General features: G+C 44.2%; 1 long non-coding RNA gene across 2 annotated transcripts; it reads right to left on the bottom strand.

Annotated features, from left to right (window-relative positions):
* Window positions 1-64,621: 64,621 nt before the first annotated feature.
* Window positions 64,622-275,225, bottom strand: LOC118884446. Of its 2 annotated transcripts, XR_005017287.1 has the most exons (9): window positions 275,129-275,225; window positions 263,995-264,116; window positions 263,326-263,435; window positions 250,017-250,110; window positions 249,631-249,785; window positions 245,377-245,484; window positions 228,928-229,081; window positions 108,110-108,194; window positions 64,622-64,676 (listed from the first exon to the last, which is right to left on the bottom strand). It is a non-coding gene; the product is annotated as an uncharacterized LOC118884446 (long non-coding RNA). The 2 variants fall into 2 exon arrangements; XR_005017288.1 differs by lacking the exon at window positions 108,110-108,194.
* Between the last annotated feature and the right edge of the window lie 13,133 nt (window positions 275,226-288,358).

Raw genomic sequence — 288,358 nt, 5'->3', positions numbered from 1 at the left:
TCCTATGGTTTCTTGAGAATTTTTATCATGAATGGGTGTTGAAGTTTGCAATGCTTTTTCTGCATCTGTTGGTTTCAACTGGCTGCAGGTGGGGCTACGGAGGAACTACACCACTTCTGAGCAGCACAGAACAGGACCGGGGGCTTGTGCTCTGGACTCCCCCTTCATCCTGGCCTTCAGTTTCACACTAGTGCTTCCATTTCACAAACCAAGGGGTCACCAGTTGGCAAAGGAGCAGAACTAAGACCCTTGAATTCAGAGCAGAGCAAAGAAAAAGATGGGGGTGGGGTGGATCTGAGAGCAGACACAGGCCTAAAATCAGCATCCCTGTAATCTGTGGACATAAACTGTCCCAAGTCTGGGCAACATTCCTCACGGGGGCACAGACCCTGGGAGTGTGTGTGGGCATTGAAGAAGCCATTAAGATCATGTGTCCTGTTTCAGGTGGCAGATACACGTTCAGACTCATAAGCTATTGTGACACCAAAGGGCACACGAGAAGCTGCCCAGAGGCTGACTCAGTCACATATGCTGTGACTACACTCTAATTCAGCCTGGTTTCCCACATTGAAGGACTGAAGACTACAGTGTAGGAATCATTAAGCATTTAAAAATATTATCATTTATTTTAATATTAAAATAGTCATATTTGTAAAAGGTACATGACTTTTAAACACTGTGAAAGTGAAAAGAAATTTTCTTCCTCTCAGGATGTAACCCTCACCCACCAGACCTCACTCCCCATGTCAAGGCTCAGACAAGAAATGGTAAACATAGGTTTGGCCTCAGTGAATTTACCAAGTTAGTGTGGGAGGTAGGGGGGAATCACAAAAACATTTTTAAAACACATATATGAAAAAAAATCTGAAACAAGTACTTAACTATTTAGGGAACTTGCCTTTATTAGGTGCTTGCTAAAGACCCCAACAAATATTTCTTGATTACCCACTATTTGCCAGGCCTGGTAATAAATGTTATAAGTCAGTCGCGTTAAGGATGACAGTCTGCTTCTTTGTGGGCCTGTCTCCTACGTTAGAGTCTATCTAAGGATAGGCGTTCTGCCTTATTTATCTTTTCAATTTCCAGCATTTAGTTCAGTGTCCGACCAGGGCAGAGTACTCAGTAAATATTGCGGACCCAATGAATGGCTGTCTACTGGAAACTTGCTTATCTCGATGTACTTTGTCGCTTTACTTTGTGTCCGTGTGGCTCTCCTGGCCACCATCACACCCCCTCTCCCCACCCAGTATCTATAAATAATTGTGTTCTTCACCCCATCCTAAACCAGTCCTTTACCATGAGGTCCCCTGATTAAGCTCCGTAGCAAATGAAAAAAAAAATCAATCAACCAACCACTGCCACCAGCACAAACACACATGCATACAAGCAAAATTAGATTTTTTTTAAAGTTTTATTTATTTATTTTTATTTATGGCTGTGTTGGGTCTTCGTTTCTGTGCGAGGGCTTTCTCTAGTTGTGGCAAGCGGGAGCCACTCTTCATCGCGGTGCACGGGCCTCTCACTATCGCGGCCTCTCTTGTTGCGGAGCACAGGCTCCAGACGCGCAGGCTCAGTAGTTGTGGCTCACGGGCCCAGTTGCTCCGCGGCATGCGGGATCCTCCCAGACCAGGGCTCGAACCCATGTCCCCTGCATTGGCAGGCAGATTCTCAACCACTGCGCCACCAGGGAAGCCCCCAAAATTAGATTTTTTAAAATCCCAGCAGAACAGTCTGAAAAACTGAAATGTGAAATCCCCCAGTTGCCTCACTGCTGCTGATGTCACTACCAAGCTTCCCTGAACTCACCCTGCCCTCGGGCTGTGCAGGCCCGGCACCTGGCCCGTGGGTCCCGGTGGATCGGACTTAAGGCAGGAGCCCCTTGCCACACAGGTCTCCGTCCAGAGGGGGTCTGTCTCACACCCTACACAGAGCACAGAGCCAGGGAGTGCAGGCTCGCTTTATTTCTTAGGAGTTCCCCTTTAGGGAGTGAATATTCACGGAGCCCACTTTCCTGACAGATTGTTCTGAAAAGAAAACAGATCATCCTTCTCCAGAAACAGGGCAAGTGGGGTTAGGAGGCGGAGGTCAGAGAAGGAAGGCTGGAGCCCTCTGGAGGGCCAGTCCCAGCCAGGTCTGGCTTTGTTCTTGAAACAATCAGACGCTTAGGCATCTTTTAAGCCTCTAAAGAGCAAGATGAAGTAGCAATACTTGAGGGCTCCGCGGGAATCGCGTCTGGATCTCTCCCTCTTTCTTTGCTGCGCTAGAGCAGAAGGTCACTAGACGCTGCGTGAGCTCTGCCCTGGGTGGTCCCTACCTTTGCCTCCCAGACGACGATTCGTGTTTCTTTCTGTTTCCATAGAAGGGGCAAGGAAGGAAAATTCAAAAGAACTGGCAATCTGTCCTTTGGATACAGCGACCTTTCTAAATAAGCATTCAGCCTTTGGCACTGCAGCCTACAAGCATTTTTCCCTTTGTTGTGGATCTTTTTAAAAAGCCACACACAGAAGTAAAACGAGAGGCAAATTTGAAAATACATTCATTTTGGTTATTTCAAGTGAGGTCCAGTAGTTAGGCAACCCAACCAAGACATGCTCATATTAATTTATGATAGAAATAAAAATGGGTTTTTAAACATTAAGCAAAGAAATGATGCTTTCAGTTACTTAATAAAAAATGTGTCCATAATAAAACTCTTAATAGGATCGAAGGGAAAATGATTAATACCCATAAGTATGTGTGTGTGTTTGTACAGATCTGTGCCTTCGAGGATGGACATGTGCACAGGTATTTGTGTTTTAGTGTCTTTTTTTTTTTTAGTCGAAGTGACCAATTAATTACTTGGTGGTGTTTATACTGTGCAGGGAAGGTCAGCCGGGCACAGCTTGCTGTTGGACAGTCTTCTTGCAATTTAAGAGAGAAAAGCAAACCTTCTGTTTGAACTTCAGAATGTTCCACGCAGGCTCGGCCGTTGTAAACTTACTAGGATAAATCACTCCTACATTGCTGCATTGTTATTGTGGTATTGGGCAAAAATACTTGGCAGGCATTTCAAAGTAAATGCTTCCATCAAATGACGACAGCTAAGAGGAAAATGCCAAGACGAAAGCAAGTGCATACTTTGCTATGAAAGAAAGTGTTTTTCTAATGGAAGATTTAATAAAATGAATTGTAGTCATACCTTCATCTAAGTAGAATGGTGGTAACTTTCTTTAGGAATAAGAGGAAAGGTCAATTCTGATATGAAGTATTTTTCACTAAGACATTAACTTCAAAAATAACACATGTAAACATGGACAAAATCTGCAGAATAGAATGAGAAGAGGTTGTCAGTTCAGTTCAGTCATGATAAATACCCAATTCTACTTTGGAATTCCTCCCTGGAAATATAAATTGATTTTCCTCACAGCAAGAATGTGGTATGAGTTTGAACGTAGAAAAACCAGATTTATTATTATTGTTATTATTATTGAAGCATGTTGCCCTACCAGAGCTTAGGTGGGTCCAGATTTCCATTATAAGTTGCTGTTTTCATAAGGACTTTATAACTTGGACGTGACAATTGGCTTTAGCCTTTAACTTGGTAAATAGCATCTCAGCCTGGGGCAGGCTTTCCCCTCCTCTTAATAACACCAAAGGCAAAAATCAGGCAAGACAGCTGCATTTTTTCCCTTCAGCTTTGAAGTAAAAGTTAGGAAGATATATATGAATGTCAAATAAAGATCAACTGGACTTATTTTTTTAAGTTTTTAATTTAAAATATCTACTAATTGAACAGTTCCTTTTTTTAATTTCAGGGAAAATAAAAAATTAAGTTCCCCAAATGAGTAGTTTTTATGTGACATAACTTATCTTCATCACAATTTGTATTTTTATTCTGATCTATATGATTATTATTCCACATCAAACACCTTGCCTGTTTGTACCACATCTTTTAGGAATGCAAAATTAAGTAGATTCAAAGATATAAAAAACACCTCAAATTTCAACTCATTTCCTAATTTGAGCACTCCAATGGGATCATTCGGTGCTGCATTATCTTCTCAAAATGGAGACTGTGTTTCAGTTTTGAGGTTAAATTAGGTTTTCCTCTTCCAGATTTGTTTATCTCAAATAAGTTCATGTTTCTTAACCTTGAGGAAACCGAAGTGTTTTGAATGTTTTCCGTTTGAATGTGATTTTTACCCTAGCTGAACATCCTCTAAGGCAAGCTGACGTCTGGAGGGGGAGGGATGGAGGTGGAGAGGCTTGTGTGTATCTGGAGAACAGCAGAGCTATGCTCGTGCCCGTCTCACCTTCTGGATCTTCTCCTGGACCCCCTGCTCCAGCTGACTCATCTAGATGCCCACCCAGGGACCGTCTCCCTCTGACACCTCACTCTGAATACGATTCTATGGACCCCAGCTTTTGGTCCTCAGCCGTAATTCATTTTCTTGCTCCCAATAAGGAAACTATTATCCCAGACAAGAGGATAGCCAGCCTTCCTGTCTAGGCCAGGCGTGGAGCAGAAATCCTGACTTGATGCCCTGGCTACCCTTTTTCATCAGTAGGTTTGATGTCTTGTTTTGGTTTTTAATCTTGCATGGGCCATGAACCCACTTGATAATCTAAAGAGAGCTAGTAACGAATTTCCAGAAAAAAAATGCATATTTGGAGAAAATCATCCCTCTAGATTTAGGGGATTCGTGGATGTTCTAAAATTCACTCATAAACTGTTAAATCCATATGCCCCCCCCCCTAAGAAACTGTTCTATATACTACCCAACAGTCATAGCACCATAATCAAATGATCATTCACATCTTCTCTTCCTCAACTTTAGAAGTTCATTATCACTCTGCTGCAGCCCTATTTCACCAAGAAAATAGAAACAACCAGAAGAGGTCTTCCATGGACTCCCACCTTCGAGCATCTGCATTTACCTGCGCTGGCTGCTTTCCTGTCTCTGCGGCTGAGTTCTCCGGACTCTGAGCTACCCTGAGCTCCTCCACTTATGCAAGGCTCAGACCGTCTCTCATCTATTCCCCGATCACCGCTCCGGCAAGTTGCTAATCTCTCCACTGTCTCCTCCATTTCCCCCTCTATTGAATCAGCATGTTAACAAGCTGTTCTTTCCCCCCCTTAAAAAAACAGGAATAAAGACACAGACCTACTAGAGAATGGACTTGAGGACACGGGGAGGGGGAAGGGTAAGCTGGGACGAAGTGAGAGAGTGGCATGGACATATATACACTACCAAACGTAAAATGATAGATAGCTAGTGGGAAGCAGCCGCATAGCACAGGGAGATCAGCTCGGTGCTTTGTGACCCCCTAGAGGGGTGGGATAGGGAGGGTGGGAGGGAGACGCAAGAGGGAGGAGATATGGGGATACATGTATACGTATAGCTGATTCAGTTCGTTATACAGCAGCAACTAACACCATTGTAAAGTAATTATACTCCAATAAAGATGTTAAAAAAAAAAAGTAATGAAAAGAGGCAAATAAAACCCTCAGCTCCATCCCCTCATTCTAACACACCCTCCACCCCTGTGGCTTCAGGAAACGCCTTGACGGTGATGCCTCTGCTCCTTTCCAATTTCCTGTTTCTTCCCGTTTTCTCTTGCTTTTTCAATTAATTTCTATTGGAGTACAGTTGCTTTACGCTGTTGTGTTAGTTTCTGCTGTACAGCAAAGTGAATCAGCTGTACACATACATAGATGCCCTCTTTTTTGGATTTCCTTCCCATCTAGGTCACCACAGAGCATTAAGTAAAGTTCCCTGTGCTATACACTATGTTCTCATTAGTTGTCTATTTTATACATAGTGTCAATAGTGTATATATGTCAACCCCAATCTTCCAATTCATCCCCGCCCCAACCTTCTCCCTTGGTATCCATACATATGTTCTCTGCGTCTGTGTCTCTTCTTCTGCTTTGCAAATAAGATAATCTTTAGCATTTTTCTAGATTCCACATATATGCATTAATATATGATATTGAACAAACCATTCTCCCCCCAAGACCCAATCATTCTGCCAAAGTCCCTCTTGTTGAGGCCGCCTGTGACTTCCGTGTTACTGCATCCACCAGCCACTGCTCAGGCGTCAACTTGCTGGATGAAGTAGGAGTTCCCACGTGTGAGCCCTCTCCAACCAGAACCTCCTCTTTTCACGCCCAGCTCTAAGAAGAGCACGCTGTCTTGGTTTCCCTTGTACTCCTCAGTCTCCTTGAGTATTTCTTCTTTATCTCCCTGACAGCTAATAATAGAGTAGCTCAGCGTCTAAGCCATGGACCTCTTTCCGTTTATGATCTCCATTTGCATTCTTGATGACTTCATAAATTTTATGGCTTGAAGTTCCTTCTGTGTGTCGATGACTCGAAAATTTGAAACCACAGTCTAAATCTTCCCTATATACTCCTTTTTCCCCCTAGTATTGATCACTCTCTGACATGCTAGAAATTCTATTTTTCTACCCAAGTGTCTTTCTCCTTCCCTAGAATGTAAACACTGGAAGGGCAGGAACTGTGCATCTTCCTAGCTGCTGTGTCCCCGCCCTTAGAACAATAGCTGACCGGAAAAGAGACAGTAAGTATCTATTGAATAAGTTGATAATGACAACAATTATTTCTGATTTTTTTTTTTTTTTTTTTTTTTTTTTTTTTTCTGATTTTTAAATTAAAAAAAAAATCATTGAGTTCCTCCTCTGTGGCTGGCACTGGTGAATTGGCTCACTAATTTCACACTATCCACACTTAACACCTGGAGACAATTCTCATGCTTTGACATTTACAGATGAGTCAACTACAGATAGTTGAACTCAGGGCCCTGAAAAGTACTGTCCTGGGGCCAGATCCAGACCACTTCCTGTTTTTTTCTGACCCAGGACTGAAAGTCAACATTTTCAGGGACTTCTGTGGTGGCGCAATAGTTAAGAATCCGCCTGCCAATGCAGGGGACATGGGTTCGAGCCCTGGTCCAGGAAGATCCCACATGCCGTGGAGCAACTAAGCCTGCACGCCACAACTACTGAAGCCCATGCACCTAGAGCCAGCCCGTGCTCCCCAACAGGAGAAGCCACCTCAATGAGAAGCCCGTGCACCGCAACGAAGAGTGGCTCCCGCTCTCCGCAACTAGAGAAGGCCTGTGCACAACAATGAAGACCCAAAGCAGCCAAAAATAAATAAATAAATAAATTAATTAATTTTTTAAAAAAAGTTAACATTTTCAAATGGATGAAAAAAATCAAAAGAACAATAACATTTTATGACCCATTACCTAAAATTCAAATTTCAGTGTCTCTAAATAAAGTTTTATTGGCACACGGCACACTGACCTGTTCATGCACTTTCCCACAACAGGAGCAGAGCTGAGCAGGTCTGCAGAGACTGTGCATCCTCAAAGCCCCAGTTATTTCTGTGTGGGCCCTTGTCAGGAAAATGTGGCGACTCCTGAGTTAGAGGACTCATCTAAAGTCAGGCATCCAGTAAAGGAGAGGTGGATTCTCGCGTGGATACTTGGCTCTAAGTCTGTGTTTTCTCATGCTCCATGATTCTGTGTCTTTTCTGAAGTTGCAGACATTTAAAACAGTTTCTTGAAATAAAGCTTATGCCTGTCTTTCAAAATCATGTATAGGCCACAGAGCATGTTCAGGAAGAGATGGTCGTGATGTGAAACAGAGGATGGGGAATAGCTTGTTGCACAGATGCTCATCACCAGCTTTATGGTCCCACAAAGTGCCCTGGGAGCAGAGAGGGTGTGTGCGTGTTCTGGGCAGTAGTCTAGTCTACTCAGGGCTGGGGTCTCCACACTCCAGGAGGCCCTTCCAACCCCAGGAGGGAGGGATGCTTCAGTGGGCATGTGCCCAGGGATGAGGGAGCAAAGAGGGAAATTGACCCTGATGGAAAAGAAGGAAAGGTCACTTCCCGAGGGCAAGACCAACCCACCCATTTCCTGGTAGGCCAGTTCTTCTTCACTTTAATGTTGAACAAAGACAGAGAAAGCTGGCTCTGTTTAATACCCTCCCTGCTGAAGTCGTGAAAGCATGGACTGTTAGACCTGGGCTAGAATCCCTGCTCCACACACAATCAGATGCAGGACCTTGGGAAATACTTAACATCTCTTTATTATATTCATAACATCCATTTGACAGTCCTTAGGCTTACTTGACTTCTCTATAAAATGGCTATAAATATCATCCCTAATCCATAAGTTTGCTGTGATTAAATGGCTCTAAATTTCCTGACATGTTACCTAGAACATGCTGATTCAAAATGATCACTTTTGCTTATTATTTTTTTATCACTAGTGGGAAGAAACTTTTGAGAATTTTTCTTGACTGTTTTTGTGACACTACTGTGAAATTGATAAAGGGAAAAATATAGTTCAACAAATGGTGATGGAAAAATTGGTTCTTCACATGGAAAAAAATGAAAATGGATTTCCTACTTCTTACCATTCACAGAAATCAACTCCAGATGGATTAAGAACTTAAATGTCAAAAGTAAAACTTTAAAACTTCTAGAATAAAATGTAAAAGAACAGCTTTATTACCTCAGGGTAGAGAAATACTTTTCAAACATGACATAAAAAAATGCCAGACATAACGAAAAAGAATTATACATTTGATTATATTTTTTAAAAATTTTCAAATCTGTTTATCAAAAAACATCTTAAATAAGGCAAAAGGCAAGCTACAAACTGGAGAGAAATAGTTGTGACACTTAAAACCAACAAAGAACTAGTAACAAGAATGTGCAAAAAAAAAAACACAAAAACACTTTTTTCAAAGGAATAGGAAAAAAAAGTACACGAGAGAAAACTGAACAAAGCACAAGAAAAACAAGTGTGAAAAAAAGTGTTTCACAGTTGAAGAAACACTTATGGGGAGCAAACGTGAAAACACATATGAAGTCACTAAAGAAATGCAGATCAAAATAAAATGTCCTCTTAAACACCCCTCTAGTTTAGGAAGATTAAGGAATCTGACAATACGAAATGTTGGAAAGGATGTGGATCAATGGGAGTTTTTATTCATCTCTAGTGGGAGTGTAAAGTACATAATCACACGGAAAACATTTTGACCTTATTTTGTGAAACTGAACATCTGCATACCCCATGAGCCTGTAATCCCATGCCCAAGAGTGGACCCAGGTATGTGTCTATCAAGGGTCATACCATGAATGATCACAACAGCCCTTTTCTTAATTAGCAAAAACTGTAAATAACCCAAATACCTATTCAAAAAAATGATAAATAAATTAAAATATACACACCCAATGGAACATTACAGAGCATTAACGAGAGAATGAGACCTCACACAGCAAAGAAGATTAATCTTTGTAAAGTCACCGTCTGAGTCAGCTTCAGCTGCTACAACAAAAATACCACAGTCTTGGGGGCTGAAACAACACACATTTATTCCTCAAAGTTCTGAAGGCTGAGAAGTTCAAGAACAAGGTGCCAGGCAATTCAGTGTCTCCTGCAAGCTGTCCTCCTGGCTTGCAGACAGCTGCCTTCTGGATGTGTGCTCACCTGGCCTTTCCTTGGGTGTGTTCGTGGACGGGGGGAAGCTCTGGAGTCTTCCCCTCATGGGAGCCCCGCTCTCATGACTTCATCTCAACTTAATTACCTCCCAAAGGCCCCGCCTCCTAATACCATCACTTCAGGGGTGTGGGCTTCAAAATACGAATTGTGAGGGGACACAAACATTCAGCCCATAACAGTCACATTGAGTGAAAAAGCAAATACCAGGAGGAACATGCAGGGAGTACCCAGAAGCACATAAATGTAAAGGCTGTATTGTATAGGCCATAAAAAGGGATGGGAAGAGCACATAAGTTAATGGGGAAGTGCAAGGTCTTTGATTAGGTAGAGGTTCACCGGGGTTTAATGTATTATTAAATGAGTGCATGAATGAAAATAAACAGGTAAGTGGAAGGGAGCTACGCATGGGCTCAGGATTCTAGTGTGATAGGATGCCATGAACTCCCGATTATGGTTAATTCAATACTTGAGATCCAAAGAAACAGAGGGAGAGAATGGACAGAAATTGGTGAACTTCAGACCGTTAATTCCAGACAAAAGCACAACTTCCCCAGAGAGTTTCAGCTGGAGCTTCAGACCGTTAATTCCAGACAAAAGCACAACTTCCCCAGAGAGTTTCAGCTGGAGCTGGTTGAGCATTTAGCAGACATGCAAGGACTTTTTGCAGGCACTGCTGTCACCACAGGGGCCACTCAGGAGACTTACCTGCTTTCATGACTCTTTCCTTCCAGAGGAGGAAGAGCCCGAGGGAACAAGGAAGTAATAAGATCACTATAAGAATGAATTTGTGAATCAAACTAGGGCCAAGTCCACCTTCACTTAGACAAAGATGGGGAAGGTGATGGCCATAGGTCAGGGTGTCTCCCTGCCCTCCTTCCCAATTTCTTTTTTATGAGCCTTCAGAAGATCTCAGAATCACAAGCTTTCTGTCATCTTCCTGTCCTAGCTCTTCACCAGGAGTCTCTAAGGAGATATTCGCCCATAAGTGTGGACCTCCGAACTCAATTTTCAAGTCATTTCAAGTCAGAACAACTTTTTTTGCACATGAGGTGCAGACTCCTAGGAACAGGAATTCATAACAAAAACACAAGAACCCTAGGATTTTCTGGTTCATTACCTTTGGGTGGATCCATGAAAAATTTAAAGTGGAGACAAAAGTAAGCGATGAGCCAGTAGACGGAGCCCACTGAGCAGCGATGATAAATGACCTCCGAGTGCGAGTAACACGACCGTCCACGGCTTGGTGCAGACTCTGCAACTCCCCTCACCCCTCCCTCCCCCACCCCCAAGAAGGCTGTTCCGGATTAAGGAAGGGCAGGTTTTCTCCCCCACCCCTTCCCTACCACCCACAACTGTACACAGTTGACTAAATGGGTCTTTTACTCACGGGATCGGCAATTATAAGTGACTGTCTGGCCAAGAGACTGCCAACAAAACCTTGTCCAGGGGAAAAAGATTTTTTCCTGGATAAGCAAATTCAATACCCAGGTGAACAGTTAATTTCCCACACAAAGTGTGTGGACGCACTAAAAGCAGGCTTCCTTTTGTTACGTAGGGTGGCCACATGATTTATCATCTCGACTGGAACATCTTTGAGCCTGAGACGGGGCACTTAATAAAGCGAGTGGCATCTCCCCCAGCTGTGAGGCTACTTACGCCGTCGTAACCGAACCAGCCAGTCTGTTTCGTCCCTGGCGTCCACTCTGGGGTCTGCCCACCGCAGAAGGCAAAGAGACAATACTGAAAATGTGACTTCATTTTTGACAAAAATGTGTTCGTTTATTTAGGTTCAGTACTTGACCATCGTTCTGATAAAACTTTATCTTGAAGACAACTTTTTTGGAAATGGTATTTCTGTGTAACCAAAAATGTGTAAATATGCACATATTTTTAAGACCGAAAAAAATACCCATGCGTGTCAACAGTGTTTAGCTCTTGGATATGGGTGATGGGTCATTTAAAAGTTCTTTTTATGCATTTCTTTCAATTTATCTAAAAAAGTATTATATTTTTATGTTGTATTTAAAATGTCTCCTCCTATTCTCACATTCTGTCTACAAATCTTTTCATAAATCAAATTGCTTGTAATTAGTAGCTAGCGAAGACCTATCAAGGATATCCACATTCTTACAGCTTCTTCAAGACGATGAGGCTTTGGGATTCATCTCTGATAGGACCCTTTCCTCGCAATTTGTGAAAACTGTGAATTTTTCTCTTTTGTGAAAACCCTGGTTCAGAACCATGTGAGATCAGAGCTAGAGAACTAGATCCTTCTGCAGGCATGTACCACATGACATCTGTGCTGGTGTTCATTTCCTCTGGCAAAAGTGAACAGCAAAATATTCACATGCAAACAACTGGGCCCTTTGAGTTGCATTTCCCCTGATGGTACAGTACCTGGATGTCCCATCCAGTGTCAATGAGAAACCCCCAACAGAGTGGGTTTCTTAGCAGGGCTCTTAAACAGCAGAGTATTAACAAAGAACCCCTTCCTACAAAGAAAGTATCCAAAGTAATCTGGGGCCCTGGACAAAGTCAGAGGTCTGTCAGATAAGATGGAACATTCTAAAGCTTCAAGAAGATATTTTATCTGGCCTTGAAATGGATGCTTTTCATTGAAATGATTTGAAAATACTACTTTCCTTTGAGTGAAAGCTAAAATGGGACAATGGAATATGTGGTTTTCCTGTGTGTATTTTTAAAGCGCGCGTCTGGAGAGATGCATCATTACAAGCGTGTCGCTGACGACCGTGCTGGGCAGACGCGGTGGAAGGGTCCGGCCGCCCGGCCACAGCTCCCGGGCTGTACCGCGTCTCCCCAGGGTGGCCACCCTATTTTTGTGCCACAGAACAACGGGAAAAGACTGTGACTGTAAACTCTCCCCCCAGATTAAATTGACTGAAAAACCCAAAGCTACATGGCTGTGGAAATCAGCCCTCCTAGGGTTAACACAACTTGGAGTTTTGAACGAATGTCAAAGTGTAAGATGCTGAACAGTCAATCAAGTTTGCTCTGAATATTCTCAAAAGACTCTTTGTTTGCTTGTGCTGCCTATATTCAGAAATAGGGCCTCCTCTTGGTTTCTAAAGTATTCAAAGTGCTACCGCAGAATTTGCTTGAAAATTCAAATATAAGTTATAAAAATAAATCTCTTTCCACCATCACGATCAAGCTTAAGCACAATAACGAAATCACGATTAGAACAAAAAAGCAGCTGGAGAACGTATTCTTAGGTCACGGAGGTGAGATAGAAGGCAGGCGTTCCCAGCATGACTATCTCTTCGTAGGTAACAATTCCCCTCTCCAAATCCTCCCACGGGAATACGGATCTGAACAGTGAAATACTCGTGACGTAATCCCCATCTTTATTTCTGTCTCCCTTCTTGTGCTTTTCAGTGGATACGCCTTTGCTTTAACTGATCTGAGCAAAAATTCCAACGTGCAAAAAATACAAACTCAGAACTGGTTGTTTCTTTTGTTTTTAAAATGTCAATTTCAGGCCATGTAATATGTAAGGATGAAAAATGTAACATAACTTTCTGTATTGATCTTCTTTTTCCCTTCATGATAATTACTGGTCACCAGGATGTTAGTTCTTTTACGCCCTTTAGACTGGTGTTTCTCAAACTTTATTGTTCGAGAAGAATGACTTGGAGATCGTGTCAAGTGATCAATGTCAATCAAATCTGGATCAAGTCCAGATTCTGATTCAATGGAACTAGCGTGAGACCTGGGATTCTGCGTTGCTCACCAGCTCTGGGTGAGGCTGAAGATCCAGGCTGTGCAGACCCTGACGGGGCTGGTAATGCTTTAGACCGTCTTCTGGAAATAGCCAAGGTGGAGGAGTTTATTCTACATCTCTCGCAATCACATTGGGGCGTTCGACGCTCACCTCTTGCTTTTCAGAGGATAAAGATGAGATAAGGGGTGCCCTGGTTCTCTTTCTTCACTGATGGCGGTTGTGGGTATTGAGCACAGGTGAGGACAAGTATGAGGGTCCCTGCCTCTGCGCTACTCGCCACAGCAGGACCGAGACACCACTGATGGGTGGCCATGACCTCACAGGGATGGCAGGAGCTTGAACTGCCAGAGTTCCGTCTGTGGCTCTACTGATGCTCCCTTAGAGACGGAGCCCATGGGCACGTCAGAGTCGGAGGTGGTCTGTCTGAGGAACTACAGCAGACGCCTTTCATTTCCTCCCTAATTGAACCAGGCCTTCCTGGTGCGAGATTTAACACTTTTGGAGGGGATAGTGTCATATTCCTTTCTTTTTGTTCTTGCCTTAAATCCCAAGGGTCTTAGATTCAAAGTCTGCTTTGCAAATGGGAAATTCCTAGATGTGCTTCTCCCCCTCCCCCTGGAGCCTAGTTCAATGCTTTCTTGCTTTTGCACCAGGTCTGTTCCCTCCCTGCTGTCCTTGCTTGCGACACAAGACAGAAGTGGGCTCAGGCCTTTGCACCTCTTCGTCACAAGGGGAAGTTTGTAAAAACCAACCGTGAGAGCAGGCAAGTAAGCAATACTTAATGTTATCTTTCGGGCAATGATTAAGAAGACCTAAAATATGTTTCATTTTGTTTTCTATTAAATCAAGTTTGATTTATTATAAGCAGATATCTTCCTAATGCGAGCAGGGCCCCCAGACGGCATGTAGCGTGGCTGTGTTGACCCCTGATTAGGCTTGCATCACACTAGTAGAAGACCTGGAACCATTAGAACTTTAGAATATTTATATATATTTCCAAAGAAACGACTAAAAAACAAAACAGTAAACCAACAGCAATGTGGTGTTATCTTCTGCTTTCAAAATAGTTAAAGACAAAACAAAATGAAGCAAACACACAAACAAGAGGTAATGTTTTTTTGCCATTTCAATCTGAAATTTTGGGCTTAGTTTTCAAAGCTCTTTTCGTCTCTTGCTCCTTTCAACATTTCTACCGCGAGTTATCTTTATGCTGATACACAAACCTTCTCTTGTTTTATCCAGACAAATATGTGATTGAAAATAAAAAATTAAGTGATTGATCACCATTCAGATATCATCACATGATCATATTCCTTAATTGTCTCCTGACTGTGTGTTCTGCTTCTTTGCCTAAAATAGATCATCTTCAAGGGCAGGTAGGTTATATCTTCTTCAGGGCAGGGTTTCTTTTTCCCCCTTATTCTGGCAAATACAAATAGTACACACCAGTACTAAGCCCTCTCAGAAATATTTTCAGTTTCTCTTCTCCTCAAAAACTTTTATTATACTACATTTCAACAAATGTATTATGTTGCTTTTTTGGTGACATACAATTCCTGATCATTGTGGAATACTTGAAAGCATGTGGAAAAAAATAAAACAAACAAACAAATCACCCATAAACTACAATTTACAGTTTGTATTATATGCTTCTAATCCTTATTTGAAGGTTATACACACACATACAGACTATTTATTGGTAGCTATCTATCTATCTATCTATCTATCTATCTATCTATCTATCTATTCATCTATCATCTGAAACCGAGATGTTTTATTTAGATTTCCCTCTAAAAGTTTGGGTTTATGTTGTACCTGATATTTTGTTACTTGTTTTTTAAATTTAGTATCTTGTGTACAATATATGATGTCATTCTTCTAATTTTACTGTTACTGTGATTCTTATTACAACATGATTTTTAAAATGCATAGTATTCCATCATAGGGAACTATCATGATCTAGTAAAACAATCCTCATTATTGAGCATTTAGGTCATCTGTGTGATGCACTGTTACCTTAATGGGCTTCAGTGAATCACGTGTCCTTGTGCCCGCTCCAAGGCTGATCCTGGGTTTGGATAAGTGACTTGTGTATTATTTTCCTCCTGCTGCTGTAACAGAGTACCACAAATTTAGTGACTTTAAAGAACCAAATATATTATTTTACAGTTCTCCAGGTCAGAAGTCCAAAATTGGTCTTGCAGGGCTAAAATCAAAATTTGGCAGAGCTGTGGTCCTCCTGGAGGGTCTAAGGAGAATCCATTCTCTACATCTTCCAGCCCCTGGAGGCCTCTCATGTTTCTTGGCCTGTGGCTGCATCACTGCAACCTCTGCTTTGGTCATCATGTCTGCTCTGACTCTGACACCCCTTCTCCTCCCTCTTATGAGGGCACTTGTGATTACATTAGGACCACCCAGAGAGTCCTGGAATAATCTTGTCATTTCAACAACCTTAACTTAATCACATAGGTAAAGTCCCTTCTGCATGGAAGGTAACAAATTCACAGGTTTCGGGGGATTAGGATGTAGACGTCTTTGGGGGCCATTATTCTGGGGACCATGAATTGCTTTGGTCAATGGGACATCAAAAAATGCAAGGCAAACTAAGACCAGATAAGCACTTGAGCACTGGGGCTTATCCTCTTGGAATTGTGGTGTCACCACGTATAAAATCTGTGTTGTCCTGACGGAGGCACCACTGGTATACAAACCAGAGTGCTCATGGCCTTAGCAAACAGCTGGACCTCTGAGCGAGTCTGTCCTGGATCCGACAGCCCTAAGCACGTTGTCATGTAGCCACGTAAATAACCTCCCGGGGAGACCAGCTGGGGGACTGCCCAGCCCAGTTAAGTCCAACTCATGCTGAAGAATTTTGAATAAATAAATCATTTTAGTTTTGAGATACCGTTTCTGGGGTTATGTGTTCTGCAGCCATATATAACCTGTTGTTTTAACCACAGTTGTGATGAACAGCAGTGCATGTACGTCTTCAGGGAACACATGAATTCAATGAGAACACTCTTACAGAGTGGAGAGACCAGAAGGACAAGTCTTCAGTGACAAAATTTCTAGTGCTTGGTAAGTAGAATTGTTTCCTTCTGTTGAGAAGGCCCTTTGAGTAACTTCCAAGCCCAACTAAATTGGTAGCAATTGCCCTAGTGGGAAACTTGACCAGGGCGCCATGGAACAAGTTCCTTCACATCTCAAGCCCTCATCTTCTCAGTAAATGGGATTTTATCAGTAAAATGGGGACAGAAAACAAATAGAAATGCTGTTGGTCCTTTCCTTTGGGACTCTTGTCTTCATTTCATAAAAGTGTCTATATTCAGCGAGCTTTACACACTACAGAGTGCCGAAATTGTGGAAGCTCTTCCTTGGGTTGTCACTGGGCATCATGATGCACCAGCCCGAGGGTGGATTGTGTCCCGGCGTGTTGAGTACTGTGCGAGCCTGGCCAGTGGCTGCATCTCTCTGAACCTTGATTTTTCTTTTCTTGGCTTTCTTCTCCACAAAGCCTTTGGGTTATCTACTTGTCAGAGTTGTACTGAGCACTGATTGAGAGGGTGGACATTGAGCCCCTGGCAAAGTGGCCCTGGAACGGCTTTCCCCATCTCCCCCATTGCTCTCTCAGCTCCCCCCACCCAGCCACCACAGACCCCTAACACCAACTGTGTCCATCGGGGTCAATGTTTTTATGGAAAGAGGTGGGAACAGTGGCATACTCATTACTTAGTATTTGACAAGAACGTGTTAAATAGTTTCTATTTCTTGTATTATTCAACCTTGGAAGAAGAGAGATTGGTTAAGAGCCAAAAGACTTAAGGGACAGGGAATGGACCCCAAAGCATCTAGAGGTGGAAGAGAAGCCTAAAGATGATGAGAAAGAACGCAAAGGTTAGTCCGCCAGGAAGTCCTGGTCATTAGTAAAAAGCAAGTGACTCAGTATTCCAAACACCGATAATATCAAAAATATCTACGACGATAGGTGAGATAAATAACAATAGCAAAATTCTTGTCGCCCAGGACAGGGATGGTCAGGAACCCATTCACAGACTCAAGTTGGTTGAATTATTTGAGATTGACATTTACGTGCAATGAATGCATTCAATCGCTAAAATAGAACAGAGGGCATATTCAGCCCCACCTCCTTCAGGAAGTTTTCCTGAATGATCCAGGTTTTAGTCATCTTTCTTGCATTGTGGACTCCACATATGATGCAGTCTCTGTTCCAAGCAATTTAGTAATAACTCCTATTTTAGTACCTGACTATACTTACTATTGTAAATTATTCACAATTGTTTCGCATGTGTGACCCTTATCTCACTTAGAGTAGAAAATCCCTGAGAAAAAAGTCCATGTCTTGTATTTTCTTATAATGCTGATTAACCCCCTCCAAACCTTTCCACCCACAGTTCAGGGAAATAACAAAATATTCCAGAAGTTAACGAATTGTTATCCCAGTAATGGCAGGGCCGTGTCTCACTGTCATTCTGAAGGCCTGCTCTGTTGTTTTTCAGTGGTCAGATTGGGTGGGTCAGGTGTTCTGAACAGCCTATAACCCTGCCAAAGAGTTTGCTGGGATAAAAAAGTTGAAGAACTAGCAATTACCATTTTAACTTAGACATACATATTCTTCAAAGTCCTCTTTAAGTTCTTATCTAAGCAATATGAATTTACCCACTGGGAACCTAGTTTAAAAATTCATGGGAGAATCAGAATATAAACACACAATCTAGTAGAATACGGTTTCTGCAGGCCATGTCACAATAATAGTCTATTTGTGGGCAACATTTTAGTGGCTTGCAAGGCATTCCTCGAATGCAGTATAAAATGAACTCAAATGAGGAAGAAACATTTCTTGCAGAATATATTCTGAATATAGACCTTCTCCTTCTCTGATAGTTTGAAAACCAGGAAAGTGCTTACATCAGGTTTTTAAAAAATATAGCGTTAGCCTTGGGCCATTGGCATGAGAATCAGCTGGGGCCCAACTTAAAAATCTGATTCCTGACTCTAGGCCAGATGTATTGATTCAGAATCTGCACAAGTGTGGCAAAGACTCTGTATTCAAACGAGCTTCCCAGGGGATTTTGTGGATCCTCATGTCTGAGAACCATCGTTTTATTTTTAATCATAGCTTGATTTCCTAAGAACCTACGTGCATTCCATCCCCTCTTCCTCCACCTTGCTCCACAATTACCATCAATCCATTTACTAAAGCTTGGTTTCTTTCTTAACTTTTAAAAATTTGTAACACATGATGTGCTGCTAAAAGTGTATGCCTCGGGGTAGTAGCTCTGAATCTTGGATTGCATCAGAATGCTCACTGAAACTTAACAAGTAATGGCCAGTCCCCATCCTAGACCCATGAGACACCCTCAAGAGGACTATGGCTGGGGTACATATTTCTTCAAAAGCTGAAGAGGTGACTCAGCAGCCGGAGTAGAGAAACTGGGAGACCGTCACTGTCTTCCAGTACCTAGTGTCCTGGGGGCAGTGGCTCTCTGGCCCTGCTGCTTAGCAAAGTCACCTGGTCCTGGGTGTCCAGGTGTGCCAGCTACAGGGCACGTGGACAGCACGCACGTCTGCCCTCTATGTGCCCCTCCCGACATGGAGCCGTGAGTCTCTCAGTTTCTCTGAAGTCTTTCTCCTGCAATCCTCAGCTGATGACCAGTCTTCCGAGCCTCCAGTGGCCGGTCCAGGAGAAGTGCTTCCGCTCAACCTTCCAGAGGCAGTTATAAGAGTTTCCAGCTCATTCAGGAGACACTGATTTCTGGGAATTTCCACAGAACACCCTAGATTTACCACACAGCATCATATGCCCTATCCTGCCCCTCTGCTGAGCGGTAGGACAGCTCAGAGGCCCATATGCTTCCCTTGGCCTGAAGGAATCTCTTCTGTTCCAGGCTGACCCTCCTGGCTGGAGCAGAGCAAACCCCATCCCTCCTGGACATTGTCCCAATGCAGACATCAAAGGCACTTGACATTGATCCTCTCAGTCTCCAGCAGATATTCCCTTCCTATGCCGGGAGGACAACTTTAAATCCAGCTGCAGGCACACAGACAAATCCCATAGCAGTCTTTGGTACATATGCAAATTCAGTGTCAGCCATAAACCTGGGTTTCACTAGTAAGGTTCTAGTGGAAACATTTCCACATCCAGACAGCCCAGGCCCTGTGAAGGTGGCCCGAGTCTACGTATGAATCATAACCACTTCGATAAATTTAACACCACTGCTCTCTATTTTGACTCTGGGGCTGGCGAATAATTTAGCTAAAGAGTTTAGAAAGAACAAAAGGCAGGGCCCCTCGTCAGGGACCTCCTGTATTTTGAATTTTTGCTGGCTTAGGTCAGTCCGTGAACTGCACTGCTGTTTTAAAATGTAATCATAACTACAAAGGTAGGCTCTGGAATTCTTGCATTGTTTGGCATTTCGTGATTAAAGCTGACATTCGTTGGGCAGAAGTGGAGTTTTAGAATTGATAGACCTCGACTAATCCCAGCAATAAAAATGGTCACAAATGAATGCTGTGACAGGTTTTGAACCAAGAAAAATCATCACTGAGCTCACTAGAAAAGATTAAGAGACAGTCAAGTTAAAAAATTATTGGCTCCATTTACACTCGCTTTGGGTAGCGAATGCTGTTTTATCCATTTGTACTTTTCTGTCGCCTCTTTCATGTGTCTCGTTATAATAATTTCCAAAGCCATAAACAAAGAAAATAAGACATCATCTCAGATAAAAATGGCACACGGTTTAATACAAAACATTAACTATGGCACAACCTGGCCTCAGAGAACAAAGGAGTGTAAAATTCATCTTACTTGACAGTGTTAGAATGCTTTACATTAAATCTAGATTTTAATCCTGATTGTATTGTTACACATTCCACTGTTCCCATGCCATCAGCCTCGAGGACTTTATTATTTATGTAATTCCAACAGTTGATACGGACTCAATGCATCTGATCTCAATGAATGGCATGGGATAAAAAAAAATTATCAGTAGATTTCAGGGGAGAGAAAAAGACCATTTTAATTCTCTTGCAAGGCTATTGATGAGTAACAGATGTCGCTTTTCTGATTGAATTATTTTTGATTCATTTTTCAAAAAAAATATAGATCTGTCAAAGTATTTTAAATCATCTAGAGATAGAGGTTATTTAAACAAGATTCTTTTATTTCTCTTTCTAGGGAGAGTGTCCACCTTCAAGTGCTGCAGGTTACATGGGGATATAATTCAGAGTGACATGTGCTTGAATATATAGTAGTGCCAGTTTCACTGGGGTGGGAGTAGGGGGGTTCCTAGTCTAAAGAGGAACCGGTTGGGTCCATTCTGGTGTCAAGGGCCTTTGAGCAGCAAGATGAGCTATGGAGAGAAACTTGTCTTAGACGGGCATAACATCTCCTTCCTAGGCTTAGTCAAGAATTCAGGAGTTCAAGACTTATGGTTGCCAAGGGGTGGAGGAGGGACGGACTGGGAGTTTGGGGTTAGTGGATGCAAACTATTATACAGAGAATGGATAAACCACAGGGTCCTACTGTAGAGCACAAGGAACTGTATCTCCTGAAGAAAACCATAATGGAAAAGAATAGAGAAAACAATGTATATATATGTATAACTGAGTCACTTTGCTGTACAGCAGAAAATAACACAACATTGTAAATCAACTATACTTCAATTTAAAAAAAAAAGAATTCAGGAGTTCAACCAACAGGGAGCAAATATTCTTCCTTCCACAGCAAAAAAAAAAAAAAAAAACTCCTTTACTTAGTTTATCCCCAGCATAATTTACACTCTACTCTATTTGAGTGGGATACATAAACTCAAGAGAGGAAGGAGAAGAGTCCAACTTTGAAATAAGAGGCGAGATTCCCAAGACTGAGATCCACCCATCTCCAAGTGGATATGGATCTTAGGTCCAAAAGAATGAACACGAAGCCGTCCTCTTATGCTCAGAATTCAGGTCATCCATTCTTCATGTGCTGAAACCTTCCAGCACAGTGCGGAGGTGAGTGGAGGAAGAAAATCTGGAAAAAGAGCATCAAGTTCCAAATGAGAAATTCAAAAAAAATAAAACAAAGCAAGGAGAAGGAAGAATGTCATTTTCTGTGTCTCTGTGAGAAAGATTGGAAAGTGGTATCCCATTAGACAGATGGGGTTCTCAAAGAATTAAAAAAAAAAAAAACAGTAAGTAGTAAAAATATAAACATGAGGACACACCAGAAAAAAACCTGGATCCTTGGCTTCTCTTAAGAAATAAAAGATAACATGTCAACTCTGGGCTGGTTTTCCCACCGAGCACCATGGGTGAGGCCCTGTAGATCCCAACCTGAGAAGCAGACTCTCGACTGTGCCACCGGTCCCTCCCCCAGGCCTCCTTGTTGTAAATCACACCCCAAGGCCCTTCCAGACACCGGATTTGCAGCCACTGCTCTGTCCTTCCAAGAAGGCAGATTAAACCCACCTGTCGGGAGGCATGGGTCTCTCCTCCTCTTTGAGGCAGAAGCCCCACTGAGTTTACCCAAAACTAAGCTGCTTTGGCTTCAAACTTGGAGTTTCTGATTCAGAATCCAGATATGTTATTTTGCTTTTTTTTGTTTTTTCTAAAATCTGGTTTTCCTTAATAGCTGTCTTGCTGTTGACAATATGATAGACTCACCCGCAATATTTCAATATTTTAGCTATGCCATTCAGAAAAAGATCAACATAATCCATGCAAACATAAAAAAAATTTATGAGAAAAGTGACTCTCACATGATATTCTGGTAGGAATTCCTATTACGTATCAGTGTAGGCAATAGTAGAAAAGTTGATTTGGGAGAAAGAAAATGAATGGATGAGCAGGTGGAGACTTCCTGGCTCCTGGTCTGCACTTTCCATTAATAAGAAGATAAGTTGGCTCCAAAGTAGCACACACAAACCTTTTCACTGAAATTGATAAAATGCACCAGATGAAGACCCAGCATTGGAACTGGGAAGGGGAGGCAACTGTACCCCTCGCCCAGGGATGCCCTAGATGAGCCCACATCTTGCCAGGCTTCTGTGGTGTCTCTCAGGTCGACTGTTGTGTCCACTAGTTCTCTCGAGGATGATCTAAACCTTTCTTATTTAAAAGCAACAATTTAGCCCAAATGCACTAACGACTCATTTCTTAAAGGCTACATTAGGTGGGAAAACAGAAAAGAAAATACCATATGTAAAATGCATCAGTCACACAAGTTGCCGGAGCTGGCTCGTGAGTTAGGTAAGCAAATAGGAATTTGCAAATTGACTCATACAAGCCCCAAAGCCATCACGGTGATCAGAACATGCCACGGAGGGCAATTGCCTTGGACGTCAAGAAGAAAAGTATGGACACATGCAGCACACGAGGTCTAACAGAGATAAGGAATGGTTGATTACATTTCTCATCTCTGGGTCAGATCAGACCTTCCAGAGAGCCCAGGGTTCATCCTGTGCAGAAAAGTGTAGGGTGAATTGCCAACTGGGACAGGTTTTGTGGATCTGTGGAGGCTTGGCATCGATTCCCGTTGACCATCTTCAGATGCCTGGTGCATTCCAGGCATTTGTGTTTCTCCCCAGTCACACTGATCCAACTCTGGCTGAAGATAATTGGGCACTGGCCTTCAATACAGGGCACCTAGTGCAGACTGACAGGCTGGAAATGATCCTTATGGCCACCCTTTTGTAGTTAACAGTGCCGACAAAGGTAATTTTTCTCCCCTTCTAAAGCACAATCATATAATATAAACTCAAGGTATTAATTTCTTTATTTGGATTCTGTCCTGAAACAAGAATACTGTCGGTCTGAATGTCTGGGATTTTAAGAATGTTAAAATGATCAGCACTGTAGGTGGACCAGCAACACGCAGAGGATGGTTCCTCAGAGAGATGAGACAAAGCCAAGCAACGCCAGTGGCCTTGGAATCTAACGCAGGGGAAGAAAACGCTTCCCAAGCGTGAGCCACAAGGCAAATGGCATAATGTGGGGACTGCAGGCAATTATTATTAAACACTGAGAGTGTTCACAAGGAAAAAGACAGTGGCTTGATGGGAGAGGGCGTGGGTTATGCATGTCAGCAAGGACTAAGGGAAATTCAATCAGAGCTCCGTCAACACCACCTCAAGTTTGCAGAAACCAGACTAAGATGAAAGCTCTAGGTCCATCTCAGAGACATCTGAGATAACAGGGAAATTTTGAAACACATTTGCCTCAAAAAGAGGGTTCCTTAAAAAATATCCCTTGAGTGGCATGATTCAGAGCTCTGACAGCTGGTTGTGCGATCAGCGGACGGAGAGGAGTTGTGGATTCCGTTGCCATGTTTTGGAAGAAAGAAATTACAGACGAGAAGGGGAGGTGGTATATTTAAACCCTCCCATTAGAGTTATTGCTGAGAAAGACTTAGGAAACACTCCTACCTTCCCAGAGTGACAGAGCCCCCCAAAGAGTGGAAGGGACAGAAAATTCCTACTGTCCACTCCTGGGTGGAGCATAGCCCCTACGGTTATGCCAAGTTCAAGACCGACTAACAGTAACAAGGTGATTCCAGAATATAAAATGGCGTAGAACACAGTGGGCTAAGTGGAGAGCACCTGACTTGGAGGAGCTGGTGGGACTGGCCACACCTTCGCTGTGTGTCTGTGGCTTCGCACAGGCTCCTTCTTGACCCGCCGGGTGTCAGTTTCCTCTGAACTGACGAGTCATACCCACTGCCAAAGACTGTGGAGACGATCAGATGATCTCATGTGTGAAAATAAATAAACTCAAAAGTGCTAAGGATGAATTGGGAGATTGGGACTTACATATATACACTAATATGTAGAAAATAGATAACTAATAAGAACCTGCTGTATTAAAAAAAATAAAATTCAAAAAAAACAAAACAGAAACAAAAATAAAAGTGCTAAGCCAATGGAAAGTATTCTTGGCTTGATTTGTAATCCTTAAATCATGAGTCAGAGCAAGAAATCCTCACTTTCATTGATCTCGCATCAGCTCAAGTGAGGAGCCAGGGGAGGACACACTTTGGTCTAAGCACACGGGGCAGAACGAGCGAGTCCCCTCGTTGATACAAATCCTCCTTTTCCTTTTGTCGCTGATCACCCAGTTGGTTCCTCTGGGCCGTCCTCTTTAGTAAAAAGGGGCAGAACCACAAAAGGAAGAGCATGGGGTAGCCAGAACTGAGTTAACACATAATATGTAAAATAAGAAGAAAATTCCAGACAGAAGTTAGTAGGACCTAGTATGGAAAAGCTGACCGTGATGGGGTGGTCTCTAAGACAGTGCATATAGGTTTTATTTACTCTAAGCTCCATTATCTATAATTTCCGGAGTGCTCCATGAGAAGTCCTAGAGTAAAAGATAATTTGTTAGCTATCACTAACCATTATACATTGTATCAGCTTATTTCTCAAAATTCAAGATTATATTCCAGTTTACTTTTCAAAGAACGATTATACGGATTAATTTGATTGTTCTACCTAATTGTCAAGGGTATTCATTCATTTTGTTAATTAAAGACCATCCACCTCCACTTAATCATGCATTTTCATCAATTAAAGACAGTGTATTAAAATCTCCACAAGTATTTACAGAAGTGTTGGACTTCATAACAAGGTTCAGTTAGTATTTTTATCTATTTGTTTTTCAGTCTTTGCCACTAAACCAGGAGCACTTTGAAGAAGAAAAAATAACTATATTTTTATATTCCAAAACCTAAGATGGTAACTAGGATAAAGTAGACGCAATGAATATTTGATAAATGAATCGCACTGAATGAAAAACGCCATCTATACGCAAACTTATCATCTTACTACGCTCATCCATCTGGAAGGAAAGATGCTAGTTCCCTAAATGTGAAACTCTGTAGAGTTTTGTGTCTTTGAAAGTCCTGTTAATATTGGCTTTGGGTTTTTAAAAACTTTGAATAATCTTTTATTTGTAATTTGGATTTCTCGCCTGGGAAGTTCTGTGGGGGGAATGATGGATTTTTTCAAGTGCATTCCCCACACTTTAGAATCACTGTGAGAGCAAGTACGATTATTAACGGCAGTTTGTAGCATCACTTGGGTGTTTTCAAGTGGGAGAAAGATTGACAAGAGCTGTAATAGAAATCAGGCTTGAACAGAAATGTTGCAGGAGTGTGTAGTTATTTTTAATGTCTTAATACAATAACTGCACACAAATTTCTATCCTTATGTACCTAATGGGCAGATAGTGGCTCTTTCTTGGAAAAAAAGAAAGAAATGTATAGATATTTTTTGTTAATCTGTTTTTCTTTAACTTTTTGTTTTGAAATAATTGTAAATTGATAAGAAGTTGAAAAAATAGTGTGGTATCACAAAATTGGCACTGCTACAATCCAGCGGTCTTCTTCAGATGTTATTTAATACATACAACTCACTTGTGTTGTGTGCATGTGTGCATGCACATGTGCACACGTATGTAGTTCTATGCAGTTTTATCATGTGTAGATTTGTGTAAACACTACTACAATCAACATGAAGAACTGTTCCATCACCACGAAAATCCCTAATGCTAGCCCCCCTCTGCAACCCATCCCAAACCCCTAGGACCACTAATCCATTCTCCATGTCCGTCATCTTGTCTTTTCAAGAATGTTATAGAAATAGGATCATACAGTGTGTAACCTTTTGAAAGTGGCATTTTTCATTCAGCATAATTGCTTTGAGCTCCATCCACGTTTTTTGCATGTATCAATAGTTTGTTCATTTTTATTGCTGAGCAGGGTTCCACACTGTGGATGGACCAGAGGTGTTTAAACAGTCACCTGATGAAGCAACTTGTTGTTGTATTTGCTAGGTTTTGACTATTAGGAATAAAGTTGCTATTCCCAGCTTTTTGGAATGGCTTTTTTTGTGTGAACACAAATGTCCAGGAATGCAATTCTTGGATCTTACAGTAAGTACATGTTTAGTGTTATAGAAAGTGCTAAACTGTTTCCAGTGTACCTGTACCACTTTATTTCCCCACCAGCAATGTATGAAAGGTCAAGTTTTCCACACCCTTGCCGGCGTTTGGTGCTTTTGCTATTTTTAATTTTAGCCATTTTGATGGGTAACTCATAGTAATAGTGATATATAATTGTGGTTTTGATTTTCATGTGCCTATCTGCCATCTACATATTGTCTTCAGTGAAATGTCTTTTCATATCATTTGCCCGTTTTCTCCTTGGATTGTTTCTTTCCTTTTTTTTTTTTTATAAATTTATTTATTTTATTTATTTATTTTTGTCTGCTTTGGGTCTTCATTGCTGCACGCGGGCTCTCTCTAGTTGCAGTGAGCAGGGGCCACTCTTCGTTGCAGTGTGCGGGCCTCTCGTTGCAGTGGCTTCTCTTGTTGCAGAGCACGGGCTCTAGGTGCGCGGGCTTCAGTAGTTGTGGCACGTGGGCTCAGTAGTTGTGGCTCGCAGGCTCTAGAGCGCAGGCTCAGTAGTTGTGGCGCATGGGCCTAGTTGCTCCGCGGCACGTGGGATCCTCCCAGACCAGGGCTCGAACCCGCGTCCCCTGTGCCGGCAGGCAGATTCTCAACCACTGCGCCACCAGGGAAGCCCCTGTTTCTTTCTTAATGTTGAGTTTCCAGAGCTCTTTCTATATTCTATATGCAAATTCTTGGTTGGCTATGTGGCTTACAAATATTTTCTCCTATTCTGTAGTTTACCTTCTCATCCTCTTAACAAGGTCTTCCACAGAGCAAACGTTTTGAATCTTGCTCACGTCCAGGTTATCATTTTTTTTCTTTTATGGTCATGCTTTGGTGTCATTAGATATTTCTTACTTGGAAACAATCAGAGTTTTTCTCACTGGCCAAGGAAGATAGTATAGACTTTGGTTTTCGCTTTCCTCTTCTTCCAATGAAAAGGAATCAAATAGGCACTACAGTTGTGTGCATCGGTATGGCGTTTGCTATTTGGTTAAATGGAAAGTGGTTTGGTTTGGTTTTAGAGAGGGGAGCATGTGTGACTTGTGGAGCAAAATGTTCTGAGCCTCTGCACTCACTCTGGGAAGATGCAGATGTTAGATTACAAGGTTTAAAGTGCTTTAATTTTATTCAAAGCAAAAATATAACAACTAGAGTTCTTCTAAGTAGTCATTAATAATTCTTAAGATGCTGAAATTATCTCATTGTGCTTGTATGGGCATTTTTCTTTAATTCTTCCTCATATTTATCACAAATTTAAATATATACATAAAATTTCTTAATATTTGCTTTACTGTTTTCTTTAAGCGTGTAGATTTAATATTGCTTAAAATATGATCCAGAGGAAAATAATTGTGCCTTCTTGGTTCATGCTGTATGGCTGTTTAGGCTGTGTAGGTTAAGGCATCCTCACCCACCTGACCACACTGACTCCTGATCACAGGTAGACAAACCCCTGTGAGCAGACAGCTTCTCAAACTCACCTGAAGCACAAAGTAAACATCACTCTAACTCAGGACTTTTCTAACTATTTTTCTCTACTTAAACATTAATCTCCATCAGCTATAACATGTTCACCAAAAAAAAAAAAAGAAAGAAATCAACTTTTACCTTTAGCATCCATCTGTTTCTAACATTGAAGACAGCTTCATTTAGCAGAAAGTTTAGCTCTGGCATAATTAAAGTTCTACTATTACTAGAACTCGCCGGTTAGTCTAAAATCATTTGGGGACCTTGACTGAAATCTGTATCACAGAAAGTTATATAAAATAACATTAAAAGGACATCCTATGATGAAATTGTAATCTGATTCCTTTATAAGTTCTCTATAAAATGCTGAGTTTATTTTTCAATTCTGAATTTCCTATTCACATACAGAAATAAAGAAGCATAATTTTGTCCACCTATGTGATTTCCAATAGGACAGTTGATCTATGTTCTCATAAATTCATATCACTTGACAGCAGATTCCTAAGCACTATATTGTAGTACATAAATATGATTTTAAAATGAAACGCTTTCAGTTGTGGTTCTTTGTTTTTGTTTATTTTCTGTTACCTGAGCTGATAACACTTTATGATGAACGCAATTCTCTTCTAACAAAGGAAGATTATTGAACACGCCGTCAGAGTTGTTCTGATCGCATTTTGAACAGGGAGGATAAACTTTCTTGAAGAGCTCACTCACTTATGTGGTGTCTACTATACTTGTTTCTAAAAATACAGTCACACTTCCTTGCAGCTTTCTTGTTGAGACAAATGTGTTTAGTTGACTCATTTACTGGCCATATTTTATCGACACCATTTTCAAACCTGAAAGTTGACAAGTCACAGAAGAAACAAAGGCCACAGTTGAGGCAAATGAGACACGTGAACGTTTCAGAGAGATTTCACACTGAATATAGAAGCAGTCCTGATTCCTAGGTCAGAAAGACACTGAAATGCCTGTTGCTCTCAGGGAGCTTTTCTGAGGCTGCAAACTGCGATTGTTCTATCACTAGGAGGGGGTGTGGATGGGTTTGGCGGGGGGGCTAAACCAATTTTCCTTTCTACCTCTTCCTTTTGGATGAATTTATCAATCAATTTTTTAAAAAGACAGAAGTCCACAAAAACCCAGGCTTCAGAGATAAAGTAGGAAATAGTCTCTCCACATTGTTTTATTCACTAAACGTATTGATTGAGTACCTATCATGTGTAGCTGGGGTGTCCTGCTCTTGCTGTCCCAAGCGTTACACACAAGTACACCTTTGAAGTCCAGCTTCCTAACGTAGCACCCTGTGGTTTCATTTAATTTTTTCTCTCCGTAGTATTTAGAGTAAGAATAGTCATGGCTATCATAACAGCTTTTGAGCACTTATGACACGCCAGGCACAGTGCTAAGGCTAATAAACCTGTATCAAATCCTCCAACAAAATGAGGGACGTTCAAGCGTTACCCAGAGTTTGTAAAGCAGAAACAAACTGCCACTCGCCTGTGGTCACCTGCTCTTGGGAACATTTGGGACCTGATCTCACGTGTGTCTATGTCCCTTTAAAGCCAGGTCTCTTAACCACTGTGTCATTCAGATATATCATTAGTTGTTTAAGAGGTTTCATTCATGATGAAATGAAATCCTTTTAAAACTTATTCAGATGCTGGTGGTTCAATAGTCAGCTTTGCTGGTCTGTACAGGCACCTGTTCTCACACCTGTCTGCTCCCTGCAGGAGCCGCTCTGAATGGAAGTGCATGTTTCCTACTCCCTACCTCTCCCTCCTCATGAAGACCAGACATTCGGAGACCAGATGGATGGGCAGCCCTGAGATTAAGTGCTTATATTGGCTCAGAAATTTGTATTCACTCAGTATTTAATGTTAACTTACAGGCCCCCTTAGAGACTTTATCAAAACTAAGATAAATGAAAAATTTTGATTGAATACAAAGTGTTCTTAGCTTTTTGTTGATTGCACGCTGTAAACATATTGTTTCGATCATTTTTCTCAGTAGAAAGCGTGGATAGTGACAATTCATCATGGGAGGTATAGACTGTGCTGCTCACAGAACAGGCGTCCTGCAGAGAAGCAAGACGCTAGACCACTCCAGACCCCACTGTGACGACATCATTACACACGAAATCCAAGTACAGGAGAGATTAAAACAAACAAATCAAATGACTTCTCATCTTACTATCAAACTGAAAAAAAAAAAGATTTAAACTGGCCTCAAAATAAAAATAAAACGTAGAAGTATTGTTAATACAAAAGGATGACTTCTTAATGGGACTCGGTTGTATCTGAAGACAAGCCCATGAGTAACGCAAGAATCCAGAGTCACAGTGGACAGGGTCTCTCTAGAGGCAACGACCAGTGAACCTTCTGCGTTTCTGGAGGGGTTCCGTACCCAACGCGATCACTAGCCCACGCGGGTGTTGAGCACTTGAACTGTGGCTGGTGTGACAGAGAAACTGAATGTCTTATTTCACTTAATTTTAATTTGAATGGTCACACACAATGGCCCCTGCCTACCCCCCTGGACCGTGCGGCTCTGGAGCGTAAACACGTGGCTAATGAAAGTGGCGGGAATCTCACTGGTCCCTCCTGCACCCTCAGCTGTGTGCATACCCCCCGCCCCAGGGGCTTCTCATGCCGCCTCCTCTCTGCTCTCAACACCAGCGGGGGCTGAGGACCCACCTCCCAGCTTCCAGCCCAGAGGGACCAGCTGAACACACTGAGGCAGAGGCCTGTCCAGTAAGGACAGTCACCACCGGAACGTAATCAAGGCTGTGCCCTGAGCCTCGGGACTTCCAGAAGCCCCCTCCCCCAGGACACTGAAACAAGGCTGTGTGTCTAAAGGGTCCCCTCACATCTGGGAAGACTCTGATAGATACAGATCTCTAAAGTAGAGAGAAGAGACGGCCGGGATCTCAGAGGAACAAATGGCACGAGTCCCCTCCGGGAACATCAGGGAGGGCCCAGGGGCGCGGGAGACGTGGGTGTGGCGTTGCTCTCTGCTCCATCCTCCTGGGCCCGTTCCCGGCGCACCTGTGCCGCAGAGGCTGGGGCTGCGAGCAGCGCGGGCTGGCGAGCAGCGCTAGGCAGCCTGTGTCTCTTGGTTTTCTTGAGTCCCAGGATGAGCCCAAATCAAGCCCCACGGGGAGCACACGAGGCTCTGCTCGGCCTTCGGCATCGCTGTCCGTCCTCACAGCCGCAGCTTCCCAACCCGCCCATTTTCCACACGCGCGACCTTGGGGTAACAGCTGGGCTCCGGCCTCAGGGCCAGTACCCTCCATCAGCCCCGCTCTGGGTGCCCTCCAGTGGTGACAGCAGGAGTATCAGAGTAAGCTTGGTTCTTCTCCTTCCAAATTAGGACACCTTAGCCAAGACCCGTGGGCTCCGGAGTGCAGGGGCGTGGAAGCGTCTTGCACGTCCTGACTGCCCGGGAGGTGCCCGGGACGTTGGACGGTCTTCGGCACCCACCTGTTACGTCCTCTGCCTTTTCCGATTCTACCTCTGCTCACTTCCCGTGCGCTTCCGCCCTCTCTTTCTTTATTAAAGGACAAGAAATGTGTCCTCCCAATCGCGCGGAGTAGAAGGCGTGTGACCCGCTGTCGCAGCTGCAAACTAGACAAAGGTGGAGGGAGAGACACCGGGTGAAGGGCCGGGGAGCCTGGGGCGGAGCTCGGGGCCTGGTGGTGCAGGTGGAAGAGAAAGGAGAGAATTCTCTGTGTGTTTAGCTGGGAGCCCCCCAAGGGGACCTCCCTGGGCACCCCTCGGCTCACTGCCCTCCTGGCGCCACAGGTGCCCTGACGCCATCACATCACAGCGCGTCCCCAGGTGTGTCTCCACGTGGACCGCAGGCCTCGGGGGACCCCACGTGTCCGCCGCCTCCTCTGCTCCTTGTGGGGCCCGCGCCCCGGCCCGGATGTCGCGGAGAAGAGCCTGAGGGTGTGGCCGCACGGCCATAAATGGCATCGTCTTCTTCTAACCCCTTTCGTTCCTCTTCATTAACCTCAGTTTCTCAGGACACACCAGACAAGCGTTAGCAGGAAAGGCTGGCCGATGGTCGGGCGACTAAAGGTCGTCCCTAAATCAGCGGGTTGTTCTGAGAATTGTCCTGAGCCATCAGGAGAGTCAGCTCCGTCCAAACAAGAAAGGGGAAAAGGAAGAACAAAGTGACTTCTTGGAATAAAATCAGGGTGATATCAAATTGTTCTGGATTCTGTCTTCAGTGTTCTACTCACCTCATAGGTCTTTTCGAGGAATTTCTTTGAAATCACCTAGATAAGCAAACATAAAGCTAACTTAATTTTACTTCTTTGAGGTAAGCTGAGTCCTCTGAATAAGCAGTGAATTAAAATCATCGCCAGAGACGCAGAATTGAGGTGAGCCAAGTGGCCTTTAGATTTTGAAACGAGGACAGCAGCCGTCTGCCTGGCGTCGGAGGGTCTCCCTTTGCTGCAGGGACCCGGAGCTCTGACCTCTGAAGGACCCTGGTCCCCACGGGGCCCTGAGCTGGTGTCGGCCAGCCACCACAAACACAAAAATCTTTAAAACACAGTGAACAGAAGAAGAAGGAGGGAAATCATTAAACACAGAAAACATCTGTGTCTCTGCTCCACGCGGGCTTATTTTTCCAATACCTCACATACTTCAAATACTTCGGTACAACTCCTGCGTGGGCGGAGAAGAAAAGAAAAATAACAAAACTCGATATTTTATTAAGCAGATTATCTATATTGACATGAAAAATTGGATACTCTTTTTTTTTTTTTTGAAAAAAAATAAATATAACTTTTGTTTGTTTTTGGAAGCTTTTTGTGTTCGCTTCTTTGGCCAGACGGGTATCTTTGCCCCGTTCCTCTCCTGGGTTGACGGTGGGCCCACATCCAAGCTCAGGTAGCTCAGCGGGGCGGCTGCTAGGCGTCTGTGTCGAGGGCTGAGACTGCAAAAGAGTTCGAAGGAGCAAAACTGCTGGTAGACCTTTTTGAAAATTATTTCACAGCACGTATAAACTACAGGGCTGACAAGAGGTTTTAAATATGTGCCAGGTATCTTTTTTTTTTCCTCTTTAAAAATAATTTCTGCCTCTGTAAATGCCTCATTTGTGAGTCTATTTTTTATTAATTTAAAAAATCTGCAGGCCTAATTTTTTTCCATTATTGCAGGGTTTGGAGATAAGAAATCGAGTGGGCCCATAGAGATCAAACTTATCAGATAGACGATCACATCCTCCTATAAACTCTTGTCACCAACACTTTAGTCAGAATGAGTTTGTAGAGGCATTGAATAGATTTTTAAATTACGAGTTTATTTCAGGGGACCTGGGGTCTTGTGAAATTTAAGCAAAACTTTTTCACACCCTTACCCTTAATTAAAGTTAACTTGTCCAGGAAATACTCTTTGAAAACATGTGGCTCTAAGGAGATGCTTGTGCTGTGCAAACAACTGTGACCCTCATTTGAAAGCCATCCTTGACCTTCTTCTATAATTACCAGACAAATAAAATAATATAAACATTGCCAACGCACTAGAAACTGTGTTTATCTGGAAGCAAATGGAACTAAGAGAGCATACGTTTCAAGTTTAGTTCTATGGTTTTAGAAGCCCTCATCTTTGAAGTCATCCTGTATCGCTTCACTGAGGAACCTTAGTGGCTGCAGTGACTGGATTAGCGCTCTGTCTACACAGGAACCTTCCCAAAGAGCAGTGGTCGAAAAATAGCCCTGGGTCCCCGCAGATGGGTTTCTTGCTCCTTCCCCAGTGGAATGGACAATGTGATCCCACTTGGTCTTATAGAATCTTTTACCTGGGAAGATGGTGTAGGTGATTAGGGATGCCCAGGGTGTGCTGTCAGAACTGTCTCTCTTGGGTTTAGAGATACTACGTGGCCATCACTATGGCTTACCTGCCACTGCTGGCTTTTCTGTTCTTCTCTCTCACGAGCTTTTTGAAATCTTAGATCCAAATGAGCCATTTCATCTCTGGCTACTAGGGCGTCTTTAATACCCTGCGTCTTCACATTCCAGACTCTTACCCTATGGTTCTAAATGATGGCTTCCGTGTGTCTTAATGACGTTTTTCTTTCCAGAAACACTTTTCATGATTCAACTTATTCAAACAAACAAAAAAGCAAACAGACAAAATCTTCCCACTCTTCAGCTGGGGAGAACGATTCTTCTCAGCAGCTCGGGCCTCCAAAGTCTGTAGCTACTTCAGTTGAACCCGGCTTCTGTTAATAGAACATACGCCATTGACATCATTCAGCAGAGCCGTGTTCTCTGCATGCATATGTTGCTTTTCAGTTCTTGTTCAATTCTTAGGAACTCTGCAGGTATCATATTTGAATGTTTACTGTCCCTTCAATTACAAAACATTTCACTGCCTTCCTTCAACTGCTGTATGATACCAGCCCAGGGGTAACAAACTATTGATACATTCTGACCTGAAACAATAAGGAACAAAGGAAAGAGGGGTAGGTGCCTCTGCTTCGCAGAATGTTCGCCTTGTATCTGATTAGCTTCCCCCAAACAGGGTGATGACCTGAGTTTGTGTTCCACTGGCGGACATCACCTTCCTCAGCAGCCTTAGCTGTCTTGCATGCAAAGGTCATTTTCACAGGTAAAAGAAACGATCTGACATCAGCAGGCATGGAAGGAGTAGCAAGTGGCAGAGATTTTGCAAGTCCCCGAGTCATTGGTTATGACAGAATACTGGACATTTTGCTAAGTTTAGAATCCCCTTAAGCGTATTGAGGTTCAAGTACCATTAACTCTTGGCAAAATTCTCCTTCCTAATTCAAAGAACAAAGGATTACTAACGTTCGTAAAAAGGCTTCTCAAATTTCAAATAGCTTTTAAAAAACATTTAATGAGTTAAGAGTAATTGAATCAGAAACATATGGATTAAATTTTCCTTGAAATTCACCAGGGTTTAATATTAAGGGAGAACTCATTCAGCAGAACCCCCAAAGACTAGCCGATCCCAATTTTCTAAAGATCAACTAGTAGTACTCTGTAACCCTTCATCTTCACCCATTTTTCTTTGTCTAAAGAGTTTTGTGGTTTGGATGGTATTGGGTTGATTATAATTGTACCAGTAGACAACACATCTGTCAATGGAAGAATTCAATACATCTGCTGCTTACGTCTTCATGGACTTCATCGACTTACTTGCCTATAAGTAATTTAACATTGTGATAACCTCATCCATCTAGAACGTGGTTTTTAAACTGTTTGACCAACATGAACGTTTTGTAAACCCAATTGCGTGCAGATTCACAATCTGAAACAGGAGCTCTAGTTCCCATCTGTGGCGGCTCTTCAGCACCCCTGTGGAATCCTGGAACATAATTTACAAACCTTTGATCTAGCATCTAGCCAAGAATGGGGAAAGACACAAAATAAAAGGAAGGGGGAATTCCTAAGAAGCCCAAATGGACACTACAGAGTCCATGAGACGATTAGAAAATTCCTGCATCAGAACCTTTATATCCTCACTCTACAAAAATTTCTAGCAAGTTTTGATCCTTTCTATATCCACCGAAGATTGACAGCAACAAATTGGGAGACCTAAAACTGTAAAAAGATAGATGGGAAGGAAAGGGGGAAAACACAAAATCTAGACAATTTTCAAAAGGCTTAGCGAATCTCTCCCTTTATGTTTGGGAGAAATAGCCTACGACCTTCACGAATTTTCAGAGTATCATTGCATCCGAGGCAGGGTAACAGCTGGTGTGGGTCACTGACCTCAAGTTGTAAAGAAGACTTTATCTTCAGAAATGCTCTAGAGCAAGAGAAAAGTGATGTCCACGCTGCCTCATTGTCTTTTATCCAACGTGTATAGAATGCACCAAAAACTGATTGTGGGCTCCTAGGAAACGGTAAACACACAATCATACAATCTGTGCACTTGAGGTAGGTTCTCCCACCCCTCGACTTCTGCACGAATTCCTTCTAGAACTTAGTTAAGATAAAATAGCTGGGAGGGTAAATCAGTAGGAGATGTCCTTGGGTCTCTGCTGTTTGAAGAGGCTGTACGCGCCAGTGCTGCTGGGGAGAGCATCGTTCCAACAGCTGAATCGCCCACAGACGGCACAGAGGGCTGAGACATCTATGTTTTCAGACACAGTGAATTCTTTTTGGAAATGTGGCAGCAATGTGTTAGGCGTAGCCCAAGCTGGAGACAGATGTAAGAGTCAGAGTAACGTAGGAAATGTGGATCCAGAAAGAAATAATAAATTCCCTTAGGGAAAAAAAATGGGTTGTATTATCTTGGTGCAGAATCAAGTCTAGGTGGAGCCTTCAAAGACCTGTGGAAATGACTAACAGTAACATTTCAGACGTCTACAGATCAAACCCCGGAATATAATAATATAGCCTCTGTCTTCCTTCATAACTCCATAAGGAAGGATTCCTGTTCGCAAAAAAGCACACTCGAATGATATTTAGTGTTTCTTTATTTAGATGTGTGAAAATGCGATTCCCAGAGCCTAGGTGACTATAACCTCCCTCTTTTGAAATATTAGAGTATTGTTGATGAAGGTTACCAAGAAAAGCTCTCCCTATCAGAAGTTCCAAGGTGCTGAACATTCTGAAAATTATTCACCCAGGGTCCAACCTTTTCCAACCACCTAAAATTAAACCCAAAACAGAAACTAGAAACCCAGCTAGGGAAAAGGGGGGAAAAAAAGACAAATACAAGGGCGCTAATGTAAGGGTAAAGCAAAAGTACATTACTTGTCCTAAACTCACTGTGTAGCAAAATAGGGTTGTTTCTATGGATTTGAACATTTTGCAAAATTAATGTCACTATCTCATTCCCTGCAAACCCTAACACCTATTGGAGAACCCTGCCAGTTTCCATCGGAGCCCAGCAAAGACCTCCCTCTCCTTGAAGCATACACCAGGAGCTGGTCTTCTGACATGAACGTATGCATGGGACATGCTGCCCAAACTCTCAGTTCTGGAACCTCCCAGAGGAGTCCTCATTTCTCCCGGATGCTGCTGGTAAGTCCATGTCTACGGGACAAACAGTATTCTTCTGGAGCTTGAGGCACAATGGCCCTCTGCCCTTCAGAGAGCTGGGGGTGAAAAACATGTTCTTTTGCTACCCTGTACCTTCAGTTTGGCAATAACGGGAGAAAAACAGCGGTTCTGAGGTTGAAAAGAAAAAAGTTGATGTGTGACTCACACAATACAAAATAAAGAATGCTGTAGGGAATGGTTTTGAAGATGGATGTACCGGTAAAGGGAGCAACAGGTTTTGTGGGTTAAAAGAGAAATCTATGTCTTCTTCTGTGTCTTTCAATGTCAGCAAGATCTGGAGAAACACACCAGATGCTCATAGTAGGAGGTTTTCCCATGAGCTGCTGGCGGTTAAATCTCCCATGGTTTTTCAAACGTCCAACATGCTACTTCTTTGGGAAGTACTGCCATAGTGCAGGAGAATTTTCAAATAAAAAGTACACATCCTTTTAAGAAATTGTGTTCACATTTCAGAAGCCCTGTTGCCAAGTCCTTCTTACACGACTCTAGGAATTTGTTTGGATGTTGGTAATATCGACAATTGATTTTGTAAAAGTTAATAGCATATTAAAACAACGTTTGTGGTAAAAAAAAAAAAAAAGAAATTATGTTCAGCTAAATCTTTATATAACAGAGAATTCATGTTCTAATATTCTGAAAGCTCCAATAACTTTTTATGAGGAAACTGGAGATCAGTGAGCTCAGGGAAAGCGGGGGTTAAAAGTCAGAGTCAGAGCTGGGTTAGGGAGGAGCGCTTCTCCCTGGTGTCGCGCAGAGAGGGAACAGACCAAAGGCGGCATCATTTTCTGTTATGAATGCTCTAGCCTCTGGGTAGAGATAGGTCCATTATACATTGGTGTCCCATCTGCAGGCTGCTTTGCAGGCTCTACCCATGTTGGAAAATCATTTAGCACCACTCAGAGCAAGAGCCAGAGCCCTGCGCGCGCGTGTGTGTGTGTGTGTGTGTGTGTGTGTGTGTGTGTGTGCGCATTTTTACTAAAGGAATGTGTGCTCATATTTAAAAATAAAATAATATTGAGTGCTTAAAATTGAAAGCAAGAGCGCCCTGCCTCTGCACACCCCACCCAGCTCTGCTCCTAAAGAGGCGACTCCTCTTAACTTTGTTGGCAGTTTCTCCTGGCAGTGCCCTTTGCTCACCTAAAAAGATGGATAATTTTTACCCCTCATTCTTGACTAATTCTCACTATAATGGCAGATGAAGATCTGATTTACCTATGCTCCCCACACAGCCCTTGGCAGTTTCTCCTGGCAGTGCCCTTTGCTCACCTAAAAAGATGGATAATTTTTACCCCTCATTCTTGACTAATTCTCACTATAATGGCAGATGAAGATCTGATTTACCTATGCTCCCCACACAGCCCTAGTTCTACTGTAATTCCTCCATCAGCTACCTCGTCACTTTAGACGACACACGGCTGCCTTTTTTCTAGCTCTTCCCAAGTCTCCCTGGGCCGCAGCTTCAGCAACCCCTGGATCTGGTAGCCAGTGGATGGCAAACGGTGCTGTGCACAGAAGCCATAAGCAATCCAAGTGTAGCCTGGGCGGCCCATCTGGGCTCTACTCTCTGAATCCCTGCGACACAAGACTACTGGATTTTCATATGGCCACCAACCTTTAGCCAGTTTGCAAAAAGAATGAGTGATTTTGTAAACGGAGACGTCACAGGCCGCGTCGTGCTGCCAAGGGCGGGACAGGGTCACGTCCCTCTGGGCAGCCAGGCACCTGGCCAGAGCCCAGGGCCTTCCAGCCGTGAGGAAGGGCAGAGGTGATCCCAGAGACAGGGATAAGTCTTTGTCCCTTCCCTTCCTCCAGAGTCACCGTGGGTGATCTTTAGACAGCTTTTCACATCAGAACAGTCTTAAAGGGCAAAAAAGGAAGGTCTCCACCAACCCTCCGTGTACCTGGACTCGTTTCAACTCATCACACAAGCGGCCTTGCTCTTCCCGAGAAGGCTTGATTGGATGACAATCCTCTGTACTCTCACCCTCATGAGGTTTCCTGGTTCTTTAACGTGAGTCACGCGGAGCTCACTGATTCTGCCTTAGTCACCATGTTCATGTTCAGTCACTCTGAACACTTCAGTCTGCCTAGAGTCTCTTTAATATGTGGGTTGTGAAGTGCCTTCTGGACAAAACTCCACCGTTAATGAATTGTGTGGCTTTGGGCATGTCACTTAAGCTCTCTGAGGCTTGGTTGCTTTGTATATAGTATGACTGTTTTTTAATGTCCAAGGGCAATGCATAAGATTGAAGAACTATAGAATCTTGAACGTGGAAAAAAAAATCTCAGAAGTCTTAAAATTCCATCTCTTTCTGAATGCATAAATCATTCCCCAGTATCCCTGGAATATGTCCGTTAGTGCCCGAATCCTTGTAGGCACAGGGAATTAAAAAACAATACTTCAAGGGTGGTCTGACCTGAGCTGAGAACAGTGGTATTTTTAACGCCCTTGATCTTGACACTGTTCTCGTATTTTAAAAAAACCTATGTTTGCATTATATTCATATGTATTTTTTGGCTGCTACATGATACTTTTGGCTCATTTGGTACTTGTGGTCACAGAACATCATGAGAGTTACACACACACACACACACACACACACAGATTCTTTCCACTTCATTCTGAACTTAATCTTTTTCCCCCAAACACATATGCTTGATCTTTGTTTTATAAATTGTTTGTTGCCTTTGTTATTGTTTTCCTCTCATCAAGTAATTCAGGTTCAGGTATCTAAAAGGTACAAATATGAAGTGAAAATCAACTGTAATTCCAACCCAGAGTGCGCCACTGTTACATTCTGGTGAATATCACTTCAAATGTTTTCCCTGTGTGTGTGTGTGTATCTATCTGCCAATGAGCGTGCACACACACACACACACACACACCCCAAACTATGGTGAATCTGATGGCAGGTAGGAGAAAAGCCCATTGAAATACATTGATTTAAACGATGAAGGGAGTCCCTTGTCTTGGTGGTGTGGCTTCAAGGGCTACTGACGCGGGGACTCGGTTATGTCACCAAGGACATGCCTGTGTTCTGTTTCTCCTCTATTTTCCATGGTATCGGCTTCACCAAGGGAACGTCCCTTTCTCTTATGATGTCAGGAGCGTCCCAAGCACTAATGGGAACAGATGTGCACAACCATATCCAAGGAGAGGGATTGAGGGCCTTTTCTGGAATTTCTCTCAGGGGAGCAAAGAACTGTCATTACGACAATTTTCCAGAAAACTTATTCTCCCATCTTACTCTGCTGAGAGGAATAACTTGTCCACCTCTGAATCAATCACTGTAGCCAGCTGATATGATTACACCGATCACTTTAGGCCCTAATCAACTACTCCACCGCTAGGGCCAGAGATGGAGTTAGCTTCTCCCGAACTCACAGGCCTGAGGAAAGAAGGTATAAATACGTGTATGAAATTTACCAAGGGAAGTAAAATAGGTTGTGGTGAAGCAACAGCAATGTCATATATATGGGTATATATATATATACACACACACACATAACCATATATATCCCTTATATAGGTTGTATACATATAAAACACTATATATAGGTTATATAGATAGATAGATATAGATATAGATATTTAGCCCTTTAGGGTATATGGGTAGGTAGGTAGGTGAGTGGATGGATGGACGGTTGCACAGATAGAAAGATGGAGAGACTAGATAGATGATAGATACATACAGAAGATCAAATTAAACATGCTGTTTTATAACCTGTTGTTCGGTAACCTCATTCCATGAACATTTTGCACGTCAATCCTCAGATTCTTGTACCATTTTAAATGGATAAATAATATCCTGGTATAATCTGTGATCATGACTAAAGGTTTTAATCGGCCTCTATTACTGAACAATTAGGCTATGTTGGGTTCTTTCCAGCAGACGTATAATGCTGAAATAACGTGTTTGCACATGCATTATGGCACAATCAGCTTCTGGTTTCCTTTGATACATTTCTGTAAATATTCTCTAAAATATTCTGTAAATATTTATTCAGAAAAAAAATAAATTTCTGAGTAAAAGGATAAGAAAATATAAAGTTTCAAGACATTTGGCCAGATCGTTTTCCAAGAAGGCTGTTCATTTATCCTATTGCCAATATTATATGAAACTGCCCATTTTGACACATATTTAACACAAAATGTTTTTAATACATTTTATACGATTTTTACCCTCCAAGTCTAATAGCAGAGTGGGAAACACTAGCTGCTCTGAGTTCAGTGTGTGGTTTTTTGTTACTGGTATGGTCAGACATTTGAACACAGATGGTCATCTAGTCTATTTTTTCTTTTGCCTAATTTTCTATTGAAGTGCTCATCTTTTATATAAATTTGTAAATGCTTTGTAAATGTTTAACTTCTGCTGTATTTGTTGCATGTTAATTATTCCTTATTTGTCTGTCAACTTTATTTATGGTGTTTTTGCCATATGAAGTTAAAACATTACAATGTAATAGAGTTTGTTGCTGTTTTCACATTCAGGGGGATTTTTTAGCCTAAAATAAGTAGGAATTTAAGTATTTTTTTTAACCTCTCCAAAGTGTTCCTAACATATTTATCTAGTGATTTAAAATGCCATCTACACATTTGAAAACACTGATGAAGTAGTTTTTCCCAAAAACTCTTGCTGGGTACCTGGAAAAAAATAGATAAAAAACTCAAAATTTAAATCAGAATAAATTTTGGAAAAATCAAGCATTTAAACATAAAAAATAAATAAATAAACAAATGAAAGAAATATGGAAGATGCTTTTATAATCTTAAATCAGGAAAAAATTTCAAATATGATATAAAACCCTGAAGCCAAAAAAGAAGAGTTTGATAAATTCAAAAATAAATTTAATAATTTTAAAATATGCATATTTTAAAAAGCACTATGTCAAAGATCAGTGATAAGTTGAGGAAAATATTTGTAACTCATAAAAAAAAGGACTAAGTCCCTCAATATATAAAGATTCATGCAAATCCATGAGGAAAGTGTACACGTAAAAGAACTACAAGTGTTTTTAAAAATCACAAAATACACATCACCTCACCCATATTAACAGAAATGCATGTTAAAACTATAATAAGACACCTTTTTTTTCCTATCGGATTGAAAATGTTCAGAAAATTTGCTACAATACAGTTTTGGCAGAATGTGGGGAAGTGAAATTCTCATAAGTCATTGTTAGAAATATGAATCGCTGGAGAGAATAATGTGGCACATGTAGTAAGATTATGTAGATCTACAGAGATGTAGATAGGTGTGTCTTTTGACCCAGCGATGCCGAGGGCTTGCCCTACAGCTGTGTCACACGCGGGAGAAGGCATGTGTGTAACAGGACATCCAGTGCAGGATGTAGTAGCATTCATAGATGGGACACTACACAGCATTAGAAACGATGAGATAATACCAAACTACTGATGTGGACCAGTCTCTAAGATACTATTGCTAAGTAGCTACTAAGTATTGCTAAGCCTCTAAGACACTTTACTAAGGTAAGTAAAACCAATAAACGGGAGGGGGCGGTGCAGAGGCATCACCTGTACTTTGCTATCATTGGTGCAAACTCCAGCAGTAATCAGCAGGGGTTCTTACATATATGCGGAAACATAAGCCACGGCCAGGTAATACTGGTTGCCTCTGGGCAAAGAAATTGAACAGCTGGAGGACCAGGAGGGAGGGTGACTTACTTTTCATTACATGCCTTTTGTATGGCATTCACTTATTACCTATTCAAAAACATGATTATGTTTAAAAGATAAAATTATAACATTTCTTATGTTAAATTCCTTTAAGTAATACTTCAGTCCATTTCTGCACTCTCTGTTCTCTTACATTAATATAGGTTTGTAATGCTATATCATTTCCATTTTACCACAGACTACTAACCCATTGTAAAGCTTGTTTCCCATATATTTATCTTTTTGCCAGGATTTTTCCGATATTCAAAAATGTTTAGTTTTACAGGTACATTTTACAAACCTTTGTCACTGTTCAAAATTATCTTGCTGAGGATTTCATTGGAAGTAGGTGAAATGGATGTTAATTTGTAGAGAACCAATACGTTAAAAATACTGTTTTCCCATCCAAAAATGTGGCACCTCTCTCTAGTTACAAAAATTTTTTTTATACATGTCATGCTTTTCTCCACCTGGGCCCTACAAGTCATGAAGTTTATTCCTGAGCATCTTGATTTTTGCACGAGTCTTTTTACATCACATTTTTGCATGTTTACTGTTAGTTTATGATAGCACAATTGATTTGCACACTAAAAGCACTTCTTTTAAAATTGTGGACTCTGCTGAATTCTAATGTATCTATAGCATTTTGTTTCAATTCCTTGGATTTTTAGTAGGTAATCATATTATCAGCATCGTCAGCAAAAACGGATGTTTATCTCCTCTTTGATGACATTTATACATATTAATGTGTTTATTCTCAATTTACTTTGCTTGGTAATTTAAATGATAGTAATAATAATGGACATTATTATTTATTCCTGCCATCAATGGGGATGTATCCACCCTCATTTCCTTGAGCAATATATATCTACTCATACGGCAATGGCTGGCATAGTTTTATCACAAACATCTATTAACAAGTCTACCATGCAAGCTCTATGCAAGGTGTAGATACAGAACACAGACCAAATAAATATGGGCCTTGCCTCCACAGCGTACAAAGATCAGGAGAGGCAGAGAGATAATAAACAGGTAAACTAATAAGTAAATATGTAATTACAGATTTAGAAATGTGCTGTGAAGGCGACGCTTAGGGAAAAAATGGCGGAGGCTCATGCGTAGACCCTATTTAGGTGACATGTCAGGGGAAGAAGCATGTAAAGAAAAAGGGCAAGGCATCGTAGGCAGAAAGCACAGCATATGCAAACTCTCTAAAGCAGGAAGAGTTAGTCAAGGCCATGAGAAGGTCAGTGTAGCTAGAATAGAGGATACAGTGAGTGAGTGAGTGGGTGGGCCAGCTGAGGTGAGAATAAGCCAAACGCAAGGTATGAAGTGTCCGGTGACAGGGGCTGTGACTGAGGCGTGCACACACTCTCTGGTGTATGAAGGCAACGGTTCCTTCCTCTGCAGGGATGGTCGAGAACCGGCTTTCACTAGAAACGGCCCAGGATTCCAGCTGGAGCAGAGCAATCAACCAGCAAAATGGAGGTTATTGGGAATGAGGGTGGAGACAAGAAGAGAGGAAGGAGTAACAGCCTTCCTGGCGGAGGGAGCCGCGTCTACAGAGGTGGGGGTAGGAGGTGGGGTTAGTGCTGAGACATAAACCCACATATACCAGATCATAAACACCTCCTGGTCGTCGTGCTCCGAGGCTAGCGCGTTACACCGAGCGCGATGCAGAGGACCTGAGGAATCGGGGCAGCGGGATGGCCTGGCCAGCTTTGGGTTTGTGGGGACCCCTCTGGTGGTTGTGATCGTGAGGAAGGTTGGTGTGAGGAGAGGGGGGCCTGGATATAGGGACACAATGAGGAATTGATCGAAGCCATTCATGCCTGGAAGATCAACGACAAAGGGAATGGAGAAGAAGGGGCATGTTTAACAACATACTTCGGAAGGGAAATCAATGAAAGAATAAATGTTTATGGCACCTGTTTGATTAGACATTTTAAAAGCAGTGACAGGCTCAGTGATGGCATGAGATTTATTTCAGGTAAGTTGTCCTATTTCTTGATAAATAGTCTGCATATTATTTTCTTTGCAACTGTCTTATCTCCTTACTACTTTAGCACGCCCAATTTACACACTACAATTACACACACACACACACACACACACACACACACTTACCACTTTACCGGCAGATATTCAGAGAACAGGAATGGTAAGAGGACGTGATCAACGGTTCCCAATCTGGTGAATCATCAAAAAATAGAGACTGCCCCAGCCTCAGGCCACTCATGGCAGCTCTCCACCCTCAGCACAGCCGGGGGTGATGCTCAAAATATTTAACAACTGGCACTGGCATCCTACGTGCCAAGGCTGGGGCACTGAGGCAGGGCCCTGCACACGCAGCTCCCCCACTGTGTCAGGCACCTTTAGTTGTGAGTCACGTGGGGGCCAGGTGTCGCAAGGCCCAGGGGAGGCGGGGGACCATCTCGCCACGCAGAGCTTTGGGATCGTGATGAGTTACCTAGCCGCATGGAAGGACCAGTAATCGCCCGAGCTCAGCCTCCGAGGGGCAGGACGCTCTCACCGTGACAGTGATGTCCCGTGGGAGGTGGACACCCCTGGCCAGGAGCGAGCGTAGCTTTGTTTCCAGGAGTGTGTGTAGCGAGTATGAGAATGTGCTCTGGGCGATTCTAATCTCTCCCCACTAAACCCCACCTGCCCCCAGCTCTGAGAGCTCAGGAAGCATCGCTGGCTTCCCAGACAACTGTCCCTGAGGACAACGCTCACCTTCTCGGGCCCCCAGATCTGTACAGCATCCTGAAAAGTGCCTGCGTCCACTCGGAAGAAGGGGACCACGTGTATCAGGCACCGTACTGCTCAGTAACAGAGGATACAGGAAATCACGTCTGATGGGTTAATTTGCCAGGACCCAGATCACACTTTCCGTCAAAGGGAAACTCAGGCGGGAGCTGGGAGAGGGGAGAGGGGTGCAGGCAGAGGCCGCTGGACACTGGGAAGCAGGTCGCAGGGTAAACCTGCGAGGGGTGCTGGCCCTCCCCCAGCGAGGATGCTGGGGCCTGTCCTGGGGAGGACGGAGTGTGATTCATCCCCTGCAGCTGCTCCCTGACCTGGGCTGACCTCCGGCTGGTCCCGTGGGCACAGACCCTGACTCAGAGAGATTCCATTTTAGGGCTCAGCCTCAGCGGCCGCAGCTCATATTGGTGTTGGTGATGGTGCTTTCACAGCAACAACCTAACATTTTCTAAATGTTCACTGTTTGTCTAAGTGTGGACAAAAGATGACACGTCTCTCCTACTTTTGCTATATTTTTATGACCATGAACACGTCATCGCTGGGTACTCATAAAGAGCAAGGGATGCTTTTAAAAGAAATCTCACTCAAAAAAAAAAAAAAAAAACAACATCCTTCCTTTGGTAAGAGTTTATGTATTTAATTCTAGGTGGAAAGTAGTTTCAGTGGCTCAGCGTCCTAGCTCTGGACGACTTCCTCAGTTTCCCCTCTGTACCCCTTCCGAATGTCTGTCCCTCTCCAGGATTCAAGGCCCATCAGACAGACAGCGGCACCTCTGACCACAGCCATCCCTCTCACCTCTCGGGACAGGATAAAGTCAGATCGGCCCTGGGAGAGAGCGGAGGAGGGGGTCTCTCACCGCCCTCACTCTCACCACCTACACTCTTGTGATGGAGGAGAGCAGAGAGCCAGCTGGAAGGGACGTAGACGTGTATCTCTTTTTAAAATAATATTTTGAGAGTAGTTGTAGATTTACCACAAAAAGTTGCAAAGATACAAAACAAGCCCCACATACCCCAACCCAGTTTCCCTTACTGTTGGCATCTTACATGACAATGCTGTATTTGTCAAAAGCAAGGGAACAATACTGATAATGTTATTATTAAACAAAGCCATGCCTTATTCAGACTTTCTTAATTTTTGCCTAATGTCCTTTTTCTCTTCCAGAGCTCTACCCAGGAAACCACACGACATTTAGTCATCACGTTCCCGTAGGCTTCTCTGGGATGGGGCAGTTTCTCAGAGTTGCTTTGTTTTTGATGACCTTGACAGTTTTGAGGAGTACTGGTCAGGTATTTCGCAAAATTCCCCTCAATTTGTGTTTCTCTGATGGTTTTCTCATGATGGGACAGTGTGGGTTTGGGAGGAAGATGCCAGAGGTGGAGCACCCCTGTCTTCCCATCAGATCAAGGACACTTGGTGTCACCACGACTCCTCACGGTTGATGCCAATGTGAACCCCTGGCTGAGGTTATGCTTGTCGGTTTTCTCCACCGTACACTTACCTTCCCGAGCCTTTTCTCACTGCACTTCTTTTACTGATGCCACGACACACAGCCCACACTTACGGGGTAAGGGGTATGTCCTACCGCACGGAAGGTGGAGTATTGGCATAAATTACATGAAATCATTCTGCACAGATTTACCTATTCTCTTCCATTTATTTGTTTATTCAATCAATCATTAATCTATATCAGTAAGGACACATGGATATTTATTCTAATATTTGAATTATGATCTAATACTGGGTTTTTAGCTGCTCACATCACCCCAGACTTGGTTATTGGAGCTCTTTCAGTTGGTTCTTGGTCCCTTGGACATAACCCCATCACTCTCAGGTGGGTTGTTTGTTTTTGTTTTTTGTAAGCACTTTGTACTGGCACTGCAAGATGCCCCAGGCTCATCTTCGATATCTCCCACTTCAGCCCTAGAGTCAGCTATTTCTGCAAAGGGCTCAGGTTCCTTTTATTGGAGATGGTATTAGAAGCCAGGATCAGGGCACTTGGGGTGTGCTCATTGCCTCTGGGGTGTCATTGCTTCTAGGCTTCTCGGCTGACAGAGCAAGGAAATATATATTAGGTACATACAGTTTCAGGGCTGCTTTTTATCACCTTCTCCATTGTATGTCCTTAGTAGCTATCAAATTTCCTACACCCTAAAGGGAATGGATGGAGTGAAAAGTACATGGGCCAATGAACCGGTAACTGAAATATTTCTACTAATCAGAACCCACACCTGGCTTTGCAAGGTGATGTACAGAGGCTTCATGCACTTAAACATTTAAAATTAGACTTTGCTCAGCTGACATGTCCTCCAGAAGGATTTATCTTATGAACTTTTGTCTCAACTTCAACTGGGTTGACTGGTGACTTCCTTAGCTCCTGGTGCAGATGGGTAGGTTTGTTCCAATCATCTCTTTTTATGTTTGCTTCATCATACATGGAAGCCATACCTCAGGCCTGTGTCCTGTTTTGTGTAAAGCTGGACCTCGTGCCTGGCACACTATAAATAATCAGTAACATAAGAAAAATAAATAAAAGTGAGGGAGTAAATAAACCACTGAATTGTTACATCTAAGTGATGATACATCATCAATTGGGTACTCTGGAAAATGGTACTTAGAAGTGTATCTATAACTTATAAATACCCTCAGAAACTGATTCACCACAGTTCTAGGAGGCTGGGGGAGGGGCCCAAATAGGGTTTCCCAGCCCAGGGTTCACTCAGGGGCACAGGAAAAACAGGGACAGGCCTCTTATAGACACTGAACTGGGTGGGATCAGTGTCCTGCTTCTGGGATATCCGAAGAAGGGGGCAAGGTGAGCTTTTTTTAAAAAATTAATTAATTAATTAATTTCTGGCTGTGTTGGGTCTTCGTTTCTGTGCGAGGGCTTTCTCCAGTTGCGGCGAGCGGGGGCCACTCTTCACCGCGGTGCGCGGGCCTCTCACTATCGCGGCCTCTCTTGTTGCGGAGCACAGACTCCAGACGCGCAGGCTCAGTAATTGTGGCTCACGGGCCTAGTTGCTCCGCGGCATGTGGGATCTTCCCAGACCAGGGCTCGAACCCGTGTCCCCTGCATTGGCAGGCGGATTCTCAACCACTGTGCCACCAGGGAAGCCCCCAAGGTGAGCTTTTTATCCCCCCCACTCTGCGTCTTCCTCAAAACTGCTCCTATGCAGGTGACTGATGGCATGAACGGTCACATCACTTTCATCTTTTGCTATCAAAAGCCCTTGGTTCCAATTGCAAATATCAATACCCACCTGACATTTTTTCTAAGAACCAAAGTGGTTTTGCAAGATGATTTCACTTTAAAGTGAGATGAATCAGTTGTTTTCCCAAGTGTTCAAATTATCTGCGTGAAGCAATGGATCGACTCAGGCAGAGCCTCTATCCCACCCAAGCGACAGTGTACGGCCCCTTCTTCTCCAGGGTCTGGAGACCGGGCTTTACACGAGGCTCCAAGCAGAAGCAGCTTGGCTGCCAGAGCTGCCTGTCTCCTCCGGACTCCATCACCATCCCCGCCGGGCCACGCGGCCTCTCCCCTTCCATCAGCAGACCCTGCAGATTGCCCCAGCAGGGAGGGCAGGCCCTTCCACATGTGCTCTGAGACCCTTGCACGGGTCTTTCCTTCTTCCCTGGGCCCACTAGCTACCATTCCTTGAGTCCCTATTTCTAGCCATCAAAACATGGGGCTTTGGAGAACAGCCAACTGTGCACTCTCTCATGACACTAACCCAAACACATGTCTATTCGAGGGAGCAGTTGTGCCAGCTTTGTGCCCCAAGGCTCCTTGGACAACTGTGGGTTCTAAAAAAGGCCCCTCACCCTCCTTTCCCCCTGAAGGGTTAGGCTGCAGGGCTTGCTTTGCTCACACCATTCTCCTCAAGGCCGGGCTGCAGCTGCAAACAGTTCGTGTGTGCAGTGGCCTCTCTGAAAATAGTTGTCTTTGTTGTGACTGAGGTATTTAGATCTTTTTTCTTTTTTTTTCCCCCAGTAGTGCCCTTATTTGATTGACTGATGGGTCTGCAAGTTATTTTGGATCTGGGTTATTTCTATTCCTGATGTAAGATGCTAGAAGCTGCATAATTGCTAACCCACTCTTTTCATTTGATAATCTATACTAAGAAAGTAAGCTGTTCTGTTGTAAAGTCTGTATTTTTTTTTTTTCTCTCAGACATATTGATGGTCAGAACCCAGCCCTGGGTGTTTTCCCTGGTGGTAAATTGTCACCGCTTGCAGGTGTGATATATCACTATCTTTGTGTCTAGTGCCCTCAGGGTAATCTTTTTTAGGATTCTTTTTCTGGAGGACAAAAAAACACGCCACCTCCTTTAGTAAATCATTCTGTGAGTGGCCCGCGAGAGAGGAAGGGAAGCCGCGTGGCAATAGAGATACTATCTGCAGGAGCTTAGATTAACCACGATGTGGAAGGTGGTGAGTTGATTTTCTCAATGACTAGAGCTTGGTAAATTGGCTTCTTCACACTGCACAGAAATTTAATTCGATGACATCTTAAGCTTAAACTATAAGAAGGTAGAATGACACGAGCGTCTAGAGAGAAGGAAATTCCTGGATTATTTCGACTTCACACGTGCAGTTTTCACTTAAGGTGGAAATTATAAATATTGTCCTTGTTTTTTAATGTGAAATGTTTAAGTTTAAATAGTTGTATAATCTTTCTTGACATTTTAAAATTATAAAAATGAATAAAAATTAACTGGACAAGAAAATAATTTAAAGATTATTAAAATAAGTGATTACAATAGAAAAGAATTGTGCTGAAATGTCCATAGTTACAAAAATTGCCATCCCGGTAATAACTATAAATGAGTGCTTAATTAAAAGCAATGTTGTCCTAATGAACAAATGCAAAACCATTTTAATACTTGGATTTTACTATTGGAGTATCATGTAAAGACAAAGTAGGGGATTTTACAAAAAATATACTGCATACATTCTATATGTCAAAGGTTATACTATGAAGGGATTCTATGGCGAGAGAAGGAATTGCCAGGCTAGAAGTAACATGTGGTTAGAATTTTATTAAAAAATATTTGTGTACTTAGCACATCTCAATAAATTTTCCCTCAACCCATATATCACTCTTATCAAGTTGTCTACATACTACGTATATGAAACATATTTGGTGAAATTATGTCAAATTTAGAGTACAAATATAATCAGTTATGTTGGGCTTTGGTCTGGTATAGTTTATGTGCATATACTTTATTCAGATTTGCCTACAGGTCGCAAAATATTAAGTCAACATGTAATGAAAAACTCACTTTAGCCTGGCAACTGGCTATCCAATAATTTATGCCAGGCTGTATGGATTAGGAATAGGGAAAATAGGCATAATATGTGGGAGAGTTTAACATACTTCTTTCAATAGGTGATAAAAGAAGTGGACAAAAAAAGATTGGATGACATATAAATTCCGTCTCATGTACTATGTAGAACACAACAACTAACAAGGATGGAATAAGACTTCTTTTCAACAGCACATGTAAATTTGCAAATATTAAAAAACTTTAAAAGACTGACATAATTCAGAGTATGTACCCTCTCCACATTGTAACTGAGGTAGAAGTCATTAATAAAATGATAAATATAATATCTCCACTGTTTGGAAAGTGAGAAACTCCTAAATGGCTCCTCTACCAAGAATTCAAAATGGAAATGAGATCACATCTTTAACTGATGACATACATATCGAAACATGTGAGATACAGATAAAGAGGGAAATATACAGTCTTAAAGGAATATAGTAGAAAAAGTAGAAAGATGGAAAATAATAGCTTAAGCTCCCATTGGAAGAACTTAGAAAGAGAATGTTAGATCACTTCCAAAGAAAGTAAACGGAAAGAAGTCATATATGTAAGAGAAGAAATCAATCAAGTAAAGAAAAACACTTAATGGAGAAAATCCACAGAGCCAAATAATGGTTTTATAAATGAATGATAAAATGGATAAACTGTAGCAAACCTTAACAATTAAAAAAGAGGGAAAGAGCAAAGAACAATTACCGGGAATAAGAATGAAGACATCACTACAGATTCTATAAATATTAAAAAAATAATAAGAACATTTTAGAGGAAATGAACAAATTTCTTCAAAGGAACAGTCAAAAGGACTCTGGAAGAAATTAGAAATCTGAATACTTCTAGAGTGATTGAATCAGTTATTAACCCCCCCATGCCCACACACACGAAGTCTGACTAGTGATTCCTCCAAATATTAAGAGAGTAACAATGCCAATCTGACACATACTCTTGCAGAAAATAGAAAAGGAGAGAATATTTATAAATTTATTTCATGAGGCTAGTTTAGCCTTGAGATGAAATCCAAAAGGATCATAAGAAAAGAGAATTATAAACTAACCTCTCGCACGAAAATAGAAGTGAAATTCTTAAGTTAAATATCAGCAGAACAAATTCAGCAATAATAAAAACAATTAACCCATTGTAACCATCATGGAGTTTACACCAGGAGAGCAAAACTGTTTATTCACTGGCTTGTAATCAATGTGATATTACCACATTATCAGAAAACAAGGAGAGAAATCACAAGGTAATCTCAGCATTTGCAGAATAGCATAGCACATTTGATCAAATTAGATAAACACACTTCTTAAAAGCCTTTAGCCACCTAGGATTAGAACGAAATTTCCATGATTTAATAAAGAGTATCTTTAAAAAAAAAAAAAAACCTACATCAAGTGGTAATTTGAAATGGTGAAGAATTTCAAATGGTGAAGAAAATTTTTTCTTGAAAATGAGAACAAGATAAGGATTTTACTGTCACCTCTTCTATTCATCATGTTATAGGAGAGACAGTATAATAAGGAAAATTGTGTAAAGATTTAAAAGGAAGGAAAAAAACATTATTCAGAGTTAAGGTGGTTGTATAGATAGAAAATCCCCCCAATTTTAAGATAAAATACTAAAATTAATAAGTGAATTTGGCAAAATTACTGGAGAATAGGTCAATATGCAAAAATCCATGCTATATATCAGAAACAAAAACTGAAATTTTAAAATATTGTTTACTATAGTATAAAAATAAGTACTTAGGAATAAATCTAACAAAAGATGTGCAGGAACTCTTCACTGAAATGAGAAAACATTATTCAGAGCACTTTTAAAAGACCTAAATATATCTGGAAGGATATATGATGTTTATGTATTAGAAGGCTCAGTATTGTAAAGGTGTTAATTCTCCCTAAATCGTTATATAGATTTAATGCAATTCCAATCTATGTCTCAGCAGATTTTGTGAAAATTGCAAACTAATGATAAAAGGCCAACTACAGTCAAGGTAGTTTTGAGAAAACCAAAGCTGAAGGACTTATGTGGTTAAAATGAAGGAAATAAAATGAAAGAAAGAAGGAAGGAAGGAGGGAAGGAAGGAAGAGAGGAAGGGAGGAAACCAAGTGTGGGCAAGGATTTAAGTAACAGGGGATCATCACACTTCATACTCTGCTGGCAGGGGTGTAAATTGTTATAATCTCCTTGGAAAACTGATGACATCTACTAAGTCTGAACATGTACACACCTTATGACACAGGGATTCCAGCTCTGCAATATGTTCTAGACTATGAATAACGGAAAGACATACAGATATTCAATGAAATGTATTTAAAAATTCATAGTGGCACTATGCAGAATAACCCAGATCTGGGATCCTAATACTCATTCACGCCCAGTAGGTCTGGCAAACAAATTGTGGTACATTCTTGGAATGAAATATTTTATAGCAATAAGCATGAGCAAACTCTTGCTATATGCAAAAACATGTTTGGAAGTCAAAACACAGTGTCAAAACAAAAGAGTCTATACTATATAATTCCATTTCTACAAAGTTATACAGCAGGTAAATCACAACAGTGGTTACTTTCAGGGGGGTAGCAAGAAGGATGGAGAATTAGAAGGACTTTTGGCATGTTGAATAATGTCTGATCTATTTCTTGATCTGGGCGTTGGTACATAAAACCAATCCTTTTCTAAAGCTTAATCAAGCTCTACACCTCCCCAATAAAAATTTTACTTAAAAAATTTAAATGGGAAGAGGATAGAGAAATCTGTCCTGACGAAATAGACTATTTTGAATTGAAATATGGTGGAAAACATAGGCATTGAATGTGAATGCAGTGAGAAGCATCCTTCCCCTTGACCAAGTCTGTCTCCATCCAGCTGTAATAAATGTTTCAGTAGCAGAGTTTGACCATAATAAGTACTTTTGCAGGCTCAGCGCCAAACCCAGATAAGCCTCAGCAGGACTTTGTCCAATTTCTTAATTTAAAAATGCAGTTTTCATCATAAAGGCTAATTTTAGCCATCCTGTTAAATCTTTGTGGCACCAGCCTGTTCTATTCACCTTTCCCAATGTTTACTAATCCTTGAAAATAATTGAAAGCAATTTTACAGAAGCATGAAATGAGTTTTCATGGATTTTCATCTATATGAAGTGAGCTTCAGAATTATATTTGATCCTGAGTAGATTAGCTACCTAGATTTTTTCATCTTCTCCGATTCCCTTATTTTAACTTTGCTAAATCTCATATGTTGTTCCCCAAAAGACTTTCAAGGAGTAATTGTTAAGCTAGTAACATAAGTGAGATTATACAATTTTCTATCAAATGTCAACCGAAAAATATATCTTTATACTTATCCTAAAAAATTCCATCCAGTTGATTGACTATCTATCTACAGCATGCCTTTAATTTTTATAACATTTATTTTTATTATATAAGAAATATATAAATATACTCTGAGTTGATTCCCTTAATATAGAGACATATACACATGTATATACATACATACACACACATGTGTAGGAGTCCCCCCTCCCCCCTCCCTAGTTCCCCTCCCCTCCCCCCGGGTCTTGCTATGAGGTGACTGACTATATTATTTCTGAAATGACTTATCTTTGAAAACTTCCAGTATCTTGAAATCCCACACTGTCATTTGACCATACCATTTTCTATTTCTTACATGAAATCTTCTCTTAAAAAATGATTTTCTAGGGGCTTCCCTGGTGGCGCAGTGGTTGAGAATCTGCCTGCCAATGCAGGGGACACGGGTTCGAGCCCTGGTCTGGGAAGATCCCACATGCCGCGGAGCAACTAAGCCCGTGCGCCACAACTACTGAGCCTGCGCGTCTGGAGCCCGTGCTCCACAACAAGAGAGGCCGCGATAGTGAGAGGCCCGCGCGCCACGACGAAGAGTGGCCCCCGCTTGCCACAACTAGAGAAAGCCCTCGCACAGAAACGAACACCCAACACAGCCATAAAAATAAATAAATAAATTAAAAAAAAAAAAAAACCTCCCTGAGGCCCTATTCTTAAAAAAAAAAAAAGATTTTCTAACTTCAACTTGCTTTGTAGTGGTGTGATAAGAAGTAACATTTATTGCATCTCCATCGGGACAATTTATTAACACTCTACAAAAGCCGTCTCCTTTTACCCTCCTGACACCCTGCGTGTCAGGTATACGCCACCCCCAGTACAGAGATTCTTCCAGGGAGAGGAAAGTGAATACCTAGGGTCACATTAATTAAGTGGCTGATGTGAGTTTTGATTTTACGAAATCTGACTCCAAACTCCCAACTAACCCATTGCTCCATTGGTCGGATTCGGTGATTCCAAAGTTGACTGCAATGTCGGGAGAGTAAGGGAGGAATTTAGGTGGTCGTATGCTACTGAGAGCTCCTGGGTACCATCAGCTTTATCAAAGTCACCAGAGTGTCAACATCCCTCCTTACCAAGCAGTCGACTGCAATTTGGAAAAAGTTATCTAAAGAAGTCATGAGTTGTACTTTATTATAATTAAGTAACAAAATAAGCTGTGAGAAGCTGAGCGTGTCCGGCTACAGAGAGCCTCTGTATGGATATGGGAGACATCCCTGCACATCACAGACATTTCCACCCACCTCACCTCACTCCCATCACCCCGTCTGGCAAAGGTGTTTCCCACCTCCCTTGAAGCTGGGGCAACCACGTGACTGACACTGGCTCAGGAAATGTGAGCAGAGCAGTACTCTTGAGCGGCTGAGCCCTCCTGGGCGCTCTGGTGAACCCCAAAGCCTCGGGCTGTGGTGCCAGGAGGGCAAAGCCTCCTCACTAGGAAGAAGTGGAGCACAGTGCCTTCCAGCAGGGCCAAGATGCTCTCTTTCTCTCTGTCTCTCCCTGTGTGTGTTTTTGTTAGGAATTAGTCTTCAAGCCTGTGATATTAATTTTCCTTCTCTTTAATTGATTGCTAATGAATACAAACCCTGTAAAGAATGACATGATGAAGCAGAGGGTAACCTTCAGGAGAGTTACACAACCCTCTCTGATTCGTTGCCTGGTTCTAGAAATACCTAGAAAGCTGCAAAATCCTGGGTTAGTAATATTTCCTTCATATACAGCATAAATCAGAAGAGTTAAATTATTAGTTTTTTTTTTAAACTTTCTTGCCATATTGTTAAATTATGTAGCTGAAAGGGATATTAGTCTTTCTTAGTAGGAAGTCTAACCCCTAGATCAGTCTAGATTGTCTTCCAGTCTTTAAAAACATATACAACCAACATAAAAATCAACTCAACAGTTCACTTCTTTTCTCTCTCTACTGCTATTCACATGAATCCTTCTCCATAGAGGCCTTTCGGGTTTCCACTTCCTGCATTTGCTCACAAGGTATTTTTGCCTACATCACCTGTCCTTGTGTCATTTCCTTTCTGCCTGAACAAATTCTCCTGTTCCTAATGTCCAGTGAAAGTTCTAGTTCTTCTTAAACAATCCTGTCTCTGTTGGTTTAGCTCATGTGCCCAATTCTGCCCCACTATTCTCAAAAAGAGCCGGGACTACTTTGTTTACTAAACAGCTTTTAGGATTGCGTTCCTTACTCCATTATCTTTTGATGTCTTAAGGTGATGGCTTGTGTTGTAATATATATTAAAGAATGTAGTGCAAGACTGTGAATGTAATAAGCGTTAATAAATGCTTTGGATTCACTGCTGGAGAGTCACCAATTCTACACAGTGTATCTTATAATCAAAAGTGGCTTCCAAGTGGTTTTGGTTTACCACCTTCTCCTATACCCCATACACTGCTGTGAGATGGAGCATTACATGACTGATTCAAGCCAGCACCTGACCCTTTGTCATACATGGAAGACACCACCCATGTCTCTCCTATGTCTTACCTTTTAGAATAAAAACCCTGAGGTCCAGGCTGTGCCTTCTCCTCTTTTTCCTCCCAGTATATCAGAAGTCCTGGTGTGCTTCCTTCCAAACACAAATCCCTCCCTGCCCTCTGAATGGGCCCCCAGTCCTACTTTTTGATAATGAGCTTTCTTTTCTTTAGTGTTTTGTAACCTACATCTGCATTATGAAACACGTTCTGTGTGATTTCAATCTTCTGAAATTTGTTGAAATTTGAATCATGCCGAATATATAGTCAGTTTTAAAAAAAAAAATGGTCCCTGTGCATTTAAAAGAATTTTTTTCCTGCGATCGTTGGACACAGCATCATTTCTCTGTCTTCTCGGCCAAGTTTGTTAAGCATGATTTTTTGTCTGCAGGTTCTATCAATCACTCAGAAAGATGACTTCAAAATCTACATTCTGATGATGATCGTGGACTTGTCTTTGTTTCTTCCTTCAATTCCCTCTCACTCTTGTGCCCCACTCTCTCCCACTCGCAGAGAAAACCTCAGAACATACAGAGCACGTATGTACCACCCAGAGCAGAGGCAGAGTATCAAAGAGTATCAATATTCTACAACGAAGCCCCTGCAGTGGATAAATGAAGACTATACATGGTGTCCTGTCGAGTCAGCTCAGGTTTGGGCAGCCAATTTGCAAGTCTTTCAGTTTTTCAGGTTTCAGAGCTCTGTGGACTTCATCATTGTGGACAGGAGATCTTACATCTGTATTTGGAGGGTGTGTTGTAATGGGCAGTATGAACGATGTTTTCTTCCAGCGAGTGGAACCATTTATCATTGTAAAGCCACGTTCTTCGTCTTGGGGAATGCCCTCCACTTTAAGTTCTATTTGTCTGATATTAATATAGTTCACATCAATGTCTACTGTCATGGTCGCAGCTAATTAACATATCATAGATGACATTCTATTATATTTATAAAACTCTGGTTGGTATGTATGTGGTATATATCTTTCTCCATCTTTTTCTATGCCCTTAAAATTTAGGCATTTTTTAAGATATGTCTCCTGTAAGTATAGAGTTGAATTTTTAAAAATATACTCTGAAAAAAATGTGTCCTGGAGTCCCTTTACATTTAATGTAATTGCCATACTACATTTAGTGACGTAATTATGTTTAAATATACTATCATATTTTGTGGTTTATGTTTTTCTCTCCTTTTTGGACCACTTTTATTGACTGATTTTTGTACTTCTGTGTTTTTCTCTCTACTAACGCAGAAGTTATTTTCTTTTCTACTTGTTGCTAGCATAGAAATTAAAATATGCAGACTTGACAAAATCTAAAATTTAATTATTTTAATCTTCAATCAGATGACAATACAAGGACCTTAAAGCAATGTCTGTGCTTGCTTGTATGCTGTTTTGGCCACCGCTGTTTCTGTCTTTTCTAAAACACCTCAGGACATGATTATTGTTGAAGTTTTACAGTCAGTGGTCATTTAGATTCACCTGCACTCTTACCAATTTTATTCTTGTTACAACTTTAATCGTTTTGTTCTTTTCCAAAAATTTAATTTGGATCATTTTCAAACCTGTTAGGTCACTTAATACAGCTTTTTGTTTTCCTAAAGGTACTTTCACTCTTAAGGCCTCGCATTTGTTTACTTATAGAAAGCATAATGGATCTACAACCTGTCTAATAGTTTGAATGTTTGAAGTCTTTGTCCTTCTATTTTGGTTGTCCTTTTAAAAAAAATGTATCTTTGTGTTGCCTTGTATTCTTGTGTGATTGGTCATTGCTGACTCTGTTCTGTACATTGTCCCTCATACCCTCAGAAGGAACCAACATCGTGACACCTTGGTCTCAGACTTCTGGTCTCCAGAACTGTAAAAAAAAATACACTTATGCTGTTTAAGCCTCCCTGTCTGTGGTGCTTTGTTACGGCAGCCCTAGGAAACTAATACACAGAAAATTTTGGTTTTCTTTCTGTACCCCCATGATGGAAAAAAGAGCAATAAACAGAAGAAGCAAGTAAAAAGAAAGTAATAAAGGTGGGGCAGAAAGCAATGAAATATACGGAAAAATATATTACTGAATGCCAATGTGTTTACTATACCAGGTAAAACAGTGTGGCAAGATTGATGAAGAGTAAAAGAGAGGAAGACACCCAGAGCGCCCTGCAGGAATTGCTGACAATGAAGTGCTGTGGATGTAGAACACCTTGACTAAGGTCCCCCAAGCAGCTCCCCATACAACTGGCTGCAGAGTCTCCCTCACTGACTACTATGCTGATTCTCGAAATAAGAATGTTTTCACGTACACACAATGATACAGGAAAATCATTCACAAGACTATATGAACACACACCCCAAAATGTAAGCATTCATGCAGAAGCGTAAATGTAGGTGCACCCCCAGAAAGCTATTTTCTTGCATAGCAAGTTTATGCGTAATGTCCCCGAGCTTCTTAAAACGGGTATGAGTTTGCTTTAGAATAAGGAAAATTCATGAAATATGTTTTTTAAATAACCACATAAAATGCATAGAAAGAGTTTCTGCAAAATCAGAGCAGAAGTGGATTAGAAATGTGCTTACTGCCACAGGCTAGTGTGAGGTCAAGTGATAGATACACGACTTCTTTCAACGGAAATAGTCACAGGTTGACAAAGCACTATCATTAAAGCAGATGCAAGACTTAGAAAGTCCACCGTGTTGAACACATGGGCTGAAGGGCACTAAACACTTTGACTTATTGGAAATTATTTAAACTCAGGGCCTCAGTATTGAGGAGAAGCTGACACATTTGCCATTTGAGAACATTTACCGTTTCCAAAGGACATTTTTCTATTTCTGTGGAAAGAAAAGATGTTATGTGTTTCAACCAACTCCATGGAAATAGTCAATGGTAGAGAAAGAACTATAGTTTTTCGTACAGAACTACAGTTTTTCCAAATATCTGACAAATGCCTGCAGTCTTCAGCATCATTCAAATACAAACTGCTTGGTTTCCCTCGACTGTGAATAAATATCCATCCAGGGAGAAACATTTATGGTGGGTAACTCTTCAAGGTGAGTGAGTCTATTAAGATTGAAGGACACAAGAATATCTGAAACTTAGTGAGGAAGGAACAGTTTGGTCCACTGACATTAAATACCTTGCATATGTGAGTATTCTGTTTCTCCAAACACTAGGAAATGCTTTCTGAATAAGATTTTGTCACCACTCATTTTCCTGAAGAAACTAAACTTATGAGATCACGTGAGACCACACAAAATAAAAAGGGTAACGAATCACCTCATGAGTTAAATCTGTGAAGAAAGCCAACATGAAAAATAAATTGCCTTTTATTTTTACATTCACAGGTGTTGAAGACCCTGAATAATTCAGATGATAACCTGAAGTTTTTATGAATTTATTACCTTTTTATTATGTATCAATCATCATGAGATGCCCTCCTTACACACACTCAATCCTCCTTACCCTGTCCAACACTGACGTATTATATATTTATTTGAGTTTTTTTTTAACTGTCTTTCCCCACTTGAATACGAGTTCTTTGAGAACAAAGGCTATAATAGAATATGTATAATCATTGGAAAAAGTTTCGCAATTAAAGATGTACTTTGGGGCATAATATGCTTGGAGATTATACCTAAATCCAACTGAATCGAGAAAGTTTAGAACTGATGAGAACTATTTTGGAATCCCCACATTTGACAAGTAGCATCTAAAAGGCCAAGATTTCAATTTTAAAGAGGATCCTTAAATTTGATTGAAAGTATTTTATATTTCAATATTTTAAATTTATTGCTGCCATAATACAGTTTTTAAAAACTCCAGATGAGGGCTTCCCTGGTGGCGCAGTGGTTAAGAGTCTGCCTGCCAATGCAGCAGGGGACACGGGTTCGAGCCCTGGTCTGGGAAGATCCCACATGCCGCGGAGCAACTAGGCCCGTGAGCCACAGCTACTGAGCCTGCGCGTCTGGAGCCTGTGCTCCGCAACAAGAGAGGCCGCGATAGTGAGAGGCCCGCGCATCGCTTTGAAGAGTGGTCCCCGCTTGCCGCAACTAGAGAAAGCCCTCGCACAGAAACGAAGACCCAACACAGCCAAAAATAAAAAAAAAAAAAAATTAAATTAAATTAAATTAAATTAATAAAAAAAAAAAAACCTCCAGATAATACTATTAAACATGTTGCTTACTTAATCCAACTGAAAATATGTTTGGAAATGGGAATATAGGTACAAATTTTCAAGTTTCTCCAGTAAGACCTTTCTGAGAGGCCTCCCGTGGAGAGCCTCTAATGAATTTTTGAAAGTTTTTCACAATACTCCTTGGAAAACATTACAGCCACACCTCTGGCCTTGCATCGCAAAAGGCTCTTTTCTTCCCCTGGAAGCAGCCTTGGGCAGCTCCCTTTTATTTGCATGACTCTTTTGAGAGACTTTCTTTCTTTAATTGACTAATGAAGTTAAAGGCCACAGTATCGCCCTGGAAGTACTTTCCTTCTAAAAACAGCGTTTTGGCCTTTAAGATTTCCAAAGCATGGCCTCCTCTACCAACAGTGCCATTGGGCCTGGCCCCTGACCTGCTCCAGACACGTGCGTGATGTTTCTTTGGGTCTGAAATGGGGAGGGTGATGGAAAGTCCAAACCCGCCAGTCTGCCCCCTCTCCCCGCTCACTCATGTCCAGCGAGCGCCGTAGGGTCTGGTTGTTAAGTTGTGAACCCAGCAACGCACATGTGGCTACGAGTGGGCACAGCTGGAAAGTTCTGGTCGCTCATCCAACCAGTGGATCCTCCCTGCCGTAGAAGAAAGTGGCCCAACAGCTTTTTATACGAAGTCGTAGGTGGACCTGACCTCAGTCAGGCTCAGAGGGAAAGGCAGCCTTCTAAGATTTCCAGAACTCAGAGCTTCACATCCCGCTAGAAATAACACACGAACAGCTGTACAAAGGTCCTCTCCCAGCTGAAAACCCTTAAAGCCGGTAAGCTAGGTAAATGTGCTGTGTGTGTATTTATGAGGTTTACCGAGCTGTCAGGAGTGTGGGACAGGACAGCAATCTCAGCACCGCGCCACACAGCTGGAGGGCGACGGCAGTGTCCTCGCGGTGAGAGCTCCACGGCCCCCTGTTCTGATCAAGGGTCGCCCACGGTGTGGGGCCCCCAGCCCCTCACAGCTGATGCAGGGCAGTTCTTCACCTTTCTTCCCTGACAGATAGCCACTGCCTGTCAAATGGAGTAGGACGCCTTGGCTTTGTATCCAAGGCTTCTGTATCAACCCTGCCAGCCCTAACTTCTCAAATATCCATTGTCCTTTTCCTTCTATTTCAGTCTTAGCTCCAGTTTTTTGGTCCAGCTTAGATTCAGTCATTGTGCTCTAGAAAACCACCAAGAGATTTTACGCAAGAAAATGATGTGTTTATATAGTGTTCTAGGTAGGTGTCTGCTTACAGCTTGGAGGACGCAGCAGTTCGAAAGCCACTGCACCTGTCAAGTTTGAAGGCTTGTACTTGACAGCAGAAGGAGGAACGGAGAGGAAAGAGATGAACCCAGAGCAAAGCACCAGCAGAAAGGATTTCTAGAAATAACAATATTTGAGAGAGAGGAATGAATTAAAAGTGAGGGAGACAGACAGCTTCCAGAATGCCACATTCTATTGGGCTATCTTTGAAGGATGCTTCTATGACAGGTCTTTCAAATAAAGCACGATGTGGAAAGTCCTATGTTTTTCAGTTTTAAGCGCATGTGTGTCATTTCTCTTTAAATACCACTCGAATTAACATGACTTCATTTTCCGGCTAATCTCCTATCCCCAATATTTATCACCTTTTAACCACAGGCCTATCAGATAATTTGATATACTTCCGCAAAGTATTTTTAGTATCTGAGTCAAGTAATCCGATGGTGGGTTCATTGTTAACTCTTATTCTAACCACTGTGTGTTCTCTGATCGTGGAGCACAGAGAAAAATACATTTTCTCTTAAGTGGTTTAAAGCCATATTGTGAACATACAAGAAGACTAAACAAGGTACAGCTATGCTATGTTATAGGACAGATACAGTCGGTGCTCAAAAAAAAAATTTACTGAACAATTACGATAGTCTTCAAAGTTTTAAAGTTGAAAATACCAAAAGTATCGTCACAGAAAAACACGTGCAATTGTTAACACTGCCACCTCAGAAAGGGCAATGGATAAAGTGATTTCTAGCTTCTTTAGACCATTGCTTTATTTATAAAGAATGGTATTGCGTGGGTGGTTTGTTGTTAAATGCCTTGAAACCCTTATTTAGGAAAAAAAATTGCTATATGAGAGTTTCCTTATTGGGCAATACAAGGCTTAGGAAAATGCTCGCCTGCAACTTGCTCCACTATTGAGTGGGTACGGTTCTGATTACCTCTCAGGAATCAGAAAATAAAGAACACTCGAGGCCAGGAGTTCTACAGTGAAAATTCTAAATATCTGATGAAATGTGTCTTGCAAATTAAATCCCAGACCCTTTTCAGAGCACTTAATACACTCTCAGGGGTGAAATGTGTTTGTTTTTAGCAAAGTAGATTAGCTTACATCTCGTGATGGGAAAGTCTCTGTAACACAGCCTGCCCTCAGCTCTCGTTTCGATGCAGTTCGTGTGGGTTGTATCTTTTGGCCATCACTGAGGATCTCAATTTTCTTCCCTGTCTGAGTGTTAAATCGTTTTCTGTCTGCTGTGGAGCTGCCTCTGTTGGTTCCCAGGCCCCCTCCTCTTTTTGTAAGCTACTCGCTTATTTCCAAGGTCAGGTTGAATCCATCTTTAGTCTTCTTTCTTTATCCCACACTTCAAATCTAGCATTGCTTCATGTGCCTGACTGCCAAGTGTGTCCAGTTTTAACTTAGAAGATAAATTATTGGACTATAACAATTGGAGTGAAATTTTGTACAGAAGTGCAGGTCCAGTGGGCAAGCCTAGGTCTCTCAGAGCTCACAAAAGGTGGAGTAGGCATTAGGTCAAGAGACAGATTTTGAATGATAACTATTCCCAGTAGTTGGATGGTCTGGAGGACGAGTCAGCATGAACCATTGTCCAAACCATCTTTTATGTCCCTTCTACGCCTTCAAAAATTGGAGAAAGCTACCCTTCCCAAGCCAGAGGGTGCTTCCATCAGCACTTCCAGATGGAGCTCCCCTGCCAACCCCGGGCCCCCATGCCTACTTTCATTCTTTTTTATGGCAAATGGTCCAACAGATGTTTCCTACAGGGTTGTGGTGCCTGGAAGATTGATTTCCTGGCCTACTGGGCCTCTAACATAGTCTCTTCAAAATTATGTCATGTGGATTAGAACCCTTACGCTTTTCTCAAAGAAACTTTACACTTGTGTGGAAGAGGATCCATGTCTATATGGAGTTACTTTGGCAATGGCTTTTATGTCTGCTTCCAAATCAAGGAGGGCAATTTCAAATCCTAGAAGACAGGCTTCAACACGATTCAGTCCCCAAAGTGCAAGATCTACATCACAAAGCAATATCATGCAGCTCGTCACTGATATTTATTACAAGGAATTCCAGCAAGCAAACTATCATTGTCTCCTGATGGAAAGTATGATGGTTTATCAAGACGATTCTGAATTCAAAGCCTGATCTTCCACCAGCGTGTGTAGCGTGCACATGTGGATAATAATGGCTAACACTGATACAGCAATTTACTCCTTAGCAGGTGCCCTTAAAAACACTTTACGTACGTTAAATAATTTAATTTAGTCCTAACAACCACCCGTATCATAGGGTGGTTGTTAGGAATAAATATGTAATTGTATACGGGGTACATAAATACATAACTGTACGTGGGGTACAATTATGATACCTATGCTAAAAGTGGGGAACTAATGCACAGAGAGGTGAAGTAACTTGCCCCAAGTCCAACAGCTAATAAGTGCTGAAGTCAGGATTTGAAAGTATCAACCTAAGGTTAACTACTTCACTACATTCCCTCTATAAGCTTTCTTCAGCCCAATTTAAACATTTATAAATCATCAATGTAAATTAAGACGAAAAGATGTTACCGGATTGCTCCAAACAAAACAATCATCATTTCTACTCCAAGCACTCATAGTTGTAAACAGTGGAGTTACATTAGTATCTATGATTGACCGATTTGTCTATCACTACAAAGACACCAAGGGTGTAAGACAAGAGCCAGCAAGGCTATTCTGGGGACTTTTGCTACTGATGCGAGAGTTGTCAAGGGCCCGAAATAATATCGTAGGAAACTCCATGATATATTCAGGAGATACACCCAGCATCTGATGCTCTGTCTCTGATTCACCACTTACCAGCAGTGGGCGCTTGGGGTGGCCACCTAACTTCTTTGTGCCTCGGTGTCTTCACCTGCAAAATGATGACAAGCGTAATATCAAGTTCTTAGAACTGCTGTGAAGATGAAGTGAAAACTCATGTGCAGAGCACTTAGTGCCAGCAGACAGCAATCACTCCATAACTGAATAGTAACACTACTATTATTATGCGGTAGATATGGCCATAAAAGGTAAAAACACGCAGAATAGCTCCCAATTTCCAACTTGAGTGACTCTGAAAAGTGACACCATTCATTGAAAATAGGAACAGAGACAGAAGTGTCAGCGTAAAAAGGCACGACTAACCATACAAGGGAAAAGAGGCCTCATTGATGGACAAGACCCTAGAAGCAGCAGAAGCGAATGGGGCCTTGAATACAGGAGGAGGGCCTGGTGCTGAGCTGAGAAGGGGTAAATGAGATAAGAGCAGGTGTAGCTTTCACCACCTCTGGGGGGTGCAGGGGGAGACGAGCACAGCTCATGTCAGAAAGCCTCCGTTTCCCCAGTGAGTGTTCTTAGGGGGACACAAGGAAATAGCCAGAATGCAAGAGAGGTCCATAAGAAAGCCCTCAGCTGTCCGCTGAACTGAGTCGAGAAGGAAGGAAACGAATGAGCTCAGGTACATACCACAGATGGATAGAGAAGGATAATTGAGGAATAAAGAACCTGGAGGCCTCAGAAGGCTGATGAGCAAGTCCAGTGAACAGCAGAATGTTAGGCAGAAGGACAGAATGCAGTCCCGGAAGAGTTTAGATTTTCTGACACGGAATCAAAGAATGAAGGGGGTTGAAAGCAGGCCAAGGTGAAGGTCAATAACCCTGATGGTTTCCAAGAAGCTGGGCTCTGAGGTGTTGGCTGCTTTGGCCGTGTGAATATTGAAACTGGCCAATCTGATGGCTCAATGTGGGCAACGAAGGATGATCGTGACCTAGGTATCCGCATCTTCAGTAATTGTAGCAGGATGACCAAAACGTAGGTGACTGCATTACAACAGAAAGGAGGGTTAAAGACGGGAAAAGCAGGGTCATGTTAACTTGGAAAGAAAGCAGTTTTTCATGAAGACGCAAGAACAATTCTGTGGAAATAACATTGAGGAGTTCAAGGAATACCAATCCCTCTCCTAGGCTTTGAGTAGCCTGGGAACTTTCGTTTCAGAGACAGCATAAAAGGAACAGATGCAGGGTAGAGCCAGGGTTTCTTTAAGAGATGGAGGGAAAGTTCTGTGAAAGGACGGTGGCATAGGATAGGAATTCATGATGGCAGTGGGCTTTCAGAGGGCACAGGTGGAAGATGAAAACAGGAAGAGTGGGGACAGAGACAGCAGGAATCAAAGGGCAGCGTGAGAATGAAAAGCAGTAGAACACTGGGGGCAGAGGGAGCCCCCTAGAGAAAGATCAGAGCGTGCGTGACAAGGTCACCCCAGCCTCATCGTGGAGAACACGGTCCGAGCCACAGGAGACGGTGACTCCAGAGATCAAGAATGCATCTGAGTATGTAGGTCCCTTACAGCTGAATAGATGAAGAGAAGAAATCGGCCAGGTTAAGGTTAATCTCACCTATGTGTCAGGTACAGTAGCTCTTCATCAAATACAGAGGGAGGGCTGAGGTCCATTGATCAATGTGCTCAAATACCCCATGACTATGATTAAGGATCAGTTAAGCTAATTTTTCAGTTCATTGCTAACATCTGGTGTCCACATTCTAGGGCAGCATCAAGAAGTCTTGGAATACTGCAGCAGGACTAACGGTCAATAAACTTAGATCACTGGCCTTGGAGTCTGAATCTGAACAAGTCAACTAGAGATAATAGGCATTGATAATAAAATCTTGGTGGAAAAGGAACAAAAAAAAAATGCATTATTTTGCCTTTTCAAATAGTTTGCATGGATACTGTTTATTTCCCCCCCTAATTTGCCATTTGACAGGGTCTAATGCATAAATAATAAATTAAGCTGTTATTAATTACTGTTTTAATTGGAAAGAATTAAAGCTTTGGCTTTGCAACTTTTTAGACTGAGAAACATTTAAATGCTCATGATTTTTGACGCAGTCTTCAATGTTAAATTTCCAGTCTTGTCTCTTTATTATTATATCAGCAAAAATTAGCCAAACCTGCACTTTCTTCCAGGAATGTTTTTTTCACAGCTCAAAAACACTTGCTCTATGTGTGGCAAAAGCTATCTGAATTAGGTAAAAATTAACTTCACTCTAGTCCTATTTAAATGTACTTATAATCATGTCCTGTACAATCAAAGAGTAGAGCCACTCTCCTTTATGGGGATCTTTTCAACAGGGTGATGTTTATCTTATCACGAGATCTGAGAATGAGGGAAGCACTGTGCCTAGAACTGGGGCTTCAATGGAACAAGTTTTTACATGATTAAAATGCATTACGTTGGGGAAAATGAACAAGCCAAAAAGAGGTCAGAGAATTTATAGTTGGCTGCCATGGTCAGAAAAGGGATCTGGTAACATTTTCTCTTTGCTTTTACCACTAAACCCCTGACAGCAGTATTTGGTGCTTTGGATTTGTAGACATGATCTCAATTTTAAACTATTCTAGAACCCATTCTGCTGATCATAAGCCTAAAGGGGTAAGCATTCTTCAAGCTTACCTAGTAATAGGAGAATTTATCTTCAGATTATTGTGGGATAGGGAAATGGAGATTTCTTCCACTCTATGACCCTGTGTGGTATACATTATGGGCCACAAGGGAGGAATCAAAGTGAATTGTATTTTTTTCCGGATGCCTTAAGACTATTATCTTTATTCTTTGAAAGGAGAAAGTACAGACAGAAATTACCAGCTACATGCAACACACACGATAACTAAATAAACTTCTCTTTTTGATTTTATAATTTAAATAGCATAAAGTTAACTGGAAAGCATGATGTGTTTCCCAAACAGCACCCTATTACCTTTATTCTTCTGCCTGACAGGAAATGAGATCGATGTCTATAATAAAAATTTTCCGCTGGAATTTTGGGGGCAGGGCTGGGGAGGTGGAAGATTTTTTTTTTGTTTAACTTGAAAGTAGGAACAATTGGAAATCTTCATGTCACGGATTGATCTAAACAATCCCGTTACACGTGAGGGATGGAGATGACTACAGAAGTTGTTCATTAAGATTCCAAGTCAATTTTTTTTAATTTAATTTATTTTTTATACAGTAGGTTCTTTTTTGAAATTTTATTTTACTTTATTTTATTTATTTTTTATACAGCAGGTTCTTATTATTTATCTATTTTATACATATTAGTGTATATATGTCAATCCCAATCTCCCAATTCATCCCACCACCACCACCCCCAAGTCACATTTTGAAATACAGATGTCGTGAGGAAAGTATATCCGTTCACCAAAAGAGGATTAGAATACACAAACGAAAGAGAGCTTGTTAGCTATATCAGCTGCCTTCTCCACAAAACTTGAGTCAAATTCTCTCTGTACTGAACCCCCCACCCCCTGATTTTCTCTCAGCTCTCCCAGCCCTGCCTTCCTGAATTCCTCTCTCCCAGGCCTTCTCTCCTTGCTCATCACCAGCCATTTATCTTGAAGACTGCATTCTCTCTTCTGCAGCGCCCCATTTTCCCACACGGGTCTTCACAAAAGTGAATTTACACTAGTCTCACCAGCCTCATGTTTCTCAAGAGTATGAGAACCGCAGCAATAGGAAAAAGAAATGTTAAAAAATTCTGTGCATTAGATATGAATACTTGAGATTTAAATACACTTAAAACACGTGTAGGGCTGCAGTCAGTCCAGTTGTCATACTTTCTCACCACTTGAGTGCTTCCGTACCCACAGGCTCAGGACCACCCAGGCTCTGCTGTCTTATTCCACGTCCCTAGGACCCGTGAGCTCAGACTGCAGGTACCAGAACGCTCATCATCCCCAAGGCAAATGAGCCAAGTCGTCTGGACACTATTCTGCATCCAGACCACAACCTCAAACAGACCATCAGGACCAAATCCATTAGGGCTCTAATTTCTCTTCATCAGTCGATTCCCATCATGTCTTTACTTCCTGGCACCTCGCCCAGACCTCTAGTCCTCACCCACTTCCCACGCATTTCTAACGCACCTTTGGGAACTGCCTTTCAAGACCCAACAATCGACACACTCTTCCTAGAGCTTTCTTTATTCTCCTTGGCTTCACTGAAATCAGTCTTCCTCTGAGGAAATCATTTTCCCTAACCCCTCCCAGCAGTTTATTCTCTCACACCTTAGTATTTGAGGAAGAGATCAGGGGAGCATTGTCTTTGCTTTCTAGGATGTTTCCATCACTCTGTTTGGGGTTCCGTACCACTTGACTCTAACATCCCCTTTCCCCTTCTCATGAATGTCATTCACCAACCTCTGGGCCATTTCTTTCCTTCACTGAAGACTTTGGAAAATGTTCATAGCCTTCACTCTACATCCAGCTGTCACCCTGAGTGGATTGGGTGTGCCCCCTTCATAGCTCATCATGCATTTCTATCATGGATCACAAACTCTTCTGTCTTTGCTACATGACTTAGCTCCTTCCACTAACAGCTTTCCTTGAATGTGGTACAGATTCATCTGGAACTGGGTGAAGTAGTGCAACAGTTTGGTTGAAAGTGTAGATTTATAGTAAGAGAAACTTTGTTTTGAATCATGACACTACCATGAGTAGTTGTTTTAATTTAGACAAACCACTTAATCTTTCTAAACCTCATTTTCCCCAACTCTAAATTGCAGAAAATATTACCTGCCTGAAATGATGAATGATTAAATGAGACTATAGTTAAAACTTCTTGACAGGTCATTTTCTCGTTCATTTCTTCAATAAACAAAAATTTGACAGCACTAGACAGGGAGTAAACAACACGCAGCAAATACAAGGCAAGCCTTCCTCTTAAAAAGCTGATAGTCTAGTGAATAATGTATGCATCCTTAATCAAATCATTTCATTAATAAATGTACAAGTAAAAAGTATCATAAGAACTCTAAAGAAAAGGAAAGGTGTGATAAATAGGCAGACGGCAAAGGGATCTGACCTAGCTTGGTTATCCACAAGGGCTTTCCTGAAGAGGAGATATTTGAGCCAAGATCTGAAGACATAATAGGAATTAACTAGATAACGAGCTTTTCTGTTTTGTTTTGTGGCAGGAGAAAGAGAGGACGTTTCAGGTAGAGGAACTAGTAAGGTGCAAAGACCTAATGTTGGAAAGGATTATCAGTAATTACATTAAATATAATGGATTAAACTCTCCAATTAAAAAGCAGAGATGGTCAGAATAAATTTTTTTAAATGATCAAACTATATGCTGTCTACAAGTAACTCACTTTAGATCCAAAGACACAAGTAAACTGAGAACAGTGGAACAGTATTGGCTTCATGGGTGGGGCTGAATTTTCTTCTCCTTGACGTGAGTTTATGATGTCCTCAAGGTGTCCAAGAAGAAATCTTGAGTACACAGTGGGGATGTGGGACTGGAGCTCATGATGGGTCAGGAGTGGATATTAAAACCTGGGAAACAAGTCTGGGTTTACGAGGCCCCAAAATGTGTATATAAAGAAGTAAAGAAAGACCAGGACTGAGTCGTAAGGAATTCTAAAGTTTAATGACCAGAAGAAGAGGACGAGAAAGTAAAGGAAAATGATGAGTGAGTGGAGATGTGGAAGGTCAGCAGGTGATACCATCACAGAAGGGACAAACACTTCAGAAGATTTGGAGACTGATCAAGGATCACATTGCTGAGAGGTCAAATAAGAGGAAGATTGGAAAACAACCCACTAAATTAGGTAAGATGAAGACCATTAATGTTTAGGACTGTGTGGACGGGGTGATAAGGAAAAGAAGCCAGCCCCCAGCAGGTTGTGGAATGATTAGGGTGGGGTGGGGGGAGAAATAAAGGATGCCAAAGACGGCTTTCTTAATAAGATTGGTTGTAATAAAGACAATGCTTGGTATGCAGTTCATGCTCAAATTAGAAAATATATGAAAGAAACCAGTGGATTTCTTTTCCTTTTCTGATGAAATAAAAGCCCAATTCTCGATTCCCTGCAGAAACATAGATCAGCATGCTCTAGAAATTAAAGCGAAGAAGAAACAATCTTCTGGAGCGCTGCTGCTCTACACACAGATCAAGCATGGTGGATCTGAGTTCTGAAACCCAAGAGCCCCAGCCCAGGCATGAGGCTGTGGAAACACCAAAGTCTGTGGGACTGGAGAGCACGTGCTCCATCAAAAAGCCCTCAAACTCAAAGTGCTCCAAAATCCTTCGCCAGTTTTCAATCCCTGGAACAGAGCTTCCCGTTGTCTGGAGACCTAGGGTCAGGACATGTGCACATCACCCCCTCTGCACTCCTCTCCTCACCTCCACCCTTCCCCCTGGTCCCCCTCCTTCCTCCCCCACCAGAAGGGTGATTGTACCCTTTTCTCCTGAACAACTGCCCTTCCCCCCTCCCTCCTTAACTCGTAACCCCTCAGTGCAATGATGTAAACTCAACAGTAAACCTAGGGGTGGTCTAATGAGGGGAAAACCCATGAAATTGGGAGTGACCCACCACCCGTGATTTTCCCAGGAGGCTTTTCATTAAAACACCTCCAAAATGCAACTTCTCTGACTCTCTTGGGAAAAATTCCTTGAGGAAATAGTTCTGATGATGGTACACAAGCAATCTGTTCTCTGGCTTTGATAAGGTCATCCTTGCATGTTTTTACAAAACCAGATGTCTTTATAGTTCTCATTTACAAACACACTTATACATAAATCGCCCCCTACAACCAGAGAAACCATCATACTTGGTTGAACTAAGCAGAAAGGGCTCAGAACAACTTGTGAATGCTGCTCTGTTGAATATTTCATCACAAAAGAAAGTGTCTGGGCCTTCACCTATATAGTAAGAGCTAAATCAAGAACTGAAGCACAGTTAATTGTCCTAGAGACACGACAATTCTCCCCCAGCCTGCCGAGACATCCCTCATGAACCTGGGGTTATACAATGAGGTCAACTGAGTCCAAAGACATCCTCTTTACGTGGCAAGTTGTTCATGGAAAAGTGAGCAAGTATGGAATGATGTGGGATGCTCAGATCTCTGGTGCCACTGAACTAAATACCGTCAGTCATTGGCAACGGCTTTTGAAAACAATCTGCGTTTTACATCTCTCTGTGTAACAAAGATCACATCACAGCCAACATATTATCAAAGCCCCAAAACAAATAAGTGTGTGGCAGCCTTGCCAGGGCCTTCTCAGGGTCATCCCTGCTGGCAGCAGAGTGGGGTGGTGAGACCCACGTCAGGCGGCCAACGCACACGTGTCCTGCTTTGTTCTCGCCTGAACCTACATCTGCACGACTTCTGGGCTAATGCTATTTATCTCTGTTGTTATTGTTAAACACAATTTGGCGGAAATGTAGAAATTCTGCAATCATTTAGTCAGTCTCTGAAATTCTTGTGAAATCCTTCCAGGATGGCAAGAAAAAAATAACATTTCTGTGCAAAGACTGAAACACCTAAATGACACATAACTGACCTTGACAGTTTCTATTGTGGAGAAAATTGTGGGAGATAATCAGGAGACCTGAGGCCTTGCCTAGACACAGGTACACGAGCCAACAAAGGATGTGAGACGCTGGAGGTCAGGAGACATTTAGGGCCAATCATCTACCTTAGCAAATGCCGTTTGAGCGATCGTTACCCTGCACTGGGTTCTGCGGGGACACACAAAGATGTGCACGGCCAGGGCCTTCGCTGAGTGGGTTACATCAGGGATGGAGGACTCAGATATAGACGCATGGGAACGGGGACGGAAAAGCAGAGACGTACCCAGGGCACCCAGGGTATAGTCCAATCTCTGACACTAACTTGTGAGCTTAGCTAAGTCTCCTTTCTTTGGGCCTCTATTCTTCACCTTTAGGGTCTTTACAACCATATTTGGCAGGAATCTCTAAATTACGCTAAACACCATGTTAAGTTTTCCCAGGGAGAGATCTGGCTCAGCAAGGCCCAGGCTTCCACATTATCCAGTCTCCTTACTCTGCCAGGGATGTTCAGTCCAGACTTGGTGTTTCCAGGGTCTAATGGTGAGCTAGGTCATGGCAGCCTTATTCAAGCACATCCCGTTTAGCGGATAAAACTGCTTTTCAAATACATCCAGTGGTTGTAACTTCTCCAAATATTGAGGTAAATGACATGTCTGTGACAAAATCTTAATAAATACCTCAGAGTGAATTCTTCCTCCAAAATGTATTGTTATTATTCCATTTGGATCTGTGGAACTACGGCGCTACTGTGAAAACCACAGCGGCAACTCTACAGGTAATGTCCCACCAGAGCTTGATGGCGGTGAGGGTACGAGTCCAAAGCCTTCATTCCGTTCCCAGGTCTGGGTCACTTAGTACAGAAAAGCATGACGTGAGCAGGAAAGAGGACCCAGGCTGATATTTTAAATGTGACTCACATGGTGTAGCTGGAAAGACACATAGTAAGTACACATTTCTAACACCACTGGCTGAAAATAAGGGACCACAATCAAATTTATTCCAGAGTCAGAGAGAAATTCCTAATAACCAAAAAATGGTTGGGGCAAAGAGCCTGTTTTCAGAAACCAGGAGAATCTGGTTGCCAGGACGGAAGCAGTCAGCCCCCCGGTTCAGAAATAGAAGAGGGACACAAGGGCTGCCCCCTGCCATGGCTGGGGGTGGGAGTGAGGCCCCAGAGAACCCCCCGTCAGCGCTTTCCTTCTATACCCATCCACGATTCAGCCTGCAGAAAGCAGCTGAAGGCACCGCCTTTGGGGAGGCGTCGTGTCTACAGTAAAACACTCCAGGCAAACACGGAGGCGGGAAGGGCCTGCACAGCAGAGCTCTAGCTTGGCCTTTACAGAAGGCGTTTGCCAACCTCTGCTTTCAGTATAGTTGGCAGAGATGTGAGTGGACATCTTTACAGAATGGGACTTGGGGGAGGGCTGGGAGGGCGAGAAGCAGGGCGGGCAAGATAAGAGGGTTAGGACCCCAGTGACAGCAAAGACAAATGTCTTCTGCTCTGTGACTTTGCCATGAATCAATGAACCCAATGTGCAAATACAGATCACCTAATCTTCTGTCCATAAGGCTTCTAATGCTTTGATCTCTGACTCACCTTCATGTAAAACATAAAATGAACACTCAGTATCTTGTAATAACCTATGATTGAAAAGAAGTTGAAAAAGAATATATATATATATATATATACACACACACACACACACACACACATGCATATGTATAACTGAATCACTTTGCTATACACTCGAAACTAACACAACGCTGTAAATCAACTATACTTCAATTTTTAAAAAGACATAAAATGAATACACTACTGTTCTAGTCTCCAAACACTGACGTCATTATTTTCTCCTCAAGCTGGTGGCCTAGGCCAGCGTCTCCATGCCAATCCCATATGGGATGGATACTCAGAAAGCTCATTTTCGTGCTTCTCTTTCAATTTCAGGTTATGCTTAACTCAGAGAAAGTGTGTATGACTAACCCCTGCAAATCATCCAGGGGAAAAACTATTTGTATGTTTGTTTTCCTCTTCAGTTGAAAGAAAGGTCACCGACAATTCTTTTCCAACATGAGCGTGCTTGTTTCAAATAATCAGGCCATGTTCAAAAAATGATTTTGAGACAAATAAAATATTTAAGCCATAAGGTTGGAATGTAAAACAATATCAGCAAGATAAAAGAAAATGCCTGTTTATATAGAAAACAGACTTGATATTTTCAGTGAGGAAAAGACAACAGCATTCAAGAGGATTTTAATATGCCTCCAAAGGCATGGACCCAAAAAAGTGTGTGTTTTCATGCTTTCATGCCCTCGTCAACATCCCAGAACCAGGCTCCCAGAGGTCACAGGATCTGATTAAGTGGAAGCAGAGAAAGGAAAAAGGTCACCTACAGAGTTCATGCAAAGTTACTGATGCTGAACAGAGAGGGCTTGTTATAAGGGCTGCCCAGTCTGGGTTCTTTCTAGGTGCTTAATTTGGAGCCTCAAAATCTACCGGCCTCATGAAAATCACCGCATGCTTGAGAACTCTGCAGCAGGAATCACAGATGCAAACTAGCACAGGAGTCCAGAAAGTGGCACCGGCAGTGGAGAAATGAGGATACTGCTTTGGGCGTCGGTACCACAACTCGACGTTCAGAAATCACCGTGGCGAGTCAGCTGAGCTCACATCAGCCTAAGCGTTTCTAGCCATCATGTAGAGCAGTAACGTTAAAACGTTATCTTTTTCAAATAAAATCTTATCAAGAACAACATGCACTGATTGACTGATTGATTCTAACAAATATTTACTGAGCATCTCCTCCCCCAGGGAAGTAGGACGGCACATCACAAGAGTTCCTGCCCTTTGGGAATTTATACCCAAACAGAAAAGTGAGCTATTGTGAACTCAAGTGAGCTAGGAAATCTCCACGACAGACCTGAAGTGTATAAATATATTTGTACAAAACTTGGGCTCCGTGTCACACTCTAAATGCTGGACCACTGCTTAAAAAAGAAAAAAAAAAGAAAAGAAAACCCTCACATCTAACACGGGAGAACATGTTCTCAATATTTACTGAATAAATAAATACACATGCATTTCTTCCAAAAATATAGACTTTAAGATTCACAGCTGACCTAGCAACAGGAAGGAGCTGAGCAGAACCAGTGAGTTAGCTATGGTGCAGGGCACTTTGGAAGTTTCTCCACACGGATGGTATTTCCTTTACAATTCACTCTGGCTTAAGCTTAAAAGCCTACTGTGTTTTTAAAATGTTCACGACAGTCAGTGGAGGTGTTGGAGTGAATTCAAACCCTAACATTCCATTGCTTTGCGAGCGTCTGACATTCCACGACTTTCGTGAGCTATACTCCTGGTTTCCGCCATCCAAGTAGGCAAGACAGATTTTTATTTGCCTTCATCTGGACAATGCGTGTGCTTTCAAATTGCCATGCCTCTCCCGCTGCTCGTGAACCGTGGAGTGACTGCAAACTCAAGCAGGACCTCGATTCACAGAAGAGCTGCTGTGCTGCTGGCTGGAAAGGAGCGAAAGCTCCCAAGAAAAATCAGAGGGCAAACTGGGTGGTTTTGAAACTCAACAGGCCTTCTTACTACAAACTCCTTGGGAAAGGGAAGGGGCTAGGCCAGTGGAGAACCAGCCAAAGGGCAGAAACTAGGCAGGAGGAGAAGGTGGGACTCAAATCTATTAAATTTCACTAGATCAGTATACAGAAAGCGAACCTAGCCACCACTGGCATTGCTCAAATTCCATTTTGAGACTTAGTCATTAATAGTTAGCATTTTTTGTGATTATTTTATAGACATGATGTCATCGTGTCAGTGTTTTACTAATCACGGATGACACACTTGCCAGAGACCCAAGTTATAATGTAGTGATGTTATAAGTGGAAAACGTTGCAGTTGTGGGGAGAGGGAAGGAGTTCAGGTTAAGTTCAAGGCGTTTGGCTTGGATTTTCTGGGTGAACCAAATCTAGACTTCTCAGGGGGTTCTACGTCTTAGAACCACATTTACAAACTCAACATTTTATTGTTTTAAAAATACCCATAAAATGTAAAGCTTCTGAAATGGGGATCTTGGGGAAAATGAATAAAATCCCAGACATTCCAGCAAAAACAGCCTTCTTCTTTTTGACAACTCCAGGTTCAGACATTCCTTAGGTTTATAACCACAGAGCAGACCAAGCTGACAGAGGAACCCGCAGGCCCCTGTCCTTCTGCGCAGTGTCCCAGCCACAGCTGCTCCAACAGATGTGCCCCACCCCTGGGGTGATGGATGTGTCCTCTGCCAGGGAGACCCGGGCGGACGCAGATATTCCTCCATGCGGGCGCGACATGCGCTGTGATCCGCGGCTGCCAGGGGGGGCATGATGAATGGGGACAGACTCGTGAACGTCCTTGGCCGGGCCAGAAGAGGGGACCTGGGGTCTGTAAACCTCAGGGCCGCGGTATGGATTTTTGCTTAATTGTTGCTGTTCTTTCCTTCATCCAAAACCTCAGTTCTGCTGTCAGTGTATCATCTCTTCACCTTATTTCATCTCTGCCTCTGCGGACCTGGTCAGGAGCTTGATCGAAGGCAGATATCTCCTCCTCTCTGCTGGGAAAGCAGCTCAGAAGCACTCTTCTGCACCTTTCCAAACGGGACTTCTCTAAATTAAATGTGGAACGGCAGGGAACCTAGCCGAAAGTTATGGGCTCTGAAGAAAAGCAGACACCTTGCACGGCTGCAGGAAAAAGACCCACAAACTCATCTAGCAAGACTCTTCGTTTCCTCCACTTTTCCCCAGTCGTGGCATTGGGGATCGCAAGAGTAATTATACTGGAAGCGCTCTGAATTCTTCAGCAGAAAAGGGCAGCATAGATGTGAGAGTATCACAGTATCCATCACAGTACTGATGGGTGAGGGGCGGAGAGGGAGGCTGCTCTGATTGAATGTCTTCTTTGCTAGGGACACGCCTGTGTAGTAATTACTCACAGAAATTCTCTGAGGTAAGAAAACTCCGAGTACAGAGACTTGTGCCTCAAGCAATCCCTCCTTTCAGATGTAATAGTGATAGCAGGTGCGTGGCACGATGTTGGGTGTGATGAGCTCTGGGAAACAGAATTATTCAAAACCCCTGAGCCTGGTGATCATACTACCAGCGGAATCCACTGTGAAGAGTTATAAAAATACACAGTGAAAAGCCTCCGAGAACTAACTAAGCAGAGTGGATAGGAACAAGTCTACTTATTCCTCCAAATTCACATAGCTGGGAAGAAAAACACGTTTGATAAATCGCAGACATTTCTAAAACAAAGAAGCCAAGATATGATTCCGAAAAGTAATGAGGCAATTGGAAAATACTAGTTAAAGGGACGATGTATGTTCTTTTTGATTAAAAAAACAACAACAACATAAATCCCACTCTTCTAAAGAATCTCTGAAATGGAAAAGGAATTTGAATGAGCGATGAATGTGCTACTTCAGAATGTATTATTTTCCCGCTGAAAAGCACAGAAGTGGGATGGGCACGGGACTTGTTAAAAAGTCACAGAGGAGCATAAATGCGATGATTGTGCAAAAGTACTGAATCTTCATCTTGCCGTTCCTTCTCCATGACCCAAGGTGGGTTTTGTAGAATTGGAGTTTATCTCTCCTTGTCTCCGGTAGCTTCTTACCAATGAGTTTACTTTCTGAGCAGAGCTTTTCTTCATTTTCTCTCTCCGGCACGTGTTTCTGGAGAGTCCCAGGGTGAGGCGAGCAGGGCCATGACCTGCAGCCCAGATTTAAGTCGTGCCAATAAACTCGGGAATCAGATACATCATCTTTTAATGTGATATTTTTAAAACTCAAAATTGCCATAAAAATTCATCATGGACAAAAGATCCAAATGTTGAACAAAGACGCCTGCTTTCTCCACCCGTGTCCGGCCAGAAGCGGGCTCACTCCCTCATCTCACTCAGGCCCTGCTTGTGAAGAACGTTCTTGCAGGTCGGTTGGTCGGGACAAACCAGTCCTATTCACCTCGAGACACGGTTCCTGCTTCTTGTCCTACACGAACACCTATGCACTGAGGAGCTGGAAGGAGGGAGGGAAGAGATGGAAGAATATTTACAATATCTGTTCTAAGGAACAGTTCACTTTACTGGCGTTATTTCCCAGTCTCCCTTCCATACCCATCATAAGATGTTAAATGACAACAATCCAATAAAGACGTCGGTCCCCGTCAGGCGAGAGCCCAGCTGGTGCCGGAGGGTGTGTTAATGACAGTGACCGCTGAGCAAGGAGGGCTCTTCTCCTGCCTAGTGTCCTTCTCTGTGGGTCACTCACTGGACAGTCTTGGTGCTGACGGGCCCTCGGCGTGATGCACACTCCCTCTGAGAGAAATGAACTTGCACTTGGGACATTTCAAAATCAGGACGTGGAGAAGATGTTAGTGTGCAGAGATCAGCATATTCATAAATGGCTTTGGAAAACTTCCTGTCTGATGATGTTGGGAACACTGATAGGCTTTACTTTCAACCGTTTTAATTTCTCGGGTGTCCACAGCTCAGCACCATGAAGTTACAGGCAGGACAACTGTCAGTGAAAGGAGGGCGCCCAGGATGACAGTCCCACGGGGTGGAGGTAAAGCAGGAGCCAAGCCGTGGCAGCATCTGGAAACACCCCTCGGCTCCCAGGTCCACGGTACATCTCCAGCTTTGTGCACGGCCTGTGTCATGAGCTCTCAAAAGTTCGTTCAGACAAAGGATCGGTTTTCAAACACCGTGTACCTTTGAGCCATGTGTAGCAAATGCCAGCTCGGAAAGCAGGGACCTGCAGGAGATGCGTCCTGCTCTCAGAGGCGGATGAAGGGACTGAGGGGAACAGTCTTACACCCGAGCTGCTCTTCCAAGAAGCATGCTAGTTCCGGACAATCATCGGAAGGTGTCTTTGCCTGTGGGTCCAATGGCCTCACGGTGAAAGGTAATGACACCCATGGCTGCATTTTCTTCTCTGGTGCACAGCTCTGGATGAGTCTAGGAAAAGGCATATTTTGGAAGGTGTTGGCAGAAAACGTCAGTGATGGTGGGAAAGCTCACCGTCCCACCCAGGCTGCCCCTCCTCCCTAGTGATCCACACTCCATCGATGAGCACCTCACATACAAAGTCTTAGAATTCTCATTATACTAATCATCAGTGGACACATTATTTCAACTCTGAGTATTTCTCCTCTTTTTTAAAAACAAAGACTCTTGTAACATTTTGCCTAAGCACAACTGACCTAACAATGTGAGATTGCACTGCTCATGTCTTTCTTTGCCACTAGTTACTCCCAGATATGTGAGTGAGTCACAGCTCCTGAAAGAGGCTGGACTTATAACTTGTTCCAGCCCAAATGTAGAAAAACAAGCCGGCTATAGAAACCACCACATGGGCATGGTATGTTCAAGAAAGTGAGTAACCAAGAACAAAGGAGGAAAGGGTCAAAACACATTTTGAAAATGTTTTATCTCACTATGTAAACAAAGATATTCCAGTTGGGGAAGAAACTTATTTTTGCACTTGTAAAATTAGAAGTTGTACTTTAAAGATGTTGTTGAATGCTGATGGGTGTGTGATGAAATAAGAATCTTATTTACAGGTCGCTGAGATGATATTTTTCACAAACTTTTGAAAACAGTTTAAAAATAGATATCAATAGGGGCGTCCCTGGTGGCGCAGCAGTTGAGAGTCTGCCTGCCAATGCAGGGGACACGGGTTCGAGCCCTGGTCTGGGAAGATCCCACATGCCGCGGAGCGACTAGGCCTGTGAGCCACAACTACTGAGCCTGCGCGTCTGGAGCTTGTGCTCTGCAACAAGAGAGGCCGCGACAGTGAGAGGCCCGCGCACCGCGATGAAGAGTGGCCCCCGCTCGCCGCAACTAGAGAAAGCCCTTGCACGGAAACGAAGGCCCAACACAGCCAAAAATAAATAAATTAATTAATTAAAAAAAAAAAGAAATTTATTTAAAAAAATAGATATCAATAAACTTAAATTTTCCTTACCTGTTTAAAATTGGGGGGAATATAAGAGTATAATCTGAAATCAAAATCTGAATTTACAACATATATAATATTCAGATCACAAATAACCTAAAATATAAAAGAGCTTTATGTAAATAAGGGGGAAGTGGAAATCTATGTTCAATATTGACCAAGTAGTTAAGTAAATTATATCACCTCCTACATGGAATAATATTTTCATTAATTTTAAAAACTGTGAAAATTTATGTACAAATTTATTTGCCATCAGTACAGAAAACTCAATCAGCAATATAATCATAATGATTGTTAAATATGCAAAAGAAACCTGTTAAGAAATAACATCAAAATATTTACAGTTGTTCTCCTTGGGTGGTGAAAATATAGCGAGTGTTTCTGCTTCTCACGGTTGTAATAATTGGGGAAAATTAAGTTTTTTAAAAATGGCAAGAAAACACAGAAATTTGCAGTCCTCACAACTACTAGAATAGAAGCGAAATACTTTTGTATTAGCTTAGTGCAAATATTTAAATAAAAGTATTACCCCTGGGCTTCCCTGGCGGCGCAGTGGTTGAGAATCTGCCTGCCAATGCAGGGGACACGGGTTCGAGCCCTCGTCTGGGAAGATCCCACATGCCGCGGAGCAACTAGGCCCATAAGCCACAATTACTGAGCCTGCACGTCTGGAGCCTGTGCTCCGCAACAAGAGAGGCCGCGATAGTGAGAGGCCCGCGCACCGCGATGAAGAGTGGCCCCCGCTCTCCACAACTGGAGAAAGCCCTCGCACAGAAACGAAGACCCAACACAGCCATAAATAAATAAATAAATAAATAAAGTACTTTAGAAAAAAAAAATATTACCCCTATTTTATATCTTTTCTTGAAATGTTGATTAATAAAGTATATGGTGAGACTGACAACCAATTTCACACTAGTCTTTAGATTCCTGCTAAGATTTCAAAAACACAACTTTAGCACCACCGACTCCCTCTAAGGAAACAAAGCAAACACCTGACGGAGCATCAGGTGCTCTTTAGGGCTCCCCCAGGACAAGCTCCAGCTGCCTCTGGGGAGCCCCAGGCCTTTGAACGCCTGAGATAAACTCTGTTTGGAATTGGGATCATGCCATATCCGCTGGAATGGAATCCTATAGCGTCTCATCCACTCAGCACATGTGTGTTTGTCATCGATGGGGGTGATAAGGTGGGAACCAGGTGGGCGACCCGTCACACACGTCGTGGCCCCTCCTCTCGAGGAGACGTGCGTCCGCTCCCTGAGGTCTCTGGCCTCTGCTCTCTTGGTTCTCTCTCTCTCTGTCTCCTTATCACAGACTCCTTTAAGGCTTCTCCCAGGCAGCTCACTAAATCCTCTTTTTCTAGCTCAAGAAGGCTTCAAAGTGTGGCCACAGCAGTCTTCCAAACTTACTTTGTAGTTAAGTCCTTGTTATGTGGTATTTTTTAAGACAGCATGTTATAAGTTTATGTCTATGTATAAAATTAGTTTAAAGATCTGGAATGGATTTGCTAACATCCGAATTTACATATCAGTGCTTATTTTTAGTTGCTGCTAAATCGAGCCTCACCGTCTTAATCTAATTCTGGTCCCACATGCCCTTTTCTGCATAAAGACATACCAGGTGCTGGGTTCCACGTTCTGGGAGCCAAGACCAGGCCGTGTCGTCCTCCCGGAATTTAGCTCTGTCTCAGCAAGTTAGAGACAGTCATCTATTCATTCATCAAACACTTGTTGGAGACCTCAGAGGGGGCGCTCTGGGAACCGGGGACACAGAGGGAATGGACAGTGTGCTCTTGCGGGGCTTGTATTCTCACGAATGGAGACTGGTACACAGAAGACGAGGCAGCAAGTGGGGCAGATGCTTCTCAGGGCTGTGCCAAGGTGTAAGGTCGGGAGATGGGAGAGCGGCTGGCCAGCTCCCCTGCAGTGGACAAACGTCTGGGCGGTGGTGACACTGACCGTGGGATGAGACGAGGAGCCCCACCCATGCAGCTTGCTGTGAAGACAGAGCGGGGAGTTGGCACAAAGTCCTCACGATGAGAAGGAGCTTGGAGCATCAGAGAAACGGAAACGAAGCCCTGATGCCCAGAACTTAGCGGGGAAAGAGGAAAGCGGTGTGAGGTACGTCAGGGGGAGGCAAGAGGTCGCTCATGTGCAGCTTTGCGGTGACGCGGTCAGGGCACCCGAAACGTCTCTTCCAACATTACCTGGTTATCGGAGCTTGAGAAATTGGGCTACCCTTTATGAGATTCGCTTTTCCCATCTTGAAAGTAATATCTATCTCACAGAATTTTACAGGTTCAACGATACAAGATATATGAAAGGCTCACACAGTCCTTTACATTTACTAGAAGTTGAGTCAAGTTAAATGTGAAATTTTTTCTCATGACAATAAAAGAATCCCTAGCAGCTATAAGGTAAGCTGAATAGGATGATGAAAGTATAAGAAAAGAATAGTAAAATATGCCTTCAACAAAGATGAACAACATAACCTTGAAAACTGTAAGAAGTGATAAAAATAGGGCAAGAGGTAGACTGTCGGACTTGGAACACTAGGAAATGGGGTGAGAGAATTTCTTTCCTCCTTTTAAAATGAGAGCAAAAGGCAATAAACCGAAAGAGCACTTGCGTGCACAATGCAGAAAAGAAAACATTCATTTTTTTTTCACTGCCCGTCTGCAGAATGACCCGTGACAAAAAGTTCAAGTCCTTTGTGACTATAAACCATATTTGTATGTTAATATATTCATCTCTGAAAACTCTATTGTGTGAACAAATGAGTTCTTACATGAGCTGTGAATACAAACATGAATTATATAAATCAGGCAGCGTCCACATTTCCACTCCCTCTTTTGCACAGGGGAGGAAACAGTCCTCAAGCGAGTCGCAGGGAATAGTTGGGCTTCAGCCTGTGTTTGTCTCACTTGCCAGGACTTCATGTGTCAGTGAAGAAAGGCACTTCCCCAGGAAAGCCAGATGGCCCCTGAGCGCCCCGCGCCAGGCCAGCCCAGGAGCTCTCAGAGCTGTGGGCCCTAAGATTCTCTTTCCAGGAGCCTTTTTACAGGAACATAAAGGGTTTCTCCTGCATTGTCAGGAGAAGGGCTGTAGTATCTTAGAGCCTGGAGGCCCATGGCCACGTGGCCACTGAGGAGGGGACCTGGCGGGGATGGGGGCGGGCAGCCTCTGCAGCCAGTCTGCAGGGTGGAGGCCCTCACCGTGCACATAGCACTTTGGGGGCCGTTTAGCTCCCCCAAAACTGTGCTGTCCCCCTAAGAGTGGTCCCCATGTGTATCTCAGTGTTGAGAGCATGAACCCCCTGCCCACAATCTACCTGGTTTTTCTGCTCATTACCCCTGTGTCCTTGAGCAAATTATGATGTTACATTATGGAGGTAATACTAGTGCCCGCCTGCGGAAATGCAGATTCCCGGCTCAGAACAGTCACTGCAGCCCACCTCCCTGTGTGAGTCAGGGTGCTGACACAAGCCTTGAGTTTGGGTTTGGCTCCGTGACTTTTTTTCCCAACGAGACGTTATACCCGGGATGAGTGACTAAAGGCTGGAAACTTCCTCTGCAGCTGGGCTCCCCGTCCTGCACGTCTGCCATCACCCAGGGAATAATGTGGCAGGGCTGACCTATTCGACCAGGATGAGGAGGAGAGACAGGGAAGCAGAGGCAGGAGACCCCGGCTGAGCTCAAGCCAGAGCAGCATGTTCTCAGACACACCAGCAAGCCAGCCAGGGACAGCCTGCCTGAAACACAGGGAGTGACGAAGAGCTTGCTGTCTCGTGCTCACGAGGTTCAGGGGTGCTTGTTACACAGCATGATTTCGGCCGTAGTTAACTGTCCTATAACGATAACTAACTTATGCCGTGATATCTAAAGCACAGAGAGCAATGCCTGGCATACCTCACGCACTTCGTAAGAATTTGCTACTATAGTGCCTCCAAGGATGCTAGTTCTGCTAAGACAACCTGAGACTCATCTTTTGCTGGTGTTCAGGTCCACTGCTGCTTCCCTGGTGTCTGTACAGCCCATCACCTCCGGACTTCCCAACACTGCTTCCTTCCTCATCTCGTATCACACACTCATGTCCCTAGTCACCGCACATCCCTTAAGCAACACGGCGCACCACGCATTTCTAGCTCCTTCATTCCTGTCCCTCTATTCTTATTTCTCTACCCACTCGCACAAGAGCAGGGAGGCCAACGACTTCCCGGGACTCAGGCTGCAGGCAAGGTCTAATCCAGCGGAGTCCAACGCGCCCTGTCACCATTGGTGATTATCTCTCGTCTCTCGGCCTTGGCTTTCTCATTTGCAAAATGAGGAGTTCGGTTAGGTCTTCACTGAGAACTCTTCCTCCATTTACACGAAATAAGACAGAGGCGCAGAACCAGGTTTTTCGGAACCTGTAAACGGTGAGGCTTTGTTTCTGTGCTTACTTAAAACGTAACAGGGCCAACACATCAACATGTTTTTAAAACTTCTTAACAAGATTTTACTGAAAACATGGTTGTTATTGGCAAAATGAGAAATTTTTTTTTCAATTTGATTCTTCTGATTCCAGAATATTTTCTTTGAAATGTCTCATAATACACCATCTGGGTTATTTTGTGACACACAAATGTAAATTATGCCTAATATTATGGCAGTAGAAATTCCCCATTAACTTTGATGGTTGTCGACTTAATATTTAATGCATTCACAATCATTGGCATCACATGTCATGCTGATGGCCTTTTCAAGCCACCTTGAAATTAGAAATATCATTATTTAGATTTTTCTTCTATGCTACTATAATTATAAATCACATTTTAAAAAATGCATAGTTTGATAACTTATAAATAACTGTATTTTACACAATTGAGGTGAATTTGTTGAAAATAAGAGAAACACAAGAAAACTGTCAAAATATCTCATATTTTACACATATTCAGACAGGGAGAGAGAGAAGCTATTACATCCAATTCATCCAGTCGAGGTTACCATGATCAAAGTTTGGAGGATAACATTTCAGGCTTTTTCTGTTTAATATGCACATATACAGACAGGTATACACAATTTATTTTATAAACACAGCATCATTTTGCTATGTAACTTGCTTTTTGCACTAAAAATATCATGAAACATTTGCATGGTCCTTTTTAATGGCTACATAATAATATGTTGTATGGATATACTGTAACAGCTTAGAAATCATTCTATTCTTATTTAGATTGTTTCCATTTGTCCTTACAAACGGTATGGAATGGACACCCTGTGTATCATTATACACGTGAGTAAGCATTCTGCAGGTCACTGTCAAGAACTGAAATTGCTGAATAATAGCATTTGTTCATTGTTTGTTTTGTTAAATACGTCCTGATAACCTTCCAATAAAAGCTGGGCCAAAATTCAGCCCCACCAGCACTGTCATATTCGCTGTTTCTCCACACCCTTGACAAGCTGGGCTGTTACATCTTGTTTATTTTTTGTTTGTTTGGGAAATGTGGGATATAAAAATGATACTGTTTTAATTTGCTTCTGTCTAATTATAGTTACTGTTTTTATGCCTTACTTTGTATTCTTTTCTTTTATGAATTAGTTACTTGTTCATATCTTGTCACCTTTTTTCTACTGAGTCGTTTATCTTTCTCGTTGATTTTTAGTAGCTTTGTGTGTATTCGGGATATGAATCATATGTCTAGTCTGGTTCCAAATATTTTCTTCTAGAATGCCTCCTAAGTTTTAATGTTATTTTGGATGTTTTCCCCAACCGTAAGTTTATATGTATGATGTTGATAGATCTGTCTTTTCCTTGAAGTCTTCTGAATTTTAACTCTTTCTCCGGAAGGCTTTCTCTAGCCCCCAATCACAAATGTTTTCCTTTTATTTTCTTCCGTCATATTTGGAAAATCAAATGAATTCAATGGCCACTTGTACTACTCCCAACTCAAAGACCCAGGAGACCTAGAAACGTCATTTCTGGATTCTGTTTTAACAACAGTCCCTCGGCATACAACCTCCTATTCCCAAACCGACGAAGTACTGGGAGGTTTAGAGGTACTTCTCCGTCGGATCCTCCATTTGGTGGAGTCCACACATGTCTTTTGGAATCTACTTAGGGCCGCAGGCCTCCTCTCTGGGGGGCACTTGACCAGCCTCCATGTTGCTGAGGACGGACCAAACGACTTGGCTAGAGGACCCGGCCCTGTGGGTTGATAGATCCTGGCACGCAGTACCAAGGTCAAGGATGGAATCTCTCTCCACATTAGACCTCAGAGATTGTTATCACCCTGTCATCAGTACCAGCCTCCCACACACACACTCTGCCTGACAATGCAAAGCAGAGGTGATGTCGGGGCCAAATTACACAGCAAAGGTGGAATAACTGACCTCATGTAGATGGGGCCCAAGTGTCTTAATTCAGAGAGCAATGGTCGTTCCATTCTAAAAATATATCTGCATTTGCATCTCCTTTCAGCAATAGGAGAATCACTACTGTTTTTTGTTTTTTATTTTCTTAACAAGTGGGAGTTGACATGTGCAATATTGTATGTTTTCTGGTGAATTTTCTCTCGGATGACTCATAGGTACCTTCAAATAATATGAATAACATGCTGTATTTTTTTTTTTTTCTCTTTTGTGTGTCTTTCCCCCCTTAGCAATTACTCAGCACCATACACTATTGTTAGCAAGCTGGTCAAGTTTCAGAGTCTCAGTTCAGGTCTGAGACAGATTTCAAGCCCCCTCCGATTGGCTGCAGCTGCCCAAAGGGGGCCTTGTTGCTATTCTGGGGCAGTCTTTGGTGTTTCCTCTTCAACCCTCATTATCTGGAAAATTTCTAAATAAGTTCTATAAATGGAAGTTTCAGCTGCTTTTACCAAGAGTGACTCGGATTATAAGGTTTTAAGGTCATAAATTTTTATTTGGAACTAACTCATACTATAGGAGTTGGATTCGACCATCATATATCGCCGATTTAAAAAGACAAGAAGAAATTTTCAACATTCTGCCTTCTGGACGTTATTACATATTGGCATATACATATAGGAATAAGTTTAGGAAGATGTGAAAAGCACAGAGCTAGGGAAATAGGACAAACAATTATAGCAGGAGTATAGGACAACCAATTGTAGAAAGAGTAGAGGCTGGAGCTGGTCGATGACAAACTCTGGGTGAAACCATCTGAGGTCAGCAACAGGTAACGGCTGAAAAACGGAATTTGGGACTGGCATCACTTTTTGGTGCTTTCCAATTTAGGAACTGAATTTCAGGGCTACTGGTCCAATCCATGTTTGGAGACAAGGAAAGTATTGTGGAATGCCAGCTAAATAATCAGGGAAGGGACTTGGCAGGTAAGGGATGGGAGGGGACTGACTTAAGGAAGACAAGCTAGGACAAGGTTTACTTAGCACCAGAGTTTATAAAATTTTTCACAGCAATATTATCTTTGATCTTATCGCTATGAGGCAGGGGTTATTACTCTCTACATACGAGGAAATCGAACCTCAACGAGATTAAACCAACTTTCCCCCAAAGCATACAGCTAGTAAACGGTAGAGTTGAGACTCAAAACCCTGGTGTCTGAATTGTCTCTCTGTTTGTGCTCACTCTTTCATCCTACCTATTAGAAAATATCTTAAGGCCAGATTATGTCATGGTCATCTATAGTCTAGTACCTGTTGCAGCGTGAGGGGCAGGCAACAAAAATCATCCTTCCCTCCGTCCACACACACATTTGAGAACGAAGTGAGTCAAACAAATGGAGACTAAAATATAACCTTCCCTTCTGATAAAATGTAGGTTAATGAGCATGACTTTCATCTGTTGGCCAAGTGAGCTGGTTGATATTATTCCTCTGGATTGAATTTGCCCAGAGTCACAGCCATGGAGAATCAGAGTCGTTCTCAAAAGGTGAAAAGAGCAAAGAGAGAAAACAGGAAAAAAATCCAGTCAGGCAAGCTGGTTAAGTCACTTCACATGAGCAGGAGAGACAGAGGTCAGTAATTATTCAAATTCGAGTCCCTCCCAGCGGAAACACACAGCGTATGAGGTCCTCTTCCCACTAGAGTGTCTGGTTCTTAATCAGCACTTGGTCACAGTTTGTTGGATAAACAACAAATAGATGGGTGACGCCCACTTACTACTTATGACCAGTTGACAACACACTATGCTGACCTCAAATTTCTTGATTTTATCCTGATATTCCTGAGGCTTCTAACCTTTTAATTGCCTATTCTTTAATTTTGAAAGTTCATTATTTTGCAGCTTTGTTCACATAATCAGGAATAAGAAAATAATGAGAGAGCATGGATAACACATTACATCGGCCTTTAGAATGAAAAATTGAAATGGCCAATGATTTGAGGCCAGGCTGTTATGAAAAAATAACCACCACTTCTGTTGTCTTGTTCACAAAGTGTGTTTTACTCTTGACATCCCATTCAACTCACACGGTCATTTGGGGAATTTGTTATTATAAAATAGTCTTTACAAATAAATGAGGGAATCTGGCCCTTGAGTGGTTAGGAGACCTGGACAACCATTAGTTAATGGAGAATTCTGGAACACTGAACTATGCTGTATGGTACATAACCTGGTATGATCCAATCAGGAGACATTTACCAAGGTTTCCATAAAAGCAACTGCTCAGCCTGTACACTGCTGCTCTGGCAAGATGAACATGACTCAGTGCCTTCCCCGTACCCTGTGCCTTTAGGACCTGCTGGCTGGCTTTACACGCCCGTCTCAACTAGTAGGAAAGGATGGGAGGGTTCTGCCTGGACAGAATCTTGATAAAGATAAAGGCAAGCGGGGCAGAAGAGGAAGTACAAACCCAGAGGTCTAGGGAAGGAGGTGACAGTGTAGAAGTGTTACCCCTACTGCTGGGGAGTAGAGCTCAGCGTGTGGAGGGATGGATGAGAGGAAGGGACCACCCTGATGAGAATGTTTCCCCCCTCCCCTCCACCTTGGGAGAGTGAAATTGGGAGCTAAAGAATAGGAGGACCAAGGGAAAGCGAATGAGCTTTCAAGGACTGTTTAACCCTAAGGAATTTGAAGACAGCACGAGGGAAGACTGGAATTTCCATCCAGCCTATCACGCGGCTCCAGGACCGACTGATGCTGTCCCCGCTCTACCAGCCCTGCACGGTCCCTCCCTCCAACTGTCAGGCCCATTTATTGAGTTCCCAGGTCAAAGGTCACACTCCCCACTATTTCATCTTCCTCTTATTTTGTAACGTCCTTCCCACACACATCCTTGTCTCTTTCCTTTAGTTAGCATGGGCTCTGCTCTCTGAAGCATGACTTTTATCTTCCCGTGGTTGGCCACGTGTGTTCAAGAACACCCTTAGTTTTGTCCTCCAGGCTCAAGCCTGGAACCAGGAGCATCTCTTCCTCTGAGAACCCTGCAGGAAGTTCTCCAACTCTGACCGGAAACCACATCATGCCTCCTGCCTCACGACCATATCAAAATATTTCTTCTCATATACTTCATATTAACGACAGTCCTTCCAAACATTGCATTTCTCTCCTTTTTCTAGAAAATGTCTTTAGATAGCTGATTATAGGGCAAAAAGTGGGAATAATTCCATCACAATTACCTTGCCTCCTACTTATGTGTGCAAATAATGTTGTGGTGACAGCTTTCATAAGCTCATGGATAAAATTTTTCTACTTTTTGTTTCATACAAGAAATGTCAACATGTTTATTCAAAATGGTGGATTTTAATAAAATATTGCTTCACATCAGATTATTCTGGTAAGTTTTTAGGTAATCACCTTAAAAATAAAATATTAGGAAACTTGAACAAAGGATCATAACCTATCCCAATACATGTGGAAATATAGTTTATTATAATTAACCAGACTGATTTGAAGCCATGTGAAGAAGAGTAATTATTTTTAACTTGTAACTGCAGTAATGATTTACCAATTAACTTACCATAATATTTTATTTATTGTGCTACTTAGAGACAGTTTCAAAGCCCTGACTCTGAGTAAAAAGAAAACTCCATGGTTCCATCCTCTATTCTGGGAAAGGAGGAACTCAGGTGTGTTTGATTGAAAAGCACTAGAAGCTGGAAATGTCCATTTCACATTAAGCCAGTTGACCATATCTGTCACTTCCGACAGTTGTTCACAGCTCTGCCTTCCAAGAACAAAGCTGAACAGCCTATTATATGTTCAACACGACGGAACTTCAGATACTTAAAAGGCAGCAACGATCCCACTGTGAGACTTCTCTTATCCTGGCTGAACAGCCCCCATTTTATGAAGTGTTCCCCCACATGGTGTTTTTAATTTCCAGATCCTTCACACTACTTCATAAACAGCCCTTTGAAATAGTGCTTCCCGGAAACGAACACTGTGTCTGACCGGGGCTGAAAACAGGGCTGTGAGGCCTTCCTTGAGTTCCAGCCCTCGGTGGCACGGTCAGAGACTCACTAGACTTAAAAGAGGGATCAGCGCCAGGCTGATCGTTTTTAAGTTCACGGGCAACGAAAAACCCAAGATGCTGCATTGCACACCCCTCAACACGCACACGCAGTACACATACAGGAACAACCAGACAACCTGACTCGCCCATCCCACGCAGAAATACACAGGTGGAATCCAAATTCAAGACTTTGTCTCTGCTTATTATTTCAACCCAGCATCCTACTTTTTGGTATGCTTCATTCTATTTCCTATGCTAATAGCGAGTTCTCTCGGCTTGTATAAGTTAAATAATAATAAATAACTATTCACCGAGGTCACAGCTTCACATGGGCATAACCAGCAATAGGACCACACCACTAAGGGCCCCCCCCCGATTGAGATGTCCTTTGGGTGTCATTTAAACAGTGCAGCTCTACAAGGAGAAAATGTCAAGTACTTGTCCCTAAAACTTAAAACATACAAAAGCTCTAGCAATGTCTCTAACACTGCAGATCAGTAAAAAGGTACATTTAAAAAAATCATAGCCATTAATAAGTGAAAATAAAACTTTATTAAAGCGGGCTTCCCTGGTGGCGCAGTGGTTGAGAATCTGCCTGCCAATGCAGGGGACACAGGTTCGAGCCCTGGTCTGGGAAGATCCCACGTGCCGCGGAGCAGCTGGGCCCGTGAGCCACAATTACTGAGCCTGCGCGTCTGGAGCCTGTGCTCCGCAACAAGAGAGGCGCGATAGTGAGAGGCCCGCGTACCGCGATGAAGAGTAGTCCCCGCTTGCCACAACTAGAGAAAGCCCTCGCACAGAAACGAAGACCCAACACAGCCATAAATAAATAAGTAAACAAATACTTAAAAAAAAAAGTCTAAAAAAAAAACAAAAACAAAAAACTTTATTAAAGCAATAATTATTCTATCATACATTAGATGAGTTAAACTGCAATATATCCTCAAAACTTGCTGGTAAGTCACTTGAACTACAGCTCAAGTCCTCCATCCTATAGGCTTAATTTCCTATATTTCATTTCTAATAAATGGAACATGATTTTACTAAATTCAACATTTTCTGGCTGTAAGTAACATTTCCTTTCTGTCTGGTTTCTTTCAAGATTTTCTCTTTGGATTTCTGTAATTTGAATATGCATGTCTAGGTTTTTTGTTATTGCTATTTTGTATTTGTCCTGTTTGGAGATTCTCTGAGTTTTCTGGTCTAACATCAGTGTTGGAAAGTTCTCAGCCATATTTCTTCAAATATTTCTTCTGCCTTTTTCTCTCTTCTTCCAAATATACTTATGTTATATTAGATATTGCCCCCCCCCCAGTTCTTGTATGCTCTATTTTTTTAATTTTCATTTTTCTTTTTATGTTGGAGTTTTGGAAGTGTCTGTGGATCTCTCTTCAAATCTATTGAATCTTTCTGTGGTTAAACCTAATCAACTGATGAATCTATAGAAGGCACTTTTCATTTCTATTACTGTGTTTTTGATTTCTAGCATTTCCTTTCGATTCTTTCTTGTATTTTTCACCTGTCTGCTGGTGTTACCCATCTGGTCTTGCATGTTGTTTATTTTCCCATTAAATTATTAATAGTTATTTGAATTCCCTTTGTGATAATTCCAACATCTGTGTCATATCTGGGTCTGGTTCTGATGGTCGCTATGTCTCTTCAGACTGTGTTTTTTCTTGCCTTTGGCATGTCTTGTAATTTTTTTTTTAAAGCGGACATGTTACAAAAGGTAACTGGTATGAGCATGGCATAAATTGACCTTTAGTGTGAGGATTTAGATTAATCTGACAAGGAGTCGGGCCATGTTTAATGTTTGTTGTAGTTACAGACACCAAGGCTCCAGACTCCTCTACTGGCAGAAGTGAGCTAGAAAGAGAGAGAATGAATACCCGATAATTGTTTTAGAAGTACTGAATTTAATTTCTCGGCAAGATGATGTGCACTTGCACAAAGTATTCATTAACATTTACTATTTACTGTGGGAGAAGTGGGACCATCAGTGACCACCCTGACAGCAGAAAATGCAAACTTCCTGGCCAAGCAACAGCATCTGCTTCAAGATCAGTAGCTACTTTTGCAAAGACTTTGACCAAAGATGACAATCCACCACATGGTTCCATGTTTACCTATTACTTTATACAACAAGATTTGTCACTAAGACCACATAACCGGCCTCTTTAATTAATCTCCTAATGTAATTTTCAGTGAATGTGCAAAAAGTGAACTGGTGGTTATTTCATGTGTTCCTCCATGAGCAGAATAACTTTATAAATAGTTGCATGATGCAAGTCTTAAATCATTGTCATCTGGTAATTCAAACAGAAAATCAGTTAACAGTTTCAATAATAATGCTGTTTTTCTGAGTCATAGAGTTAAAGTAAAACTTTTGGGTATCATCACGTCAACAATGAAAATTCTGACATTTTCAGCAAATGTTATTGTAAGTTCAATTAAAAAGTTCAACTTTAAAGATAAATTGAGTTTGGGGAGGAGGAGATGGTGATGGTGGAGATACCAATGCTGGTGGAGTGCTGTATCACAGTTAAGCCAACGTTCTCGTTAAACTGAGAAAACGATGAACGTTAAGGATACTCAGCATTGATTGTGACCCATCAAAGACTACCTCGCAGACCATCAGGAACCGCCACTGAGCTACAAAGAAAAGCTCTTTGAAAACCATGTACCTAGAGAGTATGATTTAAATACCTATTTATTCCTTTCTTGTTTATCCCAAAGTTCTCACTCGGGGCTCTTGCTCTCGGTCCCATCCTCCGCCGGGTCTGTTCGCTTCTCACCTGGACTTCACTGCCCCCCACTGACTTACCTTCCATTCCCATAAGCTTTAATGGCACACTCCATTCTCATCGGAAAGTCTATCCTGAACAGACGGCCCAGCATTTCCAACATGCCTGTACTCTAGAAACAGCACCAGTAATGATAGCGAGCATTTACGTAGTGCCAATAGTTTACACCTGCCTCCTGCCTTGTCACAGAACACAAATTCTCACCAGGGACTTTACCTGCCTTCCCTTTTGCATTATTTCCCAGAAACAAATGTTGGTATTATTGAATGTATATATTTATTCCTTTGACTCCTCTTTGCCAAACGCAATTCTAATCTATCCCCTTAACCTGTGTGATCACACCTTACAATAAACTCCACGCCCACCTCTTGGGGACTTAGAACGTCTGCCAGCATCTGTGGTGACTACAGCCCCCGGGTAACAGGAATCCTTTGGGACGCCCAGAGGGCTTCATCTCTGCAGACATTCAGATGAAGCCCCGGATGGCCACGGCAAAGAGCGCTTTGAATGACACCCTCTCTTGCTTTCTTCCATCAACAGAACATGACGCTAGCTTCAAAATGACAGAAATAGTCTTCCAGAGGGCCTCCCTGCTCTGCTTAGATGTCGGCTTAAGAAGAAACTTGAAAGAAATTATATGTTGCATTGTGCTTGAAACTTTCATTCTTTTGTCAACTGTAGGAGGGAAAAACCTCCTCCCCCTCCTCACCAGCGTTTCAACTCGGCATCTTTTGTTGAGAGAGTAAAAAAGGTAGATATAGGAATTCTAACCCATAATTTGGTGCTAACATAATGGAAAGAGACATGTAGCCACATAATAACTACATGCTTCGGCAGATTACTTAGTAATATATTTTTTTGAATTACCAAGTTACTTTAAACGTAATTACCATGTTACCTGACATTCTCAGATCTCCTTGCAGTTCTCCAGAATATAAAATAATGTCATCTTTCTGTCGTTACGATTCATTTGTAATTGGGCAGGAATCTGGCAGAGAGCTCCAGTGTGGAATATGCCAACTGTTCTATCTACAGGGCTATCAGGAAATAGCATGCGCTCACACTGTAATTAACGGGCAAATTCCTGTGTGGTAACTAAAGTTTTGAGAATGAAAAACACGTTCATTATTAGAAAATCCCATGAAAAATTCACAGTATCACAGACTTTACCCCTGCAGGGTAGAGTTTCACTGGAAATACCATTTCCCCACACACTGTGCTGTGCTTTGTTAAAACTCTACAACATTCAAAAGAGCTTGACAGGAACATTACACAAGGAAGAAGGCTTCCAAATTAAGAACTGGTTTGTCAAAATCACCTTGTTTTTCTACAATGTGATTATAAGGCGCAATTCAGCGCAGAAGATTTAAATTTGGAAGTTCTCAAATTACTAGAATCAGCCAAGGCTTTGTTGCAATCCAACTTCACCTATCTTGTGGTCCCATAATACACCTCCTAACATAGCATTATTTTAAGACTCAAAGGACATTTTTCTTCTGTGAAAGCTTATATGAATTTGACAGCTTAAATTTTATTTTATTTTTATTTGTATTAAAGGGTATCTGTTGTTTCTCCTTCAGGAAACTGCATTATCACAGTGAAGAATTTCTAGACATTTGACTCACACAGATTATTTCTTGTTGGCTGGCTCGGTTGAGAGGAGGGTAGAATTATGAGACCAGAGCCTTGGGTGCAAACCACATCTGCATATGCGTGTAGCCATATGGCCACAGATGACACCTGGCTGTAGACAGCAATCTCATATTTATGGGCAGGGTCATTAGAAACTGAGAATAGGGGACAAATCAATACAAACCTCAACTGTACTAAAGGAAACATTCCACCCTGCTTATTTATGTCAGGACATGGATATCGTCTATCTACACAAACAGCAGCATGAGGATATTGAATAAAGTAAAGATGATGCATGTTTCCAGGGTGAAGTCAATATTTCACCACTCTGACCTCACATCATCAGGAAAGCTGCCAGATTTTACTCTTCACAGCCGTGCATCTAAAGAAAGAAATTAGAATTACAATACATAGTGGGTGCTGAGGTGTGCCTATAAATGGAAAACTTCTCTTAGGAAATCACGGTCAGAGTTTTGACCAGTATCAGTAATTATTACCCCTCAGACTATAGCAACTGGTAATAATTCTGCTTTAAATCTTTGGTAGAATTCAGTAGTAAAGCCATGTGGGCCTGGGCTTTTCTCTGTGGGTAGTTTCTGATTGCTACTTTAATCTCTTCGTATGTTATAGGTCTACTTAGATTGTTTCTTCTTGAGTCAGATTCAATAGTTTGTGTCTCTCTAGGAATTAGGTTATCTAATTTGTTGGCCTACAGTTGTTCATTGTGTTCCTTTTCATCCTTTTTATTTCTGAGGATTAGTAGTAATGTCTCTTCTTTCATTTCAAATTCTAGTAACTTGAGACTTTTTTTTTGTAGCTAAATGTTTGTTAGTATTCTCAATCTCTTCAAAGAATTAGCTTTTGGCTTCATTTATTATCTCTATGTTTTACTATTCTCTTTTTAAATAATATCTGCTCTAATGTTTATTATTTTATTCCTTCTGCTTACCTGAGCTTAGTGTGCTTTTATTTTTCCAGTGTCTTATGATGGATTATTAGGATAGTGAATTGAGATCCTTCCTTTTCTTAATATAGGTATTTACAGCTAGACATTTCCCTCTAAGTGCTATTTTAGCTACTTCCTAGAACTCTTATGTATATTGTACCTTCCTTTTCATTTATCTCAAAGTGTTTTCTGATTTCCATTTTGATTTCTTCTTTGACTCATTGGAAGTGTATTGTTTAATTCCCACATATTTACAAGTTTCCCCAATTTTCTCTTGCTATTGATTTCTAATTTCATTCCATTGTGATCAGAGAACATAATTTGTATTAATTTTGTTCTTTTAAATTTATTGAGGTTTGTTTTATGGCTCAGAGTATTCTCTATTCCAGAGAAACTTCCACGTGCACTTGAGAAGAATGTGTATTCTGCTGTTGTTGGGTGGAGGGTTCTAAGTTGTTTAGATCTAATTGGCTTATGGTGTTTTTCAAGTCTTCCAATTTCTTACTGAATTTCTATCTAATTGTCCAATCCATTACTGAAAGTGGGTTATTGAAGTTTCCAACTGTTAATGTTTAATTATCTACTTCTCACTTCATTTCTGTGATTTTTACTACATATATTGTGGTGTTTTGCTATTAGGTGCATATGTTTATAAGTTTTATGCCTTCCTGATGTATTAACTGTTTTATCATTGCTAAATGTCCCTCTTTATCTATTGTAACTTTTTTTGTTTTAAGGTCTATTTTATATCATAAAAGTAAAGGCTCTTCAGATTTCTTGTGGTTGTTGTTTGCATGATGTGTCTTTTTCTACCATTTTGCTTTCAATCTGTTTGAATCTTTGAATTTGAACTGTGTCTCCTGAAGACAGCATACAGCTGTACATGGTTTGTTTTTTCTGTAGTCAATCAGACAATCTCTGTCTTTTGATATGATTATTTAATCCATTCACATTTAGCATTATTATTAACATAGTGGATTTCTGCCTGTCATTTTACTTTTTCTTTTCTATATGTCCCGTTTCTTTTTATTCTTCTTTTCCTCCTTCTTTTGTACTGAGTATTTTTCTAATGGATCATTTTAATTTCTTTAATGACTTTTAAACTATTTTAAAGTTATTTTTAATAGTAATTTTAGGGTTTATCATATACATCTTAATTTATCTGAATCAGCTTCTGACTTACACTAACTTAATTCTGGTGTTATATAGAAATGTTGCTCCTATATAGCTTTATTCCCTTTTTCCTTTTTTGTGATAATACTGCTGTACATATTGTATCTATTAATGTTATGAAACCAACATTACATTGTTATAATTATTAATTTATAGTCATTTCTTTAGCCCAAAACAACTGTATTCCTCCTTTGTAATGTTATTGGAAAATGTAACACATATATTATGTTTCTGTATGTTATAGGCTCAATAACACATTATATACATATTATACTATACAATTGCTTTTTAAAATAAAGTTAAGAGAAGAAAGAAGAAAAAATGCGCACTTCCATCGTTTTTTAATAATTACATAATTAAGTTACTGGTGTTCTTCATTTTTTTCATGTGGATTCAAATTAACAACCCTGGTCATTTGCTTTAACCCTGAAGAACTTCCTTTAGTATTACTTGTAAGTTAGGTACATCAGCAATAAATTTTCTCAGCATTTGTTTATCTGAGACATGCTTTGTCTTCCCTTCATTTTAGAAAGATAGTTTTGCTGGATATAGGAGTCACAGTTGACAGTTGTTTTCCTTTGAGCACTTTGAATATGTTACCCAATGGTATTCTGGCTTCCATTGTTTCTGCTGAGAAATTGGCTGTTAATCTTATTGGGATTCCCTTGTAAGTAGTGATATATTTTTCTCTTGTAGTTTTCAAGATTTCCTCCTCATCTTTGACTTTCAGCATTTTTTCTTTTGTATGTCTGTTTGCAGTTCTCTATGTGTTTATCTTACTTGGAATTCTGTAAGCTTCCTGGATGTGTAGGTTATTGTTTTTAATAAATTTTGGAAAGTTTAAACCATTGTTCTTTTCAACATTTTTTTCTGCATCTTCTCTATGAAGCTCTCTGCTCGTCTCTCCTGGCATATATCCACTACCTCATGAACCTGGAAAAGGGTGACCAGGGTCCCAGCAATCTCAGCACACTGCACCCAAAGTAGAGCCTTTTATACATTATAAAGCCATGCTCTGAAGAGCATATAAATACATGACCTTTTATCAATATGTAGTAACACATTTTGCTTCCAGTAATGCCTTTTCCATTAAAGAATATTTTGTCTGAAGAATCACTATACAAGTTCTTTTGGTGATATTTGCATGGCGTATGTTTTCCAACGATTTACTTCCAACCTTTCTAGCATGATGTTTTCGATAACATTGTAGTATGTTTATAGTATAGTTCAACATTTAAAAAATACTCATGGGGCTTCCCAGGTGGCGCAGTGGTTGAGAATCTGCCTGCCAATGCAGGGGACATGGGTTCGAGCCCTGGTCTGGGAAGATCCCACATGCCGCGGAGCGGCTAGGCCCGTGAGCCACAACTGCTGAGCCTGCGCGTCTGGAGCCTGTGCTCCGCAGCCAGAGAGGCCGCGATAGTGAGAGGCCCGTGCACCGTGATGAAGAGTGGCCCCCACTTGCCGCAACTAGAGAAAGCCCTCGCACAGCAACGAAGACCCAACACAGCAAAAAAAAAAAAAAAAAAAAAAAAAAATGTCTAGACAGAATATTGTAGAAAAAAAGGTTAATTATAAAAAAAAAATAAAATAAAATAAAAAATAAAAAATAAAAAATACTCATTGTGATAATCTTTGTCTTTTATAATGAGTATACAATCCATCTATATCTGTTGTAATTATGTATAATTTGAGTTTAAATTTGCCATACTACTACATACTCTTTATGTGCATCACCAGTTGTTGAGTCATTTTTCTCTCCCTTATCCCAATTTCAAATTGAAAAATAAACACTCCATTTTATTTTATTTATCCATTCCATTTATTATCCATTCCATTTTATTTATCCATTATTTTCTCACTATTAATTTCATTGTTTTATCCTTTGCTCTGTTCTTTTAATGATCACCTTAGATGTTAGAGCATGTGTTCATGACTTATTAAAATCAAATGTTAATAATTATTTTACCAGATAATGTAAGGACTTCCGAATATTTAAAATATCTTCACAAGTAAATTTAAATGCTATTTTTGTGTATATTTGAGTTAAATATTTAAATAGTAAATGTTTGTACTTACACACATATTTATCATTTTCACTGATCTTCATTCTTTTCTGCATTTGACATTTTCGTTTTTTATTGAGGTATAATAGACATACAACATTATATTAGTTTCAGGTGTACAAACTAATGAGTCAATATTTGTATATATTGTGAAATGATCACCATAATAAGTCTAGTCACTTGTTGCTTCTTAAATCATCCTGTGTCCTGTTCTGGAAGAAGTTCTAGTACCTTAAAATATGCCTTTATACACACAAGCAGGCACGTTCTAAAGCAATGATACTAAAGTTCATGTTGAAGGCTCATTGGGATGCTTCAAAATAAGTAAAAGATTATTTCCTCCATTTAAATAAGATCTTTAAGAGTGTTCTTTAGCACATCCTCAGACTCATATTTGTTCCTTAAACATTAATGGATGGTGTGTCTATTATCCCTATATGCCCGACCTGGGAACTGTCATCCTACAGAGAGGAGTGGCGAGCGCATATGTGGTGCAGTCACGATTCACTACATGAAGAGTGTCTCTGAGGTGCTGAGTCAAGCGAGGGTCCTTGAGCTACTTGAAACTTCAGGTGGATTGCAAACATTTTGTTGGTAGTGAAAACTCTCTTCCACTTCCTCATTAATAATTTCGAAAATCCCGACTCCCTCTTGCGAGAGAACCGGAATCACAACTAATTGCTGAACAATCATCAACTGGAAGACACTGGAACTCACCAAAAAAGATACCTCACATCCAAAGACAAAGGAGAAGCCACAGTGAAACGGTAGGAGGGGCACAATCACAATAAAATAAAATCCCATAACTGCTGGGTGGGTGACTCACAAACTGGACAACACTTATAACCACAGAAGTACATCCACTGGAGTGAAGGTTCTGAGCCCCACGTCAGGCTTCCCAACCTGGGGATCCGGCAACAGGAGGAGGAATTCCTAGAGAATCAGACTTTGAAGGCTAGCGGGATTTGACTGCAGGACTCCGACAGGACTGGGGGAAACAGAGACTCCACTCTTGGAGGGCACAAACAAAGTAGTGTGTGCATCGAGGCCCAGGGGAAGGAGCAGTGACCCCATGGGAGACTGAACTAGACCTATCTGCTAGTGTTGGAGGGTCTCCTGCAGAGGCAGGGGGGTGGCTGTGTCCCACCGTGAGGACAAGGACACTGGCAGCAGAAGTTCTGGGAAGTACTCCTTGGTGTGAGCCCTCCCAGAGTCTGCCATTAGCCCCACCAAAGAGCCGGGTAAGCTCCAGTGTTGGGTCGCCTCAGGCCAAACAACAGGGAGGGAAACCAGCCCCACCCATCAGCAGACAAGCAGATTAAAGTTTTACTGAGCTCTGCCCACCAGATCAATACCCAGCTCTACCCACCACCAGTCCCTCCCATCAGGAAATTTGCACAAGCCTCTTAGATAGCCTCATCCACCAGAGGGCAGACAGCAGAAGCAAGAAGAACTACAATCCTGCAGCCTGTGGAACAAAAACCACATTCACAGAAAGATAGACAACATGAAAAGGCAGAGGGCTATGTACCAGATCAAGGAACAAGATAAAACCCCAGAAAAACAACTAAATGAAGTGGAGATAGGCAACCTTCCAGAAAAAGAATTCAGAATAATGATAGTGAAGATGATCCAGGACCTTGGACAAAGAATGGAGGCAAAGATCGAGAAGATGCAAGAAATGTTTAACAAAGAAGAATTAAAGAACAAACAAACAGAGGTGAACAGTACAATAACTGAAATGAAAAACACACTAGAAGGAATCAACAGCAGAATAACTGAGGCAGAAGAACAGATAAGTGACCTGGAAGATAGAATGGTGGAATTCACTGCCACAGAACAGAATAAAGAAAAAAGAATGAAAAGAAATGAAGACAGCCTAAGAGATCTCTGGGACAACATTAAACGCAACAACATTCGCGGTACAGGGGTCCCAGAAGGAGAAGAGAGAGAGAAAGAACCCGAGGAAATATTTGAAGAGATTATAGTCGAAAACTTCCCTAACATGGGAAAGGAAATAGCCACCCAAGTCCAGGAAGCGCAGAGAGTCCCATACAGGATAAACCCAAGGAGAAACACGCCAAGACACATAGTAATCAAATTGACAAAAATTAAAGACAAAGAAAAATTATTGAAAGGAACAAGGGAAAAATGACAAATAACATACAAGGGAACTCCCATAAGGTTAACAGCTGACTTCTCAACAGAAACTCTACAAGCCAGAAGGGAGTGGCATAATATACTTAAAGTGATGAAAGGGAAGAAACTACAACCAAGATTACTCGACCCAGCAAGAATCTCATTCAGATTCGATGGAGAAATCAAAAGCTTTACAGGCAAGCAAAAGCTAAGAGAATTCAGCACCACCAAACCAGCTCTACAACAAATGCTAAAGGAACTTCTCTAAGTGGGAAACACAAGAGAAGAAAAGGACCTACAAAAACAAACCCATAACAATTAAGAAAATGGTAATAGGAACATACATATTGATAATTACCTTAAACGTGAATGGATTAAATGCTCCAACCAAAAGACACAGGCTCACTGACGGATACAGACACAGACCCATACATATGCTGTCTACAAGAGACCCACTTTAGACCTAGGGACACATACAGACTGAAAGTGAGGGGATGGAAAAAGATATTCCATGCAATGGAAATCAAAAGAAATCTGAAGTAGCACTACTCATATCAGATAAAGAGACTTTAAAATAAAGAATGCTACAAGAGACAAGGAAGGACAATACATAATGATCAAGGATCAATCCAAGAAGAAGATATAACCAATTATAAATATATATCACCCAACATAGGAGCACCTCAGTACATAAGGCAACTGCTAACAGCTATAAAAGAGGAAATCATTAGTAACACAATAATAGTGGGGGACTTTAACACCTCACTTACACCAATGGACAGATCATCCAAACAGAAAATTAATAAGGAAATACATGCTTTAAATGACACAATAGACCAGATAGATTTAATTGATATTTATAGGACATTCCATCCAAAACAGCAGATTACACTTCTTCTCAAGTGCACACAGAACATTCTCCAGGATAGATCACATCTTGGATCACTAATCAAGCCTCAGTAAATTTAAGAAAATTGAAATCATATCAAGCATCTTTTCTGACCAGAATGCTATGAGATTAGAAATCAATTACAGGGAAAAAAATGTAAAAAACACAAACATATGGAAGCTAAACAATACATTACTAAATAACCAAGAGATCACTGAAGAAATCAAAAAGGAAATCAAAAAATACCTAGAGACAAATGACAACAAAAACACGGCGATCCAAAACCTATGGGATGCAGCAAAAGCAGTTCTAAGAGGGAAGTTTATAGCAATACAAGCCTACCTCAAGAAACAAGAAAAATCTCAAATAAATAATCTAACCTTACACCTAAAGGAACTAGAGAAAGAAGAATAAACAAAACCCAAAGTTAGCAGAAGGAAAGAAATCATAAAGATCAGAGTAGAAATAAATGAAATAGAAAAAAAGAAAACAATAGCAAAGATCAATAAAACTAAAAGCTGGTTCTTTGAGAAGATAAACAAAATTGATAAACCATTACCCAGACTCATCAAGAAAAAGAGGGAGAGGACTCAAATCAATAAAATTAGAAATGAAAAAGGAGAAGTTACAACAGACACTGCAGAAATACAAAGCATCCTAAGAGACTACTACAAGCAACTCTATGCCAATAAAATGGACAACCTGAAAGAAATGGACAAATTCTTAGAAAGGTATAACCTTCCAAGACTGAATGAGGAAGAAACAGAAAATATGAACAGACCAGTCACAGGTAATGAAATTGAAACTGTGATTAAAAAACTTCCAACAAACAAAAGTCCAGGACCAGATGGCTTCACAGGTGAATTCTATCAAACATTTAGAGAAGAGCTAACACCCATCCTTCTCAAACTCTTCCCAAAAACTGCAGAGGAAGGAACACTCCCAAATTCATTCTATGAGGCCACCATCACCCTGATACCAAAACCAGACAAAGGTACTACAAACAAAGAAAACTACAGACCAATATCACTGATGAATATAGATGCAAAAATCCTCAACAGGGGCTTCCCTGGTGGCGCAGGGGTTGAGAATCTGCCTGCCAAGGCAGGGAACACGGGTTCGAGCCCTGGTCTGGGAAGATCCCACATGCCGCGGAGCAACTGGGCCCGTGAGCCACAATTACTGAGCCTGCGCGTCTGGAGCCTGTGCTCCGCAACAAGAGAGGCCGCGATAGTGAGAGGCCCGCGCACCGCGATGAAGAGTGGCCCCCGCTTGCCCACAACTGGAGAAAGCCCTCGCACAGAAACGAAGACCCAACACAGCCATAAATAAATAAAAATTAAAAAAAAAAAATCCTCAACAGAATACTAACAAACTGGATCCAACAGCACATTAAAAGGATCATACACCATGATCAAGTGGGAGTTATCCCAGGAATGCAAGGATTCTTCAATATATGCAAATCAATCAATGTGATACACTGTATTAACAAATTGAAGAAAACCATATGATCATCTGAATAGATGCAAAAAAAGCATCTGACAAAATTCAACACCCATTTATGATAAAAACTCTCCAGAAAGTGGGCATAGAGGGAGCCTACCTCAACATAACAAAGGCCATATATGACAAAGCCACAGCAAACATCATTCTCAATGGTAAAAAACCAAAAGCACTTCCGCTAAGATCAGGAACAAGACAAGGATGTACACTCTCTCCACTATTATTCAACATAGTTTTGGAAGTCCTAGCCATGGCAATCAGAGAAGAAAAAGAAATAAAAGGAATACAAATTGGAAAAGAAGAAGTAAAACTGTCACTGTTTGCAGATGACATGATACTATACATAGAGAATCCTAAAAATGCCAGCAGAAAACTACTAGAGCTAATCAATGAATTTGGTAAAGTTGCAGGATACAAAATTAATGCACAGAAATCTCCTGCATTCCTATACACTAATGATGAAAAATTTGAGAGAGAAATTAAGGAAACACTTCCATTTACCATTGCAACAAAAAGAATAAAATACCTAGGAATAAACCTACCTAGGGAGACAAAAGACCTGTATGCAGAAAACTATAAGACACTGATGAAAGAAATTAAAGATGATACAAACAGATGGAGAGTTATATCATGTTCTTGGGTTGGAAGATTCAATATTGTGAAAATGACTATACTATCCAAAGCAATCTATAGATTCAATGCAATCCCTATCAAATTACCAATGGCATTTTTTACAGAACTAGAACAAAAAATCTTAAAATTTGTATGGAGACACAAAAGACCCCAAATAGCCAAAGCAGTCTTGAGGGAAAAAAAAAAAGAGCTGGGGAAATCAGACTCTCTGACTTCAGACTATACTACAAAGCTACAGTAATCAAGACAATATGGTACTGGCACAAAAACAGAAATATAGAACAATGGAACAGGATAGAAAGCCCAGAGATGAACCCATGCACCTATGGTCAACTAATCTATGACAAAGGAGGCAAGGATATGCAATGGAGAAAAGACAGTCTCTTCAATAAGTGCTACTGGGAAAACTGGACAGCTAAATGTAAAAGAATGAAATTAGAACTCTCCCTAACACCATACACACAAATAAACTCAAAATGTATTAGAGACCTAAATGTAAGTCTGGACACTATAAAGCTCTTAGAGGAAAACATAGGAAGAACACTCTTTGACTTAAATCACAGCAAGATCTTTTTTGACCCACCTCCTAGAGTAATGGAAATAAAAACAAAAATAAACAAATGGGACCTAATGAAATTTCAAAGCTTTTGCAAAGCAAAGGAAACTACAAACAAGATGAAAAGACAACCCTCAGAATGGGAGAAAATATTTGCAAATGAATCAATGGACAAAGGATTAATCTCCAAAATATATAAACAACTCATGCAGCTCAATATTAAAAAAACAAACAAGCCAATCAAAAAATGGGCAGAAGACTTAAATAGACATTTCTCCGAAGAAGACATACAGATGGCCAAGAAGCACATGAAAAGCGCTCAACATCACTAATTATTAGAGAAATGCAAATCGAAACCACAATGAGGTATCACCTCACACCAGTTAGAACTGGCATCATCAGAAAATCTACAAACAATAAATGCTGGAGAGGGTGTGGAGAAAAGGGAACCTCTTGCCACTGTTGGTGGGAATGTAAATTGATACAGCCCTATGGAGAACAGTATGGAGGTTCCTTAAAAAACTAAAAACTAGAACTACCACTAGGACCAGCAATCCCACTACTGGGCATATACCCTGAGAAAACTTAATTCAAAAAGACACATGCACCCCAATGTTCATGCAGCACTATTTCAGTAGGCAGGTCATGGAAGCAACCTAAATGCCCCATCGACAGATGAATGGATAAAAGAAGATATGTGGTACATTATATACAATGGAATATTATTCAGCCATAAAAGGAATGAAATTGGGTCATTTGTTAGAGACGTGGGTGGATCTAGAGACCTGTCATACAGAGTGAAGTAAGTCAGGTAGAGAAAAACAAATATCGTATATTAATGCATATATGTGGAACCTAGGAAAATGGTACAGATGAACCGGTTTGCAGGGCAGAAATAGAGACAGAGATGTAGAGAACAAATGTATGGACACCAAGGGGGGAAAGAAGGGGCAAGGGGTGGTGGTGGTGGGATGAATTGGGAGACTGGGATTGACATGTATACACTGATGTGTATAAAATTGATGACTAATAAGAATCTGCTGTATAAAAAAATAAATAAAATAAAATTCAAAAATTCAAAAAAAAAAAAAGATAGGCTCAAGGATGTATTGTACAACATGGGGAATAGAGCCAATATTTTGCAGTAACTGTAAATGGGAAAGTAACCTTTAAAAATGGTATAAAAATAAAAAAATTTTTTAAGAATAAATAAAACATTGAAAAAAATAATAATTTTGAAAATCCCTGTGGCAACTAATCCTCTCGTTCACTTGGAAAATCTTAATTTTAGGGAATGCTTTTTCAATAGGGGGTAATTACAGCCAAAGAATTCATAACCATGGGAAAACAAGTGGAGAAGGGCAGGACATTCAATGAATGTTTACAGAAAGTTTTTGCTGATTTCATTTAGAAAAGGAAAACCATTATAAAACGTAAGGTAAAGTCTTACTCAGACTGAAAATTTTTAAGCATTAACAGACACACTTCTTAGTAATAACAGTCCCTACCTGAAAGGGAAGTCTACAGTGTACACAGGATATATCCCACATTAGAAATAGGTTTCCAAATCACACACATGTTCTTCTCAATGTCATTCTCTCACTCCTAGATATGATCCTTAGATTCTACCAACTTTTTCATCAACTGACTAAAATCAAGCAAGTATTTTCTTTCAACTATAAATTCTCTATAAGGCATAAAAGAACAAATTATAAAAATCAAGCTTAGAGAATACTTAATTTGTTATCAAGCTACCAAACATCTAGCCCCGTTCTTTTTAAGCTCTCACCAAACCTATTTAGTCTCCTTTTTAAAGTGTGTATTAAATTCACACAATAGATAACATTTCAAAAGACTATGTCATGATATTATTTAACTTCAGTTTTTAATTTTGCTTCAAATTCTTGATTTCTTTTAAATTGGAAACTTCTTAATTATTTCTGCTATCTTGGTTCCAATATCAAAATCTACACTAATTAATCACCAGTTTTTTACAAGGCCCCAAAGCATAAATTTAAAAAAATACACACAATAGTTCCTAATCTAAATAAGGAATACATAATTATCGTGAAATAGGAGGTATCTTGTTAAATTTCCAGAGGGGGAAACTGCATGCATATTACATACACAAACATATTTTAAAGGGAGTAGTTTAGTGATTTAAACAAGAGACAGAAAGAAAAGAAGCCACAGCTCTTAACTTCCAACTGGACCAGAACAACTTTTGCTTAAAGACTGCTGCAGAGGTCCCCAAGCAGGCAGTAACCTGATACCTCTTCACCAAATGCTAACGGTGACCAGACTGGCAGGTTTAACACCCCTGCCATTCAGCGAGCAGCACCCAGCATCTAAAAGACCACAGCAGCTGCATTCATTCTCACCTCAGAGCTATTCATTTCAACCAGAAATTTCCCCTCAGTCAAGGCAGCCCTGATGGATTCAGGGAGCGTGTGTCACAGAAACACTTCCCCCAGGAGCCCTGGTTTTGCTATTAAGAAACCCAAGCCTGTGATTAAACCACTTTGTCCTATACTTCCTGAGATGAACCATACCCCCCAAGTAGATACAGTCCCAGCCTTGTGAGCTAATCACTTGTATCCAATACAAGAAGGTTTCCCTAGACATTTGCCACCTCTAAATATTTTTGGAATTAAGTAGTTAAAATGAAAAGTACATCAAATCTCACTTGAGGTGAGACATGACACAATTCGGGCCGCTTGTTATCTTCTGGGTTCTGCCACTACTGTTACAAGTATGGCAGATGCTGGGATGTTGGAGAATTTATTAGAATGTTTTCTCTAATTAATTCAGGCGATCACCATGACTCTGTCTGGATAGTCTAGGATTGAGGCAGACACAGAATCAGAGGCAAAGGAAGCAATCCCTTTCTGTCATTTGGCAATTGGGTAGAATCCTGTGCCAGCGCACAGACTACTTCTTTGAAAACAATTGACTGTATAATCCAACTGGCGCTCCTAGGTTTGCATCCTATGCTGCTCAGCTTTAGCACTGTGTAGACATAGCTACGATTAACTTAAGTGCAGAGCCAAAATCTGTCTCATTTTCTAAGCTAAGCCTTTTCAAAGTTGATGAGTAAAAGAATTATCTATAAGACTGGAAGCCTCGTATTAAATAAAAATACACATACGTGTACATATCTCCCCATTTCATTCGTTCCATTTGAGGTACATACCTCTAGCTTCTTCCTAAAGCAGACGCAGTCTCGTAAATATTTCAGGGTATCCAGAAGAAAGTACTGGTCTTGTACTGACTAAGCCCTGTAACAAACAAACCCAGTATCACAAGGGCTTAACATGGTAATCATCTATTTTTGGTTTTTTTTTTAAAGATTGTTTTGATGTGGACCATTTTTAAAGTCTTTATTGAATTTGTTACAGTACTGCTTCTGTTTTATGTTTTGTTTTGTTTTTTTTTTGTCTTGGGCCGCAAAGACATGTGGGATCTTAGCTCCCCGACTGGGGATCGAACCCACACCTCCTGCATTGGAAGGCTAAGTCTTAACCACAGGACCACCGGGGAAGTCCCAGGTAATAGTTTATTTTTCACTCACAGACGTCCAGTGCAGATGTCCCACTGTGGGTGGTGTCCTTGCACAGCTTTGGCCGTGAAATGACTCAGGCATTCAGGCTGCTTCCATCTAAGTGTCTGCCATCCGCTGACCTGGGAGCCCAGAAGGCCCTGGAGACCTCCACTAGGTCTTTAGTCCCTGGCCATCCCCTTAGCAAACAGAGTGCTGGGAAGACCCCTGAAAGGCCAGCACTGGGAGTGGCACCCGTGGATGGCCCACATTTGTTGGCCAGAACTCAGTCGCATGGTCCCATGAACTACAAGGAGACCAGAACCGTACTTGGTTGCGTGCCCAGGAAGAAAAGATGATCTTTGAGCATATCACATGGATGTTAGCACCAGTAACTTAATATCGCTCAATTACAAATGAAAATATTTTCACTGCTACTTCTCTAAATAGGTGCTCTTTTCATCGGCTTCCTATTTGTTCATCTACCTGGTTTTCTTTCTCAGACTTAATTAAGCTTAAGAGAAGAAAATGGTGACTTGATTGGTATTACATCCATGAGCTCTGAAAGCAAAGGGATCACCTTTACATCTTGGAATGTAAAGGTGATTCATAGAATATCATCAATTAACCCCAAAAAATGTTTGTTTGATTCCAAAAATCATTTGTGTGAAGACCAGCTCCATGGCCAGATATCCACGTTCCTTATATTGGAACTCTCTCCTATGGGGTTAAACCTGTAATTCCTTTCTGGCTGCTTTGCGTTGATTCCAATTTCTCATATTTTAAAATATGTTCACTTACATTTATCCAATAAAAAGTAATATAAAATATAACTCAATAATTTCAAAATCCCTGGAAAATTAAATATTTCCATAATAAACTGACAACTATGATTAGATATTATTTTAGTTGCTCTACTCATCTAAATCTGCACTTATGAAAATCCTATTTCTGATGACTGCCTTGGAGATGAAAATGTCTGTATGTGTAAATGCTTCACCAAAGAAATTCTCTAGAGAGATTTCCTTTTTTATTACCTCGTTTCTCTTCTTTTCTCTCTTTTTTTTTTTTTTCTTTTTGAGAACTCCTGAATGGTGGAACTTATGCAAGTATAAATGAAAATGTGACATTGTAAAACATTCATTTTTATCAAATCATTTATATTGGAGAACTACCAAATTCATGTTAATAAACCAGCAACTACAGCAAAACACTATTTTGTTTGTTGTATTATAAAAGTGATCAGAAATAGATCATTTTCAAATATTTTATTAAGAGAATTATGAAATGATAGATAATGTCAAAAATAACTATTTACATCCAATGTACAACAACCGTGTGAATGCTCAGGTACACGAAGGTCCTTCGTTGTTATGATGTGTCTAAGATCGTCCTGGTACCTGGTGAAACATGCACCCTTCTGGGCATGACGTTGATCATGGCTGAGGCTGTACATCTATGGGAACAGGGAGTATGTGGGAAACCTCTGTACTTTCCCCTCGATTTTGCTGTAAACCTAAAACTGCTCCAAAAACTAAAAACTTTTAAAAATTTTAAAATAACTATATATAAATGGGATGGGTGCCAAGAATATTTACCATAAATTTACAAAATAATACAATTATATTTCATTTAAGAAATTTGATACCTTTCTCTTTGTGAATGAAAAGATACTATTTGGAAACTGAATAAATCACAACTGCTTGGAAGTTACTTTCAGTGGCACCTGAAAGATATTAGATTTCTCTACACATTTTAAATAGAGTATTCATGTTAACTTAATAAGAAGTAAAAGTCAAGTTGCTTTTGATAAATTTTACAGTGCCATAAGAAATTAAAGTGCATTTGTAAGTTGGTTATTAAGATTGGAAACGAAATCTTGGCAACGGCCCAGAAAGAGCAAAGCAGACAGTAGTCACTCGTTAAAAAGAAAAAGCAAAGCAAAGAAAAGGAAAGGAGAGAAAACCCCTAACAAGAGGTGGATTGAATCAATTGAGGAGTTTTAAGACCTGGTTTTTTGGGTGTATCTTACACATTTAATGGGCTTCTACACTAGACTGAAAGTAATGCCAGCTTTGAAAGACTCCCACATACGATGACTCACAAGTCCCATTTGCTGAGTACTTTCTTTTGGGTGATCATCCTCTATTAAGAAACTTCATAAATTGTGTGTGATTCCAGGTTCCACATGTAAGCCATTTCTCACATTGTGGACACACCACTGTCATGTCCTCAAAGGCTAATAAAGTGACTCATTTAAGATGCCTCTACGAGATGCTCGTCAGATCACTAATTTTTATCCAAAGCAATGAATTTTTTAAAATGCTTAATAAAATCCTTCCATGTGCAAAGTACTATTGGGGGTATTTAGTGTTTAGGGTATTATTAAGACAGTCCCTCTCCTCGAGAAGGACTTCATTTCTGTTTAAATGAAGAGTCCTAAATGCACGGGGGAAGAAAATGCCAGCTCTCAAATAGAAACTAAATTCACAGAACAAAATAAGACTGATTGCAAAATGAACTCTCTATGCAGTAAGAAATGTGAGTTCACGGAAAGACACAGCGAGGTGGCTGGGGGCAGGACACCTCCACGAGAGACGTGATAGAACCACATCTTAGAAAATGATCAAGCTGGAGTGATGCGAAGGACTGTGGAAAATGAAAACCTTCAATATCCTGTTCCTGTAATGAGACAAGCCGGCAGAACCAGGTGTGGTGTTCGGCATAATTATCTTTTCACTTTGAGACCCAAAAAGTTGCTTTTTTATTCTTCAGTGATCACGCCTACCATTACCAAGAGGTGTTAGAATCTTTCACTTACAAAGGGCTTCAGCAGCATCTATTTTGGGAGTCATCTAAAATAACGACAGCTACATACGGTCACACCCCCAAACCTGCTTCCAAGTCACATACGTGAGGGAAAATACAAAAGTATTGTTTGCTGGTTGTAAAGCTCTCTGGTTCCCAGCAAATCCTGGGCCCCCGCAAAAGACAAAGATCACAAACAGACCAGTCACATAAACGGATGACTGAGAGCATCCTGTATGCCTCTGCACTTAATACAACAGCTATCTTAGCTCCTGTGTTGTCAGCCACTGACTATTAAATAGTTACAGAAAAAATGTTCTCATTTACAGTACAGGTGTTTGTGGAAAAAAGCATCTGGGTTTAAAACCAAAAAGTGTTAAAAGCTTTGTCAAGTGAGGGAGTATGCAGGGGGTTAAACTTGGCAGTGCAGGCCATGATGATGAAATGTCTCAGGAAGCCCTGTGCAGGGTGTGGAAAAAGTAAACAATCTCTCTGATCTTCCGAACGTCACTATTTGGACTTAAAAGGCACTGCTCCTCACGGTGGAAAATGCACATAGGGTACACAGACCAATGCAGACTGCCACCCAGACGGAGCTCACACCACCCGCTCCCAAAAAGCTTTCCCAGACACGGCAGCAAGCAAGTCTTTTCTGATCTGCAACATGTTTTTTTGTCCTTCCCAGGACTACTAATCAGGGGGGAAATTGGGGTAAAGGGTACATTTCACTGAACACCCCTATTTTATCTGGCACCTCTTATTTGCATGTGGCAAGTACTGTTCACAGTATTAGTATGATTTCCACCCAGAGTTCTTGAAAACCTCTCTCTCCAGCCCTCCACGCTTCACCAATTCAAAATAAACAAAACAAAAGAAACAAAGCAAAATATAAACATCGTACACCAAGCAGCTTCCTTAAGGACATGACAAGTCCGACAGGCCTACAGAACAGCAGATCTTTGGAAACCAGTCCAGGGACTTGCTCAGATTAATACAAATACAGGCATTAGAAACCTTTACTGCTCTCTTTGAGTGACTGCTGCATTAGCAATATCTACATTATCAGCCAAAGAGAGTCAGAATCACGTATTTTTAGACGTATCTTCAACCTTCCACCACTAATCATAGTTTCTACTCTGCATTCTGATGTACTTCTCTTTTCTCCTCGTTCCTTGTTCTTTTTTTTAACTCTTCAGATCGTTATGTCTTATAAAGAGATCTATGCTTCACCTGATCATAGAACAATTTCTGCTGTCAAAGCTTGGAATTAATACAACTTTGACAGGAAAAGCTGTATCTGGAATAAAGCAGGGTTTGTTGAGAGATCTCTACATTCAGCAGAGAGCTCGTATTTTCACTTTGGGCACTGATGTTGGCTTTAGTCTCGGGGGGAATGCAGGGTGTGTTTTCACATCATAGATGTTTTTGAGGGTTTTGTGCATTAATGTGGGAATGAGCATGGAATCTGATACGGTGGGGTCCACGAGTTCCATCCCTCCCCCTACCACCAGAAGGGGTGCAAACAGCAGCCAGAAAGCAGGGGAGGAAAGAAGAAAAAAAGAGATAGAACCACCAAACACTGCTCTGAAGGCAGGTTCCTCCCAGGGCTCCAGGGAGGAGAAATCTTACATTAAATGGAGTTGTAAACTTTAATTATTAGATATAAGGAAATGTATAGCTTCAGATCTTAAATATGATATATAGATCTTATACATTTATATGTGTAATAATAATCTATACATATAAATGTACAAATAGATCTTAAATATGATATATAATTACATACAAATAACTGAGTGAAACTCTTTGTGACATTATTATTATTACCTGTGAAAGAATAGAAAAGGCATGCACTAGCAATTGAAGAAAAAGTTCTCTCACTAAGTATATAGTCAAAGGATAGTTGGAGACATATATTGTTCCTGCTCATTCAATTTACTATTGAATAGTAGAGGAACAGAGAGGTAGAGAGGAGAGAGAGAGAGATTATTTAGGCTATGCAGTCGTCCCCCCGTGTCCGCAGGGGATACTCCCAGGACCCCCAGTGGATGCCTTAAAACTCACACAGTCCTGCATATATTTCCCGCTACACACAGAGCTGCGGTCAAGTTTTGACTTGTAACTTAGGCACAGGGAACACATGAACAACAATGACGAATAATAAATAGAACAACTATGCCAACCTACCGTCCAAACTTCCGTGAAGCTGCCTCTGTCTCAAAAATCTTACTGTACACAAAGTTAATGCCTGTCCATCGTAACTAAGCACTGACCACGCGCTGCGGCTGTCGCTTTTGCAGTTTGAGATGTGACAGCAAACCGAGCAGGCGTTTCTTTTTCCTGCCTCACGACATCACAGGAGACTCGTTCTTACCGTGGATCTCAGCAACCTCGGCACACACCTTTTTTTCTTTCCTGATTAAGTCCAGAACTTCCGCCGTTTCCCTCAAAGGAGGCACTGTGCGTCCTCTCTCTGGCGTGTCGGAACTGCCAGCTTCACTCCTCTTGCTTTGCGGTCGTTATTAAGTAGAATAAGGGTCACTTGAGCACGAGCCCTGCGACACCCCAGTCGGTCTGATAACCCAGACGGCCACCACGTGACTCACGGGCGGGCGGGACGCGCTGGACCGAGAGTGATTCACGTCCCTCCCGGCGGGACGACATAGCATCGCGAGATTCCATCAGCCGCTCGGAACGGCGCGCCGTTTAGAACGTATAAACTGTTTATTTCTGGAATTTTCCATGTAAGAGTTTCGGACCTTGGTGGACCACAGGTATCTGAAACCTCGGAAAGCAAAATGGAGGCCGGGGTGGGGGGGGGCGGGGGAACTAGTGTAACTAGTAAAAATAATTTAGGATAACATTTCATTTAATTCACTGAAAGACGAGCATGGAATTATTCCACCGTCATTGCACAGATATTTATTAAGTATTTACTATGGGCTGTGTTATTGGGCTGGATACAAGTGAGACACAAGAGTCCCACTTGTTAATATACAGAGCTCACAGTGGCTCTATAAGAAGAAATTTTATGACAATTTATTATTTGAAAAATATGGCAAATGTTACAGATTGAATCTTAATAGAAAATGTTCCTCTTAGACCCATAAAACAGGAACCTCCCTTCCCTCTGACATATATGTAGTCCAGCTTGAAAGGTTGCATTGCCAAAATGAATCAAAAAATAAGACTTGGTGTTTACCATTATTTTGTGTTTATTTACAATTCGTTATTTTTTTACTAAAGGACTTGGGCTACTGATAAGATCCAGTGTTCTCCCAGTCCCGATGGAAATGGTTAAATCTAGAAGATCCCAGGTATGTTCAGGAAATGCTCTAGCACCAGAGCCCCCTATGACTTTAGTAACATGTTCAGCCATCAGTCAAATGTTGGACAAAGTATCCAAATTTATCAAAAGTTTACCTTAAGGCTACAGCTCTAACACTCTTCTCAGCCCCACTGAAGAAAAAGTTTAAAAAACTTTCATATCACTTTTTATCATTTCCCACTTTCCAAATATTGATAAATGATCGTATATTTCTATTAAACACTTATTTAGAATATTTAAAGCAGTGATTCTCAACCTAGGCTGCATCAGAAGTCACAGGTGCTCCCACCCGCCAGAGACGCTGCTGACTGTGTGGGATAAGGCCTGGCCAGTGGGCGTGCTTTTTATGCAGCCAAAGTTGAGAACCATTTAGTAAGCACGGAATTTATCATTTCACCTCCTCCTCAGGAAAATTGAACACCTCAGATTAAAACCAAACTCTCTTTTTTTTTTTCCCTAGAATTTCATAAGTTCTCTATTTAATTTGTGCACTAAGGGTTACGCAGCATACATTTTATTTCAGCCAAAATTGGTCCTGTGATCATGCTTAATCAGGTTTTAAGCATTACTTATATGCACTTTGTCTTCATTCATTTTAGCTATCTGATTTGTAGGGTTCCCAGAATCGGATCAAAAGACCTGATACTTTAGGCAAATCCTATTTTCCTCTAACCTACTCCAGAAATTTTTAAAATTCTTAATTGAATTCTTTGTTAAAACCTATTCTATCTGGATATAAATTATCGCTTTAATTTAATTTTTCTAATGACTTCCAACTTTGGGTTCAGCTATTTCTACCCAAATATTTCCTGCAGGCAGGAGAGACCTAGTATGCATCATTGGGCCATTCCTAGGGTTTAAACCTAAAAAATTGACTTCACTTGTATAATTTTTGAATATTACTATACCGAAAAGTTCTTACAGAGTAGTATTTTTCCATAGAGCTTTAAAAAATCAAAAAGAGAATAAAATCTCCCTCCCCACATCTTGCGGCTCGGAGATACTTCTTAGTTAATCGGCTTGCATCATCTCCACACTGGTTCTGTGGTTCCGAGTTTCTGGAACATTCCTAACCCACTGTAGGCACACTTCATCAGGAGGCACCATCGTCACACACTCTTCCTGCCTGTACTTGAAACAAGCCGCGACCCCAGGGAATGCTTTCTTCTCCTGCAGGCTCTTAACAATTAAGGATGCCCAATTGTTCCAGCTTTAGCTGATGGCTCCACGTTACCCCTTCCTGACTGTACTTCTAGCCCAGATATTTTGAAAACAAAAATTATGAATTTGACCACTAGGTACAAAGTGATGCAAAAAAACAGCTGATAACTCCCTAGAGAGAAATATGTATCTTCCTTTGTCTAAAAGGAGTTTCCCTTTTTAGTCAGTTAAGGAAATAATTTTCCAATTTTTGACCAAACACTCAAAATGAAATGTATTTTATATCTCAACTGTAGGGATGGCTCAATTCCTCAAACACATAAACATATGTGTCCTAAGTGAAAAAAAAGTTTCATGATACAATAGTAAACTTTGGGTATTAATTGGTTTTGCGGTATTAATGCTACATAACAAACAACCCCAAACCTTAATGGCTTACAGCAACAAGCATTTCTTCCTCAAACCGGGTTGTGTGTGTCAGCTGTGACTCTGCTGGGAATAGTCAGGACCTGCTGGGTCAGGCTCCAGGATGAGAGCTGGAATTGGGCTTACTTCACTGGTCTCCCCATCTTGCACCAGAATCTCCTGTGAAATTGTACAGGTGCCCAAGAGCATGTGTGGTGACATGTGATCCCCTTAAAGCCTCTGCTGAGAACTGCGTGTTGCCACTTCTGTCCATGTTCTTTTGGTCACAGTAAATTGTATAGACAAGCCCAAAGCCAAAGGCCAAATTATTGCAAGAGTGGGAAGGAAAAGAAAATTCTGAAAGAATAATAATCTCTACCACAATTTACTGCCTGGGCTTCATATTGTTTTCTATTGTAATATTCTCTTTCATTAGAAAAAAAATTTATATTCACATTCCTCGAGCTGATTTATACTCACAACCTATAAATGGGTCGTGGCCCCCACTTTACAAATCAATGGACTCCAGCATCTCTGAAATATGGTATCCCTTCAAAGCCAAATAATGAATATATGTGGTCACAAAATACCTGTCTGGCAAGTTCTAGACCTGGATCCACCAAAAAATTACTTATGAAGCCGTGAATGAATTATTTTACATTTAAAGACTTCAGATTGCTTTTTTTTTTAACGTCTTTATTGGAGTATAATTGCTTTACAATGGTGTGTTAGTTTCTGCTTTATAACAAAGTGATTTAAAACAAATGACATCTATATTGTTCAGATGAATGTGCTTTCAATTTTTCAAGTGTTGAAATAGTGTTTATTATTCATATTATGACTTAGCAAATATACAATGCTTGTGTCTAAGGAAGTGCGGCAATATTTATTGCAAGAATTAAGCCTTCTTTAAATGATGGAATAAATTAGGACTCACAAGATCACTGTGTTGGGGTTTACAGAATGAGACTCAATAAAGAGAAACTTTATTGGTTTTCAATTAGTTACATCATCTGAAGCTCATGTTTAATGTACAACTTCTTGACAACCCATCTCTTTGTTAAATACCAATCAAGACTACAAATTTCCTCCCTTCCAATTTCCTAAATTTAATATATAACATTTATTACTGTTATGATTAGTAGGCACACTTAGAATTGTAATACATTTCCAGTTTTGCTAAATTTTTGAAGTGACAGGATAAAGTTTTTAACAGCTATATTTAAGTAGAAAAAAATGCACCCTTTGTAAGTGTAAAGTTTAATGATTTTTTTTTCAAATATTGTGAGACATTTATTTTTTTCTTTTATTTGCGTCAGGCAACTTAGAATTTCACTAGACGTTTTTTGGCGGGGTGGGATTACTTTTATTTTTTAATTTTTATTTTGTTTTTTTTTTTTTACTTTTATGAAATTTTAAAATATTTTTTATTGAAGTATAATTGATTTACAGTGTTTCAAGTGTACAGCAAAGTGATTCAGTTATTAGTGATTTTTATGAAATGCATACAGTTGTACCATCCTCACCCTAATTCAAAATTTAGAATTTGTCCATCACTACAGGAAGTTCCTTCATGCTGGTTTTCAGTCAATTCCTATTTCTGCCCCAAGTCCCAAACAACCTTGGATCTGCCCTCTGTCTCTATAGATTTGCCTTTTCTAAAATCTCTTATGAATGGAACCATACAATATGTTGTCTTTTTGTGGCTTTTTTCACTTAGCATAATATTTTGGATAATTATCTGTATTGTTGCATGTACCGATAGTTTGTCTTTATTGCTGAGTAGTATTCCATTATACAGAAACACCACAGTTTGCTTCCATGCACAAGTTGATGGACATGTGGATTTTTCTCAGTCTTTGTCTCTTATGAAAAATGCTGGTATGAACTTTTGCATACTAGTCTTTGTGTGGACAGAAATGAAATTTCTGGATTATATGGAAAATAATAAAAACTGCCAAACTGTTTTCCAAGGTTCCTATATCATTATTTTTTCCCATCAGCAGTGTAGGAGGGTTCCAAGTTCTCCACATCAGGGTCAACACTTGTTATTGTCATATATTGGATTGTAGATACACTAGTGGATATTTAATGGTATGGAATTTTGGGTTTAATCTGCATTTCACTAATGCCAATGATGGTGACCATCTTTTCATTTTCTTATTAGCTGTTCATCCATAATTCTTATTAGTTTTTCATATCTTCTTTGGTGAGATGTCTATTCAAATTTATTGCTGATTTTTTAATTGGGTTGTTTGTCTTCTTATTAATGAATTGCAAGAACTTTTTATATGTCTGGATACAAGTTCTTTACAAGAAATATTTGCAACTATTTTCTTGTCAGTGGCTTGTCTTTATGTTTTGTTAATGGTGTCTTTGAAGAAAAAAGCTTTAAATATTCATGAAATTCAATGTATTATTTGTAATGTGTTGTGTGTTTAGTGTCAGGTCTAAATATATATATCTAACCCAAGATTACAAAGATTTTCTCTAATGTTTACTTCTAGAAGTTTTATAGCTTTGGCACTTAAATATAGAATAATGATATATTTTAATAAATTTTTTGTTTATGCTTTGAGGGGCCTAAGTTAATATTTCTGCATATGGAATATCCAATTTTTCTGTAGCATTTATTGAAGAGTATTTTTCTTCCATTGAATTAAATCTGACACCTTTTAAAAGTCAATTGACATAAAATTAAGTTTATTTCTGAACTCTCTAATCTATTACATTTATATGTATATATGTATATATCATATATGTAAGTATATATCTAAATTTGTAAACATATATGTATACATATGTAAATATATATATTTACAACCAGTGCCACTTTGTCTTGATTATTATAGCAATATAGTATGTTTAGAAATTAGGTAGTGTTAGTCTTCCAACTTTGTTCTTCTTTTTCAAAATTATTTGGTCTCTTCTAGGTCCTTTGCATTTCCTTATAAATTTTAGGGTCAGCTTGTGAATTTATACGTAATTCTGCATGAGATTTTGTGTCAAATCTACACATAAATTTGGGGAGAAGTGTCATCTAAATATTGAGTTTTCCAATACCTGAGCTTGTTATGTCTTTCCAGTTATACAGATTTTTAATTTGTCTCAGTAATATTTTGTAATTTTCAGTGTACAGCTCTTGCACTATTTAAGTTAAAATGTATTCCTAAGTATTTAATGTATTCATAAGTTATTGTGAATGAAATTGTATTTCCAATTTTGTTTTCTGATGTTTTGATGCTAACTTGCAGAAATAACATAGATTTTTGTAAGCTGCAACCTTGCTAAACTTGATTACTTATAGTCATTTTTCTGTAGAATCCTCAGGATTTTCTGCACAGAGAATCCTGTATTCTGTAAATAAAGACAGTTGTACTTCCTTTCTTTCAAATCTGTATTCCATTAATTTATTTTTCTTATCTCATTGCAATGGATAGTCCCTCCAGCACAATGTTGCATAAAAATGGTGAGAATGAAAACCCTTGCCTTTTCCTCAATCTTAGGCATTTAGTCTTTCAGCATTAAATATAATGTTAGCTGTAGATTTTTCATGGATGCATTTAGTTGGTTTCAGGAGATTATTTTCTGTTCCAAGTTTATTGAGAGTTGTTATCATGAATGAGTGTTTAATTTTGTCAATTTTTAATGTGCCAATTGAAATGATCATGCTTTTCTTCCCCCCTTTATTGTACTTATATGGTGCTTTACATTGGTTGATTTTTCAGATGCTAAATCAACCTTATGTTCCAGGGATTAATGCCACTTGGTTATGATATGCAATCAATTTTTAATGTTGATGGACACTGCTAAAAATTTAAGGATGTTTGCAATTAGCTCATGAGGGATATAAGTCTGTGGTTTTCTTTTCTTGTGATATGTTTGATGGGCTTTGTATCAGTGTTATACTAATCATATCAAGGTTGTAGATTAAGTTAAAAGTGTTCCTTCCTTCTCTATTTTCTCAAAGAGTTTATGTAGGGTTTTATTATTTTTCTTAAAATTTTGATAGAGTTCACCACTGAAACCATGAGAGCCCTGACTTTTCTTAGTGGGAAGATTTTAATTATCAATTCATTTTTTTCTTTATTAGGTATAGGTTGAATGAGATTTTCTATTTTTGCATCACTTTGGGTAACTAATGTATTCCTATGTATTTTTCCATTTCATCTATGTTGTCTAATGTATTTGGCATATGTCACTCATAATGTTTCCTTATAATCCTTTCTCACAGAAATAGGTCTTCAGGGGTGGCTTCTAATTCCCTCAGCTATTCTACGTTTAGGAAAGATCACTAGAGATCATGGTTTATACTGGAATGTCATCACTTTTCTCAAGATTGATGGCCTTTGTTCTGGCCAACATTTAAAAATGTCGTTTTGGCAAATAAATGAGTTTTTTCTTTGAATGGGGAACAATTGGCTTAAAGGCAGCATAGTTAGAACTTGGAGTGAACCAGTAGAACTGAAAAAAATATGGAGGAAAAACAGATAGTCCCACATTTACTTTTTCAGAGGGTACATCCGCTAACATTGTTGTGACACAGACATTCACTATATTTGTATATTCAGGTATTATGATCAAGTGTAAGTTGTTTCCATAAATTCAAAGGCATGGAAGAAAATAAAATTGTCCAAGGAGAGGGCAAAAGTAACAATGTCCCAGGAAAGAATGTCAGGGACAGCTTAACTTAACAGGTGATCAGAAGAAGCATAGTTAGAGAAGGACGCCAAAAAGGAGCTAGAGGGCTAGAAAACGAATTGAGTTGAGGGCTCAGTTTCAGAAACCATGTCACAATTTTTAGGAGGGACTCTTCAATATGGTAAAAAGTTCCATATGCATCTGGCAGAATCAGAACTGATAGAAGCCCAATGAAGACCTTGGATAAAGCAGTGAAAGGAACCAGGGGTTGTGGTTAAGAAATAAAGCAATGTGAACAGTGGCACACTGAATATATGATTTCAAGAAACATTGAAACAAGTTGGAAAAAGAAATGGAAGTATGGCTTAAAGGAGAAACACTAACAAGGGGAAGGCTCCACTTAAAAACTTATTTGTTGTTTCAAAATGGGAAATTTGTTCACCGAGGAAGAAGCCAATGACGAGAGGGAAGGAACATGTCCAAGAAATAAGAGATAGTCAAGAGAAAAAAGGCCCTGGAAGACTTTGGAAGGAGAATCGTGCTCTGAGCGTCTCCTGTTGGCTCACCACACGGCATCCCCTTCTCTGTCCCAGATGGAGAAACAAAGGTTCAAAGAGATGAAGCAATTGGTCCAACAGAAGGCAACTAGTCAATAAGTCTGGAGTTCAAACAGAAGTCTGGATGACTCCATGCCCAAGCTCTTCCATGACCAAGTCACAGAGGAGGGATTTCCAGTAAAAAGGAAGAGGGCCATGGCTTGATTTTGAGAAGTGGAAGGTAAATAGTTAAGTGTGAACAGAGACAGGTATAAAATGTAATGTAAAGTGAAAGGATGAGGATGGAGAGAGACCGTTCACCTCTAATGACCTCTGTTTTCTTGCTCATGTTGAAGGCAAAATAATACGGAAAGTGTGCTGGGATGCGTGGAAGTGTGATGAGATTGGGAACTTTAGCAAATTATGTGAGCTTGGAACAGCCTTGGGGACCATTCAATTTACTGGCTGTTCTGGAGGAAAGCCTATAACAACATAGCTTACTATTTCATTGGTTTTAATTGTACCACAAGTGAAAAAATGTCACCGAAATAAGGACAGCTTCTAGGAATTATGTTCAACCATGAATTTTAAAAGGTTTTCACGCCTGTTAATGAAAAAAAATTATATGATATATATGGCAGACCTCTCTCACAAGCCTTATACTGAGGGATCTTAATAACCTACAATATAGAATTTTCAAGTACAGGGAAGAAACATTTACTTCTGAAAGTTTTATTAACGTTATGCGGGACATAGTTTAATTCATAGATATTGCACTTGACTCTAACATTCACTTTTCCAGAAAAAAATATTGCTGGAAGTCTATTTCAAGTATTATTCATTTAATATGTGTTAAAACAGTCAAGGTAGCAAATCTGTCTCCAGCTGGTTTCCAGTTTTGGTTCGAAGAAGCCTCCGTGAATATTTTGAATCCTAGGGGACCATTTACTAAACACCAGATCAGATGGAGGGAAAGTAAGCTGACTTGATCTTTAATGAAGGTATCAAAACATAGCATCTTTGCTCTGCGTGGAGGAGTGGGTGTGAGCAGATGTTACTGATCCAGAATCCGGGTGTAGCGCCCACTCCCTTCGTTCCCACAGTGGGGGGGGAAGCAGGCCCATCTCGGGTTTCTACGGGGGACCCTCGCTTGGGGGACAAGGAAGCAATGGCTCTGCTCTGCACAGCCCGGTTCAAGTGCATCTGGAACCTTTTTGGCAGTTCTGATCTCCACTGGGTAAAAAGGATATGGGAAAAGCTATGAAATATTCCAGCAGAATTTTTAATATGACGTAGAAATGAGAATGTTAGAGCCATAAGATGATAATATGGAAATTAGTACCATGTCAGTAGGGAAACAAATTCTAAAAATGTTCTCAGGCCCCGGTGCCCTCAAATGGAAAGCAAATGGTGCAGGAAAAAGTGAAGCCCCCCAAAACAGCTGGCCTTGGACCTGCACCCCTTTTAGCCCGAAGCAGTAGCAGATGGTGGGATCTGCCTGTCGTTGCTGGTATTGTTTTTACTGTTTTCATGCGTTAATAATTAAATGCTGACAGCATACTTGGAGCTGCTCTGAATTTAGAAAACAGAGCTGCTTGGATCCCTTGGGCTTATCACCTAAATAAGACAAAGACCTTTAAAAACATCAAGGGAGAGGAGATACATATTATAAATCAAAGGTTATTGCTCTCAGGAAACAGTGGGGAAGACGGAGGAAGGGTACTTTGGTGGATTCAGAGGCATATTGGACACGAAGGTGGACCCATCACAGCCGAGCACAATGGGGGCGGCCTAGGATGAGGAGGTGGTGGTCAGCTCCCCCCCCGCCCCCCGGGCCGGGGAGACCCCTCTGAGTGTGAAGTCCACATACGATCAGAAGAATGATTTTATTCACGTGACTAAATTGCCATTGGATTAAAACAGAATCTTTGCAATGATATATGGTCATCAGGATAAGGCAGAGATTATGCGAAAGTGGCTATATAGGTGGAACCAAACCGAAGATTGGATGTTACACCAGGAGATGGGTGGCCCGTGATAGGGTCATTCCTTAATCTGACCATCAGACGATGTCTCACAGGCCGTGAATCATCCCTGTTTCATAATTCTACATGGACCAGTAGAACAAGTAAGGGGTTAGTTCACTTGAACCTGACCCTGGACGGCTCAGAATCGGACTTCATCTCAGAGTGAGCAGCTAGTCTCGGTTAAGCCACTTATCTTTTCAGGACTTTACTTTTTTCATCTGCAAATAAGGTGCTGTTACTTCAAAAGAGTAAACCTTTACTGAGCACATGTGTTAGACAACTGTGCTAACCGAGTGTTATCTTTCCTTTCCAAATACCCTATGAAGGAGGAATATTTTGCCCCCATGTTCAGGTAAGATAGATTGGGGCCAAGAAAATGGCAAGTTTTGTAGGCCAGTAGAGTCTAGACTTTTTTCAAGAGGCAATAAAGAGTCATTGAAAGCTGTTGATCAGAGAATTTTTTTTTTTTTAGGTAAGAGAACGTAGCATTAGTGTGCTGGATGTATTCAAAAAGAAACACGACAGCAGGAAGATCAGGTAGGAGATTATTATAATAGTCCAGGCACCAGATAATGATAAGAGAGATACATACCACTTGATACCTGTGAGGATGTAATAATAATAATAATAGTGATAATAATAATAATAGTGAAGATGTGGAGAAGTTGGAACTCTTGTACATTTCTTGTGAGAATGCAAAATGTTGCAGCTGCTATAAAAACAGTTTGGCTGTTCTTCAAAGAGCTAAACGTACAAAGTCACATGACCCAGCAAGTCCACTCCTATTACGCCCAAAGGAAGTGAATGCAGGGCCTTGAACAGATACCTGTACACCAATGCTCATTGCAGCACTATTCACAACAGCCAAAAGATGAAACGACCCAAATGTCCATCAATAAATAAATGGGTGAACAAAATGTGGAATACACATACACTGGAAGAGTCCAGCCATAAAAAAGAGTAAAATTCTGAAACATGCTACAGCATGGATAAACCTTGAAAACATTATGCTGAACAAAATAAGTCAGACAACCAAAGACAAATGTTATATTATTTCATTTATATGAGGTACCTGGAATAGGAAAGTTCTTAAAAACAGAAGGTAGATTACAGATTACCAGGGGCTGAGAAGAGAGGGGAGTGGGGGAGTTATACTTAATGGTTACAGAGTTTCTGTTCGAGATGGTGAAAAAGTGTGGAACTAAATAGTTGTACAACTAAAGGGTTGCACAACATCACGAATGTAATTAATGCCACTTAATTGAAACTGAAAAATGGTTAAAGTGGGAAATTTTATGTAATAGATATTTTACCACAATTTTGAAAGCTAATGGTGTAATATACCAAAAAAACCATTGAATGGTACACTTTAAATGGGTGAATTGTATGGCATGTGAATTATATCTCAATAAAGCTGCTGACAACAGAGACGGGGAGATGCAGGGGCAGCGGGAATATAAAAAAGGTACAAAATGCTTTTCCGCACTAAGAATTGATGACTAAGAGAATTTAGAGAATAAGAGGAATTTACAGATGTTTCCACTGCATGATTCCAGGAATAGAACAGTTAAGAGGAGACACTGGTACGTCTGGGGAAATGAGGGGGACTGTTTTGGACCCACTGCATTCAGCAGGAGGCAGAGATGGGGGGCGGGGGATGACGGTTAAAGCGAGAGCAAGGAGGAGATGGGGACGGGCTGAGGTCACACGCAGAGAGGTCCCAGGTGCAGCGACGGGAGGAGACTGTGGACAGAAGGGCATAGGTAGGAAGCTCCAGCGAACCGTATTGACTGGAAAATGGGAGGAGAAAGAGGACTCAGAGAAACAAGCGACGCTCAGAGACACACAGAGAGAGACCGCGGAATCCATCAGAAGAAAATGGTTAACTGTCCCAGATACGGTGATGAGTGAGGAGTCCGAGAACCCGAAGGTCCGTTCAGCGTAACAAAGGGGAGATGTTTGGTGACGTTCGTAGGACTGATTTCAGTTGTGTTGTAGAGCAGAAGCCAAGTTAAACAAACAAACAAACAAAAAACACAGTGAACTAATTTAAGTAAATAAGGGTCAGTTTCTTTAAAAAGTTTGGATGTGTGTGATTAAGTGGGATGTGACTGTACTGGGGGGAAAAGTTGTGCAAAAAGTAACTTTCTTTTTTATGTCCTTCTTTTGTTTGATTTTAAGAGGGAAGTTTTGTCCGTTTGATTTAGAATTTGGAAAACCTTGACCCACTTAGAGTGATAATGATTTGAAAGGAAGAAATGATGAATTGATTTTGTGGCAGGGCAGGAGGGTTACTGAAAGGACCATTTTCTGAAAGAAATAGGAAAAACTGGGATCAATTCGCAAAGGGGAGTCAGGCCTGGCAGAGAGAATCGGTACTTCCGGTGCAGGCGGGGCCAGAGGATGCAGAAGTGCTGGTCCCGGGAGATGGGGGCGTGGGCTGGGCGTGCAGTAGCGTGTGTGTGGCCGTGGACATGCCCATGGGGGTCACAAACGTCCCTGAGCAGGCCCACTGCAGCCAGATGCATGTCGGGTCAGGATCCCCATCGCAAGGTGCTGTGTTCTCACAGCCCGATCCCAGGGCCCAGTCTGTGGTCAAAGAAGGAGACCATCAGCCCGCCTAGAATAGAGCCAAGGACAAATGTGACAAAGCTTCAGCCTTTTTAACGATCCACGTGTCCAGGCTTACAGTCCTCACCACCGTCCGGCAGGAAGGCTGCGCGTGGCCAAGCCAGAGTCCTCGGTTCCTGGGATCGTAATCGTTCTGTTGCTGCTGCTTCTGCGGGTGGGGCCCTGTCGCCCTCCCGCAGGACTAACCATGCCCCATGTTGGTGTCAGGAAACCCTTCTGACGCAGAGAGACCAGTACTCAAGCCATTCCCTCCTCTCCTCTATTTTTATATACATATTTTGTTCTGTTTTGTTCTGAAAAATCCCCTTGTCTCCCCAGTAGTACCGAACGTGTTTTGAGAAGCAGAACTCTTGTCTTTTCCTTAGTACGGGCCAAGCACCAGGAGAAAGGCTTGTGCAAACTTGGATTTGTAAGATGACACGGACGTTCTGAGCTCCGCAGTGCCCGCCAGGGAGCCAGTCCCACCGTGGGTCTCAGTAAGCACCCTCGTGCTGGGCGTGAACTGCCTGAGTCCACACTGCACCGTTCCCACTGTCTTCAGGAGAGTTAGAGTCTCTTTTGATATTTTTAAGAAGGGGTTTGATCTATGATGCTTTGAGAACCTCTCAACCCTATGGCTCCCCAGTTGCCCTACCGCAGCCCACTGAAGACCCGTTGCTAATGGACACAGGAGAAGAAGGAGAATCCAGACAGGGAGGGAAAGAAAAAAAAATGGGAAAGGAAGGGAGGATGGGGAAGGAAGGAAGAGGGAAGGAGGCAGAGAGAACGAAAGAAGGAAAGGAGGGAGGGAGGGAGGGAGGAAGGAAAGAAAGAAAGTGAGAAAGGGACAGAGAAAGAAAACAGAGAGGGGAAGAGAGAGAAAGAAAGAGGGAAAGAAAATGAAAAAGAAGCAAAAGCATTGGCCCACTCGGGTGAAATACCAGCAATCTGCTGGGTGACCTCAAGCCCCCTCAAGAAACATCAACTCCTTGTGGAACCGAGACCAAAGCGCAAGGGTGGGTCCTTTACACCCACCAACCTGTAGGCCACATGCAAGCCTCACACACAGATGGAAAAACGATCTGCCGTCCACAGAGCAGTGAGGTGCACTCGCCAGTGCAGGCTCGTTCCAAAGCTGATGTTTTTCTCTGGTCTTCCTGCCAAGAAAGCGAGGAAGCTCAGACAAGCCTCTCTGGCCGAGCCAGCTGAGCTCAGCTAGCGGGCAGCGGCCAAGGACACACGGGGCTCGCCCTGCTGCTCGGCTGGGAGGGGTGGACAGGTTGAGAGCGGAGTCCCCGGCTTCCAACTGCACCGGCCGAGGGGTCGACCGTGTGCGCCAGCCTGCAGTCTCCCTGCCTGGTCCCCAGCTGCTCTCCCGCCTCAGGATCCGGGGCCACACTGGCCGAGCCCAGCCCTGACCTCATGCTCAGGGTTTGGCCTGACCCTGGCTCCACATCGGACCTCCCAAGGGCCCCATGTTTATCTCCACCCACCCAGGACAGGACTCCCAAGTGTAGGATTCGTCTGGCAGCCTGAGTTGGGTGTCTGTTTAAGTCCCGCAAATGGTAAAGGAAGAACACAGAGAAATCTGGACATTTTCCTGAAAAACCTTTAAATGGAAAAGAAGAACATTCTTTTCCTCACCATCTTCCAGGAAACCATCCACCTTTGCTGCTGTTGGAAAGGCATCGTTCCCTGTGTATTTATAAAGGCTCCAAGCACCTGTGCGTGACCCATGATGGGGCAGAGCCTGGCAAGTCTGCATCTTGGCTGCTCGGCTTCCTGGAATCTCTCTAGAAGTAAATGCAAGAGGCACTCGAGTCTGGAAATGCAGCGAGTGTCTTATATTTCCCTCTGTATCAGTTTCTCAGGGCTGCCATAACAAATCACCACAAACTTGGTGGCTTAAAACAACAGAAATGTGTTTTCTCACAGTTCTGGAGGCCAAGTACTAAATCAAGATGTCGGCAGGGCCGGCTCCCTCTGGAGGCGCCAGGGAGGACCCTTCCTTCTCCAGCTCCTGGTGGCTCCAGGCGTTCTTGGCGTGTAGACACGGCACCCCAGTCTCTGCCCCATCGTCACACGGCCTCCTCCCCTGTATCTCTGTTTCTTTTCCTTCTCTGTCTTTTAGGACATTTGTCATTGGTTTTAGGGCCCACCCTAATCCAGGACGATCTCATCTTGAGATCTTGACCTTAGTTACATCTGCAAAGAACTTATTCCAAATAAAGCCACATTCTGATGTTCTGGGCAGACATATTTTTTGTAGGAAGAGCTCCAATCAAACTCCTATCCATGTGACCATGGATAAGTGATGAGATCACAAAGACATAGAGGATTTTTAATTTAAAATTTTAATTATTTGAAATAAATGTTTCAAACATCAAAAAAACGTTATAACAGGCACTTATATACTCACAATCCAGATTAAAGGAATATTAGCTTTTTCCCTGTTTATTTATTATATTTTGTTTTTTTTGCACGACATGTTATAGATACAACTGTCCATCTCATCCTCTGTATATCCCCCCAAGTGTAATCATTATTCCTGAAGTATGTTTGCATGCATTGCAATTAACTTTTATTAATTATTATTTTAGTTTTTTATATATATATATATATATATGATGATACAAGTAAATCTAGTTTACTTATTTTAATTGCTGTCTCAGAGACTTAGAATTGGAATTGAGTTTTCTGAACCTTAGAATCTTAGGTACTAATCTTGCCCTAGTCAACGCACAGCATTGTGAAAACTGAACAAGATGATTGTGTGAATGGTACACACACACTACATAGTCTACAGGGATTATAAGGTAGGATATTTCTTATCTTCTAAAATATCCACCCCCTCGATTGCTGGGCTGCAATTTAGTATGCCTATTGTTGTTGTTTCAAAATCATTTAGATTGTGTTTCAATAAGTCATCATCATACCTTCTTTGCTAACAGATGATATTGATACATAAATGGGCCTTTATTAAAAACTTTTACATAGATGTGACAGGTCATATGTTAGCTTAGATGCTTCAGAAACTTAGGTAACCTGTGCTACCATCATATCCAACTGGCAAAAAAAAAAAAATAAAAGCTCCTAATTTCTGAGTTGTTTTTGCTGGACGAGAGATGGTGGCCCAGAATGATGGCCTTTGTCATGCTACAGCCAACTCTAAATGCCATGTCAGCAATGCTGCTTCAGCCAATCTCACAATACAACAGAACTGAGGAAAAGCAGCTAAGCCCTTAAAAATAGCTTCATTGTTCAGGACTTCGAGTTTGCAGAGCCCAGGTATTCCAGTTTCCACCTGACACTAAGTTCCTTTAAGCCAGAAATACTTGGTGTATTTCATCATGATCTTTAAGACTCTTAATGCTGCCCTGGACCGCTGGTTGACAAAGAATAAAAATGCAACGCTGCTGCACCCCTATTTATTATAAAGAAACTTGTCTTTTTTAGGTCACGAAATATAATGTTTAAACCCTAATAAGATTGAACAGGGGTGAGATAATAAGAACCAAGAAGAGAACGGAATCAGGAGGACGGGAAAAGAGTGGAGGAGAGAGAATTGCACTAGAAATGTGAGGTTAAAAGAAAATCACTGCAGTTGAGCCCCCAAATTACTTTTAAACTTTCTGGCAGCAAAAGTAAAGAAGGAAGTTCAAGGCACAGCATAGTTTGAGTTATGTAACTAATGATAGTCTACTAGTTCTTGAAAAGATAAACTTTTCTTGGAACAATAAGTGCTCCATAAACATCACTAGGCTAAATAAGAAGCAATCTATCGCGTAGGTTAGGGTAAGGTCTGGTTTCAACAACAAATTCTTCATGTTCATTTCTTACCCTGACCTTGAATCAAGGCATCTATTCTTGAACTATAAAAGTTTCTATGGACATCCAAGGGAATAAACTGCAGGTCTTGACTTTCTGATACTCTGATGTGATACAGAGATAGAGATTTGGGCTCTAAAAGAAGGAATAGTTAACACTGCTCATACTTTCCCCTTTGAAGGTCCACTTTCTTAGCTGGATTTTTGGCAAATCATAAAAAGCTGAAAAGCGACTGGAGTGTGAGTGTTTTTGTGTTATTCATCAAAAGAACAGCCAAAGCTTGAGATGCCAACAGTGTAGATGACAAACTGATGTAAATCAAGGAAATTTGCTTGTATTCTAACCACGTTTTACAGATTGGTGCAGGAAAAGCTGGACAGGCAGAATCCGTACTTCCCCAAAACAACAATTTCAGATCTGCACAATTGCATCAAGAGGCCACCTCCCAGAAACCCCCAAATGTGTGCAGAGGTGTGTCAGGAGCACAAGGTCAGGCGGCCGTCAGGGAGCTACAGGCTGTTCTTTCTACTGACATCAACTTTGGCTTTTGGAAAGAGCTGCTCGGAGACAATTCCACTGGGATGATTAAGCTACGCATTCCATGGTCCCCACATAATGAGATGAGTGAGTTTGTTGCATGTGTTGTTTAGTGTTACCCACTCAGTAATCCCGACGAGTCTCTCCCAATATCACAATTTTGGTTTGAGCAGTAATTTGTTTTTAACTGTCCCTGATGACAGGAACTGGTAAATATGTTCAATTATTCTTCACCATTGGGCCTGAAATGTGATGCTACAGTCAAGCCATCAGCAACAGGGGAGTATTATGTTTTTGTTTTTATTAATTTTGAACTGTCTTTATTCATTTGTTCAGCAAAGATTTATGACATGTCTAGGATGTGGCAAAGACTGTGCTCAGCCCTGAGGATAAGAGATGGAAAAGATAGAGTGCCTGCTTTCAGGAAGGTTTCAGATGATTGAAATACAGTGTCAAAACTGCTAAGAGGGAATTCCCTGATGGTCCAGTGGTTAAAACTCCACGCTTCCACTGCAGGGGGGCATGGGTTCCATTCCTGGTCGGGGAACTAAGATCCCACAAGCTGCGAGGCATGGCCAAAAAAAATACATTTATTTATTTAAGGGAAAAAAAAGAACTGCTAAGAACTAGGTGATGCACCAGCCTGAGGAAACCTTAATTAATCTGAGTAGGGCTGGTTGGTTAGGATATGCTTCCCTAGTCTTGAAAAAGAGAGAGCAGACTCTAAGCAAAAGCAAGGTGACAGATAAGAGAGGACATGGCTAGTTAGGAGAACTGCAAGCCGTCTCCATTCGAATTCACAGCAGAGAGGCGACCTTATCTGTGTTTGGGGGCTAGAGGACACACTATTTCCATGACCTCCAAAAATCCAGGGACAGTATCTAGTTTTAGCTTGTCCCAGGTGAATGACAGAAAAAACTCTCTGAAACCCAGACCTCAAATAATTTTCACAAAGTTTCAGGAATCATATACTGACAAGTAAAAAGAAAATCACAAAACAAATTAGGAAAAAAAATCCAGTGTGAGTGAGACTCAGCAAAAGCAACCTAAAATTGAATACAACCTAAAATCTGATCATTTTAATTATCAGAAGGAAGGAAGGAAGGAAGGGAGGGACTTCAAAATCAAGAAACACGATACCATAATGAAGTGACATAGAGCCATAGACAGAAAGGAACATCACAAAAGCATCAGAAATAAAAACAAATGACCTACAGATGGATGACCATTAGACTAACAGCAGGCGTCCCAAAAGCAACAATGTAAATCAGAGGATGAGATGCTAACCTTAATATCCTGAGAGAAAATAATGACCAACATCAAATTATACGATATATGTTGGTACAAAACAAGCCATTAGTAACTCTTAAAGAAGATAATCTATACATTAAAAAATAATTCTACTGAAAGTCTAAAATCCTAGACTTTAAATGACAAAGACTAAGCTATCGAAGACAACAGAATATGGAAGCAAAAGGATGTTTATTTAATTTTCTTACACAGAAAGAACTCAGAACTCCCTGTTTCATTGACTGACAATACAGAAGTTAAGAATACATTTGAAAAACTTAAAGTTAACCACTAGTACATATAAAAGCCCATCATGACCTGAAACTAATATAAAGTTATGTGTTCATTATACCTCAATTAAAAAAAGAAGAAGGAAAAAAAAGGCCTACCATGGGCTCTGTATGTCACTAGAGAATATATAAGGAAACAAAATACATTGTATATATACGAAGATAAAAATTAAAGGTAAGAGCCAGGAATGTAATAAAACAGCAACTGTCTAATTGCATGCAAAAATATTCACAATCCCTTTTAAATAAAAAGTGAGATACAAAACAGCATGAATGCAAATTTATAATATATATGTTTATGAAGTTCATAGTTATGTATATAGAAAAGTCTGGAATGAAATATTCTTAACATTTAACCAACAGTTATCTCTGGGTAATGGCTAATTCTAACTTTCTCCTATAATTCATTTCTGTTTTCTAAATTTTCTTTAATGTTTATATGTAACATATATAAACACAAAAAATACACATAAAATCCCTAATTCAAATATGAAATCCTAAGTAGACTATTAATATGGATGATAATATTGCAACGTCATTTGTCCGTCACTCTTCAGCTGTAAGAGCAAATAAGGGAACTGATAAAAACCTGAAATCACTATCTCAGCCAGACCTGTACAAAGCAGGAAACAATTACTAATGGGGGCCAGGAATCCATAATGCCAAGATAAAATATTAAAAAGTTATTAAAAGCATTTCTGCCAAGTTGAGAGCCATAAACACAGTTCCAATAACTGGCGCCTGATTCATAGAAAACATCGTTTTTCCCTCCATAGATGAGCACAGGGGATTGCTTTCAAACCACCACAGTTTCGCAGAATGTGGCCTCTCATGTGTACAGTTTTAGGAATTTGGTGTTGTACCATGGCTGGCTTGGTGATTAACCCTCTCCCCTCCGTTGTAAGAGTTCTTTATATTTTCTAGATACTAGACCCCTTTTAGACATACGATTTGCAAATATTTACTCCCATTCTGTACGTTGTCTTTTTACTTTCCTGATAATGTCTTTTGATGTACAAAAGTTCGGAATGCAAGGGTGTTTCAACATTTCAGTATTACATTGAAAATCAGTCAGTGTAATAAATGACATTAATAGAATGAAGGGGGAAAAGTCACATGATCATCTAATTCGATAGAAATGCAAAAGAGCATTTCCCCAAATCAAACACCCTTTCATAATATACATTCAGAAACAGGAATAGAATATCATGTATCCTCAACATAATGAAAAGTACTTATGACAAACCCACAGCTAATATCATACTCGATGGTGAAAGAATAGCAGCTTTCCCCCAATATCAGGAATAAGACACAGATCCCTGATTTCACTGTGCTAGAAGTTACAGCCAGATAGATGAAGCAAGAAAAATAATGCAAGTTATCCAAATTGAAAAGGAAGACGTAAAACTATCTTTTTTCATGATGTTATGACCCTATATATAGAAAATCCCAAAGCATCTGCACAAAAACTGGAGCTAACAAATGATCCAGCAAATTGCAGAGTACAAGATCTACATGCCAATATCAGTGTTTCTGTATACCAGTAATTACCATCCAGAAAGAAAATAATTCTATTTACAATAGCATTCAAAGAATGAAATATCTAGGAATAAAATCAACTAAGTAGGTGGAAGACTTGTGTAGTGGAAACTGAAAAACTGTTTTAATTTCTGAAAGAAATTTTAAAAGACCTAAATAAATGAAAAACATCCCATATTCATGAATTAGAATGCTTAATATTGTTAACATGGCAATACTGCCCAAAGTGATCTGCAGATTCAGTGCAACCCCTATCAAAACTCAAGTGGTCTTTTCTTTTACAGAAATGGTTAATCAGTTCATCAGATTCATATGGAACTATAAGGGGTTCCAAATACCCAACACAATTTTGAAAAAGAGAACAAAGTTGGAGGACTCATCCTTCCCAATTTCAAAACTTGCTGCAAGGACACAGTGATCGAAACAATGTAGTGCTGGCATAGGAATAGATATTTAGACGAATGGAGTAGAACTGAAAGTCCAGAAATCAACCATACATCATGGCCTGTGGATTTTTGACAAGGGCGCCAAGATCACTCAGTGTGGAAGGAATAGTGGTGCTGAGACAACTGAATATCCACACGCAAAAGAGTGAACTTGACCCCTTATCTCACATATGTACAAAAGTTAACTCAGAGTCAATCAACAACCTAAATAGAAGCACTGAAACCATAAAAGTCTTAGAAGAAAACAGAGGCAAACGTTCATGACCTGAATTGGCAGTGGATTCTTAGACATGACACCAAAAGTATGAGGGATAAAAAAGAGATAATTTGGGCTTTATTAAAATAGCACTTATTTTTATATTACTGAAATGACTGTGATAAAAATGTCATTGATAGCCTTAAAATTATAGCCAGAGACATCAGTACAATAAACAACTACTTTCACTTAGAAACAACTAACTGGAGCAGATCCTATCTGTGCCCTTGGACGACCTTGGGCTGTCAGTGTGTCTGGTGGATTTCCAGCTGCTTCTATCCGCATCTTTGTGTCCGAGGGCATTTAGTTCCTGAGCCATGGAAGGTCACTCTGGTCCCAGCAAGGCAGGCTGGAAGTGGCAGGGAATGAACACTCCAGGAAACAGCCCTTAATCTACTTTCCGAAGTTGCTGGTTAATCGCACTGGCTCCATTGCCTCTTGGGTGGGAAAATTCGGAAGCACGTGTTTTACAATGTGTCCCAGAATTTCTCGGTGGGATTAAGCTCCCGTGGGCCCTGTGGTAGTAGGTTGGATAAGGTACATTTTATCGGCTGCCTTCCCTTCCCTGTATCACTTCACCCCTCCTTTTATCCTGACCCCGGACCTCCCCCCGCCGCCAAACTACACGCGTTCAGATCCTTGTCTCGGGGTCTAATTCTGGAGGAATTTCACCTAAACGGAAGCTCAGCAGACACCACATTTTATTGAGCCCTATCTAGCCCAAGCTTTCCTTCTAAGCATTAGCGGCCAGGAAAGAATGGGCCGCTCCCCCTGCCCTTGAGCCCACGGCAGGTTTCAGTGTTGTACTTGCCGTTCTTGTTAAAACACTGAGGTTTTAGAGGCGATGGCAGGTAAAAGACGCCTGTAGGAGGGCGGCGTGCGGAGTTGCAGCTGCCAGACTCTCGGGTGTGAGCGAAGCATGAAGACCTAGAAGTCGGAGGATGAGGAAAGCGTGAGTCACAGCTGCTTCCCTGTTCCAGGCGCGCGGCAGGACCCGCCAGCCCAAGGCAGACAGACGCGGAAACGTACCAGTTAGAAACAAAGCCGTGGGGAATCGAAGAGGGAGCGCTGAGCTGTGTGCCTCTGACCAAAGCAGTACGGGCTTCGTGCCTTTATGTCCTGTCCCATCACAGCGCGTCACATGCCCCCCAAACAAAGTAGCAGAAACGTCTCTACTGACGAGCAGAGTCATAGGTGAGTACGGCCCTGCAGCGGTTGACACAATTCGGTCCCTACACGGGCCGTGACCTCCCAGGCCGGCACTCGGACTGCACCTTCCAGGTGCACCACAGGTGCCCGGGACAGCAGCCGAGCTGGGACCACACCGCTCAGGAACCATTCTCAAAGCCTCCCGCAGCCTCCCTCCTTCCAGCCACCCGAAGATGCAGGAGACGGGGCCGAGGGGCATCACAGGACGCCACGGAAACTTCCAAGAGCTCCGCTCCTGCCCGCTGTGAGGAGCCAGGGTCCTTCCCGGGCCCGAGCCCTCCCCCTTGGACAGCACCCCTCCCCCTAGGAAGGCCTCGGGCATGAAGAGACTTGTTCTCATTTGCGCAAGGACCTGGGCAACAGAGAAAACTCAGTAAAGCGTAGATAGCTGCAGTCTACCCAAATGTAAGGAACCGTCCGAGGCCGGGAGGCAGTCCCGCGCCCTCTCCGTCACTCTCATTTCATTCACTCGCCGTTGCACAAGAAACACGCTCTCTCTTTGCTGCTCCCTTCCCCGAACAAAAGCTGCCGTTTTCTTTCCCTTAGAAAACACTGATCACTTACACAGACCTAATCACCAGAGAGAGATAATAAAACGTTTAAACATTTCTTTGGTTTCAGGCTCTGAAAAAAGAAGTCAGAAAGTGTATATAATATTCTTTGTATGAATTCTCAGAGTCTAAGAAAGTCCTGAGCCAAAATACGACTTGGCGACCCCAAACCGCTTGGCTAGTCAGGGGGGAGAATGGCTGGGAAGAAGGCAGTTTTCATGGGGTTCACTGGCTTCAGTAGAAGAGCTGTCTTCCTGTCGGCAAGGACATCGTAAAGGAAGCAAAATGCGGACAGCCCGCTGTTTCTCCGGCCCTTCACTGTTTTCCTCCGATTCGTTTATTATGTAAGAACCCTCCAGATGGGGCAAGACACGGAGTCTAGACATCATTTATTGGCCACCGACTAGTGGAAACAAGTCTGCAGCCTCTAGTCTTTTCTCCTCTTGGACTTTTCTCCCCAGCTGAGCACTTGTTTTACATTGCACGTTCGGAAAATTTAAATGGCTCTGACACTGAGAATTACTCAAAAACTAAAAAGATATTCCCAACTGTGTCAGGGACGGCTGCTCCCTTTTCCTGAGAGCGGAATCCGGGCCGATGCTCCATCGGGAAGGCCTGCCGTTCCTCTCCTTCCTGCGATTTGTTTTCCTGGTCCCCACAGGAGGTTGCTTGCTAGCAGGCAGTACACGGACCGTTCACGGATCACGGCACACCCTATAGTGGGTGCTTCCCCCATGGCCAAGGCTGCTGGTCTCCAGCTTGTTTGACTTCATCCATCTCACAAAACTTTACCAAATGGTCGCCAAGTGCCAAGTGACATGGTAAACCCGTGGTATAATATTGTGTATTAATAATTTGTGAATATTATACAGGCCGTATTCCTGAGATAAACCCACCGTCCATGGTATATTATTCTTCTAATGTGATCCTGGGTCCTATTTGTTAACATTTTATTTAGGTTTTACATTGACATCCATACAAAACCTGAGTCTCTCATCATTGTTAATTAGTGTTGGCTTTGAGGTCGAGGTGAAAGGCACTTTCCAGACAGGTGGGCTTGTTGTAGAAGGGCCCCTGCCAGGTGTCTCCAGGTGGTCAGTGACGTTTCCAGCAGGACTCCCCTTGGACCAGGGCCGACCTCCTGCCCAGCTGCGTGTCAGGCAACACCAGGCCTGACGGCCGCGTCACTGGATGGACGCCCCCGTGGGTTCCCTCCTCTCAGGGGTCGCCGGTCAGTCTGTCTTCTTCACTCCTCCTCTCACTTTGTCCTCTGGTTGTCTACTGCTTTATTTCCAGGATGTTTAGCTGTATTTATCAGGGAAGAGCAGGAAGAGATGGGGCTACACGGTCCAGTCCAGACTGGAAGTCCCCAGGGACTCGCTTGTCCAAAACCCATGGGTTTTTTCAGTCCTGCTGTTTAGTTAAGTGAATGAATATTAGACGAAATGGCAACAGTCATAATAGTGATGTCATTAGTATCAACCTCACTGACAATGGCTTTAAGTAGGAAAACATACTTTCTCCATCTGTCCATTCCATACATTTATTTATTTATTTATTTTTAACATCTTTATTGGAGTAGAATTGCTTCACAATGGTGTGTTAGTTTCTGCTGTATAACAAAGTGAATCAGCTATACATATACATACATTCCCATATCCCCTCCCTCTTGCGTCTCCCTCCCACCCACCCTATCCCACCCCTCTAGGGGGTCACAAAGCTCTGAGCTGATCTCCCTGTGCTATGCGGCTGCTTCCCGCTAGCTGTCTATTTTACACATGGTAGTGTGTATATGTCCCATACATTTATTTTAAAAGTGGGCCTTGAGTCTGTAAAGCAGCATCAACAACAATAACAACAACAAAAAAACCCAGAGAACAGCCCAGATTCCTCTTGTTTCTAAATGTCAGTGAATCTGGCTTCTTGGTTCTTGCTCAGACCTCTGTACCATTACAGAAAACAAATTTGGCTATTATCTAAACTGAAATCCTCCATTGCCGATTTCTTCTCCATGCATGGCATATATCCTTTCTGTTTACATCATATCCCATAATAATTTTATTAACTGGACATCACGTGGTAAGGGCCACTTTACGTCTTTGAGGGCCTACAAAAGTCCATTTAGTTCATAGGTTAACCCAGACCAGGTCCTTTGTAACAAGTTCTACAGTGCAGGCAATAGTATCAATACAACACTTTTGTACTGGATAATACTTAAACTAGTTGGGCCACCGGTGGAAATCCGTGCATTTTTGGTACAGTTTTTGAGACATGTAGAGGGGCCACAAATGTGTACACTAAAGTAGGCTGTGCACGAGAGCTTCTTCACTTCTTGGGGCTGATCTACTTTCTCAGTCTGGTGAATTTAGTCTGATCCAATAATTTACTATTTCTTTGGGTGAATCCTCAGTGGTCCTTATCCCTCCTAGACAGCATCTGGGCACTTGGAGTGGACCTACTGTAGTCTTGCTGTGGCCTGAGTGGCCGGAGAGCAGGGTCGTCCGGATCTATAACATCCTCAAGTGTCTGCTGCGGGTGGGTGATCTTGTCTACCCGCCAGCCCACAGCCGCTATGGTGTGTCTGATTCCAGGACCATCCGGGCATTGTGATGGCTCTCCTTGCCGAAATCCATGGTCCCAGCCACCTGCCCCGAATCCTGAAGGCTTAGCAAACTGCACCCTTGGTCTTAAGCCCAGCCTCACTCACTCCTTCACCATTTCCCACTGGGATTGTTTCTTGATCTCTGGCACACCGCACACAGGCAGCGGGAACCACAGGCCTGCCTGTTTCACCCCTGTGCTTCTGCCGCTGGTGCCTCAGGCAGGATGCAAACGTGAGCACAACTCCTCTTGGAGACAAGCAGCCCCCCAGCTATAGCCACTGCTCCTGGAAAGTTCCTAGATCTTTACTCTGTCTGCAGACTTCCCCCTGCCCCACTGGGGTTCTAGTTCAAGGAAGGAAACGGGACCCACGCTGACCATTTCACTCAAATCCATTCTCTCTTCTTTTTCCCATCAGCTGCTCGACCAGAAGGAGAGGACACTTCTTTCTCCTGTATCAGGAAGGTCATCTTCAATCTTCTACTCCCTTCTGTCTTCCAGGGGAATTCGTTCTTTGGGATCCTAACGGCACTCTCACTGTTGTGCAGAGAGATAGCACGCTCCCTTATCAGTGAAAGCACAGATCAGAGCAGACTTCCAAAGTGTCATACCTGCGGTGCCGAGATGCACCTACGGACTGGGGCCCTCCATCCTCTCCACACCCATGGAAACCCCTCCTCCCCACACCCATGCGCTAGAGCCCACGATCACCCAGATCCTTTAGCTTATATAACATCAACTGGGACGTGTGAAGTGTGTCTATGCATTTCAACTTGGAGAGTAGTGAGAATTAATAGAGATAAAATTAGCAACAGCAGGTTTAATAAGAATACATATCACGTGGTCATTTTCCTGCCCAAGAATAGCATAGGCATGTTCAAACATTTATCACTCTGCAGTCCTTGGTTTTCATAAAGTATTTTACTGTCTTCCCTAATTAATTCTACCTTTCAACAAGAAATTTAGGATTGGCTGCTATTGTTACCCCACTCTTACATGTCAGAGACCTGAAGCGGAGGTTAATTAAATGACTTACCCAGATGCCCGTAGGCTATGTTGGCAAGGCTGTTGTCTTAACAGGGCTGCTGGCACAGACACCCCAAGAGATGGAAATTTAAGAAACCCTATTCCAGCAGGGGGCACCAGCTACATTACAAATTTGGGTCCACTGTAGCTTCCTGCTGGTGGAAACCTTGCAAGATGGTAAACCCAAGAAGAAAATTGACCCCAAGTGTGCACATGGCAGCCTCCCCTACATCTCTGACACAGACACAGTTCTTGGGTTTTAAACAGACTTTACAAACCAACAGACACGTCCCTAGTGTGTTTTAAAGCATTCAGCATACACACACTACTATATATAAAATAGATAATCAACGGGACCTACTGTATAGCACAGGGAACTCTACTCAATACTCTGTAATGACCTATATGGGAAAAGAATCTGAAAAAGAATAGATCCATGTATATGTACAATCTAATCACTTTGCTGTACACCTGAGACTAACACAACATTGTAAATTAACTATACTCCAATCTAAAATAAAAAATTGAACTTAAAACGAATCAAAACAGAAAAGAGTTCAAGATGGGGGATCTTACTTCCAAAGCTCAATCCATTATGATGCCTAGAATCTCACTTACCCTCCTTTGGGTATTAAGACTTTGGGGGCCTCAGTTTTTAAAAGGCTGTAATAAAGATCTCTAGGAAAGGCAACTCCATTCCTAGATATGCTACAGTCACTGCTTAAGGAATTCTTAGGTGAGAAAGAAACAGAAGGAGGAAGAGGGTGTGGTTAAGGCTGGGATGGAGGGTGTGCAGGACAGTGACATGGGGACAGCATGAACTAACGCCCTGCCTCACACTCTCGCTCAGGGTTGGGTCTCTGGGGGTTTGAGTTCTAAACTCTTGCTTTTTTATATCCCATAGATAATATGGCTTGATGAAAAGCTCTTAGACCCGAGTTCGAATGTTGGGTCCATTGGGAGGCTATAGGAAGTGCTCTATCATATTTGATTTTCCCTCCTTCTATGGAAAGGAAGGCTCATTCTAATAGCCTGGGAAATCCTCCCTTAGTATATCACAAGTAGGCACACAGATACAAAAGGTTACACTTTGTCAAAAGCAAACACCAGATTAGCACTTACCCAATTTTAAAGTGAGTACAGATCACTTGAGAATGTTGTTGAATTGCAGATTCTGGTTTTGTACCTCTGAGGATGGGCCTGAGATTCTGCATTTCTGAACAGTCCCCAGGGTGGCCAATGTTGATGGTCCCTGTGGAGCATGTATTGAGTAGCAAGATGCTACAGAACCTTCCCCCAAAACAAGATCCATTATCCTCGGCTCACAGAGACATGTGTCAAAAGCATTCCAGAAGTCACCCAGATCTCCCCTCCCTTTTCCCATCAAAAGGCGTTTTCAAAAAGAAGTCTCATAGAGGCAAAATGCTTAAATGATCTAATTCAATCCAAGTGAAATTATGTCCAATGCAAGAGTTACTCCCAGTTCTCCTACGAAATGAGGGAAACACAAAAGTCTCTAGAGACATAAAGTGATTCTGCCTCTTAAACTCTTTTACATTCTTTCCAGTAAGATCAAGATGCAGAAAGTTGAGACCCCTACTCCTTTAGGATGATTGTTTTTAATCTAGAAAAGCAATAAAGCAGATGTTCTGCATTTATTTTCTTTTAAAGGTATACTGATAGAAATACGCCCTAAATATTGTATTATACCAAGTTGATTCAATAGCCTATTGGAAAGTTTATGCTGGACTAACTCCTCATATAAAAAGAATTGATATATTGGGCTAGGGCAGGGGAGTGGGGAAAGATAAAAATAAATACTCTAGCTGGGGAAAAATGAAGAAGACATACTTATGGAAAAACACATGCCACATGTTAGACAATGTGTTAAGCTTGGTCCTCCTAATATTCCTGTGAGGTAGATAATATCAGCTCCACTTTACAGAGAAGGAAACCAAGGCTCGAGGAAGTTAAGCAATTGTACAGGTTTGCACAACTCCCGTGAGCCGTGGAGCTGGCTCGAGCCGAGATCTTCAGATTTTAATTCCTGTGATTACTCACTTTACCAAAAGTACTTCCTTGGAAACCAACAGTCACAAACCTTCGAGGCGCTTCTACACGTCGCGACCAGACAATTCGTAGGATGTTTGTCATCATTTAGATTATATTTCAAGAATTCTCCTAGTGTTTTCTATGTATCTCCACACATTTCAAACAGAATCTGTCCTTTTTGGTATAGTTTTTGTATCGTTACATTGAGTGTAAGAATCTGTAGACACATACCTCTACAACGGTTGAATCTGCTACATACACTGATGTGTTTGTGTTGAGCTGGACCCTATGCTGGGTGCTCGTGGCATGAAGAACAAGAGGAGTGTTAAACCGGATCATCATTCTATACGGAGCCAAAATGGATTCCCGATAGCTTCCAATGTCAGAAGGAAGGGCTAACTTCCTCTCGATCCACCCAGAGACATGTGTCCTCTTTCGTCATCCAGGTGAGGGTTTATGCCCTGCAGGAGCACTGATTGCTTACCTAGAAGTTGCTGCATTCCTAGCTCCAAGTCTCCCTGGGACAACAGTCCTCAAAACTTCAGGATCCATGAGTATCACCCTGTTAAGTCTAGATTTCCAGGCCACCCCCAGAGTTCCTCATTGAGTGGGTCTGGGGAGCGGCCCAAGGATCTGCCTCGCTAACAAACTCCCAAGTGATGCTGATATTGCTGGTCTGGGGACCACCCTGAGAACCCCAGGCTTCAGCCGTGTGCCCTGTGGGAGAGACCTGGGGTGGCAGTCCCGTGGGCCAAGGTTTCAAGTATGTTTATGTACTTTTTCTAGGAAGAGAGTCCACATCTTTAATAAGATTTTCAAAGAGGCCTTCACCCTCAACAGTTAAAAACTAATGCAGTTAGAACAATGTCAAAACCTTGATCCTCAAGTAAGTAACCCAGGAAGAAACCATCTTAATCCACTACACATGCTATTGTATGTGAAGATTTTTAACACATTTCAATGGAAAACAAGGGAAAAAACAAGAGAAAATTCCCTTTGGCATCATTCTCTGTGTCTATTATTGCTAGAGAAAGAAAGCCGAAAATACATCTCACACACACACACACACACACACACACACACACACACACACACACACACAGAATCTATCTTTACGTAAGAACCACACGTATATTTGATAGGAACTGGTTGTTTAATTTTCTATGTGGAAAATAAGGTATATTCTTCCTCTCCAGTTTGATCTTTAACCATCAACCAGTTTCCAACTGTCCTTGCAGTCTGTAAAAATAACCTGGAGAATTTTCATAAAAGGCGTAATTTAGAGCAGAATGATGAAGTCTCCTGTCATGTTGAAGACTCCATTTCTATATTCTGGAGGCGCATTTCAGAATTTGGAATCATTTGTCTATTTGACAAGCTGATGGTCAGATCTCCACAAGGGCTGCAGTGTGTGCATGTGTGCGTGTGCGTGTGTGCGTGTGTGTGTGTGTTTGTGCGCACGTGCACTGCAGTAATGGCCAAGGCCATTACACGTGAATGGGCTGTAAGTCAGTTGGACCCCTTTGTTATGAGGCCTGGAGGAACCACACCGTAGCACCGTCCAACCCTGCGATTTACTCTTTGAAAACTCTCCAGGTGGATCAACCACATGGCAATTCAGTGAGTGACGCAGGAATTGCCTCTGTGAGAAAAATAAGGAAAACAACAAACAACATCACATGTGTGGACTGGCAATGACCATGCTCTGCAAAGAAAGTGTGTCCCATTCTTATAAGGATCATTTCCACCTCAACTAGACCCTACCCGTCAGTATCTTTTGAACATGTGATGATTTCTTCACATGTGAATCAACAAACAATACATTTCCTCACCAAGAGCTCCTTGATAAGACCATTTATTATACACATTGGTCTCCTCCTACTTTCCAAAATAGCTCCAATGCCCGTAGGTCACAGAGTCTGTGTAGAAGTGAAACATCTTCTACCAGCCCCTGTGCCCTCTCTGGGCCAACACCTTCCCTGTCCTTTTGTCCCTCCTTGTGATCTCCTTGCTGGGACTGGTTTTAACCATCGACCCAGAACCCTGGATTTGGACTATGTGTTTGAGCCTTGACTCTGTGTTTGTCTCTGGCCTTGTCTTCAGTTCTTTGCGAAACGCCGTGTCTGGGTCTCCACCGGGGACCCTGCGGGGCTCCTGGAAGCTGGGCCCCGGTCTCCTCACAGGCCCCCTGCTGGAGAAGTGCATGGGGATGAGAGAGGGACCCTCGCACAGCACCTACTGGTTAACTGCATGGTGAGGGTATCATAGGGAGGAAGGAAGAAAGAGATGCAGTAAAGAGGGACCTTGGGCGCAAGGATGCCATGAAGAAGGGGCGTCTGCGCTCTGGCCCACCTGGGCGTGTTACCAGCAAATGTTTATAGAAAGTCAAGAACTAGGTGGGGCCCCAAGGCACCAGATCTGATGTCCGCGTGTTTCCTTTAACCTAGTTCCACTTGTGCTATTGAATGATGGTTTCTGTGCAAATATTTACTTTAATAAACTTTAAAAAGTATGTTAATAAAAGGTACTTTCACGTTCTAATATGCCTCTCATTTAATTCTATCTCAAGGCAGTCATGACATTTTAAACAATTTTGCTCAGACACATCTTAATGGTAATAAGAACTTTCCTTAATTGGAAAAGCTTTTTCTTCTACATCCATGCACAGTCACTTTGAGACCAAAAAGAAAAAGAAAATTTGAGGATTCTCCCCATTTTCCTACTTGTTCCCTAAAGTAAAGGGTCCCAGCTTTTCTCCCAGGCCAGCCCCTCACATGTGAGTCGCAGGGCATCTCTGAACGGCGAGGCCACCACCGGCCCCCGCTGTGAATTAGACAGAAGTTCCTTGGTGAAAATAAAAAAGGGATAATTTTGATCCATCATCTAGACATAGGAAGCAGCACAAGCAAAATGTGTGTGTGCCTGGAACGCATAACTCCATTCTCAGCAATCCAAATCTGTCGATCCTGTCGAGTATATGGAAAAAGATAGGATCACTGGAAATGCTACAAAGAGTTTTGGAAATAAAATTTTAACTCAGCCTTTGACACTTACCACACACGTACTTTTTAAAAGCTGCATTACATGATGTTACAATTAAAAAGCAAACATCAAAACATGTTGTCACATGCAAATATAAAACAATGGGCCATGTCTTATAGCATCTGCTTTAAGTTAACTGCAGATGTGAAATGTTGATAGAAATTATTATCATTGCTGGGTGTTTTGTACTTTACATTATATCACAATGTACTTAATTGGTTCGGACATATTTTAATAAATTTGATCTTAATCAAATCAGGCAGAAATGTTCTGAAAAATTTACTTAGTTGTTACTATAATACCTGAATACTTTTAAGTAAAATGCATTCAATGGTGTCTTTTTATATTTGGGAATTTGGGATTTAGTTTTCAGAGGATCTATGAAAATGCCATAGACATTACAATACGAGGTCCTTTTAAAAAAATTTATTGAGATATAGTTGATTTACAATATTATGTTAGTTTCAGGTATACAGCAAATTGATTCAGTTATGCATATGTATATTCTTTTTTAGATTCTTTTCCATTATAGGTTACTACAAGATATTGAGTATAGTTTCCTGTGCTGTACAGTAGGTCCTTGTGGCTTATCTATTTTATATATAGTAGTTTGCATCTGTTAATCCCAAACTCCTAATTAATCCCCTCCCCGCCTTTCCCCTTTGGTTACCATAAGTTTGTTTTCTATGCCTGTGAGTCTATTTCTGTTTTGTATAAATAAGTTCATGATAAGTTGTATCATATTTTTAGATACAAGGTTCTTATTCCGTTAGAAGGAAATCTCACTGCTTTAATGTAAAATCTCAAAGAGAATTTGGGGAAAGGCAAAAAAGAGAGACAGAAAAGTCCTTTTATTTAACATATTTTCCTTTGAATCATATGCACAGTTCCACTGGCTGTGCATGGTAGAGACCGCCCCCAGCTGACTGTGAAATCCCAGCAGGATGCCCAGTGCCAAGGGCACATCGCTGAGAGAACCACGACATTCCATGTGAAAGCTCCAAGCACCCTCAAGTCACTCTAAGGTCAAAGGTAGTTTCCTACGTGGCTCAGTAGCCAATTAGTGTTCAGAAATAAATAAAAATAATGGAAATTAGAAATGCAATGTTCATCTGTGTTGATGAACATTGCACAGTGCCTGACACATAACAAGCACTCAATAAAACCAAATAAAATAAATAAAATGCTAAGGGAACACAATGAGTTGTATACCGAGAGGAACAATACATTTAAACGAAGCATGTAAATCCCTTGATTATCTGAACTGCACCATCCAATACTGTAGCCCCGTGGTGACTATTTAAATTGTAACTCATTAAAATGCAATGAAATTAAAAACTCAGCTCCTCAGTTGCACTAGTCACATTTCGAGGGAGGAATAGCCGCACATGACTGGTGGTCACCGTCTCAGGCAGCTCAGATGTGGAATATCTTCATCATCAAGAAAGCTCTATTTGACAGCCCTGTTCTGAACAATTGAGGGAATAAAAACATAGGACTGAAAATGCTGGATGGAGTGAAGAGACGCAAAAGGTCCAGAGCAAAAGGCACCATATAGAAAAGCTAGTTCATGTTGGGTGCCAAAATGAGGCGGAAAAAATACAGTTTTATGGGGACGTACAGGGTGTCTGGGGATCCTTTGTGAGGAGCAAAACTTAGGAGAAACCCACTAAATCATTTAAATCCACCTGCTTTTATTTTGTGTTGTAAAGTACAAAGAGGGAGAAAGCATCTTTTTAAATTGTAGGTTAGTAGAACACCGCCTGCTGTCATTTTTTAGTGTTAAATATAGACTTACAGTCAACACATCTCAGAATGAAGGGAGTGCTCTTTTGTGATACTTGGTGACAGGCAAGAGTACATAGAAATAAAAATTTATGGTACAGGCATTATTTTCAGTTTGGGTTTTCACAGTTTTCTTTCAGTGAGGAGATAGCTAGTCTCATCACTTACGGCTTTTTCGTATGACTTACAAGGACCAGTCACCTTTGTGGTTCTACGCACCATTAAATTTTATCTTCGGCATATTCCCCACATGCAACCTAAATCTCTATTAAGCCCCGGCAATATAATGCTGTAAATTTCTCTGGAGTAGGGATAACCATTCCATCTCTGTAGAAAACATCATTTTTTCCACATATGAAAATGATTAAATGAAAAATTTAATGACCGAATCTAGAAAAGCTCCTTTAGGCCACAGAAAATGAGTTTAATCTGTGAATGTGATTTATGTGTGTTGGGGAACCAAACTTCATCATGCAGCCATAGCTCACAATAAAATGTGCCATGGTACTTGCCCTCCTTGACGACACCTGTCTTTGTCCTCTGGTGGGTATTTAGTACCTCGGTGAGTCCCCGAGCCACGAGACCGTCAGTCTCCACCCTGCTGGCCAATGGAACGCCAGCTATCAAAACTGTTGACCTGTGACTGAAGAGTGGCTCACAAGGAATGTTTTTCTACCCTTAGAATGAGAGCGTTCTGTTTCATCCTGGAGGTAATTTCAAACAGAGAGAGGGAGGTGGGAGTATTAAGGTAATGACCGAAACAAGACAGTCACTTAAATTAAGTCACATACACACGCAATTAGCCAGGACCCTGGGAGCTGCAGCCACTTGCTACGTTGTAGGGTATGTAAAATGATAACTTAAATTTGCGTTGGAAGAGCCAAATGCTGTGCATGTTTTCAAGGAATTGGGGGCACTTTTGTTACACAAGGAAATGTTAATACAAGGTAAGGTCAAGGGGCATTGCTTTGATTCTTTATAGCTATCTGTCAATAATTGAGGTTTAATTTAACAATGTATTCTAATTACTGTATGATTAATGAACATTTACATAATTTCTTGACCATTGAGATACACATTTATAATTCTCATGTAGTACCTATACCAAGAATGAATAAATACGTTTAAGAAAAATACTTCTGTCACATCATATACGCCAAGAGAAGCTAACACATGATATTTCCACACACCAGTATTAAGAAGTATCTGAATATTACCATTAAAAATTCCCCTCGTTAATAATCACAAATTTCAAAAGTTGCAATTCAGAAATGTTAACATAATGATGTTTGTTTTCTTATTCCCTGTATTAGTGATGTTACTGTGTAATAAAGTAGTCGCCAAAACACCACGCCTGTCTCGTCCGTCAGTTTCCTTGGTCAGGAGCTGGGCGGGGCTGAGCTGGGTTTTCTGCTCAGGACTTCTCACCAGGTTGGGATCAAGGTGTCGGTCAAGGCCACGGTCATCCCAGGGCTCAAATGAAGCCGAATCTCAGCTTCCTAGCTGTGTCCATGGTTGTAGGCGGCATTCGGCCCGACAGGCTGGCGGCTCCATCCCACGTACCCTCTGCTCTAGGGGGAGAGGGCCAGCGGGCCGAAGGCACAGAGTCTGTGACCCAACCTCAGAAGTGACGCCCATCAACTTCCCCCCCTCTGCATTAGGAGCAGGTCACCGGGTCCAGCCGAGCCCAAGGAGAGGGGATCACCCAGGCTGTGAAGCCCAGGAGGCTGGTAGTGGGGGCCGCCTGTCTCCCGCACACCCACCCCTACACACCCGCCAACACTGGTCACCATCGTCTCTCCATCACGCCCCCAACACATGGCTCAGACCCGCTCCCCTCTCCCGGCCGCGCTCTCATCTCCAATTTCAGATTCTACTTTGGACTATTGTGATGACCTTCTACCTACAATTCCCACCATCTTTTTTTTTTTTTTCTGCACGATGGCAGTATAGTCAGCAGCTGAGAGAAAAGCTCTAGATCCTGACCGAGTTCTAATCCTGTCTTAATCACAGAAGTGTGATTTGGGTAAGGTCATTAAACCTCCCTGTGTCTCAGTCTCCCTCTAAATGCTGCCATTTGATGGACCATGCGTTGCCCGTCAGCACGTTCCCTTTGCCTCCTGCCATGCCTGGCGTGGAAAGACATCACCAACCAAGTGACAGTGAGGTGGCCCGAGCTGGCCCTGTCTCCTCTTTATGCATACGCTCCCTCGTAAACGCTTCTGGCCTAGGAACTGGGGAGAAACTTAGATTCACGAATTTATGAGACCCGTGATGGAAAGGAAGTTCTATGTATGGGAGATTGCTCTTTGAACCTTCCTTGACTTGAGCTTCTGTTACTTGACAAACACGTACGGCAGCTGCTGAGCACAGCACTGTGCTGTGTGCCGTGAATCCAAGGTCTTTGCTCAGAGTCTAGCGAGAGAGACAAACGCAAGCGGATTAAAAACTGCTAATGGCACAGCGTGATGCAGCAATAATAGGAGCACATCATGCACAGAAACAAAAGTAACAGAGGACAATGCCGTGTCTAGGAGGCCCCTCCAGTGCAACTGACGAGTGAGTTTTGTTAAATAACTACAAGATTGCGGAAAATAACAGTAACAAAAACAACAATAATACACTTAGAGAGCATAATAACAACACAAGTTTTCAGAGTATAACAATGACAGCAACAACAATATCCATAATAATAGAAGAACAGACTTTCATCCAAAGGAAAAAAGTACATGCCGAGGTGCAACACTATGAAACCCCATCTGAACAGGGAAACTTAGCAGCTGCATATTCCTGGGCTGTGGGCCTGAATCTACAAACCTAGGCAGGCCCTCATGGGGTACTGGGTTTCTCCTGTGTCCTGTACGCTGACGGGCGCAAACAGACTTTATTATGCTGGGCACTGGCACCGTCACGCCGTGCTTTAGGAGGCTCGCTAAGGGCCTGATACAGAGAATGGGGTTGTGGACAACGTGAGAACCGAAAACAAGGGAACCCAAAAGGACAGTTATGCTGCAGGTGACGACGAGCTAGACTTGGGTCACAAAATGTGGATGAAGAATATTGGCAGCTCAACAGAACGGGATGTGGATATTTAAAAGACTGAGTGACTTCAACAGCCCAGGGAATAAGTGAATTGTGGAGCAACCAACCCACACGAGGCATAGAGGAGCAGGCAGGTTTGCAGGAGGAAAAAACCGTGAAGTCGGTTGTGCTTTGTGTGAGGTCTTGGGTGGACACCGAGGTGGGGACTATTCCGTAGTGGCCGTGAGAGGTGAGCACGCAGACATGGAAGCCGCTAGCACCCAGGAGGCACGTTCTGGAGCATCCGTGGAGGGAGAAAACGTGAGTGCGAAGCACAGGGCAGACAGCAAGCACCCCCAACGTGCAAGGACCGGGCCAGGGAGAAGACCCAGGAAGGAACAGAAGGCATGGTGACAAATACTGAATCATCACCATGATGTGATGATGAAATGACAAAGCCAGAAGCCCAGAAAGCAGACAGCAACAAGGAAGAAAAAGTCTCCGTTCACTGTCTCAGAAATGCTATAAAGAGTTGAAGTCAGGCAAGGAATTCACTATGTCCTTTTGACCTCATCACTGGGAAGTCATTACAGACTATCGAGAAGGGTTTCCACTTGCTCAGTGTGGTGGCAGCTAGATTAGAACAAATTTAGAAGTGCCGGGAAGAAGGCAAAGAGAGGACAGTTCAGCCGAATGGTCTGTCACTCCATGACCTGGGCCTCCATCCTCCCAGCCTTCAGTGTCGGGTTTCCTACTGTATCCCGCCTGGTCTCTGAAACAATGCCACATATTTTAAGACTTTCATTCCGGCAGCATCCACTTTACAGTACTAATGTCTGTATTAAAGTAACACTAATTAATATAACAGACAAACCCCATATCTCAATGGCTTAATCCCATAACATTTTATTTCTCACTATGTAAAATTTAGCTGGCAGTAGGGGTAGATAGGATGGCACTTAACTCTGGGGAGTCAATAGTGTCCCTAACTGACAGAGTGTCTGTCAGTCTTCAGCACATGGCTTCCGGAGTGATGTTGGCCATTGATTTCCAGTCAACAGATAAGGGAAGTCATGGCTTGGAGAAGAAATCCCTGGTTCTTAACTGCTTTGGCCCAGAAGTAACACACACCACTATTAATGAGATCTCGTGGCATGGTCCCACCTTAAGGAAAGTGGGCTAGGAAACTTAATCTTAGCAGGGTAGCCACGTCCCAGACCAACTTTACAGAATGAAATAAGACCGTGAGTGTCTGGTCATCCACTGGCTACTCAGGTCACACGGAACACTGTGCAACTATCACAAATTGTGCCTCAAAGACAATCCAAGAGTATGAGGAACATCTCACAATATCAACCTTAAAAAAAGAGAGAGAGAACAGTGGCTACGTTGTAAGTCACATTTTGTATTTTTCTATATCTACATCTAAAGTGCATCATTATCAATATGTAGTTATACACAAATGGTTGGCTATACATTAAGCATTAGTAACGTTTAGTATATAAGTAAGAGTATTTGTGATTTTTATTCTCTATTCATGTCTATATTTTCCTAACCTAAAATTTATGTGCTTTTTTTCATCTGAAAAAGAATAAGTGTTATTTTTATTATAGAATAAAAATAGCTTAGCATGTTGCCTGGCAATGAATAGATGCTCAGTGAACCGCAGTTGAATGAATGGATGACATTGGATGAGAAAGAAAGAAGGGACCATGATTAGAGAATGGGGCAGGGCCCAGGAGCTTCTCCGAGGATGGGCCAATCGACCGTGTGTATCGATTGAGGAAAAGAAATTAGTGCAGAAGGAACACACTGCAGATACATGGTGATGGGACGAAAGAATGTAGGATCAATGGCCCTGGGGAGAGGCTGGTTTGGGGCAGGAACCAGAGACAAAAGGGAAGTTTCGCTGAGCAGGCAGAGCTGTAATAAGAAGGCAGGGTGTTGAACGGTTTCACATCTCTTGTGTATAACTTTGTCTCAGTAAAACAGGTAAGGTTACCTGCAGAGGGTGAAGGGATGGGAGCCGGGTAGGAGGCTCTAGTGGCGTTTGGGGGGTAGAATTATAGTAATGAGTGGTCCTTGGGTTTAAATTAGAAAGAAGAGGAAGATTCAATACAATCACTAAGTATTGTGTAATAACATTTTCTATACTTTGCCTCGAGTTTTATGCTACTTTTTTGTAATTATAATGATCTAATGTTATTTTCTCTAATTTTGACCTGGATGCAGGCAATAGGTCAACATCTTGGCTCTATAATAAATAAAAGTTGTTCAGGTTTCAGGAGTAGTTATTCTCCCCCTGGAAACCATTCTCTTGGCATCACTTAGACCCGCTCCCAAGGACACGTTGACCCTCACACTGTTTATTCTTTGTCTCTGATGGAATAAAGAGGCCAGTAGGGGATTGGCACACGGAGGGAAAAAAAAAATAGTAAAGAGTTTGCAGCACAGACATTTAGAAGAAGAAAGTATTTGCTTTGGTAGAAAAATAAAACTCTTTCTTAATAATTTCAAATAAATTCCATACCTTTTTCTGTGCCCTTGAACGAGCCTCGGTCTTAGGTATGCAGACGTGATTACTCTGGTTTGAATGTTTCTGCCTCACCCCAGACTCACGTGCTGAAATCCTAACCCCCGAGGATGGTGATGTTAGGATGTGGGGCCTTTGGAAGATTCAATGCTCCAGGGGGATCCCTCAAACCTCCTGCCAGGTGAGGACACAGCAAGACGGCACTGGGGGTAAACCAGGAAGAGGGATTTCCCAGAAGGTGACTAAGCTGGTGCCTTGATGTTGGACTTCCCAACTTCCAGAACTCTGAGCAATACATTTCTCTTGTTTATAAGTAACCTACTCAGTGGTATTTTGCTATAACGCCTCGAATGAACCAAGTCAGTGACTTATCTGCTTCTCCCCCGCTATTAGTCAGGAAGCCCTGTGTCAGATGTACTCAGATTCATTGGTTTCCATACGAAGAGCTCCACCCATTTTCTCTGGGGGGAAAGGACTACTCCTAGTACTTTCTACTTTGAATGCACCTAGCACCCCCAGTAAGCCCTCCATCTGTGTTAGATCCCAGTAAAGGGAGTGTAGCGGGCTTTGTGCATGGCCAAGAATCACCAGAATCCAACAATCCTCTTCCCAACCCTCTAATGTCTACAGCTTTCTTTCAGGTGCCACTTAAGGTTAAGAAAGGCTTCGAACAATTACTGGAGAAAGTTCTTCTGTTAAAGGCCTTAGAGAGGCAGCTAATTCACTCTTCAACAGTGTTCGCTGGCCCTCAGAGCAGGACCTGGGCATGGGATGGCTGAGTCCCCCCGGGCATCTGTCGACTTATCAGTTCATGCTTGCAGAGTTATAAAGACCCTAAGAAGGAAGAAATCCGAGTGTGCCAAGGCGACTTGGAAGAGAATTATGATGGAAGTGTTTATGAAGATTCCTGATAAATAAAATACCATGCAGGGCATGGCTTATTGGTGAATTTGAGCTGTTTCAGGCCAATTTTCTAGATAATCCCACATGTGCTCACCAGCTGACCCAGGTCTTGATCTCATCTGCTGGACATTACTGAGATAGTCAGAACATTCTCCTGGGATGGGAGTGGAGGTACAAATTGGTTTTCACAAAGTAATGTCAGTATGTGTGAAATTTACCATAACCAAGGGGTTGTCAGATATATATCATTAGATAACCAGTGGTGAATTTTATTTTTACAGTAAGCATGGGAAAAAAAGATTAGTATGTGCATAACTGCCACAGAAAAAAACAGTGAAAATATCTGTAAATACATTAATGATGCTTAAATTTAAAGACAACAGAGCTATAAACTCTACAATTGCAGAACTTTAGAGACTACAGAAATCAGAGTCCAAATTTTATTGGTAGCGTAACACCAACTGTGTCTAATTGGTGACAGTTGAAATTAAGATGGAAGATTATTAAACCCTATCAATGTCTCTTTCAACCAATCTTGATGCAGTTTTTCCTGTCAATATGTAACCTGTATTCAATAGCAATGTCTTCTTTTTTTATTTTTTTAAAAGTCATGTCCTGTAGGTTATATGAAAAATAAAACCATAAAATGAGAATTAGATCAATTCTGCAGAGAGTTTAGGTCCTATTCACATCCACCAAGATTTTTCTCCTGTAATAGTCAGATAAAGGAAAGTTAGGGCCTTGAATTACACAGATAAAACTTCAATGCTTTACTTCATTTTGTTTGCATGAACATAGACATTATATTTTTTAAGAAGATAGACATAACTTCCTGCTATTCATCTAAAGACAATTCAGACTTAATACATGGAAGCGACACTTTTTAAACAATCATTTAACAAGCTAAGTGCTCCTTGAAAAAAGTTATGGACTTCTTGTAACTGCCGTGGGCTGTGGTCTCATCCTGGCTGGAACTGTCCTCATCAGTTTCATTGCGTACCCACCTGCCTGTTTACAAGCAAACACAGAATTAGGCGATACCTGGTAACCCCTTCACGTGTCGTGGCTCTAGGCATTCTGTCCATCGGAGGTGGCTGGCTTTGAAACCCAACAGGACCCAGCTTGCAGAGATAAGGAAACGAATACAGGCTGCAGCCATGAACGTTGATCCACCTTTCTGGGTCAACAGCTGTTGGCCTGCTGCTCTCTCGGACTAAAGTCTGGGGACACGACGAAGCATTTGGGAACATGTCATGTATCAATCGGGCCACCGTCACTACCCCCAATGCCACAGCTTGATGTTTCAAGGAATAAACTCCTGCCTTCTTATTTGTTCGTGTGAGGATCCAGAAAATGGTTCGATTGCACTGATAAAGCCCCGAGCTACGATAGCAGTAAGGCTAGCGTTATATGATATAGAATCCGTTTGAGTTGTTTGTGAAACCCCTTTTCTCAGACCACTTCAATTGGCCAGAGCAAAGGGGAGGAATCAATATATTTTATAATGATCAAGGAAAGCACCACGGTGAGTAACATCTCGTAAGAGAAGCCTCTGACACAGGCACCCTGCACCATCACCAGCAAAGTAATATATCATTGCCTTCACTTGACAGCCGTGGACCATCTCAGTGGGACACCCCTGGGCTGGGCAAGCTGACAGCTTCTGCTGGCTTCTTAAATGTGAAACACGTATGAAGTTCATGCTTACTGAAGACACTGGCAAATTACTCCTGACACTGTGCTGTTTTGCCTGATAAATCCAGAGAAGGCGTCAGTAAGTTGGGTAGAGTTATTTGTGAAAAACACTCTCTACTTTCAAATAGAAAATAAAACTTAAGTTACACTTCTCTTTGCAACTAGACATCTTTAAAACGTATGCACTTCCACAGGAATATACGACTCTGGGCATTAATAACTACAGAATACACATCCCACTGCAAAACTGAATCTTGTTTGATTCTAGAATCACTAGAATGTGGTGTTTTGGGAGAAATTCCTTTAAAAGCATTCTGGCTCAACTTCCTATACTCTGGGGGCTCTCTGTTATGACAGACAAGGTATCTTGTCTATTTTTCAACATCTTATAGCCCCTATCCCATTCACTCCATGATCTGCTTTCTTCACAGCCCATAGGCATAGCTGTAAGCAGGTCTAACCACGAAAGAAATTTTACTTTTTAAGCAGCTGCTGAGATGCAAGCTGCCTCGGTTGTTACCACAATCTTCCATTCAGAGCTGACTTGTTTATTCTTGGGCATTTAAACTGTGGCCCAGAAAGCCACGAAGGGAGGCCAGTTATAAATGTTAGATTTGATTGGAGATGACATTCCAAAATAAACATGCCAAAGCGCAGTGGAGCATTATTCCATGCATCTCCCCTGCCTCGTACACGGTCGCACAAACCCGCAGACACACAAACACACCAGCACAAACAGAGCATTTCCTCAGCAGCTACACCACACTCAGGCTTGCAAACACACAGAGACATGTGCACAATTTCTACCCAGTTCCGTAGAGGAAGGAAAGAGAAGTGAGCATCATTCGTCAAAACAAATACCAGTTCACTCAGCAGCAAAACGTGTAAGGAAGGCACTAAACCCCATCTTCCAACATCATCAGAGAATATTTTTAAAGGCACAGAAGGAAACATTCACCCCGAAGGATCAGCTAGGAAGTCCCTTTTGCACATCACTCAATTCTCTGATGAGAAAATAAATGAATGAGAATAATAATGAGAAAGGAAGGAATTGTTTTGAAAAGAGCACACACACAAAAAGACATGTAAACCAGGCTGAGCCTCCTGCCCAGAAACCAGACAAACAAAGACAAAAACCAGAGGGAAAAAAATAGAGAAAATTAAAGAAAAGAGGATATTTAAAAGGCATATTTAGCAAACTATGAAAAAAAAAAAAAAAAAACAAACCAGCATGGGCAAGTGTGTTTAGAAAACGGGATGGCCAGGAGCGAGAAAGAACGGAAGTGGGGAGCAAAGAGACACTGAAATTCATCTTTCCCCAGAGTGTTCTGCCCTGAGGAAATCGCCTACTGTGTCAGATCTCTCTCAGTAAGGAGCAAGCTGAGGGAGAAACTTTTAAACTTTAACCTCCCGGCCTGTTCTCATCTCCACTTTGTCTGGGTTGCTGGAAGGACACAGCTTAGTCTGACGTGGTTAGAAGACAGTTTCTCTTTTGCTTTTTTTAAAATTTATGTTATGGAAGTACAGTTGATTTACAACATTGTGTTAATTTCTGCTGTACAGCAAAGTGACTCAGTTTTATATATATATATATATATATATATATATATATATATATATATATATATATATTCTTCTTCATGTTCTCTTCCATTATGGTTTATCCCAGGATATTGAATACAGTTCCCTGGGCTCTGCAGTAGGACCTTGTTGTTCATCCATCCTATATACACTAGTTTGCATCTGCTAACCCCAAACTCCCACTCCATCTCTCTCCCCCCTCCCCCCTCCCCCTTGACAAACATAAGTCTGTTCTCTGAAGACAGTTTCTCCCTTGAATCTTTTAGTTTGTGTGAGAATCGTGTGTATGTGTGTGTGTGTGTGTGTGTGTTGGTATGATACTGGAAGAAAAAACAACAGGAGAGGAATATTTGATGCTAATTTGCTGACATTTCCTAGCAGTTCCTAACCTCACTCCAGGCTGTCATTAGATTATTTCTGTTCATGTTTCTTTCAGTTGCCTCTTTTCAGATGGTAAACTCTCTACTACCTTCAAGGCTACTACTACTACACATCATTCACAAAGTATCGGCTAAGTGTTTGCATGAACCCTGCATAATGGTTCTGGGACAGGCTACGCCCTCCTATCTTGTGATCATCATGATGTCTGGTGTTTAATGTTAAAGAGGATGGATGGAGATGTGACCTCAGGTGAACCCAGTGAGGGCTGTGTCACAGGCAGGTGACAAACCCAGCACCTTAGAAGAGTATCTAGAAAGTTAAGACTTTGGAGGCAAAATACAAGTTTAAATCAAACAGAAGCAAACATTGCCTTCATGTGTAAAGTAATAACTTCCAAGTGAGTATGTTCTGCTTTTATTTCTTCTCATTTTTTTTTTATCCTGGAAATTCTCTCAAGCATAAAGTCTTTATTTTCATCACATTTCTCCAAAATGTCTTTATTTTTTGATTTGACCAAAAAAGCACATATCAGCCTGTATCTTCTAGAATTTTCCCCTGGGTAGTTAGATGGATAAGATAACAAATTACCAACAGATCAATTTAGTCTGTTTGGCTGTGGGCATGGAATGATGAATGTGAAACTGCTCTAATCAAGGAAAATTTCTAATAGTGTTACACAGGAAGAATCAGCAAGTTCATGCTTCTGAAATTATTTTCTGCCTGAACTCAATTTTTGACGTACTCTTCCCACATCTAAGTGTGAGCTGAGCCCCAGAGCACTTCCGATTCGGAAGCAAGAGGGGACCAGCATCTCTGTCAAATCTGAAGGGTCTGGAACTCCTCCCTACCTGCAAGCTAACAAGTTAGCCTGCCACGCTTTCACTGATGCTCCAGAAGACCCAGGACACCTGGGGCAGAGACAAAAAATGTTATTACTCACAGCGAAAGCAGTAGCCGGGGTGTCAACCTAGTTGCCTCAGTTCCCCAAGCCCCACACCCCACAAGAGCATGGGGAGACTGAGGACACCTCCTTCTACCCTGGGGGGCATTGCAGGTGAGACACCCTGAGTTTGGGGGGATCACTGCTTTCATAGTTAGTGGACGTAAGCCTGCTCCTTTTTCGAGGGGGGATGGTATCTGCTCCCTCAAGGTTGCTCTCAGTGCAAACAAAACCCTGAGAAATGGCCCAGGTAAAGGGCAGTCAGGGACTTGCACGCTCAGGAGACACAGCAAGACATGTGTGAGCCTGAGAAGCCCATGTTAGAAGGGGGGTCTTGCACCAGAGAACATCAGGCAGAGCAGCCATTCCTAGGATAACTAATCACTGGTGGCAGACACTTCAAAGAAATCAAAGCCACTTGAGAAGTAAGTGACGGGTCAAGACTGTGCTTCAAGTTTGGACTTGAAGTCATGGCCAACTGAAAGAATTAGTAAGAGTTCTCTGCCATTTTCGCTAAACTCTCTGAAACAGAAAAGTGACCACATTAGTTCAGACCCCAGCTGTGCCACTTACTAACTGAGGGAACTTGGCAAGTCACTGAGTCACCCCCTTCATTAATTCTCATCTGTATTAAGAGAATAATAAGGGTAACTAATTATTGTGTCATTGTATTAAATCATTTAATTTATGTAGAAGGAACTATATAGATGTCAGTTACTACCACTCTACTATTACTATCGTCATAATGATTATTTATTACTAGCATAAAATAGGGATAATATGTAACACACGCTTAATAGAGCCAGGGCAATGAAAGAAGATAAATTCGTATTGGAATTCGAATAGAGGCAGTTTTCTTAAGGATTTCACCAGCTCCTTGTGAGGCTGAATTAGCAGTTAATATCAGAATCTACTGCAGTAAAGAGACTGAAAAAAATGAACAGAGCCTCAGGGACCTATGGGATTGTAACAGAAGATCTAACATTCCTGTCACTGGAATCTTGGAAGGAAAGGCGGAAGAGGATGAAGCTGAAAAAGTATTCGATGAAATAATGCCTGCAACGTCCCAAATTTGGCAAAAGACTATAAACCTAAAGATTCAGGAATTGAAGAAAACTCTGAACAGCACAAATCCAAAGAAATCCACCTCAAGACACAGTATAGTTAAATTTCTGAAGACTGAAGACAAATTTTAAAATCTTGAAAAAAGCAAGAGAGAAATAATATATTACCTATAGGGAAAAATAATTTGAATGACAGCAGATTTCTCATCAGAAATCATGGAGGCCAGAATAAAGTAACACAACATTTTTCAGGGGCTGAAGGAGGAATCGTCCACTGATTGCCTTCCCTAAAGCTTACCAGAAATTCCTAGCGCTTATTTACAATAGCCAGGACATGGAAGCAACCTAAGTGTCCATCGACAGATGAATGGATAAAGAAGATGTGGCACATATATACAATGGAATATTACTCAGCCATAAAAAGAAACAAAATTGAGTTATTTGTAGTGAGGTGGATGGCCCTAGAGTCTGTCCTACAGAGTGAAGTAAGTCAGAAAGAGAAAAACAAATACCGTATGCTAACACATATATATGGAATCTAAAAAAAAAAAAAGGTTCTGAACAACCTGGGGCAGGACAGGAATAAAGACACAGACGTAGAGAACGGATGTGAGGACACGGGGAGGGGGAAGGGACGAATCTGGGATGAAGTGAGAGAGTGGCATGGACACATATACACTACCAAATGCAAAATAGATAGCTAGTGGGAAGCAGCCGCATAGCACAGGGAGATCAGCTTGGTGCTTTGTGACCCCCTAGAGGGGTGGGATAGGGAGGGTGGGAGGGAGACGCAAGAGGGAGGAGATATGGGGATATATGTATATGTATAGCTGATTCACTGTGTTATAAAGCAGAAACTAACACACCACTGTAAAGCAATTATACTCCAATAAAGATGTTAAAAAAAAAAAAAGAAATTCCTAGTGCTTTAACGCCTTGGTTTGGTACTTTCTAATGGTTTGCACATGAGGAAGAAAGAACTTCAGGAAAAATGAGGCGTATGTGGCAGTAAAGCAATTTTGTAAGTTTTGCAGCACAGAGCACACCCCCGCCACTGCCAGCCTTGCCGTTCTACCCCGGCTGCCAAGTCCTCTCCTATTAACGTGCTCCTTCTCACAACAACAGCAAAGAGAACAGCAGAGAGTCTTTTTTTGCTTTGTTTTTGCTGTGTCAGCATTACTTAAATATTAGTTTCACTATTCAGCTGTAAAACGCATTCCCCAAATTGTTCCAAAACTAACAAAACTAAAGATAGCATCACGTAGGCAGTGGTCAGGAAAGGGAACTCTGTATGTCTGAGTGGGTCAATGTTTACACATCTCCATCATAACGCAGAGTTTTCTAAATCTAATCTGATATCAGCTCATGGGATGATTTAGACACGCCAACTTTTAATACCACAGAAAATCATGTCATTTAATTAAAGCTAAACTTATTAGACACACGAGAAGTGCACACAAAGTTGTAATCTAAAATGAGGAAGTAAAATCAACTTTTATTTCTAGATGTCATGGTGGTTGAAGTTGGAAGTTTTTAAGATTTATATGATATATAACTATATCATCAATATATATAAAGACTTGTTAAAATATGTCCAATATTAGTGTAAAAAGAACTCAGGCTTTGGAGTCTGCAGATCTGGGTGAACCTCAGCTCTGCCACTAACTTGCCTGTGGAATTTGGAAAGTTATATAAACTCTCTAAACCAGGGTTTTTCCCATAGGTTAAAAAAATAATAACACACTGTGCTAGGTGAATTAATTCAACATTCTCATAAGTACTCTCTGAATGAGTCATCCCCATTCTCCCCAAGAAATAAAACCGAGACTTGGAGTTGTCTGATCCCACATCCTTTTCATGAACCACCTGCTCTACTGTTTCCCTGACACCTGGTTTTATCTCTAGGATCAAATGCGATACATTCATAAAATCCTTTACAAGTACTTGGCACGCTGGAGCTACCCACTATTCATTTTATCCTTATTGCCATTACTATCAACATTATTAGTATATATAATATCTCAAATGTGTTCTGAAATGAGCCAATGCCTACCTTTATTATCAAATGATGACAGTTTCTGTGGCCCTTATCCAATAGAGTTTAAGATGTCATGACACACATGTAAATCACAACGTACCTTGACATAATTTGTGCTTTATCTTGTCAGTTACACATCCTAACTTTAATTTTCGCCTACACTTTTCTTCTACATCTTTTGAGTCTGTCTCACACTCCAGTTAATTACAAAGATGTCTTTCTCTCCATCAGACACTAAGATCCTTAAAGGCAAGAATGATTGTTTATTCATCCTTATTTCCTCAAAGCTACACATGGCACTGCCCCAGTGTTAACACAGAATGAATGTGGGAAGAATGAATGAATGATTGTCTCCTAACAATTTCCTCTTTTTCATTTCCAGAGGATAAGAAGTCTAAAACACTAGTGCTTGGGAAAATCAAGAATTTCCACTACAGTTGATTTGCTCTAAAGGTGAAGATATTTTGTGATTATAGGTTCTAGTATGACATAATGAAAGGAATGAAATTCTCAGACCATAAAGCCTTTGGTTACATTTCTTGGCGTATACTATAGAGAGCGTTGTAAAGATCAAGGACTGAGATTAAGAATATTGCACTTTGACATAAGCCACCAAGAATAAAGTGTGTCCTCCATTTCTAGTGCCTAAGGTATAAGAAATTACCCAAATAATGTAAACGGTTGTGTGAACAGAAACCGATGTATTCTAGCCGCAAATCTCAAATAGCTTCAGCTCCAACTCAGGCTGTTAATGAGTCTGAAACAATGTACATGATGTAACAAAATTAGTCGTGCATGAATGATTTCAGAATTCTAATTATCCTACGGATCCACTGTGCTTTATAAGCTGAACTGACCACACAGCCAAGTCCCTCAGTCTGTAGCCACTGCCCTCTTCTTTCTCCCTCAGTTCTAGGCTGTTAGGATGGATTCCCAGCCCAACAGCGGTTCTCAAACACTGTCCCCTCTTCTACCACGAAGGTCTGTGTTTGAGTGACTTCTCTGAAATGCAACCTCGTCCTAAAACATTCTAGTGGTTCCTCCTCCTTTTCAGGATGGTATCCATATGCCTTACCTAAAACTCCTACATGATCTGGCTTTTTCCCTGTTCATCTTTTCCTCACCCTTAACCCTCACTTCCCTGCATCGCCCATGCTCCAGCCACACTGAGCTACCTAGCCGCTGCATTCTTGCATTTTCACAAGCTGTCTCTCTGCCCGCATTGCCCTCCCCACACTTGACTGCCTGGCAAACACCCACTCACCTTGTAAGGCTCACGTCAAACCTTTAGCTCTTCTAAGAGACCTTTCTGGACCCCACCTGCCTCCAGGTAAAGGTGAGCACTCTCTTCCCCGAACCTCCGCTCTGTCTCACGTCTACTTGTCCTCTAGTTTCTCTAGAGCACCTCTTTTTGTATTTCTTAGTACATACGCTGGGCTGTAACCACTAATGTCAAGAAGCAGCTTGCTCATTCATATCTGTGGGGTCTGCGTGAGAGGTGCACGGTACCTGTTTGTGGAATGAAGAGATTATTCAACATTAAGTCAAACATATAAATCTAATTCTATGGGATCCTTTTTCAATATATCTTAGAGTGGGAAGCAGCCGCACAGCACAGGGAGATCAGCTCGGTGCTTTGTGTCCACCTAGAGGGGTGGGATAGGGAGGGTGGGAGGGAGACGCAAGAGGGAGGGGATATGGGGATGTATGTATACGTATAGCTGATTCACTTTGTTATACAGCAGAAACTAACACACCATTGTAAAGCAATTATACTCCAAAAAAGATGTTAACAAAAAAGTCTGATATAATTTAAAAGTTCATACTAAATGAATGCCACATTCAGTCAAATCCAGTTTCGTTCAAATAAGTTTTGAGTATCTGTGACTCTGTGCCACGTTCCAGAGATTTGGAGGGAGGAGAGGTAGGAAGAGTCACAGGTCCTTTGTGATTACATAGATGATACAACAATCATGGACTCTATTTTTTGCTGCCTGGGGAAAGTCACCAGATGCCACCAGAGTTTGTCCAGTCCAGCAGAAAACCACCTGACCAGCATTTCAGAGAGTTCTGGAGAGCTCCCTGCTGGTGTGAAAACCTAAGGAGAACCAAAGCCATGCCCTTTGCTGTTAAACCTATATGAATAGCAATCTACAACCTCTTAAAACATTGGTTCTCAGAATGTGGTCCTGACGTGGGATCTGAAAGGTCAAAACTATTTTTATAATAATACTAGGACACTATGGCTTTTTTTTTTTTTTTTTTTTACTGTATTGGCATTTGCATCAGTTGTACAAAACCTTGGTGAATAAAACTTCTGGCACATTGGCACAGATCAGGGCAGTGGGCTTGAGAGACCGTACTGTCTCTGGTCCATGAAAAGGTGACACAAAAAAATTCCATGACTCCCCAGCAAAGGACATTGGGAACTTCCTCTCTGACTGAAGATTAGGTTGGAAAAGGGGAGAACCACAAACTCCAAACATGAGCCGTGTGTGTGTTGGGCAACAATATTTATGCTATGCCTCTACGTGACAGAAGCTACAATATGAGAAAATAATGACAGTTAAGAAACTCTAGGACCCAGATAAAAATAAGTGCAAAACTGCTCTGCAGAGACACTGTCAACGTGCATTATACATACAGAACTCTTAGAAAAACAACCCCCACTTGGATGGGCTTCCCAAAAAAGTTAATGTCAGAAAAAGAAATAAAACACTAGGAAAGACAAAAGAACAAAAGAACAAATAGAAGAACAAACACCCCCAGAACTTGAGATAATAGGATAATCCTAAAAAAGATGATAGATTAACAATATTTAAAAGATTAAAGGGCACATTTTAGTTACAAAATTTGACCCCAGAAGAAAGTATTAAGATTCAAGAAGCAAAAACTAAGAAAATAATAACAATAAAATTATATTCATACATCAAAATGTTACTACATTAATAATAATGATAGCAACAACAAAAATTGTAGCTATTAAGTAGGGTTTAAAGACGTTCAATAAAATGCATGCATCTGTCACACCTGAGTAGGGAACTAGTCAACACAAAACACAAAAGAGTAGGTAGTTGGAGATCAAATATTACCCTCATAACTAAAAAAAATCTGATATTTGAGAAAGTAAGATGATGTCAATAATGGGCCTCTTTATCCTGATTCCCAGAACTGTGCTTATCACTGTGGCGAGTGCTGTTTCCCAGGTAACAGACACAGAATGGAGGACCAGCAGGATCCTAGCTGTGGGGACCAGATCCCAAGGAGAAGGAATCAAGGGAGAATCTTCTCTACAAGCTCAGTTCCTCCCCCAAATTCATCAACAGGTAAGGTCTGCCTCCTCACCTGAGGGGACTGGCGAAGGTCACAAAAATGTAGGTTCCTTCCACAGAAGAACATAGCAGGAATGTAAATTATAGACTTCAGCCTATAAATGGCTAAAGTGAAAGCATTTTTAACAGGAACAATAATACTAGACCACAATATTAAGACTTGGAGACTCTGAGTCACATGTATATTAAAATGTTGAAGGTAACTACTAAAAAGAGAGGGAGTCCTGTAACTTATTAACCAATACAGAGGAAATGACGAATAATGCAAATCCAATTAATCCAATAAAGAGAAAGCTTGGTATATCAAGAGACAGGCAGAGACAGAGAAAGAAGAAATAAGTTCTGATCTGTTAATAATCATAATGGTATTGCAGCTGAGTATAATCATGGGGAAATATCAGATAGCTCCAATTTAGAGATATCTGATAAAACAACTGGCCAATGTGCTTTAAAATATGTCATTATAAAAGGTAACGGGGCTTCCCTGGTGGCACAGCGGTTGAGAGTCTGCCTGCCAATGCAGGGGACACGGGTTCGAGCCCTGGTCTGGGAAGATCCCACATGCCGCGGAGCAGCTGGGCCCGTGAGCCACAACTACTGAGCCTGCGCATCTGGAGCCTGTGCTCCGCAACAAGAGGCCGTGACAGTGAGAGGCCCGCGCACCGAGATGAAGAGTGGCCCCCGCTTGCCGCAACTAGAGAAAGCCCTCGCACAGAAACGAAGACCCAACACAGCCAAAAATAAATATAAATAAATAAAAAATTAAAAAAAAAAAAAGATAACGAACAGCTGAGGAATATTCCAGATAAAGGGGGTAGACATGGCAATTAAATTCAGTGCATGATCTTGGGCTAAGTTGTGTACTGGAAAAAGTTATTATAAAAGACATTATTGGAATAAATGATGAAATTAATATATGGGCTTCCGATTAGATAAATATGTTGTCAATCTTAAATTTCTAAATTTGATAATATCCTTACTCTTGTTCTTAAGAAGAAACATTGACATATTAAAGGGTCAACAGACATGATGTGTATAAACTACTCTCCAGTGCTTTAGGAAAATATTGTGTGTGTGTGTGTGTGTGTGTGTGTGCATGCCTGTGTGTGTCTGTGTGTGAGGGAATGATACATTAACAGGACAAAATATTGAAAACTGGTGAATCTGGGTTAAGTGCAACTTTTCTTTAAAGTTTTAAATTATTACCAAATAAAAAAAATTTTAATGTTAAAAGAGAGTTTACAACAGAATTTGTGATGATTTTAAATACAAAAAGTAACACTATACTACTGTTTATGGGTACATTCATAGGTGGTATAAGTATAAAATCATGGATGAGAAAGATCCACCAACTGCAGAATAATGATGATTTCTGGAGAGGGAAGAAGAAAGCAAGGGAGAGAAGGAACAATGCGGGCAGTGAGGAGAGGTACAAAGAGGGCTTCAGCTCTCTTCTCCCTAGTTACAAAAAAAAAAAATCTGAACAAAATGGAAAAAAGTTATACGTAAATTGGGTAAAGATTTTGTTATATTATTCTCAGCATTTTATGTATGCCAAAATTCTTCATTATGAAAGAGAGATTTTCATATATATACGTATATGATGTTTCCATATTTTAAAAAGACACCAATAAACTAACAGACTAAAAATTCCCTGCTGATACAGACAGCTCTCCAAGACACATCGTTAACTAAAAACAGTGCAGATAAGGGTATACACTGCAATTCCATCTGAACCAATAGTTTTAGAAGACCCACATGAAGGACTAGATGTGCCCCCATCACAGCGTGCAATGTCGTCTGCGCCGTATTCGCTTCCTTCCAAATGCTACTTGGTGCAACCAAAACACACTGAGTGGCCTTGACATGCAGGGGCTTGTCTAAGTGCCATGGGGAACACAAAGGTGGCATGAATGACCTCTGCGCTCTGGGGCTCACACTCCAGTAAGAGGCTCGGATCAACTTCCCAAACAGTGCCCGGCGGTGATCTTAGGAGACCTTGGTGATGAGAGGGCTGAAGCTCAGTCGTGCGGGAGGGAAGGTTCAAGAAGTAAGTTGCCTGAGCTGTTTGTATATTTTGGAGATTAATTCCTTGTCGGTAACAACCTATATGGGAAAATAATCTGAAAAAGAATGGCCATATATATGTATATTGATATACAGATAGATATAGATATAACTGATTCACTTGCTGTACACCTGAAACTAACATAACATTATGGATCAACTATACTCAAATAAAAATTTTTTAAATTAAAAAAAAAAAAAGAATCAAGTCGTGGTAGAAGGAGAACTGATGTGGCTACAGGGCTGTCTCTGGGGGCGGGGGACAGCAGCCAGGTGTCCATGGGAAATGATGGCATGGTGGGACCAACATCAAGGACATAAGTGAGCTAGAGGAAGTGAAATAGAACTGCAGATTTATGAGCACACAGCTCTCTCCGAGGGGTGACTGAGAGGAGTTTGGGCAGAGTTATTACATTTGTGCCGGAAGGTGAAGGCGTGGTGGAGGACACAGGGACAAGGACCAGGGGAGGCACTGCCCCAGGTCTGCGAGGGTCGAGGGAGATGTGGGAGATCCTGGAATCTCAGGGGGCAGCAGCCCCAGGGATGGAGCTGTGAGGACAGCCAAGAGGGCACCCGCCACCAAAACCACAGCCTGGCAAGAGAGACCAGCCCAAGCGAACACCCACACTCTCTCCTCCTTCTCCCTGGCCACCTGCCAGAGCTTCCCTTTGACCAAATCCAACCAGAAGCCCAAGGGCCAAGGAGCATGGGCCACACAGTCTGAGAGGTCAGGCTCCTGGGCGTGACAGACAAGGGCTGAGCCAAGATCTGGAGGAGAAAATGGAAAATGACCAAGACACAGGGGACCCCGAGAGTGAGGCTCAAAGCAGAGGTTGATTGGTCATCCCTGGCTGTTAATCCGAGCCAACTGTGGGTGCTGTCATGGCCCAAGCACAGTCAGACCACACAGCCCCTTTGTTGGAAAAGACATGGCCTACATCTATGGCCCCTACTCCAAACGCATGGCAGGTGCCAAAAAAGCAGTGCCACCATTGATGGCTGTGCAGACTGTGCAGTGAACACCTCCACGGAGGCACTGTTTCCATTGGGGTCTATGCGCGGTGCTCCCTGGATTGGAGCAGTGCACAACCTGTGCAACCGTACATGGCAGCCTTGCTAACTCCTTGGCTAAACCACGAGCACTTAGAAGGTACGAGAAAGAGACATAGAATGTTTTCTCTAGAGATTTTTGATTTGTAATCCTTGCATATAATCTTAATGAAAAATGAGTAATCTTAAAGATTGACATGTTGCCTTTTCCATTATTAATAATCCTAGAAGGTAGCATAACAGAATATTCTTATAACTTTAACATCATGAATCCTCATTAAACTAGAATCCTGCTGTAACATATCACATTAGAGATTATCATTCCATAAGCAGAGAGTTTCAGGAATTCCTCTCTGAAATCTCTCTAATTCACTTTCTTCACCTTGAAAGCCAAAGAGAAGTTGACCAAGGCTCAGACGATCCCCCAAACCGTGACTTCATGGTGTGCAAGGAGCATGTCCCTGCCTTTCTATCCCACGTGTCGAATATTATCTAAAAAATAATAGATCCTTACTGTTAAAAATCAAAATTCAATAGAGCAAATGCTAGAGATCTTATTGGCTCTATTCAGGCAGTATCCAGTCTAGCAGACAGGAGCTCCAAGATGCTGTACAAAATGAAAGATTTCGTAGGTGGGAGGGGGAGGGACAAGGAAGTTATACGAAGCAGAAAAGCAGGTTGGTTATTGCTGGGTTACTTCCCTTTAGGAGATGGCAGGGGTCTATCAGGCACATCCCCTCACTAATGATGGTTTACGATCCCATTTCTGAGAGCATAATTAAGTCAAGTCTCATTTTGGTGATGTGAGGCTTAGCCTAGGTGACTCCATTTTGGGCCTGTTGTCTTGTTTTTAACATAGCTAACATGGTTGATCTGAACCAGAAAGGGTTTTAAAAATAGACATGGCTGTTCCCTTGAACATTTATATACGTATAAATATCACATACATGTGTATACACACACATGCCCCTCGGTAGTCACCGTGTTCTTTCTTCCGTAAGAGGGTACAATGGCTTCACCAGTCCTAGGAGTTGAAGGATGGACTAAGGAAGGACCTGGGGTCTTCTGCTCACCTCCTGTATGGGAGTGACAAGCCGGCCTCAACACCCCGAGTCCCTACAGAATGAACCGTATACGCCCCAGGACACGGCCTCTAGATCCCATTCCCCCGACACGGTTCTCACCCCGAGTCCCTACAGAACGAGCCGTATACGCCCCAGGACACGGCCTCTAGATCACATTCACCCGACACGGTTCTCATCCCGAGTCCCTGCAGAACGAGCCGTATACGCCCCAGGACACGGCCTCTAGATCCCATTCCCCCGACACGGTTCTCACCCCGAGTTCCTACAGAATGAGCCGTATACGCCCCAGGACACGGCCTCTAGATCCCATTCCCCCGACACGGTTCTCATCCCGAGTCCCTACAGAACGAGCCGTATACGCCCCAGGACACGGCCTCTAGATCACATTCACCCGACACGGTTCTCACCAGGGGACCCTCCCCCTCACTCTGGCCCAAGGGCTCCACTGAGGGACACCTCAGAGTTCCTCTCCGTAACTGACAACCCTTCAGCTGACAGCACCTGTGAGGCCAGTGGTCACTGTATGAAATTTTAGATACAACAGGGATCCCTGGGCACTGAAGTCTTTAAGTGGACACGGGACCCCTGGGACCCTCTAACTCCCTTCAGTAAATGGATTCTCTGACAGCTTCTCATGGGCACCTCCGAACTGCTGGGCCCCAGGCCAGCCGGACACCACGCTCAGAGGGCTGACCGTCCAGTGGGACAGCCAAGCTGGCTCCCACACGGCCTGCACTGTGTCACGGTGGGCAGAGGACGAAGAGCCCACGCCTGCTTGGGCATCGGGGGGGGGAAGATAGAGGAAGACAGGCCCCCCCGAGCGGCTCCTCCCAGCCCGGCCCCCTCTGTCCCCAGCCGGAGGCCCTTGGAGCGGAGGGCAGGGGGCCCAACCACTGGGAACTTTTCAAAGTTGGAAACTCCTGCAGAAGTTTTAAATCCTCTCTTTAAGACTGTTCCCAGCTCCACACAGAGAGCCGGCCTCGGGGGACACAGGGCCGCCTCTGAAGGTCTGAGAGGACGATGGAGCTGCTTAACTAAGCAGATGGCAACTCTGCCCCGCCCTGGCTCCTGGCCTGGGCTCAGCCGGGGCCACAGCCAGCCTTTCTCCCCAGAAGGGGAGCGAGGCAGGGACTTCCAATCCCCCGCTCTGGTCTCCGGCTCAGTTAGCAGGTCGATTAGGAAGCCCCTGGACTTGAGGGTCCCCGGCTCACCTCCGGCAGCAGTGCCCCGAGCTGCAGGCCTCGGCCAGGCTGGCAGCGCCTGTGTTCACAGGGGGACACGTCAAGGGCTGAGATTTATTAAATGAGGGCATTGTGTGTTCAGCAGGAGATCGGTATGTTTGATCTCAGCCATTATTGATTTACCTTTCCGCGTGATAACTCTCATTAAGTGAGATAAGCAAATGTTGGTGTGTCCGTTCCCTTTTAACTGTCAGCAGGTAAAGCCCAGGGCAGCTGTCCCCAGCGGCTGAGACAGAGCCATTTTCCTACCTCACCATTAACTGAGGAGACTCAGGACTCCCCAGGCAGGAAAGCACTTTGGGTTTCATTGACTTTTTCTGGTGGACATGCCTGAGAGTTCACAGGACTAAAGGCAGTGGAGAGCAAGCCCCTCGGTGACGGGTCTCCAGGTGGTTAATGCTGGGCTCTAACATCTAATTAAAACTGACACCAACCCACAGCGAGGTTTCTTTAAAGCCCTGGACCTGCAGACTCTCCATCATTTGTAAAATCAGAAACTTCACGGCGACCTCAGGCTTGAAGTAATTTAACTGTGACTGAATGGTCCTGCTGACTCAGTCCGCTGAATTTCCGTCCAGTAAATTTTCTTAATCCAGCTGAGATGTTCGAATGGGTCATGGCCAGGGTCCATCTGGGACACAGGTAAGGAGTTGCTTAGCTGCATGAGGTGGTCTTCTCTTGATGCGGCCCTAGGATGTGCCACCAGGGTATCACCGGGCACCTGACCTTAGGGCTGTGTGGTCTGCAGTGTGGGCACAGTGTCTGCAAGAAGAAGAATTCCAAGGGGCTTTCCTTTTGCTTTTGTAGAACCTTCTGCAGGTGGGTGGAGACCTTCATGTTCACAAATACCACTCCTTTTGGAGATGAGAAAACCCTTAAGCACGTAGCTTCGACATTACCCAAATTAGTCTCTTTTAAAACACCTCTACCGCTCTCTGCGTGGGGTCCCCTGCCCTGGACACCACAGCTGGGAACTTCCCTTGGTCGTCACACTGCGCACGGCGTGTGTTTGTCAACTTCTCCCAGCACCCCCAGACGCCTGGGCCTTCCGCAGACCAGGCACCTGTGTTCCCCTCCTTTGTATCTCCTGCAGCTAATGTAGGACCTGACCTTCAGGCTCTGCTGAAGTGAGCAGGGGCCGAAGACACAGCAGGCCTTCTGATGACAGTGGGCGCAAGGGGATGTCCCTGGGCCAGAATCAGCGCAAATTCCACCTCCACTGGGACCTCAGACCATAAACTAATCTGATCACAACGAGCAACTCAGGGGCCCGCCTTCCCCGAAGAGACCAGAATCAGGAGACGGGACACCGTCGTGAGGGGAAAGCACGACGGTCAGGGGAGCAGGGCAGGCAGCTCTCAACTCCCTCCATTCCCGTAACCTCTGCGACCTGGGAACACACATGGGCCTGTTCTTAGGCCTTTGTGACTTGGGACTTTGTGAGCCGAAGAATGATTCAGGGGAGAGGCCTGGGTCTCAGGAGGTGGGTTCTACCTTCAGTTCTGCCACAAATCCCTGGCGGCGAAATGACAGGAAAATCCCTTCATTTCTTAGGACCTCGATTTCCCTAAGTTTACGGGGAAGAGCTTGGACCATGTCATTTAACACATGCCTTCCAGGCGCCGCCGTGAGCCAGGCCCCGTTGTAGGTTCCGGGGACCCGCCGTGTCCCCAGTGAGCTCAGCTTCTGGGGAAAACACAGGATGACAAGTGGATACCTAGGATCTTGAGAGGTCATGAGTGCTGTGAGGACAGACACAGAAGGGCATGGGCACCGTGACAAAGAAAGCAAAGGTGAAGCCATGAAGTGTTTCGATGAGATAACATCTCGTGACGAAACCACAAAATATTAGAACCGGAAAGTGCCATGCTGGTAATCTGGTTCCACACTTAAGGCTCCCACCTTGACAAGGAGGTAAGTAGGTAGGTGGGTGGGTGAGTAGATAGAGTTCAGTTATACCCTGTACACAGGCGTGTACCAGCGTTCCCCTTTCCCCGTGACACACACGTGTTCTCCCGTCGCTCGGAACCCCCCGTCGCTGTGTGCTGCCCGGTGTCCGGGCAGCGGGGTTGGCCATTCATTCTTCTGCCCAATTTCCCAATCAGAGGAGAGTGACTCCCTGCCAGTAGCTTAAAATCAGCCCACGTGGAGCGTCTACACCGCGGACACGGGCAAATGCCACAAATCAGGGCTTTTTCATTTCTTTTCACTCTTTTGGAAAGCCAGTTCTTGACCCTTGACTGGCACTCCACCGACCAACACTCTGCAGACGGCACCTGGCATCGCTTGATCTTATTACGAGAGTTCACGTCCTCTCTGAGAACCATCATAATTGTAGGAACTAGCCCGGCAACCAGGAAAACAGAAACAAAAAGACAAACCCCCAAACCCCTCTCACCCCAAACGCTGTGCCGACGAAGGCCTCTCCTACTAGTCTAGGGCGAAGGGGGGTTCGTCCTCTCCAGCCAAAGCCTCCTCTGGTCTCTGGGGCCTGTCTTGTAGTTTGACTGGGAAGATCCCTTGCGTAGTTTTATTTCATCGCCTCCAGCTGCAGGAATCCCTTCTGCCGCCAACCTACTGAAACCAGCCTTTAGGTTCACCTCCCTGTTTATTTAAACTCCAAACCCACGTGAAATAGCGTGAAATGACTGTTGTTCCTCCTCTTGTTTTATCTGCTGTTTCAGAGGCTGGGATGCTGGTGTGGGGAGACGGCCCGAGACTGCGGGGACCACGTGGGGACTCAGGAGACCCAGCCCAGCGAGTTCCCAGGACTCATTCTCGGGGGGCCGGGGGTTCAGAGCTACCACTCTTGGGAGACCGCTGACAGAGAGGTTCCAGCGAAGCAGAAAAGCCGGAAACTGAAGGCCCCGGCCACGTCGGCACCTGGATGCCGCGTGACCTTGAATGCGTCGCCTGCCCCTCTTTTAACCCCGGGTTTCTCCTCCGGGGCTGAGGGGCACGGAAGTGCATACCTGTCAGTCATCCCCGACTCTGAAATTCTGTGATTCTCCGGAGGGAAATGCAACTTTCCCGTGGTGAGACTCTGCGTATTCAGTCAGGGATACTGACCAGCCCCACCGGAGTCTTTTCAGGACCATCAAGCACTGAAGCTGCACGGTAACGCTCCAGTGACATGAAAGCCCTTATTCTAGATCCGTCGGCACCAAGAAGGGCGCCCGTCCGTGAGCCGTGTTTCTCGGTAAGAGGATCAGACACAGCAGGCCTGAGTCGCTAAGTGGAGAAGCCTCATCCCAGGACCCCCTCCTCCAACTCTGCTGTCATCGTGTTCAATGCAGATGGGGTTTCAGGCTTCTCACCTCGAGGCAGATGGAAAACAGAATATTAGAGGGTCTCCACGCTGCCACAGTTGGGCGTCCGAAGAGATACCAAAAAAGGGCGCAGCTCAGTTTGGCCACGTGAACAAAGAAAGAAAAAGGTAAAAGCAGGATAATTAGCTCATAAAGACAAAACCCTGGGGCCGTTTAGTTTAGGGGCCAACCATCCTCCAACCTGACTGGTGTCATCATGAAATAGATGATGTGAATAATGAGTAGTTAAGAAATAGCGTGAAATGATCCACATGACATTTATTTAGATGTGGAAACTCATTTTTTAAATGTTTATTTCTCAATATGATACAAGCTTTGGTAGGTACTTAAATGGGTAAGCTTTCCATGACTGTAGAGGAAAATCCTCCTATATGGAAAAAATTCTCTCAAACGGGCTATTTTCCACTCCAGGACTTTTGTGCTCACCCTTCCCTCCGCCTGTCACGAGTCCACCGGCTTCTCCCCTAGGACCCTTTTCACTCACACGCATGTGGCCCTGCTTGTGGGCTGGCACTGCTCTGAACGAGAGCTTTGCGTATTAACCCATTTAATTCTTAAAGCAACTCTGTGAATGTGTGAGTATCCTTATCCCCGTTTTATGGATGAGGAAACTGAGGCACAAAGACACTAAGGAACTTGCCCAAGCTCACATCGCAGGTCAGTGGCAGAGCTCAGGGTGATGCAGACAGGATTACTGCGCATGCACGTATACACACACACCACACACACACACACACACACACACACACACACACACACACAGAGGGGTCCTCATTCCCGGCACCACGCTCTCCTGTAGTTGTTTCTCGTTCAGTTATTTCTCATCACCTGTCTCTCCTCCTACAGAGCAGGTAAGCACTGTGAGGGCAAGGACCAGCCTGGGCTCGTTCACTAGCACATCCTGTGGGTTTTATCTGACAAATTCCCAAGGAGGGCATGGGGGTCCATGGATTTATTTTGCAACCGAGAGGAGAAAGTGAGACACAGCAAGCTTTGCTGAGGTTCCCGAATCGCAGACGCAGTGTTTGTGCCCCTAGGAGAAAACCACCGAGGGCATGTTCTTCTTAGCTATGTCTCTGTAATTCCCTATGGTTCTCAATTCACCTGAGTTCTCAGGTTGTAGCTTGAGAAAAAGGGGAGTGAAAAGGATGTTCTTCCTTCTCTAACATCCACTGAATAGAAAGGACAATGCCTTTTTCAAGCGTGGCCAACATTTAGATTGGAAACGTGTGCGTGACGTTTTGGGCACCAATTCTCAGCCGGGAGCCGGGCATGTGGGGAGATCACAGCCTGGGAGTGGGCATTCATGCGTTGGCATCCCGGCCTTCACGCTGCCTGGCTCTGGAATTCACTTTCCTCACCTGCATGCTGCAGCTGAGGATGCTGACCTCACGGGGCCTCTGGGATGATTCGATGAATAGACACTATTTGTGACACAGTTGGGGCCCTTGGTAACTGCGGTTCTAACCTTCCAGCTGCAGTAAAATTTCGTAGCTAACGATAAATCTTTAAAAAAAAACAAAAAACACTTGTTGTTATGGATAAATTTTAGCTCCATAAGTAAGTTTTAGAGCGGCAGATGTTGTAAGAGTCGCTTTTCAGTGTCAGAGTCAGTGGATGTCACTGCTGGAGGCGGCGGGGCAACCCTGGAGGCCTGGCTAACGGCTCTGCTGGAGACCCCTTCGGGGGTGCAGGCCGCAGGCCGCACGCTGCTGGGGAACCCTGGTCACATCAGCAGCTCTGGAGAGAGTCCGTCAGCTCCAGGACACTCACCGGGGCTCAGAGAACCTGAGCGCATCGGGGGAGCCCCGTTCCCACCGAGTGGTAGACGTGTACCTCGGATGCCAGCCGCCTCGTAGGAATCCTTCCTGGGCTCCGGCACTCGCCCTTGACAAAAACTAGCGAGAAAGCAACTACTCCCTCCCAATCCCCCATCCCACTCTTAACACCATTTATTACAGTTTGTATCTCTTACTTTTCCCCAGAGCCCTCATTCTGGGCTCCCATCCCTATGGCACCTGTATGTTTCAAAAACTATGCTCCCTTTTCTCCGTTAAGCTGACATTTTTTAGCTTGATGTTATAAAGAAAGCCTTTCATTAGACTGATTCTTATATAAAGGCCTATGAACATTTAAGAGGAGTGCCTGCTTGTTAAAAGGGAATCTTGTTATCTGTAAAATGGAATCATTAATGACAGAAATTCTGGCAGGAAAAGTGAAATTAAGGTTTTCTAGACAGTCTGGGATGGATGATTTTGCAGGGGAGACTTCCTTCTTAGGGCTCACCACGTGGGGGACCCCCTACTGCCCCGCTTGCCTTGGTCCCAGCTCTGCAGGCTCCTCTGTTCTCCCCACTTGGAGATCCACACATACGTGCACACACATGTGCAGGCATGTGCACATACTCATGTGCTTACACACACACACACACACACACACACACACACGCAGGCGATCAGCGCTGTAGACAGACAGGAGGTGCCACTGCCGAGCGCATTTACTTGCTAGATGTCCTGTGATGGGTGACGGCGGGCAATGCCACTTTACTACTCCTTAAGCAAAACATTCCCTCCTCTGACCCCACCTGATCTGTAAAGAGCACACGAGTCCTGTCCCTGGCTATGCTGGAATTCTTGCCTGCCCTCCTGGCACATGTCTTTGTATTCTCTCAAGATCAAAATAAGCAGATCTGTCCTGAAATCACTCCGGCGTTTGCCCCACTTTGGGCACACCCTCCCTCCCCTGCACCTGTCTCTCGGCCGAGCCTGCACTTTGTGAGGGGAGGGGTCTCCGTTGGCATCTGCAGAGCTGGGCGGGATGGCGTCAGTGCTGAGGGCAGCCTTTGCACAAACTGGCCTGGTGTCGGCCGCTCTGCAGTGACATCGTCTCTGCACAGCCACTGAGGAAGTGGCTATCCGACGGCCACTGGGTGGAGGCCCTCAGACAGCCTCCCTGGGGAAGAGTGGGCTTAGGGAGTGATCGCCCAGCTCAGGGAGGGAAAATAAAAGCATCTGTTGTTGTTGGTTTTCTGTCTTTTTTTATGTTCAGGGAAGAAGAAAAAGCCTCAGTAACAGGATCCTTCCTGAGCCGCACCCGCTGAGTGTAATCAGGTAAAACCCATCACACGAAGAATTCCACAGGCTTCTTTTGAGGCCCGGCCACAATGCTACCCATTGTTGACACTTTAATTAACTTCTGTTTTACTGATTTATTTGTTAAAAAAAAAAAAAGAAAAAAGATGAATTCGCCTTATGCTGGGAGTTGAATTATTGCAATTTGAAACTCCTCATACCTTTCTTGAGAACTTCAAAGGGCAGCCAAGGTTGTTTATGTAGGAAATCAAATTAGCAAAACTATCACCGCGGCTTAATGGCTCGGGGTGGCCAGTTTGACGAGAAGCAGTAATTGAAAAGCACCCCCCAGGCCCCCCCGCCCAAGCCCACTCTTTAAAGCAGTTCTTAACCGTGAGTAGGGCTGCTGGCTCCAACTCAGGGGTTAGAAGGACGCAGCTGCCCTGGGTTTGCAAAATCCCACCTATTTCACAGGAGATGCTTCCAATGAGAGAGAAGGAAGGAGAAAATTGAGGTCGAACTGGGGAGGGAGATGGAAAAAAAATGGGAGTGAAGACAGTGAACTGGAGGAGAGGGGGCATATCTGAAGGTGTCATGAAAATGAGTCACCTCCACCAACAAAAACACAGGCAGCCCATTCAGAAATAAAATACCGCAGCCCGAGGCACGTGCGCTGGAAATCTAAAGAAGGCGGGCTGGCCACATTTTAGGCAACACAGGAGAGGAATAATTACAGTCCAGTGTCAGCACATCCTCTTTCCACAAGGACCAGACACACAGAACAGAAAAGCAATAGCAATTTTGGATGTTCTACTGTCCCGAGGAAGCATAAGCGTCGAAGACATAGAAACATCGTCATGGAAATCACAGGCCTCATCCCAAACTTAGTGTGAATGAGCATTTCATAAAAGCATGTGTTCGTATGAGCCATAAGGATGCCTGGTGAGGATCCTAAAGTCATGTAATAAAAATAACCAAGTGTTCAAAAGCCTTTAGCTGCTGCTGACCAGAAGGTAACTGCATTCCATTTGCTGGGCTTCACCCCATGGCTATACAGTAAGGGCCAGCCCTCAACTCCAAAACACCCACACAGCTCTCCCAAACACTCAGGTGGCTGGCTGTGACAGGGAGTAAACCAGGACAGAAAATAAACTTTCTCAGCACCAAAGCATAAATTACCACACTCTAATCCTTAGTTGTTAAATCGAACAGATCCTCCGGAACTAACCTTTTCCTGTAACGCTAAAATACGTAATTCAGTGTCTTAAGCTTCTATAAAGAGTGACCAAAACTGAGCCTTGATAGAAGCAGTCAGACAGAATTATTCCCGAATCTGATACAGACCTTACAAAGATTAAGCTGTAACAGGTTAGTCTCTGTATGATTTAGAATAACTTAACATATGCCCAGAAATCAGGCTGGATTTGAAGAATTCTAGGTGATGGGCTATAGAGAAATTGCATAAGCTTGTTTCTCTTTTGGGCTTTAATACAGCGAATGTTAGAACTGAGGGTAGATCTCTGGGCTCTAGTCCTGATTCACCATGCCCCACACTTAGCTATGTGATCTTGAATGAGTTTATACTAACCTCAGTATCCTCATCTATAAAATGGGCATAAAAATAAACCTAGCTTCCTCTCAGGGCTGTCCTAAAGGTCAGAGGAAAGGGACATTGTAAACTGAAAGCACTGTATACATGCCAAGGGTTTGTGTTTATAGGGAATTTGGGTTTGTAAAGATGTTTTTGAATTGTTCTGCCATTGAAAGCTGCATTTTTGAAGCTTAATTATATAGAATATAAAGAGAAACATAATTTCTGAATCAGGAAATCTTTTCTCAGACCCAGATTTGGGGGGAGGGCCTATCTTACAGTTATATTAAAGACTAAATTTTTCAATTGATATTTTAATAAAAATTATTGTAGGCACCAAACATGTGGTATGGGAAGTGACAGCTTGATCAAGGATGTTCGTTTGTTCACTGTTGCTCTTTTCATATGTTTGAACCCAAATACAGTCATGCTGTCTCAGATAATTTCAGAAAGAGGAAATTTAGAAACTAGGATAGTGTGTTATAACTGACCATTTTGTTCTAAATAAACTAGTTTCAACTCATTTTATAAATGACAAGTATATGCTTTAAATGAAGCATTAGCCCAAATAACACACACTTAGTAAAATGGACAACCACTTTCAAAATTTAGCATGCAGGTTATGAGCAATCCCAGAGAAAAATGTAATTTCATGCTTTAACAAATAATAATATTAAAATTGGGCTCACCTTTTAAAATAGTACAAAAGTGTTTTTCACCCAACAGTGCCTCATTCAAAAGTAGAAAGTGATGTCATGTCCATTGACTGCGTGGGAAACAGAGGTCTAACAAGCTTGAGGGATTTGCCCTGAGTCTCACAGTTAGTGGAGCTTTTGAGTCCAGAGTTGTTTTTTGACCTGGGCTGCCTTTTCAGCTATCAATTTTCAACTTGAAGGAAATGAGAAATTTGATACCTTTGGACATGAATATGTGTTCTGGATTTTCCCACGTAGGTCAGTAAGGGAGCATTTTGAGAAGCATCTCAAATCAAAATGAAACTATCATACACCAAACACCTGGGGAAATTGGGGTCCAGTTCCCATTGCAGGTACTTAGAGTAAACACACACCTCTCCAGCACAGGCTAATGAGAGAGTCACCCCTATCTCTTTTATTTTATTAAGAGCAGAAATATAAACAATAGATTGATTGATTATTGATTGATCATGATCCAGCAGACTTTTAAAAAAATTTTTAATTTAATTTTCATTTTACATTGGAGTATACTTGATTTGCAATGTTGTATTAGTTTCAGGTTGACAGTAAAGTGGTTCAGTAATACATATATTAATACATATATCTATTCTTTTTCAGATTCTTTTCCCATATAGGTTATTACAGAATACTGAGTAGAGTTCCCTGTGCTATACAGTAGGTCCTTGTTGATTATCTATTTTATATATAGTAGTGTGTATATGTTAACCCCAAACTCCTAATTTATCCCTCTCCCCCCCCACCTTTCCCCTTTGGTGAATTTCCCCTTTGGAACACTACTCAGCCATAAAAAAGAATGAAATAATGCCATTTGCAGCAACATGGATGGACCTAGAGGTGATCATACTGAGTGAAGTAAGCCAGACAGAGAAGGACAAATATCATATGATATTACGTATATGTGGAATCTAAAAATATGACACAAATGAACTTATTTACAAAACAGAAACCGACTCACAGGCTTCAAAAACAAACTTACGGTGACCTCTGTCCCTTTTAATTCCCAGAGGATTTGGGTCCACAGGGAGCAATCTCCAGGCAAGAGAAAGACAACAGAAAAGGGTTTGTAGACGGGGTCCAAACGGTGTACCAATAACTGTCCACGGATGGCCATGGGCACAGCCCGGCCTGAGAGTAGAAACCAAGCAAAGGTACACAAAGCACGTTTCCCAAAGCACAGCACTGGACCGAGGCCAGCGTAGGTAGGACTTGGGAAGCTGGACATTCAGCAGAGCCAAGAGACCTGCCAGCCGGCTCTGGGACAGAGTGAGTCACTCTCAGGCTGAATGACATCTGAACCCCACGGCCCAGGGAGGGAGGTCAGAAGTAATGACTCTGAGCTCTCGTTGTAACCGAGGCCATTACACGGGGTGCCCGCCCACCAGCGTGTGCACCCAGGAGAGGATTAGACCCCATTCAGGAAGTAATTCTTCAGATCGAAAAGTGGATGAGAAAAGGAGACATCTATTCCTTCTGCCTCTCAGAATAGCAAAGACTCAGAAAGCAAAATGCAGTAGGGTCATGGCTACTTACACCCAACACAGAGCTGCAGCGGCAGCTAAGACCCCATGGCAAGTAGTAAGTCACAGGCATCGGGTATTTACATCACGTGTTACAGGGAAGACCCACTTCCAAAGATACCATGTAGATAAAGATCTGGAATCCAAGTGAACCTGGAGAAATTAAATATCACCCACCAAGAGTGATAAGGGCTTTGAACAAGAAAGTAACACCCAGTAGGAAAAGAAACATTTGAGCAGAAATTTGACAACCCACGAAGCACAGCCTTGACCAAATTAAAAGGAAGTCTAATTCCTTAACCAAATCTGGGTCAGGGTTTTCACAGTTTGTTTGGTAAGCTGAACAAACCAATATTAATATCAACCCCCCCCCCAATTATACCCAAGTTAACAGTATAGTTATGCTATTTTATTTTCTTGACTAATCTTTCAGTTAGCTAACACGGCTTTGTCATACAGTCCCTAGTAAAGGAACCAGTCCAGTTATAATTACACATAGATATGGAGACTGTTTCAATCATGATCTGGCAAAACCGTATCAACAACACCTGAGGCTAGAGGCTTATTACATATTACAAAACCCAACTCTTTTCTATTCTTTGAACCTCTTTATACAGATGCATGGATGGATGGATGAATGGTTGGGTGGATGGACGATGGGTCAATGGATGGATGGATGGATGGATGGATGGATGGATGGGCGGATAACTGTACAGATGGATGAAGGGATGGATGGATGGATGGATGGATGAATGGATGGATGGGTGGATAACTGTATAGATGGATGGATGGATGGATGGGTGGATGGGTGGAGAAGGGCAGGTAGATGAGTACTAGAAAGAGATTAGAGAAAACAGGGGAGAGGCAAAGGAGACAAGTACCATTTTTGCCTGCACTTCAAGCCTTGATTTATTCTTTGTTTTTTATTTAGAAATGGTATTTTGATTCTGTTTCCTCCCCATTGCTCTCAAACGATAAGCTCCCACGTGGTAGGGTCAAGTCTTTATGAATTTTCTCATAAAGGAAGTAGTACAAAACCACATGCAGCTAACAGATTTTTTTAAATGTGGGGATTGATTGGATGGTAAACCTAAAACTAATTAAGCCACCGAGAGACAATCTGGCACTAGTTTTTTTTTTTTTTTTTTTAAATTTTATTTATTTATTTTATTTATGGCTGTGTTGGGTCTTCGTTTCTGTGCGAGGGCTTCCTCTAGTTGCGGCAAGCGGGGGCCACTCTTCATCGCGGTGCGCGGGCCTCTCACTGTCGCGGCCTCTCTTGCTGCGGAGCACAGGCTCCAGACACACAGGCTCAGTAGTTGTGGCTCATGGGCCTAGTTGCTCCGTGGCATGTGGGATCTTCCCAGACCAGGGCTCGAACCCGTGTCCCCTGCATTAGCAGGCAGATTCTCAACCACTGCGCCACCAGGGAAGCCCTTGGCACTAGTTTTTATCCCAAAGGGCAAGGATGTAAATTCTAAGGTAAAATTTCAATGTAAAATTACTACTACTTGAAGGCGATTTTACAGAAACAAAAATATCAGATGGTAAGAACTACAGAAATAAATAATCCTAAAAAATTCAACCAGAACACCGTGATAAAGCTTATCTCCGTATTCCCTCGCACAGCCCCTCTTGAAATGAAACCGCATAAAATAAGAAATTCAGCAGTGGAAAGTGGAGGTCACGTTCGTTCAATCCGAACGGCTCTGACACGTGGTCTTGGCTTCGGTGGTGAGCAAAGTGGGCCTTTGAAGACGTTCACACCAGGCCAGCGAGGCTCTGCTGGACAGGGCTTTTCCGACCTTTTGTTTTTATCTCACTTGTTCCAATTTTGTCAAAATCATGGCGATTTTCAAGTGATGGTTCGTTGTCCTGACACCTGAGAGCAAAGTGGGTCTGTGTGTGAGCCTGCGCTTTGCAGAGGCCGCGCTGCAGGTGGATTCAGCTTCTGCTGCTCACCGGAGGCTCCTCCCGGGGGTGGAGGGGGGCGGGTTTGAATGCCGGTGTGCTCTGGAGTCACTAGGACCCTCTGTCTCTTCCCTGCCTCACTGACGTCAGGCCAGTTCTACCTGTCATCACATCCCAAGCACTCCCTAAGGTGAGAGCCCAAGACATTATTTTCTGACTTCTGTGTGCCTCGGGGCCCAGGTAACGTCTTGAAAGTCACTTGAGACCGTTGCTGAAATGATTCCAGTGCTGGGGCAGGAGCCCCAAGGAGGCCGATGGGTGATGAGAGGCCCTGGGGACGCGGCCGCACCTGGACGGGCTGGTTGGAAGGAGGCTAGGGGTTCTGGCCAGGCAGGAACCGGCTCTGTCCGGAGGGTCAGCAAGAACATTAACACTCCCGCATCCATGGACATGACATCCAGGAGTCTCCTGGCCTGGAGACACGTCCCTCCGACATAGGTCACGGCTCACCTGTCCCCCAGGGCCTGCAAGGAGCTCCCTCCCGAAAACACTGAAGCAGTGAGCAGAATCCATTGCGCTTTCGTTTGTTTCGTTGTTAATTTGCTTGTTTTCTTTTTTTTCCATCAAAAGCCCCTATCAGGAATAGTATAACCAAAATAATTGAATCAATCCAAAGTTTAATGAAACAAAGATACCACTCGCATTTTTCTTTTTAATGAACTGGAGAATCGTGCGTTACATTGGCAAGTACTTAACAGCCTTGTAAGTTGCTGGGCTGTTTAAAAGCGGACGCTGTTCTTCCACAGGCCTTGCCTGCCCGGTGCCTGTGTGTCCCACCTGCACAGGTGTGTACCGTGACGTAACCACGGAGCTCAGGGCACAGTCACGGGGCCTCCGGACAGTCGCCCTGTGTCGGACATCAAGGCGCCAGCAGATCTGGGGCCTGCGGAGCGCCCTCAGCCGCCTTCCTGCCGTGGCCTCATGTGGCGGATGTGCCTGCATCCCACCCCAGCCCCGCCAAGCCCCTGCAAGGTCAGCTGGTACAAGACAGTGTGACAAAGGGCCATTCAAAGCCATCCTCCATGCCATCACCCCTCGGTTCTCCAGACTCCTTAAACACAGGCACCTGTCCGAGCCCCCAGTCAGCTCGCCAGCTTCTCTCCTGTTCATTATTTCTTAATTCAGGGAATTAACTTATTTTACGTGGCAAGAAAAATCCCTGACACTCTCTCTCATTATCAGAATGAATTCTTTTTAGTTCTTAATCCCAGGCCCAAATGCCCGGTTGCAAAGTGCAGAGATAAAGATGGCGGGTGGTACCCGAGATAAGGGCCAGGCTTCTCAGCCTTTTCCCTTGGACGTCATTTCAGACACTCTTCCCCCTTCGGTGCTTCAATGGCATTTCTTTTCAGGTTAACAAGGGTGGTTCTCCAGCCACGCAGTGCTGGCAGAAGGTACCTCCACAGTCCCATGGGGGTGGGGGGGGGACCCACAGGCTGCCTTGGGGAGCCCAGGTTTCCTCTGTGTGTGTCACAGCTCCTAACGGACCACAGAGACCATGACAGACTTCACCATGGGATTTCCCCCAATCCTATGAGTCGTATATTTGTAATTCTTTTCCAAACTACGCTGTGGAAATTATATAGTTTTCAGATAATCCATGTTTGGGTTGGTTGCACCTACTTGAATATCCTGAAATCATTCCTATAAGAATATCTAAAATGGAAAGTTCTTATTTGGCCTATGAGACCTAGTAATTCATTTTGATTCTATTAAGACTTTCCAAACGACAGATATTTTTTTTCTTCCCTCTATAAGTGATTTTTGTGATGGTTTTCATGCAAACAATTTGTATAACAAGAGCCAACCTTTAAACACTGGGCCTGTGCAGTTGTCTGCCGGCAGAGATGAAGAATGCTTGACAAAGGCCTTGAAGATGTTTCCAGTCTCTTTCTGTGATGTGAGCAGGCGGTGTCGGGGTGAAGACCACACATGACGTTTTCCAGAAGGTGCTGCTTATAGACGTGGACGGGCGTATATGTCTTCATATGACTTGTGGGTTTCAGAGCTGTGTCCACATGTGCGAATCAGTTTATTTTAAAACACGACACTAGATAGACATTTCTCCAAAGAAGACATACAGATGGCCAAGGGGCACATGAAAAGATGCTCAGCCTAATTATTAGAAAAATGCAAATCAAAACTACAATGAGGTATCACCTCACATGGGTCAGAACGGCCATCATCAACAAGTCTACAAACAGTAAATGCTGGAGAGGGTGTGGAGAAAAGGGAACCCTCCTACACTGTGGGTGGGAACGTAAACTAGTGCAGCCACTATGGAGAACAGTCTGGAGGTTCCTCAAAAAACTGAAAATCTAAACAAGGACCTACTGTATAGTACAGGGAACTCTACTCAATATTCTGTAACAAAGTAAATGGGAAAAGAATTTGAAAAAGAATAGATACGTGTATATGTATAACTGAATCACTTTGCTGTACACCTGAAACTAACACAATATTGTTAATCAACTCTACGCCAATAAATAAAATAATGTGACACTATATCAAGTAAGGCGGCTGGAGGCAGGATGAGTCCCAAGATTAACGGAAAGGAACCCGCTATTTAAGAAAGTCAAATAAAGGTGTCTAACTTGTCTAAGCGTTCCTTTGGAAGCTGACTGGAGGGTGAAGCAGGAGAGAAGGGGCCGTCGGGCCTCGGCCTCCGAGCCTTGCGAGGGGTGGACACCCCTGAAGGGGAGGGACGAGCTCCTGGGGAGGCCAGCAAGGAGGGAAGAAGGAAATGAAAACTTTGAAAAGCAAAGGCTCAGCTCCTGAAGAACGTTCCTGCCTTCTCGAAGAGAGTCATCCCAACGGGCGTACTCACCGTAGAAGGAAAAGCAGAGCAAACCTGCGTCGTGTCGCTCAGGGAAGGACGGATGCTGCACAGAGGCGCGGCCCTGAGCCCCTGCTCCTCCCTCACACGGAGCTCCCGGGCGCAGGGAACCACCTCGGGCTGCCCTGTCCACCCCGTGGCCATGAGATGCCCCCCGCCCCGCCGCATAAGTGTTGTGCACTGTCTACGGGCCACTACCCCTTCGAGAATTTTCTTAGGATGTGCCCCGCCAGGACGGCCCTAAGAGAGAAGGGCAGTCCACCTGACGGCATAACCTAACAGCCCACCTGACGGCATAACCCCTGTGCTTGCTGCGTGCCGGAGTGGGCCTTCCTCTGTCGGAGCAGGACTGCCCCTTCCCTGCGGACGGGGGCTGCAGCCCCATTCACGAATAAAGTCACACCGTATCCTGGAGAGACAGACGCTATGCTTAAAAATAAATAAACAAAGGCAGGGGCTCTATGGCAAACCCCATCTCTTGTCCTTCTTGGCTGCTGGTGGGACCCTGGCCAAGTGCCTTAGCCCCTCTGAGCCTCGGCGCCCCCATCTGCCAAAGGAAGAGGGCATCCGCCCTGCAAGCTGGTCCTGAAACCTGGAAAGAGATGTTTACAAGGTGCCCAGGGGGGTGGCTGTGAGGACTAAAGAGAAAACTCCAGCAGAGCTGCCAGCAGCTGCTCCCTAAATGTCAGTCCTGTTCCCCTCGCCTCCTGACCCACGTATCCTGCAGTCTGTCCTCGGGGCGGCTGCTCTGAAATACTTGACCACTGCGTTTTAGGATCTAAGTTTAGTCTTTATTCTTGTTGCCATGAAATCTTGCTCTGTTAGAATCATCTTCCCCACGTACCACGCTTCTCCCAGATCCCTGCTCTTTCACCCAGCATAAAACTCCTCCTTCAACTCCGTGCCACCCCCATTTGATAAATATGCTGTTCCTAACTTTATCGATTTAAAAAATTATCCTAAAACCTTGAAAAAGACATTGCCATTGCCACATCAAACAGTATACCACGTACGCTGCCTCTGCAACGAATACACAGCTGGCTGTTTTAAATATTTGGTTATGTTTTCTCGTTGAAGTGTCTAGCTCCCCAGTTAGATTAGAAGTTTCTGGAAGCCGCAGATAAGTCTGTGCACATTCCCTGGTTTCACAGAGTAGATGCTGAGCCGATTTTTATCAAGCCAAGTGTACATTTTGCCGACTGATTTGCCATTGAGGTACCGTTGATTTGCCAACGACACCGGGCCTCAGTTTTCTGCAGTATCTTTCCTTCTCCCGCCTGCTTTTCTGTGAGAACGCCGTTTATAACCGGCCCTGGGCACCCAGCCCCGCAAACCACAGAAAAAGGAACCGGTTCCAGCCAGAATCATCACAGCCTGTCTTGCCAGGGTCCTCAACTCACAGCCACGTCGGCTAACAGGCAATCCATCGGCTTACCTGCTCTTTCCGGAAACAATCCAACACAGGACATCTTTGCCAAAGCAAACTGCCACTTTCACAAAATGCTAACCAAATCAGAATATTACAACATTCACTACCCAGGATGGTTTCAAAATCTCATTCTTCGTGGTCAAAAGCCATCAGAAGATTGATCATTCATTCATAAGCAAATGATAATTACTCAGTAATTCCCACCTCTGCCAAGGCTGGAGGTGGCAAAACTATTTTGGGGTTAGTTTGCCCAGCTAACGAATCACTCAGTTCCTCGCACGGAAACAAATTGGCTCCAGCGTCTTGTGACGAGGCTTTGGGAATAAATCGATGGCGCAAGATACGCTTTGTCCCTGAAATGCTGGCCGGAATGAAGGAAGTGTCCATCGGTGCCAACCTGCCCACAGACACAGTGTTCTTTCCTCTGCCCAGCGTTTAAGGAGCCTTTGTGTTCCCCGTCCTGATAAGGCCCGATTTCAACACGAAGTAGATGTTTTCAATGAGTCGTTACCGAACGAAAATAGAGCTTTAAAAATGGACACCTCGACCCAATTTCAACGCTACCAACCCAGACAACGTGGCTCTCATTTTCGACATAAAGCTTCTCCTCTTGGATGCTGGTGATGACAAGAGTGTGTTTTTCACACGCCGAGCGCCAACAGTAGCTGCTGATAGCAGACGTGTCGGAGCGGGACCTGCCGCCTACCTGACATCCATCTTCCTGCAGGAAGTGGCCGCGTGGTCCCTCGGCCCACCTTCTCTGACTAGTTCTCCTTCTAACTGATAGACTCACGGGTGACCACAGCGGCCTAGTGGGACACGCCAAACACTAAACAGATGACCGACTGGCGGGGAGAAATCTGCCAACACAGGCACCTTAATGCAAGCCACACGGGCTGCCAGCGAAGGCGTGGAGGGCCGGCCGCGGGGCGGAGAGCAGGGCCTGTTTCGCGTTATCCAAGACCCCGGTGCGCAGAAAGTAACATTCCTAAAAGTGAAAGCCGTGGTTCTGATTTACTGCCACCTGTTAGCGTGACTCTGCCCTGCTCAGTCGGGCAGCAGGGCCGTCCAGAGGGGAGGGCTGCCCTGCATGGGGCAGGGGTGGGGAGATGCCCAAGGAAGGCCGACCAGCAGGTACCCACGCTGCCCATCGCGGGATGGTGATGGGGATGGTGTGCTCTGGACCCACTGCCGTGTCATCTGGCCCCGTTTATGGGCGAAACCCATCTCCCGGGGGCGGCGGGAGGGGCCTGGGTCGTTCATTAGCACCTGGCCAGAGGGCAGCTCAGACCTGTGAAGGACAGCTGTCTAACTGGATTTGCTTGTGTGTCCTGTCTCAGCGTTTACAATGGGCCTGGGCTCCTGGCCTTTCTAATTAGATTGGTAGCCTCATAGCTGGACGGTGGAGCAGTAAAGACTGCCCTCCCCTGTGTAAGCGCAAACTAGGGCTCAGAAGAGATCCAGGACTCTTGCAGCCCATCTCCCCCATCACTGTACCTGGCGGTAATGAGACGGAGTTTATTTCTTCTTTACCCTCCCACAGGAGTCCAGGCCAGGCTGAAGTTCAAGCGAGATGTCAAAAAACACACGTGCAGTACGGTAGCGGCTTCTGGTTCCCTCCGGCCCCTTGTTTCCCCTAAATGGTGCCTTGAGGGCAGCCGCGGCCCAGAGGCCAAGAACCGGATGGGACTGGAAACGGATTTCCCTGTCGCCCCTCAAGGTGGTCTCCAGACCAGGGCTGAGAAAAAGCAGCAGATCAGGGTGGGGGGAGAGTCGCTGACTGGGGTTCTGCGTCCAGCCTCCTGAGCCCCCTGGGAACCAGCGGGACGTGGAGGGCACCTGGGCGCCGAAGGGGAGGGAATGGCTGCTGTGGAGGCCGGAGCCCCATCCCCACCCTCGAGCCCCACGGTTCTGCGGCCGTAATACCATGTCTGTCCACATCCGAAGTGGCACCTTCATGTGAAGAAGATCTGTGGCCTCCCAAGACTCTGCTCTGCTGCTGGTACCCTGGCTGGTGGGCATCTCACCACAGCACTGGTCACCTGGGGACCATTTACCAGGGGCCGAGCATCATTCAGCTTTGATAAAGGACTCGCACTCAAGTTTTTATTCCTTTACTGTAAAATAAAACCACATAATTTTCCCTGTGTCGTCCACGCTCCTTAGAGAGTGAAGTGCCCCACATTGCCACCTTCCCAGCCGTCACCCCAGACCACGTGACGCTGGGGCCTCAGATGCTCACCGTGTGTCCCCCTCCACAAGCAGGACGCCATCTCCTCTCTCCTGAGGCGGCCACAGCAACGTTGCGTCCCCAGGGTCCCACGGTCCCAGAGACGCAAAGTCTCCGAAGCAAGAAAGAGCATTTTTCTTCTTAAATGTTCAGGAAAGCAAGGGGTGGCCGCACACACCAAAGCACAGATTATAGCCACAGATCAGTCTTGCCATTTTTATTCTACTTTGACATCCTCCCAGAGAGAAGCCTACCTGATTTGCAGGAACATCAATAATAAAAGCAAGCAGCATGTTATTCTTTTAAAAGCACCTCCATTTTAAAAAAAAAAAAAAAAAAAGGAATGAGTGATGGCCCACCTTCCCGCAGCATTTGAACTGTCGCTCCGTCCCCCTCCCCTTGCCGGTTGGATGCTCCCACACTCTGACTGGGATCTTAATGAGATTTCTGCCAAGACCCAGCAGTGACTCCGGAACTCAGCTCCATTTATGGCCTTTGTTCGGGCCCTGAGTTCCGATGTTCTGTCTGTGCGTGTGGTTCCCTCGCCGACATGCTCCCTGCTCCCCACAGGCTGCAGACCCGCCGTCCACGGGCACGTCTGCCAGGGCTGTGCATCCCTGTGTTAATCCTAAATGCTCTCCGGGGGGCTGTGAGATGCCCTGAGCCTTTTCACTGTATCTGGCCACTTCACACTCCTGCTTTACCTACTGCAGCCCGAGGACACTGAAGGCTGGGCCCTGCTTCTGCTCACATACTCTGTACCTCTGTCCGCCCGTGTCTTCAACAATGTCACCTTCAGACGCTGTACGATGACACCCTCATGACTCCCCCTTGTAGTGATTCCCAGAAAGGCTCATTCTGTGGGTCCAAGGAGTCGCCTTGTAACTCCCCCAAAATGCACCTCGTTGAAGGGTGGCTTGGACTTGGTTTCTGGCTCACTCCCTCTAGAGAAGGGCTTCTGAGGCGGAAGCATGAAAGAAAGGATTAGTCAGAATGCAGACAGACTCGGCTCCCCCATGGCAGCGAGAGCCACCCGTGTCTCCCTGTGTTTCCACAGGTCTTGTTTAGATGGGGGTTGCTGGGGTGCAGTGGCTTGGACCCCCACACCCGGTTCTACGCTGTGCCCGCCTAGAACAAATGATCACCAGGAAGTACATTCTTCCAAAGCGACGAGACGAAGACACACGTGTGGAAACTGTTTCAAGGAGTGAGAACGATCTCTTCCTTATAGCTTACAAATTTTTGAAAATTGAACCATAAAAGCAGTACAGACCCTGGCCCCTACTCTAAACCTTTGAATAAAAGAACCATGTGCCTGAAACTAAGACATGTGTGCAGAAGTACGGTTGTGCAGGCAAAGCAAACCCAAATACTGGCTTTGTTTTGAAACGAGAGCCCCTTCTTGGTTCTGATGTCCTGTGGTGTTTCTCATTCCAGCCTTCGCGCTGCACACATGGGTGAATTAAGTCGGCGTTCATGGAAACGGTTTTAAAAGGTCTTGAAACTGAGAAGTGGATTATGTCAAGGACTAAAATTACTTGAGAACTTTTTGATCATAGAGATTTTGGAGTATGATCAATTTGACACATGTGTCCATAATGATATGAATATGTGTGCATTCTGTATTTCTGTGATAACACAAAAGATGTGGGCAGAAAGAAGTTGCTCCAAATGCTTCATATAATGTTTTATTTAGTTTAGAACAGGTGTTGCAAATAGGGTCTCATATATTACTAGAAATGCTCTATCACATTCGCATTCTTGGCAATCCTTTAGTTTCCTCCTAAAAGCTATCGACAGCTGATTTTGCTCCTTGAATTTCTAAGAGAATAACTTTCCATCTATATGTGAATGTATTATTCTTGATTTTCAAGTATAAGTATCAGATAATGTGGCTCTGTGTGACAAATGGGAGTTGCAGCACAGGACTTACCAAAGAAGAAAAAATGCACATAAATCTTTCCTTAGCCTTACCCCCTTTCTTTGTCTATTTCTGGAATGAGTTCCAGAAAAATCCTCCTGAAATTAAAACGTCCTGGGATGAAGTTGATTTCTGATGATTCAAAGGCATATTTCTCTATATCTCATTTCATTTCATTTCCAAAGTAAGTTTGAAAAAAGAATCAGGGGACACGATATTGGTGGAGAACTGACACGACCCAACCTCGAGACTCACTATAAAGCTACAGTAATCAGGACGGTATGGTGTTGGTGAAGGAATAGACAAATAGATCAATGGAACAGAATTGGGAGCCCAGAAATAGACCCACACAAATATAGTCGACTGATCTTTGACAAAGGAGCAAAGGCAATTCAACAGAGCAAAGATTGTCTTTTCAACAAATGTGCTCAAACAATGGGACAACCTCGTGCAAAAAAGTGAATCTAGACACAGGCCTTACACCTTCACAAAAATTAACTCAAAATGGATCAGAGACCTAAATTTAAAATGCAAAACTATAACCTTCCTAGAAGATAACATAGGAGAAAACCTAGATGATCTATAAAAGATACAATTGATAAGCTGGTCTTCATTAAAATTAAGAACTTCTGCTCTATGAAATACAGTGTCAAGAAAATGAGAAGACAAGCCACAGACTGGGAGAAAATATTTGCCAAAGACACATCTGGTAAAGGACTGTTATCCAAAATATACGAAGAACTCTTAAAACGTAACAAGAAAACAAACAACCTAACTAAAAAATGGGCCAAACAACTTAACAGACATCTCATCAAAGAAGATATACAGATGTCAAATGAGCACATGAAAAGATGCCACACATCATACGTCATCAGTGAGATGCAAATCAAAACAAGGAGATACCACTACACTCCTATGAGAATGACCAAAACCTGGAACACTGGTGACACAAATGCTGGTGAGGATGTGAAGCAAGAGGAACCCTCATTCATTGCTCGTGAAAATGGGAAAACAGTTTGGCAGTTTCTAACCAAAACGTATTCATCGTAGGATCCAGCAATCAAGCTCCTTGGTCTTTACCTAAAGGAGTTGAAAACTTCTGTCCACACAAAAACCTGCATGGGGATTCATAGGACCTTTATTCATAATTGCCAAAACTTGGAAGCAACCAAGACATCCTTCAGTGGGTGATGGATAAATAAGCCGTGGTCCATCCAGATGATGGAATATTATTCAGAGCTAGTAAGAAATGAGCTATCAAGTCATGAAAATACATGGAGGAAACTCAAATGCATATGACTAAGTGAAAGAAGCCAGTGTGAAAAGGCTACCTACTTTATGATTCCAGCTATATGACATTACAGAAAAGGCCAAACTATGGAGACAGTAGAAAGCTCAGGGTTGCCAGCAGTTAGTGGGGAGGGAGGGGTGAACAGAGCACAGGGGATTCTTAGGGCAGTGGGACTCTGCTGTATGATACTATGTTGCTGGATACATGTCATTACACATCTGTCTAAACCCACAGGAGACACAGCACTAGGAGAGAACCCTAATGTCAGTGGTGCACTCTGGGTGGTGATGACGTGCCAGGGCAGGTTCATCAGTTGTAACAAATGTACCATCTGATGGCGGAGACTCTGTATGTGGTGGAGCGTAGGGCGGATCTCTGGGCCTCTCTTCAGCTTCGCTGGGAACCTAAAACTGCTCTAAAAACTAAAATATGTTTGTTTAATTAGGGGCTAAAAATCCCAAGATTCAGTCTTTTAGAAAATACAAGCACCTATAACATCTAGACGTTAGCTAGACCAATGGAAAATTTTAAGAATATGTGAATTGCTTGATTCAGTCATTTACAGTTAGAAAAGTGCTAATTATGGGAAGAGAAAAGCACCTCATTTTCCCCTTAAGGCAAAAGCTCTTATCTAAGAATAAGACTTTGGAGACTCAGAGAAGACCCACCTGCGTGCAAGTGAACGCGGAGGCCACGGAAGTCCAGGGGCCCGAAGAGAATCCTGTCTGGACTGGCAGGCGGCCCCGCCCATCCCACTCCCCGCCAGTGGCCCAGGCTTCCCCCTCAGCGGTGTGGATGCCATGGGATACTTTCTCCCCATCCAAAGCCATCTCCTCCCAGCAGCCAAACCAACAGGGAGGACAGCCCCTTTGTTTTCTCACACAGAAGAAAAGGGCGCTGGCAGAAACACATCCCCAGCAGAGAGCTCCCTGGGACCTCACAGCCGTGGCTCCAGCCTGGAAAGTATCCTTGGGAGTCAGATGTGGGCAACACAGACAAATACAGAACATGGACGCCGGGAGCAGCCTTGAGCGCCACCAGAAGCTTATTAGAAGCCAAGTGAAAGCAAGTCCACCGTGAATAAGGATGCCGCCCTTTCCCCAAAAATGGCTTCTTTCGGTTGCGTCCTGCTGTCTTTACCCTGATCTCCTGCAGGCTTCACGCTCGTTCCCATATTACAAACAGGACACATTTTCCATGCATTACCGGGGTCAGCAAATGACAGCCCACAAGCTCAGAATAGTTTTTACACTTTTAAAGGGTTGGAAAGAAGTCAAAAGAAGGCTAATATCTTGTGACATGGAAGAGTACAAGAAATTCAAATTTCAGGTTTATTGGAACACGGCATGCCCTCTTGTTTAGGTATTGTCCGTGTCTGCTTTTGTGCTACGAGGGCAGAGTGGAGCAGTTGTGACAGAGACCCACGAAGCCCACAGAGCCTGAGATATTTATTACCTGGCCCTTGACAGAAAAAGTTTGACAACCCCAGATGTGTGCGACTGTCAGTCTAACGGCACAGATTCCAACACGGCCTCCATCATGGACAGAAGCTGACGGGGCAGAGTTCAGGGCAGGCCCTCAGCATCACTAGTGACTGAGGGGCTCAGGTGGTAGACAGAATACATGGGCCCCTTGTCACCCGAGGATGCACTTCTGCCAGGAAAGTGCAGATAAATACCTCCAGTGTATGCAAATCAATGAGATAAATTATGAAAGAAAGTTTAAACTTCAGACGTTGGTGTCTTAGAGAAAACTATGCAACCAGGGCAAAAAGTTTCCAGTGCCTGGGTCAGCTACAGAACATTGGGCTAAATTGCTCAGATCCAGGATGTGAATCTTCACGTGAATAGATTTTTGCCGCAGTTAAGAAAACTGGCAGATTTTCTTCTGAATTTCCCACGGGGAGGCCTCAGTATTTCCACTTGTGCCATTAGCTCAGTCCTCTAAGGCAAACATAAGTTAATATTCAGTCATTCTTGAGAGTGTTAGTTTTCTCATTCATTCATTCACCCAGCAAATATTTACTAAGCACAGGTGGTAAATAGATGAAACAGTAAGGGCCCTACCAGCGAGCAGCGGTGGAGTCCAGTGAAAGAAACAGACACATGAACTGAATAAATTCAAATGTAAACATTCCTAAGTAGAAAAGGGCACGTTTAAAACACCAGAATCAACATCTTGTTTTTTAACGAGACAGTCATGTCAGGCTGAGAACGGAGGGCTCCTGGGGGGAGGGGGGAGGGGAGCTGGAGGGGCCGGTTGTCCCCCCCATCCCACCCCCAAGTCCCCTTCCATGGAACACAGGAAGTAAATGTTTTTTCACCTTAGCTGCTGTTAGCGTTCAGAACACACAGTCTAAACCAGGCCTCGGGAGAAAAGTCATGCTGGATCTCTATTCATGGTATGTGGTTAAACATGTTTTCATGTTGTCAAAGATTAAATAATTAGGAGAACATGGTCAACATCAAAAGGCAGCCCCTTGTCACAAGCAATTAGGAGGCTGCCACAGCCCTGCCAAGCAGGCGTTCCTGCTGGTACGATACCTGGCTAGCCAGCCAAGTGGGCTTGATGTGACGCCTGGTCTGGGCACTTTGGACTTTTCGTTTCAATCTCATTAAGACGGTTGTAATCCAATAAATGCAAAAATAACAGAGGCAAAATAGATACTAAGTCGAGGGCAAAATAAGAGGCAAATTAAGAAAAAGAGTGAGTCACTAGCTTATGAATTAGAACTCGCCTCATGAAGAAGCCTAAATGGAAATGTCTTACGTATCTGAAAACAGATCTCAAACTGATATATATGTCAAATCGTTTTTTTTTTCCAACTTGTCTGTACATCCTTATTAAGAAAGAGATATGTGGATTCAAATGGGTTTCCAAAGGGTCACCTAGCTTATCACAGCATAATTACGTAGATGCCTTTTTAGGGATCCTACCTGGTAGGATTCCAATTTTATGGATTGGATTGTCAAAGAATGAACTAGAAAAATCTCACCTGAGAATTCCTCCTAATTGGAATGCTTATGAAAGTTAAGCGATACGGGAAGCCTCAAATCAAACTTGTAAAAATGGCCTGATTCTCAAACCGTTAAGATGTAAGTCAAGAAAAGCCCCTCGGATCCTCCCTTGTAGGCTGTCCCTCTGGGGTCTGACCTGGCCTCTCACAGTTCTAAGCCCCAAGTCTTGGAAAGACTGCTTCTTGTGGGAACCTGGGGGCCGGGCCGGGGCTGAGCCTAGGGCAGTGAGAGGGCCCAGGCACGGGGCGGTCCTGGACGCCCTCAGCTCGGGAAGTCAACATTTCATGGCCATTTCACTGTCGTTTCTCGCACAAATCTTCCGTTAAAACCAATGCCCGATTGGTCAGTTTAGAACCTTTCTGTGTAAGGAAACACCTGCGGGCCCAGGCCTGATATCTACGCGGCACACCTGCAGGCGCAGCGTCTCCCGTCTCTCCTCTGCTGTTTGCAGGACCCGGTCTTTGCCTGTCTGAAGTCCTGTCATCTTTCCAGCATCTTCCTGGAAGGCACAGGCCTCTCTCTCACCTGCTTCAACGTCAGGCTGGGGTTACCTGCACCCTCCAACACCACTGTACCCCAGGCACTAACTCCGCTGCTCCCAAGACCAGCACAGGGGCCGCGCCAGACCCCCAGACCCTCATGGGCCCTGCCCCCAGGTGGTCCCCGGCTCTCGGCATCTCTGTGCGCTGCGACAGCTGCTCTCCGCTGCAGACAGCTGAAGAGGGTCTCTGCCGCCCGCACCTGCCTCTGGGCGCCCCCCCTGCAGCCCTGGCGCCCGTGGCGTCCGGCCTGGTAGCCCGCCACCTGCCCTGCAGGACAGGCCCCCGGCCACCGGTCCCCGCTCTCTGCGCGCTCGTCCTGCCGTGGGCCGCGCTGTGGTCCAGCTCCTAGCTGAACCCAACTCAGCCTCCCCGGAGTGTGCGTCTATGCAGACGGGGGTCTGGATCCGAAAGGGGTCTCGTGACGCTCCCCCAGACGTGGACTCACCTCCCTCGGCCTGACTGCTGGGGGCCCTCCCCGCTGCCGCTCCCTCCCAGGGCCGAGGCCTCGGGTTAGCTGCGCCAGCTTCACCTGACTCACCTGCACGTCTGCGTCTCCACCCAGACAGTGCAAGTTCATTTCTCAGTCCTGAGCCCTCACCGGGTGGGCTGAGATACCCGAGCAGGGGCTTGAGAGGACCACAGACTTGCGATGAGTTAACAGCGCGATGTCACCACCGAAGATGCTAATGGCTCTTGGGTGGAAAGCTGGGCGCGTGGGGTCCAGGTGGAGGAAGGAGCGGGTGCCCCGCCTGCACCCACTTTGGGCCCCGCCTGGGTTCAGGGAAGGCGCTTTTACAGGAACATCAACAGAAACGTCTGACTGACTGCAGCTGATCCAGGAGGAAGTCATTCAGATGGTGAGGGGCTAAAAGCAATGTCACCCGATGAATACTTGAGGGACTTAGGGTGTTAGGTGAGGAAAACAAAGAGGAAAGGTCCGCGGAGGAGATGCTGGCTGGGGGGGGCACCAGGTTGAGCACCTGGAAATCACAGGAAGCTGAACCCCATTGACTGTCAGCGTTTCCTACCCCTCCCCATACCCTGCTTCTTCCTTTCCTTTCTGACAAGAGAGCTGCCCCAGCAGGGAGTCTGTGGCCTGGGAAGGCAGGGGTGTCCCCTGAGCGGGGGGCCCGCAGGCAGAGGTGAGCAGCCCTTGAAAACGGTCGCCAGGAATCTGTGCGCTCGAATCAGGCGGGGTCCTGGCTGGAGAGCCTCTAGCCCAAGGTCCTAGAACCAGAGCTGCCCCAGCAGAATGGACGCCCCCAGCCACGATCTTCACGTGCCATCTTTCAAATGGTCTAAATATGCTTTGCTCGCAGAAAAATCATGGAAACGAAAAGAGGAAAACGGATCGCTACCAAGTGCGTCAGGAATAAGCACCGAGGGTGCCTTTCCTCAGGTCCCACTCACCAGGAAGCTTATTCACAGTGTGTTCTGAGCCTCAGAAGTTTTCTTCTGAACTGGCGTGTGTTGAAATGCATGCGCTTTCCTCCAATACAGGTATTCCCGGAGGAGAGAGCGGGCACCCACCGCAGGAAGGCAGCAGGAGGAGGGCCTCAGCGGAAACCACATCAGAGCTTCTTCCGACGTGAGGCTCTGCGTGGACGGCTGTGCCGGCCACACAGGGAAGGAGCCCCAGGCCCCAGCACCTGGCGTGCCCACCATCTTTAGCAGCTGACAGTAAGTAGACGGGGAGCTGTCTTCCCACGGATCCAGAATCCGAAACTTGGGTTGGGTCTGGGAGGCGGTGTCTACACCGACTGGAGAGAAGGGGGATGACTTCTGAGGAGGCCCCGCCGAGGACACGGGAAGGGTGGGTTCCGCCGGGTCAGGCAGTGCTGTGAGGTGCGTTCCTAGGGGTGTCTGGAGAAGCCCCTGTCCTGTGAGGCTGTCCTGTTGACAGCCCTGCCAGCATCTCCTCCCGTCTCGGGTCAGCGCAGTGATGTGGAGAGAGAAGAGAGCAAAGCTCTAACCCGGGGGACGGCGAGCGAGGGAGGGGGCCACCCTCTCCCTCCTACCCTCCCTCCCCCTCCAGGCCTTTCCGCGGACGGGATGCAGAAGGTCAGCATCATCACGAGGCCACATTCAGGTACCCAGGGCCTGTCCACATCTAGGGGCTCCTCTGAGGGAGAACAGGGCACAGAACTCGCTCCGAGGTCTCCGTAAATGCTTAGACTCACAGCTTCCTTGTGGCACAAAGAAAGGTAAGTGAGAGACAGAAGTCCAGGGAGAGTCAGAGAGGCCCAGGTCTGGACGTTCTCTTTCAGGTTTGGATGGCCCGCCCGACCCCCTGGAATCTTCTGGGGGCCGCTCAGGCGCCTGCTTTCAACTGGGCTTCTGACATTTGTCCGAACAATGGAAACAATTCCTTTCCATGATTAACATCTTCCACCCTCTAAAATTAGTCCCAGGAAATTAGAACACCAGTAATTGTAGGAGGCTACACAATCCCCGTAATTTACAGTGGAGTCATTGATGGAAATCACCAAGGCCAAGTCCGCAGGAGGTATTTCCTCGCTGGTTCTGGTCCTGTAGCCTGAGACCACTGAAGGGTCATCAAATCTCAATGGCCCTCAGTCTCCCAGTTATTAAACCCACCCCAGTTAGGAGATAACAACAGGATTGTCGGCAATGAGGAGATGTGACATGAGGCCTTTCCTCATCAGAGGGAGGTGGGTAAATTGTGTGTGTGTGTGTGTGTGTGTGTGTGTGTGTGTGTGTGTGTGTTTCTTGATTTAAGAATTCAAGACTCTGCCATTTGTTTTCTTTGTCACTACCTTCTTAAAATCACAAATAGAAAAATCACGCTCCTATTTTCTCCTTTTCACACTGTCCACACTTAAATCCTAAAAACCTAAGAGCTTTATATGGCAATACACGTGCATACGATGGATTCTGTTAAAAGAATCTGACACTTCAGCCTTGCAAATAAGCATCATGAAAAAAACGCCTCTCCATTTTGCTTATATGTGTTTTTCTTGACTGTGCTGCACTTTTCTTGGAAAGTGCTACATCTTTCTTTTGTGTATCTTCTCTGGCTAAAAAGGAAAAAAAAAAAGAGGGCTCATGAGAAATTGCTGTGAGTAGAAAAGGGGGCAGATGACTGAACACTGAAAGTAGGTCGCCCCTTGTTGGACCAAGAAAGCCTGTGGGCCATTCGGCTCAGTCCTGGCAGCGGAGTTGAGGCTGGAAGAGAGGGATGAGACAGATGTCCTCGGGGGTTCGACCACAGCCCCCCGTCATTCAGGCTGTCGAGACCCGCTCTGGAGTCCTTCCCTGGTCCCGAGATGCTCCACCCTCACCTGGTCTTGCTCACCCTCAGGCGACCTTATCTTCATCTATGAAAGCCTTGGTTCTGGAGCGGCGGCCGCAGGACTGGAGACCCTGGATTCCCCACCCGGGTCCAGGGCTCTCCAGGCGCGTCCCATGTGGACCGTAAGTTTCAGCCACTCAAAAACCCTCTCATTTCCTACGTTCATTCACGCCTTCTTCTACCCAACGTATACTGGTTGAGCCTTTCCTAGAAGAAGCATTTTTCGGGGGATAGAGACACCATCGTGAACAGAGATGGACAGAGCCTTCCTCTCATTGGGCCAACGGTCTAGTGAAGAGAGAGAGAGTCAGACGGTCATCAACTTCACAAGTAAATATAAAGTCACAAACTGTTCTTGGGACAGAAGAGAGGCTCACGTAATCAGGGGGTCTCACCTGGTTTGAGAGGGAGCTGAGGTACTGAGCTGAGGGACATGAGGAAGGACAGGTGAGGAGGCCAAGGGAGCTGCCCCGACCCGCTGGGACCGCCTGCCCCTTGTGGCCCCAAGAACACCCTGCTTCTCCTTGAAGGCCATTCAAAGGGCCCCTTAGGGGCCGTCCTGGATTCTCCCAAACTGGGTTAGTCACTCCCTCCACCTGATTCCGTCCAGCCGCTGACCAAGCACATCCCGAGCACCTACTATGCGTCAAGCGCTGCGTGAATGGGACAACATCCTCTCCTGGTTTAAAATGCAGGTTTATCATCATCCGGGGATGGTGAGCCCAACAGATCCAGAGACGACAGCCACTGAAAAACTAGCTGCTCCTCCCCAAGAGAAGGGGACACGGCACACAGGGCCACATGGGGAAGCACCAGGGCTGTGGGCAGGTGCAGAGCGTGTGGGGGAAACGTGGCCAAGGGCCTGCATTGTAGGGGGTGGACAGGGAGACAGGGTGAGCAGGCCCGGGGCAGGCCGCTCTGAGTGATCTCACTGGGTTTTGCGGCCCAGGGGCTGTCCTGACCCAGATTGGGTGATCAGGGCAGGGGAGTAGTGGCCCAGAGTGTAAGCCGTGGGGTCCTGGGGCTGTGGGGTTTGGTGAGTTAGTGTATGAAAGGGCCGTCCTCTACCATCTCTAGGAACTGACCAGCCCTGGGAGGGGCCATCCCTGCAGGGTCAGCAAGGCCCAGATGTCCAAGCATCAGAATGAAAAAGACATGCTTGATACACACTCTCCAGGCTTAGCTGTTTAGTGAACAAGAAACAAAAACTGCAGCACAGAGCTGAGCACCGAGCCAGGCACGCAGCCCGGATTCGGATTTCCTTGGTGGAGGAAAGGTCAGGTCGGGACTGAGCCCTAAGGAATGAACAGGAGTCACTCAGGGAAGCAGGGGCGTGTGGGCTGAGGACACAGCCAGGACCGAGACGGGGTGGTGAAGGGGGACAGTCAGGTAAAGGAAAGTCACTAAACTTGCTGGGCACCCAGGAGTGCGAGACAAACGCTAAAGGGCAGTGAGCTCAAACTGCGAAGGCCGGGTTTGCCCCAAAGCTGGCTTGATCCTGAAGGCAACAGGAACCTCAGGAGGCTTAAAGGAGGTGTGTGCTGTGCCCGGACTTGCATTTCAGGGCGTTTGGAAAGGAGCTGAGAATCGCATACAGGCCTGAGAAACTTGAAGTTGCCGTGCAGTCCAGGGCGAGGGGGTGGTCCCGGGGTGGAGGGAGGGAGTGCAGATTGCAGCAACGTGGGTGGGGGATAGTCAGGGGATATGGGGGTGGTGGACGTGGGAGGGGTGCAGAGGGGCGGAGGAAGGATGCCCCAGGTCCCCGCGAGGCTGCGGGCGGAGGGCTCGGGGACCGTCGGGGACAGCCAGGCAGCCTGGTCAGGCAGGGAGCACAGATTGTTAAGCCGCGTCCTGGAATATGAGCCTCGCCTCTCAGGGATTATATTATGTCAGACAATTTACAAAACACTTTGAGTACCCAGGTCACCGGGATAATGTTCATACCTCAGAACATCATTATAAGGACCACGTGAGATAACTGCCATGAGACTTCCTCGCAAAATTGCAAAACGACGCTCGTGTCTTTCCTGAATTTATTGCTACCATCGTTGCTCGTGTGCAGCCGAGGACTCCGTCTGTCCAGAGCAAGGGCGTCCACAGCCCCCAGCTTAGCGCCCCTCGGAGCAGAGTGACACGTGTGTGCTGTGCAAAGGGGGAGCCAGTCCTTGTAACCTCTGCATCTGCTCTCCCCATCTTCCTTAGCAACAGAGCTCTGGCTGGATTCTGAACACCATGGTACCCAAGGAATCATACTCTCCAGGCTCCCAGGAAGCTAGATGCAAACTCTGGCCAGTGAAAAAGAAGTAGAAGTAGGTTGGAAACATCCAGAGATGCTCCTTAAAGGGAAAAGATCTGACATTCGTCATTATTTCATTCTCACTTCTGATCAGAACTCAGATGAGATGGCTGGGGTTCTTGCAGCAACCTTAGACTATGAGATTTTTATCAAGGCAGAGACTTCGAAAAAGCCTGAGTTCCCCACCTCACAGTCCTGGACTCCCCTCTTCTGGGCTGATTTACATGAGGAAATGAAAATTTTCCTATCCTGTTTTACCCACTGTTTTTCAGGTCTTTGTAACTTACAGCCAACCCTAACCTGAAGTGATACAGATATCCTCAGATATCCTAATAAGCTGTCTTTGGATTTGTCTCTAATAGAAAGAGCTATGAAAGAGTAAAGTGGGTATGTGTTCATAAAGAATGTCAAAATAATATCAATTAGCATAAAGTTGGAAGAAATGGGGGAATGACCAAATCGAACCTTTAAAAAATTCACTCCACTTACTTTGTCAGAATCTTCCTAGATGAAGTAGATATTCTGAAAATTTCCTCAGAAGAAAACAATGAGGAAATTGTCTCACTGTTACTGTAAAAAATATCAATGTTCACTTTTCTTTTTTCTTAACCTACCTTTACTGTAAGACTGGTTATTGTAAAGATTTTTAATCCAGCTCCTTTAAAAAATATTTTAGAGCAAATCTGCTCAAGACAATTCTTAGGGAAACAGGAAAAACAATGCCATTTCCCTGGATCTACTTGAAAAAAAAAAAAAATTGGATGAATTTAACTTGCCTTCTTTTCCCACAAAATTCTTTTTGGACTAAGACAAAGTATGGGAAATTTCTATGAAGTGTTTGATCTTACAGTAGGTGAGAAAGAAAGAAAGTTGTAAATAAAGTGCAAAGTGCACATCAGACTTTAGGGATGAAAGCTGTAAAAAACATTTTTTTTAAGCAAGCACTCACCAGGAACCTTTAAAGAAAACTTTGAAGGTAGCAAGTAAAGTGTAGTCATTTTCTAAAAAAACAAAAACAAAATCATCTTTATCTACCTGCTATAGACTGAATTGTGTCCCCCATAATTCATACGTGGGAGTGCTAACCCCCACTGGGACCGTATTTGGAAATCTGGACTTTAAAGAGGTAATTGGGGTTAAGTGAGGTCATAAAGGTGGGGCCCTAATCCAATAGGACTGCTGGTGCCCTTACAAGAAGAGGAAGAGACACAGGGAGGGGCTTGCACAGAACAAAAGGCCACACAGGACACAGCAAGAAGGCGGCCGTCTGCAAGCCAAGGAAAGAGGCCTCAGGAGAAACCAGCCCTGCCCACACCTGGATCTTGGACCTCCGGCCTCAGAACTGTGAGACCTAAATTTCCCGTGTATGAGCCTCCCAGTCTGTGGCATTTTGTTACGGCAGCTCTTGCTGACTAATACAGCACCTTATAGACCCTTTCATGTCACAGCTACAGTTGCAAAGGGGCCCTTTTTAAATCAATGTGGACAAGCTTCTGCAGCTGAGAAATGAACCATTTGCCACCTTGGGCAGATTTTCTACGTGATGCTTGTCTAGTCCGTAGCCCGAGACCTCTGCACAAGGGTCTCTCTGTCCATCCCCTCCTCCACAGACTCCTGCATCCACGCTTGTGGGCAGCCAGTCACCCAACTCCCACTTCACAGAGGGCACTGGAGCCATCACCTGGGCCCCCAGGTACCAGGCTGACCATTCCATCTCTGTCAGCCTTTCCCCCTGTCACTCGAGAGAAGCTGCTTCTCTTCCAGGCTCAGATACTCGTGCACCTGCGCTTGGAGTCCGTCTACACCCGCATCCTCCCCTGAACCTCCTTCCACTGATCTGTCCTCATGGCTTGAACGTCGCCCTCAAAGGTCTCCTCCTTCTTCCTCTGCTGTCTCTCTCTCCCCTGCAAAGACAAGCTTCTGGAGAGATCTCTATCCATCTTCACTTTCCAGCTGCCTCTCACTTCTCAATCTCATCCAGTTTGGCCCCTGCCCTGGTCGCTACAAGGAAACAATTCTCGCTGGGGCCACCAGGAAGCTCCGTGGGACCGAACCCCTTGACGAGGCAGCCACGCCTCTGACCTGCGATGCTCCTTCCTCGGCGACACACCTGTGACGTCTGCACCCCCATCTCCGGGGCTGCTCCAAGCCCGTCACCTCCTGTCTGCCCGTGTTACCTCTGGAGCTCCTAAGGCATCAGGTCCTGGGCCGTCTCCACTTCGTCCTCTCTCTATGCCCACAGGTGGACCCATAGCGGACTCAGTGTCAGCTGTGTCCCTACAGCTCAGACCTCTCCCCTGTCCTGTCACCAGGTGATTGCACAGGAACTTCAAATTCCAAGTGAGCCACCCTGAACCCGTGACCCTGCTTCCCCCGCCCCGGCAGCAACCTGCCCCTCTCCCACATCAGGGGCCACCAGTGGCCCCACTCGCTCCAGTGCCTTAGTCACCGGACAGGGACCCAGGAGCCAGCCTCGGCACCTCCCCTTGTCCCCATATCCAAACCATCACGAGTCCAAATGTTGTCCTCCTAAAATTTATTAATTCCACTAACTTTCTCTCAATGCCACCATCCCCAGGCTTTTGCAGCTGCCAGTGTCTTTGTCCTGGGCCCTCCTGATGTCACCAACACAGGCAGTGAGCCCGGCCTCTTCCTGCTCTGCAGCCAGAAGGGGATTTTGGAAATGCAGCTGTAAGCACGCCACAGCCCCGCCAGCCGTTCCCCGAGCTCCCCCAGGATGCCTCGCGGTGTCCCCGCGGCACTCAGAGCCACGTCCAAAGCCCTGGGCTCACCCCAGGAGATGCCGCACAAACAGGACCTGCTCTGTCCTTCCCATCCCCCCGGTCTTGGCAATTTGGGTGCGAGACACACGCAACTTTATTTCCCTCTCAGCTTTATTTACATTGTATCGGTTTTAGGGATTAGCAGCATTCAGTTTCTTTCTCATGTGTTGCAAATCGTTTGCTAGATTTTTGGCTTTGAAAACTGAAATCGCGCTTTTAGCAGCACCCTCACAGGAGCCCACAAATAAACCGCCTGAATTATTCCTGATGCCACGGCCTCCCGAGTGAGGTGCTGTACCTGGTGAGCCCACCTGGCTGGACCATGACTCCGGTAAAGGGTGAAGGCAGCAGATCCAGCCCCAAAGCCGACAACGTGTAAAACTGAGTTTTAGAAATAACCGCCTATTCGAGACAGGAAAAAGCAGACACCCCTTTTGATGAGAGCACTGACATTTCAGGAAAGTGGCACAACAGGGTTTCCTTCTGAACTTCTGTGAGTTTTATTCAAAGCAGGCAACGGCAGTACGTGAGGGTTGATTGCCTCCGATACTAATTTTAGCTTCGATGCATTCAGTGCAGCTGAATAGGCACCTCTCTCATTATTGAAACGTTTCGGTTCACACAGTGATGCATTTATGTCTCTCTCATGTAGAACGTGGGCTGAGCAGAACCAGCCGTCGTCCTGCTGTATCACGTGGTCCCCCCACTATTCCCCTCTCCACCACCAGGCTGAACTTTGGCCCCACTGAGCGGGCAGCTGAAGGGCCCCAGAAGGACAGAACCAGTGAAGGAGAGAGGATGGGTGGGCAAGCGGCTACCTGTATCCCTGCCTCGGAGCAGGACCAGGTACGGGCGGGGGGCGATGGTGGTGAGTTTCAATACCCTGTTCTCTCAGCCTTTTTCACTGAAATGTTCATGGATGAGACCAGCTTCTCGCATCCCTCCCCCTGCCTATCCTCAACCAAGTGGTGCAGCGGGCATGCGAAAGCTCCGACCACAGGGGATCCTGCCTGTGCTGATGTCCTGGCACCAAGTAAGCACTGTCCTTCAGAGACGGCATCTTCGTGCCGGACAGCAAACACGGCAGCTGCTTCACGTCGCTGCATCTTTCCTGCTCAGCCAACAGACCCATCCTCCAGGGGGCTGAATTTACTGCCCTGAGTCCAAAACGCATACCTGTCTGCTCTCACATCTCCCGGCAGGGAATAAGGGAACGTGTGCAGGGCTGCAAGTTCATTGACCCTGCTCGTTAAGTAACACGGGGCCTGAGGGAGGGCGCTGGGTGGCATGGCCTCCTTCACGTCACGATGAGGCTTTGCTGTCCTGTGGCCAAGCAGCAGCTTTGAAGTCAACCAGCCTTGGGTTTGAATGTGAGCTCTGTCCCTTCACAGCGTTGTGACCTTCCCTCGGCTACGGTGAACCTTCCTGCCCTCTCTGTGATAAGGAGAAACATTCCCGCTTTGCCAATGATTGTTTGGAGACTCAAAGAGGCAAAGGATGAAAAGCAGCTTAAATGTTGCCTACCAAACCAGAAGTTACATGATACGGTTAAGGAAATTCAAGATAAAATTCTAAACTTCGATAACTTAGGATGTTTTTTATTTTAGTAGAGAGAAATTTTCCTTAAATTTCCTATACATTGTCAACAAGACTCATTTATTCATTGCCTCAGCAAGTACTTATTGGGCACCAGCTGTATGCCAAACAGTGTTCTCCGTACTTGGTGTATGTGAAGTGGAGTGAGCATTTAATGACCTGGCACTCTGGCGGGGGTGGAGGAGCCTGAATTTGTAGTGTTTGCCAACTACCATGGTGTAAATATCCCACCATGGCCAACTTCAATCTACCAACGACAGGAAGAGTTAGGAAGTGATGCCCACAGGGGGCTATGACTCCAGCACAGAAAAAGGTGAATTGATAAAAGAAACTCCCCCATCCCATCCCACCCTCACGAGCCTTCTTCCCAGCTTTGCCCCTCTGCCCCTTGAAGACAAATGGGAGCCAACATCCCTCCCCACCAAATCTCTCTAAAGGAACCTTCCAGGGACAAAGCAATTTTTTTAAACGAGACTTTAAATGATTTCTATTATCACTGCATTGCTTGGTTTTGTTTTTCTTCATGAAGTATCAGATAACACTGGGTCCTGCCCCAACTGTCCTTACACAAGGAGGGCCAACGCTCATTTAAAAACAAAAACCCGGCAAAAAAAAAAAAGAAAGCCACAGTCCTCCCACACTGTGGATGACCTGCTCTCTCCTCTCTGGTCTTTCTTAAGCAAAGGGACCCCAGGCTGGAGGAGGGAGACCGTGCCTGGTTTCCTGCTCTGCGCACAGCTGGCCGGTGGATGAGCCATCCTGGTCCTGGGTGGGCGGACAGGAGCCTCCCGGTCCTTTTTCTTTCCCGGGAGCCTTTGCAGCTAACCTGCAAGTGTGTGACCCAACGCACCACCTCCCCCAGAAGAATCTCCCGGGTTCCAGCGTAGGTAAGGATGACACAGAAGGAGGCCGGGGATGGTAAAGTCTTACAGCTCCCAGGGCACAGCCCTCCGACTGTGCTAAATATTTCCTGGACTTTCTTTTTTAATATGAAGCAGTGGAAACTGGGGGAGAAAATGAATAGGAAGACTTTTTGCCAGTCTGGGAATCTGCAGCTCTCCACGTTGGCCACGGTCCGCTTTACGAAACTAGGCCTGGTCCCCGGAGGATGCAGGGTCAGGAGTAGGGGTGGCCCAGCACCTCGGGTGCAGGAGGCCTCGTGAGGGGCCTTTCTAACTGGAGACACCTGAGCAAACATATTCTACCAGTACGTGGCCCGAGGTCGCCGGCTGCCTGGATCTGTGACGGACAGATGTCCCACTGGGATGAGGAGGTGCCACTTGACCTGCCGTGAAGCTGTTCAGCCACAGCCGCTGCTGACGGCATCAGAGACGGTGGACACGCAAATCAAGGTGAGAAAACAGCGCTGTGCCAGGTGCAGATGTAACTTGCAAACTAAGGGCCAGCAAGAAGCACAACGCGTCCACTTCTGCCTCCAAAGGCCCGACTTTCCCTGGAGGCACCTCCTGAGGACTCGAGCCCAACAGTAACAGAGGCCGCTCTGCTGGGCCCGCTGACCCCCTGACGACCTCCATCCTCAGGCAGAGCCTGGGGCCACCGCCCCAGAGCCTGGGCCCCCTTCCTTGCTCTGTAACCTCGGGCCAGGGGCTTCATCTCTCTCCGCTTCCTCAGCTGTGAGGTAGCGTCACCCGAAGTGCCGACCTCGGAGACGAGTGAAGTTGCCGGATAGACCTCAGTGGACTCCTGAGACCACAGGCTTGTTTGACTCTGTAGGACGTGCATCTTCGTTTTTCCTCAACTAGGATATTTTACAACTCTGTAGAGACACAAGTTAACTTGTAGAAAAGTGGTAACTATGCAAATAATTCTGCCCACAGAAATGTGTACGGTGTCCCTCGGAAGGCAACTGATCATGGCCCTGCGATCGCGGACGCATTTGGCTAGTTTACGCCCATTTGTAAACTCAAGTCAGCGTTCCTTCTCTGCAATCCATGTGTGGTCCCTGGAGTTCTCTTTTGAACCAAGTGTCTTGCTACCTTACTGTTTTCTTCATTAATTACTGCATTCAATAAAAGTTTTGACACGTGTTGATCGTGTTTGCATGAGAGCCAGGATCTGATTCTCGTTGAAAGTTTACCCTTTAACAGCATCCCATCCTCACCACCTTTCACCTTAGTGTTCCTTCAGCAAACACCGCTGTGTGGTCAGTGTCCGCAGCACTTCAGCCGTGTGGAGGGCGGGATATAGCGTGTAATAGGGCACCGTCCGTCTCCCAGGGCCGTAGGCACGGTTGTTCTCCTAAACGCTTGGTACTGACCACATTGTTCAGATCCAGGCACGGGCTCTGGGCCTCCTCCTCGCAATCAGTAACGGCTCTTCTGCTTTTCATTTCCAAAAGGTACAAAGCATTCCCAGATACACAGGATGTTTCATCATCATTTCACTTTTCCTACCCTAGCCTATTTTTTTCTAAGTAGAGTGCCTGTTTTTACAGGCTGCACTGAAGATGCTTCTCTACTAGAGAAAGGTTTTCTAAAAGGACCAGCTCCAGAGAACACATTAAGAGCGTTAAATTGCTTTTCAATCAAAGATTCATCCCAAGGGGTCACGCGTCCCTTACGATTTCAAATATGTAAGGTAAAAGAAAACACGCGTTCCAGGAGGCCCCGTGCCGCTGGACTGTTACATCGCCCACTCCACTCAGGTTCCACAGGTGAGATGAAATTAGCCCAAAGTTGCCTCTGCCACCCAAGTTCATGAGAATGGGGGAACCAGGGGTGCCGGGAGGGACACTGGCCTGAGGGTGAGGCTTTCCGCCCTTTGCACTCTAGTTCTCCTCTAAGTGTGTCGACCTGGTCAGCCATCATCTGGAAGAAATCAGCTGACCCATCAGCTGCCAGACTTGAAGACCGTGTAACGGAGGGGTGACCAGAGGGGCCCTAGATGCCGGCTCTGCGGCCTGAGAAAGTTCGGGTGGGACCCTAAACACATCCTGACCCTTGGGGGACTATAAATGCTCATCCTGGTGGGGTTATTTTAAATCAAAGGCTGGCATGCCACAGCTGCACAAGTAAGGTAGGCCTAAGAAAATAAATACTCGTCAGAGGGCGATTTAAGGCAGTTAACTGCAGTGGGTGGGGACTGGGGGGCAGTAGCTTTTAACAAGTTTTATTTGAAAGACGAACTCGGCGTGGCTGTCACGACAGCTGTGTTTGTGGCAGAGGTTGTGTTGTTAACAGATGGGCACCTGGCAGCCTTTCCAAAGTCACGCAGACACTCCACAGAAGGAGCAAGCAAGGTGAGCCGTCCCTGTGTTAGCCTTCCGCAAGCCCGTCTCCCCCGTGGTAATAACCAGAACATTTTAGGGCTGGGCTGGTCCAAACACCAGCAGGAATATTCAGCCGTGCCTCCCTTTACATCTCTGTGTGCCCTCTGAGAATTCAGGAGAAAAAAAAAAAAAAAGACCTTCTGCAGAAAGTCACTGCCTGAAAAAAAAAAAAAAAAAAGAAGAAGAAGAAGAAGAAGAAGAAAAGGTCATGTTTTGCCAAGAGCCCCATCTGCAAATACCCATTCCAGTCATCAAGCCACTGACCACGTTAGGATCCCGGTGGAAGGAAAACAAGGGGAGAACACCGCTGGTGGCAATTTGGGGTCCAGGAAGGCCAGCCACAGAAGACAACTTACATCCCACCCTTGGTTTGGGAGATCAGTTTTGGAGAACTGCTTTGTACTTCAAAACAAAACAAAAACCCCCGCGGAAAGGAGCTCCATGTTTCATATGCAGGCACCAAGCTGGCTTTTTAGGAAGCAAAACTTCTTGAACTTGAACTTGTACTTTAAAAGAGAGCATTATGACACTTGGAGACAAACAGCCAAAGAGTCAGACGGCGGCGGGGGAACAGAGGGGAACAGCCAGGAGGGGGGTCTGGGGGCTCCCAGACGGACGCCGCCCTCAGACCCTCTCCCTGCAGCCCAGGCACGTGCTCCATCTCTTTACACCACTAACTGACCCCTGGCCTCCTTGCAGAACCGCCCCGGGGGCAGACCTTCCCTTACCCTCTACTATTGCAGAAGGAAACCTGCCACGGAACACTGGGTATACGTTCTCAATGAATCTCTGCAGGTTGATAATAATCGTTCTTTCTTTTTTTTCCTTTTTAAATAGTTTTGTGTAATTTGTAGAATGACAATACAAGACATTGGAACAAATGACTTTTCAAATAGTTCCCAAGTACTCTTGCCTACATGGTCAAAGACTAAATCGCTGCTCCCAAAGAATCTGGTAAGTTTAACTGTTTCTCAAGATGAAACTTGTAAAGATTTTCTCCTTCAGCACAGTGAGGTGACGTCCTGGGCCAGCCAACCTGCAAGTACTGAGATTTCCTGGGAAAACTATCAATGAGTGTTGTTTTTAAATCAATCGTAAAAGAAAAATTAGTCTAGCACAAAGGAGGGGTAATCAATTAGTCTAATTCCACATATGGTTTAAAGTATTCTTAAATATTTGCCAACAAAAATGAAGACTGGGCTTCCCTGGTGGCGCAGTGGTTGACACTCTGCCTGCTAATGCAGGGGACACGGGTTCGAGCCCTGGTCTGGGAAGATCCCACATGCCGCAGAGCAACTGGGCCCGTGAGCCAGAATCACTGAGCCTGCGCGTCTGGAGACTGTGCTCCGCAACAAGAGAGGCCGCGATAGTGAGAGGCCCGTGCACCGCGATGAAGAGTGGCCCCCGCTCACCGCAGCTGGAGAAAGCCCTCGCACAGAAACGAAGACCCAACACAGCCAAAAATAAATAAATTAAAAAAAAAAAAACAAAAAACAAATGAAGACTGAGTGACGGTGAGTGAACTTTGTAGCCATGTGGTCCGTGCTGGTAATTCACCGGCCGCGTGGCTACCTCTTGACGATGCTCAGGGTTAAGAGAACACAGGACACGGGAGGTGGGGGGGGGAGGGGGCCAGGGGGGAGGTGAAGGGCTTGGAGGCCTCCAGTGCTGACAGGAGAACGGCTGCACCCTAACTCGATGTACGTTTTGTGAAAAGTCTGCTCCACGCACGGCACCTCCGGGAGCCCGGGCTGGGGGACCGGACGGCTCCCGCGTGGCCGCCTGTCCCCAGGACTGAGTCACCTTCTCTAGGTACGTGTCCTCCCTTTGGTCTCTGCTGTTGATAAAGCTCCGTACTTTCCGGAACCATGTGCTTCAGGGCTCTGCACTGCGCCCTACACCCTGCCCGCGCTTTGTGGCGTCTTTTTACCAAACGACCCTCAGCCTGTCTCAGCTCGGGCGTGCCCCCTCTTCCCTGCGGGGCCCCGGACTTACGCACGGCCCCACTAAACACTGATTTTTACCCGGGGCCCCATGTTCCCCCGGGGATCCATCGGTAGATGTCACTTCAGTATGACAGGCAGCCTTTGTCATCCTCTGAGACTTATTCTCTGTATTTAAAACATTGTCCTGTGAAGGGTCCTGAGGCTTCACAGGACTGGAGGAGAAGTCCAGGCATCAAACGGGGGCGGAGAGGCGGGGCAGCAAAGTGAGCGGACGGGACGCCTTGCCCTCAGCGGCCCCGGAGGGAGGGGGTGAGGAAGGGGCACGGTGTCTGCAAGGAAGCAGGAAGCCTGGCTGGCCTTCACTTGCACTTTGACTTGGTTCTGTCCCTCCCGGAGCTGAGATCCCTGGCAGGTGGAGCCCCTCCTGGAGGCCCAGCCCTCCCGCTCTCCTTTCCCGGGGTTCCCCTCTCTGGTGTGGCGAGAAGAAGGGGCCTGGGGAGTGCTGCCCTTTTCCCACTGCACCCTCCACCCCAGCCCAGAGGGACGCAAACAGGTCTTCTATGCCACTTGCATCTCCCCTTTGGGCCAATCCGCTCCCCTGCAGCTCTTCTCGGGGCACGTCTCCTCCAGCCTGTCTCTACGGTGACTGGAAAGACAGGCCACAAGGTCCCCAGGTGCTGTGGACAGAGCAGCCGGGCACTGCTCTCCTTCAGCGTTGACTGTCCAAGACAGTTCTCCGCGGAATTCTGCCCGGCCAGCTGGACCTTGCCGTGATGTTTCACAGCAGAGCTGTTATTCATGTGAAAAGTTAAATTTCTTTGCCTTCTTCAGGGACCTGGTTGGATGGGGTGTCAGATCAGAGAGGATCAGTGTCCAATGTCTCAGGGTAAATATGGCACCATGGTTTTTCACCTTTATGTGCATCTGGTTCACATAATGATTTATGTGATATGATTATGTGCATATGATTTCCTTCTATATTGTTGAGAATTGATCATTAAATTGATCTAGTAACTAATACCAAATAAGAAGATGAACTAAAAATAACATATACCACATAAAGTCAATATGACTGTAAATCAAAACAAGAGTTTTCACAGATGAGATGATGCTGATATGGGAAAAAAGAAGTGATACCTCAGGCATCAGAACAGGACTATGCAGACCTATGGCTGAGCTTGGGCGCTGCCTTTTAACTGGAAATCAAAGAACAAGTGGAGGTGATACACAAGGTGAGGACCCGTCCATTATAAACCAGTCTCTGATTGAGAACTGAATTTATAGCTAGCATGGGGTTTAAAGAAAAATATCCAGACAGTAGAAAAGACTCAGGTGAGTTGTATAAAACCTACACCTACCCCAAAGTCTATGGGAAGACTAAACACGCAGGACAAGATAAGGAAAAATTGACAGCTGAAGACCCACGAGTAGGAGGAAGAGAAGGTATCTAACGGTGTCAAAACATGAGCCAGACCAGAGAGCACAGAGCAGATCCTACAAGCCTGTGTGTTTAGGCTCGTTCTGCACAAAGCAAGCGAGCACTTTTAATTTTTTAACCAACCAAAAATTACTCTTCCTTCTTATCTTTTGCTTACACAGTGCTAAAGTATTTGTTAAAGGCTGAGGATTTTCTAAGGGCTCACCTACCGCCAATTATAAGAACTTCTGTGGAAAATGCCCCTTCATAGGTGGGCAGGGAGGGGAAAACCATCACTGAACCAACACTTTAATACACTTGTTATTAAAAGAAACAGGTTTCTAGGCTGATAAACGATGCTCACATCTTTGTGCCTTAAGGATGCCTTTTGAGAATGTGAGTCTGTGCTGGGAGAGGTGAGGAGAGGGGCCCCATGGGGGAGAACGTGGACCCGCAGAGCTGCATTTGTTCTGCATTCCCGTCACCCACTCGTCCCCAGATGCCAAGCAGGACACACCACACAAGAGCTATTCTAGCTCAGTAAGTAACTTCACCTCTCTAAGCCTCAACATAGTGCAAATCTGTAAAAGCAAAAACAAAAACAAAAGACTGCCTATGACAAAGCTTATAATCCTAGGTGAGCTTTGGGTTGCCTGGTCCACTTTCCTTCGCCTTGGAAATGTCCTCATCTCAACTTGCTTGGGTTCGAAGCTAAAAAGACATCATTCCACTTGTTGCCTGAGGTGCCCCTGGGCGGTCTTCAGGTCTGGGGGCTCTCGGTCCCTTTAAGCCTGGGTACGGGGTCTCGTTCCCTCCTTTGAGCTCCACCCCGCTGCCCACACACGCCTCCCGGTCCTCTCTCATGTCCCCCTGGCCCCTGGCTCTCTGGGCGCTGATGGCCCAACAAGAATCTTCTGGACCTCACGCCCTGGGGGCTGACTTTAGTGCCCCCTCCTTTACTCCTGCTGAGATCACACTGGTTGGGATCTTTGCCAAGGCTTCTCGTCCTCACGTTTTGTGAAGGCGGGTTCTGCTTCTCAGTGGCTCAGCTTAATTTCTGAGCTATTTTCGGTGTGGTCGTGTAGTTTTGAAGTCATTGCAGTCATCTTAGAAGACGTGGCACATAATCTCATTCATCCAACCAACACCGTGACTGCCCACGATGGACCAGGCTCTACACCAGGACAGGGATACCATGCCTGCCTCCAAAAGGCCCGCTGCTGAATTGGAAAGACACGTTTGAAAAATGAAAGAAAGAAAACCTACAAAGGCAGCAGAGCCTGTGCTCTCAGCCCACGGCTGCGGATTTGAGTCTCCTGGGAGCTTTCCAGAGAACCAGGGAGCGTGCCCTACCTCAGTCTGGGAGGCCAGAGTCCCTGGTCCCGAGAGCCTCCCACACCTCTGACCGGCAGCCACATGGAGAACCTCAGCAAAGGCACAAAATCAGGGCAAAAGTGGGGAACCAGGGCCACAAAACCTCTAAACGCCTGCTGGATGCCACTCGAAATAGAGATGCAAATTTAGGGAAAGTGTCTGAATTATGTAAATTCACTTATTTAATAATTCAAGCATTGTCTTTTGTCTGTATTTACTTGAATGATCATCAAAGTGATCAATTCAATTCAGTAGTTGATTTTGAACTAGTTTATAAAAACTTACCAAGTACCAGAGATCAGGAACCTCCTCAATCTGGTGCTTATCTAACATCTAATTCACTAGAAAGCCTCCTATACAGAGCCATGATCTGATATCTACAATGCCAGCTTCCCATTCTACATAAACGTAACTGCACAAATCAGTAACTCCAGCATAACTTATTGAGAACTACCACTACTTAAATGTCATCCGTTACATTTATGCAGAATTCTTCATAGGCCCAGTGTGTGTTGCAAATTTAAAAGATTTTTTTCTCTATTTGTATGTGGGTTTGACATCTTTTCCCCAAACAAGGATTCCTTTTATGCCAATTTTATAGTCATTTAATACACTATTTCTATCATATTTAATGAAAACAATTACACTTACCAGCACAAAACAATAGAGTGAAATGTGTAGTGAACTGATGTCTAAAACCAGTTTGAAATAAAGAAACATGAATGTCCTGTATCTAAAACTTGTTAGATTAGCAGAAATTTTTCAAATCTAATTTAACGCAGGTGCATAACCATGTTATAAAAATCTCCCAGAGAAAGGTGATTATGAGTACATCCGTGAACTTAAGGACTCCCCGTAAATTCATTTTCATGGAAGGTCATCTTTTTCTCCTGCACGTGGAAACCTGCCCATGTATATTAAAGCGAGGAAATGTACTCGGGACCCACAGAGTGATGCTTATCTCTTGGTTTGGGTAAGGAGTGTATTTTCTCTGCACCCTGGGTGATGGGTCTTGGTGAGGTGGATCTGGGCCCCTTTTACCTGTTTTCCATTGTGTGAAAAGCCAAAGTTACTGAAGGCTGAACACACAGAAGCTTTACATCAGTGCAATGCAAACTCTTTATTATCTGCATTGTAGACTGACTTGTGCCTAGAAGTGTTCTTATTCCTTTAATTCTTGCTCCACCAGGCTCTCACATCCCCACTCTGTAGACTGCGCCAGAGCCTGACTTGCCTCCCAAAATGACCAATCAAGGTATTTTTCTTAAAAAGAGACCACCTCTTTCTGATTCATGCATATATAAATATGAATACATAAATGCTTTTAGTATTATACATATAACTTTAGTGGGGTATATGCAAAATTTTAGATTCATATAATTGTTAACTATGTATATAACATTAAAACTTTTTAATGAGCCATTATCAGCCTAATTCTCCCCACCATTTATGGATAGAAAATGCATATATGCTCAGGAACGTATCCAGAATGTAATCCAGACCTGGGAATTATTGCTTTTTCCATCTTCAAAGATGTGAATTTTCATGGGAGTTCTCAGCAAAGAAAAATTAGAAATACAGACTCAGCCAAACTTTCCATATGGTGACTCCTGTCATGTACACGATTTAACTTAAACCAACAAAGATTTTACTCTGATGATGAAGTGCCCACAGAACCTTGATTCATGGGTTCACTAATGGTGTCCTGTGGGCCTCAGTGTTGATTAGGTATTCAGCGAAAATAGGCTGGAGAGAAAGTCTGCAGGTATGGAAGATTTTAGCAAGCCAGAAAACACTTTTTAAAAAGAAAACTGACATTGAAACACCTTCATAGAACTTTCTTTTGATCTCAAGGGAGGAACAAAATATTTATCTTTTATAAAAATACATGAACAGCCAACCAACTTGCTAGAGGATAGGTGAGTTCCCAGTAAAATCTAGCCCTTTTGGTACCACTTAGAGATCAAAGGTGATCCAAAATGGGCTCTGTTTTATGTGTATTTTTATTTAAAGTAAGTGTTTAAACTATACCTATCAGACTAACAGGCAGTAACCCAATATCTCCTGCTCTTGGGAGAACAGAGATTTTGATGCTTACGGCAGCTTTTACCCATATTTTAAGAGACTACGGTGTGTCCAATAATTGTGCGCTGTGTGTAATGCATTCCTTGACGCACGCTACACAACATGAGGGTTAACAACGCAGCCTGTCAAGCAATATAACATAATTTCACGTGATTTTATCCAGAAAGAAATACAAATGTATCAAATTGCTTTTTAGAAAAATGAAAACATAAAGTAAAATAAACAACGACGATATGGTCTCAATATTCTCAAAGGCCTGAAAAGAACCCTCTTGGGAAACAAATCTGAAGCTCGGAGGTTTCTGGACATCTCAACTCCACCCAGAGAACTAACCAGGCTGTTTGGGAAAACAGAGCAGCAGAAAGGAGGCACCCCTCCACCCAGCCCAGCGCCGGCTGGGAACTGTTGAAATTTCCCCACCTCGGCAGGCCTGTTTCTGTAAAGGTCAGCGATCAGACAGCTGGCTGTGAACACACAGGGGGAAGTGCTGAGCCCTGAGAACCAGCTAGAACTCGCAGACACACACTCACACCCAGGTCCCTGGGCCCACTCTGCTGGCAGCGTCTCCCCCCAGCCCTACTCTGTCTGCTTCTTGAACCCTGGGTTTGGCTTTTCCAAACAGAAAGCAAACTGCCACACGTGTTCTTGGATGTTCTGACACTGTTTTTGAGTGAATACCTGCTAAGAAATGAGTAAGCATTTTCTTTTTCTGCACAAGATTTTCATTAGTTCTCTGTGCCCTACACACGCACAAACGCACGCACATTCAGTCTCACACACGTGCACACACACGCACACACATTGTCTCTCACACACGCGTGCACACACACATGCACACAAGCGCACGCACAATGCACATACACACGTACGCACATGCACGCACATACACGCATGCACATACACGCATGTGCACACACACATACACACGCGCGCGCACATACACTCACACACACATACAGGCACACACACGCACGCACACAGGAGACGTGCTTTCCTCTGCGGCACGGAAGCAGCTACAATCCACACGCACCTCTCCTGTCTCCGTGTTCAGGCCCTCACGGGCCACCCCTTCTGGCTACTTTTTGTCTCTTCCACTCCCTCTAACAGCTGGTAGGCTCCAAGATCTCTGCCATTTCAGTGGCTCAAGCTGTCTACCAGGTAGTGTTCAGATTGGAGGGATGGCCTCACCAGGAATTTATTTCCCCTTTGGGGTCTAAATTTTGTGAGTTGGACCCAGGACTGATGTATTTTCTAAGTCAGGCCAATGGCACTGGAGCATTGACCCAGGGCTTTCTGTAGCTCCAGAGAAGTTGTTAAGAAAAAAAAAAAAGTTGCCTGTTGAATTGGTCTTGATCTGAAACAAGACATGGATTCTACTCTGACACCTGTGGGGAACACGCTGACACAAAAGTGAACCTTAAACACACTGAGGTAGTAAACCCACCGTGATTGTTTTCACAGCCATCCTGACTCTGTGTCCCCGTGTTTCCGTTCGGGCAGTGGCCTTGGGTTCACAGTCTAATGCAAGTGCGTGGCCAAATTCACCACTGAGCTCCCTCACTCTTCTTGACCTCAAATCGGTTACACCTGTTAAGTCACTCTCAACCAAAGGGGCTCCACAGGGTGTATTTCCTGGATCGGGGAGAAGGACCAGCTTACAAGGCGACCTCTCCCGGGGGATCCACAGTCCCACAAGAAGCTCAGAATTCCCCAACAAGCCCACACGGCTTCAAACCGCCGCCTGTGGGTTGACTTTTATTTCTCAGTAAACGTGGAAAAACTGAAGTACACACAGCACATTAGGATATTTGAAGTTGGGAAGCTGACTTGTTTATAGATGTTTGAAGTTTTATGGACTTTCCTGGTATCATCGAAGGCACCGAATTGAGTTTCACCAGAAACATCAGTTATCAGTACCAGGAAAGTTCACAATTTGTAGCCTGATACTTTAACTGCTTTGTAAATATTACAGTCTTTTTTTTATCCATCGAAAGTTGGTAACTGATAACACTTTCAATGAGCTCTGAAGTTTCTTTATAAAAGAACACAATCTCAGACCTGCATATTGAGTTCCACCCCACTGAAGTAAAGAGATAACACTATTTTGAGTGAAAATAGCTTCTTTTCCCCCCCACGAAGTAGCTGCAATGTTATAAACTTTGGAATGCTTCCTCCTAAGCCCTGGCTCTGTCCCAGGCCCATTTTACAGGTGGGGCAGGTAAGACAGCCAGAGTGCTGATTCCAAGGTACTAAGGTATGTGAGCGATCCCGTCTGTGCATGGGGCACGAAAGGCACCCCTCCAACAAACTGAGTAGAAAAAAGTGTCCCCTGGATATTCTAGTGTAAGCTATTCCTCCCCAACGAGACTGCCTCTTGCCGTGGCCCAAAGCTGACGAGTGCGCCCAGTAAACCTTGGGCTGACCCCAAAGTCAGGCGCTTTGGCAAGGGCGTCACCTGAACAGCCAAAGGCAGTGACGACAGTCACAGGGAAACAGCTCTGGCCAGGAGACATGGGCGTTACAACACGGCTCAGAATGTGGATCAATCAGGCCTACGTCTAAGCTGGTCTGCAGCTCACTCCTGCATCACCCAGAGGACACTGCCTTACCTCTAGACCTCCACCCGCACACACAGGACATCGACATGCTACACCTCACAGTTAATGAGTCCCTAAATGCGAAGGCCGCGGCACCATGGCTGCACACCTGTGTCACTCCTCTGTGGTCTCCCAAGCTGTCCTGGTTCAGGTGGCACGCAGCAGAGATTCTGCCTTTAACTGTAGCCCTAACAAATGTATGACCTTAAAAATCATCCCGTTACACTTCAATTTCTTTACCTTTACCTCCCGGGAATATCGAAATAATCATTAGTGAAAATATTAGCAAAAAAAAAAAAAAAAATCCTATGTCACTGTGTTATGTTTGAAAATAATTCTGTATCTCTGAAGTTTTAATGTGACAATACCAGTAAAAAGCGTTAGAAAATGGGTTGACTCACCCTTTTCAACCAGGGTGAAAAGGTAATAGGAATTTTTCAGGAAGGAATAGCCAGGCTGAGTGAGCCCAGGGTGGTGGTTTCTTAAGGCAAAAACAACCCTGCTCAGGTGACTCACTGCTACACCGCAGAAAAGCTCCCACCAAAACAGCTGAGAAGTGCTGGGGATGGTCCGGGTGTGTTTTGTGCCGATTTTGTAAGGGTTTTTATAGGATTCCTTCACGGCTGCTGGAAATGGTCCCCAGTAACAACAGCAAGATCTGAAAGGGCCACACATGCTGTAAAGGATGTTCTAGACGCATGGCCGGGAGGCTCGGCTGGCTTAGCATTTGACACCAGGCATCTTCATTTGGGAGTAGGAGTGGTCAGAGGTCTCCAAAATTGCTGACTCACAATCAAGGAGAATGAAAGAGGCTTAAATTGTCCCTTCTTTCTTATTATGATTTCATAGGAACTTAAAAAAAAAGATTCCTTTTGTTTGCTATTCCTACCCTGATCGTTCCACGGACTTGAGGTGGGGCTGCTTATCCGAGGCTTCTCCCATCAGAGAGCAATTAACAAAGCACCTTCTCCTGTCTCTCCCCCCCCCGCCGGAGATCGGAGAGGACAGGTTGGAATCGGGATAAGAGAGGCTGGCCTCTGAGCCAAGACAGGGTCCCCGAGGCAACCGGAGAGCCTCGCGCGGTGTCAGCGCGTTTACAGAATGACACCCACGTTCAGTCCGCATCTCTGGTGGCCCAGACACGCGATAAAGTCCCAGGACCACCTTCTGGGCCCTTCCCAGCTCTGAGGAGTCCAGAAGTTGGAAATCTGTAGCTGCCTCACTGATAAAATCCACCAGCTTATTAATTTAAATTGTCACTAGAAATAAATGATGCTCCTTTCTAGAGGTCACTGTCAGCATTAGGTTATATCATTGAGATACTCCAGCATCACAGTGACAGGCTTTGGAAGATGCTCTGTCTGGAACTTACTTAATTTTTTTGCTTTCAACAAACTTTTTTGAATACTCACATGTGTTAAGCAGAGCACTAACATGGAAGCAACCTAAGTGTCCATCGACAGATGAACAGATAAAGAAGATGTGGCACATATATACAATGGAATATTGCTCAGCCATAAAAAGAAACGAAACTGAGTTATTTGTAGTGAGGTGGATGGACCTAGAGTCTGTCATACAGAGTGAAGTAAGTCAGAAAGAGAAGAACAAATACCATATGCTAACACATATATATGGAATCTAAAAAAATAAAATAAAAAAGGTTCTGAACAACCTAGGGGCAAGACAGGAATAAAGATGCAGACGTAGAGAATGGACTTGAGGACACGGGAAGGGGAAGGGTAAGCTGGGATGAAGTGAGAGCGTGGCATAGACATATATACACTACCAAATGTAAAATAGCTAGCTAGTGGGAAACAGCCGCATAGCACAGGGAGATCAGCTCGTGCTTTGTGACCACCTAGAGGGGTGGGATAGGGAGGGTGGGAGGGAGACGCAAGAGGGAGGAGATATGGGGATATATGTATATGTATAGCTGATTCACTTTGTTATACAGCAGAAACTAACCATTGTAAAGCAATTATGCTCCAGTAAAGATGTTTAAAAAAAAAACATTAGAGATGGAGAGAAAAGATGAGGCTAACCATAATTAAATAGTGACACTTTGGGGGCTATGACAGAGAAAGAATCTTTTAAAAACCTTTCTCAGAGGCCCACAGTATTGGTTATAGAACTTAAAATACACAAAACAACATGTCATGAAGCAAAGGGGTGTGTGAATCCCGAAGTAGGAAGCAGTTGACTCCCTAGGGGTTCAGGCAGGACTTGACATCAGAAGTGACCTGTGACTGTATTCATTTTCAGACAGAAAAAGAATTATTGTGATATTGTGATTTATAAGAAAGATATACATTTGGTCACAGTCACGCCTCGGGCCCTGGAATGCCTTCTAGCCGATGTCTACGGGGCTAACCCGTTCCCGTCCCAAATGAGCTCCACTCCACTGTATTCACAGCCCGTCTCCAGCCCCTTCACCTGTTCTGTGTTTCCCTTTTCTTCTGTACCCCTTATTGCCGACTACAAACTACACAGTGTATTTTTCTATTTTGTTTCTTGTCAATCTTCCATCATTAAAATACGAACATAAGCACCTTTACTGTTTTGTTTGTCAGTGCATCCCTCATGATAGAAACAAGGGCTTGGCACGTACAGATTACTCGATTAGCGTTTGCTGAATGAATAAACGAAATATTTGTGCCCCATATGTGCACGAATCCACTAAAGGCTGGTCTGTTGAGTCCAAATGTTGAGTTCAAGTCCTCCTCTGTCAAGATATTTGTCAATGTATTTAAAGAGCTCTGTGTCTCAGTTTCCTCTTCTGTAAAAGAGGGATGATTATTGTATCTGCCTTATAGAGTTATTGTGAGGATTAAAAGAGTTAATAAATTTAAGGCAGTTAAAATTCTGACCAGAACACAGTAAATAGTCAATAACTACTAGCCATTTCCTCTCCTTATTCCTCTGAAAAGCTATTTACAGGGCTATGTCTACCCTCAAGTCCAACTCCTCCGTATTCTCAGTGGATGAACTTGCCCCAAATAACAGAAACAAATACAGTGTAACAGGCAAGAACTATTTACCCCCTCCATTAAAATGAATCTATTGGGCTTCCCTGGTGGCGCAGTGGTTGAGAATCTGCCTGCCAATGCAGGGGACACGGGTTTGAGCTCTGGTCTGGGAAGATCCCACATGCTGTGGAGCGACTGGGCCCGTGAGCCACAACTACTGAGCCTGCGCCTCTGGAGCCTGTGCTCCACAACAAGAGAGGCCACGACAGTGAGAGCCCCACGCACCACGATGAAGAGTGGCCCCCGCTCGCCGCAACTAGAGAAAGCCCTCGCACAGCAACGAAGACCTAACACAGCCAAAAATAAATAAATAAATAAATAAAATTTTTAAAAAAATGTATCTATGAAGGGTGGAAGGGGGGTGGGATGAATTGGGAGATTGGGATTGACACATATACACTCTTGATACTATGTATAGAATAGATAACTAATGAAAACCTACTGTAGAGCACAGGGAACTCTACTCAGCGCTCTGTGGTGACCTAAATGGGAAGGACACCCAAAAAAGAAGGGACATATGAATACATATAACTGATTCACTTTGAAACTAACACAGCATTGTAAAGCAACTATACTCCAATAAAAAAATCAAAATTTAATAAAAATTTTAAAAATTAATAAAATGAATCTCTGCATATGCACTGGCCTTTGCTCCGTCTCTTTTGTCTCAGTCCTTCCTTGCAGGGCCCCTGCCATCACTGGTCCTCTGCTACTGTCCCCGCCCCCTCCTCAAGGGCAGCGCTCCATCGCCTACTCCTCCTTTATCTTCTACCTTTCCACGTCCACTGAGTTTCCTTCTAGAACATACACACACACACACACACTCACAGCGTTCTCACACATTGGCTCCAAAAGCAATTTAAAAACTACTTTCTTCAAATTCAAATCCTTTCTAAATTCCTTTCTCTCCTCCTCTCCCTTTTTCACGGTAAGGCTTCTTGACGCAATAGACTATATCGGAGATCCACCCCATCCCATGTTATTTACAACTACACCTGTGTTCCTTCCTCAACTCCAAGGCCATAGCTCTCTCCAGGGTCCCTAATGGCCTCTGTGTTTCCCAGCCCAATGGTCCGTTTCCTCTTCTCTGACTTATGTTTCTGTCTGTGACAACATCAATAGCTCCCTCATCCACCTTCTGTGACACCAACTTTTCCTGATTCTCTTCTGAGCCCCATGACTCATCCATCTAGACCACATCACCAATTTGTCATCTTCCTTCCTTAAATATCCATTATTCCCCAGGTCTTTGCCTTTGGTTCTTCTCACCTGACACCTGACTCTTCCTCTGAACCGACTGCACCACTCAGCATCTCCCGGATTTTGGCTCCTTACGTCTGCAAGAAAAGCCCAACTTCCATTAAATTAATCGAATAGAAAATTCATTAGGTTTCAAACTGGACCCATCATTAAAATGTTTTCCTCTTTCAATCGTCTTTATTTTATTGCAAGATGCTACCCTCCATCCACTCGCCCACAGCAGAAACTTGGCAGGCATCCCAGACCCTCCTTCTCATTTAGCCTCATGTCAAGTTACCAAGTCCTACAGATTCTCCGTCCTTAATATCCACTCACATCCGAGCCATCCTCTCTATCCCCAAAGCCATTACCTTAATCCAGCCCTCATCACCGCTTGCCCAGCTTTCCTGCGACGCCCCTAACTGGTCTCACTGCCTGCAGCCTGGCACGAGTCCAAGCCCGACCTCCGAGTTGCCAACGTGTTCTTTCTAAAATGCAGATCTGATCATGTCGTTTTCCTGCTTAAATTCCTTCAGCGCTCCCATAGCTTCCAGGATAAAGCGGAGCTTCTTTAGCTTAACACACGAGATGATGCCTGCATGCATTCGACCCTGCCTCCTCTCATTAACCCCCATGCACCCTTGCTGTCAGCGCTACACCCCTCTCTGTCTTCCATAACCGATATTCACTGATCTCAGCTCTACACAAGCTTCATTCAGGTGTCTCTCACACGCTCTCACATTAAATTCTTGCCGCGGCACTTCAAGACTATCAGGTTATGCCCCACCTTTTGTCATGAATAAATTGATGTTTTGAGAAGTTGTGTAGTTTGCCTAAGTTCAAACAGCTCAAAAGGGACAACACCCCGCCTTTCCTTCTCCAAAGCCCCTGCTTCCAGAAAGGATGCTGCAGCTGCTTGTGTGTTAACGGTTGGCTTCCCTTTTCTCTCCGGCACAGGGTCTGGCACACAGCAGCTTATTGATAAGAGATTAATGAGTAGCTTTGGTTTTGGGAAATTCTGGCTCTGAGGTAGGGTGACATGTCACATATAAGGCCTCAGAGCTCCAGCAGACACTCTAAGTCAAGGGTGGAGGAATGAGACTCTTGACTGGGAGCTGAGGCCGCGGTAGGGCCAGCGTCACGGCAGCGCCGGATGGAGGGAGAGGCCACGGGGGCAGGGCTGGGCCTCGGGGGAGAACAACGCGGGGGGACTTGGCAGAGGTGGGGCTGGGACGGGGCACGCGTGGGACAGGGACGGAGAGCTAGAGGCCGAGCCCAGAAGCACGTCTGTGTGAACAGTGGGCACTCAGACCCGCTCTGTCCTTGGCCAGGGTTACGTCCTGGGGCTGAGCAGCTGAGTCAGGACACCCAGCGTCCTCTGCAAGGGGACCCCTCCCCTCACTCGTCCCTGGGGGGGTCTGCCACCTACACCCCATGGCGGAGGGAGGACAGAACTATGATCTCACCTTCCTAATTGCTGTAGAGCCCATCAAGGGAGACAGGGAGGGCATAAAGTTATTTACGTAAACATTGAGAACATGAAATACAAAAGATGGAGGTCACAGGGAAGATCAGGGTTCCAGTTTCTTGCCCATTTTCTTTGCTTTAATTTCATTTTTATTTTATACTGGGCTACAGTTGATTTACAGTGTATTAGTTTCAGATGTACAGCAAAGTGATTCAATTATACACACATATTCTTTTTCAGATTATTTTCTGTTATAGGTTATTACAGAGTATTGAGTAGAGTTCCCGGTGTTATACAGTAGGCCCTTGTTGGTTATCTATTTTATATATAGTAGTGTGTATATGTTAACCCCAAACTCCTAATTTATCCCTCCCCCCCTCCCCCTTTGGTAACCATAAATTTGTTTGCTACGTCTGTGAGTCTGTTTCTGTTTTGTAAATAAGTTCATTTGTATCACTGTTTTAGATTCCAGATACAAGCAATATCATAAGGTATTTGTCTTTCTCTGTCTGACTTACTTCACCTAGCATGATAATCTCTAGGTCCGTCCATGTTGCTGCAAATGGCATTATTTCCTTCCTTGTTATGGCTGAGTAGTATTCCATTGTATATATACCACATCTTTATCCATTCATCTGTCAATGGACATTTAGGATGCTTCCATGTCTTGGCTATTGTAAATAGTTCTGCTTTGAACATTGCACACTTTCTTTTTGAACTCTCTTTCTTGGAAGGCAAAGGGCATACTGGGCTTAAAATCCTAAACGTTTGCTTTAACAGGTTTGCTTCAGGCGAGACAACCGCACAGAACTTCTGGAACATCCCGAAAAACACACAGGCCATCCCGGCCTTCACCTCAGTGGTCCTCTCTCCTCCTTCTCACTCTCAAACTTGTGAGTCGTTTTCGCCGAGTGTTCAGGCCCCGCGTGTGCTGTCAGAAAGCTGCACTTTTGTGGGAAATTCTCCCCCTTCTTTGACACCAAACGTTACTCCCTCTGAAGGGATGGGGAGGGGTTATGGGGGTGAGTGGGTGTGAGTCACCCTCCAGGGGAATATCTTACGAGGTTTGGGAGCCCAACCTGCCCAAGAGGAGAGAGACTTTCCTCTTAGAGGTGACAGTTTTCTCACACGCTGTTCTTGTTTGAATCAGGTAATGGAAAGCCATGAGCAAGGGAATCATTCCAGCCTTTAACAAAAGTAAAAAGTGCGTGAGTTTTAGAAAACGAGAAAGAGTTGAAAGCCTTTCCAGCACCGCCTGGCTCTCTGCCAGTGTCCTTGAAGGCCCAGAAGGGTCCCTGTGGATGGACCCTGCCCAGCAGTGGACTCAGCCAGCCACAGGATCGTGGGGTTTCTGGCTACTTTCAGTGCCAGGATTCCATGCAGCTGCAGTTTGTCCTGAGTCACCTCCCTCTGTCTTTGCCAGAATGAGCAACACAGCAGAACCTCGGACATCCCAGGCTTTGCAGAGGACGCAGCCCTGTTCCAACTTTGAATTCGGGTGACTTTTGCTTTTTCTGCACAGAGAGCGAGCGAGCGAGTGAGAGAGAATGAGAGAGAAAGAGAGAGAGAGCACGCCAGTCATGTGGCCTGCATATTGCTTATTGGTTGGATGTGAGTGATGTGTTTCTTTTTTCCTTTTCAAATCTAGGACTCATCAAATGTGACAGGCTGACAGCCCTGGAGACAACGATTCTGTGTTCACTTGGGCTGTGGGTTCCCGCAGGAATACACACACACACCCACACGCACACGCGCATGTGCACACACAGGCAGCCATTCGCAAAGAGTCACCTCGGGATTAGAGGGTCCTCTCAGCACCCCCAGCCGGGGTCACATCAGAGACGGACGTGCCAGCAGAGACACTGGTTCCAGGAGGACAGCTGCTCCTCCAGAAGCCAGATTTCTTTCTCATTCTTTCGCGGATAATTATTTTGACAATCTTCTCACTGGTCAGTTTTCGTTTATTCCTCTTCTCTGACTTGACTGCACTGTTCCTCAAGCTGTAGGATCCAAGAGGCTGTTTGCCAAGCTCCTAACCCGCCGTAGGCCGTCGGTGCCGCGTGGCGCTCACACCCGTCACGGTTCTCGAGTCCCCGCCACCGACCCGCTCCCAGCACCACTGCTTTGGGAAGCTCCCCCCTCCCATGTGCTGCTTTACAGGAAGACAAGAATGAATTGCTCCCTATGAGACTCAGACACACACACACACACCTGCAGGCTCTACTGACCTGAGTATCTTGCTGATGGGACTAAGGTCACACGTTTAATCCGTGTGTCCCCAAACAAGGCCCTGAGGCCCATGGGCCCAGTCTGTTTGTACCTTTAAGCCCCCGAAGATCCTCAGTGTAGATTCTTACTCATCACAGTGTCCCTCTCAGTTTCTCAGGAAATGGTTGCTGACTTGACTACGGCCAGCGGAGGGCAAGGAGGATTCATCACAGACACAACCTCAGAAAACAGCGTCTCCAGCCCCACCCCCAAGTGAGACCAGGCCGGGCGCGTCCCCGGACCACACCCCCAGCGGTGGCTCCAGGCCCATCCCGTCTCTCATTTTCACTACGAAAGCCACGTTTTGGGCTGGTAGTCCTAGGACAATGGCAATAGCTACAAAAGGGGTCGTTAACTGTTATTACCACCTCTTCCCTGGATAAAGTAACTTACTGCTCTGTCAGCGGGCAGCCCTGAGAATGTTCTGCGCGAGCCTGGGCCGTGCGTCCCATCTGTGCGGCTGCCCGCCACAGGGCCTACACTTTCCTCAGGACAAACAGGATGGATTGGGCGGGAGGAAGAAGATGGTTTTGTGGAGTCACACGGCTCAAAAAACCAGGATCTCTCTTTTCAGTCTGGTCCCCAAACTCCCAAGAAGCTCAGGGAAACCACTTGAAATTCTTGCCTTTTCTCACTATGAGCACTTCTTTCCCTTCCAGGCTCACTCTGCCCCCAAATCAGGCAATTCTGACCATGCCTTTTGTTGCTGTTGGGTGGAGAGTTGAGGTGACCTGTGGGCCCAGCTGCCCCAAGAACTCCAAAGGCATCTCCCTTGGAATGAAATCCTGCAAGTAACGATATGGTAAGGATACAAAACTCTTAAAAACCTTCAAAAGCTTTCCGATTCCTAAACGTCCACAGCCCTCTCAGAGATGCACTCTGGTACCACACACAATGCCCGAGTTCTTGAAATTTTAAAAGTAAACCTGCTATCAGTATACATGAGAATCTCAAAATGCACGAGGATAACCTTCATCTAGCAGATATTTCTAGTGAGACACTTTGTGCTCGGAGGTGTGTTAAGATGCTGCCGATACGGCCGTGAGTCTGTGGCCTGCCTCGGCCCTCACAAGGTTCAAGTCCGACAGGAAAGACAAACGTGAACAGAGGACCCCAGCTGGAGCGAGGAATCGTGAAAGGGCAGAGCACGGGGCTATGCGGGTTTTCCAAGTGTGGCAGGGGTACCTGCTGACGAGAAACGGCTTCCCCAGAAGGAGAGACACTGGCATTGAGATTACAGAGTTGATACAGGGAAGCAGAACGGAGAAATTCCAGGCAGAAGAACCAGCCTGGACCATCACATGTGTGATGTTCTTGGTCAAAAAGAGAAACCTAGACCCACCAGGAAGGTCTTCGGCTGTAGACTGGGGAGGAGAGCTCACTGGATACGGTCTCAAGGGGCCTCTATGCCCTGTTTACATTTGGATATTGGGACAGCTGTGGATTTGCTATTGACACTGATTGTGGGCAACGAAACCAACTCTTCGTGTAATGTGGAATTTGCGTATCCAAGAATCATAGAATGTTGAGTTGAAAGGTACCTTAAGAGGGACTTGCCTGGTGGTCCAGTGGTAAAGAATCTGCCTTACAACGCAGGGGACACGGATTTGATCCCTGGTCAGGGAACTAAGATCCCACATGCCGTGGGGCAACTAAGCCCGTGTGCCACAACTACTGAGCTCACGCGCCTTAACTAGAGAAGAGAAAACCTGTACGCCACAACTAGAGAGAAGCTCGCGCACCACAACGAATAGCCTGTGTGCAGCAACGAAAGATCCCACGTGCCTCAACTAAGATCCGACGCAGCCAAAAATAAATAAATAAATAATAAATAAATCTTTAAAAATAAAAGAAAGGTACCTTAAGAAATATCTAATCCAAGTGTCCATGGATTAATTGGTGCAGAAATTCCTTCCTTGAAACCACCCTGCAGTGTTTTAGAACACATCACTTGTTTATGTGTAACTCAAATTGTTAGACATTTCTTTCAACCCAAATCTGCTTCCTTGAAACTTCCACCATATTTATGCCCTCTGGAGTTTCACAGAATCAGTCTAATCCTTTTCCCACCTGACAGCTTCTCAAATGTTTAAAGACAACTATCTTGCCCCCATTGTGTATTCTCTTCCCCAGGCTAAAAATGCCTAATTCTCCCGACTCTCTTCATATGACATGATTCTAGACCCTCATCATCCGGCTTCTGCTTCTCAGGACAGGCCCTAGTCTGTCAAGAGAAAATAAATCATATGTGCTTTTGAAAATACATCCAAATACATAAATTGGGTTATTAACCTACTTTGCTTATATACAGTGTCTTTGCCTTGGAATACTAAATCTGGCATGCCTGGCTTTCAGGAACCACAAACGGTCTTTGTAATTGCAAGGAATCTTGTAGGGCTTGGTAAGGTACGCTGCAAAAGAAGCATTTGCTAAATGTGATTAGTTAACTGAATGGTCTTTATTTATGCCTGAGTAAATAATATGGTTTAGCAGAGTTCACAAAATCTGAAAGAGTTTGTGCAATGACACACACATTAAAAAAAAAAAAAAACTAGTGTGAATATACCATGACCTCTGAGGCCAGCAGAAGTCGTCTGCTGAGTCCTCCACAGCTGGCCCGCCATAGGGCAAACGGCAACCTCAGACAAAGCATAACCTTGCACAAAGGGTCAGTGTGGTCCATTCCCCTCCAGCACAGCATTTATTCTCACTACTAAATCCTGCCAGCCCCTCCAGCCAGCATCACCCCCAAGTGCCAAGGTTTATGGTCATTTGTGTAATTCTGTGATCAGAGAGCTTTTCCATGAGGCTGGCGGAGTTGGGGAGAGAAGCTTTTGAGATCGTTTTGTTTTGTCAATCTATTGTCCATTTCACTTTAAAATCTGCCAGAAAATTGCTACGAAGCAACATGTTTATCATGATAAAAAGATAATGTGCTATTATGTTTTCACGATCTCATGGAAAAGCCATGTAACGTAAGTGTAATAACCATGATACCCCATCATGAGATGTCCACACGGCCAGGTAACGCAGTCTCAAAAATAAACCCAAAATACCTTCCTGTCCCTGTGACAAATAACACTGACAACAAGCCAAATAACCAGGCTACTCGCTCCAAGAAAACAAGACAGGAGCCAAGTAAAACCGCTTAGTCATCAAGACTGGTAGCTGCTCATGAAGATTTGCTCTGAGAGCCTCACTTCCCTGCACCCCATTCACTGCAAAGCTCACAGGGCATCTGCGCTGCCAGTCCCAGCCAGCTTTCCACCTCGTGTGACCCGCTGTGAAGTCACCCAGCCTGGCCCTGGCGGCTCTCAGAGCATCCCTAGACCCAGAGCGGAGGGGGTGGGATGGCATCAATGCCCCGAACACCTGCTCTTCCCCAGCTCCTGATCCTGAGTCTGGGCATGACTTACCTTCGTGAAACTACTTCATAAGCACTGTTGTTCTCTGGCTCATGAAAGCCACCAGATTCTCTGATGAAGTACAAAGCCTTGTTCTTCTTGGAGCACAATTTTGGCAGCTTCTTTTCAGTCACATCCAACATGTATCAGAATCTTTTGCTGATTTCTAAAACGAATAAATATATAAATGTAGCACAAATGCTTTGAGGAAGGGGTCCGCGGGCCCATAGACGGGCTACACTCTGACCTGTGAGAGGAGAAAGAAGGGCAAAGAGAAAGAGAGAAAGAGAGAAGGAAAGAAGGAAAGGAAGGAAGGAAGGAAGTCAAGAAAACCCAGCCTCGGGAGCGAGGGGGACAGCAGGAGACCAAGAGCCTGCTTTGCCGTCCATCACCCGTCCTGAGCGCTGCCGTGCAGTTGACTCTCTACTGAAACTTACTTTTCACTTTATAAAAGTTCTAAGAAGAGACCTCGAGCTCATTTTTTATTGAAGTATAGTTGATTTACAATGTTGTGTTAGTTTCAGGTGTACAGCAAAATGATTCAGTTCATATATATGTGTGTATGTGTGTGTGTTTGTATATATATATATACTTTTTCAGACTCTTTTCCCTTATAGGTTATTACAAAATATTGAGTATAGTTCCCTGTGCTATACAGTAGGTCCTTGTTGATTATTTTATATATAGTAGTGTATATATGTTAATCTCAAACTCCTAATTTATCCCTCCCCCTTTTCCCCTTTGGTAACCGTAAGTTTATTTTCTATGTCTGTGGATCTATTTCTGTTTTGTATATAAGTTCGTTTGTATCATACAGTATTTTTTTTCAGATTCTACATATAAGTGATATCATATGACATTTTTCTTTGTCTCACTTACTTCACTTAGTATGATCATCTCTAGGTTCATCCATGTTGCAGCAAATGGCATAATTTCGTTCTTTTTATTTTGGGGGGGGAGGGGGTGATCTCCAATTCTCCTCAAGCGAAAGTGCTCCGTACGGAGCCCAGGAAGCTCTGAAGCAAACACATCGCAAACTCCCTCAGTGATCTTTTGGCACCTCATGGTGCAAGGGAATTGAAAACACACCCCTAGCCACACTGGAGAAAGAGGAAAAGTCACACCACGGTGTGCTCAGAAGTAAATTATCCGAAGATAAGGCAGAGCGGTGCCCTGGTTTCCACTGGATGAGATAATGTGGTCTCACCTGTTTTCCCTCCCCGTGAGTTTTCCCTAAAGCAGTATTAGTTTCCCACTGGAATGTTTCCTGTGTTCATTGGATTGCACGGCAGAGCAACTGTGAAGTCCCTGCCCGCCCTGTGGCAGCTGCACACATTCCTGGGCAGAGTCTGGCTGAGGCTTGAGGCTGCGGGGCCGCGTCTTGGATGCCACACGCGGGAAAGGGGGAAAGAAGAGACTTGCTGAGAAACGGCAAATCAAAGAGCAAAACAGGCCTCGAAAGGATGGCGACCCAAGCAAAATGCCGACAGCTCCTAGAAGACCTCTAGGAACCACATTCATCTCTCAAAGGAGAAAACAAAGGTGGAGGTTCTCAGAGAATGAACTGTCGCAGCTCCACACATCTGTTCATGCTGAGTCTCTCTTGCCAGGTGTGTTTAAAGTGAGAATGAAATATAGCTGCAGTAGCTAGAAAATTAGTATCTAAGCTGATTCCCATAGTCTCCCAGTTAAATAATTCACCCTCTCCGTTAACACCATCAGGACGGACTTAGCCTGTAGCTAGCTGATGCTCATGTCACGTGATGGTCTCACCCAATCAACCTCACTGCCCAGCAGGATCTTTAAAGAGGTGTCCAGAGCCATGGGATAATTACGATTTTCTTTAAGGTTAACATTTCTTTTCTATTCTCCGAAAAGAAAATTTTAAAGATACACATACACATATATATGTATGCATCTATTTAATTATCTCTTCATAAAATTTTGTAAACTTTCCAAATGGCACAGAGCGGAGTAGAAAACTATACACACCTAAAGTGAATTTTCATATTATACTATTTTTAAAATTATCTGTGGTTAATGTAATTTTTATCAAGTTGCATAAAATATTTCAAACGCAAAATTAATCCAGACACACGTGTGAGACGCATAACGGCCTCAGAAACATTTCTCCTTAACTGAAACATTTGCTTCTTAAAAGAGTTAATGAATACAGGAGCTAAATTTTATACAACATGGCTTTTACCATGAATTCAGATTTTTAAGAATTTAATGCAAAACACTTAGGATTTTGATATATTAACATGCACGATATACTTATAATTAATTCAGAATTAATTCTTACTTAACAAAACATGAAGTTGGATTCTTATTCAATTACCATTTTTAGGTATCATATAAAATGAGAGTTTGATTCAAGATTATCTCTAAGTTCTCCCTCTTTTGTAAGACTTTTAAAATTAGTTTTCTATTAGACCTACATCGGGAATTGATCTCTCTAAACCCTGTTAATAATCAGAAAATAAAAATAGCAAAAATAACTCTCCTGTGGAGAGTTATTATTACATACTAAAAAATATATATTTTGTTAAGATATCTTTCACTAAAAGCTTAGGGAGTCCTCCAAAAACAGGAATTGTCCATTTCGAGCACTGCTTTATAGCTGGGGGGCCAGCACAGAGACTGGTCATTCTATCAATACCCACTGACTGCAGTGGCTTCTGCGCCTACATTGGTCCATGGAAATTTAAAGAGACAGGTACAGTTGTTTCTTTTCTTATTGGACCCACATATTTAAGGAAATCTCTGGGAAGTCACTGACTGGCTGCAGAGATAACAAAACAGATACTCCAGTGACCACATGTGACAAAGAATATAGTCTTTTCAAAAATGGTTTGGAGGGGCTTCCCTGGTGGCGCAGTGGTTAAGAATCTGCCTGCCATTGCAGAGGACACGGGTTCGAGCCTTGGTCCAGGAAGATCCCACATGCCGCGGAGCAACTAAGCCCGTGAGCCACAACTACTGAGCCTGCGCGCCTGGAGCCTGTGCTCCGCAAGGGGAGAGGCCGCGACAGTGAGAGGCCCGCGCACCGCGATGAAGAGTGGCCCCCACTCGCCACGGGTGGAGAGAGCCCTCGCACAGAAAGGAAGACCCAACACAGCCAAAAATAAATAAATAAATAAATTTATTAAAAAAAAAATGGTTTGGAAAAGTCACAAACAAAGCAACAGCGCAGCCTTCCTCAAGTAACAACAGGAACCCCTGGGGAGGAAGTAGAATCTGATTTTTAGTCACCACATCACAGCATTCAAAACATCCAGTTCTCAACAAAAATTACAAAGCATACAGAGAAGCAGGAAAGTATGACCCATTCACGGGGAAAATAAAAGAGAAATTAACAAAAACATCCCAAACATTGGACTTACTAGAAAAAGTCTCTAAACTGTCTTAAATATGCTCAAAGAACTGAAAGCAACCACAGACAAAGAACAGAAGGAAATCAGGCGGACAATGAGTGAGTGAGTCAGTAAAAAAATATAACATAAATTTTAAAAAGAGTTAGAAATTATAAAAAAGAATGAAATAAAACTTCTGGAGCTGAAAATAAAACAGCTGAAATTTAAAATTTTACTAGAGGTATTCAACAGCAGATTCAAACAGGCAGAAGAGATAATCAGTGAACTTAAAGAGAGTTCAATTGAAATTACCCAGTCTGAGAAGCAGTGAGAAAAAGAAAAAGGAAAAAAATGAACAAAGCGTTAGGGTCCTATGGCTCGCTATCAAAAATACCAACGTATGAATTATGGGAGGCCCAGAAGGAGAAGAGAGACAGAAAGGGGAAGAAAAAATATTTGAAGAAACAGTGGCCAAAACTTCCCAAATTTATCCCAGGAATGCAAGGGTGTTTCAACATGAGAAAATCCATGTAATATACCTCATTAATAGAATAATCATCTCAGTAGATACAGAAAAAGCATTTGACATTATTCATTACCCTCTCACGAAAAAAACACTCAGCAAACTAGGAACAGACAAGAACTCTTCAACATGATAAAGAACATTTAGGAAAAACATCAGCTAAGATCATATTCAGTGGCGAAAGACTAAAATCAGTCCCTAAATTAGGAACAAGACAAGGTTGCCTACTTTCACCATGGCTATTTGTAATCGTACTGGAAGCCCTAGCCAGAGAATTTAGGCAAGGAAAAAAAGACATCAAATTGGAAAGGATATTTAAAACTAACCCTATTTGTGGATGACAAAATTTTGCATCTAGAAAATTACAAAGAATCCACAAAAAAATGACCAAAGATAATAAATGAATTCAGCAAAGTCGCAGGATACAAGATAAACACACACAAAAATTTATGTCTCTGTACACCAGGAATAAACAATCTGAAAATGAAATTAATAAAATAATTCCATTTAAAATAGCATCCAAAGAATAAAATGCTGAGGAATAAATTTAACCAAGGAGATGAAAGACTTGTCAAAACAACATTGAATCTTCAGTTGCCATTTGTTTCCACATGGCCTTCCTCAACTCAGTGTACATGAATCTTAGTTCCTTCACATGTATAAGGAAAAGCATACCCGCCACGCTCTTCAGGGTTTTTAAGGAGATCGTATGGGACAGAGAATGTCAAAATGCTTACGTGGGTGAACTACTTTATTACTATGTGTGTCTCTGTGTTTCTTTAAAAATTTTTTGCGTTTTTCTTTGTTTTCTTTTCTTTCAGATGGTGACTTCAGATGTCTATGAAAGAGGCGTAAAGGCACAGAAAAAAGTTGAATCAAGACTTTTTAGCTCTTTCCCTAAATGCTATTTTCCATTTATACAAAGTTATTCTTATTTTCGTCCATTTTCAAGCTCCAGTTTCATTTTAGGTGAATAAGCATCACATATAGCATAAGTATCAAATATTGAAAAAGCATTATATATAGTAACAGAAACCATTGCTTCTTTGACCTGTGACATAATATTGGTTTCTCTAGTTCCAGGTTATGTTGTTACTATTGTTCAACATCAGAGAAATTCCATGTATTTAATCCCTTAGCATATCGCTAAACACTTGACAGTTTTCTGCTTTCTAGATCTGTCTTGACTGATATTAGTCTTCTCTGCCAACTTAGCAATATTTTCAAATGTAAACACACATTGAAAGCAAATTATTAAACTGTGGATTGTGGTGACATTAATGACCTTGGGTTATAGATTGCCCAGGCTATAGTCCTTGAACGTGTAGCTCACCAATAACTATTATACTGAATGTCACCACTAGAAACAGATTGACTCCCTCATCTTTCAAGTTTAAAGATACTTTAAAGTTTAGTTTTAGTCAATGAATCACCATATGATAAGCTAGAAAAGTCTTTAAGAGATCTGCTCATCAGTAGCAAAAGTCTTGTCTCTTCTATTTTAAATAACCTCCTTGGTCAGCATCTCCTGCCTGGTAGGAATTACACTCCATTTTAGTTCTCTCTTTATAATTTGTTTTTTCAAGCTGAGTCCATGTAATGAATGGTCTGTCAAAGTGTGTTCATTTTTTTAGTGTTATTTTTTCTTTTTCATGAATCAGAACACTTGCAAAGTTCTATTTTGCTGATCTTTAAGAAAAACAGGTTTTTGGTTTAAATTATCCTTTCTGAATTTCTTTGTTGTGCATTTTTTATTTCATTAAATTCAGCTTTGATCGTTAGCCATTCTCCCTTCCTGGTTTCTTGGGTTTATTTTGTTTTTCCTTTTCTAATACCTTCAGGTGATTTTTTGATTTTATCTTTCCTTAGTTCCTTTATCTTGAGTATTTCTTCCTTAATAACAAAATGATTTGAGCTATAAGCTGTTCTGAGTTCAGCTGTGCCCACAACATTTGGTATGAGGTTTCCTCCTGGTTGCTTTCTAGGTAGTTTGTGATCTCACTTTTTATTCTGTCTTTGATCCAAAGATTTTATGGGAGTGTTTCTTAGTTTTCAAGCAGTAAGATGTTTTTAACGACCTCTTAACAGACTCTGTGGCCTGAAAATCTCTACTAAGTTTTTCTCCATGGCTAACTAATGAACACCTTTTGTGTGAAAGTCATACGAAAAACATATAGCCTCTACTTGGGAGATGCGAGCTTACATTTACAGCTACAATTTTGTTTGTTGATCGTGTTATTCAATTTCTCCAGGCTTCACTTTTTGTTTGTCTACTAGATCTGTCCATTCTTGAAAAAGATATATTCGAGTTTCCTTTTATAAACATGCTCTCATCACATATAGCATTTGCATAGTTTTGGTCTTGCATAATTAGCTGCTGTTGGTTTTTTTTAACCTCTTTATTGGAGTATAGTTGCTTTACAATGGTGTGTTAGTTTCTGCTGTACAACAAAGTGAATCAGCTATACATATACATACATCCCTATATCTCCTCCCCTTTTGCATCTCCCTCCCACCGTCCCTATCCCACCCCTCTAGGTGGTCACAAAGCACCAAGCTGATCTCCCTGTGCCATGTGGCTGCTTCCCACCAGCTATCTATTTTGCATTTGGTAGTGTATATATGTCCATGCCACTCTCTCACTTCGTCCCAGCTTACCCTTCCCCCTCCCCGTGTCCTCAAGTCCATTCTCTACGTCTGCGTCTTTATTCCTGTCCTGCCCCTAGGTTCTTCAGAAACATTTTTTTTTTTTAGATTCCATATCTATGTGTTAGCATACGGTATTTGTTCTTCTCTTTCTGACTTACTTCACTCTGTATGACAGACTCTAGGTCCATCCACCTCACTACAAATAACTCAATTTCATTTCTTTTTATGGCTGAATAATATTCCATTGTATATATGTGACACATCTTCTTTATCCATTCGTCTATCGATGGACACTTAGGTTGCTTCCATGTCCTGGCTATTGTAAATACAGCTGCAATGAACATTGTGGTACAGGACTCTTTCTGAATTATGGTTTTCTCTGGGTATATGCCCAGTAGTGGGATTGCTGGGTCATATGATAGTTCTATTTTTAGTTTTTTAAGGAACCTCCACGCTGTTCTCCAGAGTGGCTGTCTCAGTTTACATTCCCACCGACAGTTAGCTGCTGTTTCTGACGCTCTGAGGTCTGAGACTGGTTTCTTTTCATGATCACTCTGTCTCCCTATTTGGTCTCATGGATGCTTAACATTAAATGCAAATTATTATTTTACTATATTATGACATTAATTATATTATACATTAACATATTGCCTTTCCTGGTTTATACTTTTTAGGGGTTTTTTGGTCAGTGTTTTATGAGTTTCATTTTGTTTAATATTGCCTCGTGCCTTGTTTTTTGGTTATTCTCTTCTGACCCTTATGTTCGAGTGTTCTGTGTTCGTTTGTTTTAAGTGTGATTATTACAAATTGTACATAAATGGGTTTGTGTTATAGTACAAAATCTAGCCCATTTGCCACCATAATGGCTAATACCGTTGATTATATACTCCATCTTCCTTCAGAATTACTAAATATTTCAAATTGTCATTTCTTCCTTTTTAAAAAAATTCTCCTTGGTTTTGTTAGTCTGTCTCTAACTATTCTTTTTCCTCTAATTAATACGTAAATTCTACCACCCTCTTCTATTCCATTAACAGTTATCTCTCATAATTTCCACTGTTTTCTGAAAACAAGTTACCAACTATTTCCTCACCGAGATGGAGTGTTTTACTCTTAAAGCAGGCTGGATTTCCACCAAATGCATTTTTCCCCATTTTTCCATCTCTCTGTAATTGTGCTCTGTTTTGAGATGTTTCACCCACCTGACCTTCTGGTTCTTAAAGCTGTGTCTCCACAGTGACCACCTCATCTTTAATTTGTCAATCAACTCTCTAGTTAGGAAATCGTGTTTTCAGGTTTAGACAGTGAAGTACTCTTTTTAATTGAATATTTCAACTTAAATATCTCTTCCACCAGGTTTTAGTTTTTCCTCTAGGCTTGGGTCTAGCTGGTCTTCCTCCCTCTGTATACTGAGTGGACTTCAATTTAGGCAGGACTGTGTTCCGGCCGAGTCCAGGAGCCAAGGCCGTGTTGTCCTTGCAGGGATAGATCCAGGGCGGTCCCTCCCTCTAGGTCACATGCACACGCAGAGAACCGGCCCGTCTTGCTGCCGCCACCTGCCTGTCCAGCTCTTCCTCGGTCTCGTGGAGGCCCAGGGCCTCTACACAGCCTCGGGGGGCGGTGGTGACACAAAGGTCCCCATATCTCTCTGAGCCACGATCTGCTGCTTCTAGCCCTCAGCCTGGGCTCCTTGTCAGTTTTCCAGACACTTTCCCAGGTCAGGGGTGAAACACCAGCGATGATCATTCTCTCCACTGAGACCCACAGAAACCAAGGCCTCCACTGCTTCCGATACTCACAGGCCCCAGAGCCATTAGCAGAGGTTCCGAATGAGGGGTGGGGTGCAGGGGAAGGGTCTTTGCCCCAAACTGCCGTCATTTTCTCGCTCTTCTCATTGCCTACATGCTAACCAGAATTCTAAGCATTCATTTTAAAAATCTGGTGCTTTTAAACTGCTTCCGGATTCTAATCACCTCCCTCCAACCCAGCACTTTGCACACTGGAATCCTCTGGAACTTTCTTAAACATTGCTTCCTGAGGCCCAGGCCGAGCCAGTAGATCAGAACCTCTGGGAGCTGTGGGACCACCTGCTCATTGCTGCTCCACACGGGGTGGTCTCAGCTCCTGAATTCAATGGTAAAGCTTCCCGGGTTCTAGAACGAGGTTGTATAGCACTGTAGAGGGTCTATTAGACTCAGAGAGCCTTGTACAAAGACACAAACAAAACATCAGCTTTGGTAGGTGGTGGGGTAGAAATAAGAATAAATACTTAGGAAGCTCCTGGGTAACATGAGAGATAGAGAGAGAAGTAAAGGATGGCAACACAGTACAGAAGGCTTCCCTGGCAGTGCAGTGGTTAAGAATCCGCCTGCCAATGCAGGGGACATGGGTTCACGCCCTGGTCCGGGAAGATCCCACATGCCACAGAGCAACTAAGCCCGTGCGCCACAACTACTGAGCCTGGACTCTAGAGCCCGCGAGCCACAACTACTGAGCCCGCGTGCTGCAACTACTGAAGCCCACGTGCCTAGAGCCCGTGAGCCACAACTACTGAGCCCACGTGCCACAACTACTGAAGCCTGCATGTCTAGAGCCCATGCTCTGCAACAAGAGAAGCCACCGCAATGAGAAGCCCGCACAACGCAACGAAGCGTAGCCCCGCTCGCTGCAACTAGAGAAAGCCCGTGCACAGCAACAAAGACCTAACTCAGCCAAAAATAAATAAATAAATAATTTAAAAAAAAAAAAAAGAAAAAGAAAGTGACCCAGGAGAGGTGGCTGCAGGTGAGGGGTGACCTGGGTGGCGGGTATGGCTCCACTTGGTGCAGGGACATCAGGGCGAGGAGGCGGAGGTGGCACTTCTCGATGGGCAGGACTTCTGTCTCCACATCAATACGAAGTGTCACTGTGAGTGTCTTCATGTTGAAAGGGGGCTTTTTGTGCCCAGAGACCCTGATCTATAGTCACCAGATTTTTTTAAGCTAATATTCAAATTATTAAAATTAGCCTGCAAAAACCCAATTTTCCATAAGCTTTCAACTTACACATCTTATAAAGTATTTATAACCAGTACTTTAGAGCTTAGTCAGATTCTCTTACACATTTCAATATCTCAAGTCTAAAAGCAGTAGCTTAATCACATAGTTGACATCTTTAACATAATACAATAGGTCAGATTCTCTTAATATCAGATTCTCTTAAGTATGGCATATATTTTGAACACCAAAAACATGTAGGTTATCTCAATGATAGCAAACTGTCCCTACGTTCAAGATAAAAATATGAATTTCCGAAGGCAGATTTACTTATTCAATTTTTTTAATTAAAAATTTCCAGGAATCAGAAATCCGCTCACCTATCAGGGAGAGTTTTTCTATGAAGCACACGTGGACATCTTCCACAGAAAAGGCACGGAACCAGGAGCCACATTATTTTCCCCAAATGATTTTACCAGGACTGAAGTCCCACAGGCTGAGCCCTCTTTATAATGAAGATAGCAGATTATCTCTAGACCCTTATAAACAAGCCCTTTGATTTCATTCTCCAGCCCCATCTTGTCACAGCTAACTTCCTTCAACTAATCTCTTTTACTGCCAGAAGGAAGCTGTATTCTTTTTACATGTTTACCATCTGGCAAGGCCGCACCTTGACTGATGTCACGATACTAAGTCATGTTAGTGACAAAAATGACAAACACGGCTTCTATTTCAGGGAGCTCAGCCCCCAGAGCGTGTGGCCCCCAGAACCCTAGCATCCTAGGGACAAAGGATGCTTAGAAGCAGGTGACATAGAATGACAAGTCACGTGACAGGATGATGGGTCTTATTCTTCCATTCAAAGTGGTAAAGTTAGTGCCACCCAATAAACCAAATTACATGAGAAAATATACTATTGTAATAAAGAAAATTTGGAGCTCATAGAAGAGAATATTTCCAAATTCCAAGGGAGGTCTGAGAAGAAAGTTAAAAAAAAAAAAAAAAGCCCTATAAAATTAGCTTTCCCACCTGCACATGACATCAAATGAATACAATACCCTCCTTGAAACAATATGAATTTTAGCAGGTTTTTACAACATTGATGAGATATTAGCATTGCCCACGTTAAGGTCTCTTTTTCTAGCAGATCTAAATGAATTGAACGTTCATGTCGCAAAAAGCAATTGATGCAGCTGCAGGGGCTGCAGATTTTTTTTAAAGCAACCGAATTTCTCTTTTTTAAAAAAGATTTCATGGAAAACACTAGCTAGAAATGTTTTCAGATCCTGGATTAATTATCAGATGATACTGTATAAAGTTTCAAATTATTATTCTCATGCCACAAACAAGTACCACAGAAATGATGATGATGATGATGATGTGTGTATATTTACAAAATATTTAAATAATGGCCCAAGGATTGAGCATTAGAGTAACTAAATATCACTAGGAGCCAAACTCCTTCTCCTCCAACCTCATAGACAGGTAGGGTGTTAACAGTCCTGGAGGTGAAACTGGATTTTAGCAACTATGTGTGAATTTACTTTACACTACATTGAAACCCCAGCACAGGACACTGGAGTTTTCTTCTGTGGTTATGGGTTTGTGGAGTATTTTTTTCTTTTTGCTCTGTTTTATTTCTCCGATAGTCACTAAAGACTCCAGTTGACCTAACATTTCATTTGGGATAAGTCACGGGTTTAAAAATGATGAGGGTTCGTAATATTCAAAGCATCTGAACAGGAGTATCTTTAATGTGGTAAATAACAGTTACTATGATAATGATCATGTGAAAAATAGTCACATCTGCCAGACAGGGAATTCTTTGTGTACTGACCACCACCTTGGAGGCGGGAGAAGATCTTCCTTGGGAACTAGAAATAAGTATCAAGTGGGAAGAGGCAGAAACTAAACAGAACCTCCAATGATCTGAGGCCACTAACGAGAATGTACTTGTTCAGTCCTGGAAAAGTGACTTCAGTCCACCCTGTTTCCTGCTCTCACCCGCTAGATAAAGGTGCTGCCAGCAGAACCCGGGCTCTCCGGCTGTGTTCACTGGGCACCATCTATCCTCTTAGCCGCCCCTGATTTCCTCACCTCACATAACCTGAAGCCGCTGAATGTCCTTTCTTATCTATTGGAAAAGAAACCACATTCGCTTAAAAAGAAAGCAGAGTTTTATGACCTAGTGAAATTAATCTTTGGGGCCATTTTACGTTGAGAAAAGGGAAACGTTACATCGGCATCTACCTGGCTGCATGAAATTCTATCATAATGTATATATTCTAATTCTTTCCTTTTTCTGAGTAGTTAATTATAAACGTGGTCAAATTACTCCGGCTGCTTCTATGTTGATCGCCACAGAACAGAGACTGGAAAGTCATCATCTTCTAGGAGCATGTATTGAGGGACTCTTACCTCCCTCACATTATAATAAATCTGAGATGTTGTCTCCGTGTAGAGTCCCAGTAACCCAGGGTGAGGCCAGACGGAGGAAGACACATTAGCGCTAACAGAGGTAGCCCATGTGCACAAGCCCATCTCCATTTCTGGACAACCCTTCATTTTATGCATGTACACACAGAAACACACGTTAGTAGGAGAAAAACATTTGCCACGTGAGAAATAAGAACGATGAGACCAAATCTGCTTAGTAGGGAATGTTTCCAGGACATAAAGCGAGCCCTGCGTGGTGCTCCAAGGGACAAAAATGTTTGGCAGGAGGGAGGATGGTCACGGCACCAGAGACGGTCTCCATGCACCCAGCCACTGTTATCTAGCAGATATTTGCTGTTTCACGTTCACATTCTCTTTTCATCGTTAGCCCCCAAAGGCTCACGTACACGGCAAGCGCCGTGGACAATAATGTGAGGGCAGACAGATGGACAATTGGAAACTAACGTGATGGAATGATTGCCACCCTGTGGGACTGTCCACATCTTTTAGGACCCAGTTACTTATCAAATACGTACAAACATCAAAAATACCGGTTAGAACTGACGGCCAGTGGTCCACAAGAAAGCCGCCTGAAGACTCAGAGTCTTGCAAATAAAGAAACCAGGATCCGGGCGTGGACAGCTGGGTCAGAACATACCCATGAGACAGTTAAACAAGCATTCCTAGAACAACATAATTTCCATAAAATTTATCCGATGCTTTATTACACTAGTATTCTTTGAAGAGAGAAGTAACTTTGAGGGCAAGGAGAATCAGTGCACGTAATTTACCTAAGCTTTCAGGAAACTTTTGAGAAGCTTCTCATCCAGAAGTTTTTTGGGTTTTATTTTTTTTAATATTATCACGTACAGGTGTAACTGACATGGCTGATTGATAGAACAAATGTCTTAACTATCTATTGCTGTGTATGTCACATGTTAGCCTAAAACTCGGCCACTTAAGACAGCAAACTTTTACTATGTGGCAGTTTCTGCACATGGGGAGTCAGACGGGGCTCCGTGGGTGTGTCTGGCCCACGTTCCCTCCTGAGGCTGCAGCCAAGCTGGTGCCCAGCACGGCAGTCACCAAAAGGCTCCAGCGGGGCTGGAGGGGGCACCCCAGGCCCCTCGCGCGGTGGCTGGCAGACCCCAGCGGACCCACGTCCAAGAGGGAGCCCCTTCACAGGCTTGCCTTCAAAGTGGCAACCACTGGTCCACCTCACGCCATTCTAAAGGGGAGCCCCTGAGGCTGGGGCTCAGGCTCCCCTGAACCTAATCAGAGATGGCTTGAGTTCCTGTGTCCATGGCCCATCCACTAGTAGCCGCTCACCAGGTCCACTGCACACTGGGCAGAAAGGGGCCACGTCGCCCCGGGCACCGGGAGGTGGCGTCGCTGGGGCCGTCTCCGGGCGGTGGCCTGTACGCCCCACCTCCATTCATAACCCTTCCTCCTCTGAAACCTCGTTCCAGCTGGGAGGGGCCCTGCGATGACGGTCTGCTGGGTGAGACAGAAGCCTGGTCTCCCCTGCATCCCGAGGGAGCTTGTGCTTTCCGGGTGGGTCCTAGCCCTCTCCCTAACTCCATCCCTTCCTTCCGCCGGGATGTGCACACGGGGGCCGGATGTGCACCAGCCATCTGGCAACCAGGAGCAGAAAGGCCAGAGAAATTAACTCATCGTTGGCCCTGCTGTCACTAAGCTGCTGACCAAATGCCAGCAGCCACTGACCTCTGGGCTGCTTGTTTCATGAGAAAAGCCCCTATTCTTTTAAGTCACTCTAATTCGGTTTTCTGGTACTTGAAGTAGAGAAGTGCTCCTCGTTTATATGTTACGAGTCTGTCTGATAGTAGGAAATGAGCCGTGGATACACAAAGTGACTTTGGAAAGAAGGGAACAAACTGGGATGTAAATTACATACAACCAGAAATTTTAAGTTCAGATTATTTAATGTAACAGTCATCCTTATCTGAGAATTTTCTCCCTTTTCCTTTTCTTTCTTGGTAGGTTTGTAGGCTTATAAATATGCCTTCACTTCTAAATTAACATTCAGTCCCTCCCTCTGTCCGACAAATGGATCTGACCAAACCTCCAAATATTAATGAACAGAAAAGAAAAGTGGCTTAGCTGTTGTGACGGACCAAAGCTGGTTACAATCTCTGTAGCTTCCCAGCAAGAGGTGGGATCCACTGCCCAGCCCCCTGACTCTGGGCTGGCCTTTTGACTTCTCACCACCAAAGGGAAGGGTGGAGGTGACACTGCACCTGTTCTGGGCCTGTGCTTTAGGAAGATCTGGCAACTTCTGCTTTGCAACGTTACAATTTAGCCATCAGGTAAGAAACTCGGCTGGATTTTGAAACACTGGCTCCCAGTGTTGGAGAGAAGCCTCAGAAGATGAGAGGCCGACTGAGCCCTCAGCAGGATGGGGGGTGGCGCAGAATAGAGGGACCAGCAGAGCCCCAGAGAACCCCAGAATCATGAGAAATCGTGAAACAGTATTGCTTTAAGCAATTAAGTTTTGTGTTTTGTTTTGTTTTGTTTTACTTAGCAGTAGACAACTATGACTGTTCAGGGGTGGGGACCTGGCAGGCAGGGGCCGGGTAGGAAGGCACAAGGGAGAGAGAAGGTCAAAAGAAAAGAAGCAAACCACACACAAGTCAAAATATAAGATTAAAGAGTCCAAAGAGCCCACAAAGGAGAAAAAAGTGACATATTCCAAACGTAATTCTACAAGTACAAGGCAGAACAAAAATTAAGAATTAAACATTTAAACATGAACATTCCTAAATAAAAGCAATTATCAGGACTTCCCTGGTGGTGCAGTGGTTAAGAATCCGCCTGCCAATGCAGGGGACACAGGTTCAAGCCCTGGTCCGGGAAGATCCCACATGCCATGGAGTAACTAAGCCCGTGCACCACAACTACTGAGCCTGCACTCTAGAGCCCGCGAGCCACAACTACTGAGCCCACTTGCCACAACTACTGAAGCCTGCTCACCTAGAGCCCATGCTCCGCAACGAGAAGCCACCGCAATGAGAAGCTCATGCACCACAACGAAGAGTAGCCCCCGCTCACAGCAACTAGAGAAAGCCCACGTGCAGCAACAAAGACCCAGCGCAGCCAAAAATAAATAAGTTTATTTTTAAAAAAAGTTTTAAAAAAAAAGCAATTATCAGTAATTCTGTGAACATGCCAAGGTATGTCTATCTAAACTCTAGGGTAAACCTAGTAAGGTTTTCAGGTTTAAAGCCAGGTTATGGAAACAGCCAAGAAGAAGCAAGGGGTGCGATCCCCCTTTGTACGTGGTAGATGACTCTGGTTACATCTTCCTAAATCCTACAAGAATTAAAATGATTGCCTTTTTCAGTGATTCTCAGTGAGCCCAATGCCAGCTTTCACACGTGCATTCTGAATGCATATAATAAATAAATGCAACCTTGGTTCATTCAGCAATAACTTTATGAATTTAATATAAATAAAATATCTTTAAGGTAGGACATATTTCACCTTACATCATACCAAGAAACTAAAGCCTGAGAAAGTTTCATTGCAGTGTCCAATATCTTAGCCACCAGCTATGTGTGATTATTTAAATTTAAATTAAAGTCTTCTACATCTGTGACTATTTCTGTTTTGTAAATAAGTTCATTTCTATCATTTCTTAGATTCCACATATAAGCGATATATGATATCTGTCTTTCTCTGTCTGACTTACTTCACTTAGTATGATAATCTCTAGGTCCATCCATGTTGCTGCAAATGGCATTATTTCCTTCTTGTTTATGGCTAAGAGTCACAGATGTAGAAAACAAACTTATGGCTACCAAAGGGGGGAGGGGTGGAGGGATAAGTTGGAAGATTGGGATACACACTACTATATATAAAATAGATAACTAATAAGGGCCTACTGTATAGCACAGGGAACTCTACTCAATACTCTGTTATGGCCTACAGGGGAAAGGAACCTAAAAAAAAGAGTGGCTATATGTATATGTATAACTGATTCACTTTGCTGTACAGCAGAAACTAACACAACACTGTAAATCACCTACACTCTAATAAAAATAAACAAACAAGACCAATAACATAAAGAGATTTTTAAAAAGAAACAAAAATCAATTAATTAATTATTTAATTAAAGTCAATAAAACAAAAATTCTGTTTTTCAGTCCCAATGTGCACATTTCAAGTTCTGGGTGGCTCTAATGACCAGGCCCGTGGTCCCGGAGGGCACACGTAGAGAACAATGCATCCTCACAGAAAGTTCTGTGGAACAGCCCTGCCAGGAGGCACTTGGGTTTCCCAACAATGCTCCGGAGACGCTGTGCTCAGTGGAACGTACCCTTCGGTATTATTATTGCTTCAGAAGTTGTTACACTGAATCATACATTAAAGAAATGTTCAGTTAACCTAAGTAGAATAAATGTATGCACATGGTTCCCAGACGTTGTTCCCCAAGATGCCAGTATCATCAGGGACATTGTGGGAGATTTAATTTTTTGAGGAAGAAACACAGGATAGTACAGACCTGTTTGGATGCTGCACAAACCGCAAGTCCGAGGGGGAGTTCAGTTTCAGCGTGAAATCACACCACATTTCTTTCAACGTGTTGTATCTTTGCGAAGCTGGGTTTCAACTGTGGTGATAAAAAAGCAAGCACAATATGAAAATCCACACAGATAGGAAATAAGAGTGGCAGAGGCCAGTGTGATTCCAAGTCTGAGAGGCTGCGCGGTGCCATTAGCAGCTAACTGAGGCTGTTTAAGAATGAAATAAAAATATTTTTCTTTCTTTTGATTTATGGGCAGTATTTTTGCAAATGGCTACTTTTAGGACATAAATACTTAGGTTATTTGGACCTAACTACTTAGCAAACAAAACCTTTAGTCATTTCTTTGGGCCCAGGAGTGTGCCGTGAAAAAATGAGTGAAACTCTAAGGGTGCCGTGAACCAAGAAAGTTTGGAAACCCCTGTCAGTGAATGAGAGTATCACGATTGCAGCTTTGCTTTTAAAAATGAGATAGAGTTATACATGGGGAAAAGGACTCTCAAAGAAACTTTTTAAAAGTCATCTAATCAACTTCCTCATACATCAGTATCTAAACAGAAACTTCTACATTGTAGGCGCTTGATAACTGTTTCTTAAATAAACGCTTCACTAGAAATCTACACTTAGCAAAGACAGCCAAACGTTCATTTTTTTTTAGACAATACAATGTTTAAGTATTAAAGTACATAGGGCTTGAGCATTTGTCTTTATGCCTTCTCCGTAAAACTCGTGTCAAATGCAATTTGTTTGGATTCAATCTTTGGTGTCATGTCTCAGCCAATGATGTTGAAAGCTGCGGGTCATAGGTGTAAAGCTCTTAGGAAAACACCTGTATACATTATTTCTGACACGCCCAAGATTTGCCAGTAATACGACAAAGCATCCTGATATTGAAGTCCTTTCTTCTAGTTCTACTGGCATTCCAAAGTGCCCATCCAAGCTTTTCAAATGCTTCCGTTCCATAAGTAAAAAGGAAATGCAAACATATTAGAGTTAGGTGAAACTAATCCTACCTTTACTGCTAAAAATTTCCCGAGTTGATTACCCAGGGTTCATTCTGATCCATGCGTCTCTCTTTACAATCGCTAATATTACACAGACTTCCCAAATGTTGTCCATTTTCTAGTGCAGCTGAGAGAAAATCAAAGAGCAAAACAGGCAGGGCAGCTGACGTGGGACAGATCTGGGTGAGTGAACAGAGCACACGATTCCTGAATCTGATGCTGCATCCTCTTCGCTTGTCCGTCTGAGGCTGTCCCAAGGAATCAAAAACACCTCCAAGGCAACAGGCCACGTCCACTGCTATTTATTTCCAAAGTTGAGCTTGTTTGCAGGACTCACTATGCCTAGAGGTTCGGCGATGCGTCCACGCACCCCCACTCCCAGGCACCCCTGTCTGGAGCTCTGGGTGGAGGCTCCCTGGGGCGCCGACCGGTGTCTTTGGTGGCCGTGGCAGAGCCCATCACGTGGTCGCCCAGCAAACCCCAGCTCCTGTCCCCCGCCTCCATCCAGCCGCTCACGAGGCGCCGAGGGCCGTGTCCTCACTTCCCCCAGGCCCGTCCTCGAGGGTCACCTTCGCAGTGCGGTTCTCTCCAGCCACCACTTACAATGGCCGTCCCGCCCACGACCCCGGGCCGCCCAGGCCCCTCTCCTGCTTCATTCCTCCTTGGTACTCGTCGCCACCTCGTGTATCACGGTCTCAGCTGTGGACCATCTCACCTGACCTGCTCCTGACACACGGAGGCCTTCAGTAGACATTTGTTTGCTGAATTCACTCCTTTATCTGTTTAGTGGACATAGTTGAGCATCTCCTACGTGCCAGATACGACGCTGAATGCAGGCAGAGCACCTGCCTTCACAGATCTCACCACGCACTGCCGAGTCCCTGAATTATAAGCGCAAACGTGCGTGTCCGTGTTCTGCACATGTGTCTTCTGAAGAAACAGTCACCGTTTCTATTAGTTTCCTCTAAGAGAGCTGTGACCCCAAACATAGGAACCACCGAAGAGACACCCACCCACCTGCATAGCCTCCGTGTTTCTCTCAAGTGGACCTGGCGAGGTTCCCTCGCAAGAGGAGAAGCTCACATCCTAGAAACCCAAGTTCCCCTCAGGGCACCGGCCCTCATTCTACCACAAAAGCTCCTGAAAGCACGTTTCCTCTGGCTTCCTCCCAGGCTGTTCAGAAGATGACAATTATTTTAACCCCACCCTGGCTAAACACAAAGATCCTGCAATTGAACCCACTCTAGAGGTATTCTGACCTTACCCTTGGCCTGGGCATACTTTAAATATTTAACCCACGTGCCTGTAATAATCTGGTGTTTATTCTACAACCATGTGTGTATCTTCTACCACTTATCACGTTTGGTTTCCAAACCTCAGCAGAGAAGGATGGTGTCAGACCGTTTCTTATTGGCTTAATAGAGGCATTTCAATATTGTTCCTGATGATGGTGAGGCCGTATGAACCCTGACTGAGCTCTTCCGATAGACCTGTCCTGAAAAAGGGGGTAGAAAATTGAGGAGACGACCCAGATAATCGAGGCTGACAATTCCAGACGATTCCTGGTACCGATCTGCAGTCCAAACATGTTTCAGCACATTCAACTCTCCGTCTGACTCTTCACAGGAGGACCTGGATCTGGAAACTACCCGTAGGAGAAGGTTACTATTTTATCGTTGCCCTGTCCTTTGGCCCGTGGCTTTTCTTCCTGTCTGGGAGGCGTGGGTCTTCGTGGCTCCTCCCCTCTGTGGTCCCCAATCCGTCTCTGCCCCCGCCTCCCCTTCCCATAAGAACCGCTCAGCTTGACACCTGCAGGTCCTGGACCCCCCGGCTGTGTGGCTCGGATTCTGATCCGATTTCTCTGAAGCCGAAAAAAACAAATCTTTTGTTTCCGACAATGGAGACTCAACATTGGGTCAAACCACGTTTGACCTCGACTGGCTTTTCTAAGTTATTTTGTACATTTTTCAGCAGTGAAACCAAACTGGGTCCTCCGCTTTATTCCCGTTTCTGGCAAGGGAAGAGCCTTTACACAATTGGACATGTTTTGGTTTTTCCTCACTGAGAATTTTAACACTCGTTTGTATTATTTCTACAATAACGTATAAACATATTTATTTTTAGCTGTTTTTTTTACATTTCAAGTCAAATTTTTTTATAATGCACTTATTTGTCGAAATAAAGATTGTCACATAATGCTGGTTTAAAAAAAAAAAAAAGACATGTCTTTTGGGTGCAGAACTGCGTGAAAGTTCTATGGCTCCGAAATTCTTGTTCCAAAAAGTGTTTTTAAAATGCGTTCTTTGCCTATGTTAAAGCCCCTTACGTGGTTTATATGTACTGTTCATGTATCTTTAATTTGTGTCCACACCCAGGACACTCTTCATCTCCTTGCTTTTAAAACCCAGCAGCCCTCGACAAAATCCCTTCTACTCAGGCTCTAAGATTTCTTGAAAAAAATCAACATCTACCCAAACTTTCCCAGCATTCCTGCATGAAGCCTTTACCATTTATCACTCAAACATCTCAATCCAGAGCGGGAAGGACCTCGTGGGACACTCCAGCCCAGATCCTGAGCTGCTTGCGGCCGAGACCGGGAACCAGAAGCAGAGGGGCTCGGCCCCAGACAAGCCTGTGCATCAGTCCGTTCACTTACATGCCCAACTGAAGCAATGATTTGAACGCTGAGCGTGTGGTGTGTCTGAGACCTCAGGACACCAAACTATCCGCCGGCCCTCACCCTGTTAGGTAAACTTCAAAGGGATACAACTCCCCCTCCTTGTGTTCACCCAGGAAGAACACTTGTCCAGTACTCCTTTATCTAGTAACCGGGGGCTCCAAGCTGGGAGCTGAGACCAGGCACAGATTCCTTTCTGCTCTGAGGACAAAGTTCAGACTCCTTCCTGTGGCCTCCAGGGCCCTGAGGGACCAGGCTCCTCCTCGAGGCCACTACCCCCAGCCTCCCAGCATCCCTCCCGTGTGTCCTCTGGGTCCTGGGATGGGCGGTGCTCCCTCCACCCGCAGGCCCTGCCCTGTTCTTCCTGAGCCTCGCCCAGTGAACCCTCAGCGTCCCTTCACATCTCAGCCTGGAGGTCCCTTCTTTGGGGTGACCTTCTGGACTTGCTCCTAGGCTCAACCCCGGTTCAACACGGACCCCAAAATCATCAGACACAGTTAGCAGGAAATACACAAATTATTGACACTATTGTATTATTTTAAAGATTCTTACCCTATTTGTTATTAGCCTTAAAACTCAAGTTCTTGAAAATTGTCAGCTGCAAGTACGGATGTCACGGGGTCCTTGGATCTGCCAGCTGTGTCCTTATGACTTAGCACCATGGGCACGGGTTCAGGAGCGACCACACGTGACAGCTCGAGAGGTCCCTGGAGCACGAAAGGAAAGTGGAAGAAGGAGGCTGAGAGTCAGGGGGAGACGCTGACCCAGATGTGGGAAGGAAGCCAGTGCCCCCAGAGCTAATATCGGGGTGGGGTCAGGGCTCATGGAGCTGTGGGTGTGTGATCACAGAAAGATTACGCTGCCTGAGTTGTCCCTCTTTGTAAATTATCAAGCTGAACTTTCTTAAAACTTCAGAACATTCTGAAAAATAGTCATACTTGTTTAGACTTTCAGGAGGTTCACCATTCAGTCCAGGAAAACGAAATTTCGCCTGGTGGATCTTTACCAAGGGCTGAGCCTTGAGCTGTAAACCTGGGAGAGAGAAAGAAAAGTCAGCGCCTTCTCTGCAGTTTTCCACGGTCATTTAGGGAGGGGAGAGGCGGTTCCTCTCCGTCCTTTTATCACTAAGGAGGAGCGTCAGATGACTGATTTCGAGGTCAGCGGTTTCTCTCGGCAGGTGTTGAGTTTGCTGCCCTTGAACTGAGGGTAAAGCCCCTCCCGTCACCTGGAGCTGGCAGGGAACCCTCGGGGGAGACAAGGGGCTCATTGTGGGCAGCGGCCTCCGTCCACACTGCAGGGAGAAGATACCCCGAGGATGAAAGAGAAACGCAAGCAGAGAGACCGGCACGGACTGGAGGGGCAGCTTCCCTGGTGCGGCCCGACGCCTCTCGGGAGATCGTCTTCAAAGCCTCACCCTCTGCCGGGGAACCTTCCAGCCGCCGCCTGACGGCACCAAGAAGTTACCAGCCTTCCTTATTTTTTTCTTTCACAAATTGCACAGCAATGTGTCACAAAAGACAACTTTCTCTCCGGAAAAGGTGAAGCGTGCCCTCAGGGCTGCCCAGCATCACAGCTTCAAGATAGGGGTCCAGAGTTTGGTGTCCTCCTTCTGTGCCTCGTGAGTAAATGAAACCCTTGCCCTAGAATCAAAATGCACACTCCTGGAAGCGTCGGTGAAAGGTGAGGGACAGCCATCCTTGGGCAGAGAGGTCTGGTCACTTGCAGGTCACCACCTGTCCCCTTCTTCCTTCCTGCCTTGTCACATCCACAAACCAGGAGGCAGAGGCCAAAAGCTTCACCACCAGCGTCTGCCAAGCTCTGACCTTTGACCTCAGCCACCCACAGCCAATAACAAGCTGCCGCGCAAAACCCTTTCAAAGCCAGAGTAAGTTACTACCTTTTCCTCTTAAATTGTAAACTATTTATGATCGTTAATGAAACACGCGCTCCAGTGTCAAGGAAACAGAATGTTTTTTGTAGGAGATAAACCCTCCTGAAAATGTTTAATTCAAGTGTTTAGTATTTTAATCATGCTAAAAATTAAGCGCCCTTTCATGACAAACGCATTTTGTGCGGCAAAGTGATGGGACACAAGGGTCCACTTGAATAATTAAATCATTGGTCTTTATGATATTGAAATGATTGTCAGAAAGGGGGAAACACAAAGTAGCTCTCTGTGATCGTGTCCATACAAATCAGTGCTTGATGGAATTCAGCTGTGCTTTTCGTTCTTCGGGGTTTCTTTTCCTTTATTTGTACTGAATTCAGTCAAATGGTTTGCGGATGTCACCACAATCTGAGAATGTGTATTCGCAAGACCAAAATAAATTATGAATCACTAATTTAGGGGGAAAAAAGAGAAAACCAGCTCGTCATGAGCATGACACAGTAGTTCCACAGGATGGCTTGTATGCTGAGGCAAGACTTCACAGCATGGAAAAGCACAAAAGTTGTCCAGCACAGAAATCCGCAGGTCACTCTAAGTCCTCCCCCCAACAAAGATTTCCTATCATAGTTTTTGGAAGATGTCAGTGATGGGACTCAGAGAGTTACAGTATCTGAATCCTAGGTTGAACTCCAGCCCTGAAACACCTGGATTCTGTGACAGAATAAAAAACAAGAGGCTTGGAATTCAAGAGGTCAAAACATGGCCTGGTGAGCTCTTTGGTCTAGATTTCTAAAATCATGTGCAATTGGGGAACTTGAACGTCTCCCCAGATAAAGTATAACTGAACACTGAGGGAAGCCGCAGATCCTGCTGGAACCGACCACTGGGTTAGAAACCCAGACCCTGACACTGCCACCAGCAGAGCACCAGGGGAAGCCACCAGCTTCTGGGCAAGTTTCCCCAACTGTGAAATCGTTGTGATGTTGGTTCTGCTGACCCCACAGTGAAGAGAGAAAAATGACATTGTTTTGAGTTTGTTGGAAGGAAGATATTTGAAGATTTTAAAATAAAAAATGTTTGTTCGCTGTGTACAAGATACTACAAATTATAGTCGTTCATATTTTAAAGTAATCCCATGACCTGAGATCCCTCCTTGCTTGGGAGAAGCCTTGGGGTTTTCATTACATCAGGCTCTGTGTGTGTGTCTGCATGCATGTGTGTGTGTCTGCATGCATATGTGTGTGCATGTGTGTGTTAAATGTGTGCATGTGTGAGTGTGCACATGTGTGTTGAGTGTGTGTGTGCACATATGTGTGTTGAGTGTTGCATGTGTATATGTGTTGAGTGTGCGCATGTGTGTTGAGTGTATGTGCATTGTGCATGTGTGTTGTGTGTGCATTGTGCACATGTGTGTGCATGTGTGTGTGCACGTGTGTTGAGTGTGTGCATTGTGCATGTGTGAGTGCACATATGTATGTTGCAGAGGGCGGGGGGGGGTGCTTGTGAGAGTCTCCATTTTCCTGCCTTGCAGAAGCAGCAGCAGCTGAAAACGGTCATAATTGCTTAGGAGTGTGGACCATCACCAGAATTCCAAGAAAACGTAGCTTTTTTTTCTGATGAGAGGAGGTGACAAGAGCCTGAGAAATGGGAAAAGTTCTTTGATTTGGCCTGTAGGGTTAGAAGAAAATGTTCAACCCCTTTAACGCACTGCAGAAAGCATCCCTCACCCGGCGTGCCCGTCCTCCAGAATTTAAGGGATTCATGCACACCTGTTGCTTTTCAGAAGTTCCTCAAGGGCTTTCCAGAGTTTGGAGAGAAATGCACATCCTTTCCCGAGACCAAGCTAAGGAGTTATTGACTTGAACAATGAAGGTTCTCCATTCCTTTCATCTGGGAAGACCCAGACTTTTCCAGCCATTGAATACAGTTTGTTTTCCAAAATGTTAGGGTTCTGAACCTGGAACAGCTGCGATAAAATAAAAATGGTGAAAAATTCTTCAGAGGAATAAAGGTAGGGGAGCTGGGGGCTTTTTCTCAGAATCAGAGACAAAGGGAAATTGAGGGCAGCGGGAAAGGGGCCGCTTGGGCAGCTGTACCACAGAAGCGGTGTGAAACTCCCCCTCTCCTTCCTGTGAATTAAAGACAATGTTACCTCCTCATCGGGATGCTGAACCTGCCTCGAAGACGAAAAGCTCTGTGAGCCGTTCCTACGGTAACTGCCGCCAGCACCCGTTTTATCAGCGAGGGTGGTTTGCTGTAGGCCTGAAGCCAGCCAACAGTGGGTGACCTTTCAACTCACCAAACATCCATAGTTACCTGCTTTTCACTGAGTAAAGTGTTAGACGCCACTTAGGAGGAAAGAATTCTGAGAGCATATGTAACGCTGAGATGGATCCAAAGCCTTTCAGAGATGTTTTAAATCCTGGAGTTCCATCAGCAAGCTGTCTCTGGCCACCAGATTCTAACAATGCAGAGCCCCATGGTTTCCCTTTACTGTCGTTTGTTTAAACTCGAGGTACCTTCTTTGTGTTTGTTTACCAATAACCGTCTGTCTTCTCTGACAAACATCCAGCTCTTAGGAGGCTGGTTAAAGGCCTGTCGTCTTCCTCATTTCCTAGTGCCTGACACAGGCATGGCACCTAGTAGGTGCTTAGTGAATATCTGTGGAAGAAATAAATGAAAGAATTCCTGGCTAAGTGTTCGAATAGTGAAACTGATCACTGGGGGGTCCAAGGCACATCATGGGGGTTTTGTCCTTTCCTCCGTCACACCGTGAAGAACCACCCTGACTTGGGCAGCCATTGGAACCAGTGTTGGCTTCAGTGAATGGGCAGGACTGCCAGCCTCATCACTTTTCCCAGACATGACTGTTGGAAACCACTGCACCAAGAACAGCAGCCAAAGGACATGTAGAAGATGTGAAGTCCTTCTGTCTCAAAAACAAAATACCTACTCCATTAAGTCAAGGGTATCCAGATCTACAGAGGAGAGTGAAACACCAGACTTCTGGATACAGGAGCTTGTGTGCTGCACTGTGGAACACTACTGGTTGGTTACTCTTTTCACCAGAAACTATCAAGTGGAAACTTCAATTAGATTTGAGATATGATACAGAATATTTAAAAGCCTGGAGCTAAAATCACTATTTGATCTAAGTCAGCCTTCCCTCAATTTTAGTTTTTTATTCTAGATTTTTCCCTCAACCTGTCTGGGGGATCATTTGTAGGATCCTAATGATGACATCCGGATTCTCCTTCAACAGGTCCCGTTTTCTTCTGTTTCCCACATCATTGCCTCCTATGTTCAAATGCTCTATTGTTTGTTGGCCATAAAATTTTCAACCACCCTTGCATTGCCAGGTGCAGTGGCTACCTGGGTAAGCCCATGTAAGAAACCAGATTATTTTTCTTTCAGAGACCTAACAATTTATTATTTGTACTAATGTGTGAGCGGCACTGATGTTTGTACCCAACACAACAAGAACAACAGCTCATTGGGCAAATCTCATTGTTACAAATATGTTCCAACAAAAACTCTTAGTAAACATTTCTTGGACATTTTGGATACTGCAACAAGCATTTCCTTGGCCACCACGTGTTACCTGGAGTTACATAAGAGACATAAAAAGTCACAAACAATTACACATCCACATAGATCCATCACCAAAGTCCTCCATTTTTCAAAGAGCATCACGTGAGGCGGACTCATTTTCTGCGTCTCACACGGTCACTCAGTCTCAGGTTCTGAGACGTCTTTCCCCAGATATCTGGAGCAAGGCTTCTGGAATCAGAGTAGCCTGAGTGTTAACCCTGACTCTGCCGCTTGACCTGCTGTCCTCGGCGAACCCATGGGGTTTGGGTATGTCATCCAGATCTCATGGAAGCCGGTCATTTAGGGACTCCACAGCTCCTGCCTGGTTGCAGACTGTTTAGTTACAAATAAAATCAAGTGACTTGGAGGAAACAGCACAGAGAGCCCTGGAACCCAGCAGGCTAGAAAGTGCCCTGGTCTGGCTTTGCAGGTTCATTCTCGTGCTCACCTCTCCAGGGCTGTATCCGAGCTCTGGATTCGGGAACATTCTACGTGTTGAGTGGTGTGCCTGCCTAAGACACGTCAATCACTCCCCAACTAACCGCTGCTTCGTCTACCCTGGCTGGAGTTGCCAAATTTAGCAAACAAAAATCCAGGTAAAACTGAATTCCAGAAAAACAATGGCTAATTCCTCAGTATATCCCATGCAATCTTTGGGACATACTTATACTAAACAATGTTCTGTTCTGTATCCGAAAATCAAATTTAACTGGGTATCCTGTATTTGACCTGGCAACCCTCAACCTGATGCTTGCAATTGTTTGTTATCCTTTCAGTGTTGGAAATAAGACAGGTGCATCTCAAACAGTGAGGTCTTGTCGACATAAAAATATAAACACTAAGTGAAAAATGAAAAATTTAGTTAATGCATTCTGATCTGAAGAATGTGGAATAAGCATAACAGCAGCTGCTATTTATGAAGCGCTTAGTTTTCAGACTTTATTTCCACAATAAATGTGTGAGGCAAATGCTGCCATCCCTGTTTTATTGGTGGTGAGGGCTTGATCAGTGTTGGCCCAAAAGGTACCACCTGAACACGGGGCGTTTGACCCAGTCCCGAGGCAGCTGCAGGGCTCTGGGGGAGCACCAGAGCCAAAGCTGGGGACCGATGTCACCGTGTCACCGTCCCTGGTGCGCACAGCCAGCGTCACCTCTCAGGGAGCCAGACTCCACCTCGCTGGTGATGCCATCGGGATGATTTTCAGGATTCTGGTGCCGCCCCTTTGGGAGGATCCGTACACGTGACGCCCTACAGAACCCGCCCCTTTGGGAGGATCCGTACACGTGACGCCCTACAGAACCCGCCCCTTTGGGAGGATCCGTACACGTGACGCCCTACAGAACCCGCCCCTTTGGGAGGATCCGTACACGTGACGCCCTACAGAACCCGCCCCTTTGGGAGGATCCGTACACGTGACGCCCTACAGAACCCGCCCCTTTGGGAGGATCCGTACACGTGACGCCCTACAGAACCCGCCCCTTTGGGAGGATCCGTACACGTGACGCCCTACAGAACCCGCCCCTTTGGGAGGATCCGTACACGTGACGCCCTACAGAACCCGCCCCTTTGGGAGGATCCGTACACGTGACGCCCTACAGAACCCGCCCCTTTGGGAGGATCCGTACACGTGACACCCTACAGAACCCGCCCCTTGGGCGACTGCGTGGATTTTCGCTGTTCTCGTCGGACACGTCTGTGGGCACCTCCGGCTCCAGGAAATCAAGCAAACCGCACTCACCATTTGCGCTCTTCTGGGGTCCATGTGCTTTTTTTGTTCTGAGAAGGATAACTTGGACTCTTGGGGAAAGGAGAGAGAGAACTCTGTCCCCGGGCGTCCCCACTGCTGACCACTGGACGAAGAAACCGCATGGTCACAGCCGTCCCCTCCTTAACGAGTGGGAAGTCAACCCCGGGAGAAAGTGTTGGAAGAAGAGCTGCCCTCTTTCCAGGGACAGTCTGGTGCTGGACCCTGACAGCCAGGCAGGGAGACACAACACAACACAACACAGCACAACGCGACAGGACATCGTCGTGAAAGGCCGGAAGCCGACCCTCCACCTCATCTGACACCTAAAGGCAGATCACCAAGGCCGGGAGCGGCCTCCTTCACGAGAGAAAAGATGGCCCTGGGGCTGCTGGGGTCACTCACGCGGGGTAAACTTAGCGCCTGGCTGTCTCGTCTCACTTGCAGTTCTGTGACGTCTGAGAACGGGCAGGTGGTGGGCCCTCCCAGCTCGTCGACGCAGCCCACACGCCAGTCCCAGCTTGGCCCATCGTGCGTGTCAGACGGCCTGGCCCTTCACAGAAGGCGACACTTGTGGGATGAGATGACATCTTTGCAAAACACCAGAAGGCTTCAGATGGCCAGGGCCCGGGTCCGCTGGCCTGGCGAGCGTGGCTTTCTGCGGCTGCAGCGCTGTCTAAATGGAGAAGGGAAATTACAGGGGAGAGACGGCGCTGCTAAAACAGAACAAGAACGAGGCCAAGTCCTTTCTCCCTGTTTATAGCCATCGCCACCTTCACGCAACCCCGGGTTCAAGGAAGCCGGGCTGAAGCCTTGCCCTTGGCAAGGGAGCAGCGGGGTGAAGCAAGTGTGTCCGTGACCCCCGCACGGAGACCGCTGACAGCCGAGTACACGGGAAACTCACGTGGCCCGGGGAAGCTTGTCCGTTTCGCTCCTTAGAGGAACATGCCCCGTGGGGTTCTGTGTTCAGCAATGTCAACTGTGAAGCTCTCAAGTTCAAGCTCCGTCTGCAGACCCCCATCTGTTCTCACCCCGTCTCAGAACGCCCCCTGCCCTCCTGTCCAACGGGATGCCCTGTTAGCCACGAAGACCTTCCCAGATGCTGGAGTCATGGCAATCGTATGACACACGGAAGAAGAATGAAAACGCTGGTCCTACTAGTGACCTGTGTAAATTAATTCCACTGGACAGCAGTGTGTCCTGGGCAGTATCTCCCAGAATGAGCTACCACAGCCGTGCGTGGCCATAGGTGATCGCTGTCTGCCCGCTGCAGGGTCAGGGCTGTGGGTGACAGCATGCAGGGCGCAGGGCCGCGCCCAGGCCTTTCCGTCCAGCTCACCAGCTCCGCTGGCTTCCAAGTCCGAGCGCAAACCTGCAGACCTCACCCCGACTCTGCGCTGAGCGAGAGCGAGATGCGCCCCTCTATCATTTCAGCTGCTCAGCTCAGCCTGACCCCAGAGCTCAGAGGAGCAGAACAGGGTGAGGGTCGGCCCAGCCCTTGCGGGCCCGGGGCCCGGAGCTCCACGGAAGGTGCCTGGAGCCATTTAATCTGGCGTTTGAGGCTCATTCGTGTCGGTGAGTCGTCTTCTTCTCATTTGAGAGCCTGCAGAAAGAAATGCCCCTGGGAAAGCAGGGACAGTCCATACAGAGTCTGGGATGATTACTGGGGGGAGGGGGGTGGTGAGTGAGAGGAAAACAAAGGAAGCTGCTAAATCAGGCCGTCGTAAAGGCCTTGAGGATCCACAGAGAAACATTTCGGGCACCAAAAGGGATTTACCGACTCCTCAGAAAGGTCTCCAAGTCAGACCTCCGGTTCGTCCAGCATATTTTGGAGATGCTGATCTATGTAGCATCAGACGTTTTCAGGTCAGTGGAAGCTTTGAACAGATCCCAGGAACACAGACCACTTACGAGCAGACACAAAGAAGTGTCCTGTGGTGGGATTTGGGCAGACCTCAAAGGGCGTCCGTGTCCCCTCTGCTCATGTGCCACCCAGAGACCCACCTGGGGTCAACAGGTGTGATGGGGTTGAAACATCTCACCCGCTGTGCATTTAACTCAAACGTGCCTGAAAATGCAAAGCACTGCTATTAGCCTGGCCTTTGAAGCAGACCACTGAAACAGTCTTTTTTAAGCAGTGCCCAGCCTCTCTCAGATTAAAGGGCCCGTCTCCTGGAGCTGCTCCTCATGTCCCTAAGAAGGCATCCGGGGGGAGGGGGAACTGACATATCTTCATGTTGGGAGGCGGCGTCCCCTTGACCTAGGGTTGGTCCTCAGGGGTGTGTTGGTGGCGTCACTGGTCCTCAAGGCACTGGCTCTGGTCCCCCTGGACCCCACATGCCTGGGGAACTCGTGAGGAGTCCCGGGTTCCACTCCTGCTCCTGGGAGCTCGGGCCCCGTTCTCCTTGCTCACTGGCCTCCTTCAGCCCTTGGTCCTGGGGGCCCAGACCATGCCCACGTCGCCTCTCACATTCAGGCCCCTGCGGGGATGTGCCCTCCTCCCATCTCCTCTCCATACACCTCGGACACCCTCCCTCCTGGTCTCTCCCCCATCAGCAGGGGGACACCTTCCCTTCGTGGGGAAGAGTCTCTAGGACCAGACGTCTAAGCTGCCCCTTGATGTCCTAGAGGAGGGGAAAAAGGAATTTAGGCAATTCCTTCCCATGGAGCAACAAGATTTGGAGTTTGGGGAAACTACTTAAACTGTCCGCGTAGGTAACAAAAGAAAAGCCAATTTTCATGACTAAGAACAGAAAGCATCTCACTTCGTTTTAGTCCCTTAGTCACTATTAAAATTAATTTTCTCCTACATGAGTGTCTGTCTCAAACTTTAGCCATGTCGGATTATGTCTTTTTTTCTCTTTTTCTGATAATAGATATCTGGAGAATATGTTCTTTCTGTGGAACAAGAAATTAGGTGAAATCATGGCAAAATACGCACTGTTTCCACAAGTCCATATTCATTTTTGGACTGTGGGTTCTTTTCTGCCCAAGTAGCTCAAATGTTTCAGTGAAGTCAACTCCTGAAGGTTTGTCTCTCTTAACCTCAATGCTTAGAGGGAAAATAACAGCGTCAACAGCAACTATAAGAAAATCCAAACAGAATGTTCTATGAGATTGCAGCTACATGAACAGATTCTTTCCAAAGTTGGAAACACGCTCTCACCAAGGAGGGCACCGCCCCACAGCGGACGTACATGTGAATTCTGAGCGCTGCATCTGTTTGTCCCTTTGATGGTCGGAATAGAGTAAAGAGAACATTCTGGAGCCAGTCTTCAGTAGTCCACAGGATGGGGAACAGGATTGGAAATGGGCCAGAAAGCCGGTGAAGACACAGGCGTGACCTCCCACGGTAAAGGGCAGACAGTCTGCAGAGGAACATTCTAGGTACAGAAGTCAGGCTTCTGTGCTACGTGTGGAAAGGAAACTCTGAAGTATTTGTAAAAGTGTGAAACCTGAAGAATGATTAGAAACGTGAATGTCTTCATCACTCACTACTTTGTTTCTTCATCACTCCAAGAAATAATATGTCCTTCAAGATAGTTCTAAGAAGCTAAAGCACAGATCTGGTAAAGTTGAAGAAGTATCGCTCTGGATTTGGAATCGGATGTTTGGGGATTTATATTGATATTTCCACGGCCACCTCTGCCACCACCGCATATTGGCTTTGTGACCCGAGGTTTCCCAGCCTCAACCAGCACCTGCCCACAGTGTTACTGTAGGATTAAATGAGATGATAGATGTAAAGTACACATCATATGTGCTAAGTGCCTGGCAGACAGAAAGTACTCAAAAAAAGAGCACCTCTTCGTTTATTATTTTGTAAATCTGTATTTTACATCTTAACCTAGTCCGTCTTCATCTACCTAGTTTATGCAAAAGGCAGCAGGGGGTTGGTGGCTTTAGCGCTAAATGAGATGGTGTTTGCGGAGGTGCAGGCCTGGTGCCCGACGCCATCCACGTGCACCCGAGACAGCAGGACTGAGCAACCTGCCTTGAGTCCCAGAGGTACCTCACTAAGTGCCTCACAAAATGGAGACTCAGCTTGAGGGCTTCTGACTTTAGGCCTGGGGACTCCTTCCAATTCTCTATTCTGACGTTTAAAGGGAGGGATCAGAGAATGTACACTTTTTTCTTGTTCCTTTACAGAGAAAATGAGACCTTTAGCAGGGTCCTAGTCAGCTGTCACAAGGCGTCTGTTCACGACGTAGCCGGGTCCTCTGTGCTTCCCGGTCAATCAACCCACTTAGGTCAGCCTGGGCTGCGGGAACCATCTGGAAGGCTGCATGGAGTTGATTCAGCCCCTAAATGCACGAGGTCTTCGTTTTGAGGCTGTCGGTTGGCATGGAATCAGTTACTTCCCAACTCAGGGGAAACTGCAGGGAGAAGCTCATCTGGTCATCGAGAGCCCAACTCATGGGCACACACCACCCATTTTAAATCCGCCGCACGGACGCATCCAGGCTGGCAATGTTGAGGCCCCACAGTCCAGCAGAGGTGAGGCTTCCAGGGCAGCGGCCGAAGCTTTACCCACACCCAGGCATTGGCCACAGACCTGCAGACGTGGGACCGTTCACCCTTGACAAGCCACTGAGAGAACCAGTTGGTCTGACTTTCTGTACTCTAATAAGTGCTTCTTGAAGCTCTGTCTCATCTGAACGACCACTTCTAGATGCTGCTTTGTGCCTTATTCTGCACAGATAAGGGACATACCAATTCCCCCGGTGAAAGCAAAATGAATAAATAAAGCCTCCGATCTTTTTAAAAAATGTACATATATATAAGTTTATTAAAACTTTGGAAATATTAAACAATTTACTGAAATCAGAGCAATAGGTGAACTCTTAATATCTTAACTCTGGAAACCTAGAAGTCCCAGGAATGAGATTTTAGAGGATTTAGAAAGAATTTCTTATGAAAGGTTCCCCTACTGCACTCTTTGTTAACCTGGAACCTGGACCACTTTGGGTATCATTCCTCCCTGAACGACTGTCGTGACAAATGTCTGCTCTAAAACCTGTCCCGGCCCAGGGGAAGGGTAGTGAACGGGGAGGGGGAGGCTTAGTTTCCGAGGCACCATCCACCCCCGACCCCGCGTTTAATCTCTGAACGATTCACGTGTACTGTCTATGGTTGGCGGCGGCTCTTCCTAACCCACACTGGAGTCTGCTCAGACGCTGCCCATCCTTTTCCAAGGAACTGTCACTGGCCCACCCCACTTTCCTGGCGCCCTCCCAGCCTCCGCTCCCCGTTAGGATGAATTCCCATTCAAATCTCGCCCACTTCCCAGGATGAGATGCAGGCCAAGCGCCTTCGCTTCTGAACCTACGCCTCCCGGACAAGAGACCCAGTGATTCCACCGCTCAGCCCAGCCTGCATCCCCGGATCTAAGCCACTGTTACCGTCCTGTCGTCCAAGTGAGAACAAGGGGACTGGCTTCCTGGCTTTTAATGATTAATGCGTACGGGGCTGGATGTTAAGACCTAGTGGGGAAAGCTTACTCTGTGAGCTATAGAAGTTACACGTCATGGCACAAAGGCTGCCGGTGAAGCCACCAAAAATAAAATGCCAGACCCTGAAGAGAAGAGGATGCTGGACGATCGTCCCTGCTCACATCCTCTGGCCACCCCAGCGGTCACCCCCGCACCGAGGGAGGCAGCTGCTGGCAGGAACAAGGCAGTGAGTGATTCCTTGGAAACTATAATAACTGCAGTTGCAAATGACTCGCCTCCGTCGCAGGGGATTTAAATCGGCTATTACAGCTCTGCCTTGTACTCAGCAACAAGTCACTGACTTTCCATGACCCAGATCCTAAGGAATCTTTATCCTAAGTATTCCATTTACAAATCACGGGGCTCTCAAGGTACACTTCAAACGGCAGGGAGAGCTCAGAGTCTTCCCTTTGTTCCTGGATAAAAATAGTGCCGGGAGTTACAGTTACTGGGACAAAGCAAAGCTATTCACAGCACCAGCTGCGTTGGGATCGTGGCAGCAGAGTCGCTGAGGCTGTGCTGTGACCACCGTGGGCCCCCAGCGTCCGCGTGGTCCTGCGCACCCACCGGCGGCAGTACTGCCCGGGGGCCTTCCCAACCGTCTCCGAACCCGGTCGATCCTGCCCCGTAGACTTTATTCCTCCTACTTGGTCAATGAAGGAAACTAAGGAGCAGAGCAGCAAGCCAACCCGCCCAGTTAACACCGAGAACACCCGGTCTGATTCAGAGTCCTTGCCTGTGACACTCACACTTTCCAAGCAAGTCAACGCCGGATACAAAAACCCCAGGGGAAATGCTTAACGCAGATGGAAACGTCATAGCTCTCCACACTGTAGAGCCAGAAGTGATGGGTCGTCCGTCGTGACCCTTTCTGATAGGTGCCTCAGACGAAACTTGTTTTTCACTGACAGATCAGTTTCATGAAGTAGGTGCAAAATATCAAATAATGGATGTAAGTGAAAACAGGTATTTTTCTTTATCTATTTTGGTGCTGATGGCTTATGTGTCACGTGGACAACCCTGGGAACAATATTCAGATAAAGAAGTGTCAGCTTAGGGGCTTCCCTGGTGGCGCAGTGGTTGAGAATCTGCCTGCCAATGCAGGGGACATGGGTTCGAGCCCTGGTCTGGGAAGATCCCACATGCCGCGGAGCAACTAGGCCCGTGAGCCACAACTACTGAGCCTGCACATCTGGAGCCTGTGCTCCGCAACAAGAGAGGCCGCGATAGTGAGAGGCCCGCGCACCGTGATGAGGAGTGGCCCCCGCTCGCTGCAACTAGAGAAAGCCCTCGCACAGAAACGAAGACCCAATACAGCCAAAAAACAAATAAATAAATAAATAAATAAAATTAAAAAAAAAAAAAAGTAAGTGTCAGCTTAGATCATCTCCAGCACCCCAAAGAGTTAGCCCAAAATACCAATTCATTTGTTTGAGGAAAATAAATTACCTTTCAAATCTCTTCAAAATACCCTCTCCCACCTGCAAGAAAAGCACAGCCGGAGCTGTTGAATTAAATCTTTCACTCTTACCTTCGCGGCGTTACCGTCTCGTGAAAATCAGATGACTCTGGGCCTAAAACACAAGCAAATCCGCACTGGCAGCTTTCTTCTAAAGCCGTGGCTGTCCCTCGTTTGATGATCTGGGAGGAAACAGAGAGGAGAAAGCGCGGGGTGAGAGTGAAGGCCTGCTGGAGCGGCTGGGGGCGCTCCATGGGACGGGGAGGCCTGGGGGCCCAGGGGCCGCGGGCCGCGTCTCCACTTCCCCACCCTCCGCTTAACCAAGAGAAGAAAGAGAAAAGAAGAGAGATACTAGTACTGGGGACCTCTTCCCTTATTTTCTAGAACTTATCTCCTGGCTTCTCTGTCGTTTTCCTTTTCGTAAACATGTGTGTCTTTGTCAAACCTGGTTCGCTCAGTCCTTCCTCAAATTTAAGAGCAGTGTCATCACCTGCATCTCCTACCCTTGAGTTCACAGCTTTCTTCCCTCCCAGGACCTTCCCACTTGCCCACAAAACGAAGAAAATGGCAGCAGCCTCCATAAGACACTGACATCCACCAAAACAGCTCATCATTTCTGTGAGGAATCTAGCCCTACGGAAACACATCGAGAGACTGTGTTGAAGATTCCGTTTCCTTTCATTTGCGCTCTGGAGTCTTAGCTCCAAAAGGACAGAATTGCGAGAACCCCCGTTTACTTACGATCTCGTGTGGTGTCCGTCTCTCACGTGGTCAGAACCCGACAGAGCCGTGGGGAGTTGAAACGAGTGAAGATGAGATCCAAGCCAGTCTAGCGGAGAAAGATGCGAAGGAGAAAGGTATTTCTAAAGCCCAGAAAAATGTGAAAACATAAACATTACCGAAAACAAGGAGAAAACCAAGCAATCCACAAAATACTTTCATCTGCCTTATATATGATTTCAGTGTTGTCAGTACTCTGTGGACGTGACTGATTTGGAGCAACAGGAATTATTCTGAGCGTAGACGAGGAAGAATGGATTTTTCAGTTGGACGACTCGCGTCTCCACGTGCGTCCCTGTGCCTGGCCGTCCCTCAGGCCGTCGGGGGGCAGGGCCCCACCCGGCGTGTCCTCTGGGCCAAGTCCTGAGCTGAACACCCCGCATTGGTTCACTGTGCCCATCCTCACGCCGGCGAGGGGGTCGAATGCTTCCAAAAACAGAGGCGGAAAGGGAAGGCCTGGGGCTGGGGGAGTGAAGGGGCCCAGCGCGCGGAGGGCGAGAGGGTCAGGTGGGTCCCGCAGAATGTGAAGGGGGAGCAGAGTCTGGAGGTGTCCTGGAGGCTGGGCTCCGGGGTCCCCGTGTGCTTGTCCAGGGGTGGCGGTGTCCTGTGTCAGCAGGGAACCAAAGAGCAGAGCTTTGACAAAATCCACGGGATGAATCGGAGCCCTTGCTTCTTGGCGTCAGAACCGAAAACGTACTGTCACCATCACGGTCGGGCCTATCGTTATGAAAACAGCACTCTTCCTCACCCCGGCCCATCACCTTTCCGGGAGGAGGACGCAGGCAGAAGAGAAAAGTTCATCTTTCGTTTACTCAGTCTACCCGTCACCCAGCTCCCTCCGTCCCCCCTCGGGGGCTCGTGCGAGAAGCCGGGCCAGGTGCAGGGACAGAGGGTCCAACCAGCCCGGTCAGGAAGGGCTTCCTCGGGGCCACAGATATGCCCTCACCCCCACCGGCCCCGCCAGCTGCTTCCCAGCCAACCCACGGGGAAAGATGACACAGGCCCACAGGTCAGAGTGGGTGGTCGGTGCCGACTGCAGGGTGAGGGGAGGGACGGCCTGGAACTCACACGGACAAGGCAGCCAGTGTCCCCACCTAGGAAACAAGGCCATTTACCTTTTTGTAAAGTGAATGATTCCTGGAGAATAAAATACCTAACATTTTGCTGGGTTTTGCTGTGTGTTTTGTTTGTGGGTTTGGAGGTTTGGGTTTATTAGTAATTAGTAAGTACAAGTATTCTGAATATCAAAAATACTAAATAAGTGCTTACTGTTTTTGCTCTGAGTGTGGAAATAATACTTTCTGGAAGAGACGGTCAGGGTGGGTTGGTTGAACAGAAGCTAGTGCTATGGTGGCTTTTTCCCAACTAGACTAAGTTCAGTATATTATAAATGGCTCAGAGAAAGAGAGGGTTAAGAGATGCTTGTCTGGGTCACTAGATGCTAATATCTACAGGATATAAGAGAATGTCTTGCCTCTATTTTGAGTAATTACCCTGCTTTTACCTCAGGGGTCTACTATCTCATTAAGCCCGCGTGAAATCCGTAATTACAACGCAGGAGTGTCTCACAGCCCCCGTGGGCTCCCTGAGGCAGGACCAGGCCCAGCCCTCTTTCCCACCCACTCCCAGGGCAGGCAGGCACCACGCCAACCACTGCATCCGTCACAGAGGGACGTCCTGATGGGATCAACTCCAGTCACCCTGCAGGGGAGAAGAGGCAGCTCCCAGCGCCTGACTCAGACCCCAGCATCCCTCCTGGGGTCGCCTGTCACACGCCTGGGTTGATCCCCCAAATTCCAGTCCCAGCCTTCACTGCACTGACAACCGTCATCTTCAGAATCAAATCCAGATGCCTTCACACACGCGGGGAAGCTCCTCTCTCCAGGGAGAGGGAACACGTACAGCAGTGGAGCTGCAGGTGAGCTCGCACACAGGTGAGGGGCAGGGGGGCGTCCGAGGCTGCCCCCTCCGGCACACAGGCCGCCCCAGCGAAGGGGCTGTGGACGCCGAGGACACAGCCAGCACCAGCACCCGTCAGGGAGGACTGACCCTGGTCCCTGCGGTGGAAGGGGAGCGGGCAGAGCAAGGGCCGTGCCTCCTGACCCGGGCCTCTGATCCCCGGCGGACCCCGCAGCACGGTCACCGCGGGCACAGACGTCCCGAATCTCCACGCCCCCCGGCTCCCGTCCCTGTGATGGAGGGAGGGAAGCCAGCCCAGCGGCCGAGGCTTGCGGTCCGGCCGCCAGCCCGGAGCTGCCCCGTGGCCTCCGCCTCCCCCGCCGTGGGCTCGGCTCCTCCCGCGCTGCCCCCTCAGGGGCCACGCTGTCCCTTCCGGACGCGGGGCCGGGGCGAGCACAAGGCCTCTGGGAGCCCATCTACTTGAAGGCAAGGCCCAGCCGGGGTTTTCCACGCTGGTTTGAACGGTACAAAGCGTGAGGACCCGGAGATGATGAGATGCTGCGGGCGAGAGAAAGAGGGTCATTTTAACACGACCCGCGCCCACGGACAGGCCCGCCGAGGCCCAGCGTGCCTCCGAGGCTCCATCCAGGGACCGTGCTTCTGGAGCCCAGGCTCAGGCAGTCTCCCCTGGTGACGCCCCAGGCGTTCCCTCGTGTCCTCCTAAAAGCACCGCTGTCTATGGGCAAAATGACTTAAAATTAGTGAAGTCAATTATTTGATTTGGACCTAGTTGGGAAGTGGAATCTTCCACGGAGAATCCGAGCTGTCACCAGGACACGGTGAATGGGAACAGCGGCCCTGACCCTGCACTTGGAGGAAACAGAACGCCGGGCTCAGGGAGTGACTTGGGGCAGGAGGGGCCTGGCATCTACCAGCAAACGCTGTGAGCCCGGCCTCAGCTGGACAAGCATGCCACCACCACCTGCTCCTCCTGACCTAAGCCCGCCGCACCTCTTCCCTCAGCCCAGCCCCAGGCTGCCCTTTCCCACTGTAGGGTTTCCCTCGAGGACTCTGGTTCCCTTTCCCAGAAGAAGGATCGGGGTGTGGAAAACACCCTGTTTTATCTAACCTGTAGCACAAGCCTCCCAGGGGTGGCCTCCGACCCTCCACGCCCCCCCCATCATCTAGGACAGCCCTGCAAAGGCTCACAGTCCGGACGGGGCAGAGACCAGCCCGGCACCATCGACCCCCTAAATGGAAGAATAACCCCCCCCCAGACACTCCCGAGCAGCCCCCTCTTTCAGTCAGTCCAGCTAAAGGTCTGTCAACTTTGTCGGTCTTTCCAAAGAACCAACTTTTGTTTTTGACCATTTTCCCTGTTGTTCTTCTAGCTTCTACTTTATTTATCTTCGCTCTAATCTTCCTTCCTTCCTGCTGCTGGCTCTGGGTTTGCTTTTCTCTTCTTTCTCTAGTTCCGTACGGTGCAGACGTAGGTTATTAACGTGAGAGCTTTGCTCTTTTCTGATGCGCGTGTTTACAGCTATGCTTTTCCTGTGGGCACTGCTCCCCGCCTGCCACGGGCTTCAGCGTGCTGTGTGCTGTGTTGCCTCCTCTTCTCTTTTCACCATGAAAATCCTCAACTGCCCTGGGAAGCAGAAGGCCTGAGGGAGTACAGTGGTCATCAGCTTTGCTTTTCCCGAAACTAAAATCTATCCAGAGAAGAGGAATCTTCTCGTAAATTGAGTCCTTCTTTTGCCTAAAAGAGAAGCGATTTTTGCTAATGAAACTGTGGTCCAAAAAAAGAGACACTTTTCTGGGTCTTATTCAAGATACTCTGGCCCATGTGAGCAGATAAATATAGGAACAGTGTAGACTCCAAGCTGATGAATTTATGTCAGTGTCTCTGAGGTCGGAGAGCATACTTTACAGTGACCAGGAAGCAATGGACAGTGTTCCCTGTTCCATCACCCTGGGCCGTGCCCAGCTGTACGTGGCACTGCAGGGTCAGGTCACCACTCCTCACGCAAGGCCACCTCTTCCTGCGGCCAACCTCCGTCAGCCAGTGTGGAGAACCTGCCACGCTGCTGAGGGCCGCCCATCAGTTGGTGGCCTGGGATTGGATGATTTAGCAGGTGACCAGGAGCCAGCCCTGAACAGAAGAGGTTGGCTTTCCTAGGGAGACACAAAACTAAAGCCCCTCACAGCCCAGCTCCAGCAGGCTTAGCCCAGAAAGCTTCCCCTGTGATTTCAGTCAGAGGCAAGTTTGCCCCTCACTTGCAGGCCCCCCGTTTTGGAACGTTGCTGTGCATTGGTTTTTCTTTTTTTCTTTTAAAGTTGCTGTGCATTTTTAAACAGCTGCCCCATCTCATCCAAGCGGTGGCCACATTTCAACGGCGGGTGAAGTAATTCCTGTTTCTATGTGTGGTTGCAAAAAGTTTCGGAAACTTCTGGCACAAAAAGCATGTCCTAATACATCATTACTTATTTCTAACAATAGCCAGGGAGGGATGAGGGCTCGGGCTCGCTCCTCCACACACATACTTTGAAAGGTGATAGTCAACCAGGATGGGTTCGCCACTTTTATCCAGTTGATTGGAGCACAGCTGAGAATGTCACTTTCATGGTGAAACAAATCTTAAGGTAATTTCTTGGAATGCGTATCTGATGGGACAGGACCAAAAAAAAGAGTGGGGCTGAACAATCATCTACAGATTTAGTCGCCTAGAACAATGGAACCAGCACAAGGGAAGAATTTGTTTTCTCGGGCACGTAGCTATTGTGTTCATCACGTGCTCGTGAGCCCAAGCGATTGTGAAAATCAAATTCTTTCTTTCAGAAAGCTGCCCCCCAAAATGGCTAAGCTTAGCATATGAATAGAAATCAGAAGCTATGGATTACCTAATCATATATCATAATCTGATAGCTCATTTCTTCCGAGGGGATGGAATTTTGTCACACGCAGCGGGCGGCCCAGGAATTACTAAAGTTGTTTTCCACATGGGAAAACTACAGCAGAGAGAAGCTGAGTCATTCACGCAGACTTTGGCTGCAGTCAAAGCAAACCTGGGAGGAGAAGCCCTCTCTCCTCACTCTCCAGCTTCTTGGTCAAGGGTCAAGGTCAAGGGTCGCTCTTCCAGCTTCACGTGGAATCAGTTCTCAGGTTTAGATCAATTCAAAAATTCATTATGAAGCAAAAAGGAAAAGGAAAAAGGAAAAAAAAAAGGATACAAACGGACAAAAAAATAGGCAAACGAAGATTTTTGTGGATAAAATGCAACTCAGACCATTTGCTGGAAATAAAGAGAAAAAGGCACGACCAAGCGTCACTTCCTTCTACCCAGGAGTCAGCCGCCCACGCTCCCCATCCATCCTAACTGGGACTGTCGCGAACTCCGTCATCTTCAGAGCACAGACGCGCAAAGTGCGCTTGGCGGAAGCGGAGCAGCAAAATTCGCACCGAGAAGAGCGGCCTGCCTTCAAAGACGCCCCTGCCCAGCCACACCCCTGCCCTTCACAAAGGCAGCGAGAGGCGGGAACCCAAACCGGCTCCCGCTGCGATCAAAACACGGGCAGGCCTGCACGTCCGATGGGTCCTTTCCTCCACGCCTCTCAGCCTTGGCCACAACTCGGGAAACCGCAAGGGGAGGGTCTGCAAACAGGACACCGGCTTCCCGCTGACGTGCAAACTTTCAATGTGCTCAGCAAACGTGGCGACGACGGGTCACTAAGGTGGCGGGTCCCTGCCCCCCCCCACCCCCTGCAGGCCCCCCCCAACCCCCAGCGGCTCCTTCCTCTTTCCTCCAGGAGGGAACAGCCCGGGCGGCAGGGTGGGTGTCCTTATGACTGTTGTTCCCTGTCCTAAACAAGGCAGGGCGGGGGCTGAGGAAGAAGGTGGGGCTCGGAATGCAGAAAGCCAGGGTCAAGTGCGCCCGGCTCCTGATCCCTTGCACGGCGTGGGTGTGGCACCTGCCCCGGCCCACGTGGCCTCTGGCAGGACAGACGCGAGGTCCCCGGCTCAGAGGCAGCAAACCAAGGCCCCTGTGCTCCCCGCCGGCCCCAGGGCTGCTGGACCACATGCACCCTCTGCGGACCCAGTAACCCCACTTCCTGCCAGGCTCATTCTAACCCACGTCCTCCCGCCCCTGAGTTGTCTTTCCCGTGTTCCCTTCTGGACACAGCTCAGCCATCACCCGTGAGCGGTGTCCTGGGCTCCACAGCCCCCGGCGCCCTGTACCCCCAACCCCTGTCAAGGTCACTCTGGCCCGAGTCCTCGTCCCGGCCGGCACGGCCATGGGTCCCTCTGAGCCGAAGCAGAGCACGGATGCTGTAACTTACAAGCACCCGGGGAGGTCAGTGCCGCTGTGAGCACCCCGACAAGGAGACTAAAACAGAGGGACGTCAACATGCCCGGGATCCACGTGACCAGCGAGCGACAGCTGGACTCCGGGCTCAGGAGAGCCCCCCGGAGGTGGCGCCTACCGTCCACTGCGTCCCTGACAGCCCCTCAGTGCTCGAGCCTTCGATGCCCTGAGCACCCCCAATGGCAGTCAGGTGGCCGCCCGCTCCTCCGCGGGCCGAGGACCCAGCCCACGCTGCCTGTCGAGCCGCCGCCCATCCCCGCTCCACCCCGCAGATGACAAAGAGCCTCGTCCCAACCAGTATCCCACCCGGGACAGACAGGCATCAGCGAGGCGTTAGCAGCCACTTAATTATGGATGTGCTCTCTTGGGAAAAAAGAGACACATCCTGATGACTGAGTAAGAGCGCCCGAGAGATTATGTACATGCATCATATATATGTGATTTTCTGAAGATATTATTAACGTTACTCAAACTAACTTGAAAAATAACTCCACAACAAAGGAATCAGAAACAGAATATTCAAACTGAATCCCTGATGGGCTCTTGCACGAAAGGAGACCCACAGGTTTAGGGAAACATCTCTCCCTGGAGCTGATGGCAGGAGGTGGTCACCTGCCTCCAAGAAACAAAAACGTTCAGTGTTTACAGATGTTGGCCTAAGAGACTTACATTCATTTTTCCCAGAGAATTTGTTTTGACCCGCCATCGTCCAGCCAGCTGTTGTGGTTTACCCACAAACATGTGCATTTGTGACCACTTACACCTTTGTCACCCTGCCCTTTTTTAGTTTGTGCTTAACCTGTACGTTTTCTCCTTTCTTTTTCAGACAACGTTTTATTTTTCCAGAGTCAGCTGTATTCCTCTGTCTTCTTTTTCCGGTTCTTACTCAACCCATTGACATTGTTTGGAAGCTCTTCTTATGAGACAGTTAATTAAGATCCTGATTTACCCATATTTGTTCTGTGTTTCTCTGACACACGCTTCTCTCTCCCCATCTGCAACAACCTTGCGTAAAGGCAGAGACTGCTTTGTGGATTCTCCCTGCGACGGATTCACTCTACCAAATCATTGCTGAACAGAGGCAGCTTTTGAAAACATCAGTGTTAGAAGTATCTATCAATATGTAAAACGAGATCGGCCACTAGTTCATTCTTGACCAAAAAAGCTGGGTGATGGGTCCACAGGGTTCCACAGGCGACTCTCTCTAGTTGGGTAATGCTTGGAAATTCTCCATAATGAGATGTTTAAAATGATGTTATTAAGCTGCAAGATATCAAACCGCAGCCAGGATAATAGGAAAGCGGCACAGTCTATGAACCTCCGAAGCCTCGGGCCCTGGGCTTTATTCCCCACAAGTGTCCCAGCCTCACTGGTCTCCTCCCCAACCTGAGGAGTGCCCCTTGCTGTGTCGTGTGTTTGGGGGTCTGCGGCGTCACAGGAGTGGTCTGCAGAGCCCTGGGGTGTGGATAGAGATGCAGTGAGGCCACCAGGGTGAAACTCATCTTTAAGAGAGTTATTTTAAAACTGGTGATTTAAAAACAAAAAAGTTCCAGTGTGTGCACTCGAGCATAGCAGTCAAGCTATAAACCAGCCTCTCCCACAGAGCACGCCGAAAGGTGCCCCTTCTGATTCCAAACACGCACTTCAGCGCACGCTTAGCCTTTTGTTACTACTTTTCACTTTTAAAGTTTCCTTTGATGTTTATCTTCAATGCATTCTTATTCGATGAAAAGATTGTGGATGAGGGAGCTGGTGTGATTTGTCCCCGTCCTTGAATCCCTGTCTGGCCTGGATCCTGAGTACCCAGGGACGGGCGAGGGCTCAACCCAGCCAGCACTTACGGGTCACGTCTTGCAAGGCCTGCGTCGAGGAGCCTGGCAACCTGAGCACGTGGCTTAAGGAACACGTCCATCACTGTAACACCGGCCAGAGGCAGGTAGAGCTGGCAAGAGAACTCAAAGCGTCAGAGGCCAAAAGCCATCACAGCCTTGCTGGAGGTGCCGAAAACTCGGCCTCTGTGCACCGGTGCCGAATCACAGCTCAGAGACAGAGTCTTGGATGAAGCAGAGAAGAATAGCTTTATTGCTTTGCCAGGCAAAGGGGGACACAGCCCCACTCGGCTCCCTCGGGGCCGCACATCACAGGCCAGCTGGCCTGGGAGGGCCTAGCGGAATCAAAATGCGTCCCCCAAATGCACAGCCACCCAGAGCACCTGTGCACGACTCTAGTCTCCGCTGGCCCCACAAATTCATGTTGTCGTCTTCCAGCGTCTGAGCGTCACTGGGCCCTGAGTGTCAGGGATGAGGATGGTCTTTTACACCGTGGGGCTCCCAGGCCTGGCGCTGTGCTCACAAAGGAGCTCTGAACTGACTCAACAGATACAGGCGATTGTCTGCCTCAGCCCTAGTCCCCGTTACAAACGGAGGGCCTGGTGCCGGGAAAGAGCCTGGGCTCAGGGCGCCAGTCCCAGGCCAGGCCGATCAGATCGCTACCAAAATGACAAAAGAAAAACCAGTCTCGGGAAAACTTGTTTTAAAAGGTCAAAACCGTTGTGTGGTATATTATGAGCAAGGTAACTAGTTAATTAAAACCTAGTTTGTTATAAGAGATTGCGTATGGAGTGATACCTCAGCGTGGGCCTGATGCTTCCTGGGATAACTAAAGCCAAACGACAACAATGGTAACACTGGAACCTGAGAAGGGCTCCTCAGCTCGGCCTGAGAAGCTCAGCAGCTGACTTCACGCTCATCAGTCAGTCAGAGGCACCTGAAGGCGCTCCAGGAAATCAGGAGCAGATTCCCCTGAAGGAAAATCCAGCATCTTTTCCTCTAACCCTGCTCTGACTAATTCTCCAAGTTTCTCCCCGTTGACAATGGCTCTGCCCTGAGGACATCTCTGGGGCGTGACTTTCCAAGGCCTTTATTGAAAGCACCACCTGGGAGCAGTGATTACCTAACAATTTGCCAAAAGGGAGGGCTGCAGAACCTTTGGCATCTTTGAGTTGCAACTGTTTTCTGTCATCGTAAAGAAAAAGCTAATCATTTTTTCCAGCAAAGCACCCCCTCTGTCTCCTGCACAGACTATTACGAAATTGCCCAAGACCACACACTTGGCTTTCTCTGTTTTCACAGTTTTTAAAGCCATCATCTAAAGGCGAAGGAGCCTGAGAGGAGGATTTCTCTCCAGCCCAGCATCTGAAGTGGAATTCCATCGGTAGAATGCTATTCTCTTCTGGCTAATTTCCATAAGTTCCATCTTCTTATTAAGTGTTTATCATCTCGCTTAAAGAAAAAGGAGACCAAAAAAAATCTCCAACTGTGTCCAATTGGGAAAGTGCCATGCAGCCCTTACAGTCGTGCTATCGAATATTCTGGAAATGAACTCTAAAGACCAAAAAATTTAGCCCATCGTATGAAAGTTCAATTTATGATAACATTTATCTCCACGTTAATAAGGAATTTGCAAACAAAGATGATTATCCAGGTCTTTGAAGATGTACACCATGAATCAATCCAGCTATGTATTAGTGATACAAGGCAGTTGGTTTTTAACAGAGTTGGCCCAATGTAAGATGTTTCTTTTTTATGTGAAATTATGTTGAGAGAATTTTGAAATGCACACCATCTGAGTCATAGGCGCTGGCTTAGAAGCAGGAATTCAGCACAAACATTTTTTAGCAGCAGATCAATGATGTAAAGTTTGTTTTCAAGGGAGAATAAAATAAATGTTTCACTTCCCAAAGCAGCCTGACTCCGAGGGGCAGGGAGGGACGTGTCCCCAGGCCCCCGAGCTTAGGAGAGTTTAGGAAGGTCGATTCACTGCGAACAGCCCTCCTGGGTCTGTGGCCTCTGTGCCCCATCAGAGACCTTCCCGCTACCTGCCCATCCCACCCTCTCTCCCTACATGTGTGTCCCAGCAGCCGACCCCCCGAGCCAGCATCCTCCAGCGAAGCTCCCCACCCTCCCTGGCCTCACCTGGCCCCAGCCTCTCTCTCTCTCTCTCTCTCTCTCTCTCTCTCTCTCTCTCACACACACACACACACACACACACACACACACCTTCAGATTGTTGATATTCCAGTTTACTTCCTCAGCGACTCAGGAAATAAGTACCAACTACTTCATGGCCCTCGGTTGCTTTAGGACACGAGTGCCTTTGCTCATCTCTTCCCACTACATGGATTTCCCATCCTACATCTGCCTTTCCGAACCTGACTCCTTCCAGACTTAATTCAAGCATAACCTCTATTCGGAAACCTTCCCTACTTCTCCCGTTTCCTGTAACTCACTTCTCACTGGTTCAAGTCCACCAAGTGTCAGTTGCTATAACCTGGAATTTATCATTTGTTGTTACCCTTGAATTGTGTCACACATGTCATTTGGTCTCCCTCACGGATAGCTCAGGCAATCTGGGGATGGGGTTATTCTTCTGTGACATTCCCTGTAAAGCCTGGTCACAAAGCATCACTCAGTAAGTAGTAATGGGTGGATGGGAAGACACCCTTCAAACTTGATGGCGGTTTTAGCTAAAGGGATAATGTATTCATATAACTAATCTCCAAAACATTGCCTCGACAGGTATTGAGTTTCACTTTAAGACACACTGCTCTCACTCTGAATCATTCGTTTGTCTGGGGTGAGGGAGGAAGTGGGCAAAGGGGAAAAGACTGTTAAAAATTTCGAGACCAGTGTGGCCTTTGTGGCACCAAACAGTAGTTCCCAAATTCGCCGTGCATTGGAATTGCCTGGGTAGTTGATTACAAATAAAATTCAAAGCCTTAAGACTCATCCCAAAACTACTGAAAAGATAGCCCCGATGTGGGATCGGGAACTTACCTCTATTTTAACAAGCTCCCGGAAGGTTCAGACAGCCAAGTTTGGTGCAAGTCTTGGTCGGCATCAGGAAACCTTTCATGGGTTCAAGTTCTGGTGCTGAAACCTGAAAGCCAATGAGATTTTGGGTAAGTTGTTTAAACATTCTGGTTCCTCACTTACTCATCTGTGAAATGGGAAAAATTAAACCCAAGAGCAGTGAGGACATGGCCCTGCTCTCATTACTGTCCCCTGGTGCGGCTCTGTCCTCTGGACCTGGGAAAACAGCGTCACTTCCCTTAGCAGGGGGGGTCAGCCCCTTAAGTGCCCGTCCTCCTGCAAAAAGAAGACACTGAGAGCACAGACAGACTCTTCAGGGGCAGCTTTAGACAGGAGGACAATCTCAACCCACCCCCCCGGGGCCCCCCAGCCTCGATGTGACCTGAGGTGCTCCTTGGGGCGGGAAGTGATGCGTTGGACTCTATAAACAAGCCTATAAACAGGCTTGGAGCTCTGCCTGCAGGGGACCTGGGAGAGGGGCGGATGCCTGAGGGCGGGAGAAGAACCACATCTGGTAGCGAGTTGTACACTATTCACTGTAGAAATTATTCTTTCCATTATTCTGGAAGTTCAGCAAAATCTGCCAAACGTTACAAGGAGGAAGTGAAGAGGAGGATGCATAGAGACGCCTGGACGAAAACCCTAGGAGAGACCAGAGCCACGTTACCCACCTTCTGGAGGGAAGACAAATCGCGGGAGAAAAGGGCTGAAGTGATGAGTTTTAGACTACATACAGAGAGGCTCTTTCCTCCTGCCACTAAGGTCAGTTGCCCACTTTTCATTCAGAAACATACAGGGGTTGCAAATCCCTAGTGATTACGCCCACGAATATCTGAGCCCACTCACGCGTGAGGTACAGGCTGGGCTGCTGTGACAGTGACAGTGACGCCCAGAAGAGATTGGATCACACAGGATGGCAGGAGCCCAGGCCGACAGCGCCAAGGCTGGCAGTAAAACACAGGAAGGACCCAGGAGCTCAGCGTCATCACTCCTGCCTCAGCTCACGTCTGTATCCGCGTCTCTTCACTGGGTTGTTACACAAGGAGCCCAGGGACCCAGACCGTCTCTATCGTGTCACCCTGTACATTCTCAGTGTGTCCTGGTCCACGAGGTTGGCTCCCCACCAGCATGCCACCCCGGGAGGAGCAAAGGAAGGAGGAGAAGCCACGCTCCTTGGACTTGGGCTCTGCCCACATCCCTCCTACTCAGGCTCCACCCGCTGGAATCCAGAGCCCACGGCCAGACCGAGATGTAAGGGTGACGGAAAGTGTAGCTCCTACCTGGGAAGCCATGTGTCCAGCTCAAACCTCTGAAACTACAGTCACAGAGGGGTCCAGCGGCCGTGTCTGCTGCTCTACCCAGAGAAGCCGATCTGCGAGGCATCTTTCCTCCTCTTCCGCAGAGCCCCCGGGATGGAGAGGTCACGGTCCAATGGTGAGCTCAAGGTGATCAATAATAATAATACTGATTATCAGCTACATGTGTCTTCGCTAAAAACAGAAAAATAGGGAAGTGAATGAATTATTACCTAATACATTCCATTCAGGAGGCAAAAATCGTTCTAACCTGGCATCAATAGGGCAAAAACTAATTAATGAGGATTTTAATGGTGAAAACGTTGGAAACTAGTGTGACTCCTAGGAGATCAAATACGTACACAGTCATGAAGCATCCATTCGGCTATCAGTTGCTTAAATTCTTGTACGTCCCTTCATATTTTATTAATAATAAAAATAGGATTTGAGTTTGTTCTGTTAAAAATACATGCAGGTAAATACACATTTTTCTAAATAGGCTATATTAGTGAGATGTATTTTAATGTATAAATAATAAAATATGTCCTTAAACATTAAGAAAGAAATGTTTATTAATAGCTCTTGATGAACATCCAAAATTGCTTCGACATAATCTCCCACCTTTCCAAGAGAGGTTGTGTGAAATCTCTCCGGTCAGCCTGGGGAGAAGACATCAGGGAGGTTCCTGAGAACTTGTCCATCCCTCATTCAGAGGAGGACCCAGGTAGGAGCTTCTGGCTGGGGATCCTCTGTGGGGTGAGCTCACCCAAGGACAAAGCATCCAAGCAAATTACAGGGAGGAAGGAATTTAACGTGCATGAGGTTCTATTTGGGGTCTCCGTCAGGAGACAACCCTCATCTAGACTCATGACGGATTCAAGACAGAGCGCACCATTGCAGCTCAGAAGTTTTTAGAAGTGCTTTTAAATTATTCTCATCTCAGTTACAAAGGAAGATGGCAGATCTCTACCAGCAAGTCGCTGAGTGAAACCACATGGGACAGAAAGTGCAGAGAGCGTCCTGTTAGACCAAAATTACAGGAGTAATTTAAGAAGTCAGAAATTCATTACCCTAGTTGGAATCTGACCAGGAAACCAGGATTAACTCCCCAAAGCCTTTAGGTAAAGTGCCAAGAACTCGTTAATGATCTAACCACTTAGGGTGTTAGGGTGCTGATTACCAGGGGAGGCTGAACACCCCTAGACCTGCCACTGGGGTAAAAGCTCCGTGTAAATTACTGTCACGGCTTGTGAATAACGTTGGTGTTTAATTCCTTCACTGTCTGTGTGAGTCCATTTGGAGGGAAATAGGAACATTTTATCATCATATATTTAATAATGAAGTAAAATTTAAACTCAAGAGAAAAACCCTTAAATATAGGAGAAAACATTTTTTTTCAGTCCAGCTTAGGTCTTAGTTGAACTCCAACTCAGCGTTGAAAACCAAAGTCTGAATGACAAATGACACACTGGAAAATACTGATTAGCACTCAGTGTGCAGACTAGAAATAGCTATAGATAAATATCCAAGAACTCTGGGAGCATTTGGCTTTATATGCGCCAATGCTTCTGAATCGCTAAAGCTCAATTTACTTGGGGTTTCTACGAAATTGAGCAAAAGAAGCCACATGAGAACAGACATGTTGGGATGACCGTGTTATTGTTCCCATCTGTTCATTCCCTTCCCTAGAAGATGGCCTTCCTGCTGCTGTTCTGTGGCTGCTGGTGCCTCCGTGTAGACAGAATATATCTCCCCACGCTACTGTATGGCTTGGCCATGTGGCTTTATGGGACGGATGATGAGGGAGCAGATATGATTGTGTGCAGAAGTACTGCAGGCTTCCCACCAGCTTTTGTGCACTTTTCTTCTCTACAAACATGACTTGTCCCAAATGGATACTGTTCCTTCAGCCTAAGTCCAAGAATCAGATATCTGATGCAGGGCCAAGCAGACCCAAGGAGAGCTATGGCAGCCACAGACAACTGTAGTCACCAGCATGAGACGCTGAGAAGAAATAAATATTGGAGACCACGGAGGCTTAGGGACTATTTGTTACCGCAGCAAGGCTGCCTAGTACATATTCTTCCTTGGTGCAGGACCCATAAAAGTCATGTCACAGAAAATCATTGTTCAAATAAAAATTGACCATAAGGACCAGATGAGAAGATGTGTATGTACAGCGAGTAATACCCACTCCTCACTTGGAGGTGGAAAATCCCCATCTTCTCTACTTCCACATCCATCTGATTTACATGTCACCGTATGATAAAACCAGTAGCTTGTGGTCATAGAACACAGAGCCATGATGTAAAGCAAGTTTCTCTGGTGATTCTTTACTTCTCTTACAGCTGTTTTCAGATCTTCTCCTACAATCTTTCAATTGTCCTGGACCCTCGTTACAAAATTTTATACACTCCAGAAACATCCTCCCTTCCTTCTTATGCCCTGCATCCTTAGGACTCACGTGACAACACATAGGAAACGTCAGGACTCCAAAAATGCTAAGAAGAGTTCCCAAAGTATCATGGAAATACCAGAAAATCAGGGCAGAGTTAAGAGGGAGTTATTTGGGTTGGGGGGTGGTAAAGATCTCTCTGGCACCTCTACAGCCATACCCAGACCACAGATTATTGGCTACTACTTTTAAACATAAAATCAGCCTGTCTGAAAGATTCAAAATGCTGGGGCAATTCCACAGAAAATAAGAGAACCATAAAATGAATCCAAAAGTCATAGAAACCCAATAGCCAGGTGGAAAGCTCCCTCAAGCCTTTGAAGAAGTTGGTAGGGGAAGACAGGGAATGAAGACATTCCTCCCCTCCTCTATTCGTATAAACATTTGCGATGGTTTTCTGAACAAGGCAGAGCAGCTGCTTTCCAGCCAGCGGATCAACGTGTGAGCAGGTGACGATGACTGCTCTCCAAGAGGAGCCCGTCAGGCACCAAAGTGCAAAGGGGAAAACTAGAATGTATGGGGTGAGTAGGTGTTGAAACAGCTACACAACATTTCCAAAAGTTCAGCGAACATTACTGCAGGTTGTGTCCTGGAGCTGGGAAAATGTTTGAATTGGGAGGGTTTTCATTTTTGCCTGCAGTGCTTCTCCAACTTTAAGTCCATACCTTCATCACTATGACATTTTGGGGGAAACAATAGCTCTCATTGTTCTTCCTTTCCTTTGTGAACTCTTATTAAATCCACAGAGTACACTGGGGTCCTTTCATTTTTCTTTGGTTTCCAGCACAAAACTCTGTGGCATCTTCTTTATTGACAGCCAAATGTTTATAAGCCTACCTTTCCGGGACAGGTACTTTTGACTTGAAATGCCATTGATAGATTGAATTATGTTCCACTTTCTCAAAAAAAACAATCCCATCGGCACAGTAAAATATATTGAGTTTGATGTGTTTGGCTGCAAAAACTTTCATTTGGCCAAGGCTACGTAGTCTGAAGTCTCCAAGTGTAAATTATAATGTTATTTGAGATGAAGTATAGAGTCATTTGTGGGGCTCAGGACGACACATGATGTAATCTTACACTCTATCTGCAGGTGTGATATTGGATTCTGTGAGGACGGGCACCTGGTATCAATGTTCAGTCTGGCATTGTTTCAACACAGCCAACCATGGCTGAAGAGGACGAGAATAAAATAGCACCGAGCTACAGCAGATTTTTTTTTTTAATAAGAGAAACGATGAGGAACCATTACAGTGAGCTCAATGGTGTCTGAGTAGTCGCTTTCCCTGAACAGCACAAAAATCTTCCCCCTTACAGTAATACTCTCAGGGCTATGAGAAGACAGAAACAAAGCCATCTCATGAGCAATAATAAATGTGAAAATAATAATATGTGGATTTTTACATGTGAAAATGATACTGATATTGAAGACTTTATTCTTTAAGTACAGTTGATGGCTATTTCCTGGGCCGTATGTTTTCCCTTTATAGCTAGTATTTACTTGAGGAATGTCTGTCTCTACCTCTAGTCTCTAAGCCAAAGGAGGGAAAGGACCCCGCACGGCACGTAATAGTGGTCAATGCCTATTTGCTGAAGGAGTGACTGAATTCACTCATGGAGAAGAGAAAATCACCATCACGTGTGAAAACAGAACCTACGATCTTTGTCCTGTTGAGATGTCTGCCCTGATGGGTAAGCACCCTAAAGATTCATCGTGACGACCAGATGTGTCCGCAGATGGAACATGGTCTTTTAAGTATCTAGAGGGAAAGAGGGAAACGTGACCTGCCAACGTGATTTCCAATCACCTAACCACTTTGACATGTTTAGATGTTAGGAAAACCTATAAAGTTGATCCTGTTAACGTTAATGGGAATTCAAATTATACGGCTTGATTAATGAGCAATCCAGATTGATTGGCATGATCAATCTGACCGGCAATTACCTACTCGATCAATCAGGGTGTGATTCTACACGATAGAAGAGGGCGGTCGAGCCTCAAGCCTCTATTTCCAAGGGTTCTAGGAAGAGGAAAACCTTCCACTTAACTTATTTAATTCCCTCCCTAAAGGAAAGAAGTGACTTCACTTGTTTAAAATTCAAAGATCTCAAAGTCGTTATCTCATTTGATCCTTGTAACATCCCCAGAAGGCAAGTAGGGATTCTGAGCACTTCCTGTGGAATAGGAAGCAGGTTCAGCCCGGGGGGATCCTGGGTCCCGTGTTTCTTGCCCAACACGGGCTGCCTCTCTAGAAGGTTCAGGGTCACTCAAGTCCCCACCTCGTCACATGTACTCGGGGCATGTTATCTTCAGAAGTGAGGTGACCTAGAACTGACCTGTCTCACCCCACTCCCTGCTGGTTCCATCTCGTGAAACACATGAACTCAAGGTAAGTTAATTTCTCCCATAAGCTCCACCCTTTTGAAGATCAAAGCTGGCATCTCATCGGCTCTAACTTACATGCCAGCGGCAAACAGAAGACATTGCAAGGTCTTCCTTCAAACAGAGTACTGGGTACACAGGAGGCTCCTCACGGTCACGTCCAACCAGATGGTCCAGCAAGCACAGAGAGGACTGAAGCCACTGCATCTAAGCAGGCTTCCTCGGTGAGAGTTTTCTGAAGTGCTGGTGAGTATCGGATAACATCTCAAAGCATTTTTTTAAAAATCAGGGAAGTGTTGTTCCTGCCTACATTTGAATTCACACCCTGTTGCTTAGCAAAGCCAACTCTAGGGAAGCTTTCAACAACTTTTGAGAAACCATCTCAAAGCCATTTTATACATGTTTATGGAGGGTTTTTTTTATCCTTTGTAACTTCCTGGAGGAATAAAAATGGTACAAATCATTGAGGAAAAGATACATATTTATTCATTCACTAGTCAAAACTTTGGAATTTCATATAATGAAAAACAATATTGAAAGCTAGAAGAAAGAAAGAAACAGGAGGGAAACAGAGAGGTTTCCATTTCTCCCTACCAAGGAAGGTCCTGAACAGAAACATGGGGATGCCCGAGATGAAGATGTGTCAGGTTGCATGAACTTGCTGGTGTCCACGGGGTGAAGCTAGGTCTGCTGCATTTAAACCCATTAGAAGAGAGAGAAAGGTTAAGGAACATGTGAGGAACTAGTAATAGGCCACTTAAGTTTAGTCAACTCTCCAGACTCGGACAGCCATTTCCCTAAAGATTCAGGGCTATGGTTGAAATGAGGCAGCTGAGAAATACAAATAGACACCAGAAAGATTTCAGAAAACATAGATATCCAAATCAAAAAAGAGAATGATAAGTATGTTATCAATCCTCTTGATCATTGAAAAAATTAAGGAATGAATGACTTAACAAATAATTGGTGAAAACCTAGAAAAACAAGCGTTTACTGGGAGCATATAATAGCTGACCCAGGAAAAGGTATTATAAATGGTATTAACTGGTGGGTATTTAATGATGGGAGAAATGGGTGAACTGTTTTTTGTTGTTTGTTTTTTTTTTTAGTTTAAATAATTGAATAATTTATAATAAAATAATAAAAAATTATAAAATGGTATTTACTTTTATGAATATTCCCCTAAGATTAAAGGAATATTATGAACATATTTATCTAAGTTTGAAAAAGACATCTGACCAGTTTCATATGATATTTTCGTATACAAGAAGGATAAAAACGGGATTGATTATGGTCTAACTCAGGGTAGTCCATGTGCTATGACAAACAACCCTTGATTTGCAATGGCTGGATATAACACAGGTTTATTTCTCCCGTATACGACAGTCCAGTGTGGATCAGTAGAGGGACTCTGAGGGAGGCCACCAATCCTGGCTCAAACCTCTCTCCCTCTTGTAGCTGTGCCTCCCCTAGGTCTCCAGAGACAAGGAGAACTAGAAAGGATTGAGCAGGAGAGGCTTTCAAGCATCATGCCTGGAAGAGGCTCCCATCACTGCCACTCTCATTCTATAGTCTCAGGGCCACGCCTATCTGCAAAGGAGGTTGGGAAACGAGGTCCAGCAGGAGATAGAAGAAGTCAAGGAAAGCATGGAAAACATGAATAATAGTGAGCATCAGCAGTTCTCGCCACAGCCAAAGTACAGTGCTGGTTGCATCTACAATGCTTTGATTAATCAACCTTATGTTGGATATCACTTGGCCCTGTTACACCTAATATTTTTATAAACAACATAATCAGAAGGCTAGAAGTGTTCCTCTAACTTTCAGATAACCCACAATTTGGGGGAAAAGAGCTAATAAGCTGGATCAGTGGCTAGCAAACTTGTTCTATGAGAGACCACAGAGTAAATATTTTAGCCTTTGGGGGTCACACTGTCTCTGTCCTGACTAATCAACTCTGCCATGGTAGGGCAGAAGCAACCATAGACATGTAAAAATATGGGTGTGGCTCTGTTCCCCCAAGAAAATGTTTGCAAAAGGAGGCCACTGCCTAGATTTGGTCCACAGGTTGTAATCTGGTAATCCCTGGGCTAGGAGACAGAAATGAGAATCCATAATGAACAGTGTGATGGATTCGACACAAAGAGGATTACATCTAACCCAATTACATTTACAATTCTTCATGTACAACACGTAGTTCTTGTGTGACATAACTTTACACAAACTCTGTTCTACCAAAACACGAAAGGAGTTAACAGTGCAGTGAGGCCACGTGAAGGTCATGAAAAGGGTGTGGTAACCGGGAAAGTTCCAGTTACACAAAGAGCCTCTCATCCCATCCTGTGACATGGCCCATTGTTGTGTGCCCCTAGGGAACACCAGCCAACTGTCTCCCAAGAGGCCATTAACGTGGTGAGTGTGCCAACGTCTCAGGATGGACCTTTGGCCGAAAAATCTGATTTATCCCTCAGAAATAGGGACGTTCATGTATTTTCACCCATATATGTTGAAGAAGTTGCAGAAAGTTAGAACTGCCCATCAACATCGTGGCCAGCCTTGCTAAGTGAGAAGTAAGCTTCCTGGCCCTGGAAGGGATCAAACAGCCTCTGTGACCCCCTTTCACAATGGTGTTAGGAAATTCTGGAACTGGGGGAAAGGTCAGATATGACGACCTTCCTGAACCTTATCAACTCTACAGAATGTGAATCTAAACTGCAAAATAAATGAGCCTCAGCTACTACTTTCCCTCTTCCATATTCACCACAACTGGGTGTTTGGGAAGAGAAAACATGTTCTCTTGAGAAATTTTTCCTGACACTGGTTTCAAAGTTCTTCCAGCCCTTCCAGGCCAAACTACCACCCATGGATCCTGCCACAGAATCCTGGAATCTTAGAGTCAGAAAAGCCATGTGAAGATTATCCATCCACATTCCCACCCAGGGGGAAATCTCCTTGGCATCAGCACTGACCAGTGGCCATTAGCCTCTGCTCGGACACATCCAGGCCAGGGGCACAGGGTCTCATGAGGCAGCCCCACTCCTCCCACAGTGCATCTGCTCATTGGAAAACCCATCTATGAGCCCAGCTCAAGCATATCCTCCAGCAAGTTTCATCTATTGGTCCCAGATTTTGCTGTAGCAAAATCATTTCATTTCAGTAGCTCTCCAACTCCAATTATCATTTAATTTGAAGTCCAGTCTGTGCTTCAGGGCAATACTTGGCTACCATGCTCATATGAATCCACTCTCTGAAGGTGACAGCTCTGATGATGAAAATACTTGGGTATGCATGATGTCTATTATTATTGTTATTAAGTATAACAATAACCGCCATTTATTAACTGCCTAGTGCTAAACAGACAGGAATCAGGTAAGTCGTTTATGTGTATTATCGCTAATCCTCACAACCGTTATAGCAGGTATAATATCCGTTTTATAGTTAAATGACTGAGACTCAGAACAGTTCAGTGACAGTCAACAGCACAGTCAGGATGTGGAGTCAGGTGGGGCTGATCCTAAGAACACCCTCCTTCCGTCTGCCCTCCAGGTTGCTTGTTGCATCTGTCCAGGTAAACTGTACCTTTGCCCCACTTAATGGTTTGTCATCACATTTTTTCCCATTTGTGAGAACCACACTGTGTTGTAGCCCAGCGAGTCAATGACTTCTAACCAGTCTATACAAAGCAAAGGTAAACCTAATAAATGCACTACCAAATCCCAACTAAGGTACGAAGGATACTTTGGTTTGAATCAAGGAGAATTTCCATGAAAACACGAAGTTTAAAAGAGAATGTGAGGAACTATACTCGATATTTTGTAATGATCTATGAGGGAAAAGAATCTGAAAAAGAATATACATATTCATAACTCATTCATATATATTCATAACTGAATCACTGTGCTGTATACCTAAAACTAACAAGATATTGTAAATCAACTATACTCAATAATAAACAAGTAAATAAATAAATAAGAACGTGAGCATCTGTCTACTCCAGAGTGTTCCAGTTTGGGGGAACAGAGCACATTACGTGTCGTAAGCATTTAAACATTGCAAATCTCACTAGTGTGTGTGGATTAGAAAAATCAAGAGAGACACCTGTGGACTATTTCATCCCAAATATGCTTAGCAAGGCTTCAAACAGTGTTACTAAAACTGAAAAAACAAGCCCATGGACCAAAGGCTGATGACGTGCAAGAGTCCTGAATCGAATGACTGATGATACGCAAGTGTGGAAAGAAACATTTTTCTAAACTGTTATACGGTGCCACCACACAGGAAATCCAACAGACATATTAATTATACCCGGCATGTTATCCCAAAGAGCCAGAGAATGTGCTTTATTTTTTTTGTCTTTTCGGGATGGGAGGACAGTACAACAAGATGATATCTGCAGATGATGCTGAGATCTGGGTGTGCTGTTTTCATGTGAAAAATCTTGTCACGCTAATTCTTCCCCAAATTGTTATCTTCTCTGTAAATAAACCCAAACCTTCATTTCAAACAACTGGCCCAATACAAATAGCTACGAAACTCAGCTCTGCTATGGGCCCTATTGCTCAACTATGCAAAACCTTTCCAAAACGACCCTACCCCTCTGAGTTGCGTTTTAATTTTTTTCACAAGCTCCCTCTTACACACCGAAGTCCACGTTGGCTTATCATTTTTCTACCTCCTGAAAGGAGATGTTCATCTTTCCTGGACTCCTTCCAATCCCGACTATAAAAGCCTAAGCCATCTTAAGACGCCTGGTTTGCTGAAAGAACCAGAGGGGCCAAAATATGACTGAAATGTAGACCACCTTAAAAAGTCTGAAAACACCGGGACCCTGGGTCAGAAGTTGGGGTCTGGTGTTGGCTGAGCACTGATGCGACTTGGGAACATGGGTGCAGAGCTAACGTAAAGGCACTGAGGTCTGACACCAAGTCCCCGGCGGCCACGGGTTTGGAGGGAGACATACTGAGCCTTCCACTTGGGGCTGAGGGTGTGTCTGCCCCGGAGGTGCTCGCCGGGGCAGCTGATGGTGAGGCTGCTTTGCAGACCAAGTGCCCTGGGGAGCCTTCGGGCTGCAGGGGGTTCCGGGGGGTGGTGCTCTCCACCGGCCCCAGGGTCCCCCAGCTCCCCGTCCCCTCACTTGGCCGGGCAGACCAGGCTTCTCATGTTTCCTGGGTTCACCCCTCCCTCACCAACTGGCACAAGCTCTTCCCTCCCTCTGACTGTGACTCTCACTTCCGAAATCAGCCCGAACAATTCTTCTTTGATGAGCTCTCCTCTGACCCCCGGACAAGGCAGGGCTCCCTGCAACCGAGCCTGTGGGCCGCGTCCTTGCCCTGCCTGGTGCCCAGCAGCCCTGGCGGTGGGTTCAATGACGACTCCTCTGCTCTGGGAACTCTGGAGCAGAGCCCAGCCCGGCCCAGTAGGTAGAGACTGGTTGACCCCCAGAGCGCAGCTTCCCTCTAACCCTGAGTGGAGACCGTGTCCTGTCATGTCAGCATTTCCCAGAGGACCTCCAACGCATAGTATTTCAAAAATATTTGTTGAATAAATGAATAACAGGGGCATATATTTCTAATTTATAACATGACATGGAGACAATCAAGTAAGGAGCTATGTTTTGTCCTTTAAAAATTTCTTGTGTTTTTAAACAAAATGCCCACGATATAAAATGATTCCTCGAAGAACAAATACACTGTAGCCCTACTTTCCTCTTTCTTTAAGACCACCTACCAAAAACAAATCAGTTATGACATGAAAAGTTCGATCAGCCATTGGTATGGGTTTGGTATATTTTCGATGATCACAATTGAAGGGTTTCTTTTTTTCTTAAAGTAAATCCAAACTTTTAAAAAAAATCTAATTTGAATTTGGGAAGGCTCCAAAAACTAAGTGCATCGTTGTATATTTTTATCCCTAAAATGAAATGGATTTGAGGATCTTGTTCTGATGATCAATCCAGAGGCATTCAAACTAGTACAAAGCATTAAAGAAAAGAAATATGGATAGAAAGGTGAACAAATAATCTATGTAGAATATGATCTTTCCAAATCTGAAAGCAGGCATTATGTCTTAGATTTCTTTCTCTGGAGTGAAAACACACCAATCAGGAGTGAGACCGGGTGAGTGGGAGGAGTGAGGAGGGGAAGCTTCCCCCAGATATTTGTGTTTTTAAACAAATGAAATGCTGACAACTTGATGGTAACCAGGTTGCTTTCTCACTGTTACCACAACGAGTAAAATTTATTTAGTCGGTACTTACGAGTGAGAGTTTTTTAAAAATGTACTTAATCTGTTTGTTAAAGCAGATGATCTATATTAAAATGTACAGATGTTAAAGATAATAAAAATCAAGATATTCTGGAAAGTATAGAGGACATTTTCCCAAGCTGTTTGCAATTGTTTCTATCCTTTTTTTTTTCTTTTTTTTTTTCCTTTTGTATTTAATCACCCGGTAAATCAGCAAATTAATGGCAACCTGAGTTCACCTTGGATAAATGCTCATACTTTCCCTAGATAGAAACTCCACCAGGTTTTAACTTGTTAAGTATACATGGTGGCCCATCTACAAGGAAGACAAGTAAGCCAACAGTTTCTGCGCACAGGTAGAAATGTCACAATACCTGGAGACAACGGTGACACAGCTAAGAATTTGAATATTACTCCCTACAACCAATGACAGCTCTGGCAGCAATGATGTAAAACTCTTCCACGTGCTTGAACTACATCCCTGCCTGGAGCTTATCAACCTGAAGGGAAAAAGGTCATTCAAACATTTTAAAATTCATTATGTGCGATCACTGCCACCTCTCCAGCCAATCAAATCCTGACTTCCTGGCGTTTGTGGGAACAGCAATATATCCTGCTACGACGGATCTCGGGTCTGAGGAGCATGGCGGCAGAGAGACAGAATCTGCCGGGTGAAAGTTCCCATCAGGCTGAGCTGCCTTTTCTGCAAGAACAAAGCAAGAAAGTAGTAGAGAAAAGGAAAAGAAAAGAAGAAAAGAGAAGACACTGGTGCATGACAAATCACACTGACCGCTGACTTGTCTGGTCCTGCAGCTGTG

The sequence above is a fragment of the Balaenoptera musculus genome, chromosome 18 (assembly GCF_009873245.2).
Source record: "Balaenoptera musculus isolate JJ_BM4_2016_0621 chromosome 18, mBalMus1.pri.v3, whole genome shotgun sequence".
Lineage (NCBI taxonomy): Eukaryota > Metazoa > Chordata > Mammalia > Artiodactyla > Balaenopteridae > Balaenoptera > Balaenoptera musculus.
Note: the sequence above shows the minus strand (reverse complement) of the source record. Positions and strands in the feature narration are given on the sequence as shown.